The following is a 268,349-nucleotide window of genomic DNA, read 5'->3' on the forward strand; positions in this document are numbered from 1 at the left end:
ACTACAAATTCACCTCTCTAGTTCATTAACCCAGATTTTTTTTATTTCGGCATTGTACTGGTCAGATCCCTTTCTCAATGGATTTGACCCAATTGGGCGTTCCATTTTGGTGCTCGGACTGTTAAATCCTCGGAAAAAGTTATTCAAGCTTCCCTTACGCCACTGAGTTGTATGTTTTTAGATGTAATCCTCTCTTGCATCTTCTGTGAACCTTAAAGGAGTGTCATTTCCGTAATAATAATGCTGCCATGAGAGTTTTTCTCTTTATTTAGTTGTAACAATAGGAATTTTCATTTGAAATGAATCAGTTCAGTCTCCTGGGGCATTACTGCCTTTTGCTGTTATTTGTGATGTGTTCTATGACTCATTTAATCCTAGGCATCAAATAAATACAAATTGTTTTGCAAATAATTAGCCTATGGAACAAGATTATTCCCCTTGATTTTTTTTTGTATTTGCTATCTATCTTTTTGATATGTAAACCAATAAAAGCAAATAGCCCATTCAGCTCCCCAAATAGCAACAGTTGAAGCTATGACAACCTCTTCAAGGACCTTATTTTTGAAGTGTTTACGCAGAAGTTTCAACACACTATTAAGCTTCTCAAAAAGTCACATCAGTAAAAATGTGTTGCATTTAATTAGCTTTGATTTTTACCAAGCAATGATTATATCACAAACTCATTGATAGCACCTTCCAAACCAGGGACCTCTACCACCAAGAAGGACAAGGCAGCAGATGCTTGAGAACACCACCACCTGCAAGTTCTCTACCAAGCCACATGCTATCCTGCTCTGGAACTATATCACTGTCCCTTCACTGATGCTGGTTCAAAATCCTGGAACTCCCTTCCTCACAGCACTGTGGATGTACCTACACCACATGGACTGCAGTGGTTCAAGAAGGGAGCTCACCATCACCTTCTCAAGGGTAATTAGGGATAGACAATAAAGGCTGGCCTAGCCAGTGATGCCTACGTCCCATGAAAGAATTTTAAAAAACCCTACTCAAAATATTTAATACTGTTTCTAATTAATTGGATCCTTTCCTGCACTTACTGGGATCAACCATCATTCCATTTACAAATTAGGCAGTTTTAGGGTGGATTAATTCTAGTTTATGGCAAAATCATAATAGCCAATAGTCAAATGATAAAGTTCCTAATATTTGATTTAACACTAACCGTATGACTATCCTTTAATATGGCTTATTTAGATCTAAGTCTCCTGGAACTGGTTTCTTTTCACAGACAGTGACATTCAAACTAATGATGACACCAACCTGATCTAAAAAAGGAAAGGGAAACTTCCCGACAGTGAAGAGCTGTATCATTTAAACTATAAGATATGGGGTCTTCCATTTAAGACGAAGACGAAGAGAAATTTTTTCTCTCAAAGGGTTGGTAGCCTTTGGAATTTTCTTTCTCGGAGAGCAGTGGAGGCTGGTGGGGAAAGTTGTGTAGTGGTAATGTCACTGGACTAGTTATCGAGAGGCCCAGACTCTGGGAACATGGTTTCAAATCCTACCACGGCAGCTGATTCAATTAATAAATCTGAAAGGTAAAGTTAGTATATTAAAGTCAGTAACACTGACCATGACAACTATGACTGATTGTTCTAAAACTCCATCCATTGTGTTCACTAATGCTCATTAGGGAAGGAAGCCGGTCAGCCTCACCTGGTCTGACCCACATGTGACTCCAGACCCACAGCAATGTGGTTGACTCGTAACTGCCCTCTGAAATTGCCTAGCAAGTCATTCAGTTCAAGGGCAATTAGGGATGGGGAGAAAATTCTGGCCTTGCCAGTGACGTCCACATTTCGTGAAAGAATAAAAAAAAATACTGTTGCCCACCATACAAAATTCAACCCAAATCTTTGCAAGTCAATGAGTTCAACTTGAACCTCACCTGTCTCATCTGTCTGACAGTAACATAGACAGGCTGGGAGTTTTTGACTGGCTTCCCATACCCTGTGGCATTTTCTCAATTAATCTGCATCTTCTGTTATTGATGGATCCTTGCTCAGCAGCTAGCACGATTGACAGGCTTAGCTTCCAGATGGGTGGGGCGGATTCCAGAGCAGGCCACAGCAGCAGGTAGATCTGATCCAAAACCCGGTGATTGGGTCAATGTGGGGCAGTGGAGGGTGGGAGGACGTTGATGGGGACCCAGTCCTAAGGTATGTGTGTGATCTAATTTGAGAGGCTTCTGTCCTTGATACCAGGTGATCCAATCCAGGAAGGGGGGGTGGGGGTGTGGGGGGGTGGGATGCACGATTGGTGTTTACTTTCTTTCAATAACACAAGTACACTGAGGTCAACTGTACTGCCCAAATATGGGTACAGGTTTGGTGGTTAAATTATTGGACCATTAACCTATAGAACATTAGTTCAAATTCTATTCCAGTAGTATGAGAAATTAATTTCAGTTCAAAAAAATCTGGAAATAAAAACTATTATCAGTAAAAAAAAAAGTGACCACAAAATTATCACATTATCATAAAAACACAATTAGTTCACTAATGTCCTTCAGAGAAGGAAATCAGCTGGCCTTACCTGGTCTGATCTATGAGTGACACCAGTCACACAGCAACATGGCTGATTCTTAAATATCCTCTGAAATGGCCTAGGAAATCACTCAGTTGTATCAAACAGCTACAAATACTGCAGTGGTTCAAGAAGGAGGTTTGCCACCATCTTTTCAGGGCAAATAAATACAATCACCCTGAAACGTTGGCACCGTTTCTCTCACGGTAGTTTCTGTTTGACCTGTTGAACGTCAAGATCAAGATTGAATTCGTAAAAGACTAAAGTCTATTAACTCAACAGACTGAGTCGTCAAATGATCCATCAGCTCTATTCCCATGTTGAATAATGAAATTACCAATAGCCACCAGGAGAGCTTCTACAGAAATTCTAATGTAAAAGTATATTGGAGCAAATTGGATAGCTTATGTAAACATGAGCACAGTTCTTTAAACAATTATGAAAATCTACAAGTAATTGCTGAAAATTTAGGTGTGATTCCATGAATAGACAGCACTTACTGAAAAATCCTGAGTCTACCAAGGATTACACTAACAACTAATTTAAGATTATCAGTTAGGCTCGCAACATAGCTCAATTACACTTACTAGATGCTACGTATATTCATGTGCAAGGCCCTGTTCTCTGTAAGCAGCAATAACATGAGCAGATAATGCATCTTTTTCAATTAAACAAAAGCCTGGGGGACAACTGCTTCCTGGTGCATTCCCCATGGCAATGCCTTGACCAATCAGAGAGCTTGCATTCAAAGCTTTTCTTCTTGCACTCATCAGAACAAACACAAGAATACCAAATTTAAAATTTGGAACCAATTATACTGCATAAGAAAAGGGTGCTGATTGGTTGGCAAGTGGACTCTAAATGCTTGAGGCATTGTCATGGAGAAAGCACCATGGAACAGTTATTCCCAAGCTTTCATTTAAATCCAAAGAAGGCACATTGACTCTGATTGCTCAAGGCATTGCCATGGGGAATGCACCAGGGAGCAGTTGTCCCCCAGGCTTTTGTTTAATTGAAAAAGATGCATTATCTGGTCATGTTATTGCTGCTCACAGAGAACAGGGCCTTGCGCATGAATATATGTAGCACCTAGTAAGTGTAATTGAGCTATGTTGCGAGCCTAACTGATAATCTTAAATTAGTTGTTAGTGTAATCCTTGGTAGACTCAGGATTTTTCAGTAAGTGCTGTCTATTCATGGAATCACACCTAATATTGGACACTATGTTTTGCAAGTAAAGGTAAGACTTGTGTTTATCTAATGGCTTATTATACCTCTCTGATACATCAACCACATTACACAGTAAATTTTTTCAAAGTGTGGTGACTGTTATTCTGCAGGTAATCATATTCCCTCGCTTAGTGGTTTAATTCCCATCACTGAGGAAGATGGTTGTTGGTTCAAGACCCAGCCAAAAGATTTCAGGCATAATGTATAGTACAATACAATTGCAGTAGCTAGGGAATATTGCATTGTCAAAGATCTCCACTTTCAGGTACGTTAAACAGAGGTGAATGTAAAAGATCCAATGGCACTATTGGACGAAGAGTAGGGAAATTGTCCTGACCAATATTTATCCTTCAATGTACATATCCTAAAACAGACTAACTGGACAAAAATCTCATTTGTGTTTGCACAGCCTTGAAAATTAGTTGTTGTATTCCCAACATTACAACAGTCACTGCATGTTAAAAGTACCTCGCTGGCTCTGAAGAACTGTGAGAGCGAACGGCAAGTATAAATGCTTCAGTATCTGAGGAGGTTCAAGGAAACGAGAACTTTTTGTTTCTCTAACACTTGCACTGCCACTTGAGTTCCCTCAAAAGAAAACTCATCAGCTTCACTCTGTGTCATTTTTCAACTAAAGAAAGAGGCCACATGCTCTTGCTCAATTAAAGGCTCCAAGGATCAGGGAATTGTGCATTGACTCAGAAAATTTGTGAGAGTTACTGTTTTTATTTCTTCATCCTTGGAGCGTGAGTTTCACTGGCAAGGGTAACCTTTATTGCCCATCCTCAATTGCCTTTCAACACTGAATGGCTTGCTTGGCCACATGAGGGCAGTAAAGAGTTCACCACATCACTGTGGGCCTGGAGTTATACGCAGGCAGCGTTACATGTAAGGATGGCAGACTTCCTCTCCTGAAGGGGATTAGTGAACCAGTTGAGTTTTTACAACAATGCAGTGGTTCGATGATTATTATTAATGATACTAGCATTTTATTTCAGATTTGTTAATTTAATGGAACTTAAATTCCCTCAGCAGCCATGGCGGGAGTTAAATTCATGTCCCCAGAGCATTAGTGCAGGCCTCTTGACTACTAGAAGCAATTCACCTAGTGCCACTCCTCTGCCTTCTTCCTGTAACTTTATACATCCTTCCTTTTCAGCTAATAATCCAATTCCTTCTTTAATGCCTTGATTGAACCTGCCTCCATCACATGCTCAGGGAGTGCATTCCAGATCCTAACTACTTGCTGCGAGAAAACATTTTTCCTCATATCACTTTTTCCTTTTTTTGCTAATTACCTTAAATCTGTGCTCTCTTGCTTGCGATCCTTCCACCAATGGGAACAGTTTCTCCCTATCGACTCTGTCCAGACCCCTCATGGATTTGAACACTTCTATCAAATCTCTTCTTAGCCTTCTCTTTTCCAAGGAAAACAGTCCCAACTACCTGAAATTCTTCATCCCTGGAATCATTCTCGTTACTCTTTAATACCCCCTATCTAATGCCATGTTATGGCACAACTGATGGTAAATGCTGAGCTGCTCAAATCCCAGAGAGAAAATTGAAACAACTGCCAAAACTTGTTTTGCAATTTGTATAAATTTTGAGATGCGTGCCTTGAATTCAGTAGTAGTAAGGCCACCAAGTCTTATAGGTTTTTTACAAAACTAAATTAGACCTTTATTAATAGAAGAAATGATTTTAAACACAACTATAGATCTACAAATTACTACTATGATAACTTCTAAATTCCCTAATTAATCTAACTTCCAGTTACACTTTCGTTAAGGCAACAGTAAAACACATAGATCTTAAAAGACCCAGGCAAAGAAATATGAAACCCTGAACAATCCAATTCAAAGTGAGCTTCCTTAACTTCAGTTCTTTGTAAACAGCAGCTTGAGGCATAGATGCTGAAGTCTTTTCATACTCGTTAGATGCCTACCTTACCACACAGCCTTCTCTCCTTTATACATATTTTCCCCTTCAAATGAAAATTCCCATTGTTTCACCATGTCTTTGGACTTTACCTCCCTGATAATAAAAAAATTGTCGTAGTACTAATTTTACCAGTAATCTTTAGGAAAAATAAACACACTGTTTTTGAACTTCACTTGGCTAGGTGACATATTTCACCCCTCCTTTGAAAACAATCCAGTCTGGTTTATTTAAAAATGCAAATGTTCTTTTACCCCTTAAATTCTAAACTTCCCCCATGTTTACCTACTTAACATTTCAAATCTAGCTCAACTTCCAATATATCAAAGCCTTCAGACCAGCTGCTTTTAATCCAATGAAGTTTTTCAAACACACATATAGACACAGATACCACTATTTTACAAGAAATTCCAATAGCTTTATTATATCTTGCAGACATGCCATCACATCCTCCTTAAAATGTGACATCCAGAATTGGTTACAATAAGCCAATTGAGGCCAAATCAGTTTTCTAAAGAAGTTTAACCTAACTTTCTTGCTTCTGTATGCCCCTATTATTGAAGCCTAGGTAGCTGGATGCTTTATCAACCACGGTCTCAATCTGTCCTGCCACCTTCAATAATTTATACACCTGCACACCCACTTTGAATTGTGCCCTTTATTCATATAGGGCCAGAACTTCTGAGGAATGGCAATCACAGTTGGACTGTCACTCCACTACTTTTCGCTTACCTTAGTCGGGAGCTGCACATTTCTCGCCCTATCTTCCATCCTAGGCCTGGTGAGAAAAGTGCAGTGCAACTAGTTGCTGAGGCCTTCTGTGCAGTGTAGGATCATGGGGGGAAGTGAAGCTACACCCACTTTTTTATGCCACTAGCTGCTGTAAAACAGCTGAGTTTAAAGGTTCCACCCAGGGAGAAGTTAAGTGGGTAGGATAGGTTGGGGTGGGCAGGAGGGGAATGGGTAGGATAGGTTGGGGGGGGGGCTAGGGTGGGTTGGGGGGGGTAGAATGGGTCGGGGGGGGTTAGGTGGTCAGTCATGGGGTTAACTGGAATTCGGGAGGGTAGACAGGGTAGTGGGTTAGTTGGGGCTGTAGGGTGGGTAGATAGGGGGTGGGGGGTAGTCGGGGGCTTGTTGGAGGGCTAATCTGGGGGGTTGCAAAGGTAGTTGGAGGTGGGAGGCCAGGAGCCGAGTCGGAGGATAGTCAAGGGGTGGGGGCTAGTCGAGGGGTGGGAAGTAGTTGGGGATAAGTGGTGGCTGATGAGGGGTAGTTGTGTGTACAGGGGGCTAGTTCAAGTGTTGGGTGGCTAGTGGGGGGGGGGTCAGGAGGAGTGGTTGTGATTTGGGGTGGTAGTTGAGGAGTGGGTGGCTAGTCCTTGGGTTGGGAGGGTAGTCGGGGCTAGTCGGGAGGGTAGTCGAGTATGTGGGGAGGTACTCGGTGGGTGGGGTGTAGTCGGGAGGTAGCCTGGGATCAGGAGTGTAGTTGGGTGTGGGAAGGGTAGTTTGGGGGTGGGTGGGGGAGTAGTTCCAGTGGGGTGGGTTGGTGGGAAACTGGTGGGGGTGAGCGACGGGGTGGTGGGTGGGGATGGTGCGGTCACAAAGCTATAATTACCCAGGAATTTGAACTGGTTTTAAATCCTTCTAACGTTTCCTGGGTAACTATTCTGCTGAGAGTCAGAAACATCAGAATTCTCTGATTTAAGGCGGAATATCGGTTCCCTGTGCAGGCTAATTGCCGATCGGAAGTTTGAGCTTCCTGGGCAATTCCCATGCAGTCATTGTATGGGGACATCTGGGAGGTCCCCTAGCACATCTTCTGGGGTACCCCTCTCATACAGCCCCCTGGAGGTCAGAAGTTCTGGGCCATAGTCACTCCGCATTCTTCCTACTCAGCTGAATCACTTCATACTTCTCTGCGTTAAATTTCATCTGCCACTTGTCTGCCCATTCCACCAACTTGTTTTTGTCATATTGAAGTTCTACACTATCCTCCTCACAGTTCACAGTACTTCCAAGTTTTGTTTCGTCCACCAATTTTGAAATTGTGCCCTGTACGCCAAGGTCTGCAGCAGGTCTTGTGGTGCATTGAGTAGAGTCCCTGCCTCTGAGCCAGAAACACCGGGTTTGACTCCTACTCCAGGACTCGATGGCCAATGAAAGTGCAATTTGTAATGTGGCCACACATATGCCTATGACAAGTGACAAGAGTGGAAGAGTTTCCTGGTCAGCCATGCTGGAAGGTGGTGTGGTGCCCCCCAAGTTGTAGCCCCTAGTGACAGTCTAGCAATTTGTTTCAGGAAAAACTAGCCATGGGAACAGACATAAGCATGTGCTTTGACGGCCTCATCTGCCATTAGGCGTGGCAATGAAATAAAGATAAGGCCTAGACAAGGTCTAGGGCATACATCTGCCCAAGGGCAAGGCCAGCCAATGGATGGAGACACCATCACCTTCAAGTTCCCCTCCAAGCCACACACAATCCTGACTTGGAAATATATCGCCGTTCCTTTACTGTTGCTGGGTCAAAATCCTGGAACTCCCTTCCTAACTGCACTGTTGGTGTACCTACAGTGGAAGGAAGCCCCAACCTCGAGAGCCCCCACCCTCAGTGCAGCACATCCAGCCCCAGCAAAGCCAGATGTCAGTAGTGGGTGTTTATGGGACTGCAAGGAAGCTGATGACGATCGGAGATGGACCCTGGACAAGGTAAGTCCTGGGTTTCTTGTGCAGGGAGGGTCAGGGCAGCCTAGGAAGGGAGGCTGGGGTGGCAAGCTTTGGAAGCTAGGCAGACACAAAGTGGGGGAATGATTTTAGTGGGGCGGATGGCCCTGATGCTCACCCCTCAAATGATGTACCCCTTTCCTTCCTGCTCTTTCTACAGCATGGGTGAAAAAATGGTCTTCCCACTCTCACCTGCCTTCCATTGGTCAACGTCTTATGGTAGTGGAAGTGGATTGAGGTTTTTAAGTAGCCATTACTTGGCACCTTAAGGGTCTCAATAGGCCGAAGGACACGCGGGTGGGCTAGTGGGAGCCTTATCCACTCCTGTATTACGAGGATCTGGTCGGGGATGGTGGGAAGTGGTGGGTTACCCACACATCAAATTTTACTTGCCCCCCTCCTCTGCTGAACACATGCCTGTCTGGCCTGGGGAGGAGATGGGTGGTGATGTGGGGGCCGGGTTGGGGGTGATGTCAGGGGGCAGGGTTGGTGGGCTGTGATGTGGGATGTAAAATCTAGCCTTATGTGTTTGCAACCTGTCGCTATGTCAATTATTACTGCATGTTATTTTAAAAGATTAAATAATGTATTTAAATATATGTACGTAAATGATCGGGACTTGGGAACTGATGGAACACTATTCCTTCCTTCCATCATAAGGGCAGAAGTGGGGATGTTCATTGATGATTGGACAACATTCAGCACCATTCAAGACTCCTCAGATACTGAAGCAGTCCATGTCCAAATGCAGCAAGACCTGGACAATATCCAGGCTTGGCTTGACAAGTGGCAACTAACATTCGCGCCACACAAGTGTCAGGCACTGACCATCTCCAACAAGAGAGAATCCAACCATCACCCCTGGATGTTCAGTGGCATTACCATCACTGAATCCCCCGCTATCAACATCCTGGGGTTACCATTGACCAGAAACTGAACTGGACTAGCCATATAAATACTGTGGCTACAAGAACAGGTCGGAGGCTAGGAATCGTACAATGAGTAACTCACCTCCTGACTCCCCAAAGCCTGTCCACCATCTGCAAGGCACAAGGCAGGAGTGTGATCAAATACTTCCCACTTGCCTGGATGAGTGCAGCTCCCACAACACTCAAGAAGCTTGATACCATCCAGGACAAAGCAGCCTGCATGATTGGCACGTCATCCACAAACATTCACTCCCATCACCACCGATGCACAGTAGCAGCAGTGTGTACCATCTACAAGATGCACTGCAGGAATTCACCAAGCCTCCTTCGACAGCACCTTCCAAACCCTTGACCACTACTGTCTAGAAGGATAAGGGCAGTATATAGATGGGAACACCACCACCTCCAAGTTCCATTCCAAGCCACTCACCATCCTGACTTGGAAGTATATCGCCATTCCTTCACTGTTGCTGGGTCAAAACCCTTCCTAATAGCATTGTGGATGTACCTACGCCACATGGACTGCAGCGGTTCAAGAAGGCAGCTCATGACCACTTTCTCAAGGGCAGCTAGGGATGGGCAATAAATGCTGGCTCAGCCAGCGATGCCCACATCCCATGAATGAATATAAAAAAAAATCAAATTTGCTGATGACACTAGTTTACCAAATTGTGCCACGGATTGCAGGGGACATCATTAGGCCAGTCAGATGGAGCAATTAAGTGGAAGATGGAGTTCATCAATGAAAGATGTGAAGTAGAATGTTTCAAAGCCAAAGTAGACAATAAGTACATCCTACCGTTAGGGTTAGGAAGAGATACACAAGTCATGAAAATGGCAGTGCAAGCTAATAAGGCCATTAGAAGAAGCAATGAACTCTTTGTGATTGTATTTAAATGCACAGAATACAGAAGTAAGGAAATTAAACTTGTTCAGTAAGGTTTGGGTACCCTATTATAGAAAGGTCATATATAAAAGTCATAGGGCAGGATTTCTCCCTGTCGGGGGCAAAGTTTAAGGACGGGTGCGCTTCTGACCAGCGCCCGATTGGGGGTGTGGTGCCATTTTATGTGGGTGGGCCAATTAAGGCCTGCCCAGCGCAATGTCCGCATGGAAGCTGTGCAGGCGGGGGTGAATCCCAAAATTGAGAGTGTGCTCTTTCATACATGTGCACGAAAGAGCGCACTCATCTCCCTGAGGCCAAGCGCTGCCTCAGCGAGATCGGCTATTCTGTGATAAATATTAAAAGTAGAAAAAAAAATTCCTGACCTATCCCCTCAGGTGACACTGTCACATGAGTTGGGACATGTCCATAATTTTTACAAAAACTTTATTAAAATTTTTAAAAACCGACATGAAACTTCATCCCGCCAGTGGATGAGTTTTCATGCTTTTTCTAATTCCCGCCGAGGCTCCTGGCCTGCCCGTCAACCTTAAGATTGGACGGGCAGGTCCTTTAATTACTTTAATTACTCTGTCAATGGCTTCAATGACAGGTCGGCGGGCGTGCAGCTGATTTTGCTGAGCCCCCGCCTACTGGGAAATTTAGATGGGGCGCGGTGACATTGGGGGTTCCGCCTGACGTCACTGCACGATATTTTACACGTTGGCGAGCGGGCCCCTCCCCCCCTGCTCGCCGACAGGAAAATCCTGCTCTTAGAAAAGTGATATCATGGATTCAATAGAATGTTACCAGGCTCTCATGATTTCAGATACAAACAGAGGTTTGAGGAGTGAGGACTTTTAACTACAGCTGAGAAGGCAAAGAGATAACCTGATATAAGTCTTCTAATTTATGTAAGTTTATAATAAGATAAATTGTGGTAGGTTGCTTCCACTGTTTGATGACGAGACAATGAACAGGTATAATCTTACGCTAATCATTAAAAGAATTAAAACCGAAGGTTTGGAAATGTTTCTGTCACAAACTGCTGTGGAAAGAGTTCGTAAATGCTTTATACAGTAAGTAAGATGGTTGATTGAAAAAGAGGAATATTAAAAGTCATCAAAAGTGAGCAGAGAGTGGAATGGCTAGATTGACTAAGTGGCCCATGTGGAGAAAAATGCAAGCACATATTTAATGGCCATGTGGTCTTTATGCTTTAACATTCTCACAGTTAGAAAGTAAATCGTGTTGTGATTCTGTTTTATTGACCACTGCTGGTAGCTCAAGGGCCAAAAGTACTAATCAACTTCTCCAAAGTCTTGGAGAACTTGCACATCGCAAGTTTCGACTAATCAGGGGTTCTGATTAATCAGGCTTCAATGAATCTAAATGAATTTTTCAGACTAGAGGGAGGTACAGTGGTGTTCCCCAGGTCGACCACTGCATTTTTTTTCATATAAGTGATTTGGACTGGGATCTTCCAGAAATTATATGAAAGTTTGCAGGCCATACAAAACTCATACAAAACAAATAATGAAGTGGAAAGTAATAGACTTTAAGAGGACATAGATGGTGAAATGTGCAAACTTATGACAGATGAAATTTAACGTGGAGGGTATGAAGTGATTGTATATATCTCACATAGGAAGAATGAGGAGCGCCAATATGAACTAAGTGGTACAATTTTAAAGGGGGTTCAGGAACAAAGAGACCTGAGGATGTTGGTAGACAAATCTTTGAAAGTGGCAGGACAATTTGTCAAGATTATTTAAAAAAAGTAAATGGGAGCCTTTGCTTTTGAACTCTATTCCTCTACTAACAAAGCAAAGAAGTTATACTAAACTTTGATGAAGCCCTGGTTAGGTCTCATCTGGTATAATATTCAATTCTAGGCACCACACTTTAGGAAGGATGTCAAGTCCTTGGAGAGGGTACAGAAAAAAAATATTAGAAAAGTAGCAGGGGTAAAGGAGGTTATGTGGAGGGTTTGGAAAAGAGCAGAAAAGTCTATAAGAGATTTGCGAGAGGTGTTCAATATCATAAATGGCTTTGATAGAGTAGCTAAATGGCACTGAGAACAGTAAATGACAGAGATTACACATTGTGAGGGATTTTGTCAACAACATGCCACTCCCGGCAGTGCAACTGGGAGTGGGCACCACTTCCACTGTTCTGCTTTTTCCCATTTCCCACTTGTTTGCACATAAAATTTAAAATGCTGCACCGTGCATGGGAGACATATGCGATCATGCAGTGCAGCTGCTTTTCAGTGGTGAAACCTCCCCATCAGCTGATAATGTAGCAAGTACAGGCGGGCTATAAAAGGGCTTTCTGGATAAACGGGAGTCATGGCTGATCCTGCCCAACTCCGCTGCAATTAGAATAAGACTTATTGAGAACACGAAGGAGGTACGGGTGTTTTACAAAATTAAATTTCACTTGTATATATCTCACATTACTTAAGTTTCTCTTTATTCGTGTGTGCATCATTGTTATTTGTTGAGACTAGCTTATCCAGAGAGCTAAATGTACTGGCAGGCCTCATGGTTGGCACGCGTTGATGGTTACAGGGGAGTGAGGAACATTTCCTTTATTGTGGAAGAAACAATGTTGTATTACTGAAAAAAGAGACATGCTGTCAAAGCTTTTTGTCTTGAGAAGAGAGTGCCTTTTTTAACTGAACAAAAGCTTGGGGAACAGTCATTCCCATTGGCATTCACCATGGCAATGCCTCCACCAATCAGTGTCCACTTGCCAACCAATCAGCACTTTCTTTTCTTGCAGTACATATTGTTGTCCCCCTTTATTGTTGGTAGTTCCTTGCAAGCTGTCCTGATGAGTGCAAGACAAAAAGCTTTGATAGCACGTCTCTTTGTCAGCAATACTCAATTTCTGTTCTACCAAACGTCTATTTGTAAACAATGTTGTGCTCTTTTGTTCTTTATTGAACGTTCATGTTAGTGTCCAGTGTTGTACTCGCCACTCTGCGGGACGTGGCTGAACTTGCAGGCTCAGCTGGCCCTCCTTTCCATTGACTGTAAAAGATATTGTCCGAGAGCAATCTCAGATGGGGGTAATTAAAATGTTGTTGTTGAACTCAAAGCACTGTAAGGACTCAGCTAGCCAACACCTTGAAATGGACACACATTTGGATAGTACTGACATCGTCCTTTAGTGTAGACTAATGGGTTATGGTTATGTTAATGAGCCCATGATGATATTAATGATATAACTGTGATGTCAGATGACCAAGAGGGTCCAAGAGAGCTAGACGCAGAATAGCCTGTGTCCTGAAAACCATGTGCTTTCCCTGAGGTCTTTGTAAATATTTCCTAATAAATTGTTTCAAGTTAAACTATACCGACTATCTCAAGTCTTTTGTAGGGAAACAAAGCCTCATCAAGGTGCGGTAGGACAAGAAGACATGGTAACAGTGAAACCTCACAAAAGTTTGGCAATAACCTGAAACAAGGTGGCAGGGCCGAAGACCACAGTCAGCAACCCATGAGTGATGACCGGTGAACAAATTGGCCTTGCAGTGAAGAAGATCAGAACCGAAAAGTACCACAGTGAAGGGACAGTGAGAGACAAATGATGTTGATAGTTACTGCGCAGCCATTACCCCTTCCACATCGTTTTTAAAACATTGAAGGTCTGCAGCAAGGAAGAGATAGTTCAAAAGGTATTGCACAACTGCGGGTTTACAAACAAAAACTCAGAAACACCAGGTCTGTACACTTTTGTATACTTTGGATGCCATAACAGATGATGTCCCAGTGAGGCAAGGTGTTGAGAAAACCTTGGCATCATATGATGAGGTTTTGGGGGCCTTTGATAAGTACTTCAAGCCCAATAAGAACTTTGTGATAGAAAGAGTAAAATTCACTCAGAGGAGCCAAAGGTTGGGCTTGATTCCATTGATTCCTTCATTAATGATTTATATCGATTGGCTAGTACTTGCGGTTATGGAGCCTTAAACCACAAATTGATTAGAGACCGCATCATAGTTGGCATGTTCAATGATGCGCTGTCTGGTTTGTTACATTCCAAAGAGGGTTTGACCTTAGGGAAGGCTGAACAGTTTGCGAGGTAGGCTGGGTTGCAATGCCAGAAGCAGGGTGTAATTCGGAGCGATGTTGAGGCTTGGGTAGTGTCCATCCAGTATGTAGGCCCTAGTACATGAGCCCCACCCACCGAGAAGCCTGCCAAAACCACAAAAGGGGCAGTGAGAATTCTTCCACCTGTTCAAATGCTCCAGATGTGGCACCAACATTGAACACCACCATGAAGACTGCCCAGTGGTGGGGAGCTGGATGCTTTCTCTGTGGCAGGACAAGTCAATTTAAACAGTTTCGCAAATCTAAAACGTCATTCAAAGGAAACAACCATATTGAAGTCCAAGAAATAGAAAATGTGCCTTCCCAACTTGATGATTTCCTAGAAGAAGTGAAAGAAGCCGATAAACAGTCGTGGTCTGTGCAGTTGGAAGTTCAGGGATACAGAATGGAATTTAAACTGGACCTCAGGGCAAGGGTCTCTGCCTTATCAGACAGATTAGTCTGGCTTCAAAATTGACTTGAAGAAATCAAAATCCAGCCATCTGATTTGAAGTTACAAGGGTCTGGAGGCAAAGATCTCCAAGTGAAGGGTCAGTTCACCACCACTCTTGGGCATGAAGAAAAAGGAATTAACAAAACCATTTATATCTTACAGAACCAGCCAATTTCTCTGCTCAGTAGGTCAGTGTGTTTGAAACTTGGTCTTGTACAGAAGTGTGACGAGGTTTCAGTAGAGGACAATGGAGTAATACTCAAGCAGGAATTTCTGAAGTGGGTTAGGGCTCCAAAAGGCGTCAATTTAGCAGCAGCACTCGAAGTTCACTCATTAAACAGTGAGTCATTCTTTATTGTAGAAGCACCATCCACTGGACCACAGGAGGAGTTTGCAGATCTCTTACTCCTCTTTGCAGTGGGGCTAGAAGATGTGGAAGTAGAAGGCACTGAAAAAGACAGTGACCTTGGTTGGCTTTTTCCTGTCACACCCCTACCACACCCAGGATGTCAGGCTCTTCCCACTTCACTCCTTCATGCCCTCGACCCCACTCCGCACCTCCCCTCACCACTGACTCATCCCTCCTTGCAAGCTGCCATTCTCCTGCTCCCTCCCCTGTGCCATAGCGTTAAACAGGGAAAACCGCTGACCTTCACCAAACTGCACAGAGCCAGCTTTCAACAAACAGATGCCATGGGAGTCTCATGCACTCCTAACTTTATCTTGAAGGTATGACATAATTGAAAAGAAGTTTCACGCTGTTGAGTATTCATGGCATGCAAATGTATTACCAGTATGAATCTGCCACAGGCAGTGTGAAGCTCGACACGCTGTAAACACGCCACTGATTTAATCTCTGCGTCTCAGCCTGCGGGTCGGGAAATCAAAATTTCACATCCCACCCAGTTCAGTCACCCCCCCCCCCCATGTCATGTTTCCCATTCTTGTGGGCTCCATAAAACCTCTGCCATTGTCTTTTTAAATTTCCAGTCACGTTTAAGCTGCTTAAAGTTATCAGATGTTCAGATGTATTTAAGTGAACAATCTTGAAAGTAAAATTAAGATTAGTCAGCAAACAGATGGTACTACACTTTTACTTGGAGACGAGAATTGATTCCCACTCATTTTATTCAGAGGTGCCTGAATTCGAATTTGATTGAAAGAAAGAAACACCTGCATTTATTTGGCGCCTTTCCTGACTATTGACTATCTCAACGCACTTTATAGCCAATGAAATACTTTTGAAGTGTAGTCACTGTTGTAATGTAAGAAATGCAATGTTAGTTACACTTCAAAAGCACACTATTAGCTATAAAACATGTCGAAACATCCGGTGGTCTTGAAGAGCACTGTAAAAAGTGTAAGTCTCTTTTTTCGCAAGTTAATGAATCTTTGGGACAGACTACCTAAGGTGGGATATATTTTCCCCTGTTTGCTATTCTAGCAACAAGAGGAACATTAGTATTAAGTAGGGAACACGTCTTTAGAGTTGCACTGACTTTTCAGTAAAATTGGTAAACTAAGGAAGTTCCAGACTATGTGGTCATTAGTCGTTACTGCTGCCACTGCGAGTAAACCTTGTAAAAAAAAATACCCAAACCATAGAAAAGGTACGGCACAGAAAGAGGCCATTCAGCCCATCGTGTCAGCGCTGGCCAAAAAGAGAAGAAAGGAACTAGCCGCTCATTTTAATCCCGCTTTCCAGCACCTGCTCCATTGCCTTGCAGGTTACAGCACTTCAGATGCAGATCCAGGTACCTTTTAAATGAGTTGAGCATTTCACCCTCAACCACCAACTTAGGCAGTGAATTCCAGATGTCCACCCTCGTGTCCCCTCTAATTCTTCTACCAATCGCCTTAAATCTTTGCCCCCTGGTAATTGACCCCTCAGCTAGGGGAAGCAAGTTTTTCCTGTCTACCCTATCTAGGTTCCTCATAAGTTTGCACACCTCAATTAGGTCGCCCCTTAGCCTCCTCTCTTCTAAGGAAAACAATCCTAGACTATCCAATCTCCCCTCAAAGCTGCAATTTTCAAGCCCTGGCAGCATTCCTGTGATTCTCCTCTGCACTCCCTCCAGAGCAATTATGTCCTTCCGTGATGTGGTGACCAGAACTGTACACAAAATTCCAGCTGTGGCTTAACCAGCATTTTATACAGTTCCATCATTACTTCCCTGCTTTTATATTCAATAACCTTGCCCAATAAAGGAAAGCATTTTGTGTGTTTTCTTGACCACTTTGTCCTGCCACTTTCAAGGACCTGTGGACATGCACTCCCAAGGTCTCTCACTTCCTCAACCCCTCTCAATAACTTCCCGTTTATTGAGTATTCCCTTGCCTTGTTTGTCCTCCCCAAATCCCTCACGCTTTTCCAGATTGATGTTGCTTATCATTTTGACAATGTGTTCATGAGGCGCAGATGATGTTGGCCAGGTCACTTAAATTGCCCATCCCTAGTTGTCTGAGTAGCTGGTGGAGAACCTTCTTCAACCTCTGTAGTCCTTGGGTTGAGTACGGAATTCCAGTATTTTGATCCAGCAAAGATGAGGATGGATACAAAATCTTATTAAAATAAATCTAAATGCACAATACATGTTAGATAGACTTTTTTTTAAGATCTTAGTTGAATAGTTGTTAGAAATATAAGATTGGGTAATTTGGAAGTACTTTTGAAGCTAAGCCTGAAGAAGAGGAACATGTTGAAATTTTATCATCTCCTCAGGTGGAATTGAGCAAACTTTCAAGGCCCCAGTTATGAACAGTATCTTTAATGGAGAAGTCACAGGACAGAGAATTGCCGCTGGGTCATTTTATTGCCTCATTCTTGTATGTGAACCTGCTTGGTGGCATGGAGTTGTCAAAATCTATTCGCTGAAGTAAAACTCTCCGGCAAGAATTCGTAATGTTTTACCTCCATTTGTTTACTGAACTATTGGTAACACGTTGTGAGATTTCTCATCGTATCCCCTGCTGTCAGCGGGTTCATCACAATCGTCCCCAACAGAATACCTTCATCATTACTTAACCGAGAAAGATGCCAGCAGAGCAGAGTTTATTTGGGATGCGTGAGTCAATTGTTGAAAAGCTTATGTATAATTAGTAGTTTGGAAAAGAATCTGTGATAATCAAGTGCCTTAGGTAAATGAGCCAAGAAGATAGTGATCAAATGAGTTGAAAACAAAAGGTGAGAGACATCCATCATAATTAAGATAGGGAGAACAGTGAATAAACTAAAACAATGTGCGCTGTAATAGTTCAGAATACGCACAGGAACAATTATGTTCGGACTAAGTTCCCCAACCCCAAGCAATGGAACTTGCACCGTGAAATGGTGCCATCACCAAGTACAATAGCAAGCCAGCAATAGAAAATATTGACACACCTGCTCACTAATGCTCGGTTGGGTTCTGCCAGGGTCATATAGGAACATACATACGAACATACGAATTAGGAGCAGGAGTAGTCCATTTGGCCTCTCAAGCCTGCTCTGCCATTCAGTAAGATCATAATTGATCTGACTGCGGCCTCAACGCCACTATCCTGCCTGTTTCCGACACCCTTTGATTCTTTTTTTAGTCGAGAATTTATCTACCTCTGCCTTAAAAATAATTCATTGACCCTGCCTCTACCACACTCTGGGGAAGAGTATTCCACAGACTCAGGGCCCTCAGAGAAAAGAATTCTCCTCACCTTTGTCTTAAATGGGAGACCCCTTATTTTTAAGTTGTGTCCGCTGGTTCTGGTCTTGTCCACAAGGGGAAACATCCTTTCAGCATCCGCCCTGTCAAGTCCCCTGAGGATCTCAGCAGGTCTGGCAGCATCGGCGGAGAAGAAAAGAGTTGACGTTTCGAGTCCTCATGACCCTTCGACCGAACTGTTCGGTCGAAGGGTCATGAGGACTCGAAACGTCAACTCTTCTTCTCCGCCGATGCTGCCAGACCTGCTGAGTTTTTCCAGGTAATTCTGTTTTTGTTTTGGATTTCCAGCATCCGCAGTTTTTTTTTGTTTTTACCCCTGAGGATCTTATATGTTTCCATAAGATCATCTCTCATTCTTATAAGCCTGTCCAGCCTTTCCTCATAAGATAATTCTTTCGCACCAGAAATCAGTCAAGTGAACGTTCTATGAACTGCTTCTAAAGCAGTTATGTCCTTTCTTAAAAAAGATGAAAACTGTACGCAGTACTCCAGATGTGGTTGCACCAATGCCCTTTGCAACTGTAGCAAAACACCTGGCCTGAATTTAACGCTCTGCTGCCGGTGGGTTTTTAGGTGAGGTTAGAGGTGTGGAATTGAAGGAACTGGATTCCCTCTTGGTCCCCGCCCACCCCAACCTCGCAGGGATTTTACACTGGGGCAGGCAAAGCCTCAGACAGGTCCCCGCCCTTGCCCCACTTGAGACCCTTAAGTGGCCAATTATTGGCCTCTTAAGGGCCATTTCCCACCCAGGCTCAATTTTTAGGCTGGCGGGAGGATTTCCTGGGCTTGAGGGAAGCCTGAAATGATCAGAATTAGGCCTCGGTGGGAAATTAGGGAGGGGGGCTCTGTCATAAGCCCTCTTCTAACTTTGGGTGCCCCAGACCGCTTAAGGTCCAGTGGCTGCTGGATCTCCCTTCCACCCCGGCCTCTCCCCAAACACCCCAGTTACCCACTTTCCACTCACCCCACCACCAACCCCTCAGGCCTTCCCACCCTCCCTACCATGCAACCCCGAAAACTTACCTTGTCATCCAGTCCTGGGACTTAGGCCCAGGCATCTTCAAGCACTCCTCTTCTATCCACTGCAGCTCCTGTCGCTGCAGGAACTAAAGAGCTACTGGCCAATCAGATTGGCCAGCAGCTCCCTAAGTGGGGCTTCCTGCTGAGTGAGGGGCGGAAGTCTCACCTGCAGCCGGTTGAGACTCATTTGAGCATGAAATAGCTGCGGGGCAGTCAGAGCCGGCGGGGATGTGTTCACTGACTCGGCGGATGATGGGAAGGGAAACCTTGCTATCCGAAATATTGAGACCCCTTACTTTTATATTCCATCCATCCCCCTTGCAATAAACTAAAATAAAATAAAATAACTCCTGACCCCATTGCCAAACATGGACAAAAGAGCTGAACTCAAGAGGTGAGGTGAGAGTGACTGCCCTTGACATCAAGGCAGCTTTGACTGAGTGTGGCATCAAGGAGCCCTAGCAAAACTGGAGTCAATGGGAATCAGGGGGAAATCTCTCCACTGGTTGGAGTCATACCTTGCACAAAGGAAGATGTTGTAGTTGTCGGAGATCAATCTACTCAGTCTCAGGACATTGCTGCAAGAGTTCCTCAGGGTAATGTCCTAGGTCCAACCATTTTCAGCTGCTCCATCAGTGACCTCCCCTCCATCATAAGGTCAGAACTGGGGATGTTCACTGATGATTGCATAATGTTAAGCACCATTCTCGACTCGTTGGATACTGAAGCAGCCCATGTTCATATGCAGTGAGACTTGGACAACATTCAGGCTTGTTTGATAAGTGGTAAGTAACATTTGTGCCACACAAGTGCCAGGCATTGACCATTTCCAACAAGAGAGAATCTAACCATCTCCTCATGACATTCAGTGGCATTACCATCACTGAATTCCCCACTATCAACATCCTGAGGGTTACCATTGACCAGAAACTGAACTGGACTAGCCACATAAATACTGTGGCTACGAGAGCAGGCTGGGAATTCTGCAGCATGTTACCTACCTCCAGACTCCCTAAAGCCTGTCCACCGTCTACAAGACACAAATCAGATGTGATGAAATTCTCTCTGATTGCTTGGATGAGTGTAGCTCCAAAAACACTCAAGAAGCTCAACACCAACCAGCTGAATTTCCAGCTGCCTTTGAGCCAGAAGCTCCAGGTTCATGTCTCACTCCAGGACTTGATGGCTAAAGAAGGTGTATTCATAATGTGGCCAAAGTGCAAATCCTTCCAACATATGCCAATAGCAGGTGGTAAGAGTGGAGAGATTCTTTGTCAGCTGTGCATTGGAAAGAAAATTGGAACCTCTACCATCAATATTCATAGCGCTGGACTACAACATGCATGTAAATGTGCATGATGCTAAAGCAACTCAGGCTCCTTGGAGGTGGGTGGGGGCTGATTGGCTCAGTTGGCTGGATGTCCACCCTGGATCAGATTGGTGCCTACTGCATGGGGTTTGATCCCCGTACTGGCTGGAATGGATTTGGGACCTGCCTCCTTGCCCTTACCATGGTAGAGGCTGTGGCGCTGTGATAAGGGAACGTGTGACCTATAGTGTGCCATGGCCTGAAAAAGTATGTACATTTTGTATAACTCAATAGTTATTAAAAATTCCTTCATGGAACATATCAGTTTTCTGACTTACGCATTAGCTGTCAACAACAACATCCCCACAACTTACACTTAGGGCCAGAGGAGATTATAGACATTTGGAGGAGGAAAACTACAATCTTCTCAATGTTTATGTGGGGGAACTCGCGGCTTATCCTAAACTGGCTGTTGGATGAGCAGTCTGACAATACATAGGTGGTAGAGAGACAGAGATAGATGTCAGCAAGATGTTGAAGATGATTCATAGCTTTGGGTAATGTCATCAAGGGGCAGCATGTAGCTGAGGAATAGAACGGGATCAAACTCAGATCACTGTGGATCCAGAGATAACCATGCAGGGGCAGAAAGAGAAACTATCGCTTAAGGTGTTAGGCTAGTATTGGATAGATAAGAGTGGAACCAAGTGAAGGCAATTCCAGTGAGTTGGACAACAGTAGGAAGATGTGGAGTAGGATTGTATGAGTGACTGATTCAAAGACTGCTAGGAGTTTGAGGAAGTTGAGGACGAAATAATAATCTCTTGATTACTCCCAGTACCAAGGGCAAGTGAGCATAGAAATAGGAGGATAGAGCAGATGAATGTGTGGCTGGAGAGATGGTGCAGGAGTGGAGGGCTTTAGATTGCTGAGACACTGGGACATGTTCTGGAGGAGATGGGACCGCAAGGGTTGCACCTAAGTAGAACCAGGACCAGTTTCCCTTGCAGGGTAATTTGCTTGGGTCGTTGGGGAGGATTTAACCTAACTTTGCAGGGTTGCGGGAACTAGGAGGTAATACTAAAGAGGGATACCAAGATGCAAAGAATGTTGGGAGGGATAGATAGTACTAGAGTAGGAAATTGTACATTATGAGGTGGGTTCAACATAAGAAGGAAAGTAATAAAGTCTAAATTAGGATTACAGCACATGTATGTGAATGCTCAGTGTGGTAAGTAAGTATGAAGTTGCAGACACAGATAGCCACATGAAAATATGATGATGTTTGATAGCAGAGACCTGGCCCAAAGAAGGGCAGGATTAAGTATTAAATATTCCTGGATATATGGTGTTCAGGCAAAGTCGGAAAGGAGGAGGGATGGCAGGATTGATTAAGGAGAACATTTCAGTGCTGGAGAGAGGAGATGTCCAAGAGGGGTCAAGGGCAGAATCTATTTGTCCTGAGCTAAGAAACAAAAAAGATGAAATTCCATTGCTCAGAGTAGTCTACAGGCCACCAACTAATGGAAAGGATGCAGAGGAACAAATTTGCAAGGAAATTACAGACAGGCTGAATAATTATTGAGTAGCTTTAAGGGGGGACTTTAATTATCTGAATATAGACTGGGATAGTATTAGTGTAAAGGGCAGAGAGAGGAAAGAGTTCCTAGAGTGTGTTCAGGAGAATTTTCTGCAGTAGTATGTTTCCAGTGCAATGAGAAAGGAGGTGAGCCAAGTGGATCAAGTGTTGGTGGGGGAACATTTAGGAGACAATGATCTTTGTACCATAAGGTTTAGGTTGGCTATGTAAAAGGACAAGGAACAATTCAGAATAAGAATAATTAACTGGAGGAAAGCCTTCAATGGGATAAGAAGAGATCTAGCCCAGATAAATTGGAATCAAAGCTAAGCAGGCAAAACTGTAACTTGCACATTGGGCTGTCTTTAAAGAAATCGTTCAGGTGTAGTCCAGATATATTCCCACGAATATCCAGAGCTCTGTGAATGACAAAATAGATAGAGATTAAAATGGAACAGATAATGTCTGCTTATGACAGATGTGGGGTGGATAATACAATTGAGAACCAGGTTGAATATAGAAGGTTCAGAGGGGAACTGAAAAAACAAATAAGAGACACAAAGAGATAGATTGAGAAAAGACTGGCATAAAATAACATAAAAAGGAATTAAAAGTCTTCCATTGGCATTTGAATAGTAAAAGGGTGGTAAGAGGAGGAGTTTCAGTCTTGTCGCCTGGGTCCCTGTTCCCCTGGATTCCCGAACCTGTACTCCAGCACCGACTCACAAACACAACTCCAGCTCTTCAGCCACACCGAGCAGAACACTACTGCTCCAAAGTGTTACCTTTGCCCCAGCGGCCCGCAGCACAAAGTCCCAAAATTTCTGCTGTCTTCTCAGATCGCCAGGGCTCCTCTCGAGCCCTCGCTACTTGGAGCCTGCCCACCCCGGCACTTTTACCGCTTGGAGCCTCTTTCTTTGCTCCTCTCCCTGGTGGTTCTGACTGGTGGTTTGCTCCTCCTGGTGGCTCCTTCCCCAGTTTTCTCTCTCTCTCTCTCTCCCTCCCTCCCTCTCTCTCTCTCTCTCTCCCCCACTCAGTCTCTCTCCCTCTCTCTCTCGGACCTCTGCCTGCCCCCTTTCCTTGTCCTCTGCCTGGGACTCCTCTCTGGCACAGCGCCTCACTCCTTGGCCCCATGGTTGGGGCTCTCGCAGCATGTTCATTTTCATGCAGGTGCACTGGATCCCTGTCCTTAGTCCGAAGAACTCCGATCACCGGACTGCACGTGCCCGCTCCCGATCTGCACGTGCGTGAAAAATCCCGGGACCTGTCGGGACTTGTAGTTCCTGACCTCCACCTGACGACAAGGAAAGTTGGGATTCTTAACACAAGGAAGAAGATGGTTCCTAGTTCATGGTGAAAGAAGAGGTAGTTCAGACACCTGAGGGGTTTAAGCTTGATAAGGATATGGTGACTGCTTAAAACTGGATGCAACTCATCTGGTCCCGGTTTCTTATCAAAGATACTGAACAGAGAGAATGTGGAAATTGCGAAGGCATCAGCCAAATTTTCCAACCTTCCTTAGACTCAAAGATGGTACCAGTGGACTGGAGAATTGCAAATATTACACACTTGTTCAGAAAGAGTGTAATGATAAGTGTAGCAACTAGAGGCTAGTCAGTTTAACTTTGGTGGTGGAGAAGCCTTTAGAAGCAATAATTTGGGACAAAATTAATAGTCACTTGGGCAAATGTAGGCTAATTAAGGAAACAGCATGAATTTGTTAACGGAAAATCATGTTTAATTAACTTCCTTAAGATTTTTTTTTGTTCATTCATGGGATGTGAGTGTCGCTGGCTAGGCCACCATTTATTGCCCATCCCTAATTGCCCTTGAGAAGATGGTGGTGAGTTCCTTTCTTGAACCGCTGCAGTCCATGTGCTATAGCTGTACCCAGTGCTTTTAGGAGGGAGTTCCAGGATTTTGACCCTGCAACAGTGAAGGAATGGTGATATATTTCTAAGTTAGGGTGGTGAGTAGTTTGGAGGGGGACTTCCAGGTAGTGGTGTTCCCATGTGTCTGCTGCCCTTGTCCTACTAGGTGGTAGTGGTCGTGAGTTTGGAAGTTGCTGTCTAAGGAGCCTTGGTGAATTTCTGCAGTGCATCTTGTAGATGGTACACACTGCTGCTACTGTGCTTTCGTGGTGGAGGGAGTGAATGTTTGTGGATGGGGTGCTAATCAAGTGAGCTGATTTGTCCTGGATGAGTCAAGCTTCTTGACTGTTGGAGCTGGAGTCATTCAGGCAAGTAGGGAGTATTCCATCACACTCCTGACTTGTGCCTTGTAGATGGTGGACAAGCTTTTGGGAGTCAGGAGGTGAGTTACTTGCCAGAGGATCTAAGCATCTGATCTGCTCTTGTAGTACATTATTTATCTGGCTGGTCTAGTTCAGTTTCTCATCAAGGGTAACCCCCAGGAAGTTGAAAATGGGGGATTCATGATGGTAATGCCATTGAATGTCAAGGGGATATGGTTAGAGTCTCCCTTGTTGGAGGTTTTGTTGAGATAACGAGAGAGTTAATGAGGGTAATGCTGTTGATGTGATGTACACGGACTTCCAAAAGGCATTTGATAAAGTGCCGCACAACAGACTTGTGAGCAAAGTTATAGCTCATGGAATAAAAGTAGCAACATGGATACGAAATTGGCTTAGCGATAGGAAATAGAGAATAGTGGTGAATGGTTATTTTTTAGACAGGAGAAAGGTCTATAGTGGAGTTCCCTGTGGGTCAGTGTTAGGATCCCTGGTTTTACTGATATATACCAATGGCCTAGACCCTGTTTACAGGGCGCAATTTCAAAATTTGCAGATGAAATGAAACTTGAAAGTATTGTGAACCATGAGGAGGAGAGTGTGCAACTTCAAAAGGACATAGGTTGGTGGAATGGCCAGACAAGTGGCAGATGAAATTTAGTGCAGAAATGTGTGAGGTGATTAGGTTTGATAGGAAGAGCGCAGAGAGACAATATAAAATGGGTAAAATTCTAAAGAGTGTTCAGGAGCAGAGGGACCTGGGTGTTTGTGTGCATTATCCATTGGAGGTGGCAAGATAGGTTGAGAGAAGGACGAATAAAGCCCACGACATCATAGGCATTATCAATAGGGACATAGAGTGCAAAAGCAAGCAAGTTATGTTAAATCTGTATAAAACGCTGTTTCAGCCTCAGCTGGAGTATTGTGTCTAGGTCTGTCGACCACACTTTCGGAAGGATGTGAAGGCATTAGATTGGGTGCAGAAAAGCGTCATAAGAATTAATCCAGGGATGAAGAACTTGAATTACATTGATAGATTGGAGAAGTTGGGACTGTTTTCCTTGGAGAAGAAAAGGTTGAGAGAAGATTTGATAGATATATTCAAAATCATGAGAAATTTGAACAGTGCAGATAGGGAGAAACTGTTCCCATAGGTGGAAAGATTGAGAACCAGAGGGCACAGATTTAAGGTAATTGGCAAAGGAGCAATGGTGACATGAGGAAAAACTTTTTCATGCAGCAAGTAGTTAGGACCTGGAATGATTGAGTGTGGTGGAGACAGATTCACCTGTAGGCTTTCAAAATGGAATTGGAACATTATTTGATAACAAAATGTTTGCAGTACTACAGGCAAAGGGCATGGGAGTGACACCAGGTAAATTGCTCCTTCAGAGGGCCAGCACAGATATGATGGGCAGAATGGCATCCTTCTTTGCTGTAATTATTCTTTGATTCCATGAGGGGTAGTGACTGTGGCCACGCTCTCAGAAGATGTATTTTGTGACTTTGATTAGCAAAGGTAGAAACCTGATTGGAGAGTTTCAACATGGACTTGCTGAAAGGTTGGGCATGAATTTGAAAGGTAGCAACGCATTGCGGGAGTTTGGAGAGGAAAGGGAGTTTGAAGGTAGGATGGTCATTTGCAAGGTTGGATGTCCTAAACTATAAAAATATAAAGGACAGCATGCTAAAGTTACCATTAAATGTAAATAGTCATGTTTTGAAGCAGCATCAGAAAAAGAGAAAAAGAATTCAATGTTTTAAGCGGAGACCCTGCAATAGAGCATTTGTAGCTCTATTAGCAACTAAGTAGATAAGATGTAAGTTTGAAGGCCACTGCCTTCCTAGCCCGCTTGCTAGCTTTAAGCAGCACCTTCTCTTCAGGCAATATGTCCCGTCCTTTCAAAACACCATCATCATTCCCTCCAAGCCCTCAAAAAACTCTCCTTGAACCTTCTATCCTTGCAACTTACCATCCTACCTTCAAACTCCCTTTCCTGTGTAGATCTTGACTTCTTGGCTTCCTGTCTATCTGCTGTGAATTGTTACCTTCAATGTGATCTGCAACTGACATCATTATGTTTTACTTCTTTGTTGGTGAGGTGATGCCAATAATGCCTTTCTCAGAATTTCTGTAGGTTCATTTTGCTGGTTGTGTAAATTGATTTCCTTGTGTACTTTTAAATGGATATATAATACTTTGAAAAAAATATTACTATTAATAGATCAGTGATGAGTTGAAAATCAATAGGCTTTTAAGGGAGATCACGTGGATAAAACATAACTGAGACCAACCGTGTTCTTGTGCAGAGTACAAGTTGAATTACTACAGTGAAATCTCACCGAGTCCATAAATTTCTGTAGAGAGTAGCATCATAAATGCATTTGTAAAGCTTTTTCTGATTTGGCATTTCATGCAAAACTGTAAGGATGCTCTATCAGAATGTGGTTGCTGCAAATGGATATAGGAACCTCTCATTGCCATGTAGCCTGTGTAAGATTTCAAGGTATAAAACCCTTCTAATTGAAACCTCTAAGTTCTGAATTCTTAATTTCTGATGTTAGTGTCCTCAGTTATGCCCGACCTAACATCTCACAAATAACTAATATTTATGAATCTAGTAGAATTTATTAAGGAAACATTTATATATACTAAACAAAAAACAGTAAAGACAAAATGGAAGTTTCTTATCCCTCAAGTTCCTAGGATTTCTTGAGCGTTGCCAGCACAGGTAATGTCTTTCTCTTCTTCTATCCCTAGAGTAATGTTGAACTGTGTCGCTGAAGAGTCATACCATAGAAGGTACGGTTAAACTGTGCCAATAAAGATTCCAATTTTCCAACTTTTGACCCCACTTTTCATTATTTTGTAATCCCTTATTTGGAAATAGCCCAAATTTACCTTTTCCATTGGCTCAGGGCACAGGTCATCTGGTGTCACACCGCCTCTGTAATTAGAGTCATGTAGGCTAAAGACAAATATTCATCCCTTTTCTGCTGGGCCCCAGAGTTTACATTCCATTGTAAACAAGTAACACATTTCCCGTAGATACAGAGCCATTAATATAAAAACACTTCCTACCCTAATGTCAAAACAGAAAGAAAAGTTTCCCTCTAATACAGATGTTCTGCCCTATAAGTATGGCCATTCAGTAAAATCAATGCATGAGTTTTGTTTAAAGATAGTGTAATCCACAGTTCAAGCTACTGCTTAGCTATTTCTTCAAAGCTGATTAAAGGTCTCTTAATTGCCCACAGTGCAATTAAAACAAAACATAGAGCTACTCGAACTCGGACTTTCAGGAAAGTCATAAAACTATGAAGTGTAGTTTCTCACAAGCAACTGCCTTCCTGTCCTCCAACTAGCGGAAATCCAAACTTGAACCATTTAAAAACTGGTTCACAATGAAATCCATAGATAGTGCAGGCCAACACAAAATAGTAGTATTATCAAAATCTTACACCTGTCATCCTTGATGTAGCTGTTCAATAGATAACAGCACTTAAGCTAGTCCTTCGAAGATTGTAGTAACAACAACTATTTTATTCACATTGTATCTTTGCTTTTTAATTCCAGTCACCTATGCATTACCAGAATTTTCATTATCTCTCTTTCCATTCCCTCAATCAAAGACAGCTATTTACGAATATTTAATTGGATTGCAACTTGTCCTTTCTTATCCAGTACCATTGATGATTGATATGATACGTATGTTTCTATATATATTATATATATTTATATACATCAATAATGCCAATTTATGTATTTGTTCAATCGTCCCAGTGAGAAGGTGCTTGGACTCTTTCCTAAATCAGTAAGAACATTAACCTAAACCTTTTTTGGAATAGCAATGCTGAAAGATCCCTCTGCAGTTCTTTAACCTCATGATTCATTTGTAATTGATGTTCTCAGGGACATGATTTTCTTCAGGTTGCAAAAGAACCCGATACCACATAGATAATTGCCAGGATTTTGCAGTAAAAATATACATTCTTAGTTAAGTTATAGATTTCATTTATATGCCTGTCATGAAGTTATTAATGTATCTAATATTATTGGAAAATATTTCTCTTTTAAAATAGAGGTTTAGTTTGTTGGTGTGTCTTAATTGGATTAAAGCCAGCTAGTCTGGGTGCTTTGATGTGCACTAGTTTTGATATATAAGAGAGATAACGTGCATTTGCATTTTTTGAATAGAGCATTCAAGAAGTGGGGTGAAAACTGACACCTATCTAGCAGATACCAAGCCATATGCTTATAGTACTAATAAAATAGGCACTATGAGAAGGGTTTCATTGTTAGAGGGGTTTAGTTCAGAGGTTGTTGATACAATGGCCTGAATCTTCTGGTCGGCGTGCAGGCGCAGGCCCTGCTCACCAATGTGTAAAATGGCCCGCGATGACATTGGGTGTGCATCTCGACATCACTGTACATCATTCAGGTCTTCAGTTCAGTGGGTGCGGACCAGAGTTAGCTGCACGCCCGCCAAACTATCAAAGGCCTACTAAGGCCATTTAAATACTAATTAAAATAATTAACAGGTCTGCCCGTCCAACCTTAAGGTGGCCTTCGCATTTATCATGGAACCTCATGAAGGCTTTTTATAAATCAAATAAAAAATTTAAAAAAAAACTCTGACATGGATTGATCTTAATTCTTCAGATACAGGCAAGTTTGGCCATCCTTTTAAGACAAAGTCTCTGATAATGTTGGATCTCTGTTCATCCAATTTCTAATTTGTTTTGCACACCCAGGTGAAGAATCTAAGAAGTTCAACACAGCACTAATTCCTGCAGAACAGGGAATGGCACAAAGCTGCCTGGCAACAGGAGATGACCGTGTGCATCTGCGTTTGCAATGTGTAGGCCAGGACAGTACATAAAAGAATACTCGTACGCAGATAATGTCAGAGCCCATCGTTGTATCCTTGCTGATGCTATTGACAAGATGGCCTTGTCCTCGCTGAATAAACCCATTAATGGTTTATGGTCTGACATAATGGTGAAATGTCATCCATGTAAGTACTGGTGGAATTTCTTCACTCCAAATCCCACCGATAAGCCTCCCTTTTCTAGCTGGGGAATAATCCTTCTCGGCTGTGGAGAGGGTTCTCAAGACATAGCCAATGGGCCTTTCAGACCCATTTTCCATTTTATGGGACAACACAACTCCCACCCTGTATGGAGAGGCATCACATGTTAAAACCAGCTTTTGATGGGTCGTGGTGTACCGATAGACATGATGAAAGCAACAATTCCTTTGCTTACACGAAGACTTCTTCCTTTTATGACCTCCAAGACCCGTGGTTGTTCATTTTTAGTGATGAGAGTAATGGTGCCAACACAGTTGATAGGTTTGGTAAGGCTATAGTAGTTGATGACGCCCAGGAAGGACTTGAGTTCTGTTTCACTGGATAGTGATGGCGCATTTTATATTGCCTGAACTTTGTCTTATACCAGGTGCAGTCCCACAGCATCCATCCTGTGACCTAGATAAGTCACTTCTGGTGCCTGAGATATGCACTTTTTCTTCTTTAACCGTAAACCTCCTTAGCACCTCCTCCAGGTTGGTCAAGTGTTCTGACTCGGTTAACCCTGTGATTAGAACATCATCAAGATATCCAATTACTTGTGGGAATCCTTGCAAAAGGCTCTCCATTGTTCTCTGGAATGTAGCGCACACCGATGAGGCCCTGCAGGATAGATGGATGTGCTGATAAGACCCTAGTGTGTGTTAAAGGTTACATACTCCTGCAATGTGCTATCCACTAGTTGCTGGTAAGTGTGGCTCATATCCAGTTTCATACACGACTTACCTCCAGCCAGCTTGGCATGTTAGTCATCTATCTTTGGGATAGGGTACTTGTCTGGTTGCCTTATTTACGGTCAATTTATAGTCTCCACGGGTACGTATAATGGGGTTGGGATTAACCACTGGAACTATGGGCACAGCCCATTCCAAGAATTAAACAGGTTGGATGATGCCCCGCTTTTCTAACTGGCACTGCTGTCCGTCAACCTTTTCTTTCAATGTATAAGGCACAGGCCTTGCCTTAAAGAAGTGAGGTATTGCCTGTGGCTCCACATGTACCTCGGCCTGCATGCCTTCTAACTTCCCGAGTTCATCCCGAAAAACCATATTGTATTTTCTTAGAAGTTCTGGAACGCCATCTGATTTTAAGTGAAATATCTCAGATCAGTTGAGTTTGATCTTCTGTAGCTAATTGTGACCTAAAATTCTTTCACAATTATTACAGGCAGCTGGGCTGTCGGTTGTAAGAGACTGAGGCTGTGGTGATGCCCTTTACCTGAGTAGATTCTCTCATGTATGTTCTTAATTTAGCTGCTGTCCACTCCAGGTTTATTGGCTGTCTTCCTCCATTAAGGTACATAAAAGTGTGCTCTCCCACTACTGTGGTCAAGGCACCTTGGTCCACTTCCATTGTCAGTGGCTTCTCATTAACTCGTATTGTCACAGTAATAGGTTCGGTCTTCACAGTAGCCACATTACATAAGGAGTAAACGTCAGGAGCAGCAGCTTCAGCCTTTGCTGTATCTGTCACTTCTATCATGTTTGTTTGTTGTTTTGCAGACTGCTTCAACCTTGTCCAGCATTGCCTAACCACGTGACCCTAGTTATGATAGTAATGACATTCTGCCTCTTTTTGAATTTACAGGTTTCCACTCCGTGGTCACCCTCACATTTATAACAGCTTTGTCCTGAAGGGTTTCTGCTAGGCTTTTTAATGTTTCTCACAGTGGCTATTGAATCACGCTTCGATCCCACAGGTCTGGCTTTCGCACCACGCTCAGCAGCAGGTTCTCACCCAACATGAAGTACGGCGCCATTTTCCAAGTGTTGCAAAGCCTGCGTGTCTCTCGCAGCATCTTCCACGGTGAGGGAGATTTCTAGAGCACGCTTAAAGTCGATGTTGACCTTGGCGAGTAAATGGTGCTGAACGGCATTGTCCTGAACTCCATAAGCCAATCTGTCCTGCAACATATCGTTTAATGTGTCCCCAAAGTCACAGTGTTCTGTTAACTGCTTGAGGATAGACTCCCCTGGGGCCCTAACTCTTGAATTAACTTTAAAACGCTGCATTTTTGCAGAGAGCTTCAGCTGGAGGTCCACTAATTCAATATAGGACTTGGAATTGAGCATGCTCGGGGCAATCAGGTTATGAACGAGGTTAGATACTGCCACAAACACTCAAGAGGATCGCTTTCTGTTTTTCTTCTGCTGTTGATCTAATTTGCTACAAAGTAAAATCCGAGGCGCTCTACATTCTGGCTGCAGTTTCCCAAAGTCGCATCGTGCAGATCAATTCTGCTGAAGAGTGACATGACTGGTGAGTAGTTTTGCTTTAAATTTCGATGTACTCAGTAACAGGGCGAGGCACAGAGTCAGAGCTGATTTTACCCTCGTCACCAATTATGATGACGGAGCAGACAGGTTTCATCAAGTTTATTACAGAGAGGTTTACAGGTGTTTTCACGCTCGATCAGGACTCTCGTCAAGAAACTCCACCCCCAGATTTCCCGCACTAAAAGCTCGCTGGTTGGAGTCCCCACGGTATATCACGTGACCCCCCCCCCCCCCGCCACCGGTCAACAGAAATGAGGGGCTATTCCCCCATTTATCACATTTTCCAATACCCAAGCACCCTTGCACAGTGACCTCATTTGCAGACAGCTTGAAGAAGCCTTTAAAGAGTATGGGCAACATTTCTCCCCGTTGGGGGGGATGTGCACAAGCGGGCACACTTCCGATCGGCACCCCCCGATTGGGGGCGCGCCGCCATTTTACATGGCCAATTAAGGCCCGCCCAGCGTGACGTGCAGCAGGAAGTGCTATGCGCTCCCTGTGTGGGCGGGATCAGCCGCGAGTGCACTCTTTCGTGCGAAAGAGCGCACAGATCTCCCTGAGACAAAGTGCTGCCTCGGGGAGGTCGGCACCAATTGAAAACTTTCATTAAAGATTAGAAAAAGATTCCCCGCCATGTCCCCTCATGTGACACTGTCACATGAGCTGGGACATGTCCATCACTTCTATTGTAAAATATCCTGCATTTTTTAAATCACTCACGTAATCTCATCCCTCCCGTGGATGAGGTTTCATGTCTTTTCACAGGCCCGCATGGGCTCCCGGCCTGCCCGCCAAACCTTAAGGTTGGACGGGCAGGTCCATTAAAGTGTTCAATTGTTTTTTTAATGGCCTTAATAGGCCGTTGACAGGTTGGCGGGTGTGCAGCCGAGTCGGTTGCGCGCCCGCCGACCTGACAATCTAAAGGACGCGGGGTGATGTCGGGATGCATGCCCGATGTCACCCTGCATCAATTTACGTGTCGGCGAGCGGGCCCCATCCCCATCCCCGTCCACCGACCGGAAATTGCTGGCCTATGTCTCCCAGTTATCCGCTGGAGATCTCACAGCTGTTAATGATGACGCCTTAGCTGTTGTGGGACAATTCTGTCATATTTTCAAAAGCGCTTGCATCTTTTTTTTGGCTGATGTGAAGAAATAAAGGCGCATTTATTTAGCAAAAGTCATGTTTCTCAGAAGTACCTTAAAGTACTTCATTGAACTATGTTGGCTTTTTTTAGGCATGTGTGCCAGCTATTTAGCCTATAGCAGGTTCCCAAAAATCACGTCGAATTAAATGACTGAATAACCTGATATTGATGATGTGAACCTGTGGGACGAATATAGGCTAAAACACCTCAAAAATCCATTCCCTTCTCTGAATAGTACCATGGCATATTAAACAAGAATGGCACTTCAATACTGTACTGAAGTGTCTGTCTACTTAGCCTTTTAGGTTGTGTGATAGAGTAATGCTTTCAATAAGACTCATGAAAGTTGAAGTCAGCTGTCTAAAGTTTACTGAGCATAAAGTATATATAGTATTTAAACATATATTTTAAAATGTAGCATGACAATCACAACTGATTGGTTGGTGCTTTAAATATGCGACAGTTCTAAGCCCAGTATCTTAGTCATTTCCAAATCAAAACACTAATTATATTTGGCCATTTGTTATATATTTCTCTTATTTCCTTTATATGACAATCCACACAATTCTACATTACATAATTATACAAAAATTATGCAACCCCCTATAAGGAGAATTTAACTTAACCCTTATTAATAATTTTAGTTTTCCTGTTTTTTTCTCCATTGGGCTAATCACGTAACTCCCTTACTTCATTATCTTATTGATAATTTCACTATTGTTCCATATAGTTGTTACACTAGAATCTTTAAATATAATTCTGTCCCAGTTTCTGTATCCTTTGTACCAATTAAGAAGGATGCCTCGGTATTTTTCTTTGCAGAACTAACTGTTTTCCTATATGGTTATCAAATGATTAAATGCCTCTTAAACTCATTTTACTTCCCTCCCAGTAGGTTTGCAGGTGGTTGGTGAAGGAAGGGAGCAAAAAGTTCTTCGGTTGGCCTCCCCCCCGCCCCCGGGTTCCTGCCTGCTCCGGCCTCTCTCATTTTTACAGTGGAATAGGTGAGGCCTAGTCTGGCTCTCCCTCCCCTGCCCTAATTGAGGCCCTTAAGTGGCCAATTAATGACCACTTTAGGGCAGTTTTCCGTCAAGCGTCAATTTTCAGGCTAGCGGGAAGAGTTCAGGGGCCTGAAAAGTGACCGTACTCAGGCCTCAGGTGGGGGGCTGTGGGGGCACCTCCATCAACAGCCTCCATTCACCATCGGGCTTCCCCCCCAAAAGGCCTGGCCTCTTCAGGTGCTACCTCCTCCCATGCCGGCCTCTCCGCCAAAACCCCCACTACCCCTCTGCCCAAACCCCATGGGCCTCACCTCCCCTCCTCACCCTGAGACCCTCACATTTACCTGGTACTGAACTCCAGGGACTCGGACTCTGGGGGTCTGGCAGCACCTGTGGAGAGAGAAACAGAGTTAGCGTTTCAAGTCTGTATGACTTCTTCAGAGCCAAGTCATAAGGACTCGAAACGTTAACTCTGTTTCTCTCTCCACCGATGCTGCCAGACCTGCTGAGTTTTTCCAACATTTTCTGTTTTTATTTCAGATTTCCAGCATCTGCAGTATTTTGCTTTTAACTTTAGACTCTGGGAACTGCTTGCAATCCCTGTCCTGTCCACCGCAGCTTCTGGCGCTGCTGGGACTACAGAGCTGCCAGACGAATCAGATTGGCTGGCAGCTTTCTGAGGCAGGACTTCCTCCCAACTGATGGGCGGAGGTCCCATCTCCAGTTAATTTACGCTCATTGGAATGTTAAATGGTTGTGGGGTAGCCAGTGTCGGTTGCAACCTGTTCTTTATCCACTCTTTGGGTGGCGGGAAGGGAAACCCCACCATGCTAAAAGTCCTGGCCTACGAGTCAGTGTGCAATAGCATATCTTTCCTTAAACCTCTTATTACTTCATGTCGAAACTAGCCAATGGGTCAGCCCTAGTCCAACAACCTAGTGGCACTTCAAATTGATTTGAACTTCACTGAAAATCTAAAGATTAACATTACTACATAGTAATGGAAAATTAACAGTGGTGTAGCATTAGCCATCTTCAGGACAGTCAGATTAACCCTTTCTACACATGTGCAATTGAGCTTCGAACATCCTCCCCCTGATGCTACTGATACCATTTGCTGCTAAGTTCCACCATATTTATTTCACATCCTTGTTAACCAGTCACAATAATGCAAATACCTGTTGCTGTCAAACTACAAATCCATAGAAGTTATACATGGAATTCCTTTCCATCCCAATTTGCATTGGGGACATGTTTTTCCATGCCACGATAAACTGACATGATCTGCGCTTGCAGTTTTAATTCGAATTCCTTTTGCTCCTGTGAGTTCAACGTCAATTTCAAGTCAAAAACAGAATTACCTGGAAAAACTCAGCAGGTCTGGCAGCATTGGCGGAGAAGAAAAGAGTTGACGTTTTGAGTCCTCATGACCCTTCAACAGAACGGTTCTGTTGAAGGGTCATGAGGACTCGAAACGTCAACTCTTTTCTTCTCCGCCGATGCTGCCAGACCTGCTGAGTTTTTCCAGGTAATTCTGTTTTTGTTTTGGATTTCCAGCGTCTGCAGTTATTTGTTTTTATCAATTTCAGGTCACTTCTCTTAATTCAAGTCACAATGCAGCGGTGTGATGTAATAATCTCCACTTGCTTGGATTTGTGCAGCTCCAACAATCCTCAAGAAGCTCCACACTATCCAGGACAAAGCAGACTGCTAGAACAGCACCTGTCCCCACCTTAAACATTCAGTCCCTCCACCAACCATCCAGAGTGGAAGCAGTGCGTACAAGATGCACAGCAACAACTTGCCAAGGCTCCTTCAACAGCACCTTTCAAACTGGCAACCTCTACCACCTGGAAGGACAAGGGCAGCAAATGCATGGGAACACCACCACCTTCAAGTCCCCCACCAAGCCACTCACCATTCTGACTTGGAACTAAATTGCCATTCCTTCACTGTCGCTGGGTCAAAATCCTGGAATCCAGCAAATGTGGATCAGTAAGCAGGAGTACGATGAGTCTGGGCCCTCCATAGTCCAACGCAAATATTTCTAACTTGCTGTAGGTTTCTGTCCTTGCCCAGGACTTGTCCACTTGTAATCAAACCATAAACCTCTGCTTTTCACACAAGATCCTCTGCCTTTTGGCCATTGATTGCTACAGCCTGGCTCCTTTTTAACTCCTTTCCAGCTCTAGTTTTCAACTAACTTTAAATAGCACTAACAGCAATGTGGGTGTACCTACACTGCATGGACTACAACATTCAAGAAGGCAGCTCACCATCACCTTCTCAAGGGCAATTAGGGATGGGCAATAAATGCTGGCCTAGCCAGCAACGCCCGCATCCCATGAAAGAATTTTAAAAGAATTCAATTGCATATTGTAATTGCTTTTCTCTGTTCAAATTCCGATTCCAGTTTATTTTTGTTATAATAATGGTAGTGTGAATCACCTAAATGATATAGAAAATTGCACCTATATTCACTGAGGTTATTATCTTTGAAAGTGAACCCTGAACATGACTGTTGTCAGTACGTCCCCTCACCACCTCTGCAGGCGCAGAAAATACACAAGAAAATGTGTGTTGCAAACCAGAAATTTTTGATGACGCTGCCCCTTTTTAAAAAAAAAGAAGAAATCCCAGTTAATATTCTGTAAGGTGGCACAGGCATAATAGGCTGTGCAGCTAAGGATCATTATAAGGGGCTGTTGCTCTAGACGAGGGCACCCGAACTCGAAAGTGCAACCCAGACACGGAGGTTTAAAAACATGTATTTTGGGCTTCACAGACTAATGCAAAAAACATGCTGGAACCTTAAAGAGACAGTGATGTGCTAATTATTTTATTGAACAGGGCCTGTGTGTCTCTAATGAAGTCATGCTTTTTCTTTAAAGAGCTGCACATTGAATCAAATAAGCGTGTGCTAAGTGTGAAATTAGCTGAAATAATAGAAATGCTTACATGCTTCAGTTGGCCTACCAATAGGAATATCCAATAGGCGTGTTCTGCATGTAATTTCCATGAAAACATAGAGGCAGATTAATTGCACATCTTCTGGTGATAATGTCAAAATAAGGATACGAAATTGAATATATGTAACTGGCTGAACATGGACGTCCCTGTACAAATGGCTAAAAATAACTTGCTTATCTAATGCAGAAGAAATTTATCAAATCTCTTGAGGAGGTGAAGAAGCTTTCTCCCCCTTGCCATCGGCTCCTCATCTACAGACTAGAGGAACAAAGGCTGTTCTCAGCTAACTGGAGTCTAGCTCAGCCAATCACAGAGTTCCCTTCTGGCCGTGTCATCAGGACCTGATGAGGAGAGGATGCTTTTTATTCTGTAGTTGAAAGGCAGAGAAATGCCAGGTCTGAGCAGCCTCTGGGGATAACCTGCTCTCCATGATGTGAATGAACAGCGTCTCTCTCTCTCTCTCTCTCTCTCTGCTTCTTGACTGGGCTACGCATCTCTGTAACAGACATCAGCAGGCACTGGGATCCTGGGCCTCCTGGCTTTCCATTTGCAGCCGGACTGACATATTTATATTCCGTGGTGTTTATCAGCAGTGCTGGTTTATCAGAGCTCCATGTACGACAATCTGTACCTGCATGGATTCGATGACTCGGAGGCGGTGAGTATATGTTGTGCGAGTGAACTGGGAAGAGCGAAGGGATTGGAAAAGTCTATTGAGCAGCACACAGAGCAGGACATTTAAAAAAAAACACTGGTTGCTAATTCTGTCACCACTAGAGATTCCTTTTAATTCAGTGACACCTGCAATAATCCTCCATTAAAGCAGCCAACAATACTGTCGATCTATGAGGCGACTGGAGGCCTGACTGGGCTGTAGTCACCAGCAAATCTAGTCTCTCCGTCTCTTAGCAGCAATAGCAGAAAGCAACAGCAATGGATAGTGTCTTCTCTCTGTCAAGCCTTAACAACCCCCACCTGACAACTATTAGCACAGCGTCTGGAGTGAGAGAAAAATAACAGACTTAGCTTGCATGCACAGAGCCAAAGTGAAAATGTTTTGATTTCCTTTTTATTATTTAAAGTGTCCACTTATCTAACCAATTCAAAATCCAAAGTTAAAATCCAGACTGTCCCTCGAGAAGTGTATGCGTGTTTGTGTGTTGCTCAATGGACGGCAGAGCACTGCGCTCTGGAAGAATATTGCTTGTAGCACAAGTATGGAGGATGCCTCTTGCTTTGTTAACATAATTTTACACAGCTGGATCCTAATATACTTTGGCCATTTTGTATGGTAAACTGTGGTATTTGAATTAGAGCAGAATGAATGGCAATACTGAACTGGTGATAAAGCTGTGCTTTTAGTGATAGATTACATTTGCTGTTAGCTACTTTTGAGATACAGTTGATGTGAAAGGCTAGGATCAAATAGATCTATATCGTTAGGGACAGTGTTTATGATGCCTGCTTTATGTTGATGAATCTTTTGCTCAAGTGAATTATGTGCCAAGACAATCCATTACTTTTTCTTTTCTCAATAGACTGTAGCTTTCTCTTGCCTTGTTTTAAATTGGCTAATTGTTTGGAACCACAATGCACCTTTCACATCTTTTAGCCTTGACTGAAAGCAATGTACAATATTGAGGTTTAAAGTCGTTTCCACATAATCTCATAATGGCTGCTTTTAACAGCAGTTACTCCCCACTGCGAACACTATTTTGGGAGCTATGCAAATTGCACGTGATAGCAAGGATATTTTACATCAGTTCTCTAATGAAGAGTGACCCTGAAAGATTGCTAGTATTATCAGAGTTTGCTGTATGTTCCAAATGTTAGAATGAAGATAATGTTATATGACTAACTTCTGTTACAGATGTTATTATTTTGATATCTTTGGAACTTGTTTTAGGAGCTCATCCTTTGATTGACATTCGATCCTCTTAATCGTTATCAATCTTAATGACGCAAGTGAGTAACGAGCAACATTGGCGCTTTGAATATTTTCTCTTGTGCCATGCATGGTGCTACCTTGAAGCAAACCATTGGATTAGGGAGAGATCTCAACTGTTTTCTTGCATCAACCAGCATATATCTTTGCTGTTAAATGTGCCTAAAATTAATTTTACTGAACTTTAGAAAATTTGGAGTAGAAGTTAAAAGCAAAAGTAAATGTTAGCTCTTAGTTCAATGAGTATTGCTGCCCGATGAGGGTAATGGGACGGTTGCTTATAACATCAATAGCCTATATTGTTTGCATTATATAATGTGACTGCAAACCAACCATACCCTTTTAACATTATTCTCGGGCTGAAACTCGTGCAAAGATAAAACTATTCAAAAGAGCATGACAGATTGATGGAAACTGTCATGTTGGATAAGAAAAGAAGACTTGCATTTATATTGTGCCTTTCACAACCTTGGGATGAGGCACTTTATAGCCAATCAAGTTTCTTTTTTTGAAGTGTAGCTCTGTTTTAGGCAATATGGCAACCAGTGGGTGTACAACAAGGCTGCACAAACAGTACTGAGATCGTTTGTTTTAGGTGTTACTTGAGGGAAGAAAGTTGGCCAGGACAACAGGAAGACCTCCTCTTCCCTTCAAATTCGGCCATGGGGTTATTTTTACATCCATCTGAGAGGGAAGTCAGGGCCTCGATTTAACATCATCTCTCAGATGTGACACCTCCAACAGTGCAGCACTCCCTCCGTACTGCACTGAAGTGTCGGGCTGGGCTCGGTGCTAAATTTTAAGGACAAGCAAGTTTACCTACACAACAGCAATCTCTGCACTTCATGTGAAGTGCTGTGAGATTTTTTTTGATTGGTTGGCAAAGTTATTGAGAGAAACTATTTTAGTAGAAAAGTTTTTGGAACATGGGATGCTTAGCCATAAGCAGTTGTTGTGGCAGAAACCACTGCATTGTTAAGAGGAGAATTGGATCAATATTAGAAAAGAAACATTGCAGGTCCATGGGGAGAGAGCAAGACATCGAGGTTCTCTAGCAAAGAGCCATCATAGATGTAATGGTCCAAATAGTCTCAATTTGTGCTATAAACTTTTATAATTCAAAAGTTCTGTAAACAAATGGTTTATTCACAATGTAAATTTCTGTAGCAAACTAGAATGCCTGAGAGCATCCTGATGGCCATTCAATCCATTATGCTTGTGCCAGCTTTTTGAAAGACCTGTCCAATTAGTTCTACTCCTTTGCTCTTTCCACACGGCCTTGCAATTTTTTTCCTTTTTCATGTATATCTGCACTTCCCCTTTCAAAGTCATCATTGCATTTGCTTCCACCACCTGGTTAAGTGGTGAATTCTAGATCCTAAGAATGAGCTGCAAAATTAATTCCTTATGTCCCTCATGGTTCTTCTGCCAGTTACCTCAAATTTGTGTTCTCTTGTTACCAACCCTCCTACAAATGAAAACAGCCGCTCCTTATTTAATTCATCAAACTCACCCACCGCCACCCCATAATTTTGAATACCTCCATTAAATCGCCCCTTAATCATCTCTGCTGAAAGGAGAACAAGCTTCTTTAGTCTCTGCACATAACTGAAGTTCCTCTTCCCATCTATTATTCTGGTAAATGTCCTCAGCACCCTCTCCAAATCTTTGACCCTCAGCACCCTCTCCAAATCTTTGACATCCTCTGTGAAGTTTGGTGCCCAGAATTGGATGCAGTACTGAAGCTGAACCCTAACCAGTGATTTGTAAATGTTTAGCATAACTTTCTTTCCTGGATACACAAAGAAGAACTCGTGTCAAAAAACAAAGCATTGATAAATGAGATAATGGAACCCATTAACCCTTATGGCTTTGCGGGTCTCATGAGCTGATGTCAGAACAGTTTAGTTGGCAGAAACTAATCATTTCCTGTGTTATTTTCTGAATCTCTGTATGGCATTCTTTGGATCAATAAATGCACTAGACCCAGTGATTGTTAATGGTATCAATAACCAAATGCATGCAGCATTATGGTATTAAATAAATATTTTCTGGATATTATCACAATGATTATATGCACTTGGCTCCAAAATGTCTGTGCAATACAGTTTGAAGCCCAAATTGACATCTTTGAGGGTGTAGAGTTTCGCTTTAGAGCATGACACTGGTAGAGGTGAAAAGAATGCCAGAAAGGAATGGAAAATATTGGCTATGAGTAATAGTTGTTTTTAGGATGAGAAGGGAAGCAATTATCCATTGAACTTGTGCCATTTTGTCAACCATGCAAATGCAAATTTTTCAACCTAAACGCTGACTTTTTTTTCCATATTGCTTATATACTCTTAACTCCCAAGTAAGTATCCAACACTCTTTTCATTACCTCAATCATGACATTGCTGAGTTTTAAACAAGGTGATAACTTACTTAACAAAGGGTGGGTTGGGGGTGGGAGGGGGGCGGTGGGGTATAGTGGTGTGGTTACTATAAGGAATCAGTTATTTTTCTCAACTTTGCTTCTAGCCAAATCATGATATCTCAATTCAAGACGAGAACGAGACAGGCTCAATACAATTTTCACTTTATATTATCTTAATGATTTGCCAAAGTGTTATCCTCTCTGGCAAACAAATCGAACTCTGTACTCCAACAGATACCAGTTTGGGCTTCAAACTGAACTGCGCAGGGATTTTGGAACCAAGTGCATATAATTTTTGTGGTAATATCTTTAAGTTATTTATTTAATGCCATAATGCTTGCTACACGTCATTAGCTATTAATACATTAACAGTCACAAGGCCTGATTGACTAAATACCTGCTTTGCAAGGAAGCAGGAAGAGTATGGGAACAAATCCCCTGGGTGCGCTGAATTATACTGAATGTAATTTTGTGACCTTACCAATTCAGCAATTGTTTGTCTTGATCACTGGAGGCAACATGAATTGTTTACAGCTTTCCAATTTTAGCACCATTTAATTCACCATTGTGATATTTAACCACTCTGGGTAGATAAGATAAAATGTGGAACTTGCTATCATATGGAGTCGTTGTGGTGAAAGGCACAGATGCCTTTAAGGGGAAGCCAGATAACTATATGAGGGAAAAAGAAATAGAAGGATATGCAGGTATGGTTAAATAAAGTAGGGGTGGGAGGAGGCCTATGTGGACATAAGCACCAGCACAGACCATTTGGGTCAAATGGAATGTTTCTGTGCTGTAAATACTCTGCAATTTTATGTAATTTTGGTCAAGCTGCCTCACAGTTTCACTGAGAACTAATGACAGTTGTGGTGAATGTGAATGCAGATTCTTGCTGTGAGCTTGGCTTATGTATAGGTTGCCAACTTACGTCCCTGAGGTCATCAGACAACTCATTATTGCATGTATCTCTGTATTAGTATATTTGCATGTTATTCTTGTTGCTTCATACTAACAAATCACACGTGGTGATAGCATTGTTTTCCTTTGGGCTCCTGGCATCTCCTTTCAAGAGTTAATATTAATAAAAGACCTGCGTTTATATAGTGTATTTAGTGACCTCAGAACATCCAGAAGTGCTTCGGTTACAGCCAATGAAATCCACATTGAAGTGTAGTTGCTGTTGTAATGCAGGAAGCATGGTAGCAAATTTGTGCACAGCAAGCTCCCACAAACAGCAACGCGATAGTGGCAAACCAATCTGTTTTTGTGATGTTGATTGAGGGATAAATAATGGCCAGGATACCAGGGATAATACTCTGCTCTCCTTAAAAATAATGCTGTGGGATCCTTTATATTCACCAGAGAGCACAGACAGGGCCTCAGTTTAATATCTCAGCAGAAAGATGGCACCTCCAGTAATGTAGCCCTGCTTCAGCACTGCTCTACAATGTCAGCCTAGAATTTTGTGCTCAAGTCCTGAACTAGCACTTGAACCCTCAACATCCTGACTCAGAAATTCAATAGTGCTACTGACAGATCTACGGCTGACATGTCACAGTCAAGAGCCACTTGGAATGCATCATTATTTGAGCAGGAGCCCCCACAGAGATAGTTGAACACCAGTAGTTTACTGGAGATGCAGATTGAGAAGGTTCAAATTCACTCCACTTTGAACTTCTAATTGACGTCTGACTGAAATGTTAAATTGGATGTCTAGATTAGGCTTGAACCCTGGTGCCAGGTGAAAAATAACGATTTTCAATAGCAAATGGTTTTCAACACTGAATTCCCTTTGTAACCAGAGCTTTGCAGTTGAGAAAAGAAAAACTAGCATTTATATAGCACTTTTTGTGACCTCAAGACCTCCAAAAAGGTTCATAGGCAGTGAAGTCCTTTTTGAAGTGAATGACTGTAACGTGGAAACTTGCAGCAACCAAATTGTGCACACCAATAATAATGAGATAAATGACCAAATAATCTGTTTTAGCGATGTTGGCTCAGGGGTAAATTTTGACCAAGAGGCCACAATAATTCCCCTGCTCCTCTTCAAAAAGCGCAACAGGATGATTTATGTAAGGGTGTATAAGAGTATCGTTTTAACATCTCATCCAAAAGACAGTACCTCCAACAGTGCAGCACTCCCTCATTAGGATACTGAAGTATCAGCCTAGGTTATACACTCAAGTTTCTTGAGTCGGTTTGGAAACCATGATCTTGTGATTCAGGGACACAAGTGCTATCACTGAGCCAAAGCTAATATGCAAAGAAAACCCATGCATATGTCAGCACCAACGGGACATTACCACAGAACAGCTTCTAGGGGCCAGCCAGAGAGCAAATCACCCGATCCTGCATTTTATTCAGTCCCAAAATATACTCAGCTTGTGCTATCCAGTTATTTTAATTAATCCTGCTCTGTTTGCGAAGAATATTTGGACAGTTCTCATCCCCCTTTGCATTTTGTGACAAATAGTTAGTGTAAGGGCCAGAGAAAGGGATCAGCACAGTTTGCAAATATTACTTAAAGTACGTAAGAGAAGGCATCTTTAGTTCATCTTTTTCTAATGGCCTTTAACAGTATAACCAAAGACTATCATCCCATCGCCATTAGTAATAGCTTGTAGCCAGTGCCATTCCCTAAGGGATGTGAGCCTGCCAACTAGCTGTGTCAAAACATCTACACAGAAAAATCTAACTTTGTGGTAACAGCTATAAAAAACACTGAAGAAAGCAACATTTCATTGAGTTTGCTGCTTTAGCACCTGGAAAGAAAAGAATCTCTGGACCAATTAAACAGGCTTTTCTCGAAGTACCTCTTTAAATGTTTTTATATTCCACAGGGTCGATCTCTAACACTTGTCAGTATCCCACAGGCGCTCATATTGAATTGTCTTCATCTTTGTGAGACATTTTAACTGCTTGCTCATGATATAAATGTATGTGACATTGAGTTAAGGAATGGAGAATCAGCTCCTAATCGCCATCCAATAAGCTCTGTTGGAAGACATTAATCTGCTCATCAGTTGATGACAGGATTGATTTTGGCCATGAAGCCTTCCATCACACTCTCTTGCCCTTCTTCTCTTGCTGCTTTTCTATCTTTCCTGACTCTGTGGGGTGCCTTGGAATAATTACTGCAGTAGAGGTGTTTTATAAGTGTAAATTGTTGTGTGCCAACCCAGAAGGGAAAAACAGTTCGGTCCAGTGCTCTTATTTCTCAGTTTTTAATGGTGTTGCATTTTAAGGTATGCAAGTCCAGTTCGGACCAGTATTCTTACTTCCCAGTTTTTACTGTTTTTTCCTCCTGGGAAATGACCTGTTGGTGATCATTGTTGAGCTTCAGAGGTTAGGATGAGGGAGGGGTTTGGGAAAAGGAGAACTGAAGGGAGAAAAAAAAAGTATGGTAGATTTGGCAGTGTGCCACCATTAAGTTAATAAAATTGATTTTATTTCATATAGTTGCTCTGTTCAAAGTTGCAATAACTTACTCGGCAATGGTATCTGCATCGAGGCCGAGATTCGAACGAGCATTTTCTGATCTGGAAAGTAATGCTTTAAGGGCTAATTTGCATTGCGGTGAAATTATGTTTGCCTTGGATTACATGGTACGACTGTATAAATAAATCAGCTTGCTGTGTTCTCTTTGCCCCACATGCTGTGACACTTCTGTTTTATAGGGTGCCATGAAAGGGAGGACACAGTCAGAACTGATGTTTTGCCAGGAACTGCTGAATCAACTTTAATCCTTTGCATGGAGACAACCCCATCCATGCCACATTCAGAGTGGTGACACGTCTTTTGAAAAAGATTACATTTCGAGACCCATTCTTTCTTCTTGAAGCTAATGAGAAATAGCAAAAATGCTATTTTGAATTTTACTTTTCACATTTTCTGCATTTTTAAAAAATTGTAAATAAGATGGGGCCTCAGCATTTGAGATGCATGACCAATTCCTCCCGGTGGGAGGGGGGGTCCTTCTACAATTCCATTGCACCAATTTGAAAGCCTCTTATTAATATTTTTTAACGCTTATTTGGCAGCGAGAAGCAGTGTTTTCTGCACTGCTCTGTACAATGCACTTAACAGTGCCTCAAGGCTCTTCGAGACACAGGCATCGGCACCCACGCTGGCAAGTAATAATAGAATCAGCCCTGCATCTGACTTCCAGCATGCAAGCTGATATACTGTTATAGCAAGGCCTTTCTGTTTTAATATAATGGATCTGAACCCTATCATCAGGCGACTTCTTGCTCTGAGAATTGTATAAAAGTACTTGTAAAAACACTGCTTTGTTAAGATTATCAACAGTGGGCACCTTTTGAGTGCAAGAATAATCTGCGACTCAAATGGTATTTAGCCAGTACACAATGTATTTCTGTGCCACTCTCCAATTAGACATTTTGCATTGTGCCACTACGGAGATGGCGATGACAGGGAAATATTTATAGAATTTTAAGTGTGGGCAACATTTTAAATTCATCTGAGTGACACATCAGCTTGGATATCATCCCCCCATTAATCCTATATTTTTGGGGATGGGGAAACGTCATTGTGCCACAATGTACGATCGCAACGTAAGTAAAAATGTTTAGATACGAATCGGTTTTAATTTTAAAAGGAAAATCAGGCTTTCGGCCAGCGAGGAAACAGCTCTTAAGCTCCCAGTGCCACGTCACCTCCAGTTTTTCCTCAGCCTAAAACCTAAATATTAATACAAAATATAGGGAAGATTAATTTAGTTTAACTTACTAATGTTAGTAAAATGCTATGTTTAGTGCCACTCAAAAAATATCAATTTACTTTGCCTTGGGAATAATTCCAGTGTAAATACTGCAGGTATAATTGCACCCAAAAGATATTGCACATGTTAAAATAAATTGGCACTGTCTTTTCAATGTGCAAAATTATGTTTGCTATCACCTCCGTGATCCTGACAGCTGTGAATCCTTTTTATTTGGGTTTATTGTGTCAGCACCAATAGCCCCCTTGCTGTGCTGGAGTGCAGAAGTTTAATTTTTAAAATGTAAATGCTACCACTTCAACATGCAAATCCTGGGATCATGTGGCTTCTTACATTCTGATATGCTGAAGCTGCCATGTCCAAAGTGGGTGCTTGTTCAGCAATGGCTGCTCACAACGCAGGTAAGCTTGGGTTTTCTGAATAGGTAGAAAACATCAGCTGAGTTGGTCCAGTTCACAGCATCTTGCACTGCCCTGGTCTTTCTTTCAGGCACATACAGCAGACTTGCTATCCGTTTTTTTTTATGATTGCCTCTGGACAATTACTTAATTGGACATTGACAGGTCGGCGGCCGCGCAGCTGATTTCGCTGCACCCCCGCCTTCCTGAAAAGTTAAACGGGGCGCGGTGACGTCGGGAGTTCCCCCCAACGTCACCGCGCGTCAGCAAATGGGTCCCGCTCCTGCTCGCTGCCACATAAATTCCTGCCCTTAGTCTCCAAGTCCCAGGGAGGTGATAGGGAAGACAGGCTTTGTGAATGGCTTTACTTTATCCATTTAATTTCAAGATAGAATGGAGTTAGGGGTATAAAGGATAGTGAATTAGCATTTCTACCTGGAAAGAAGGCACATGTGATTCATGATGCCGTGGAGATGGACTTTGAGAATGGGAAGAGTCCATAAGATGCCATTGTAGGATTGTGTTGCAGGTGTTCTTAGAAGTATCACTGATCCTCACAGACAGAGTCAGCCTGCAAGAAGCTGTGAGATAAAGGCAAATCTTTGTTCACCACGCACAATGTGGGTGGGAGCTTGTGCTCAGATTGAGGACACCAAGGTCATGAGGGTTTAAATAAAGCTGGAAGATGCGCCAAGCTTTGGCCATAAGGAGGGATCTCCAGGGTAACCCTCATTGTGAAAGTCAGTTTGGGGATTATAAATAATCTAGCTGGAAAAGGAAAAAAAAGCTCAAAATCACTTTGAATTGGCTCTGGGTGAATATTGACTACTTAAGGGACTACTTTAGTATAACCGTGGTGGGGGATTTTGGTTGTTCTTATAAGTTAAGTAGGGAAACTTTTCTGTAGTTTAGAGTACACCTGCGTAAAGTATTTAAACATTGTTGCTTTTAGTTCATTTGTTACAGTTAAAATCTTAAAACTGAAATCCTGCCCATGTGATCCCTTAAGTCATTCACTGGCAGTTCGAGTTCGTTTTTTTTTAAGTTATTGGTCCTTAGGACCAATTATATAATCTATTTCTGGCTGTGAATTTACTGTACTATGCTCTATGTGAGGCAAACCAAGGCCCATATTCAACATCAGATTTCATATCTAGGAATTACTTAAGTGAATTACACCAAAAGTTGAATTTTGTATACTTTGTAAACAGAACACAAATTCTTGGGAAAGTGAGTGATGCAAAATATCGACACTGGTGCTATACTTTCAAGGAGGATGCTTCAATCACCATCCACTCTTGCTTATACATTTGCTAAAGAGCTCTTGATTAACTTTTGCTGCTACTAATAGTAGATCTGTCTACCAGCAAAGCCTCAGCTGGCCCCAAGAATAATCGATACCAATGATGGAGTTACAAGCTGTGATCAAAGTTCTCATAACATCACCCATGTGTCACTTATGAGCCTTATCTGAATGCAAGTCTTGATAATTGGTTTGCTGTCTGTCATTTATTGCAGATTGTATTGTTTTGCCTGCACGAGAGCTTTTGGTTCAGTTTATGAAGCTGTGTTTCTGCACTGACACTTGCCCGATTTATAGAAGTGAGATGAAATGAAAAGTATTAAAGCTTGTGATGTTCATATAAGACTGATGTAATTACAGGGTTATATTTGGCAGCTAATTGAGATCTACTTTTCACAGAACCATGGAGCATAGAAGGAGGCTATTTAACCCATCGCTCTTGTGCTACATTTTGGATAGAACTATCCAATTAGTCACACTCCCATGTTCTTTCCTCATAGCCCTTTAATTTTTTTTGTCTTCAAGTATAAATCCAATTCCCTTTTGAATGGTACTATTGATCTGCTTCCACTGCCATTTTGCAGTACATTCCAGAACATAACAACTTGATGCATATAAAAAAAAACTCTTCTCCTCCTTGGTTCTTTTGTTAATCACCTTAAATCTGTTTCTGCTGGTTATATATCCTGCTGCCAGTTTCTCCTTATTTACTTTATCAAAGTTCCTGTATTGAATCTCCTCTTCAATCTTTTCTGCTCCAAGGGGCACAATCCCAGTTTCTCTAGTCTCTCCAGATAACTGAAGCCCCTCATCCCTAGTACCATTCTAATAAATTTCCTATGCATTCTTTACAAGGTCTAGATATCCTTCTGAAAGTGTGGTACCCAGAATTGGACACAGTATTTCATCTGAGGTCTTAGCAGAGTTTTATAAAAGTTTAGCATAACTTCCTTGCTTTGTACTCTTAAGTCTCTGTTTATAAAGCTAAGGATCTCATATACTTTTTAACAGCCTTATATTAACTTGTCACCTTCAAAGATTTGTGTCCATATGCTCACAGGTAGCAGATTTCTTTCCCTAAATAACATTAGTGAACCAGATAATCGACAATAGTTTCATGGTCACTGTTACTGAGACGAGCTTTCAATTCCAGATTTTATTAATTGAATTTAAATTCCAGCAGCTGCCATGGATGGATTTGAACCCATGTCCCCAGAGCGTTAGCCTGGGCCTCTAACTGACTACTCCACTGACATAACTATGCCACTGTCACACTGTCCCACCCCCCACCCAAAGCTAACCGGTGAAATAATATAAAATTGAATGTCCAGTGTACGAAGGATACTCAAGGAGTTAATTATTTTTGTAAAACTTCATTGCTTTAATTTTCATCAAAGTACATGAATATATTTTAGGTACTTCATTTGTTCCATGCTCAGAACAAAATGCTTTTTTTCTCTTTGAAAAGAAATCTTCACGTAATGTAAGAACATAGGAAAAGGAGCAGGAATAGGTCTGTGGCCCCATAAGCCTACTCTGCCATTCAGTCAGGTATAGACTGATCTTCTACCTCAACTCCTCCCTCCTGCATTATCCCCATATCCCTTACTTCCCTTAGTGTCCAAGAATCTATTGGTCTCAGTTTTAAATATACTTGATGCCTGGGTATCCATGCCCTTGCAAGTAAAGAGTTCTGAAGATTTATGATCCTCTAAGGTGAAGAAATCTCTCCTCACATCAGTCCTAAATTACTGACCCCATATCCTGAGATTGGGCCTCCTAGTCATGGACTCTCCAGCTGTGGGAAACAGCCTCTAAGGATCTATTATGTCAAGCCATCTCAGAATTTTTTAAGTTTCAGTAAGATTACTTGTCATTCTTCTAAACACCAGAGAATATAGACCCATTCTACTCAATCTCTCCTCTCATTTCAGGAATCAATCTATGGAAACTTTCTTTCACACCCTGTAAGACAAATATATCATTCCTTAGGTAAGGAGACCAAAACTGGACATAATACACCAGGTGTGGTTTCAGCAAAACCCTATATAATTGCAGCAGCACTTTTTTTTATTTGTTCATGGAATGTGGGCTTTGCTGCCTAGGCCAACATTTATTGCCTAACCCTAATTGCTCTTAAGAAGGTGGTGGTGAGCTACCTTCTTGAACTGTCACAGTCCATGTGTTATAGGAACACCCACACAGCTGTTAGGGAGGGAGTTCTAGGATTTTGACCCACCAACAGTGAAACAACGGTGATATAGTTCTAAGACGGGATGGTAAGTGACTTAGTGGGGAACTTGCAGGTGGTGGTGTTCCCATGCATCTGTTGCCCTTATCCTTCTAGGTGGTAGTGGTTGCAAGTTTGAAGGTGCTATTGAAGTTGTTGCAGTGCATCTTGGACATGGTATACATTGCTGCCACTGTGCATTGGTGTTGGAGGGAATAGATGTTGAAGATAGTGGATGGGGTGCCAATCAAGCAGGCTGCTTTGTCCTGGATGGTGTTGAGTTTCTCGAATGTTGTTGGAGCTGCATTCATCTGGGCAAGTGGGGAGTATTCCATCATACTCCTGACTTGTGCCTTGTCGTTTGTGGTCAGGTTTTGGGGTGTCAGGAGGTGAGTTACTGTCTGCAGAATTCCCAGCCTATGTTCCAGTGCTGCAAATACTGGTCCAATGGCATTTCTATTGATAAAAATTTGAAAAATGTATGTACAAAAGGAAATGTGGAGTGTAGTTCTCCAAGGAGCAAATCGCAGTGATACTCAACCTCAGAACTAGTTGCCTTAAAAGTATCAATCTGTATCAAGAAATCAGTGGTATTGCAGGGTAGTAAAGGAATGGTGAAGACCCTCTAATGTGTTTTCGTAAAATGAAAAGTTCAGTTGCTAAATTTGCTGGGAAGGTTTGAAGTACCAACATTTTAACATCAGCCAAAACATTAATAGTCAGCTGCAAAAATGCATTCAACTTTAGAATATGGCATTCACTGGGCTTCTCCAGAGTGCCTATTTTGATGGTTTTACAGTAATAATGGAGTAGAATTATGCATGGATGGAAGATTGTATCACAACTCACTTATATATAGTTTATCTGTGTAGGGTCCATGGTTACAAAGCTACAAGTGATAGAGGGTCTAACAAATCAGTGTTTTATTGAGGTGTGTAAACTATCCTATAAGGCTTTGGTGCTAAATGGAAATGTTCTTGACCATTTCCTAAGATTATACGCTTCCTAAATTAGGCACACTGTTCAGTGTCCACAATGTAAATTGCATGGAAAGTTATAGTTATAGTATGTATAATTGCCGAAGGCTGCTTTTACATTCTCAGAATGCAACACAAACATAACTGTCAGTTAATTTGATGCAGAAGAAAAGGCTGTCAGCTTTGGCTAAGTCAGAGATTGTGGGTTCAAGCCATAAACCAGAGATTTATTTTTATTCATTTATGGATTGCTGGTGTCTCTGGCTAGGCTTGCATTTATTGCCCATCTCTAACTGCCCTTGAGAAGGTGGTGGTGAGCTGCCTTCTTGAACTTCAGCAGTCCCTGTGGCGTAGGTACACCCACCGTGGTGTTAGGGAGTTCCAGTGTTTTGACCCAGCAACAGTAAAGGAATGGTGATATATTTCCAAGTCAGGACAGTGAGTGACTTGGAGGGAAACTTCCAGGTGATGGTGTTCCCATGTATCTGCTGCCTGTGTCTTTCTAAACGGTAGCAGTCATGGATTTGAAAGGTGCTGCCTAAGGGGTCTTGGTGAATTTCTGGAGTGCATCTTGTAGATGGTACACACTGCTGCTACTGTTCGTTGGTGGTGGGGGGAGTGAATGTTCGTAGATGTGGTGCCAATCAAGTGGGCTGCTTTGTTCTGGATGGTGTCAAGCTTCTTGAGTGTTGTGGGAACTCACTCATCCAGGTAAGTGGGGAGTATTCTATCATACTCCTGACTTGTGCCTTGTAGATGGGGAGTCAGGAGGTGAGTTTCTCATTGCAGGATTCCTTGAGTTTATGATCTGGGCTGATACCTCAGTACAATACTGAGGAAGTTCTGCACTTTTATAAGTGCTGTTTTTCAAATGACACATAGACAGAGGTTTCCTCTGCCTGCCAGGGTGGATGTAAAAGACCCCAAAGCAACTTTCAAAGAACACTGGAGCAGTTATGCAGGTATTCTGATATTTATTGCTCTTCTAACATTAAACCCTCTCTTTTCATCTAGCATCTTAATTGTCCGAAGGTGCATAATCATAGCTTATGCCATGATATCGCTATGGGACAAAACAAGGAGGTAGGCCCAAGAACTACCTCAGCTGGTATGGGGATTGAGGTTGCATTGTTGCCATTACTCTGCCCTGTGCTCTCGTCATGTAGTCAACTGAGCTAACCAACCAACATCAGTAAAAGCTCATTACATTGCTGTGTCTGGGATCTCGATTTGTACACATTGGCTGCTACAATTCCCTACTTTACAGCAGTGACATTACAAGTCTGTAAAGTGCTCAGTGATCTCCTGAGATCATTATGGGCACTATCTTTCTTCAATATAGTTCTAAGACTGCATAACTGGAGATTTTGCAGTGTTAAGTTGCAATATTTTGGGAAGAAAGTGTTGAGCTCTAGAGGGCTAACATTTCTGTTTTCAATTATGCTTTCAAAATTGCAATAGGAATATTACAAAACCAGTGTAAGCTGTGTCACTGCACTTAGGTTAGGAAGTATTGACTGAATAATTCTGATTGAATAAACTATTGTTGTGTCAAAAAAACTCAAGTTAACAAATCACTAGACATCGATTTAGCCTGACCCAGTAAGTGAAATAACTAATTGTAAACCAGCATCAATGGAACATTGGTCAGATATTGCATACCTCAGCTTTGCTTCTTTCAGGCACTGAATGGGAAAACTTAACAAAGACCTAGCCAATATGTGACTTCATCACAGGGTGCAGAAATCTCTTAATAGCGTTTGTCACTGCAAATGAACACAGAAGTCAAAATGCTTTCACTTTCAGCGCTGGAATGACAGGAGAATTATGAGCTATCAGCAGTCTTTTGTTCTACTTTTGGAGTCCCAGATACCTTTGTGTTTTGGAGAGTCAGGGGCTTGTTACTGATTGGAAGCATTAACCCATTAACTCCAATTCTACTCGATCTGCAGGTTATCAACTCTGTAAGAATGCAGCAAGTTGTAACTAACCAATGGAGAGTTCTTTATTGTTGCTGAATTTCAGAATTTAACAACTGTAGATATGTATATATGTATATATTAGAGCTTGTGGGTGTGCAGCATAGGAGGTACACAGTACACCAATACAGAATGTAAATAAGTTAAACTCAGAATCTGAAGTTAGCACATGTATCTGCCAGGTGCCCGACTGAGTGCTTCTGTTTCTGTTAGATTGAAAGTATGACTGCAGCATGGGCGTGGTCGCTGCGAGCTCTGCTAGATGGAGCCGTTGAAGGTTTGCCAGAACTCAAAAGCAAAATCCTGCGGATGTTGGAAATTTGAAACCATCATCAGTTCTCTGTCTGAAGGCAGGTCTGACGCACAGCATCTTGATCCCCATCACGGGTGCAGCAAGGAGGCAGGTCCCATATCCACCCCAGCCAGAATGGTGAATCAAACTCCGTGCTTTTGGCACCACACCGGCCATCGAGCCAATGTTGCTTCCCCCCACACTCCCCTCAAGGAGTCCAACTTGCTGTGGCAACATACACTTTTCCATCCATGTTGTAGCCTGGAGCTATGGATAGTTATGACAGAGGCTCCAATTTTTTTCCATTACGTGGCTGACCAGGAGTCTCCCACCACTCTTACTGCCTGCTATTGGTGCATTGGAAGGATTTACAAGTTGATTCTCAACCTGTTTGACCATGTTATGAATGCACCTTTCTTGCCCATCAGGTCCTGGTATGGGGCTTGAACCTGGAGCTTCTGGCGCAGAGGCAAGGACTCTGCCCACTGCGCCACAAAACAGTCCCTGGAAATCTGAAGGAAAAACAACAAAAGCTGGTCAGGCAGCATCTGTTGAGAGAGAAACAGAGTTCGCATTTCAGGTCGGTGACCTTTCATTAGAACTTGGAAAAGTTTTAAAAGTAATAGATTTTAAGCAAGTGATGAGGGCTAGGGTGGAAAAAGTACAAAGCAGAAGGTCTGTGATAGGCCGGAAGGAAGGAAAGGTTAAATGACAAAAGGCAGTGAAGGACCAAAGAGTAATGGGACAAGTAAAGAAATGAAGTCTGTGTCCAGAGGAGGTGTGAGTGGCATAATGATGAACAGCTGCTACTGGATAGCAAAAACATGGGGAAAATGAGACTAAAACCAAAACCAAAAAGGTTTGCCACACTGACCCAGAAATTACTGGAAAAAAAAATGGCACATTCAGGGCCATTATTAGTGCATAAAAGAAAATGAGCCATTTGCAATTTAGAAGAGTCCACGAGTTCCAAATCCCAACAAATTGATGAACGATTTGTGCCTCGGTACCATTGGCCTTGCAAATGCCAAAAAATGTTGGTATGTCACCATCAGTCTGCACCTTAACATTGTGAGTAGCAAACTTTCTGGATTTAGACCATTTTACTTGTTTTATGGGGCTGAATTTTTTGCCTGTCGGGCCCAACCCAGTCTCCAGCGGGTGCCTCAGGGAGATCACTGAAAGGTTTTCAAACTCTGAAAGTAGAAAAATAAAAAAAATCATTAACATGTCCGCCTCATGTGACAATGTCACACGAGATGGGACATGTTAATAACTTTCACAAAAACTTTAATAAACTTTTTTAAAACCTACATGAAACCTCATCCCGCCGCTGGGTGAGGTTTCATGTACTATCAGAAACCCGCTGGGGCTCCTGGCCTGCCTGCCAGCCTTAAGGTTGGATGGACAGGTCCTTTAATTGTTTTAATTATCCTGTTAATGGCCTCAATTGGCCATTGACAGGTTGGCGGGAGGACAGCTGATCTCGCTGTGCCCCCGCCTTCCTGAAGATTTAAATGGGGCGGGATGATGTCGGGGTTCCGCCCAACATCATCCTGCGTCATTTTACGCGTTGGTGAGTGGGCCCCCCCCCCCTGCTCGCCGACGGAAAATTTCAGCCCATGGAGTGTGTTAGAGAGGCATTACAGGCCTATCCGTTGGATGCGACTCTGATTCCCATTTCCATTCCCAAAGCTCCAAGAGGATATTGGAATACCCTGGCAAGCAGCCCTGCTCCTTGCAATCTCTAGTTTCCTCAATGCATCATAAGTGATGATTAAGCATCTCAGAAGGATGAAAAGGAGGATAAATCTCGCTGTGATTAGTCTGCTTGCAATATTCAGGCACTTAAGTACCTGCAAAATATTGACTATCAGCAGTCCAACACTAATTGAAGGACATCAACCAGCTAAGTGCTGGACTCAGGGCCAGGAGATTTTAGATTCTGATCTTGAGCAGGTTCATCCTCGTTTTCATACTTCTGAGATACTTAATCATGCAGACATATGTATGTTCATATGATTAAGTGTCTCAGAGCCACAGATTTGTTACGGTGCAGAAAGAGGCCATTTGGTCCATTGTGTCTGCACCGGCTCCCCAAATGAGCATCATGACTTATTGCTATTCTCCTGCTTTTTCCCCATACCCTTGCACATTGTTTCTATTCAAATATTCATCTAATGCCCTCTGAATGCCTTGATTGAACCTGCCTCCACCATGCTTCCAGGCAGTGCATTCTAGACTCGAACCACTTACTGTGTGAAAAAGTTTTTCCTCACATCACATTTGCTTCTTTTGCAAATCACTTTAAAGAGGTGTCCTCTTGTTCTCGGTCCATTCATGAGGAGGAACAGTTTCTCCCTATTTGCTTTATCCAGCCCCATCATGATTTTGAACATCTCTATCAAGTCTCCTCTTAGTCTTCTCCTATCCAAGGATAATAGTCCAGCCTCTCCAATCTATCTTCATAAGCGAAGTTTCTCATTCCTGGAACTATTCTTGTGAACCTCTTCTGCACTCTCTCCAATGCGATCACACCCTTCCTATAGTGGTGCCCAGAACAGTACACAGTACTTCAGCTGAGGTCTAACTTGTGTCTTATACTAGCTCAGCATAACCTCCCTGCTCTTATGATGCCATTAATAAAGCCCAGGATACTGTATGTTTTATTAACTGCTCTCTCCACATGTCCTGCCACCTTTTATGATCTATGCACATATATACCCAGGTCCCTCTGCTCCTGCACACCCTTAAGAATTGTACCCTTTAATTTATATTGTCTCTCCATGTTCTTTATGCCAAAATGAATCACCACACGCTTCTCTGCATTGATCTCCACCTGCCAGCTATCTGCCCAATCCACAAACTTGTCTATGTCCTTTTGAAATTCTATACTGTCCTCCTCACAATTTATAATGCTTCCAGGTTTTATATCATCCACACACATTGAAATTGGCCCCTGCACATCAAAATCTAGATCATTAATATATATCAGGAAAAGCAAGGGTCCCAATATCAACCCCTGGGGAACTCCACTACAAACCTTCCTCCAGCCTGACAAATATCCATTGACCTTTACCCTCTGTTTCCTATTGTTTAGCCAATTTTATATCCACGTTGCTACTGTCCATTTTTTATTCCATGGTCTATAACATTTCTCACAAGTCTATTGTGTGGCACTGTATCAAATGCCTTTTGAAAGTCCGTTTACACCATATCAATGGCATTGCCCTCATCAACCGTCTCTGTTATCTCTTCAAAAAAACTCCAGCAAGTTAGGTAAACATGATTTCCCCTTTAGAAGTGCATGCTGGCTCATTCTAATCAACATCTAGAAGCTTCCCCACCATTGAAGTTAAGTTGACTGGTCTGTAATTGCTGGACTTATCCTTATAACCTTTTTTGATCAAGGGTGTAATGTTTGCAATTCTCCAGTCCTCTGCCACTTATCCTGAGCCTAGGGAAGACTGTAAGATTACGGCCAATGCCCCTGCAATTTCCACTCTTACTTCCCTCAATATCCTTGGATACACCTCATCCAGTCCCAGTGCCGTGTCAACTTTAAGTACTGACAGTTTATCCCACACTCCTTCCTTATCAACTTTGAACCCTTCTTGTGACAGAGTTTCCTCCTCTGTCACCATGGCCTAAGTAAGTAGCATCTGCTTCCTTGATAAAGACAGATGCAAAGTATTCATTTGTAACACCTCAGCCATGTCCCCAGTCTCCATGTGTAAATCCCTTTTTACTATTTATATGCCTGTAGGAGACTTTGGGATCCCCCTTTATGTTGGCTGCCAGTGTTTTCTCATAGCCCCTCTTTGCTTCTCTTATTTGCTTTTTCACCTCCCCTTTGAACTGTCTGTATTCTGCTTGGTTCTCAATTGTATTTTCTACCTTACACCTGTCATAAGCACACTTTTTCTTCTTTATCTTAATTTCTATCTCCTTTTTCATCCAGCGAGCTCTGGATTTGTTTGCCCTACCTTTCCCTTTTGAGGGAATATACTTTGACTGTGCCTGAACCATTTCTTCTTTGAAGGTAGCCCAGTGTTCAGCTACAATTTTTCCCTCCAACCTTTGGTTCCAGTCTATCCAGCCCAGCTCCATTCTTGCCCCATTGAAGTTGGCTTTACCCCAGTTAATTATTCTTACTCTGGATTGCACATTGTCCTCTTCTACCACTATCCTAAACATTATGATACAATGATCGCTGTCTCCTAAATATTACCCCACTGACACTTGATCTACTTGCCCCGCCTCTTTTCCAAGAAAAACGTCCAACAGTGCATCCTTTCTTGTTGGACTGGACACATATTGCTGTAGAAAATTCTGCTGAACCCAATCTCAGAACTCTTTCCTCCTCAGACCTTTAATTAGCCGAATGTAGACTGGGACAGTGGAAATGTAAAGTCCCCCATTACAACTATTCTAAAATGTTTGAACTCTCTGTAATTTCCCTGAAGATTTGTTCCTCTACATCGTTCTTGTTGGCCTATGGACTACACTGAGTATTGTAATTACATCCTTTTGGTTCCTTAACTGTAGCCAAATTGATTTTGTCCTTGAACCCTCTGGGACATCCTCTTTCTCCAGCATTTAAATGCCCTCCTCAACAATACAGCCACCCTTCCCCCTTTTCTTCATTCCCCGTCTTTTTTGAACACATTGTACCCAGAAATATTTAACACCCAGTTCGGCCCTTCCTTGAACTAGGCCCCTGTTACCGCCACAATATCATACTTCCACAGGGCAATGTCTGCCTGTAATTCCCCAATCTTATTACTATGTGCATTCATATACATGCAAAGTAACCCTGATTTAGACTTCATGACTTTCTCCCTTATTCCGGCAACACCTATCAACTTGCTATTTTCCATACTAGCGCTATCTGTCTCTCCCAGTGATTTGTGCACCCTTGGTATTATTCTCTAATATTCTCTCCTGTTCCCACACCCCTGCCAGGTTAGTTTAAAACCCTCTCAACAGCACTAGCAAAATGCCCCACAAGGAACTCAGTCCCAACTCTGTTCAGGTGCAACCCATCTGGCTTGTACATGTGCCATCTCCCCCAGAGCCAGTCCCAGTGCACCAGGCATCTAAAGCCCTCCCTCCTGCACCATCTTTCCAACCACGTATTCATCTGCCTTAACCTCCTATTTCTGTACTCACTTGCATGTGGCACTGGGATTAAGCTGGAGGTTACTACATTTGAGGCCCTGCTTGCTAATTTTTGACCTAGCTCTCTAAATTCTGATTGCAGGACCACATCCCCCTTCCTACCTAAGTATCGGTATCAATATGGGCAATGACCTCTCGCTGATCACCCTCCCCGAGAAGCATGTTCTGCAGCTGCTCAGTGACATCCTTGATCCTGGCACCAGTGAGGCAACATACCATCCTGGAGTCACATCTACGACCGCAGAAACGCCTGTTAGTTCCCCTAGCTAATGAATCCCCTGTCGCTATTGCTCTTCCACTATTCTCCCTCCCTTCCGGTACAGCTGAACCACTTATAGTGCCACAAACTTGGCACTGACTATACTCCACTGAGGAACCAGTATCCAAAACAGAAAACCAATTTGCAAGCAGGATCCCAGGGGACTCCTGCACTACCTGCCTAGTTCTCTTGCACTGCCTGGTGGTCACCCATTTTCTTTCTGTCCGCATGCTCCTAGCCTGCGGTGTGACCAACTTTCTGAATGTTCTATTCTCGAAGCTCTCAACCTCGCGGACGCACCACAGTGACTCCAGCCACCGCTCGAGCTCTGAAACCCAGAATTCAAGTTTCTGTAGCTGGCAGCACTTCCTGCACATGTAGTCGTCTAGGACACCAGCAGTTTCCACGACTTCCCACATATTACAGGACATGCATTCCACACAACCAAACTGCCCTGCCATGTTTTAACTTTACTTCCCTTACGTTAACTTTAGTGTACATCAGTTTACTTATATTACTTTATTTTACTGGCCCTGACTTAAAGTTAGTCCCTATTCCAAGTGTTTCTTACTTAAATCTAAGTAGCTACGTCTTTAAAGGTAAAACGCTTTTCTAATTTACGGCTATTTAAAGACACTCCCCAAGAGCAGTTTCTCACCAACCAATGAACTTATGGTTTTCCTGCGATGTCACTCTTCATTTATTTTCTTCAAACCTGGCATTCTGGAACTGAAGCTGAAGCAACTGTCTCCAGGGCATTCTCCAGCCAGGTTTGCGCTCAGCCTCTCTCCCGGCTAACTGTAGGCCTCGAGCCCCGTGCTCTCTCTTCATCCTCACTGTCTCTGGTGTGTTCTCCAACCAGGCTTCCTCTCTGCCTCTCTCCTGGGTAAATGTAGGCCCTGAGCCCCAAGCTCTTTTCATATCCTCACTGTCTCCGGTGCACTCTCCAACCAGCTTCTCTGCCTGCCTCTCTCCCGGGTCTCAGGAGGATGAAAAGGAGGACGAACCCCCTCAAGATCAGAATCTAAAATCTCCCGGCCCTGAGTCCAGCACTTGGCCGGTCAATGTCCTTCAATTAATGTTGGGCTGCTGATGGTCAATATTTTGTAGGTGTTTAAATGCCTGAATATTGCAAGCAGACTAATCACAGGGAAAGTACAGAGCTGGAAAGAGAAGACTGAGGGGATTCCTAATCGAGATCTTTAACATTATGGAAGTGTTTGATAGTGTAGACATAGAGAAGATGTGTCCATTTGTGAGGGAGACCAAAACTAGGGGACATAAATATAACACAGTCACTCATAGTTTCAATAGGGAATTCAGGTGAAACTGCTTTGTACTATTGAATTCACTACCAGGAGAAGGAGTTGAGGGGAATAGCATCTATGCCTTTCAGGGGAAGCTATGGATAAACACATGAGGGGCAAGGGAATAGCAGATCATGTTGATGTTAGAGGAAAGGAGGGGTTGGAGGTTTATGTAGAGCATAAACACTGGTATAGACTGATTTGGCCAAATGACCTGTTTCTGTGCTGTACATTCTGTGTACTTCCATGAAAGCATTCGGCCCATCTTAAGTCACCTGTCTAGAAATATCCAACCTCTCCCCGGCCCATTAAAACATTGGGGCATGGCTCCTGATTCCAGGGACTTGCTTGCACTGCTGTAATCTAAGGTTCATCTCATTTATTTCATGTCCAAGTAGACCTTCCTGATATCTGTACAAACGTGCTGTTTATTAGTTTGGAACATGTGTCCCCTTGTTAACCTATCCCAGGGTTACTGTATGGCACGCATTTTCTTTGCTTCCTTTTCTACACAGGCCTCACTTTATAGCACGTGACATGAGTATGCAGATCTCAGTTGTTTTGACGACTTGAGAACTGACAATTGATAAACAATAAGTTTGGTTGAACTCTTGGGATCTGCAATGTGGAAGGTATGATTGAAAACACGAGACAGTAAATGCTGAGTCACGTAATGTTAATATGTGATATTTTGCTTTGACGAATGAATGGTGAATGCCGTCACGAAAATAAGCATATTTTTCTATCTTCAGTGTTTGTATGTGCTGTTTAACAATATCAATTACAAAAAGAGATAATCTGGGGTGAAGTTTTACACCACTCATACCTCCCACCTCCTCCCAACCCTGGGGCAGTGCTGACGGGTACAGGGTAACATAAAATTGTGTGGGATCGTTGGGGGAGGTGTGGGGGGATGCACTGTGCCCGCCACATAACCAACTCCACTGACATGTCAATGTGATTTCAATGTGACAATAATATTAAATTTGCTTTTGTTGTGGTGGTCTTGTGTATGCTTCACCTTTTATTTTGGTGCAGGGTACACCAGTATGTAATGCTAGACGTGAGTGGCTCTAAAATTTATTGCACAGGGACTGAGTGGACTTTGGGTTCATATGACAGGGGCATTTTGGTTACCCTGGATGGAGGTAGCAGCCCTGACATGAGGTGTGTCCTCTGGCAGCCTTTCTGAAGGAGCATTGGATTAAGGTGTCCCTGGTATCCCAGCCTCCCTGGAGGTCACAGATGTCTGTCTCCACTCCCTCAGTGTTCTCCTTACCGTGCTGCTCATCGGACTCACTACTGGATTCATTATCTGTGGCCTATGGATCTGCGTCAAGATCTTCTTCCTCCAGTGGGCCCCCCCTTGCCAGTGCCAGATTGTGGAGAGTGCAACATGTAACCACTATCAATGACACCCACTCTGGGGGGTATTGTAATGCTGCCCCGAATGGTCCAGCCATCGGAAGCACATTTTCAGAAGACCCACGGTCTCCTCTATCACTGCGCTTGTGGAGGCATGGCTCTTACTATAACGCTGCTCTGCCTCTGTTCTTGGGTGGCGGAGAGGCGTCATGAGCCACCTTTTCAACAGCTAGCCCTTGTCACCCAGCAGCCATCTATTCAGTTGGGCTGGAGCACTAAAGAGCCTCGGCACCTGGGAGTGTCTCAGGATATAAGCATCGTGGGAGCTGCCAGGGCATCTTGCACAGACTTGCAAAATCTGCATCCTGTGGTCACACAGTATCTGCACGTTCAGGGAGTGGAATCCCTTCCTGTTGACAAAGGCACCCAGCTGACATACTGGCACCTTGATGGCCACATGTGTGCAGTCGATTGCACCCTGGATGTGGGGGAACCCAGCAATCACTGAGAACCCTCAGGCTCGCTCAGCCTGGCTGGTCTCGTCTGCACAGAAATGAATAAATGTCATTACCCGCCTGAACAGAGCTTCTGTCACCAGCTTGACACAGCTATGGACAGCTGATTGGGAGTCTCCGCACAGATCTCCCACTGACTCAGAAAGAGCCGGAATTATAGAAGTTGAGGGCCACTGTGACCTTCAGAACCACTGGTATGGGGTGTCCACCCACACAGTCGGAACTGATCTCAGACCCACCATATGACAAGTGGAGGTCACCGTCTCACAGGAGATGCGGAGCCTTCTTCGGCATTACACATCCGACATACTGAGGTAGCTGCATCGCCACCTGTAAACCCTGGCACATTCCGAACCATTTTTGCTTCAGTAAACTTGTCATACTTTGGACAATCAGGTCCTTGTGGAGGCAGTCTCTGAGCTGCTTGCATCGTTTTGTTTGCCATTTTGTTTTGCCTTCAGACAGTAGTTACCTTTTATTTTCCATCTTTAAAAGAAAAATATTCCATCTTAAATTGTAGATATTTTCTTCCCCAAAGAAATCAGCAAATGTTGGTGTTGACAAGTACAAGCGAGAAGTTACAGAGGTTAGAATTTTGATTACAACTAAGTTGGTTGTTAACTCATCCACCTCTTTCTCCTTAAAGCAGCTGATAACATTTTCTGCCTTTGCTGCTTAGCAAGCAATTAGGAAGGCAGAAGGCACGTTAGTCTTTATTGCAAGGGGACTGGAGTAGAAGAATGTCTACGGTTGTACAGGGTTTTGGTGAGACCATACCTGGAGTGCTGTCCGTAGTTTTGGCCTCCACAGTTAAGAAAGGATATACTTGCATTGGAGGCGGTACAGCAAAAGCTCTCTCATTCGATCCCTGAGATGAAGGGGTTGCTCTGTGATGAGAAGCTGAGTAAATTAGGCTTATATTCTCTGGAGTTTAGAAGAATGAGAGGCAATCTCACTGACTACCTGACTGCACAAAATCTCTGCACCATCCGGAACGCTTGAAACAGGAGTGGGATGGAACACCCAACACAGATTTGAATGGATGCAGCCGCAGCAACGTTCAAGAAACCTGGCACCGTTCACAAGGCAGTTTACCTTGTCGGCGCCCTTTAGTGGAACTCAATGTCTGCCCCACCACTCTGGCTGCAGTATATAAGATCTAGAGAATACTCTCGCAATAATTCACTGAACGTCTCAACAGGAATTCCCAACCCTGCAACCTTGATCAAAAAGGAGAAGAGCAGCAACACAGTATGAAGACAATCACCTACAAGGCACATGTCACCTTTGCTTGGGCATATATTGACACTCAAATCTTGGAATTTCCTCCCAAACATCACTGTAGGAGCTCCATGAACACAAGAACTGAGGGTCAAGGAGAAGAACAAGAACTGCATTCTCCAAGCAACTAAGTATGAGCAATAAAAGTAGTTTTTGCCAGCATCACCCACATTCTATGAAAAATCACGAAGAATAAATAAATCTCTATTTTAACAGAACATGCAATGTACCTCTGCAGTCTAAGCCATTGTTACTCTCGCATGATATTCTGTTAAAGGTAGTTATGATTATTTACAGCAGTGTACAATACATCAGCCAAATTTTCATTTATTAATATATTTTATATAAAATAACATTCAATCTATTTGTTATATAAAATAACGGCTGGGCTAGATTGTATTACCTGTGGTTCCATATCACATAACTCTTGCAATCTTTTGAGCATTTTTGTTTGTAGGTTAATGATACTATTGGAACTCCTCATTTGAGTTTCTGCTTAGAAGTAATCCAGTTGTTGTCTTCCCTGTGAATAGAATTCCCTAACTATGTTGCACATGAGTAAGAAACCAATATTCAGTTCATCTCTTGCTTTCAGACTCACCCCCTCATCCCTTTCAGACTCAACGTCCAAGACCTATTGTTGATCTACATTGGCTACATCCGTCCCTTGGTCGAATATGCGGTGTGTGGCACCCTGGCCTCACACATGTGCAAACTGCCCAGATCAAAAGAATGCAGAAACGTGCACTCAGATTGACCTTAGGCCCTCAATACCAGTCATGGAACCTTCATGTCATAAAACTTGAAACTCTACAAACAAGAAGAGTTAATATTGGTAATAAGGTTGGAAAATCCCTTATGCAATCTACCCAATTTCAGAACTGGTTACCACCACCATGCCCAAAGCCATCAAGGCAACTCAGGGTTTCAACTAAATTCAACCGTGTAAGATATAGGGCGGAAAGCTGCTGATGTAGCCCTATTCCTTACATGGTATGGGGGACACCTGCAACATGTATATGAAACTGTGTTGTGATTATACTGCTAGCTTTAGTACACAGAAAAATACATTTGCCATATATTTTAACCTTTAAACCTGCGATCTTATCTGCTGCATGGGATCAGTCTGTGAAACAGAACCTCTGCTACGTTTATCAACACTGTTACTCAATTCATAAAAACAGCTCAGTGAGCAGAAAATATGCAGTAAAATTTCAGACAGAACCTTTCAGTCAAAGCTGTACTGAAGAATTTGACTCAAAACTGTAATCTATTTTGCTATGTATTTCTGTTTTTAAAAATTATTGTTAGTTTTAATTTTACTCTCTTTACGAAATTAAGGTTTGAGAAAGTCGATTGAATCGTTTTTTTTATGATTCATTGGGATGTCAGTAACCAGAGGAGGAAAGTTTAAGGTGATCAGTAAAGGACCAGAGGCGACATGAAAGAGACTATTTTTTGGCACTGCAAGTTATTGTGATCTGGAATGTGTTGCCTGAAAATGGGGTGGAAACAGATTCAGCAGTAACATTCAAAAGAGAACTGGATAAATTAAAGGGCTATGTGGAAAGAATGGGATTAATTGGGTAGTTCTATCAAAGAACTGGCACAAATACAATGGGATGAATTTTATCCTGTGCTGTTTCATTCTATCTGGGCATCACTGGTAAGGTTGGCATTTATTCCTCCTCGATAGTTGCCCTGAATTTATGTTAAAGTTACTCACTTGTGACCAAAATGAAATCTTTATCATTAGTGACATGCATGTAAACATTCGATCTGAGCGGCCAAATGAAATATGAAATAATGTGTGTTGTCTTTAAAATTTTCATAAGACTGTTAAGGTGTTATTTTTGAAGTGCAGTTTGTAAGACTTCACGACGATGAAGCAAAAAACTTAAATCCCAATATTGGTCTTTAAAAACAGAAACTTCTTTAAAGTAGTGAAATAATGACTTGAGTTTGTATGCTTGTGCCAGCTGTCATGACAACAGTTTATGAAATAGTACTGATAGTTGCCAACTCAAATATTCTATGAAGGTACAAGAGTTGCTACTGATGATGTGTGGGGTTGAACTAAGACTGATACTGAAACCATGGGGCCGGATTTTCGTCTTCCATTGGAGGTGTGAATCAGGTGACAAAATGGTAAACTTAGTATTTTTGCTGGAAGAACAATTTTCCTCTGTATTCCCGACCCCACACAATCTTTGTGTGGCTTTTGCGTGGGCTGGGAATGTCTTGGGTGCAAAACATACATGCACCCCTTCCGAGGTTGGAATCCACATTGTGAGGTGCACAGAAAAATTGCATTTCCTCTGATTTTTGTGTGCTGGTGTCAGCTTTGGAAGCCCTAAAAACACACACATACACACACCTCCTTGGAGGGTTCATGACCACTGGGGGAAGCCCACTGAGGAATCAGGAATATTTTGACACCTTCAAATGTCAGTATTAGATGTTGCAGATGTACTTTTAATGTAGTGATTCATCATAGGGACCTGTCCTGCAAAGGCAAGATGACCCTTACGTTGGCCACCATTGTGTAAGTGTTGTCATGCATTACAGTGCTTTCTGCCATAATGCTTTAAAAATCTAAAAACAAAAGTCATGTCAGCCTCTACTGTCATATTTTGTGCTGTGATTTAAATCGACTGACAGCTTTGGCAGTTTATTAAAAAAAACCCTGCTTCTGAAAATTGAGAAAAATTTCTGCACCTGCTGCTCTCCATTGACTGACAAGCACTCTGCTTTGAAATGGAAGTGGGACACTAATCTGTTAGTTTCAGACAATGTAGCTGGAAGCTTTTGTTATGACAGCTGTAGCCATTATGGATGTTTGGCTGCATTTCAAAAGCTGACAATGGCTTCAGTCCAGCAGGTGCTCCATTGGCTGTAATGACAGAATATGCCTTTAATGTGGTTTCTTGTTTGTTTACAAATCTAATAGGCACATAAAGGACCACAGCTTTTTCACACTGGAGTAGTTTTTTTTCCTTTCCAGTATTAATGGTAATGTGTTTGCGTTTGGGGTTTTATTGGGCAGGATTTTTAGCTCGGTGGGTGGGCATGCGCCCAACCGGATGGAGTGCGAAATGACACATGATGATATTGGCCGAATGTGCCGAGCTCAACGTGCAGTCGCACGATAGTTCGGTCGGCAGGTGCGTGCCAGAGCTGACAGCGCGCGCCTGCTGACAATTAAAAGGTCTATCAAGACTGTTAAGTTATCAATTGCACTGAACTATTCACTGCCCGTTCAACCTGATGCATGACGGGCAGGCAAAAAGGCCAACCAGCCTTTGCATTTTTATGGAAATCTCATCCACGGGCGGGATGAGGTTTCCAAAATCAAATACAACTGAAATAAAAACTTTAATTTTTAATTAAAAACATGTCCCTGCTCATGTCTCTGTTGTCTAATAATCTTTTCAATATATTTTATATCTTTCAACAGCTCCGTGTCTCAGGGAGATTATTCAGTGCCCTTTTGCGCGCATGCATGAAGCTTGCACTAGGCCTGCTCGCTCTCCTCCCACCCGCAGAGGCGGTGCTTAGCGCTGCTGCTCACGTATCACGCTGGGCGGGCCTTAATTGGCCCGCCAGTGTGAAATTGTGGTGGACTGTAGATCGTGGGTGGCAGTCGGCTTCCCGAATGCCCGTGCCGATCCCGCATGCCAAGGGCAAAATTCTGCCCATTAGATTGTTAGAGGTTTAATTGCATGGCTCCCAAGGACTTAAATTTTTTTTTCCAAGAAATGTGGGCAACACTGGTACGGCCAGCAATTGTTGTCTTTGAAATGAGTGGCTTGCTAGGCCATTTCTGAGGGCAGTTAAGAGTCAACCACATTGCTGAGGGCCTGGCATCACAGGTAGGCCAGACCAGGTAAGGATGGCAGATTTCCTTCCCTAAAGGACATGAGTGAGCCAGATGGGATTTTAAAGACAATCAAAGATGATTTCATGGTTACCCTCACTGAGTCTAGCTTTTAATTCCATACCTTTAATTTATTAATTTAATTCATTGAATTTAAGTTCCAGCAGCTGCCATGCTGGGATTTGAACCTGTCGCTCCAGAGAATTAGGTTGACCCTCTGGATTACTAGACTAGTGACATTACCACTATTCCACTGTCTGCCCCTACTGTGTTTTCAGCAGGGAGGGGCATGTGAAACATAATGGGTGGCTAGCCCACCACCTTCCCGCCCACCATTGATCTGGTCCCCAAAATCGGCAGCCTGCCTGCCGTTTCTAAATAAATAATTAATGGGCAATTAAACTTGTTAACAAGCCAGTTGTACCAAATATTACACTGCCCATGCAATAATACAATTGACTTGAGCAGGCAGGTGGATGTGGGTAGCAAACTGCTTAAACCCCTTCCAAAGATGTTATTCCTCTTTGTTCCTCCCTGCTTGGTCTCTAACACACACACACACACACACACACACCCCCCCCCCCCCCCCCCCCCCCCCCCCCCCCCCCAACAACCTTGCTGTCCTCTCTCAGCACCAGCTACTGAGTTCTGGCATTGCTAGAGCTGCCAACCAATCAGATTGGCAGGACTTCCTCACACTGAGGGATGGAAATCCCACTCCGACTTTATTCATGTCGCCCACATAGTATTATCGCCGTGGGGTCGCCTAGTTTAAAGTGGCTCGGCTATTGTCTGATATTTGTTCTGGGCAGTGGGGGTGAGTGGTACACCCTCACCAAATTCAGCCCATTGAGTTGACTTATTTTTGGGCATGACGGTGTGCTCTAGCAAGTAAGGAACATATACCACAATAGGCTCATTTATGTTCCTTCATCAATCAACAGAAATCTTTACAGACTCTGGTTTGAAAAGCTATTAAAACCGAACTATTAAAAGTAGGAAAGGCTAACATTTAAATTGTACATGCTGGAAATCTGAAACTAAACAGACAAACAAGATCAGCAGATCGATCATTGTCTATGGACAGAATGATAACTTCATATTTTAGGTGTAGAATGTAACTCCTCTTTCCACAGATGCTGACCGGGTCCCAGACTTTCTGGCTGCACCCGCTGCCGGGATCTTCTGGACCTGCCGGAAGACTTTTGGCTGGCCCATCGCTTCCCCTGCAGAGCGTCCCACCATGGTGGGGCTGGAAATTCCCCACCTGACAAGTCTGACATTGTTGACTTAATCTTTTACCATTGCCCTAAACAAAAGCACATCTTTTGTTGAAATTTTTTTGTTCCTCATGATGAGGCTTGGAAATTATTTTATTTTTATCATCTATCTGCCAGTATCAGCATCAAATGCTTCCATGTCATGTATGTCATGGACCTGATCAGAGTAGAGCTTCTGGGTCTGTTCCTCACCAATGCATCTCAATCTCTTAAGAATACACCTTTAACGCAGCAGTGTCAATTTTCCCATTTTCCATTGTGTCCTTGGTGCCTCCAAAAAAGTTAATGTTAATCACAATGATAACGTAAAATTTACTGTGTGAACAAAAGTCTTTTGGTAACTGAAAGCAGCTAATCTTACATATAAAAACATATTGGGAGTGAAATTGGTACATGCAGCAGTGAGAAACAGGACAGCCTGTTATACACTGTGGCAGTTTCTATTTTCCATTGACTTGGAAAATATTGCCAAGACTTTCAATATCCAACCAAGTAAAAGCAACAGTGAGATTAGGAAACCAGTCTTTAAAAAGAGTCTAAACTATTTTTCTGCAAACTTCAGTGGCAAGGAGATCAGGTGGGGTGAAAAATCAGCTACCAATTTGCCAAGAGCCTGTTCTGTGCGGTGCTGATGTAAACCAATTTCACCCTCAATAACTGAAACTAACTTTTTGCTGGAACTGAAATCTCACTGCGTGTTTCTGTCAGATGTACATTTACATCCAACTGTGGAGAGTTGTGTTTTGTGGATTCACCTCCTTTAGACAGTGAGTTGATACCACACATACTCGTTGCATGTATGAGTTGCTTACCATGTAGTCTTCTTCTTTAATGTGTGTCATGTATTTGAACTAATGCGACACTTAAAACAGGCATCTCTTGCATCAAGTTTGAAAATGTGCACGAAATGTTGTCAAATTATTTGAATTGTTGAACTCTGATCTCAGTGTGTTATAGTTGTATTCAGTTACAGCCTGCATGGTTATAGAGTTAGTTCCTAAAGTTTTAGGAGCGGTGGAAGATTTATAGAAAATTACTTTTTCCACTGCTTTAATTTTTGCCTTGAGTGCATTGTCCTTCCTGGTGCAAGATTGCAGCATCAAATTAATATATTTGAGCTATAATTCATTTCAACTGCAATAACCTTTTTTATTCTTTCATGGGATGTGGGTGTCGCTGGCTAGGCCAGCATTTATTGCCCATCCTTAATTGCCCTTGAGAAGGTGGTGTGAGCTGCCACCTTGAACCATTGCAGTCCATGTGGTGTAGGTACACCCACAGTGTCATTGCTTTTAGACTTCATAGTGGTTTGATACAGCTGAGTGCCTTGCTAGGCCATTTCAGAGTCAACCGCATTGCTGTGGGTCTGGAATCACATGCAGGCCAGACCAGATAAGGATGGCAGATTTCCTTCCCTAAAGGGCATCAGGGAACCAGGTGGGTTTTTATGACAATTGTCAAAGGTTTCATGGTCACCATTATCAATTCCAGATTTATTAATTGAATTTAAATTCCACCAGCTGCAGTGGCAGAATTTGAACCCATGTCTCCAGAACCTTACTGGTTAGTGACATTGCTGCTATGCCGTTAGGGGGCCTTCCAGCTTGAAAGCAGCAGCAGGAGGTCATGCCAGGTAAGTGAGGGAGAGGACATCCCAAATTAGAGGGCCCCTCTCTGCTTTTTAGTGTAAAATAAAAGAAATGCCTTTGCAGCCTAAGTCACCACTGTGGGTAGGGGATCTCCACCACAGAGTGGTCTGTGGTAGTAGATGAACCCAGGCAGGCATAGAGGGCCTCGAAGCCTGCATTGAGCATTGCCCCCATCCAGTCTGCCACCAAGAAGCCACCTCCAGGCCGCTGTACTGTTCGCTACTTTCAGGGACCTGGAGGCCGACTGGAAAATCCCAGTCAGCCTCCGACAAATGGCCTTAATAGGCCATTAACCTGGTTATTTGGCTACCCTCTGCTTATGGGCAGCTAGCCCTGCCGTCCCACCCTCATCCTGCCCTGGGAAAATGGTCCATGTGGTGGGATGAAGCTGAGTAACCGGTATGCTGACTGGCGTAGTGAAATTCCATTTGTTCCCATTGGGGCTAAAGATTTAGCCTTTTAGCTTCACAAAGTCATTATTGCACAGAAGGAGGCCATTCAGCCCATCGCCTCCATGCCAGCTCTCTGTTGCGCAATCCACTCAGTCCCCTTCCCCCAGTCTACACCTATCTACAGCTAAAATCTCTCATCTCTCGAGCCATTATGGTAAATCTACCTGCATTCTCTCAAGGATCCTTACATCCTTCCTAAAGTGTGATGACCAGAATTGGATGGATATTGTAGCTGAAGCTAGCTAACCAGAGATTTGTAAAGTTTCAGCATAACTTCCCTGATTTTGTGCTCAGTGTCTCTTGTTACGACACAGCAGATGATAAATGCTGACTGTTCAAATCCCAGAGGGAAACTTGAAACAACTGTCACAACTAATTTTCAATTTCGAGATGCGTGCCTTGAATTCAATAGCAATAAGATCACCAAGTCTTTTGGTTTTTACAAAACTAGATTAAATATTTATTAACAAAAGAAATGGTTTTTAAATACATACATAGACCTACAAGTTACTACTATGATAACGTCTTAATCCCCTAATCAATCTAACTTCCAGTTACACTTTCGTTAAGGTAACAGTAAGACACATAGGGGAGAATTTCCTCCCCATCATGTGGGCTGGGTGGGAGCGGGTGCAGGCGGGCGCGCAGCCGATTGCCACCCGTAATCGGCTGTGAGCCGCCATTTTATGTGGGCGGGCACAGAGCCACCTCAGGGAGATTAGTGTGATTGTGAAAAACTGGAAAAAAGATTTTAAAAAAATTATTCTGACCCGTCCCCTCGTGTGACAGTGTCACATGAGCTAGGACATGTCTGAATTTTATTAAAAATTTTTATCAAAATTATGAAGCCTTCGTGAAACCTCATCCCGCCCGTGGATGAGGTTTCATGAGAAATGCAAAGGACGCCTGGGCTCTTTGCCTGCCCGCCAACCTTAAGAGTGGACAGGCAGCCCAGACAATCAGCTCAATTAGTTGTTAGGTGGCCTTACTAGGCCTATGACAGTTTGGCGGGCGTGCAGCCGACTCCAGTGTGCGCCCGCTGAACTGAAGATCAGAATGAAGTCAGAACTGTCACAGAGCATGCAATTCCTTCGGACAGAACACATGAACCAAGAGAGACAGATCTATGATTGGACTCACAGCTCTACAGTCAGTTCCCACTCACAGCATCTGTCAGAGACTGGGAACTGCTGCTTCTGACCTTCAGGCAGCATTGTAGGTTTCTGGCCAGCTTTCAGTTCTGATTGAAAAACAAAAAGTGCTGGAAAATCTCAGCAGGTCTGACAGCTTCTGTGGAGAGAAAGACAGTTAACTTTTCGAGTCTGTATGATTCTTCTTCAGAAGTAAAGAGAAATATATATACTGTTTAAGGGGGGTGGGACAGGCGAAGCTGGATAGAAGGTCAGTGATAGATGGAAGCAAAGGAGAGATTGCAAAAGGTGTCATAAACAAAAAGGTCGAAGAGGCGTTGATGGAGGTGATACTGGCTGGAGTTGGTGGAAATGGCGGAGGATGATCTTTTGAATGTGGAGGCTGGTGGAGTGAAAAGTGAGGACAAGGGGGCCCTATCATGGTTCTGGGAGAGAGAGGAAGGTGTGAGGGTGGAGGCACGGGAGATGGGTCGGACACAGTTGAGGGCCCTGTCAACCACCGTGGGTAGGAAACCTGGGTTAAGGAAGAAGAAAATATGTCAGAAGCACTGTTTTGGAAAGTAGCATCATCAGAACAGATGTGCAAGTGAAGCGCTGGGGGGGGGGGGGTGAAGGGAAGATGTGCTTGGTGGTGGAATCATGCTGGAGTTGGCGCAAATGGCAGAGAATGATAACATTCCTTGTTCCAGTCCTATTCAGGCCCCCTCCCACAACTCTTTCTCTGGTACATCGATGACTGTTTTGATGCCACTTTATGCTCTCACCTGGACCTGGAAAAATGTATTAATTTTGCTTTCAATTTCCACCCCTCCATCACTTCCACATGGTCCATCACTGACACTTCCCTCCCCTTCCTTGACCTCTCTGTCTCAATTTCTGTTGATAGACTGTCCACCAATACTCATCACAAGCCCACTGACTCCCACAGCTACCTCGACTACAACTCCTCACACCCTACTTTCTGTAAGGACTCCATCCCATTCTCTCAGTTCCTTCGCCTCCGACGTATTTGTTCCGATGATGCCACTTTCCAAAACAATGCTTCTGACATGTCTTCCTTCTTCCTTAACCAAGGTTTCCCACCCATGGTGGTTGACAGAGCCCTCAACTGTGTCCGGCCCATCTCCCGCACCTCCGCCCTCACACCTTTCTCTCCCTCCCAGAAGCATGATAGGGTCCCCCTTGTCCTCACTTTTCACTCCACCGGCCATTTTCACTCCATTTTCCGCCAACTCCAGCATGACGCCACCACCAAACACATTTTCCCTTCACCACCCCCCCATTCCATTCCCTCCAAGACACCCTGGTCCACTCCTCCATCACCCCCCCCCCAACACCTCAACCCCCTCCCATGGCACTTTCCTATGTAATTGCAGAAGATGCAAAACCTGCCCTTATACTTCCTCCACTCCTCACCATCCAAGGGCCCAAACACTCCTTTCAAGTAAAGCAGCCCTTCACTTGCGCTTCCCTCAATTTAGCCTACTGCATTCACCACTCCCGATGTGGTTTCCCCTACATTGAAGAGACCAAACGCAGACTGGGTGACCGCTTTGCGGAACGTCTTTGGTCTGTGCGCAAGCATGACCCAGACCTTCCTGTCACTTGCCATTTCAACATACCGCCCTGCTCTCATGCCCACATGACCGTTCTTGGCCTGCTGCAATGTTCCAGTGAAGCTCAACGCAAACTGGAGGAACAGCACCACATCATCCGATTAGACACTTTACAGCCTTCCAGACTTAACATTGAGTTCAACAACTTCAGACCATGAACTCTCTCCTCCATCCTCACCCCTTTTTGATCCCCTTTTTTTCAAATATTTATTTTCCCACCTATTTTTGTTATTATTTTGTAGATATATTTCCATTTTTACTCATTGTTTTATCCCCACCTTTTAGTCAATTTTGATCTTTTTTCCCACACCGTCCCCTCCCCCCATCCCACCCCCCACTAGGGCCATCTGCCACTTGCTCATTCTGCTTTCTTCCCTTAATGTCACCATTAGCACCTCCCTTAGCCAAGTATCACCACCATTAACACCTCTTTGCCCTTTTTATGACATCATTTGCAATCTCTCTTTTGCCTCCACCTGTCACTGGCCTTCCATCCAGCTTCACCTGTCCCACCCCCCTTAAACAGTATATATTTTGCCACATTTTTACTCCTCTTTAGTTCTGAAGAAAGGTCATACAGACTCAAAACGTTAACTCTATCTTTCTCTCTGCAGATGCTGTCAGACCTGCGGAGTTTTTCCAGCACTTTTTGTTTTTGTTGCAACTCATGCAATATATGTGCTGGAACATGAGCTGATCCAAACAGTTTTCTCATTACTTTATTAACAGACGTGAACCAAATGAAACGTAATCGCACCAATATAACTCTTTCCATAGTTGAAATGGTTTCACAAAAGGTTTCACACAGTGAATTACTTCTTGGATCTTATGTGACAGAATGAATCCTTGAGTTACTATTGTATTGTTTTGTCAGGTACCAAAGGTACTTTTTAAAAGCAAAATCTTCTCATCAATTTTCATTGCTCCACTCTTGTACATGTTAGGACTGATTTTCCAGCCATATTCCCCTGGAAAAATACGAAGTTTGTGTATTTTGAAGGTAGAAATTTTCAGAGATATCACTAGTGGAACTAACTAGATGAAATGATGGAATTGGCAAGTGAGGAACATGAGTTATCAAAGACCATTGAAATGAAAGTATTTTCAAGCACTTGAGTTCATTATATTAGCTACAGGTATTAACTCAGCTTCTTGTAATATTAACCAATATTTCCTGTCTGTGTAGGCTGCTAAGGAGCATAATGGCTAATGCAGGAGCTTGTGGTTGATATGTAAGTAAATATTCCATTCTGTTAACTGTAATGTACCTATTGTCCTGGAGAAATCAAATTTTCATTACAGAGTGTGATTGAAACTTGAATCTACAATTGAAATGCAACTGGAAATAAAAACTAAAAAGTACTGAGGGAGGCCAGGCAGCAGGAGAGAGAGACATTGTCAATGGGCTGAATTTTCCCATGCCATTTGGACCGACTGTTGCATTGGAAAGTGCAAATGGTCACTGAAAAATAGCAGATGGAGAGTGAACATGAGAAACCTGGTGAAGTAGCGGGGTTCCCTGCACTTGGAGAATGCGGCAGAAGAAAGGCAGGTGGACTCTAGTCGAGTGGACCATCCACCAGCCACGGAGGAAATTCCCACTACAGGAACCTTTTTTGTTTGAAGAGGACAATGTTCCAGCCCTTTGGCACAATTTTCCTTTCCATAGAATGTGATGAATTATAATTGATAGTCTTGGCTGGGTGTCCTGGAGCTGAGCTCAGAATCCTCAGGTGCAAACCATCGGATCCCAGTGACTTGTCTAACCTCAGCAAATCTGAATAATGTTTTTTGGTGTCATTTTTCTTTGAACAGTGACCTCCACTAATTATTCTATACCTACCTCTATAATCCCCTTATTCATCTGCTTTGTGAAACTGAGATAATTTGTCAATTCCTTCAATCTTGACTGTAAGCTTTCCTCTTTCAATTCTTAGCAGTCCTAACATTATCTTGATTATCCTCGTCCAAGTAATGCTCCATGAGTTGGCACAGGCCAAATGGCCTCTTTTCATGCTGTATGAGTCAAATATTTCTATGAGAAGTATTTTTATTGCACTTTATATATTTGTAGCTTTTTCGTGCTTCCTCTTTAATTGTTTGTGGCTCTCCTTTCTTTCTTGATTTATTTTGGCTAAGATGCCTGGTAATTGCAAACAACATTTTTCGTTTGTTCCAAGTTTGATCTAATCTTCCTATTCATCCATGGAACACCGGCGTTTAATGCCATCTCTTCTTTCCTTTGATTTGTTCCCTTTTGATCTCCTGCTATTCCATCGCTCAATACGAAGATATTTTGTTTGGACCACACCCCAGTTTACATCCTGAGCCTGTGGCTCTATAATATAATTCACATTACTTCTCCACTCCACCACCTCCCTGTAGTGCAATCTTCCTATATTACCTTGAAAGCTTTATAGCCAAATCTATTTAGTAGCAAATTCTGACCCAGCTACAAGATGGTTCTACTATTAAATGTTATTGCATGCTTCTGTTGGGAATCTATACCACATATTGATTATTGGTTGGTGGGGGGGTGGGGGGGGTGGGTGGAGGTGGAATTCATAGCAGTTCTTGCTTGCGATTCTAATTCTGCTGACAAACACAATAGCTGCAAGATGCTGAAACTGCTAATTACCTAAGGTTTAGGGGAATTTAAAAATAAAAGTGCTATTTGTATTGACTTTTCAGCACTTGACTCACATTTCAGAAATCCTTTAGCATTAGAAGAATGTGCAGGTCTGTTGCTTTTCCAAGCGTGTGTGGGCAGTCTGTTACCTGGGCCGACAAAAAATGAAAGTTAGACTTACATTTATATAGTGGTTTTCATGACCACCGGGCATCCCAAAGTACTTTATAGTCAATGAACTACTTTAGAAGTGTAGTCTCCTGTAATGTAGGCGCTTCCAAGACTAAAATGCTGCATGAAGATTGTGGGCATACATGAGAATGGGCCATCACGAGTTTCAAAGCTTCAAATTATTTCACCGTAACAGAGTGCTTTGAGAACGGTTTTTGAGTCAAGAGCGATTACCGTATTTATGTTGCAATCCTGTAACAATGAAGTACTTGCTCTAGTTTAAGTGAGTACAGCTGTTACTGATTGGGGAAATGTTAGGATATTATTCTTAAGTATATATCAGAACTGGTTTCCATCTGCTTGGGGGAAGGAAAAGGGAGCCTGTGCCTGTGCCTGTGCTGTCTGGCTATTTTGATTAAACCTATGTTAAGGAAAGACTGGCTCTAGTTTCCTACTTTACTTAGGGAATGAGCAGCCAATTGTAAAGCATCAGATGACTGGACCTTTTCAAAGATTGATGTAACAAATAGATTTATTTTCTTTTTAAGTGCAGTCAACATAATGCACTGAACTATAATAAACAAATAAAATGTAGAGAGTGCACTCTTTGGTGGGAATAGAGGGAAGGTAAGAACTGAGAGGAAAACTTTGAATTGTTAGCCTAGTTTCTTCATTCAGTTAGCTCACCAATGTACACCAGAAAAGTGCACTGAGAATTAATAAATACATAAGGTAGTTTGCATGTTCTGCCTGGTTGGCCAATGGGCAGCCATGCCTTGTAGCTCTGAATTTTAAGAATGGTGTTTGAATATTAAATCAGTATCCCAGGCAGCTCCGATAGGCAGCTCATAGCACTGTAGCATAATTCACATGAAAGCTTATTTCTTAGCTGTTCATTCAACGTCACAATATTGTTTTAGGGTCGTAAATTTCATCCATGATTCTTCTTGAATTTACTGGCATTTTTTTAACAGTGGGAAGGAGAGGTTGTGCAAGAGTGTATTACTTCTGAAAGATGAATTAAGAAATAGATTCCTGCAATACGCATTACAAAACATATGTACAAGATGGGGTCAGCTGTGAAACAGTGGGAAAAGATTGCAAGTCCTTGGGCTGAACGAGTAATTAAGAATGCACTAAAAGACTACCCAGTGCTCTCGCTCTCCTTTCGATTGCAAAGAATTGAAAGCAGAGGCAGAATCTTCTGGTCAGCAAGCAGGGGCGGGGCCTGCTCGCCGAGGCGTAAAATAACGCGAGATGACCTCAGGTGGAACTCCCGACGTCACCCCGCGTCATTTCCATTTTCAGGTCGGCGGGGGCGCAGCCAAGTCAGCTGTGCACTCGCCGACTGTCAACGGCCTATTGAGGCCATTGAAAAATTAATTAAAATCATTAATGGACCTGCCCGCTCAATCTTAAGGTTGGCGGGCAGGCCGGGAGCCCAGGCAGGCTTTGGCGGGATGAGGCTTTTATGAGGCCATTTAAATTTTTAGTAAAGGTTTCAGTAAAAGTTATGGACATGTCCCAACTCATGGGACAGTGCCACAAGAGGGGACATGTCAGGGAAATTTTTCAATCACTTGTATTACAAATTTTAATTCCGAGCCGATCTCCCTGAGGCAGCACTTAGCCTCAGAGAGATCTGTGCGCTCTTTTGTGCGCTAAAGAGCACACTCCCGGCTGAGGGAATCCCTCCCCCCACCCCCACCTGCACAGGGAGCGTGTAGCGCTTCCTGGCGGATATCACACTGGGTGGGCCTTAATTGGCTTGCCCACTTAAAATGGTGGCGTGCCCCCGATCAGAGGCACGCCCACTCCCGCACTTCTCCCCTGACGGGGGGAAAATTTTTCCCAGTCAATTGGTGCAAAATCACTGAATAAAATGTGAAAAAATGCGGAATAGGTTAAAGCTTCACTCATAGGTCGTCTGGTGTGGAATTTTACTCTAGATGTTAAAGGTGCTATATATTCTATATACATATATTTATATATCGTTGCTATAGAGAGCAGGAAGATCCCAGATTCAGTCCCTCTCTCTGTTGAGTATGTTAACCTCAGTTAGAGCTGCAGTAGGGATGCAGCTGACCCATAAGCGGTAGAAAGGCCAAATCAAACTGTTTCTGCACCTCATTTCCATGCAGTGACAATAGGAAGTACATATGTGCGGACGTTAGGTAAGATCAGGCAGGGTGTTTCTCCTCCTGGTTTCCCACATGACAAATAATCGATTGCCACCCATTGTCTGGGCTCCATCATGAATAATGGTTAGTTTGGCAAGGTGTAGACCATCTGATGCCCTTGGGATTGATGCTTTGAATGCGTTTTCACAAAAGGAGGGGAGAAGATGAGTCAAAATGACCATGGCCTGAATCTTTTGGTCGGCGTGCAGGGGCAGGCCCCGCTCTCTGACATGTAAAATAACGCGCGGTGACGTTGGGTGTGCATCCCTACATTACGGTGTGTCATTTTGATCTCCAGTTTGGCGGGTGCACACCAGAGTCAGCTGTGCGCCCGCTGAACTGTCAAAGACCTATTCAGGCCATATAACAACCAAATAAAAGAATTAACTGAGCTGCCCGTCCAATCTTAAGGCTGGCGGGCAGGCGAAGAGCCCAGGCGGCCTTCGTATTTATCATGAAACCTCATCCACGGGTGGGATTAGGTTTCATGAAGGGTTTATAAATCAAATAAAATTTTTTAATTAAAATTCATTGACACGTCCCAGATCATGGAACACTGTCACATGAGGGGACATGTCGGAATAGTTTTTTCTATTTTTTAAAATGTTTTAAAAATGAAAATAACTTCCCCGAGGCAGCTCCGTGCCTCAGGGAGATTTCTGCGTGCTCTCATGCGCATGCGCAGGCCCCGACTCTCCCTCCACCCCACCGCCTGCACAGGGAGTGCTCAACGCTTCTGGGTGTACCTCACACTGGATTGGCCTTAATTGGCCCACCCACGTAAAATGGCAGAGCGCAGCCGATTGTGGGTGGCGATCTGCTGTGTGCCCGCCCACACCCGCTCCCGCCCAGCCCACACGACTGGGAGAAAATTCTCCCCCATACGTTTTAAAGTCAGATGCAGAAAGTGAAGGGATTCATGCTGTCTTCGTTTTCCACTTTGGGTGTCGGTGCTCTGCCTGGACTTGCATCAAACCAGCATCGAAGTGCAGTACAGTTGAGCAGCTGTGGCATGGAATTGGCAGATGCCAGTTTACCTCTAGGAGCTGGAGCTAAGTTGCACAAGTAGCAGTAAGCCCACTTTTCATGAGTGAAGGGTCAGATGCCTCTGTGCTGCCATTTAGTTACAATGACTTGAGAACAGTCGCACACTCGATCAGCTCCTCTCGGTTGCTAGAAGATTGAAGTTGGAGGCTGGCAATTCTTTCATGCATGTGTGTGCATGTGTGTGTTTGAGTGCTCCTGCCTGTGTGTGTGACTGCTCGTGTCTATGTGTGTCTGTGTTCATGTCTATGTGTGTCTGTGCTTGTGTGTGTGGGTGTGAATGCTCGTTTGTGTGGGTGCTCGTGTGTATGCTTGTGTGTGTTTGTGGATGCTTGTGTGTGTGTGTGCGTGTGTGTGTGTGTGTGTGAATGCTTGTGTGTGCTTGTGTGTGTGTGTGTGAGTGCTTGTGTGTGTGGGTGTGAATGCTCGTGTGTGTTTGTGTGTGTGCTTGTGTGTGTGTGTTTGTGAATGCTTGTCTGTGTGTGAGTGCTTGTGTGTGGGATTGCTCACGTGATTGTGTGTGTATGCGTGTGTCTGTCTGTGTGTGTGCTCATGTCTGTGAGTAAACATGTTTGGAATGCTTGTGAATGGATGATTTTCTCTGCAGGCCATGGGATTGCAAGTGGAATTGTAGCCACCGTTTCTCACTTGTATTTCTGCTGAAATACCTTCGGCCCTACAGTATATCACTGATTGGACTGTTCCAGCAGGATGCGAAAATGATCAGAAAGTTCAAAGAATGCATGTCAATAATAAATCTGTGGGACATACAGGCCAAGTGTGAACCATCTGGTACCAGCAATGTCACCATGTAATGGGAACTAAGTGAGGAGGTCAGTGAACTCACTGTCGACTACACTATTAAACCAAAGTAATTTGTTTCTGCTGCATCAAACACTGATGTGTTCTTGGGCTGTCGGCATGACGGAAATAGTGCCAAGAGATCTCTCATTCTGATCTTTCGGGAATAATATTGATGATAACTGCCTCTCCAGTATTTATCTTCAGTTGGGGCAGCAGTAGCAGGTAATTGAAACAATGCGAGATAAAAGATTGTCCTTTCACGTCTGAAGTATTTTCATGATAGATTTCTGATTGGGGTTCATAGATTAAAGCTTTCCTTTGTCGGGGATGAATTGAAAGCTGTGGTTCCATCTGCACCAATACAACTCTAGATGAGCTGACAGGCCAAAGAGAGGCAGAAAATTCACTGAGTTGTAAGTTAGAGAAGGCTACTCAGCTGACAAATGTCTAACAGTCATACCACAGTTAATTCTAAACAGAACCATCCATTTGTTTATTTTAAATTAGTTAATGCCTCTGTTAAAATAACGCAACTTCATCCACTGTACTGTTCAGGTATCTAATGAATAGCAGGGATTACAACCCGAATACACAGTGAAGGAGGAGCTATTGAAATCAATTAACTGAATAGCTAATTTTCTTCTTGTTTGCTGATCTCAGTGTATGAGTACCTGGAGGCTGCATTGAAAGTTATTAAATAGATGTGCCATTTACAAGTGCTGTGAAAAGATTTTGATAAGAGTTTGCACTGTACTTGAAAGGATATTTGAATTTTAGTGCCAGAGGCAATGCTGAACACTGTAGATTGATATACCTCCTTGAGTGACATCTTGCAAAGTGACCAGGATGAATCACAAAGCGAATGACCTCCACTGTTCAAATTATTGTCTCTGTTACCCAGTTAGGTAAAGATGATATCAAAATTCTTCTCAATTATCATGGTCTAAGGAAGAACATGAAGAAACGATGTTGCAAATTGATACAATTTGTCAGAACGATGCCAGGTTGTTCTTCACGGGAAGCCAAGAGCCTCCATTGGAGAGGTCAACAGTGCTTATTTTGGGTGAGAGCAATTGTAGATGAGGGTGCAGGGGGAGGAGGTGCCTAATTATTTGCTCTTTGATATAAGGGCAATTATGGAATGACAGATTTACTCGTTTGGCCACTTTGAAATCTGATTGGGTTTCATAGCTTAAAGATTACAGGAGATTGTGGAGTGGGGAATGGCACTAGGTAAATTGCTTCTTTGGACAGCCAGCGTAGACATGACAAGTCAAAGGGCCTCCTGTGCTGTGACCATTCTGTAATTATGTGATGGAGTGTTCATTGAGATGTTGGGGGTGTATTTCAGCAAGAGATTCACTCGCATTGAATCTTCCAACATACAAATGGATCCCCTATGACATTGTTCAAAGTAAATTGGAAAGCAGGCTGCTTTTTGACAGGAACTTTAATCCACGGAATACATTATATCATCATGCTGCCAAGAAGCATTTGTGTCAAATCAACCTGACTCTTTAAGGCCCACATGTCTACATTCAATCACACCCTGCAGTCAGTTGGAGACTAATTGCTTTTAGGGACATCTTGAGTCCAGATGTCAATTAAAAAGTATTTACTGTTGATGGGGAAGTTTCTTTGTGGCTTGGGCATGATTATATCTCTTACTACTATTCAAATCTATTTTTGGATGTTACTAACACATCTCAAAATAAATAGCTAACAGATATACAGAGGAGAGAATTGATGGGATTAATATTAGTGCTGTGGCTAGATGTTTTGATATGGCGTACTAAGTTTAGACTCAGGAACTTATAATGACTTGTGCTATAAACTCAGTTCTACTTTCTGTTTCCCCCCCTAAATTCCCTCATTTTATGAAATTTTTAAGGTTCATTCACTTCTCTTGGGACCAACTAAAGAGATACATCACCGCTCTCCAGAATTCACTTTGATTTCTCTTCAGTATTCTAGCCGTTCTCCAAGCTACAAGATGACATGCAGGTCCTTCCATGAGCTTTTAGAAACATAGAAAATAGGAGCAGGAGATGGCCTTTCGGCCCTTCGAGCCTGCTCCATCATTCATCATGATCATGGCTGATCATCCAACTCAATAGCCTGCTCCTGCTTTCTCCCCATATCCTTTGATCCCTTTCGCCCCAAGAGCTACATCTAACTCCTTCTTGAAAACATACAATATTTTGGCCTCAACTACTTTCTGTGGTAACGAATTCCACAGGCTCACCACTCTCTGGGTGAAGAAATTTCTCCTCATCTCAGTCCTAAATGGTCTGTCCCGTATCCTCAGACTGTGACCCCTGGTTCTGGACTCCCTCACCATCAGGAACATCCTTCCTGCATCTACCCTGTCTTGTCCTGTTAGAATTTTATAGGTTTCTATGAGATCCCCCCTTATTCTTCTGAACTCCAGCAAATATACTCCTAAACGACTCAATCTCTCTTCATATGTCAGCCCCACCATTCCAGGAATCAGTCTGGTAAACCTTCGTTGCACTCCCACTATAGCAAGAACATCCTTCCTCAGATAAGGAGACCAAAACTGCACACAATATTCCCACCAAGGCCCTGTATAATTGCAGCAAGGCATCCCTGCTCCTGTACTCGAATCCTCTGGCTATGAAGGCCAACATACCATTTGGCTTCTTTAACGCCTGCTGTACCAGCATGCTTACCTTCAGTGACTGGTATATCAGGACACCCAGGTCTTGTTGCACATTCCCCTCTCTCAATTTATAACCATTCAGATAATAATCTGCCTTTCTGTTTTTTGCACCAAAGTGAATAACCTCACATTTATCCACATTACACTGCATCTGCCATGCATTTGCCCACTTAGTCAGCTTGTCCAAATCACACTGAAGCATATCTGCATCCTCCTCACAGCTCACCCTCCCACCCAGCTTTGTGTTATCTGCAAATTTGGAGATATTACATTTAGTTCCCACATCTAAGTCATTAATATATACTGTGAATAGCTGGGGTCCCAGCACCGATCCCTGCGGTACCCCACTAGTTACTGTCTGCCATTCGGTAAAAGATCTGTTTATTCCTACTCCTTGTTTCCTGTCTGCCAACCAGTTTTCTATCCATCTCAGTACACTATCCCCAATCCCATGCTCTTTAATTTTACACGCTAAACTCTTATATAGGACTTTGTCGAAAGCATTCCGAAAGTCCAAATAAACCACATCCACCGGCTCCCCCTCATCAACTCTACTTGTTGCATCCTTGAAAAATTCCAGTAGATTTGTCAAGCATGATTTCCCTTTCATAAATCCATGCTGACTCTGTCCGATTCTGCCACTGTTTTCCAAGTGCCCAGCTATTAAATCTTTTATAATGGACTCTAGAATTTTCCCCACTACCGACGTCAGGCTGACTGGTCTATAATTCCCTGTTTTCTCTCTGCCTCCCTTTTGGTTAAGTGACTCTCCAATTATTTACTAACTTTACAAAGAGTTGGCGTCTTTTTTATTTTTTAGAGCTACAGGATGATGAAAAGTGTTTAAGCCTTTTGGAAAACTGCATTTATGCCTGAGTTATAGCTTTTCGTGTGTAAGTTATAATAAAGTTATGCCATATAATTGGTCAAGATAATAGAAATACAAAGTGAACCACGTCAATGTCCAGATGTCCCCTGTTCAAAGTGTGGCCTAATAACGCTGGTTAGTTTTGGCGTGGTTGGTAAATAAGGAACATTCCCCAATAGCTCTGCTGCCATTCACGTTTGAGCCCAATTACTAAACTTGCTCAGTCCTTTTTAAAAACAAACTGTCGCTTCAGCACCTTCCTCTCCAATCCTCCCGCTCGCTGTCTCCCTCTCTATCCCTCCCGCTTGCCGCCTCTCCCTCTTCACCACCCCTCCTGACTTGCCACTTCCCTCCCCATAGAATCATAGAAAAGTTACAGCACAGAAAGAGGCCCATTCAGCCCACCATGTCTGTGCCTGCTGAAAGAACTAACTGCTCATTCTAAACCCACTTTCCAGCACCCGGTTTGTGGCTTTGCAGGTTACAGCACTTCAGGTGCAGATCCAATACCTTTTTAAATGAGTTGAGGATTTCTGCCTCAACCACCAATCCGGGCAGCGAATTCCAGGCACCCCCCCCCAGCCCCACCCCACCCTCTAGGTGAAAGATTTTTTCCTAATATCTCCTCTAATCCTCATATCAATCACCTTAACTCTGTTCCCCCATGCGCCTCCCCCCCCCCCCAACCACCTTGGTAATTGACCTCTCTGCTAGGGGAAACAAGTCTTTCCTGTCTACTTTGTCTAGGCCCCTCATAAGTTTGTGCACCTCAATCAAGTCACTTCTCTGTTCCAAGGAAAACAACTTAGCCTACCCGATTAGAACAAAATACTGCGGATGCTGGAAATCTGTAACAAAAACAAAAATTGCTGGAAAAACTCAGCAGGTCTGACAGCATCTGTGGAGAGAAAGAGTTAACGTTTCGAGTCCAGATGACTCTTCTTCAGAACTGATGATTGATTGATTGATTGAATCAGAACCAATGAACATGACTGAATCTGCCTCCACCACATTCACAGGCAGTGCGTTCCAGATAGACTCACAGACGTATACAGCATGGAAGGAGGCCATTTGGTCCATCATTCCATGCCGTTTAACAAAGATCTGATTACACTAATCCCATTTTCCAGTGCTTGGCCTGTAGCCCTGGAGGCTATGGCAACGCAAGAGAATATCTAAATACTTCTTAAATGTTATGAGAGTTTCTGACTCAACCAACCTTTCAGGCAAACTCCCACCACCCTCTGGATGAAAAACTTTCTCCTCACTCCCCTCTTAGTCTTCTGTCTCTTATCTTAAATCTATCCCCCTGGTTATTGACCCTTCTACTAATGGAAAATGTGCCTCCCTATCCACCCTATCTATGCCCCTCAATCTTATACACCTCTATCAGGTCGCCCTCAACCGTCGCTGCTCCAAGGAAATCAACCCCAACCTTTCCTCGTAGCTCAGACCCTCCAGCCCAGGCAGCATCCTGGTAAATCTTCTCTGCAGCCTCTCCAGTGGAATCACATCCTTCCTATAATGTGGTGAGCAGAACTGTATGCAGTATTCCAGTTGTGGCCTAACCAGCATTTTATACAGTTCCAGCATAACCTCCCTGCTCTTGTATTCTATGCCTTGGCTAATAAAGGCAAGTATCCCATATGTCTTCTTAACCACCTTTTCTACTTACCCTGCTACCTTCAGGGATCTGTGGATATGCACGCCAAGGTCCCTCTGATCTTCAGCACTTTCCAGGGTCCCGACCATTCATAGTGTAACCCCTTCCCTTGTTAGCCACCACAAAGTGCATTACCTCACACATTTACTACTGTTCTGCCCACCTGACCAGTCCATTGATATCCCCCTGCAGTTTATGGCTATCCTCCTCATTATTTACCAAACTTCTTGATCATACCCCCTACATTTAAGTCCAAACCATTTATATTTACTACAAAATCAAGGGCGCCAGCACCAAGCCCTGCAGAACCTGACTGGAAACAGATCCTATCCACTCACTGCGTTTTTCCTCATGTTGCCATTCCTTCTTTTGCCAATTGCCTTAAATCAGTGCCCTCTGGTCCATGATCATTCCACTATCAGGAACAGTTTGGAACCATAGAATTGTTACGGCACAGAAGGAGGCCATTCAGCCCATCATTCTCCCCATCTGCTCTGTCCAGACCCTTCATGATTTTGAATATGTTTATCAAATCTCTTCTCCAAGAAAAACAGTCCCAGCTTCTCCAATCTATCCACATAACCGACGGTCTTCAACCCTGGAGCCATTCTCGTGAAGCTTTTCTACACTCTTTCTGATGTCTTCACAGCCTTCCTAAAGTGTGGCACCCAGAAACACAGATCAGTGGCTAGGAATCCTGCGGCGAGTAACTCGCCTCCTGAATCCTCAAAGCCTGTCCATCATCTACAAGGCACAAGTCAGGAGTGTGATAGAATACTCTCCACTTGCCTGGATGAGTGCAGCTCCAACAACACTCAAGAAGCTTGACACCATCCAGAACAAAGCAGCCCGTTTGATTGGCACCCCTTCCACAAACATTTACTCCCTCCACCACCAATGAACAGTGGCAGCAGTGTGTACCATCTACAAGACGCACAGAAACTTACCAAGGCTCCTTAGGCAGCACTTTTAAACCCACAACCCCTACCATCTAGAAGGACAAGGGCAGCAGATTGATGGGAACACCACCACCTGGAAGTTCCCCTCCAAGCCATTCACCATCCTGACTTGGAAATATATCACCATTTCTTCGCTGGCACTGGGTCAAAATCTTGGAACTCCCTCCCTAACAGCACTGTGGGTGTACCTAAACCACAGGGAAAGCAGCGGTTCAAGAAGGCAGCTCGCCACCACCTTCTCAAGGGCAATTAAAGATGGGCAATAAATGTTGGCCTAGCTGGCGACACCCACGTCCCATCAATGAATAAAAAAAAACTGGGCCCAATACTCCAATTCAGGCCAAACCAGCATTTTATACAGGTATGAATTGATACATAAATAAAATAAAAATGTAGAATACTTTGAGGTAATTTTTAGCATTAAACAGTTGAAATGGAAACATTTCAACTCTGTTTTACATTTGTTGCTTGGCATTTGGTGCTTGATACTTGGTAACGAACAAGCTATCACATTGTGCAAATGGTAACGGTCACCCTTGCTGGTAACCAAATAAATTCATCTAAAACTAAAGCTGATTTGAACAGCCATTGTTGCCTCTTACTTTTCATTACATAACATTCTCTCTCCCTTACTCCCCCTCTATCAGGAGAGAGCCAGAGAGAGGGTGGGCCACACACAAATTCTATTTAAAATTGGGCTTTACTACCCTATTCAGAATTACATGATCGGCAATACAATGCTAATGTTTTCAAATAAAAACATAAAATTGCTGGAAATACTCAGCAGGTCAGGAGCATCTGTGGAGACAGAAACAGTGTTAACATTTCAGGTCAATGGCCCTTCATCAAAACTGGAAAATTAAGCAGGTGAAATGGGAGACGGTGGAAAAAGAACAAAAGGGAAAATCTGTGACAGGGCAGAAGATGGGATACATTTGGTAAAAGAGTTGGTGGGACAGAGCCAAAGAGAAGGGTAATGGGACAAAAGATGGGTTCAGAAGAGGTGTGAATGGCAGAATAATGAACAGCTGCCATCCAAAAGCAAAATGAGAGAAAAATAAAAACAAGACCCAAAATATGCAAAGGAAAGGAAACAAAATGGGGGCAGACTTTATGGTATGAGATTTTTGAACTCAATGTCGAGTCTAGAAGGTTATAAAGTGTTTAATTGAAAGATGATGTGCTGTTCCTCGAGCTTGTGTCGAGCTTCAGTTCAACAGTGCAGTATGCCAAGGACAGAGATGTCAGCATGACAGCAAAGTGGAGAATTAAAATGAGAGGCCACCAGAAGTTCGAGGTCATGCATTCAGACTGAATGGAGATGTTTCTCACAGCACTCATCCAATGAGTTCCACAGACTCATGACCCTCTGAGAGAAAAATTTCGCCTCATCTCCGTCTTAAATGAGTAACCCCTTATATTTGAACAGTGACCCCTAGTTCTGGATTCTCCCACAAGGGGAGACATCCTCTCCACATCCACCCTGTCAAGACCCCTCAAGATCTTAAAGATTTCAATTCAGTCACCTCTTACACCGCTAAGTTCCAATGGATATAGGCCTCAGCTATCCAGCCTTTCCCCATAAGACAACCCGCCCATTCCTGGTATTAGTCTAGTAAACCTTCTCTGTTCTATTTCTAATACATTTACATCTTTCTTTAAATAAGGAGACCAGTACTGTACACAATACTCCAGATGTGGTCTCATCAATGCCCTGTACAAATGAATCATAACCTCCTTACTTTTGTAATCAATTTCCCTCACAATAAATGATAATATTCTATTAGCTTTCCTAATTATTTGCTGTACCTGCATACTAACCTTTTGTAATTCATACACTAGGACCCCAGATCCCTCAATCTCAGAGCTGTGCAATTTCTCACCATTTAGATAATAAGCTACTTTTTTATTCTTCCTGACAAAATGAACAATTTCACATTTGCTCACATTATACACCATTTTCCAGGATTTTGCCCACTCACTTAACCTATCTTTGTCACTTTGTAGCCTCCTTACACCACTTCACAATTTACTTTCCTACCTATTTTTGAATCATCAGCAAATTTAGCAACCATTCCTTCGGTCCCTTCATCCAAGTCATTTATGTAAATTATAAAAAGTGGAGACCCCAGCACTGATCCCAGTGGCACACCACTTGTCACATCCTGCCAAACAGATAAGACCTACTTATGCCAACTCTCTGCTTCCTGTTAGCTAGTCAATCTTCTGTCCATGCCAATATGTTACCCCCTGCACCATGAGTTTTTATTTTCTGCAATAACTTTTGGTGTGGCACTTTATCAAATGCCTTCTGCAAATCTAAGTATAGTGCATCCACCGGTTCCCCTTTATCCACAGCACATGTGACTCCTTCAAAGAACCCCAATAAATTAGTTAAACATGATTTCCCTTTTACAAAACTATGTTGATTCTGCCTGATTGCCTTGAATTTTTCCAAGTGCCCTGCTATAACATATTTACTAATAGCTTCTAATATTTTTCCTATGACAGATGTTAGGCTAACTGGCCTGTAATTTCGTGCTTTCTGTGTCCCTCCCTTTTTGAATAAAGGAGTTACATTTGCTACTTCCCAATCTGATGGAACCTTCCATGAATCTAGGGAATTTTGGAAAATTAAAACCAATGCATCAACCATTTCACTAGTCACTTCTTTCAAGACCTTAGGGTGAAGTCCATCCGGACCTGGGGATTTGTCAGCCTGCAGCCCTAACAATTTGCTTAATATCACTTCCCTGGTGATTGTAATTTTCTTGAGCTCTCCACTCTGTTCCATTCCCTGATTTATAGCTATTTCCGGAATGTTGTGTCCTCTATAGTAAAGACCGAAACAAAATACTTGTTTAATTCATCCGTCATCTCCCTACATTCCATTATCATGAACTCTATAGGACCAACGCTCACTTTGTTAACTCTTTTCTTATTTAAATATCTATAGAAACTTTTACTATCTATCTTTATGTTACTAGCTAGCTTTCTCTCATACTCTAATTTTTCCCTCCTTATTAATCTTTTTGTCATTCTTTGCTGTTCTTTATATTCATTCCACTCTTCTGACCTCCACCCATCTTTACATAATTATATTCTTTTTCTTTAAGTTTGATACTGTCTTCAATTTTTTTAGTTAAACACAGACAATGTGACCTCCCCTTGGAACTTTACTTTCTCGTTGGAATGTATATATTCTGTGTATTCTGAATTATCCCTTTAAATGTCTGCCACTGAACCTCTATTGGCCTATCCCTTAACTTTATTTGCCAGTTCACTAGCTAGCTCCACTTTCATGATTCATGCCTTCATGATTGCCCTTATTTAAGTTTAAAATACTAGCATTGGATGCACTCATTTCTTCTTCAAAATGAATGTAAAATTCAATCATATTCTGATCACTGATACCAAGGGGTGTCTTCACTATGAGGTTATCATTTCATCTTATTTTGTTGTTCAATACCAGGTCTAGTATAGCCTGCTCTCTGGTTGGCTCCAGAACGTGCTGTTCCTAGAAACTATCCTCAAAACATTACATGAACTTCTCATCTTTGCTCATCTGATTTTTCAAGTCTATATGTAGATTAAAATCCCTCATGATTATTGCTGTACATTTCTGGCAAGCTTCCATTATCTCTTCTTTTATACATTGTCCTACCGTGTAGTTACAATTAGGGAGCCTGTAGACCACTCCCACAAGTGACTCCTTGCCTTTATCATTCCTCATCTCAACCCAAACCGCTTCTACACCCAGGTTCCCTGAATTTAGGTCATCCCTCCATAATGTGTTAATACCATCATTAACTAACAGAGCCACCCCTCCACCTTCTCTAATTTCCTGTCCTTCCTAAATGTCACGGACCCTTCCATGTTCAGGTACCAACCCTTGTCATCCTGTAGCCATGTATCTGTAATGGCTATCAGATTGTACTTATTTATTTCAATTTGTGCTATCAGTTCATCTGTTTGTTTGAAATGCTACGAGCATTTAGATTCAAAGCCTTTAGCTTTGTCCTTTTATTATTTTTGTAGCATATAACCTTATCTGCTGATTTACTCTTAGAATTGTGCTCTCTGTCCCTTCCTGTCACCATCTGTTTATAATTTCCCATATTAATACCTTTCTCTCTTGCCTTGTCTCTCCTCTTTGGTTTACCACATCTTCCCAAATGTGATTCCTTGCCCCCACTATTCAGTTTAAAACCCCCTCTACTTCCCTAGTTATGCAGCTCGCGAGTACACCAGCCCCGCCACAGTTCAGGTGTAAACCGTCCCAATGGTACAGATCCTACTTACCCCAATACTGGTGCCAGTGCCCCACACACCGGACTCACTTCTCCCACACCAGTCTTTGAGCCAGGCATTCATCTCTCTAATCTTATTTGCCCTATGCCAATTTGCACGTGGCTCAGGTAATAATCAGAAATTATTACCTTTAAGGCCCTGCTTCTTAATTGGGGGCCTAGCTCGTCGTACTGACTTTGCAGAGCCTCCTTCCGCATCCTGCCTATGTCGTTGGTACCTACATGGACCATGACCACTGGATCCTCGCCCTCCCACTGCATGTTCCTCTCCAGCCCTTAGCGGTGTCCCGAACCCTGGCACCGGGCAAGCAACAAAACCGTCTGGACTTTCGCTCTTTGCTACAGAGAACAGTGTCACTATACTGCCCCCCGACCAACACTAAATTAAATCAAATCTTTGACCTGCTTTACATGTCAGATTCCTTGGATTAATTTGTACATGTACCTTTACTTGACAAAGCCGATTGAAATTGCTGCAAACCCCAGAGTCGTTAATTTGACCCACAATTGGAAGCACCACTGTCATTACCTGCATGGTTCATGTAACCAAGATATCAGGAATACATAATTGTCTATATATAGGACACACATGGGGCATAGTTGGTGGTGGGACTCCCACTTTAATTGTTACCAGAGCATTCAGGCCATGAATGCAGCCATTACAGCCTACCTTTGTGAGTAAAAATACCTCATGAAAGTGAACTCAGGGATTTGGATTCATTGCCTTAAGCAGAGAAAACACAGACAAATAAAGGGGAAAGATAGATAGAGTGAGACACAAAAATAGGAAAAATTCTCATATAAACAGAAAGATGTGCAGTTGATTTATTCAGACTATATCAGTGGTCCTGAGGTCTAATGAATGACATGAGACAGAAAAATCTATTTGCTTATATAACATGAATTACTCTGACAACTCTCTTTAGATGAGTGCATTAACCCAAGGGCTAATACATATTGAGGATTGAAGATGACCTATGTTATTTTCCATATTTGTTCTTGCTCTAGAATTGTATTTAAATGTGGTTATCAATGGAAAAGAGTATTTCATGGAATACAAAACCTAACCTCTGGGCAGTTTCCACATTTTATGGTTTTTTTTTGCTGTCTTTATTGTCAATTTCCTATCAATCAGCTACCCAGTGGGGTAGAACCAGACAACCACAATGCTCAGAGAGCCAGTAGCTCTGAAAACAAGTCAAGTCCATTAAAGCATATGAGTTCAAGTCTAGCTCCCATTATATTTAAGCACAAGTCTATTCCTCATTCCGAATGTGTTCCTAAAAAAAATACGGCATGCAAAACGAAAATGTACTAAATGAAAATCACTTTCTCATAAGACACAATAAAGGCTGAGTTATATTTCTTTTCTCCTCCTGGGATGTGGACATCACTGGCAACGTTAGCATTTATTGTCCATCCCTAATTGCCCTTGAGCTGGCTGGCCGTTTCAGAGGGCAGTTAAGAGTCAACCACGTTGCTGTGGATCTGGAGTCATATGAAGGCCAGGCCAGGTAAGGATGGTAGATTTTTTTCCCTAATTGGCATTAGTAAACCAGGTGGGTTTTTACAACAACCAGTGATAGTTGTCATGATCACCATTACTGAGACTAGCTTTATATTCCTGATTTATTGACTGAATTTAAATTCCACCAGTTGCCATGGAGGAATTTGAATGATGTCCCAGAGGATTATCCTAGGTCTCTGGATTACTAGTCCAGTAACATTACCATTACACCACTGTCTCCCTATCATTCCTGACCTGTAATTTTGACATTAAAAACCTATTGGCTGCCTTGAACCGAACTGGCCCAAAAATCCTCTTACTAACTCTTAATAATTAATAACTCTTCATAATTTACAGTGCTAACTCTTTTAACTTACCTCCTGCTCGCCTCTTCCCACCACCAGCTCACTGTCTCTACCAAATCTCCAACCCTCCTGCTCACCACCTCTCAAGGTTCAGTGCTTCTGTCGCTCGCCCTCCCGATTGCCGCCTCTCCCAACTTGCCGCTTCTCTCCCTGGCCCTCTGACTAACCGCCTCCCTCTGCTCACTGCATCTCTCTCCTGAAGATTGATAAGGGTAGTGCAGTGGATGTGGAATTTTGTGTACAATTCTGGTCACCATATTACAGGAAAGACAGAGGTGATTTACAAGAATGCTGCCAGGGTTTGAAAATTGCAGCTATGAGGAAAGATCGGGCAGGCGTATGGGATACCTGCCTTTATTAGCCGAGGCATAGAATACAAGAACAGGGAGGTTGTGCTGGAACTGTATAAAATGCTGGTTAGGCCTTTGGATGTGATTCCATTGGAGAGACTGCAGAGGAAATTTACCAGGATGCTGCCTGGGCTGGAGGGTCAGAGCTATGAGGAAAGAATGGATCGGCTGGGATTGTTTTCCTTGGAGCAGCGCAGGCTGAGAGGAGACCTGATAGAGGTGTATAAGATTGAGGGGAATAGATAGGGTGGATAGGATGGCACATTTTCTGTTAGTAGAGGAGTCAGTAATCAAGGGCATAGATTTAAGATAAGAGATAGAAGGCTAAGAGGGGAGTTGAGGAGAAAGTTTTTCATCCAGATGGTGGTGGGAGTCTGGGACTCATTGCTTGCAAGGGTGGTTGAGTCAGAAACTCTCATAACATTTAAGAAGTATATAAATATTCACTTGCGTTGCCATAGCCTCCAGGGCTATGGGCCAAGTGCTAGAAAATGGGATTAGTGTAGTCAGATCTTTGTTGATCAACGTGGAATGATGGACTGAATGGCCTCCTTCCATGCTGTTTACGTCTATGAGTCTATCTGGAATGCACTGCCTGAGAATGTGGTGGAGGAAGATTCGATCATGGCTCTCAAAATGGAATGATCATGATCTGGAGAGGAAGAATTTGCAGGACTACAGGGAGACGGTGGGTGAGCAGGACTGGTTGAATTGCTCTTGCAGAGAGCCAGCACAGTCACGACAGGCTGAATGGTCTCCTTCTGTGCAGTAAAACCATTCTGGTTCTAGTTCATACCTTTTAAAAAGAAAAATTCTTCTCTCATAAAATGATGGATATTGGCACAATTTGGGAATGTTAGTGTCAGCATTCAGAAGTCTCAGGTCAGTTAAGTTGCAGAGCTAAGGTTCATCTCCTCAACTTCAACAATCCATGTCAACCCCAATCTCAGAGGAATGACCCTCCTGCACCAGCGTAATGTTATCCATTTTTCACATTGGACACAGTGGGAAGAATTTTCCGGTCAGCGAGCGGGGGCTGGGCCAATGTGTAAAATGACACACAGTGAGGTTGGGGGTGGGGGGGGTGTCCTGATGTAACTGCGTGTCATTTAGATTTTCAGTTTGGCGGATGCACAGCTGACTCGGCTGCACGCCCACCAATCTGTCAAAGGCCTATTAAGGCCTGTTAAAAACCAATTAAAACAGTTAAATGAGCTGCCCACGGGCAGGATGAGGTTTCATGAAGTGTTTTAAAATACAATAATTTTTTTAAAAAATTTCATTGACATGTCCCTGCTCATGTGACACTGTCACATGAGGGGACATGTCTTATAATATTTTCTTTTCTGTGTTTAACTTTTAGAAACTTTAATCTCCCTGAGGCATGCATGTGAAAGAGCGCAGGTCCCGACACAGGGAACCCACCCCCTCCTGCATGACGCTTCCAGGCGAGAGTCATGCTGGGTGGGCCTTAATTAGCCCACCCACGTGAAATGGCAGCATGCAACTGATTGGGGGCGCCGATTGGGTTCGCTCTCGCTCCTGCCTGCTCCCGGACAAACCCCCTCCCCCCCCCACCCCGAGGGGGGAGAAATCAGCCCAGCGTGACTTCTCTAATTTTTTATTATTTAGCGAATGCAAACCACTTAAGCCAAGAGTTAGCCTCCTCATTTGTTGAGTCTAAGGTGATTAGTCTGCCAGTTATTCTATAGAGAGAATGCTCCTCGGTAATGTGCAGCATTGTCTGTTCTTTCCACAAGTACATATTAGGTTTGTACTGAGGCCCCAGAAGTGGAGGCTGGCTGCATGGGGGCCCTGGCCTAGCCTGAACCTGTTTAGCAGGGATCACTCTCTCATAGTGGTAGTTCAAAGCCTGCCATTTGATAAATGGGGTTTGTCACAAGGAATTTGTTAGTGACTTCCTTTGTTTCCCATTCTTTGATCCGAGATGCCTGCTGATAGATCTCGCTCTGGAAGGATTCTCCATATTGGGGCATGGTATGGAAGGAGGGAGGTGGGTGGATTGAGCAGGTCATCATGGAGTGGTGAGTGGGGTGCAGCACAGATGGTTTCAACCAGCTTGTGAGTTTTTGTCAGATGGCGGATTTGTAGAGTAGTGATGTTTGTGAGAACAGTACTCTGCTGTGGAGTATGATAGGACAAGTGCTGAGGTCCAGAGTGTTGTGGCAGCAGTGCTCCATGTAGATAAAGCAAGTTTGGTTAATAGGCTGTTCCTGTTTTTGACCTTTGCTGCCGTTTTCTTCAGATGTTTCCAGAAGGATAGAGTCCCTACCTGGAGTCACTCCCAAAAATATTGGGTTGGGATCATGCTTTAGTTTCTGGCTATCCACAGAGGTATGCAATTGTTTTTTGGCACTGGCTTTGTGGAGGTGGATTCCACTGTATTTGGTTTTCGAGGGATTCAATGTGAGACACCTTGCTCTACAGTAAAGTCTTCATTAGTGGGAAGGCTGTGGAATAGTGGCATTGTCACTGGGCTAGTATTCCAGAGATCCAGGGCTGATGGTGACATTTGAATTCTGGAATTAAAAGTCCGATGATGACCATGAAACCATTGCCGATTGTCAGGAAAACCCATCTGGTTCACTAATGTCCTTTAGGGAAAGAAATCTGCTGTCCTTTCCTGGACTGGCCTATATGTGACTCTGGTCCCACAGCAATGTGGTTGACTCTTAAATGCCCTCTGAACAAGGGCAATTAGGGATGGGCATTAAATGCTGGCATAGCCAGCGATGCCCACACCCCATGAATGAATAAAGAGAAAAGCATCTGGACCAGTGTGTTGGAAGGATGGAGCTCGGGTGACACAACAGATGTCATCAGCATATACTAAGCCCGCACATAAAGTTGTGGTTGCATTCCTGAAAATCACAACTTTAAGTGAAACAATGTTAAGTAAATCATAGGTTCACATAGGAATCAATGTTAAATCCGGAGTGAGGTTCTTTTGGACCTTTCTTGCCCAGAGAAAAAAATGTGCAGGTTGAACTACTGTACCGTATATGTGCAGCATTGTGCATTCCTAGCTGAAATAACTTGCAAAATAAAATACTTCTGTCATGAAAATATAATCATTTTCATAATTTTGTTGTAAAGGTAAGTTAATAGTGAGATAAAAACAAAAAACTGCTGTTGCTGGAAATCCAAAATAAAAAATAAAAAATACCTGAAAAAAACTCAGCAGGTCTGGCAGCATCGGCGGAGAAGAGCACAGTTGACGTTTCGAATCCTCATGACCCTTCAACAGAACTAAGTACAAATAAAAGAGGGGTGAAATATAAGCTAGTTTTCGGGGGGGGGTGGGGGGGGGGCGGGGGTGGTTGTTGGGACAAGCAAGCAGTGATAGGAGGAGATAACCGAAAGATGTCACAGACAAAAGAACAAAGAGGTGTTGAAAGTGGTGATATTACCTAAAAGTATGTGCTAATTAAGAATGGATAGCAGGACACGCAAGGTACAGATAGCTCTAATGGGGGTGGGGTGAAATAAGACTAAAAGGGCACAAAAGTTATAGATTTAAAAATAATGGAAATAGGTGGGAAAAGAAAAATCTATATAAATTATTGGAAAAAACACCTTCGGTCTGTCCGCAAGCATCACCCAGACCGCTCTGTCGCTTGCTATTTTAACACTTCACCCTGCTCTCTTGCCAACATGTCAGTCCTTGGCTTGCTGCATTGTTCCAGTGAAGCTCAACGCAAACTGGAGGATCAGCACCTCATCTTCTGACTAGGCACTTTACAGCCTTCCAGACTGAATATTGAGTTCAACAATTTTAGATCTTGAACTCCCTCCTCCATCCCCACCCCCTTTCCGTTTCTTCCCTCTCCTTTTTGTTTTTTTCCAATAATTTATATAGATTTTTCTTTCCCACCTATTTCCATTATTTTTAAATCTATACCTTTTACACCCTGTTAGTCTTATTTCAACCCACCCCCCACCAGAGCTATCTGTACCTTGCTTGTCCTGCTATCCATTCTTAATTAGCACATTCTTTTAGATAATATCACCACCTTCAACACCTCTTTGTTCTTTTGTCTGTGACATCTTTTGGTTATCTCCTCCTATCACTGCTTGCTTGTCCCAACAACCACCCCACCTTTCTACCCCCCACCCCCACTTAAATCAGCTTATATTTCACCCCTCTCCTATTTGTACTTAGTTCTGTTGAAGGGTCATGAGGACTCGAAACGTCAACTGTACTCTTCTCCGCCGATGCTGCCAGACCTGCTGAGTTTTTCCAGGTATTTTTTATTTTTTATTTTTAGTTTTGAAGTTAATAGTGGTGTTTGGATTAGTTTCTCTGTGTGAGGTTATGTGTGTGGGGGTTTTAATTGAATTGCAGACAGCTAGTCTGGAGCTTTTGAGTTATTAAAAGAGAAGCTAGGTTTGAAATGCTAAATATGTAAACATGGTTGAAGTTTTAGAATGTGAGGTGCGAAGAACATTTGCATTTTTAGATAAACCAGAGCAGTGAATTTCAGAGATGGTAAGGAGTTACACCTAGCCAACAGAGGCTAAGCCAGAGAGTGTGTTTATTTTTCCCAAAGATTACTGATAGTATGAGTGCTATTGAAAGATTTATATTATGGAAAAAGTAAAGTTGCAAAGACATATTGGAATAATGGGATTTACATTAAAAAGGGAGAAACATGTATAAAGGAGCTGAGGTTTTGTGTATGCAGATGGCATTCTAAGACCTAACAAGTGTGAAAAGCCTCCAGCCTCTAGTACCAAGTTACTGTGAATATCACTGTCCAGGGTATCGTATTGTTTTGCCTAGGCCTGTTGAAACCTATTTGTTTTTTACTATTGCCTTAACAGATGTGTAACAGAGTCAGATTAATTAGCGGAGCTAGGAGTTTTCATAGTAGTAATTTGTAGATCTATGTATGTGCTTAAAATCATTTTTTTTATTAATAAATGTTTAATTTAGTTTTTAAAAAAACCTCTAAGACTCAGTGTACTTATTACTACTGAATTCAAGGCACGCATCTCAAAAATAAATATACAAATTGCAAAAGCAGTTGTGGCAGCTGTTTCAAATTTCCCTCTGGGATTTGAGCAGCTCGCCATTTACCATCTGCTGTGCCATAACACTCATTAAATATAAAATAAATATATACAAATTAAATCTTTTAAAAAAATTACAGCTCCATTTGGTGGCAGAAGTTAGTCAGGGCGGGGTGGTGCAGGGGGAGAGTCTTCAAGGTGGGGGGAGTTGGAAAGGTTGGGGGGTGGGGGAGTCAAGGCCAAGAGCAGGAGGAAGAGGGTGAGGTTGGAAGCACTGCCGGAAAGTCATGTGAACATACAGGCGACAGTAGAAGTTTGTGACAACTATGCTAAGAGTGAAACTGGCAATGTTAAGCGGATGTACTGACACTTCTTTTTATTGATGACATTAAAGTGAAACAACATTAAGAGAGCTGAGGTTAAGCAAGGACTTGCTATAGATGAACTTGTGGGACGTGGTTGTTGGTAGATTATTTGTATATATGCTGAACAGGGTTGGGGCTAGCACTGAGCGCAGTGATAATCCGTTGGCCTTTCTTCCCATGTACTTCTCCCTTTCCCAAGGTGGACTCAGAATCGTCTGTTGCAAAGGCGTGTTTCAACAACTGTCCCGACCTAGGTTGGAAGGAGTGGTTTTTTAAATTCTTTCATGGGATGAGGGTATCCCTGACTAGGCTAGCATTTATTGCCCATTCCTAATTGCCCTTGAGAAGGTGGTGGTGAGCTGTCTTCTTGAACCGCTGCAGTCCATGTGGTGTAGGTACATCTACAATGCTGTTAGGGAGGGAGTTCCAGGATTTTGACCCAATGACAGTGATATATTTCTGAGTCAGGATGGCGAGTGACTTGGAAGGGAACTTCCAGCTGGTGGTGTTCCCATGCATCTGATGACCTTGTCCTTCTAGTCTCAGCAGCTTTCGGAGCAGGCCCGTGTGCTACACTGTACCATTGGCAGCTGTGAGGTCCAATTGCATTATACCTGTCTTCAGCTTCTTTTGGGGGCCATTTTCAATGGAGATGGTGAGTGCTAGAACTTGGTCATACGTGCTGCACCCATTATGGAAATCAGCTTGCTCGACATTCAGGATGTTCTCTACTTCTCTGATTGAGACTGCCATATTTGAGGTGATATTTTGCTATGAGCCCATGCATATTACAAATTAGGTTTAACTGCCCAACCTTATTGTTAAAGGTTGAAGAGACTTTTCTCTCATCAGGTTACTGGATTTCAACCCAAATAGGGCTCTATCATCTCTTACCACTCGTTCACCCTTTCTGTCAATGATAGATGACTAAATGGACCAAAACTTTATGGATAATTTCTTCAATTAATAATATCATGTTGGCATGTTTACTGCCATTGTGTAAGAAAGTACATACCCTTAACCACCCCTGTTTGAAACAGAATTTGATTGTCTGTGATGCCTGATTTGGTCTGGTAATGCATGAAGATGCAACCACAGCAGCAAGTGCTTCAAAGATTATTATCATGCGCACAGTATGAGCTTGTTGTTAATGTGATGGAGCTGAAAGGAAGGAGTCAGATGCCATCAGAGTGATAGCGAGAAAGTGACAAATGTGTCACTCAGTGTTCTTAGTTTTATGGCTCAGTCACTTAAAGCGTTTACTCAGTAAGTCATACTACACAGAACGACTCCATTCAGCTCATCAAGTATATGCTGGCTCTCCATGGAGTAACCCAGTCAGTCCCATGCCCCTGCTCTATCCCCGTAGCCTCGCAAGTTTATTTCCTTCAAGTGCCCATCCAGTTTCCTTTTGAAATCATTCATTGCCTCTGCTTCCACCACTCTCATGTACAGCAAGTTCCAGGTCATTACCTCTCACTGCGAAGAGAGTTCTCAAGTGGAGAAAGGAAAAGAAGACTTGTATTTATACAGTGTCTTTCAAGACTTCAGGATTTTTCAAAGCACTCTACTGCTAATAATGTACTTTTGAAGTATAATCCCTATTCAAATGTAAAATAAGGAACAGTCAAATTGTACACAGCAAGGTTCCAATGAGCAGCAATGTGATAATGGCCAGACAATCGTCTGTGTTGGTTACGAGAGAAATATTGCCCAAGCCAATTGGGATAACTCCCCTGCTCTTCTTCAAAATAGTATCACATGATCTTTTATGGCCATTGAGAGGGCAGGTGTGACTCTGATTTAATGTCTCATCTGAATGCTCTCCCTTGGCATTGCACTTGAGTTTCAGCCTAAGGCTTGTGGTCAAATCTCCAGACTGCTGACTCAGAGGCAAGAGCATTACCAACTGAGCCATGGCTGAGAAACATAAGAGAAATTCATTAATATATTTAGATTATTATGGTGTTAATGCGCTAGTATTGCAGGGACCTGGACTAATGCTTTGGAGATATGAGTTCAAATCCTGCTAAGGAACCTAGAAGGATTTAAATTCAATTAATTAATAAATCTGGAATAAAATACTCATCTCATTAATAATGATCACAAAACTACTGGATTGTTGTGAAACCCCATCAGGTCCACCAACTTCTATTATGGAAGGAAATCTATCCTCCTTACCCAGTCTGGCCTGCATCTGACTCCAGACCCATACCAATGTGGTTGACACTAAACTGCCCTCCAAAATGGGCCTAGAAAACCACTCAGTCATAGGCAGCTCACCACCACCTTGGGAGATGGGCAATAAATGCTGGATCTTGTCACCAATACTCACATCCCAAGAATTGATACAACAGGAGTTTTGTGAGGCCTTTACCAGGCAAGGTCAGGTTACGTTAGGCCAATCAGATGGTAGACTGGATGAACATTTCCTGGGAGGCCTGGAACTCACTCAAAACTGCCCTCTTGAGATGTGTGACAAACAAACAATCCATCCTCTTCTTTTTCTCCCATCCATTCAAATATCCACGTTTCCACACCATGGTTGCAATCCTGGTGGAATCATTTCTCCCAACTATTGGCGGCTCCTGGTAGTTATGTCAGACATGTGTCCATGCCAAGGTAGAATTTCCTAACCCTTTGGCAAGAAAATTCCCTGGAGCTGCACTTTCTCTACAGGCATTACTTCACCGGTACTACAGCAAAGTGGTGAGAGGACAACAGCAGAGTGGGAGGAGACCTCAGAAAGCTTCCAGCCTTTGTTTTTTTTAAAATTAGAGACAGGCAAATGTATCATATGGAAAGCGCACAACCTACCCCTTCCTTCTTGAAATTTTTAACAGAGCTATCGTCATGGTGATCTAGCACCATTTGATCTCACATCATGGTTAATTTTCCAACTTAATGCTGCCAGTGGGGAGCCCTGTCTGTTGGGTGTGTGTATCAGTAACTTAAGTGTATAATTTTCAACTGTCTGAAATAGTGTTTGAAACATTATGCTCAACCTGCACTCAGTTCCTGATATGTGCTGTAGACAGACCAGGCTTCAGCCACAAGTGCAAGGCTGAAATATTAACCCTATTGAGCTTTTTAACTGCCTCTTTTAATACTTGTTCTTGCCAGCTGCCAGTGAGATCTACACTCCTTATTCTAGAGATTACTTCCTGTGTTGCACTCTGAGGGTTGGGATGAAATGGAAACACTCAACGATAGCTCTGTTGGTCTGAAATTGTAGGTGCCTCCTTCCCTATGAGTTGAACTCATTGAGGCAGAGGGCTCAATTTTACCTCCCCCACTTGTCTACTGAAACCCAGGCCAGGATGGGGGCAAGTGAAATGGAGCAGGGACATCTTGTCCACTCCATTCCCACCCTGATTAGGCCTAACTGCAATTGTTTTCATCATCGTTGGCTTCTCCTCGATTCATGGATGACATCAACCCAGGATCGTGAGTTTCTGTCATGGGTCTTTATGTGACTGACCAGGCAGACTCACAGATCTTTGGGAAATGGGGCAGGACTTCCCACGAGGTAATGAGATCCAGAGTGCAGGATTTGCTTCCTTTTTCTTTCTCTGCCACTGCTCTGCCTCATTATTAATGCATTGGGACCCAAAGTGAGATGCAGCTTGATGGACAAGTTGTCACCATATTGAATGATTGGTAGCAAGCTCCTCCCAGTCATTAATGTAAATGATGCTATGCTTCAAAGAGCTTTGGTGTGTCTTTTGAAATGTTTTCTTTGTCCCTGCCTGGAATGTTGGCCATTTGAGAATTGAGAGAACAGGATCTGATTGGGGAGATGGTTTTTGACCATTCAGCAGTGCTCAGTCCATCGAAGTTAATTTTGAAGGAATTTTGCTTGAATGCACGTGGAGCTGGCTTCAAGACAGATGCTAATAATTTTTCAACGCTCCTCCCATTGAATCTAGAGAATGTGGCGGAGACATTGCTAATGGAATTTCTCTAGCACTTTTATGTGTCACACAGTCCAGGTCTCACTGCAGCACAGGAGTGTGGTGACGACAACTGTTCTGTACACTAGGACTTTTGTTGACTTGTAGAGACCTTTGTTGTCAAACACTTTGTAGAAGGCTGAGCTGGCACAGCTGATCCACTCTTCATCAATGGTGGCTTTTTGAGAGAGGTGGCTGCTAAGTTATGTGTTGCAGTCAGATGGAAAGTGGTAGAATGGCTCCCCTCATTTCCTACTCCTCAATTGACCACAACAGGTGTTTTTAAAAGAATACACTTGCCAATACAGTGAGTGTTTAATTGTTTAGTCCAGTGACTGTAAAAGTCACAGACAGATTTTCTTTAAAAGTAGTTACAAAGAGAGAGGATAGGTTAAGTAGTTAGAGTCCAAAAATAGTTGTATATGGATCTTGTAGATTGATGACTTAGATGGTTTCATACTGGGCTCGATGTTCTTCCTGAATTCTGCATGGAGACAATTTAAAATGTTGGTGGACAATTTATATCTTATCTTCTGCAGTCAACACATGCTGATTTGATTCAGCAGTGTGGATGGTCAAACAACAGGCAGGGCTCAAGCTTGCACGATGGATGGTGAGAGAGCGAGAGTACTCACTTAGCTTCCTTCTTCTGAGCCTCCTCTTCTCTGTTCTGACCGGCCTGGGGATAAGCAATTTCTTAAACACAAATGGGATTAGTTGGCTCATCACATGATCACCTCTCACCAACTGACCAGTTACCAAACATGGCCATAGCAAATTGAGTCCTTGGTCCATGGTTTAGATATGATTAGATTATGGCTAGAAGAGTTCCTTTTTCAGCCAGGATCCATTGCAAAAAGCGCTTGCGTCTAATGGCTTGTTCCATGTGCAGTTGAATGCATAGGTGCTGTCTGGATGTTTTGTGCATGAGTCAGGAGATGGACCATTCATATTTCTCTAAGGTGACTGTCTCTGTCTCTGATGAGGTTTTTTGAGACAGCCTCGCTCCATTTTAATGGCTTTGTAATTTGCAGGGTGCAGTTATGCAAATACTCGATCACCTTAGAAGCTGCTGTTTTAAGTCGCTGAAATGCTGTTCTTCAGTCTTGTAAAACTCAGCCAGTGGTTTCAGCCCAGTAAATAAATAAAGTCATTTTCAATATAAAGTTTGGCTTTATAACAAATGGGAAGTACTCAATATATTAATGAGAGGTGAAATATTTGGCTGACTAGGTGCGGGTTGATATGAGTTTTGTTGTGCCAACATTCAAGGACATGCCATGTTTCTTGTATGTAGAGCTGAAGAGACGGAGAATGGTTTTAGAAACCGGTTGCAATGGGGGCAAGGACACTGCAGTCATCTGCAGTTTGTAGATCATGTGTCCTCATGATATCAACATAGAATTGCAGGCAGCAAAGACACCTGCTCTAAGCCAAAGGGTTCCTCTATAAATAAGCAGGTTGGGCTCTGATGATGCCATGAAAGCCTGATCTGCCATTTAAAACTGAGGCCTGATCGGAGGGAGCAATACTGTTCTCCCCGCCAAGCAAACACTACCCGATATAGCAGTGAGTGACAGAAGAGGCCTAAGGCGCTAAGTTTCCATAGTTCTTGTGGTTCCCTTGTGGGCGAAGAGGGGAAAAAGTGTTCCTCAAGGAAACCTTTCTCTCTCCCCACCAAGATTCCACTCCTGGAGCATTTAACTTATGCAAGAGCCCATACCTTTGCCTGCCTGGTGACCGCCTCCTGCCATCTGATTTTAAGTGCCTCCCACCGACTGCAGGCAAGTCACATGCTACTGAGGCCTGGACGCTGATCCTGCCTGATGTCTCCTGGATGGGCACAATGCTCACTTTGCCATGTTCTGCTGGGGAATTAAAATGGAGCCCAGAGAGTCAACTGCTCATAATAAAGTAACTGTAGGTAGTGACAGCAAAAGTAGGTTGGGGAGAAGGCAGCGTGAATTGCCTTTTGCAATTAAAATGTAATCATGGCTGCACCGTGACAGTGCAGGATAATTACATGTTACTTTGCTGGCTTGTTATGAATGGTTCTTTTCATCTGCCTCTGCCAAAACAGTCACACATAATCAGGAGATGCGATAAAATGGCTGCATCTTCCTTTTAGATGTTTCTGTTTGACCTATCTTTGAGGGTCGGTTCATTTAGGAACTTTATAAACAAGATGTAGCAATTAATCAACTGCCTGGCGTGTTTTTTTTGGATGGATGGAAGTGGAGGGAGTGGGGGGGCCATTAATATACCGCACAGCTCTCTGAGAAAGTTTCTTATCGTAACAAGGTGCCTGTGCCGGGGCTAGTTCTGTAATGGAGGTACCATCCCTTATTTACATTACAACAGCAGTGACTAGACCAAAGGTATTTCATTGATTGTAAAGCCCTTTAGAACGTTCTGTAGTTGTGAAAGCTACTACCTAGATGCAAGTCATTTGTCCATCCTTTTAATCCATTTCCTTACTCTTTTGCTGTGCAGACATGACTTGTATAACAATGCATCATATTGTTCTTGGTCATGGCAAACGGCACAGGGAGCAGCCTTGATGTTCAAGTGCTGAGTTAGGGCTGCTGGAGTGAGTATTGATTACTTTGTTAATTGCAAACTTTGGACAAGTGGGTTGAGCTGTATCTGGCACCCTTTGGCACTTTCAAGAGAGAATTAATAAGAGGAGAAAATTAGGGAACTAACTCAATATGATAAAGAAAAGAAGAGGCTGAGATAAATTTCTGACTTGCCCTGTTCTTATCCCACCTTTTCAAGTCTTCTGTTTGGTCACAGCAACCAGCAGAATAAGGCTTGTGAGACATCTGCCCCTTGTTGCATTTGGGCCCTGGTTGAATCCTGTTATTATACCACCCAGCAGAAAAGAAAGATAAAAACTGCCCACTGAAGCACAACAGGGTTCTGCAGCTCAGGAATGGATCAGCTATGAGCACAGTCAGCGTGGGAATGGCTTGGTGCCCAGGGAAACAAAATAGATTTTTAAAACAAGAGCTTCTCAAAGCAAGCAATCTAATATTTTTTTTCTCTCTGGGGTTACACTTGCTTGTAGCTAAGCTTAACTAAGTAAAAAATTCTGATTGTAATAGTGACTGAACCTACTTCAGCCCCACACTGGTGCCTTCATTTGAAATTTTCTGTGCATGTGTCTGGCCCGTTGCATTCAAGGGATAGATAGATAAATACATGATGGGGAAAGGAATGGAAGGATGTGATGATAGAGTAAGTTGAAGTTGGGTGGGAGGATGCTCCTATAGTGTATAAATATCTACATAGACTTTTGAGGTGAAAGGCGTGTTTCTGTGCTGTAAATTCTATGTATCAATAACAGCTTAACAAGGCTCACAATCAAATTGAATCAGTAATATGGATCTTTGTAATGTTTTCATAAAACAGCTCCCATCATTATATTTGATTCATTCACAAACAAGAAAACTAATATCGTTGAATTAGATATTCTGGCACAGATATATAGCAGCTGATACTGGCCTCAATAACTTAAGCCATTAAAAAATCATCTGTACATTGTAGATTTATCTGCATGGACAGCATAATTATATCCTGGTTATTTCAGTTCTAAACTGGGTGCTGTGTAAAGATGGCATCAACCCTAAGTCATAGCGTAAAAAGTAATTTCAGAGGCATTAAACTGTCCGCAGTCTCAGGGCTTGATCATTCTCACCTCACGCTGAATAAACTGTCGCTGGTGATTCAGGTCTCACCTTGCACCTTGCCTTTTCAACCTGCTCTGACAGATTTCTCTCATTATTAAAAGCAATGCACACTTGCAGTGTGTAAGGAGCTACATGGACTGTTCTTCTGAGGCTTTGCTGATGCATGTGAATAAAGGGGAGGCAGCTTGTGATCATTTTGCCATTTTTTAGTCTTGCTTTCTGAGTTGAGTCACTGTTTGATCCAAATATCTCAAGATCCGAACCAAATTTGGGTTGCTATGATTCTACAATGTAGTGCTAATAGCCCTGCTAAATATCTCATTTGATGTCTTGTTGCTGACGCCTGGGATAATGACACCACTAGTGCTGTCCAACAATAGAAGTTCTCAGGAGGAAAGCTCAGTAAGGCTTCTCCCTCTGAGAGCCTATTTACAATTTCCACTGCTGTAGCCTTTGCTTAATTTAATCCTTTCCATGTGAGATACAACTAACTAAGATTAGACCTCCAAGATGAAAACCATGCAATTTTCTCATACCCCAAAAGTAATCAGGAGAAAGCTCTCAAATATACAAATATTTTGATTATTTAACTCTAAATATGACAAATATTTGATCTTTAACTCTCCAGTTCGTTTAATCGTGCTTAGAATTCCTTGCAAGCTACACAAATCCATTTTACCCAAAATGTGATCAAATGGGTGATCTGATAAAATGAGAAGAGGACCCATGTATGTTGTGAATTGAAATGGGAAACAGAAGATACTGGTAAAATGCAGCGACACAGTGAACCCTGGAAGAAAAATAGGTTAATGTTTTTTGGATGAAATGTTTCACATGTAACTCTTTGGCCCCGATATTTAGAGGGAGCTGGGGAGAGAGGCTGGGTGCCTGTCAGGAGGCAGGAAACCCAGAATTACCAGGAACGCATATTTAATGGGTAGGACCTCAATGGAATTACTTTGCTCCATTTTCTGCCGGACAGCTGGCCAGATTGAAGACTGGGCAAGGGGCCACTGGAGTGGACCCTGGAAATTGAGAAGATCAGTGGTTGTAGGGCATTCAGAGTGCAGTGGAGAAGAGGAAGGAAAGGAGAGATGTAAAGGGAAGGGGGAGAGAGAGAGAGAAAGAGAGAGAGACTGAAGGAAGTCCAAGAGATTACAGGGGTCACTGAGAGATCATATAGGTTCGGGAATATTGCAAGGGGAGAGACCGCTGGGGTGAGGGATCATAGAATGGAAGATCACATTGGAGGAGAGATTGTGGAGGGGAGCAATCGCGAGGGGAGGAATAATGCGGGAGAGTTCACAGGGTTGAGAGATCACAGTGGGGTGAGAGATATCATGGAGGGGAAGAAATTGCAGGGGAAGAGCTTGAGGGGGAGCACTCATAATGGGCGAGATCGCAGTGGAGTGAGAGACCCTGGGTGCAAGTTGACTGATTGCCAGGATTTTGGAATGTTCTATCTGGAAATTGTGGAAGGGAGGCAGATTGCAGTCAGTTTGTTTTAAGGGGCAGGGTGGAGGAAGCACTCCTGATCCACAAAAAATGCTGGAAAAGTAAATTAACAGTTGGATCTGACAACTCCCAACTCCCTTCAGCTGCTGGGCTTTCCAGAGTCTCGGGAAACATAGTCCCCTGCCATTAAATCCAATCTGAGGCATGGAAGCTCATTTATCTATTATAATTACAGGCCTGCCTCTGAGGAGTGGGCTGCTTCTCCAGCCCTAGGACCCAGCTGATTAAGCCAGAAGTAGAACCATTTGGGGCCGGGGTTCCCATAATTTAAAGATTTAATCTCACACCCGTCTCCCCAAACATCCTGGGGGAGGGGTGGTCATTAAAAGAACCCACTTCATATATGCTGGGATTTTTTTTCTTTCCATTAACCTTTTGTTATTGGGTTATGTGAGAGTGATATTGCTCCATGCCAGCCAGAAGTAAAGTGTGATGAATGTCTGCTTTGTTCGGAAATGGTACACTTGATTTCAGGAAACTTGCTTAATTGAATTTAGCTCAAGTGATACTTCAGGAATTATGCTTGTATCAGAATTATACTTAGCTGGACATAAAAGATCCTGTGACACTGTTTGAAAAAGTTTAGTGTCTTATCCTGTTGCCCTAACATTTAACATTCGCCCTCAACCGACACCAGTAAAACAGATTAACTGATCATTTTGTTTCTAATTGTTTGTGGGGCTTTTTTTTTCCGAGAAATTGGCTGCCTTGTTTGGCTTTATCGAACACTCAGAGCACTCCAAGAGCACTTAATCGACTCTGGAATATTTTGGGACATCTCAAGGGGTTGAATGAGAATTTGCAAACCCCTTCATTCTTATCACATCATTATTGAATAATGTGCTGTTCTTTAACAAATACTGATATCTTAAAAATGATGATTCTTCCCTATTCACATGAAGCTAATAATGTTGGGCTTTTGACTTGATTTACTGTAAAATCACTGAGTATCAGTATATCATATTGGGGAGGGAGGGAGCTAAGGGACATTTTTCATTACCATTTTTATGCCTATCATGTATATTTGGTTATTACCATGACAACCATTTGCACAGGTCTCATTTTTGTGCAGAAATGCAAATGCAAAATCAATGGAAATAAAGCAAGTGGAGAAATAACCCTACGTGCAGAATTCTTGAAACAGTTAAAGAAAGAGTCACCATAGTGGTCTATATAAATACTGACAATTCAGAGTGTCAGCTAATTCTGTAATTACACGATACCAGTCTCAAATTTTTTTTATTCGTTCATGGAATGTGGTCAACAGTGGCATATGCTCATCCCTGATGGCCTTTGAGAAGGTGGTAGTGAGCCACCTTATTGAACGCCAGTGAATGGCTTGCTAGGCCATTAAGAGGGAAGTTAAAAGTCAAACACACCCTTCTGGTGGGTTTGCAGGCAGAACGAGGGAGGCTTTTAAAATTTACCTGGGGCCTTCCCACCTCCCTCTTGCCTGCTCCAGACCTGTTCTCAATTTTATGTCCAACTGGCAAGGCCTGCCTGCCTGGCCTCACCCTGGCTGAGACTCTTAAGTGATCAATTATTGAGAGCTGCTTCTAGGCTGGCTTCATTTTGAAGCTGGTCAGAGGAGTTCAGGGACAGGGGGATGCCCAGCAGGTCATCCTGCTTGGAGGTTGGGCAGGAAATGGGGGCCCCCGTCAAAGGGCCCCCTTTCCACATCGGATGACCCCACCCCACCTCCCCTACTTTCCCCAAGGTCTACCCTCCATGGGTGCTCCCTCCCCCCAGCCTCTGCATCAAGGCCTTCAGCTCCCTCTCCCCACCCCTTTGGGCCTCATCTCCCTTCCTCGCTGTGAGAGCCAACCCCACACTTACCTGGCCTTGGACTCTGGGACTTAGAATCTGGGGACTGCTTGTAGTCCCAGTCCTGGCCACTGCTGCCATTGGTGCTGTTGGGACTACAGAGCTGCCAGCCGGTCAGATTGGCTGAGTCAGGGGCGGAAATCCTATCTACTCGGATAAGTGGCTGTGAGGCTGCTGTGATCAGTGGGAATGCGTTCTTTGCTAATTCTTAGGGTGGAGGGGCAGGTAACCCTGCCATCTGACAAATCCTGCCCATGGTCACCATTCACTGATACCAGTGTCTTATTTCAGATTTTTAAAAATTAATTTAATTTAAATTCCCTGTCCTCCACAGTGGGGATTGAACTCATAGCTTCTAGATCATGGTCCAGGTTTTGGGATTATTGATCCATTAACGTAACTATTATACCATTGTACTCCTAAATCATGAAGACTAAAGATCCAGTAATAAGTGGATGCCATCAAAAAGGTAGCAACAATTAGTTTAATAACTAGTTTTCAACATTTTTTGCTTCAGGTAAATACAACAGTGGGGTAGCAGGATCATTTAAAACTTCAGAGGGTGGTCGTCCCTACCCTTTTGTGAGGTACCGCAGGCCCACGTAAAGGCCCCATGCTCAGGGTTCCAAGCCCTGGACAATGGCGGGGCCAGTGAATGTGATGACCAAAGAGCTAGAACCTTGAGGGACAATGACCGCTTACAGGCAGAGGATCATTCGGGGAGAGCACTTGTGTTTCCTTTAAGCACACAAGAGAGGCAACAGGAAGCCACTTCATATATTCTTTTCCCTCGCTATATTTCTCATTGTTCATTGATGTTGAAAATGGGACGCTTCTACGAGCAACTGAACAGAAAAACGTGGGACCGTGAGGCCTTGAGAAATGAGCAGAGGACTTGCTCTTGGGCAGACCACGACTACTATTAAGCGCAACAGCTATTTTCCATCAACAGATTATGAACCACTGTTTCATTAATAGTTTTTAAAATTATTCAGCAATTGCATCCAGCTATTTGGGCTTTGTATGCGGGAATGCCAGTTTAACCTGTTTGAGATAAAAATGAGTAGTCACCATTGTTAAATTGTTCATATTTATTAAAGTCCTATTGTTCCCAAGGCAGGTTGCAAGTTAGATTGATGTTCTGGAGTGCCTGGAATCCTGGGAAGTAACTTAGCGCGCACATGACTGTGGTCATCTTTGCCCAACATAGGATGAGAGAATTACTGATATGATTCCACATTAGGTTTGACGATTAGGCCCAAGTAAAGAAACTATATAGAATTTTCTGGCAGAGTAGTTGCCTGTGTTTAGCAGTACATTTTTTCTGCTTCAAAAATCAATTCACCACATAAGCGAAAAGAAGAGGAAAAAAAGTTGCATTTTGTTAAGACCTTGCTAAGATAATTAATCAAAGTATGTATATTGCTATCAATTATTGGACTGTCAGCTGATGGGATGAAGATAACAATAAAGTTTGAAGCAAATAATTTCCTATCATCCCTCCCCTCTTCCCCTAGAGTAGCCTGTCACTGGCTGCTTTCACACATGAGATAAAAATGATTGTGGCATTGGAGGGAGACAGAAAGCAGGAAACTAGAGCTCAGTTAGCCTAACATCTGTCATAGGGAAGATGTTAGAATCTATAGCAGGGCACTTAGAAAATCTTATGTAATCAGGCAGATTCAATACCGTTTTGTGAGGGGGAAATCATGTTTGACTAATTTATTCGAGTTCTTTGAGGAAGTAACAAGCAACAGGGATAAAGGGAATTCGTAGATGTGGTATACCTGAATTTCCAGAAGACATTTGACAAAGGTTGCTATATAAATCAGAGCTCATGCTATAGGGGGCAACATATTAGCATGGATAGAGGATTGGTTAGCTGACAGGAAACAGAAAGTAGGGATCAGGGATAGTAGGGATAAGTGAGTCATTTTCGGGAAGGCAAGATTTAATAAGTGGAGTGCCACAGGAATCAGTGCTGGGCCCTCAACTATTTGCAATCCTTATCAATGACTTGGAGGAAGGGACGAAATGTATGGTTGCTACGTTTGTTGATGACACAAAGATGGGTAGCAGAGGAAGTTGTAAAGAGATCATGAGAACATAAAGAGTTTGCAAAGTGTCATGAAGAGAGATTAATGTCTATAATGTTATTGGAAATTACTTTTATAAAAATAGAGTTTAATGGTGTCTGTGCCTATGGGCCGAATTTTCCCCCTGTCAGGGGCGAATGTGAAGGGTGGGAACGCACAGGCGCGCTTCCGATCGGGGGTGCGGCACCATTTTACTTGGGCAGGCCAATTAAGGCCCGCTTAGCGTGATGTCCGCACACAGGAGTGGTATGTGCTCCCTGTGCAGGTGAGGTGGGGGGGGAGGGTATCCCAAAATCAAGAGTGCGCTCTTTCGTGCATGCACACAAAAGAGTGCACTCATCTCCCTGAGGCTAAGTGCAGCCTCAGGGAGATCAGCTTAAATGTCAAAAAAATAAAAATAGGAAAATAAAAGTTCCCTAACATGTCCCCTCATGTGACAATGTCACATGAGTTGAGACATGTCCATAATTTTCATAAAAACTTTACTAAAATTTTTAAAAAGCTACATGAAACCTCATCTCACCCGTGGATGACATTTCATGCTTTTTCCAATTCGCACCGGGGCTCCTGGCCTGCCCTGTTATTGTTATAAGAGATAAAGTTAAAAGCCTGGTGATACAATGGAAAATTTATATTCAAAGGGAAAGATATGTATATAGGAGCAAGAAGATTGTATGTAAGGTAGAGGCATTTTAAGATCCAACAAGTGTGAGAAGTCTCAAGCCATTGTCTGCAAGGACCCAGAGCTGAAAGAAACTCCTTTTGAATGCACCTGTCCAGGATGTGCTTTGCCAGGGGTCTATTCAAATCCATGAGATTTATTGTTGCCTTACTGGGGGTCTAACAGAGTCAGATTAAGTAAGGGATTTTTGTAGTTATTATAGTAGTAATTTTATAGACATATGTATGTGCTTACAATTTTTCTTGTTTAATTTATTTTTATAAAAAAATCCTCTTGAGACTCTGTGGACTTATTACTACTGAATTCGAAGCCCACATCTCGAAACACAAATTACAAAAATGGGAAATGTTTCTAGTTTCCCTCTGGGATTTGAACAACTCAGCCTTTACCATCAGCTTTGTCATAATAAAAGGGATATAGATAAGTTAAGTGAATGGGAAAAAAATTAGGCAGATGGAGTATAATGTGGGAAAATAAGAACTTGTCCACTTTGGCTGAAGAATAGAAAAGCAGTATATTACTTAAATGGAGGGAAACTGCAAAACTCTGTGGTAGGGAGGGATCTTGGTGTCCTGGACCTTGAATCAAAAAAATTTAGTTTGCATGTACAGCAAGTGATTAGGAAGGTAAATGGAATGTTCTAGTTTATTGCAAGGGGAATGGAATATAAAAGTAGGGAAGTTTTGCAGCAGTGTTACGGGGCATTGGTGAAACCACATCTAGAGTACTTTGTTAAGTTTTTGTCTGCTTATTTAAGAAAGGATATAATTGCATTAGCAGTGCAGAAAGGTTCACTCAACTGATTCCTGGAATGAATAAGATGTCTTATAAGGAAAGGCTGGACAGGTTGGACCTGTATTCATTGCAGCTTAGAAGAATGAGAGATGATCTTATTAAAACATATGAGATCCTGAGTGGACTTGACAGGATGGATCCTGAAAGGATGTTTTCCCTTGTTGGAGGCTAGAACCAGGGAAAAAAAGGTTAAACATAAAGGGTCTCCCATTTAAGATGGAGATGAGAAGAAATCTTTTCTCTCAGAGGGCCGTTAGTCTGTGGAATTCTCTTCCCCAGAGAGCAGTGGAGTCAGGATCATTGAATGTTTTTAAGGCTGACTTATATAGATTCTTGACTGACAAGGGAATCAAAGGATAAATGGAATAGAGGGCACAATCAGATCAGCTATGATCTTACCAAATGGCAGAGCAGGCTCAAGAGTCCAAATGGCCTACTCCTGCTCCTAATTTGTATGTGTGTATGTTGAAATTGATGTAAGAGTTCTGAAATAACTTTTCAATTGTAATTAAATGCATGATCTTTTGTTTTAAACACTAGTATTGCATTGCCATTGACAGTGATAAATTAAATTGCACCAATAATAATCTCAGGAGATGATATTATTATAGCTGTAGAACTTGGCCAAAGCTGTGTTGCGTTATCTGTTAAAGCGCTGATACCGCACTGATGCCAGCACAGATAGTTTTACTTTGTTAGTGACATAGATAGTCCCTGAAAAGTTTGGATTTCTGGTATGATTGATTCTGTGAAAAACACACTCCACATGAGGCATTTTTCGAGCTTTCTTTTACTTAATGATATTTCATTCTGAGCAGAAGAAATGAAAAAAAAACAAACAACTTTTTGGAAATCGTAACCATTTTTAAAAAATTGAGAGATGAAAAACAAGCACTGGGCTCCTAGCAGAGTATGTTGCCAGGATTGAAAAGAATGGGAAACAGGATATCGAATGATGACAAGCTTGGGTGTTTAAATTGAAATAGGCAGAGACAGGGAGAGATTAATAGAGAAGAGAAACTCTGAGATCCTGGGGGAAAAAATGTGGCTTAGACTAAGAGACAAAATGTTGAGCGAGAAAAGGATTACTGTGTTGAAAACATTTTTGTATTTTATGCTAGGAATCCATTGTACCGATGCTACACAATGACTGAAAAAGGCAAAATACTGTGAATGTTGGAAACCTGAAGTAAAAATAGAAAATGCTAGACTCAGTCGTTGAGGCAGCATCTGTGAAGAGCAACACGGAGTTACCATTTGAGGCTGATGACCTTTCATCAGAACTCCAAGGAGTTACAGATTTAACAGTTTTTTAGCGAGACTCATAAGTACTCGATGAAGTTATGTTTCCACAGAAATTATTCTGAGCCTTGTAAGAAGGTTGCTTGGAACTTCGGGCTATCTGCTGGGCAGCACTAGGCATGAAGTACAGCCAAACATTGAATTTGACGTGGTCCAAAAGCTGGGCCAAAATTCAGGTTATGTTTTACTTGCATGTTGCACTATGTTGCAACTTATTGCTGGTTTTTGGATGCATCCAAAATGCTTGCAAATTTAAATGTAAATGCTTATTCTAAGAGCCCCCACCCAGCACCCCAATTTTACAGCGCAAACATATGAATCCCTGTAGTAACTAGATGTATTGTCCCTCCCTCCTGTCAATCACTCATCATGTGGTACGATTATGGGGGCTTCAACCAATAAGCTTATTGCGCGGATAATCCTGCGGGAGGGGCTTCTGACGGAGAGATTGCGTCCAGCGTGCAAGCACCTCTACACGTCTCCTGAATAAAGTTTAGCCTTTTCTTCACCAAACCTGCTGCTCCATCAAGTTATTACAATCCCGATGCTGAAGTGAGGAGATTGGAGTGCGGCAAACACAATGCTCTTTGCTTTCTTGCCAAGCTGAAGTACCTGAATTTTTTAGATCGGCCCAGATGAATAATTCATCACAAGCCCCTGGTCCCTATTGAGCCGGGTGCTGGAAGCTTGCCAAAGTGCCGGAAGTGGCACAGCGCCTGAACTCGGAAAGTATTCCTGTTTGCTTCTCTGGGGCACCATCCCACCGGACAGGTGAATAGATCCTGAGGGTGACACACCCCTAAATGCTGCCAAAGCTGGTCTATACTCTGCAGCATTTCTTAGTAGACTTAAGGTCTGCTCCACTAAGTGCAGCGCTCTGACTACCCTGTCATGCAACTATTGTGATTCAGAGGGAGTGGAGATGAAACAGATTTATATACCAATTACCTGTCTGATACATGTGTGGGGAGCTTTTGAGCTGATATGCTGCAAATGATCTTATATCACCTGGAAGTGGGCAGAAACAAAAAAAAACTCAAAAAGGGAGACTTACATTTATATTGCCCCTTTTACAACCTCAGGACATCCCAAAGCACCTTTACAGCCTTGTAAGTACTTTTGAGATGTCATCACTGTTTCAAAGTGGCAGGCGAGTTGGGCACAGCAAGCTCCCAAAACTGCAATGTGGTAATAACAACATAATCTGTTTGTTCTGCAGTGCTGACTGCAGGATCAATATTGGCCAGGAAACCAGCGATAACTCTACTGCCCTTCTTCGAAATAGGATAGAAATGAGATCTTTTCCATCCATCTGAAAGACGAGATGGAGCCTCAGTTTGAAATCTCATCCATAAGACTCTTAATATTGCACTGGAATGCCAGCCCCTGATTTTCATGCTCAGATGGGATTTGAACCCACAACACTTTGACTCAGAGGAAAGAGTGCACAGCCACAGCTGACACAGTTGATAGCTTGGTAGATAGTTGAGGGAGGAAGTGATCTTCATTGCCGCTGGCAGATTCTCTCCACAATACAGGCTGGCTGCAAGTGACATAGATCTGCAACTGGGAGCCCAAAGTTTTCCCTGGTGTCCTGATCTGGAGCCAGCACAGCCACTACTCTAATGCCTTTGTTAGACAAATATGATTAATGGCACAATGGTGCATGTAGGCGGTCTGACTCTGGCAACCCTTTATCTCATCTGGAGCATTGTCTTTTGTCCTTTACCATTTCAACCATGAAAACCTTTATTGGTATCTTAGCTTGACTTGCTGACCACTGACAGAGGTGAGAGTGACTGCCTTTGAAATCAAGGCAGCATTTGACCGAGTGTGGCATCAGAAGCCCTAGCAAAACTGCAGTCAATGGGAATTGGGGGGAAACTTTCTGCTGGTTGGAGTGATACCTAGCACAGAGGAAGATGGTTGTGGTTGTTGGTGGTCAGTCATCTCAGCTCAAGGATATCATTGCAGGAATTCCTCAGGGTAGTGTCCTAGGCCCAACCATCTTCAGCTGCTTCATCAATGACCTTCCTTCCATCCTAAGGTCAGAAGTGGGGATGTTCGCTAATGACTGCACAATGTTCAGCACCATTGGCGACTCCTCAGATACTGAAGCAGTCCATGTAAAAATGCAACAAGTTCTGGACAATATCCAGGCTTGGGCTGACAAGTGGCATGTAGCATTCGTGTCACAAAAGTGCCAGGCAACGATACTTTCCAAAAAGAGAGGATCTAACCATCGCCCCTTGACATTCAATGGCATTACCTGAACCCCCTCTGTCAACTTCCTAGGGGTCACCATTTACCAGAAGCTGAACTGGACTAGCCATATAAATACCGTGGCTACAAGAGCAGGTCTGAGGCTAGGAATCCTGCAGTGGGTAACACACCTCCTGACTCCCCAAAACATGTCCAACATCTATAAAGCACAAGTCAGGAGTGTGATGGAATACACTCTACTTGCCTGGATGAGTGCAGCGCCAACAACAATCATGAAGCTTGACATCATCGAGGGCAAAGCAGCCCGCTTGATGGCACCATTCACTGATGCACAGTAGCAGCAGTATGCACCATCTACAAGCTGCACTGTAGGTCACCACCACCTTCTCAAGTGCAATTAGGAATGGGCAATAAATGCTGGCCTAGTCAGCGATGCCCACATCCCATGAATAAATAAAAGAAAAATTTGTCTTGAAGCTCCCTCAGCTCTCATGAATGCTTGCAATGTAAGCCGTCCCTTCTCTTGTTCCTCTTTTTCTTTCAGCTCCCTGCTGAAGTCTTGCAAATATTTCAATTACAATTGGTTTCTTAGTGAATTAGGAGATAATGAAACTGATTCAGCAATTGAATAGACAGAAAATCAGGGCCCACGATTTCCAGCAAGTGCTGCTTCTCAAACCCATATTCGCTGTTGTGTTTTTCTAATGGTATAAAGTCACCAATCACTATAGGAAATTGGGTAAACTCCTTGTGGGTTCACTTATTGAGACCAGACACATGAGAACAAATATACAAAAGTAGAAGCTTGAAGTTGTCAGCAGCAGAGCTGTGTGTGCTGTGTTCTTCTCACAGGCCAATTTGAAACTGAAACTGGATCATATGACACACTTCCCTTCTAGTGATGGCATGCTACTATCCCTTAAAGGCATATTACAATATTCAACTGTCTTAATTAAATTCCACACAACCAGCAGGTATTATCTGGACAAGAAAAGCAATTTGCTTTTTCAAAGCCTAGAAATATATAGACAAAAACAAGCTAATAAAAATGCCAATGATAATTTTCAACAGGAGCCAGTACCAAAGATCATATGAAACTGGAAAAATTGCGGAAAAAATTTAAAAGGCTTTTGGCCCTTTAGTTAGATGTTATTCTGTTCTCCATGGTGTACCCATACGAATCCCGCCCAAAGCTTTCAGAAAATTAATTTTCATTTAATCTGTTATAATATTTAAATGAAGCTAAAGATGCATTATGCAAAACCACTTTAGGCTGGTCTAAAATAACTTATGGAAAATTCGATAAAAGCAAAATATTGCGGATGCTGGAAATCTGAAACGAAAACAGAAAATGCTGAAGAAGAGTCATAACGACTCAAAATGTTAACTCTGTCTTTCTCTTCACAGATGCTGTTAGGCCTGCTGAGTTTTTCCAGCATTTTCTGTTTTTATTATGGAAAATTAGACTCGGCATCATGTGTTGCAGATCCACGTGTAAGGATCCCAGCCACATAATCACCTAGTATAGTGCTTCACAAACTTTTTCCCGGTGTGACCCCATTTTAATGCCCCAATTTTTCATGATCAAAGGGTGAAAATTTAGGGAGTATGAGAATTGTTAAGTGGGGCGGGGGGGGTGGGGGGGGGGGGCTTCAGCTGCTGGGTGTGGGAGGAGAGTGAGGTTGAATGTGCTGGGAAATGTTTCAATTACAATGTTTTAAAAACGCCCTACTTTCACAGGTTTTTTTTAGCAGCAGGAACCAGGCCTCAAAGATTTGCCCATTAGACCCCACACACCATTAGTAAAAACCTGAGGATTTAAAGGCTGTTTGCAGCTGCTGGCACTCAGCCTGAGCTCCATGGCAGCCATTGCTGCCTCGCAGCTCACGATCCCAAAATCTTGTCTCTATCCCACAGTTTGGGAAGCCCTGGCCTAGTACCTATTCCATACTGCGCCATCACGGTCAGTGACCAGAAAACGCCCCCTTTCCCCAAACGTTTCTCTTTAATTTTCACCAACATTGTTGCGCATCAAATACAATGTCAAAGAATGTTCCATTTAAGTGTTGCTGAAAAAAGAGACTTTTTTGTTGAAGCTTTTTATCGTGCACTCATCAGGACAATTCACAAGAAAATACCAGGACAATATAAATTGTGTCCTGATGAGTGCAAGATGAAAAGTGTCGACAGCAAATATCCCTTCTTTTTTTCAGCGGTACTCAAGTTATGTACCATCAAATGACTAAATATATCATTTAGCATTAGTGCAAAATAAACTTTATTAGGTGTTGAATTAATGGGTAAACATGTTGTATGCAGTACTCAGAATTTAGATATTCATTATTTGTTTAGAATGCTGCTTTGAAAAAAGGGGCGCATGCTTAAAGAATATTTCTTATGGCTGCTGTGTGGTTAATTAGATCATAAACATAACTTGGGTTGTTCCAATATTGTCAATTTCTGGATATGAGGCTGTTTATAATGTCTAACTCATTGGGAGCATTGGAAAGTTTCACTCAGTCAACCGTTGTTTTGTTTTCCATGCATTACTTTCTCAGTGTAACTAATGCAGAATTGAACTTGTGCAGTCTGATGTTGTGATAAGTTCACACATGCGATGTAGCTGGACGGTGACACCGTACATTGCACAGGTCTTGGAAAGGATTTGACAGAATAACCAAATATGGACATGCTGTACAGTGTTGCTCAGTGTATTTTTCTTCCTTGCTGTTCAAAGAAGTCAACTTATCAAGGTTCACTTCACTTAGAATCTTCAGCAAGGTCTAATTCACAGATATGATTCACTCCGAATTGATCTATTTTAAATAGCTGCCTCGGTACTGAGGGGATAACAAAACAAACTGTGGCCATCAGGGCTGTTAGAAAATTTAATGGCCGTGACTGGATAACCTTGAGTAGACGCTTTTCAGCATTGTTCTTCTCACATCTTGTATATTTTAGAATTTAAGAACAAAAGATATAAAAACTTTTTCCTCAGGATGTGGGAAATGAAAATGCTGTCAGGACCAGCATTTGTTCCCCATCCCCAGTTTCCCCACCGTTAGCCATGGGGTTTCTTCTTGAATCGCTGCAGGCTGTAGGAACAACAATAACTTATACAGCACCTTTAACATCACAGGAGCGTTGTAAAACAAAGTAAGACACTGAGCCCCACAAGGAAATATTAGGTCAGATGACCAAAAGATTGGTACAAGGGGTAGGTTTTACGGACCATCTTAAAGGAGGAAAGTGAAGTAGAGAAGCAAGGAGGTGTAGGGAGGGTACTCCTAGCGGCCTAGGCACTGAAGGCACAGCCACTAATGGTGGCATGATTAAAACTGGGGATGCACAAAAGGCCAGAATTAGAGGAGTGCACATAGGCCAAAGGGTTGTGGGTTTGGAGGACATTACAAAGATTGGGGGAGGCCATGGCGGGGTTTGTAAACAAGATTGAGAATTTTATAATCAATATGTGCTTGACCAGGAGCCAATATCGGCCAGTGAGCACAGGGGTGATAGGGGAATGGGACTTGCTGCAAGTTAAGCAGGAGAGTTTTAGATGACTTGAGGTTTACCGTGGGTAGAATGTGGGAGACCAGCCAGGAATGTGTGGGAATAGTCAAGTATCAAAGTGATAAAGGCACGTGTGAGGGTTTCAGCAGCAGATGACCTGAGAAAGGAGCAAAGTCAGATGATATTACAGTCTGAAAACAGGTCATGTGGTGAAGTTGTTTCCCCAGTACTGTAAAGATAGGGTCCACAAGATTTTGACCCAGCAGTGACGAAGGAACGGGAATGTATGCCAAAACTTGTTAGAAGACTAAGGAGTGACAACAATATCTCCTAAATGATAACTTTTAGAGGGAGTGCAAGAGGGGAGAGATCTGGGGAGTGTTTATGCACAAATCTGTGAAGATAGCAGGACAATCCGACAAAGCAGTTAAAGCTTATGGACCCTGAGCTTGATAAGTAGAGGCACAGAGCATGATCATCACAAAGTTATGCTAAGTCTTTATAAGATGCCAGTTCAGCCCCAGCTGGAATATTGTGTCCAATTCTGGGCCTCACCCTTTAGGAAAGATGTGACAGCTTTGAAGAGGATATAGAAGAGATTTACCAGAATTGTTCCCCGAAATGACAGATTACAGTTAGGTGGACAGATTGGAGGAGCTGGAATTGTTTCCTAGAGCAGAGAAGGCAAAGAGGAGATTTGATAGAGGTGTTTAACATCATGAAGAGTTTAGATAGAGTAAATAAAGAGAAACTGTTTCAAATGGATGAAGGGTCAATAATGAGAGGGCACAGATTTGAAGTGATTGACAAAAGAACTGGAGACAGCATGGGGAAAAACTTTATTAGGCAACATTAGGATTTGGAATGCAGGAATGCTTGGCCTGATATGATGATAGATACAGATCCAAGAATAATCTTCAAAAAGGAATTGGATCAGTTCTTGAAAGAAAATAAAATTACAGGAACCTGGGAAAGAGCAGGTGAGTGGGACTGCTCTTAAAAATAGCCAGTGCAGATTCGATGGGCTGAATGGCCTCCTGTGCTTTGCTGTTCTGTGATTCCTAACTGTAATTTTGCCCCCTTCTTACAAGCCAATACAACTTTAATGCAGTGAATATGGCTTTGATTTGAAGCTGGGAATCAGAAGTGAATGGCAAGTGTTTAACCTACTGCAGCCTCAGTTCCCTCAGTAGCTTGAATCTTGATATGATGTTTTTGGGTGGGTATGGTGTGGTGAGGTGGCTGTATTACAAACCAAGTAAGATTAAGCCTGTGAAGTCATGCAGCACGACATTGGATATGTGCTGTCACGTATGGGATGACACAACACATAAGCCAGCAATTAGTGAAGGAGATGAAAGAATCTGAAGGATGATACTGCTGTTGTGCTCTACTTTACACTGAATTCGCCAGCACTCACCATAACAGAGCATTTCTGTAAAAATCACTCTAAATTGATTTACCACGTATTACAAAATATTTGCAGCACAGAAACAGGCCATTTGACCCAAGAGTCCATGTTTATGCTCCATATGACCCTCCTCCCACCATTCTTCATCTAACTCATCAACATATCCTTTTATTTCTTCCTCCTTTGTATGCATACCTAGTTTCTCCTCAAATGCATCTATGCTAGTTGCCTCAACTACTCCATGTGGTAGCAAGCTCTACATTCTAACTACCTTCTGAGTAAACGGCTTCTCCTGAATTCTCTATTCAATTTGTTAGTTTTATCTTTTATTTATGGGCCTAGTTCTGGTCTCACCCACAAGTGCATACACCTTCTCTACACCTACCCTATCAAACCCTTTCATAATCTTAAAGATCTCTGTCAGGGCACTCCTCAGTCCTCTCTTTCCTGGGGGAAAGAGCCCAAGACTGTGTTATTAATTGGGGGATGATTAGGGATTTATTCTTAAAGTATATAAGAACAGGTTTGGGGGAAAAAGGGTTTTGTGCCTGTGCTCTGAGTTTTTGTGAATAAGCCTGTATAAAGGAATAGACGCGCTCCAGAATTCATCCTTTCCTCCACATGTGACTAGTGAATTTAACAGACTGTTCAATCTTCTCTGGCAGATACAATCATTCAGTTCTGGTAGTATTTTAGTAAATAATTTTTGGATCTTCTCCAGCACCTCTAAACCTTTTTTATAATATGGAGGCCGGAACTGTTCACTGTACTTCAAGCATGGCATACTAAGTCTCAATACAAGTTTAACACAATTTCTCTGCTTTTCAGTTTTCTTCCTCTAGAAATTAACCTATTGCTTTGTTCACTTTTGTTAATGGCTTGATTAACTTGTATCAGCATTTTCAGTGATTTGCGTATCTGTACCCTTTGGTCCTCTACTCCATTTCGATGCTCATTTTCCTTGGAGTATGTGTCCTCCTCAGTCTTCCTACCAAAATGTACTACTTCATTGTTATCCATGTTGAAGTTAATTTGCCAATGGCATGTCCGTTCTGCAAGTTTGTGAATGTCTTTCTGTGTCCTGCCTGAGTTCTTCTCCGTATTAACTGCAACCCCCATTTGGTGTCATCTGCAAATTTGGAAATTGTACTTCTGATTCTCAAGAACAAATTGTTTATGTAAATAGTGAACATTTGTGGTCCAAGGACAATCCTAATGGAACATCACTTCCCACCATTTGTGATCTGAGTAACTACCTAACCTCTACTCTCTGGTTTCTGTTTTGTAGCCAGTTTGCTATCAATTCTGTTGCTTGCCCCCTGGCTCTACATGTTGTGACCTTGAGTCTACCATGCAGTATCTTATTGGAAGCTTTTTAGAAATGCAAATATTTTGCATCTACTACGTTACCATTATCAATTGTTTATGTTCTTAGAAGAATTCAGTAAGATTTGTCATGCATGTCTTTCTGTTTTGGGAATCCATGTTGATTACTCCATTATATTTTCAGCTTCTAGATGTTTTTCTATTAAATCATTCAGTAAAGATTCCAATAGCTTTCCTATCATCAACATTGGGAACTTCCATTTGGGAGAAAATCAAGCTATGTTTTATTGGAACAAAATCACCAATTTAAGAAATAGACACAAATTTCTTATTCATGTTTACCTTTGACTTGGGGAGAGTGGTCTAAGGGGTGGAACTTGCTTTGCAACAAATGTGGAAGGTTTCTTTCCTCTGAGCATGCTGTGTGCATGTGTTTGTTGTACAAGTATTTTCTGCAGGAAATATTTATCTTAAAAGTGTCATCTGTGCAGTAATGGTTTATGATATTGCAGACTGTATAGCATTGGCTTTCAAACTGTTGGGACGGTGTTGGTAACAGAACAGTGCCTCTTAAGGAAGTCTTTGTGTCATCAGTAGGTTAACTGTAAGTATTAACAAATAGAACTATTCACACATATACAGTAAAATAGCTTAGGAGCTGTCTCCATTCTTATGTCTTTACCAGTCTCTGCTCAACACTACACTGACCCCTGGATCTGGGTCATGTGCCTTCTTACACCACTGTGTGGGTGGTGCTGTACTTAGTCCCACATTAACCCTGTATGTGCCAGACCCTTATACTATATCTCCTCCTAGGTTTTACCCAATGTGTATGGAGTTACAGTAGTTTACTTAATGTCTTACACTATCAGTCTCATACATTTACACTGTTTTCACAACATTATTCCTATTACTGTATTAACATTATTATAATATTCTCACTATCCGATCTCTACCCTATTCAAGTTCTAGAATTTACAGGTTCAGCCGGTCTGGAGGCCTTATAACCCTTGCATATTTCGTTTGCTGTTCTGTCGGAGCAGTGGTAGCCCCTGTTGTTTCTGGTTCTTCCTGTTGGCTTGGAGGTTGGACTGGCATTTGGGTGTCTTATTAATAGTTCTCCACTGTGCAATGGGAGAGATCGGTCTTGGGATAGGGCGGAGACTCCCTGTTTTGTCCAACTGTGCCCTCTGCTGCGCCAATCTGGTATGACTGGGGTTGCACCTCGTTCCGTCTAATGATCATATCTCCTCTCCAGACCTTGAAACCCTCCTGCAGCAGTGGCAAGTGTCTGGTACGGTGCCTTCTGTTGTAGGCAGAAGCTTGCTTATGTCTGTATGACTGCTCTTTTGTTTGGATGTCCAGCTAATCCTTGGTTACTAACCCTGGCATTAGTTCTTTTTGGCAGGATCGGAGGTTGAGTGCTAAGTTTTCTGCCATCAAGAGCTCAGATGGGTACAGGCCGCATCGTAAGGAGGTGGGCCTGTTTGTGAGTAGTGCGGTGGGAAAGTCCTCATTCTTTTTCAGGAGGGCTTTCACCATGCGGACCCCACATTTTTTTTTAAATCATTCATAGGATGTGGGCTTTTCTGGCTGGGCCAGCATTTATTGCCCATCCCTAGTTGCCCTTGAGAAGATGGCGGTGAGCTGCCTTCTTGAACTGCTGCAGTCCATGTGGTGTTGGTACACGCACAGTGCTGTTAGGGAGTAAGTTCTAGGATTTTGACCCAGCGACAGTGAAGGAATGGCGTTATATTTTCAAGTCAGGATGGTGAGTGGCTTGAAGGGGAACTTCCAGGTGGTGGTGTTCCTATGTATCTGCTGCCCTTGTCCTTCTAGATGGTAATGGTCATGGGTTTGAAAGATGCTATCTAAAGAGCCTTGGTGAGTTTCTGCAGTGCATCTTGTAGATGGTACACACTGCTGCCACTGTGCATCGGTGGTGGAGGGAGTGAACGTTTTTGGATGGGGTGCCAATCAAGCGGGCTGCTTTGTCCTGGATGGTGTCAAGCTTCTTGAGTGTTGTGGGAGCTGCACTCAGCCAGGCAAGTGGAGAGTATTCCATCACACTCCTGACTTGTGCCTTGTAGATGGTGGACAGGCTTTTGGGAGTCAGGAGCTCAGTTACTCACTAAAGTATTGCTAGCCTCTGGCCTGCCTTAGTAGCCTGCTTCTCCATTTGACTGTGGATATATTGGGGAGCTGGTGTGGTGGCAGAAGTCATTGGATCACCAGCCATGGTTCTTTGCCTGACAGGATGGCAGTGCCGGCAGCTGAATCTAATTTAACATTTGTTAGATGGTCATTGGAATGCAGACCTCTTTGTCAGAATGAGAAACCGCAACCCTTGACTTGTGTGGCTTCTGGGTTATCAGCCTCCACCCGGTGGATTACTATTGGACCCTTCTGTGCGTTTCTAGGGTTTCGACTTGTAGTTTGCCATAGGGTCTGATCCTGTTGCAGTGGAAGCATTGGGCTGTACTCACAGGACACTGATCCTTCCTGTGAGGGCGCGTCTCTTCGCTGCGCTGGCAAAGCCGCTCTGCTGGGCGGTTCGGGAATTCCTTTCCCTGACTTGGATTGTCCCTGTGTCTTTGTGACCTGATAAGCTGGATTGAGGACTGGCTTCTGCCCCATGTTGTATTCTGTCTCTAAAAGAGTGTCCTGTGCTGCTAACTATCTGACCACCTGCATTGCCTTGTCCGTGGTTAGATCTTCTTTAACTTGTAGGTCTGCAGACCTTTTGTTTAAGCCTGAAGCAATGCCATATGTCAGGAAGCTTTCGAAACAAATTCCTTGGCCTTGGGTGAGTCCAAATTGAGTTGGAGGTGTTGAATTGTGATCGACATTAAAAATTGTTAAATTGTATATGCAGCTTTCAGAGCTTACAGACTTTCAGGATTGCATTGCCATGGACTCTGAGACAAAGGGATTTCCCGTGCTTGTTGGTTTTGAAGGGCTCCTTGAAATGGCGATGGCGCGCCTCTTGAAGATGTCTCAATGGCTGCCTGGATTAGTTATGTACCGATTTCTTTCATCCCGTGGTTTGTTATGTCGAGTAACGAGGTGTTTGAATTTAAATTTATGCTTGCCATTTTCCATGGTGGACAGCCACGATGTTCTGAGAGCTTTAAATAATTAAGTCCTTTTTAAAAATCTTACGAATTTGTTGGTGTTGGGGCTCCGACTGGGGAATTGGACTTTAGGGACTGACTTTCCTTCATCAGCGCCTGTGACACTGAATTAGGATAAATGTTCTCAGGACTGGATGCAACCTGGATTTTTAAAAGAGTCAGCTCACCTTTGCAAGCTCTGTGGACTCTGCGCTGTGAAGCTGGACTTCCAAGAGAAATCCAGTGGAGTCCTCTGCTGCAGTAAAAATCTCTGCCTTCAGCTTCCAGGCCTTTTCCCTGGAGTGTTTTCTGGCAAATTTTCTCTGCATCTTCAGATTCTGTTGGGAGCTTCTCTCAGGTCAGAATTTTCGTTAAAGTTTTTGCACTCATCCTGCATCTTGGCTTGTTTCCGCATTTTAGTGAGGCTGAGGGTTTTTGATCCCCAGCTGCAAACATGTAGGCTGGGTGCTGGTTACAGAAGAGTGTCACTTAAAGAAGTCTTTGTAGTCTTCAGTAGGTTAACTATAGGTCTTTATGAACAAGTAGAACTGTTTACACATGTACAGTAAAGGGTGCAGACTAGGAGCTATCTCCATACTTAGGGCATTACCAGTCTCTGCTTAACACCACCCTGACCACTGAATCTGGGTTGTGTGCCTTCTTAGACCACTGTGTGGGCGATACTGTACTCAGTTCCACATTAACTCTGTATATTCCAGATGCTTATGCTACACAGAATAGGACCCTGAACCCTAATTCCTCTCAATGTCCGATCTCTCTCTGACTAATCTTACTCTCTTCTTCAGCCTGAGGGGGTGCAACTGTCTGTCGAGTTTGGAGAGATTTTTTATGAAATGAACCTTTAGCCTGTGCTATACATTAATTAAACATGTTTTTGGCTATTGTATATCTTTTTGTAGATTGCACTGTCTGTTGGAAGCTAGGATAGGTGTCTCTTAGAATGTACATTAATACTTATTTTTTAAGTTCATTTATGGGATATGGGTGCATTTATCGCCCTTGAAAAGGTGGCGGTGAACTGCCTTCTTGAACCACTGCAGTCCATGTTTTGAAGCTACACCCACAGTGCTGTTTGGGAAGGAGTTCCAGGATTTTGTTAATTTTCACAGAAATTGGAAACATTTCTCCTGGTTGATCTCTTACCTTGTACCGTCCCTAAACTTGAACCCATCCCAAATACAATTGTTCATACTCTAATTCAGACCATTCACTCATCACCCTGTGTTACCTAATCTGACCTGACCTACAATGGCTCCCAGTCAAGCAGCGCCTCTATTTTAAAATTCTCATCCTTATTTTCAAACCTCCCCCTCATGGCCTCACCCATCCCTATCTCCGTAGCTTACTCTAGCCCTACAACCCTCTGCGATCTCTGTGTTTCTTCAAGTCTGGTCTCTTGTGCATTACCAATTTTGACTGCCCAATAATTGGCCATGGCTTCATTGCCTTGCCTCCCCAATTCCTTCCCACCACCTTGCTGCCCCTTGACCTCACTTTTCTCTTTAAGATGCTTCTTAAAGTTTACCTCTTTGACCAGGGTGTTGGGGCATTGGTCCTAATATCTCTTTATGTGGCTCGGTGTCAAATTTTGTTTGACAACGCTGCTTTGAAGTGCCTTGAGATGTTTAACCATTGTTACAGGCACTGTATTGCTTTTGTTGTCCTATGCTGTTGGCCGTGACCAACTGTGGGAAGTGGTCTCGCATCGATGGTACCTTACATCACAGTTAGTGCAAACCTGACTTTTAAAATTGAAGATCTCCTTTGGTGACCCATTGCACAGCACTTAAGCTTCTAAGAATAGGAAAGAGCTTTGTGTCCTGTCAGTTTTCTTCTATTTTTAGGAATTTCTGGGACTGTCAAGGGGGTGGTGATCAGACTTCATTGCGTATTTAAATGCCTGAGTGTGGAGTTCTGTTTTTCCTCAGTCAAGGACACAACAGAGATGGACAGTATTGCTACAACTGTTTATTCATGCTACAATCACAAATGCTCCAAATATTTCACTATATAGTCACTGCATTGTGTTCAAATCTTAACCAAGTCAACAGCACTTAATAAAACTTGGACAAGGGTTTCCCTTTTTTTGACAAACCTGAGATTTTATTGTATTCAACCTCGGTGTTAAGCAGGAATGAAGGAAAAAATCTTATACTTACGCAGCATCTTTTTGGGCTCATAGGACATCTCAAAATTCCTTACGGCCAAAGAAGTGCATCTGAAGTGTAGTCACTGTCGCAATGTGGGACGATTGCAATGCAATTAAGCAGAAGCTTAGAAAAGAAAAGGAAGAATATTCAGCTCTGTGATGCCTATTTTTTGTGGCCGTTCTGTATCCAAAATGGTGTCCGCGCTCTGAGTACACAATTCTGCTCTGTGCCATGCTAGATCCTATTTTGGTAAGGGACAACCAAGAGGCATCCTTTACCCTTTATCCATCAGAAGCAGACATCAATCGATTAGCATTTACAAATAAGGGGCCTAACTCTGGCTCATGCAACCTCGACTTGCACCTGAGGTAGTCAGCACCAGTGCTGATTGCCTCCTGGAAAGCCAATGACATGGCACAAAATGAAAAGAAGGTTCGTACTCACCTTAATCACTGCTGCTGCCAATCCAACGATCTCTGACCCCCAATCCACCCCTTGCACCAGTCCCGATTTCCTAGTTCCCCCAACTCCTGATTGCACCTTGAGACCCCATCCCCAACAATACTACAGATTGTTGCGATGTTCTTTCCCAACCGCCTTGCACTCCCCTTGCCACTCAGTCATATTCAGAGGGCCAGCTGCTCGTCCTCCAGACCCTTGCGATCTTACCTAATCACTGACCTGGACATTGGCACATGAACCTGCAGGCTTCTACCACTGTGCCTTCTATATGACATTGAGGTCTGAGGCCCAAATTTTTTGCTCCTTTTTTAGTATTCTGCAAGTGAGGAGCCCAAAAATATTTGCTGCTAAAATTCTAGGCTGCAATGTTTTGTGTTGCACCCTCAACATTCAAGTTGCCACTTGCAACAGAAAGATGTTTTACATTAAAAGGGGGGTTGCCCCTGTTTAAAATATATTTCTGCCAATTGACTTCTATTGTGATATTTAGTGAGCAATTAGTAAAATAAACCCTGATATTCTTGTTTGTCAAATCAAGGGGCAATATCGTCTCTGGTTAAATTATATGGTTCAGTGAAGTCTTCTTGCCTTTGTTCCCTGTTGTCATGACAACACTGTTGGTAAGAAAACAGAGGTTGGTGGAAAATGATTACAAATCACAAGGTGTCCATACGTTTCTACAGAATAGCACGCTCCACAAGGAACATGTTCAAGGGCAGTCAGAGGCACTGACAGAGGGTTTGTTCTTGCAGCTTAGCACATGTGATCTGCTGTTCAAGATGGTTTCAACCCGGAGCACATTGCAGACAGCATATGATCTTATGGAAATCTTAAACCAATGGGTAATCCTAACTTGAGAAACCGCCATTACTTAGGTCATAACTGTTCATCAACCAATTCAAATATGTTCATGTATCACTTCTATGCAGCACCTTGACTCCCATGTCTACCCTAACAATACATAATGGAGTAAAATTATCCCTCAAACTCTGAAGTTTATGCTACAGGCTATAATAGAGTTAGAAAGGTGATTACAAGGCAGTCTCAGGGCGCAAGTGTATGAACAAATTTTGGTTCACTGTCAACTTTAAGACTCCTGCCTTGCAGACACTTTCAAGTTATTAAGGTGCTTTGTGATTTAACTGAAAGTAATTTTTCACTGGCGTTTGCATTGTTTATTGAATTAAATAATGCTGTTCTAGTAAACCCCAATTAATGACAAATGAATGTATTATTAAGAAGGCTCACAAATATGAATCTATATTTAATAACGCTCCCAACTGTAAGTAAAGGTGACAACTTCTCATATGAAAACATTGGCCTGAATTTTTGCAAAGATGGAGAAGGTCTCCGGCTTATCCAAAATGATGCCGGAGGCCTGATTCCAAAATTCCTGCCCATGAACCCGGCACTCGCCATTTTTGCGGGGGTGGGGGTACTGAGCAGGCTGTAGTTTGCACAGCTGTGGTTCAAGGAGGCAGCTACACATGTTGAAGTCGGATTCGGTCAGATCCAACTCTCGCTAGTAGGATGTCCAAAACATGACTTATCAGGAGAAAATCTAAAGTTAACGGAGCTCTTTGGAGAGGTTGGGTACCCCTTTGAAGAGGTAGGGTGCCCTTTTGGCTAGATCCAGGGACACCTTTTGGCGAGGTTAGGTGCCTTTGGGAGAGGTATTGTGCTCTTTGGGAGAGGTCAAGTGCCCTTTGAGATTGTTAAAAGTAGAATGTGCTTAAAAAGTGGATAAACTCATTGGAATGGTCAAGCTGTCAAGGGAACTGTCACTGGGAGCTGAAAAGCTGTCAAGAGAACAGCTTATTAAAACTGTCAAGTTGTGAAGGGATTTAAATCTCATGGCCTTTTAATTTTAATTTAAAAAAATCATTCTGCAGCTTAAAAAAATCAGTGCTTGCTATTTCACTCCTTAAGCCTGAGGGCAATTATTATAGGATTTGTGCTGCATGATTGATTTCACAAACTGTCATTATTACAGCGTGGTGCCTATCAGTTCAAAGTTTGATTGATAGCTCAAAGTGGTTATTAAGTCTTTGATGAAGGGCTCTGAAGACAATTGCTTGTTGTTGAAGGAATCTAAATGCAGTGAATGGATTTTTAAAAAGTCAAAGTGTTGTTTTCAAATAGTGAATTCATCAGTAGACACTTAGAACCTTATTTTATTTCCTCTCAGCATGGGCCCTGAGGTCTGTCCATGGTGTATACTGGGTGAGTTGGCATAGAGGCTGTAAGGGCAATGGGTGGTGGGTGGGGCATGGGTTAGCATGAGTTTGCACCAAGTTGGCATAGGGGCTATTAAGGGCCATGGGGGTGGCTGAAGGGACATAAGTTCACATGGAGGGAATGAAGGGCCATGGGTGGATGGGGAGTGAGGAGGTGAGGCTCAAGGGTTTTTTTTTGTTTTCTGCAGCTGGGCCGAGATCACCCAGGCTGACCTTTCACCCAGCCCGCTTCCACATTCGACAGACCCTATACTGCCTCTGATCTGCTTCCGAGGGTGGCAGACTCCAACTAACCCCAACTACTCCAGAACAAAAATCCCGCTTTGCAGTGCACTTTCTCCTGATTTAGGTTTGCGGAGTTGGGAATTTTCCCGACATTGTGATTCCCTACCCAGGGTCAAAAATTCAGGCCATTGTTTCTTTTCTACATGATAACATACACATTCAACCATTAGAGTTCTCCAGGTGCTAAAGCTAGGGGTAGCTTGACCTGCTCTGCATTGAGTGTGTTAGCAGTGTTTGAGAGAAGTGTTTTCTTTCAGTATTTCAAAATATATCTGACATCATCTGGGAAAAAACGCTGTTCCTAAGCGAGTCAATAATCGAGTGTGGAGAATTCATTGACCATGCTGATTCAGTATTCTGCAGCCTCAAACAGGTAGCCAAGTACCCAGTTATGTTATTAATGATTCATACTAAGTGGCTTTTTTGCAGAAGTGTTGACTCCCTGAATGCAATGTCCAATGAGCAGCAGCAATGCCAGACAAGCTAGAGAGAGAAAAACAGAGAAATCGTCTCCTCTCTAACACTGAATTCAGTGTTCAGCAAGCTCCCATTGATCCTTTATCAAGACCTCAGTAGCTATCTAAAAACTTTACAATTTCTCCATAAAATGTCAGATTTCACTGCCAGATTTCACAAAAGACATTGACAGCCCTGTTCTTCATTACCTTGCTTGTGTGGTTACACTGGAAGGGAGGCAGTTGTATTCCTGAAGTTCTGTGCAAAGTTTGCCTTGTGTAATGATTTGACAGGAGCTTAATCTACCTTTTTCCCTTCACTAACTAGAATGGCCTGAGAGAAAATAAAGAGAAACTAAATTGTCCAATTCTGGGTAGCTTTGTACAACAGGCATACTCTTTATTAGCAACCAATTTGGGGCTGCCCAAAGTTATTTCATTGAGGTGGTTTACAAAGCAGGAAGAGAAGATTTTCACCTTTGTGTTCTGAGCTGGTCCCAGAGCTGAAATGGTTATGTTTTAATTCGCTACATCATCCAGTTCCCAATTCACTGACCTCCCGAGCTTCTAAAGGTTATACTTCCTTCAGATGGAGTGTGGTAGCAAGCAAAGTGTCTCCTATTACATAACAACTTGAATAATTTCAACCAGAGCTTTTGCAATACAAACAGAAAATGCTTGAAATACTTCGCAGGTCAGGTAGCATCTATGGAGAGAGAGACAGATCGATCACCTTTCACCAGAATGTTTCTAGAATTGTCTTACCATTACCTCACTTTTCACCTTGCGATTCCCTTTGCCATTTAATCCCCTTCCCTCCAATCTATCAAAGACCTTTTCCCCTTTGTTCTTTCCCTGCTCCCTTCTCCCTGCACTTGTTTAAAATCTGTTCATTTCTTGCATCTTCTAGTCCTGATGAAAGATAATCAATCTAAATGTTAGCTGTTTCTCTCTCTATAAATGCTGCCTAACCTGCTAAGTATTTCCAAGATTTTCTGTGTTTTTTTGTTTATATCAAACCATAAGGATGTGCTGTCCCTGGAGAGGGTCCAGAGGAGGTTCACGAGAACGATCCCAGGAATGAAAGGCTTAACATATGAGGAACGTTTGAGGACTCTGAGTCTATACTCGATGGAGTTTAGCAGGATGAGGGGGGATCTGATTGAAACTTACAGAATACTGAAAGGCCTGGATAGAGTGGACGTGGGGAAGATGTTTCCATTAGTAGGAGAGACTAGGACTCGAAGGCACAGCCTCAGAGTAAAGGGAAGACCTTTTAGAACAGAGGTGAGGAGAAACGTCTTTAGCCAGAGAGTGGTGAATCAATGGAATTCATTGCCACCGAAAGCTGTGGAGGCCAGGTCATTGAGTGTATTTAAGACCGAGATAGATAGGTTCTTGATTGGTAAAGGGATCAAAGGTTACGGGGAGAAGGCGGGAAATGGGGTTGAGAAACTTATCAGCCATGATTGAATGGCAGAGCAGACTTGATGGGCCAACTGGCCTAATTTCTGCTCCTATGTCTTTTGTCTTATGGTCTTATGGTCATGGTATTTTGCTTTTATATGAGTGAGCATTTGTAATAATTAAAGTTAATCCAGTTGTTTTATGGGCAGAGTGTTTGACCATGTTGTTTTGACTGAAGATTAGATTGCTATGCAGTTTCATTACGTACGATTTAAGAGCAGGAGTGGGTCACTCAGCCCCTTGAGCTTGCTCCGCCCTTCAATAAGATCATGGCTGATCTGATTTTTAATCTCCCTCCACATTCCCACTAACCCCAATAACCATTCATCCCCTTGTTTATCAAGAATCTATCTCCCTCTGCCTTAAAAATATTCAAAGACTCTTTTTCCACCACCTTTTGAGGAAGAGAGCTCCAAAGACTTACAACCCTTTAATAGAAAAAAATTCTCCTCATCTCTGTCCTAAATAGACGACGCCTTATTTTTAAACAGTGGCCCCTAGTATTATTTTCTCCCACAAGAGAGAACATCATTCCCACATCGACCCGGTCAAGACCCTTCAGGATCTTATATATTTCAGCCAGTCGCCTCTTACTCTTCTAAATTCCAGAGGATACATGTCTAGCCTGTCCAACCTTCCCTCATAAGACAACCCGCCCAACCCAGGCATTAGTTTAGGAAACCTTCTTTGAACTGCTTCCAACACATTTACATCCTTCCCTACATAAAGAGACTAATACGGTACACAGTACTCTGATGTGGTCTCATCAATGCCCTGTGTAACTAAAGCATAACTTGCTACTTTTGTATTGGATTCCTCTTGCAATAAATTATAACATCCTATTAGCTTTCCTAATTACTTGCTGTACCTGCATACTAACTTTTCATGATTCATGCAGTAGGACATCCAGATCCCTCTGCATCTCAGAGCTCTGCAATCTCTCATCATTTAGATAATACGATTCTTGTTTATTTTTCCTGTCAAGATGGACAATTTCTTACTTTCCCACCTTATATTTCATTTGCCATGTCTTTGCCCATTCACATAACCTATCTACATCCCTTTGTAGCCTCCCTGTTTCCTCTTTACATCTTACTATCCTACCTATCTTTGCGTCAGCAGCAAATTTAGCAACCATACCTTTGCTCCCTTCAACCAAGTCATTTATGTAAACTGTAAAAAGTTGAGGCCCCAGCACTGATTCCTGTGGCAGACTACTCATTACATCTTGCTAAACAGAAAAAGACCCATTTATGCCTACCTTCTGCTTCCTGTTAGCTAGTTAGTCTTCTATCCATGCCAACATGTTACCCGCTACACCAAATGTTTTTAATTTTTGCAATAACCTTTGATGTGGCACCTTATCAAATGCCTTCTAGAAATCTAAATACAGTACATCCACTGGTTCCCCTTTATTCACAGTATAAGTTACTTCTTCAAAGAACTCCAATAAATTGGTGAAACATGATTTCCAATTCACAAAACCACGTTGACTCTGCCTGATTGCCTTGAATTTTTCCAAGTGTTCTGCTATAACATCTTTAATAATAGCTTCTAACATTTTCCCTATGACAGATGTTAAGCTAACCAGCCTGTAGTTTCCTGCTTTCTGTCTCCCTCCCTATTGAATAAAGGAATTACATTTGCTATTTTCTAATCTTATGGAGCCTTTCCCAAATTTTGGGAATTTTGGAAAATTAAAACTATCTCACTCACCACTTCTTTTAGGACCCTAGGATGGAGTCTCTCAGGAACCGAGGACTTGTCAGCCCACAGCTCCAACAATTTTCTTAGTACCACTTCCCCGGTAATTGAAATTTTCCTGACTTCCTCCCTCCCTTCCATCTCTTGATTTACAGCTATTTCTGGGATGTTACTTGTATCCTTTTTAGTGAAGACCGATGCAAATTACCGGATCCGTTCATCTGCCATCTCCTTATTTTCTATTATTAATTCCCCAGACTCACTTTCTATAGGACCAACACTCACTTTGTTAACTCTTCCTTTTAAAATATCCATAGAAGCTCTTACTATCAGTCTTTATAGCTTTCTCTTTTCTTTTAAAGCTTTCCAGCTTTCTTTCGTACTCTAATTCATCAATCTTTTGGTCATTCTTTGCTATTTTTTATATTCTGTCCAATCTTCTGACCTGCCACCCATATTGGTGCAATTATATGCTTTTTTTAAAAGTTGAATGCTATCTTTAATTTTTTTTAATTAAGCATGGATGGTGGATCCTTCCCTTGGAATTTTTCTTTCTCATTGGAATATATGTGTTCCCCTTAAATATCCACCATTGCATCTCTATATTGACCTATCCCTTAACCTAATTTGCCAGTTCACTTTAGCTGGCTGTGCTTTCATGCCCTCATAAATGCCCTTATTTAAGTTTAAAATACTAGTCTTGGATCCAATCTGCTCTCCCTCAAACTGAATGTAAAATTCAATCAATTTACTTTATTGTGCAAGATGTGATGGATTTGCTTTTCTCCCTAGTTTGCTGCGCCAAATTGAGTGACTTATTGATATCAGTGAGTGTATTCATTCTAGAAAGTTTCACCTATATTTACCAGTTAATGCTGCATGTAACATTCAGATCACGAATGCATCATCTAAATTGTTTAAAAAAAACTTCAAAAAATAACAAAACACAGGGAGCACAATTGCAAATAGACCATGATTTCCCATTTTTTACCCTTTTACAGTTTGAATTAAGTAATCCAAAACTTCCCTATTCTTGAAAATGAAAAAGAATGTACTTTTCGAAGAAACCCTCACCGTGCTTTTGTTAGCTCAAGACCTGACTGGTGTCAGCCATGGCTCAGTTGAAGTGAGTGCTGCACTGTTGGAGATGCTGTCTTTTGGATGAGATATTGTCTGATGGCTCCATCTGCCCTCAAAGGTGGATGTAAAAGATGCCATGACAGTAATTTGAAGAAGAGCAGGTGAATTATCCCTGGTGTCCTGGCCACAAACATCACGAAAAATGATTTACCTGCTTACTATCAAATAGCTGCTTGTGGGAGCTTGCTGTGCAGAATTTAGTTGCTGTGTATCCTACATTATAACAGCGACTGCACTTCATATGTATACCTTTGGCTGTTAGGTGCTTTGGGATGTCATGTAGTCATGAAGGGTGCCATATAAATGCAACTCCACTATTCCAAAGCTTTCTTGGCCAGCCTCCCTCCTTCCACCCCATAACTTGAAATCCCAATAACTTGACCTCATCAAAACTCTGGCTGCCTGCATTCTAATTTGCAACATATCCTGTTCACATGTCACTCTTGTGCTCACTGAACTACATTGGCAATTTTCATCCTTGCGTTCAAATTGCTCCAAGACCTCACCTCTCCCTACCTCTCTAACATCCTTCAGCTCCACGGCACTCCAGATTCTCTGCATGCCTCCAATTCTGGCCTCTGAAACACCTTTAATTTCCTTCACCCCACCATTAGCGTTCATGCCTTGAGCTGCCCAGATCGTAAATGCTGGAATTCCCTCTTTAATCTATTATATTCCTGGACTCATACGAGTACAGAATATTTACAGAGTCTGCTGATGTAGGGAAAATGCAACTTTACTGGAACATCTCTTACTGTGTCTACATCATACCACAAGGTTCCACGAGAAAGAGTAATATCCTATGACATTGCATCATTTCCTGGGATGATGTATACTGCCTCATGAGCATGTTACACTGTTAGAATTAATCCCTTATACTACATAAGCCTCTGCGCATCTCCACATCAAACTTTTTCCTTTTAAGACATACCTTAAAACATTCCTCCTTGACCAAGCTTTTGGTCATCTTCCCTAATATCTGCTTTTGTGTCTCGATATCTTGGTCAAAGTTTCTTTGATAACATGCCTGCGAAGGGATGTTTAACTACTTTAAAGGTGCTATATTGCTGTAACTTACTATCAACTGCAGCATCCTTTTACACAACCTCAATTTAAGTACCTTCTACCCCAAGTAACTGTATAATCATCAGTTATACTCCTAAAGCTGTACTATTTTCATGGAAAAATAAGCTTTTTTTTTGTTTGGAAGGGCAATAATCATTGTTTTAGTCGTGATGGCGTAACTAGAACATAGGCACCAGATAAAGGATTTTGATCTGATTAACATCATCAGGTATTTTTAACATAAGAACATGTTTGATAAACTCTTTCTCAAGAACTTGCGCACTTTAACAGGAATACAGGGTATATAAATTTGTTGCAGACTGGTGTATTTTTGAAATGCATTCTCCTGACTCTGATGACAATCTCAATTGATAAATAGATAATAGCCTCGTTCACCCTGGGATTCAACTGCAGAATCTATTTGGGAAATGAGAAGATTAGGGCTTTAACTTAATGATCTCATATAATAATCTACCACCTTTTCAGTATCGCTGATTCATCAACCTTCTCCCTTCAGCTTATTCTTGCCTCTATCCTGTTGGGATCTCAAGCACCTAAAAGAGTGGAATGTTCTCACTTTCAATGTTCCTTTAAAACTTTGGGTGCACACTGTAGCCATCTTTGTCTTTAAAAATGCCCAATTTAACTCATGCAACTACAACATAAACTCAGGTTTTCTTGCCAAAAAATGACAAACTTCTTAAAAAAAAATCATGCTACATAATCACTTTCCTTGTAAAGCGCTTGAGTTCTCATTTGACTTTTGGTCCTCTGATTTTTATTGCAGGGTTCAGCAGATTCCTACACTAGCAGGCCATCTGATTCTGATGTTTCCCTGGAGGAGGATCGTGATGGGGTTCGTCGTGAATCAGAGCAGCAGGCAGCAGTACAACTTGAAAGAGCCAAAGTAAGGGGATACTGATTCTGAGAAGAAAAGGGCCCAGTATGATTTTGTCACAAATAATTCCGTTATGTGTTATCCTCAAACATGGTAACTAGAACCTTTAAAGATAACAGAAATATGAGTACACCTAGAAGGTCAACATTTTAAAAACGGATATTCAATGGTTTTTGTGCTTCTTGGTAGCTAAGTAGATAAATACAACTTCTGGACTATCACTTAGTTTCTGGGTATAGGATGTATTAATCATTATAAAACTGGACCAGTGGTGAAGCATTATGAACATAAAAATATACAGAATTGTCGGGTGGGAAATGGCCAACTTGTCCATTAAGCCTTCTTGACACCATGATGGCCAGACCTCCTTGACCTTCTTCTTACCCTCCCTCATGGCGGTGAGGGAAGCTGCGAGTGAGGTGGGGAGAGGGGGGCGGGGGTCTTGTTGGAGAGGCCGGGGGGAGAATGCACCCGCAGGGGGCCAGATGTTGGCGGCGATCGGTGGAGGGGGGTCGGGGGGGAGTGTTGCATGATGTGGGGAAAGGGATCCTTAGGGGAGGCGCTAGTGCAGTGACAATTTCACTGGACTTGAAATCCAGGGGCCCAGAATAATGCTTTGAGGACCCAGGTTTGAATCCCATCATAGCAGATGGTGGGGTTTGAATTCAATAAAAAAAAAATCTGGAATTAAATGCCTAATGAAACAATTGCTGATTGTCATAAAAACCCATTTGGTTTTTTTGCCCTTTAAGGAAGGAAAACTGCCTTCCTTACCTTGTCTGGCCTACATGTGACTGCAGTTGTCTCTGAAATGGCCTAGCAAGCCACCAAAACTGCTAAAAAGTCTATAAGGGATGAAACCGGGCAGACCACCCAACATCGGCGTGGGCACTGGAAATGACAACAGTGAACTCAGCCCTGTCGACCCTTCAAAGACCTCCTTATTAACATCTGGGCCAAAATTGGGAGAGCTATCTCGCAGACTAGTCAAGCAACAACCTGACAAGGTGAGAGGTCCAAGGCACCGCCATCACCATCCCTGGATATGCCCTGTCCCACCAGCAGGGCAGTGCCAGCAGAGGTGGCGGCACAGTGGTATACAGTCGGGAGGGAGCTGCCCTAGGAGTCCTCAACATCGACTCCAGACTCCATAAAGTCTCTGGCATCAGGTCAAACATGGGCAAGAAAATTTCCTGCAGATTACCACGTACCATCATAAGTAGAGACCTGCCCGTGAGTCCCCTAAAAGTGATGTGGTGCTGCTTGCAAAGCCTGGCGCTGATGACCACAAGTGCTGCCCAAAGCAAGATAGGCAAAGAAGCCTCAAAGTTCCAAGTAAAGTGCAGCTCACCAGGTGCACATCACTTATGTTCAATTGTGAAACACGTCGGCGACCTGGATGATCCAGCATGGGGGGGTGGTGATTCCAGCAAACTGGGCTTATAATGATATGCAGGTGTATCACAATGAAGCTCCCGACATGTGGGAGGCAGGAAACTCGGCCCGTCATTGACAGGCAGAGTGAATGATTGCAAACTGCTTTCATGACACCATGAAATCGATTTTTGGCTTTCAAGCCATTGTTGTCTGCCCATATCCTCCATGATGCCCAATGCCAGCAGACTTGGAAAATTCCATCCTAAATATTCCAGTTTATTTAACACATGGAATTCAGGAGGTTTCTGTGTGAATTGCCTTGCTGCACCAGAAATTTTCCTATATCGCGATCTCGCCGTGAGACTACCATTGAAGCAGAGTATTTACATGATAGATACCTACAAAAAAAACCAGAAAAACTTAAGGCCTGGCCATTCCAGTGATCTTTAACAGTGTGATGTGTAAACCTCTGCTAAATGGTCACTCTGGCACTGAAGATGAACTTTTACAAATGTGGAGTCACATTCCTTCTGATTTGAATAATCATTGGAGATGTTAAAAACTGAACAAGAATTAAATACACTGACACTAAACATTTATCAGGTATAAAATCAAAACCAGTTTAAACTCACCCTAAATGTAAATGTACCCTAACGTTGGCTCGATGTGTTTTATTTTTCAGACCAAACCGGTTGCATTTGCTGTAAGAACAAATGTCACTTATTGTGGAGCTCTGGATGAAGATGTACCAGTCCCAGGAACTGCCATCTCTTTTGATGCCAAAGACTTTCTACATATTAAAGAAGTAAGTCAATGAGCTTCACTAATGTAAAGGGGAAGGATTTATAAACTTTCGCACTTGTTTGAAGAGGGGAAAGGCTGGCAGCTGGGGAACACACCCTAACTTGGAGTGGGCTTTGTCATGGCTTTTTAACTCATCCACAGCATTAGCATCCTGCTTCTGGGTTTCCCAGCTAATCAGAGAATGTGGGCGCGATAACAACAGTTGACTGATCCTTCTTTAAAGGGACCCCGACAGAGGCCAGAATGGCTTCCCTGCAGATCTATTAGTGAAGATATAGCAAACATTATTATGGAGGTGCAACGTGGGAAAGCCGCTCACCCTGATTCTATCAGACACTCGCTGGAGGTCAGACTGTGGGCTGTGAGTGCCTGGAGAAAAATATTGTTCATTGTAGATGGAAGAACGAGACCAGTCTCTGAAGCAAAACAACATGGCTCAGAGTTGCTGAAGAAGTGAGCACCAGGAGTGTGGTACCTTATAGCTGGATATCGTGCCAAAAAAAGCTCAATGACCACATAAGGATAGGAAAGTTAAGTGGCATGGCACATTCAAGTGCTACACCCCACATTCTGTATTCCCCAGCATTCTCACACACAGCATTCCTGAGCCCAACACGCCTTGCAGCCCCACTCATTCCTGTCTCTCGATTCTCTTCCCTTCAGGTCTCCATCGAAACAACCTACACTGACAGTCACCTTCATCTTATTGCCCATCCCTCACAGTTACCTTCCACAAATGTTGTTATTCCATCCTTTCCACAATCCATTTCGAACACCCATAACTCTCTTGTTTCGCTTTTTGCAGGATTATGTGCAGAAATCCAGGGAGATGTACAGACTGTGGGTGTGGCCCTCCAGTGATAGCTACCCTGACTGTGGAGGTCTGTGGAGGAGGTGGCGTTAGAGACTGGCAGGGGGGTGGAGTCCATGACCACTGGCGATGGATAGACTGAAGTCTTCCAGACATTTGGTGTCAAATCACACTGCCATTTGGCAAGTATCAATCACTTATGTTGGAATATTGTCGCCACTAACTGAAGTATGAGAAATTTTCACAATAATGCCTTGGAACCCTTTCCCCATGTTAGTTCTAATTCATATCTTTCATCTTCCACAGGTCGTTCAAGCCTGACACAAGAGCTGGAGTAGGAGGTGGCTGAGGGTCCCTCAGAGGAAGCTGCGTGCTCTGAGGAAGCACTATCACACAACTCATATGCAGCCTTTTCCAGCACAGATAAATGCCTTGATGGGGCCTCTAAGGGAGGTAGCTAGATTGTGCTGTGGGTATTGCCTTCTTTGAGCTGGAGCTTTGTGTGCATCCCCTCTGCCTTGTGGAGCAGCAACTGGCTAAGGGGAAGGCAACTGATGCTTCTGCTGGTGCTGCTCCACCTTTTCCTCATTCGAGGTCCAAAATAGAGCTGCATAAGCTGCTCCCATGCTGCAGTGAAGGCTGATGGCAAGAAAGTGTAGATCAAAGTGAGAAAAGTCCAAGGTGGTCGAAATAACCTCCAAAATGTTGGAAATCATGACCAAAACAAATGAAAGTACATTCTCAGAACAAGTCATGTGAGTGAAAGTCTTTCACCGAAGCAATTAAGCAGCTGCCCTGTTTGTAGTTGAATACTTTCCAGCTTGCCAATTTCAAAGCCCTGTCAGCCCCCATTGTCTTCTCACCTTATTGACCATTGCGAGTTTCAGACTGCTCAGGAAACCCCTGCGCTGGCAGTTAAAGCCAGAATGCAGAGTTAAATCTGTTTTAAATTGCTTTTTTACGTATTTAATTCACAGGCTTGCCATCCCCACCGGAGTTTCCTGCACTCCTTCGAAACTCACCAACAGATTAAATGTGGAAGAGATTGAGATGATTTGGGTTTCCGACATGCTGGCATTTTTAAAAGTTTTAACCCTCACATCTGCACCAGCAACTGCCCCCGCCTTGCAGGTTAAAATTGGGCCTGATGTAGATTCTGCCATCCCTGGGTATCTAAGCAACATTATTGTCAAACAGAAGCAATTTCAATTATCACTGAGTAGTGAAAATGCCATACATTCTTAGGCCAGTTGAGGGTTCGCATCAGTAACTGAACAATTAAAATTAATGGGCTTGTACTGCTGTTAGCACTGAAACAAAATCTGGATGAACATCTTTGGGAGTGGCATGAAGCCAATGTTCTCAATCTGAATTATTGAAATAGAAAAGCAGAACATCATGATGCTGAGGTGTAAGGAAACAGTGAAGCCCCTGTTCCATATTGTGTTATACCAGACATGTGAAGAAATAAATGGTGAGACAATGGATCAGATCTGTGTGAAAGTGAAGAGCTTGAATACTATTTTAAGCCTTGTGAATAAATAACATCTTCTGTGACTCTTTCAACTACAAAGCTACAGCATACAGTTTGAACATTCTTCTACATTATGAATATTTCCATACCTCCGATGCTTCAAAGTTTAAGTGCCAACCAGTGAATTGAAATCAACTTCCAATACAAATTGTATGGCATTGGAGGGAATATGATCTTGGTGAGAGGATTCCCGCTCAACAAGTCTTGTGTCGCCTCCATTGGAAAAGGCCTGACAGAATGAAGTGCCCTTCAGGCACTTAACTGGCCAGTGTTGGGCCTTCCACGGTATTTACAAACCTGGGAGCGGATATCACGTTTATCCACTCAGAACTGCCGGCTAATCAGAGGCTGGCAGCTCTCCGTTGCCCGCAACACCATTGGGTGCAGTGGCTGAGGCTGGTAAAGCACCCAGGGAGATGCCTAGGATCACCAAGATACCTTAGGTCACAGGTGGGTGAGTGCAGGATGGGGGTTGGTGGTTGGGGCAGGAGAGGGGTCAGAAGAAAGGGAATGGGGTGTGGCTTTTAGTGGAGCTCAAGAGCCTTTCCTGATGCTGGGTGTCTCGATCAGCTACTGAATGTCTTTGAGCGAGGGCCCCCCCTGAGGTCGCACAGGTTTGCATGGTGAGCACCCCCACCAGCCGCTGCAAAATAAGGCTCTTAATTTGGCATTAATTGCCCACTTACGGGCCTCAATTAGCTTCTCAGCAGGAAGGGCATGCACGAGCCTTCCCACCCCGGACTTAATCAGATGGAGATGGGGAGGCAGCGGGGTCTCCGCACTGCACCCTCCCATCCAATCAAATGAAACCTAAATCACCGCCTCCCCCCCAACCACCTCTAAACCCAGAGCATGAAAATCCCCCCATAATCTCGTGCCCTTTTCTCACACTTGTGGCCTTGAATGAGGATTATATAATGTGACTCGGAGTAATATTCAGCTACTGAAAATACCTTCTATTTTATCACTTAAGAGCTGTATACAACTGACAAACAGACGAAAGTTATTGCTGCTCCCCAGATACAACATTTATGGACGTGCTCATACTAGACGATGTTTCAAGAATAATCAGAGGTTCTTAACAGGAGCTTGAGTTCATTTTCTCTCTGGCTCCTCATGTTGATATGAAAGGCACCATTTTGGAAATTTATTCAAATAAACTGTCAGTCACCATCCACTAGTGCATTCTCCATGGCAACGCCTTTACCAATGAGAGACCACTTGCCAACCAATAAGCACTCTCTTCTCATACAATCTAAATATGTTGTTTCCCCTGACATTGGTATTTTCTTGCGAATTTTCCTGATAAGTGCAAGACAAAAAGCTTCGACAAAAATGTTTCTCTCTTCAGCAATACTGAAATAAATTTAGTAATATTTATTGAGTGGGACAATTCATTAACAAGCAATGTGGCCCGTGTCATGATAATTGCATAAGTTTGTTCGTGTAAGATGCTTAAAGGCATAAATTTCTTCAGCTTACCAAAGTTGCATTTTAACTTGCCACTAACCACTGCTAAGTAACTCGTGAGCATGGTGACAGTTTAGTAACAGGGACTCCTGTCACAAGCTTAAAACTGACACGTTTTAACTGTGAAATAATATGGTGTACTGCTTCCTTTTTGCTCTTGCATTGTGTGTAGGAATATACTTGGTAATCATGAACAGTAGAGTCACAGGAGAATTAATGTAATTGAAATGATATTATGATGCAGTTTTACTTCATCACCTTCGCTGTTGTTTCGCCTTTTGAAGTTGACATCTCCATCTGTTTCAACAGAAGTACAACAACGACTGGTGGATAGGGCGATTGGTGAAAGAGGGCTGTGAAATTGGATTCATCCCAAGCCCCCTCAAACTCGAGAACATCCGAATACAACGGGAGCAGAAATCTCGACAGGGACGTTTTTACAGCGGGTAAGGACCTGAACGTTGGATCAAGATCATTAGGCAGTGGGCTGATTTAAAAACAAATTGGAAGCAGGGTTGGGGAAAGAGGAACAGTTTTCCCTGTGTGCTATTTGTCATGAAGTCATAATAACATTATGCTACAAATAGCAGTTAGCTTTGTTGTGAAAGATCTAGCTTGCACTATCGTGATTGGTGCCTGTGGAGGGGGCGTACTACAAGTGCTGGAGGAAACTCTGATCGAATGCGGTTGTGGTCTGCAGAGGAGTTTCATCACCTTACGGTGAATATCTAAGAAAATATTGCAGAGATATTGGGTTGGATTTTCATCTTAGAGGGAGGTAGTGGGAGTCGGGAAATTTCCCGGCTCGGCCCGCCTACCTCAGGAGACAGTGGCAGCAAAGATGGGATTTTCATTACAGGGGTGGTACGGGCGCTAATTGAATTTGGGCCCACCTCCCCGGATAGAGTTCAGAGGCTGCCTTGGGCTGCCGGGTGCTGAGGTGTGCTGTCTAAAAGGCCCACCTCGCTGCTATAGGTCTTTGATCAAGTTGTAATAATGATAGCAAAACAAAGAACAGCCTTCTAAGTCCTCACCCTTCACACCTCCTCAACCCCCACACTCCCAATGACTCATCCATGCCAACTCGTGCCACCTCAAGCCTCCCTGCGCATCATCCCCCCCGCCCCCCCCCCCCCAACATGATTCCTCTTCCCCTCCATGTCAGGCTATGCTCCTTCACCCAACTCCCTTGGCATCTTTGCCACAAACGAATCAATTCTTCCTTTGGCCATACCCTGCCTGTGTGCCAAGTTTTATTGAAATCCATCCATTAGTATTTGAGATATATTGTTTATAGACAGATTGACAAAATGCGGCAAAAGCACCACCTCTGCTCACCTTTAGTGGCAGAGATCATAATCCTACCATAAATTCAGATGGTATTGGAAATTTAACAGGAAAAAGTTTAAGCATTTTTCCAAAATTCATATGAACATTGAGTTGAGGTTATTGCCTGATAATCACTCTTGAGTTTTCAGTTCCTTTCCAAGTATCATTCCGGATGTTGTAGTTATGCCTTGGCTCTTTTGCGGTGCTGCTTACGGGCTGATGAGGGTGTTCCACACAATTGTTGCATCGTGCATGGCACTGAATGAGATTCTGGTATTCTTCTTGCTTTTGTGATCGTCAAAAGCAAGGATGTCAGTGCTGTGAAATAGTAAAACTTTCCCATTTTGGTTACTATGTGCTTGCATTTCCAGATCAGGTACAGCATGCGCCAGATGTTGAGTAAACCTCCCGCTGTTCTGTCCCAACCATATGCCTTGACTCCATCCTCTGACAGAGTTAAGGTCGATCTTTAAAAATCCTATGTATTGTAACATTTTCGTCCTTTGGAGAAAGGTGTTGCCTCAGTGGGTATGTCAGGTGTCCTGAGTCAGAAGACTGTGGGCTCAAGTCTCACTCTAGAAACATGAGTACAAAATCTAGGCTGACACCCCAGTGCAGTATTGATTGAGCGCTGCAATGTCGGGGATGCCATCTTTTGGTTGAGGCATTAAACCAGTGCCCTATCTGCCAACTTGGGTGGATGTAAGAGATTCAAAGCTTTCCTGAAATTTTAAAAAATTTATAGGAAATAGACAAGGCCAATAAGGGCAATGCCCATCCCTAACTGCCCTTCAACTGAGTGGCTTGCTAGGCTATTTCAGAGGGCAGTCAAGAGTCAACTACATTGCTTTGGATCTGGAGTCACATGTAGTTCAGACCAGTTAAGGATGGCAGATTTCCTTCCCTGAAACCCATGAAACAGATGGGTTTTTGCAACAATTGATGATAATTTCGTGACACCATTACTGAGACTAGCTTTTAATTACATTTTTTAAATTAACAGAATTTAAATTCCGCCAGCTGCCATGGTGGGAGTTGAACCCTTGTCCCCATGGCATTAGCCATGGCTTCTAGTTTAATAGTCCAGTGACATTAGTGCTACAGCACCATCTCTCCTAAATGGATCATAGCACAATGGAAGTTTACAGCAAGGAAGCAGACCATTCAGTCTGTTGCCACAAACTCTGTGCCTCACTGCCCTTTTCACAATGTTGTCATCATCAATATCCTTATTGTGTCTGTGCCAGCTCTTTGTTATAGCAATTCAAAACTAATCCCATTGCACGCACCCTCCCCAAAGCCCTGAAAATTTCTGTACTTCAAATATTTATCCAGTTTTCATTTAGACAAAGTAATTGTCTTTGCCTCAACCACTCTCTGTGGAAAAGCATTTCCAAATTTGATCAATTGACATTTTCATAATGACCATTTGAAATCATTGACTCACCAAAATGATGCTACCTCTATGTCCAAGGATTCTTAGATGTGCTCTATGGACATGCTGGAAATGACGGAAATGTCAGTGGATGATCCATTGAATACAGAGACTGGTAGGGCAAAAGATGAGGACAAGGGGAACCCTATCATGGTTCTGAAAGGAAGGGGAAGGGGTGAGAGCAGAAGTGTGTGAAATAGATCTGACTTAGCCGAAAACAGGTGGGCGGGGTTCCTCAGTTGATGAGAAAGAAAAACTTAATGGAAGCTTTTTCTGGTCTTCGTGTTTAGGAAGCAATGCCGACAATCTAAAAGCTACCAATCTTGCAAGAAGGGTGCATGAATAAGCCCAACAATCATAAGCCAGTCAGGTTAATTTTGGTGTTGAGGAAGCTTTTAGAAATGATAATTCAAGAAAAAATTAATAGGCGCTCGGGCAAATGCGAGTTAATTAAGAAAAGACAACACACATTTTTCAAGGGCAAATCAGGTTTCGCTAACATGAGTAAGTTTTTTGATGAAGTAATAGAGGGCAGATGAGGATAACAAGGTTGATGTGGTATGCATAGACTTCCAAAGGCATTTGATACAGTACTGCACAACAGCCTTGTGATCAAAGTTAGAGCCCATGGTATCAAAGAGACAGTAGCAACATCGAAACAAAATTGGTTGAGTGACAGGAAACAGAGTTGTTCTTCGGACTGGAGGAAGGTTTATAGTGGAGTTCCTAGGGTTCGGTGTTAGGATCCCTGCTTTTCCTGATTCGTATTAATGACTTAGAATTTAGTGTGCAAGGCACAATTTCAAAGTTTACAGATGACATGAAACTTGAAGAGCTGTGAGGAGGATAGTGTTAAACTTCAAAAGGACATAAACAGGTTGGTGGAATGGGGGACAAGTGACAGATGAAATTTAAAGCAGGAAAGTGTGAGGTGACTGATTTTGCTAGGAAGAATGGGGAGAGACAATATAAAATAAAGGTTACAGTTCTAAGGTGGGACTGCAGGAACAAAGAGACCTGGAGCTATATGTACACAAATCATTGAAGGTGGCAGGGAAGGTTGAGAAAGTGATAAAGAAAGCAGAGGGGATCCTAGGCTTTATAAATGGGGCATCGAGTACAAAGCAAGGAATATATGATAAATCTGTTTTAAAAAAAACACTGGTTCATCACCAACTAGAGCATTGCGCCCTGTTCTGGCCAGAACACTTTAGGATGGATTGGATTAGAAAAGGGTGCAGAAAAATTCTTTTTGAGAATGTTACCAAGGTTGAGGAATTTCAGTTATGTAGATAAATTGGTGGAGCAACACCTGTTCTTATTGGAGAAGAGAAAGTTGAGGGAAAATTTGGTAGAGGTACTTGGGGTCTGGACAGAGTAGATAGGAAGAACCTGTTCCCATTGATAGAAGGATCGATGATCAGAGGACGCTGACTTAATGTGATTGGTAAAAGAAGGAATGCCGACATGAGGAAGAACGTTTTACGCAGTGAATGATTTGGATGTTGAATGCACTGTCTGATTGTGGTGGAGGCTGTCAATTGTAGCTTTAAGACCATAAGACTGTGTAGAAATAGGCCATTTCGCCCATCGAGTCTGCTGTGGCATTCAGTGAGATCATGGCTGATCTGATAATCCTCAGCTCCACTTTCCTGCCTTTTCCCCATAATCCTTGATTCCCTTACTGATTAAAAATCCATCCATCTCAGCCTTGAATATACTTAACAACCCAGCCTCTACAGACCTCTGTGGTAAAGAATTCCACCAATTCACTACCCTCTGAGAGAAGAAATTCCTCCTCATCTCTGTCTTAAATCGGCAACCCCTTACTCTGAGATTATGCCCTCTAGTCCTAGGCTCTGCTACAAGGGAAAACAACCTCTCAGCATCTACCCTGTCAAGCCCCCTAAAAATTTTATATATTTCAATAAGGTCGCCTCTCATCCTTCTAAACTCCAATGATTACAGGCCCAACCTACTCAACCTCTCCTCATAAGAAAATCCCTCCATACCCGGAATCAACCTAATGAACCTTTTCTAGACTGCCTCCAATGCCAGTAAATCTTCCCTTAGATAAGGGGACCAAAACTGTTCACAGTATTCTAGGTGTGGTCTAACAAGTGCCTTGTATAGTTTTAGCAAGACTTCCCTGTTTTTATACTCCATTTCCTTTGAAATAAAGGCCAACATTCCATTTGCCTTCTCTATTACCTTCTAGACTTGTATGCTAGCTTTTTGGGATTCATGCACGAGGATCCCTAAATCCCTCTGTGTTGCAGCTTTTTGCAGTCTTTCTCCAATTAAATAATATTCAGTTCTTCTATTCTTCCTGCCAAAGTGCATAACCTCACATTTTCCCACATTATATTCCATCTGTCAAGTTTTTGCCCACTCACTTAACCTGTCCATATCCCTCTGTAGACTCTTTGTGTCATCCTCACCACTTGCCTTCCCACCTATTTTTGTGTCATCCACAAACTTGGCGATAGTACATTCACTTCCCTCATCCAAGCCATTAATATATATTGTGGCCCTAGCACTGATCCCTGTGGCACTCCACTAGATACTGGTTGCCACCCTGAAAATGCCCCACTTTCAAAAGAGTTGGATCATTATCTGAAGAGGAAGAATTTGTAAGGCTACAAGAAAAAGACAGGGTGCCATGAGGTGAGTTCCTCTTGCAGAGAGTTAACACAGAGCTTTTTATGCTGTAACTATTCTATGATTCTATGATTGTTTTGTTTGTAATATGGAGATCAGAGCTATGCACAGTACTCCGGTGTGGTCTCAGCAAGGTGCTTTATAAGGTTAGCATATTTTCTTACCAAAGGCTCCTGTAGTTGCTGCATGAGCATCCACATGAGACATAGGCTATACTTGCACTTTGATTCACTTTGCCTACTACAGCTTGTGTTGTAGAAGCAGGCACACATTGTACTTAAGACCGTAGTCTGAAGAAGCCATCCTTCATTGCTTTATCTGTATTTTTTCTTATATGCTTTCGCATGTAAGACATTGCTGGCTAGGCCAGCATTTTTATTTCCTATCCCTAATTGCCCTTGAGAAGGTGGTGGTGAGTCTCCTCCTTGAACTGCTGCAGTCCATGTGTTGTAGTACACCCAAAGTGCTGTTAGGGAAGGAGGTCCAGGGTCTTGACCCAGCGACAGTGAAGGAATGGTGAAATATTTCCAAGTCAGGATGGTGAGTGACTTGGAGGGGAACTTGAAGGTAGTGGTGTTCCCATGCATCTGCTGTCCTTGTCCTTCTAGGTGTAAATCAGGCTGTTTGAGAAGACGCACCTTGTCCTACAGGGCTCCCATGAATAATGTAGAAGATTTCCCATACACATCTTGCACATCCCCTCAAAGATATCCACTGAGGGGTCTACTTCCTTTAAACACTTAGGCCAGGGTTTTCTGTGCTTGCTGACGTGGGCGTGTTTGATGGTGTGAACGGACAATGTGACGCAGTCGATTTCATGACGGCATGAAACCAGTTCGTGATCATCTGCTCAGCTCGCCAATGGTGGGCTGCGTTGTCTGGCATCGAACGTTGGGAACCTCATTGTAATAAATCTGCATACCATTGTTAGACATGCCCGCCGGAATCATCCACCCACGTCGTCAGGAAAACATACTGACGTGTTTCACAACAGCACATAAGGGATGTGCATCTGGTGGGCTACACTTAGTTCAGGACTTCAAGGCTTGTTTGCCTTCGGTCAGCACTCGCAGTCATCAGCACCAGGCTTCATAGACAGCACCACATCACTTTTAGGGAGGCTCACATCAGGTCTCTACCTACCAGATCAGACATATGTGGGTGGCTTTTCAATGGCTGCAGGGCTAGGGCTTGCTTAGCAAAGGGAGAGAAGTGGTCTCAGGTAAGGGAAGAGGCTGCAAGATGAGGTCGTTACTGGGGAAGGAGGGTAACCCAGTGTGTGTGTGTAGGGGCACATGTTGATCTGTGCAAGGGCCCTCAAGATGGTGAAGGCTGAGGAGGTAGTCTCCAGGGGAGATGAGTCCAGATGGAGATGTGGGGGTGTGTGTGAGAGAGTGAGTGGCGATGTCCCTTGAGCTGGCAGTGAGTGAGATACCAGTGAATGTGTGGTGGGCTTGTGAGTGTGTGAGCTTAGATTGATAAGATGGTTGCCTTACCCTGGTGGCATGGACGAGATCATTCATCCTCTTTCTGCACTGGATGGCAAACCTCTTCTGTGCAGCATTGGCACTGACCACCACTGCCACCAACTCCCAAGCCTGGTTGGTCAAGCCACTGCCCATCCTGCGGACAGAGCCGGGGTAGAGGACATTGGGGCCAGCCTCCACGGCATCCAAAAAGCGTTCCAGTGACGTGTCACTAAAGCTGGGGACTGCAGTCTTTTTTGCCTTTTGTGGACATCTTCCCTGCAGTAGTTTAGGCTGGAGACACTGAGATGTGTGCACGCGGTTGGACTTTAAATATGGTGCCCGGCGTGATGAAGCAGCAATTTGATGGCGTGGCATGCGAATGAGAGCCCGCCCGCCATGGAAATGGCTTGTTTCCCGGGCTTGGGACGATATGGCATGAAAACCCTATTGCAAATCTGGGATGATTCTGCCCTTAGTCACTTGGAAGCAGTTGGAGCACCTTGCAGCATCGTCCTCTCTGTCACATTCCCTGCTACAAAAATATACTGAGTAAAATACTTCTCCATGCAGCTCTTGATCGTGTTTCTGGGACAAGACATCTGAATTTCTCATGCTTAAGGGGCACATGACACAACTGAGACCATATATTATTGAAAGCTCATGGTGGTACATACTGCGGGAATCCTTTCTCTCATGGTTAGATGTTATAAAATTTGTCACAGATCTAATGTATCTGTGCCTGGCATATAACACAGCATCAAATTACTATGTGGGTGGCTGCAGGCCCCCAACTCCAGACATAAGCCAGAGAATTGAACTCGTTCAAAGGCAGGATCTTCTCCCAGCCTCGTACCCCTCTAAAGTTACTTCTGGCTCTAACATTAAGCACACTTGGTCCATGTTGTGTCCTGGATCGCTTCTGAATGCCTGAGAGAATCAGAGAGGGTCTTTCCAGAATATTCTTTCCCTTATTGGTCATGGGCATTTGCTCTTTTTTATTTGCTTCTGCCAGGAGAATGTTGGGGCGAGAGGAGAGTGGGTGGTGGAAGTACAAAGTCTTAATGTTCCAACCATCAATGTGTGGGACCACTTGGTCTTTTGCTACCTGTCAATACTGTGTGCTTTGCCTAAGCGAAGCAAATATTCATTTATAATATATGGTAGTGAGAAATGAAGGTGCTCAGATGTAGCTGTTTTATCTGCATGGGTGAGTCAGAGGAAGCACTTTTGAATCCAAATCAAAATGTGCTATTTATATCCCACTGTGTCAAATCATACATAGTGCGTAACAATTCATTCACACCATTTCAAACACAGGATGTGAATGATTGGGAGTTTACACATTTCTTTGACATGTAACACCTCCCTCCCCGCTGCTGGAGAGTCACCTGCTTTTATCAACAGCCCATGTTATCAATTTACAAAACCAGCCAGGTTAAACTTGCCCCATTTCCCCTGAATAATTACATTATGAGACACTTACACTACAAAGAGCTTGCCGTGGACTGTTTAACAGTCCATACCTGTGCTTGGACTCTGACTATTGTGAAGACCAACAAACCAAAAGAACCAAATTTCCCAAACAACCCCAACGAAAACCCAATGGACAAGGTTCCATCTTTTTATAACTTTTACTTTAACAATCAAACCAAAATTAACATAAATTACATATGAATAAACAAGCAAATCATGGTCAATGTAAATTATATATCACACGTTAAATAGCAGCTACAACAAAGAGAGATCTCACAGATTTATCAGATAGCCCACTCAGCCTACGTGGCACCAATTCCAACCACAAAGTCCTTAAAAATTCTAATCTTCTTCAGGTAGGATTCCAGCTCCTTTCCTTTAAGAACGGCAAAAAGAGTTCCAAAAAGGAGTAGACAAATAAACTTGCAATGGATATCAAAATCAACAGAAACGCTTGAACAGTTATACTAGGGAAAAGAGGGTGCAGCCCTTGCCAGCAGGTCTTCGCAACCACCCCAGGAAGAGGGGGAGGGGGAGAAGGAGACATCCAAGACATCATCACTTTGGATGGGCTGTCCGTGAGCCGTTAATCAGACCCTGGTTCCCCTGAAAATATTCACACATCTTCATTGCTCCACAATGCCCCCATCTTTCCATCCCTCTACCATGGATCATCACAGCACTCTGTTGGCCAAAACCCTGAAACAAAATAAATCACAAAACAGCCATTTCATACAACTTTAACTGAGCCTGCATGACACCAAACTAGACCAGCAGAGATTTCTTGATTTCAGTCTGAGCTTCCGCTGCAGCATTTAGATATTGGGTGGCTTCTGCTTGTGCTGCAATGGAAACTGAGGCATCGGCTCTCAGATGCTGCATGGTTAGGTCTTCAGATGTTCTCATGGGGTTGACCACCATTTCTACACTGGTAAGGAAGAGCGCCAAGCACTACCTGAAGCCCTGAGTTAGAACCGGACTCTTCTATGCTTCTTGATAGTGACAACATGCTCTCTGGCAAGCCTGTTAATTATACAAACTATGCCATATGTCCATGCCCATCAGCCTTTTTCTGTATGCCGCTCACTGAAATATCACCCACCTGAGTCCTCTGTAGCTGAACTCATGTGTGACTGTTAAGACCACAGCTGATGTTATCGCTGAGCAAGCCAGACCCCACAGTGAAGTCTGTCGCGCTGATCATAAAGCCTTTTTTATTGTGAAAATGAAGAGGAAGAGCAACTGACCTCAAAAGCATAGAACTCCAGTAACACCTATAAAATATTTTAAAAATTAAAGATTTATTTTAAAAAAACTTAATCACACAAGATAAAAGTTACACAGTTAAAACAGCCTTATAGAACACTCAAAACAGGTCAAAAGACCTGTTACAGAACAGATCAAAAGTACACCTTTCACCAGGTCAAAAGTACATCAAAACTACCTTTCTGGCAAAAAAAATCCCTTCTAGATTTTTAAGCATAAAAATCCAGTAAGTATTACACAAGTGAAGGAATTGTTACTTTAATAACAGTTCACATCATGACTTCTCAGACCCTTCCAGTCTGATGCGGAATTCCAAAAGGAGGGTCAGAAACATACTGTTTCCGAAAACAAATACTCTCCTGGCTTAACACTGGGTGGCTACTTCCAATTCAAAACCTTCACAGTTTCTCAGCAGCTCACACACAGAATCTGGCCCTCAGCGGGTTCCCCCACAGCAATTCCCAATGGTTAAACAGCCCTTTCCTTAAATATCTTTTTCCCCTTAGATCTCAGGTTCCATTGTCCTCAAACCTCATTGTAACTCCAATTCCCCAAATATAAAAACCTTTCATATTTTCTATTTTGCCTCTACTTTCGGCTCAATAACATTTATTATACCTTCCCCTGTTTACTCATGGAACCCCTGTAAGACGCAAATGTTCCTTATTACCTTTGAACTCTCTTTTGAAATTCTACAGCTGAAAAGTCAATTTCCTCACTTGTCTCAAAATGCAAGTTTCAGATCCAACTGATTTACTTGCCACTCAAACCCACCATAACCTCTCATTACAAATACACAAACCTAACACCTTTAACCTTTCATCTCTTAGACCTCCCAGGCAACCTGTCTCGAGTAGCCCCCTTGTTCTGTTAACCCTGGACACACACACACACCCACCGCTTTCTACACGGAAAACATAATTACAAAAATATAAAACTATACATCTCTCATCACAGTGACCCATACCCTGGGGACCCTGGCCTAGTTGCAGCCCACTCATGCTTGATGACTCAGCATGTGTTGATCCCACCTCTCTATCAACCACTGAAGTACCCACAGTGCAAGTATCTGAGCTGGTGGCTGCATGTGTCAGATAATGATGGTGTTTTTCTTCCTCAATCTGCTCTCCTTCTTGTCTTTAGCCTCAGGCACCTCTGGCCAGGCAGCTGTTTTGGAGTATCTGAAAGCATGAATACACAATGGGAGTGTTGGGGTGAGGGAAGAGGTGGGAAAGCAAGAGATGTATGGTTGCACTGTCTGCAGCTTGTACACCATAACTTAATGCAGGTTGAGGATGAATTGGAGTTTCAGAAGGTGCATTAGGTTGCACACCACAATCGTTATGATTAGCACCCAACACAGCATTTGTGTGCTGCCTGCATCATTTCAATCAGGTAAATAGATGTTGCCATCCCTGTGTACGATTTCTGGGGCTATCTAATCATGTCCCATAGTGGGGAGAGATGAAATCCCTGTTTCAACAAAATGTGGATGAATGCCTGCTTTCTCATAATCTGCTAACAAATATTATTGGAATGGATGTGTCTGCAGTTTGGAAATGTGATTCTTTCAATCCACACCAGGGTAAAGTGCCACTTTAAATGACTCGCCATCCAATTTAGCCTCGTTACTGTAAGAAATAAAACAATGGTAGAGATGGAGCTAGATGAAAGCAGATGGGGAAACATTATTTTAGAAGGAGAAAATGAGAAGAAAATTGGCCAACATTACAAAAATATTTAACCCCTTGGATATTTTTATCAGTCGTAAGTGTTTGATTGAAGACTTGGATACTCACTGTGCAAGTACAAGTCAAGCTCATTCCCATAAGCAGGAAAGTGGGATGTCCAAAGGCAGAGCTCCCTGGACCAGTACTTATCTTGTTCTATACATATGACCTGGACTTGGGTATAGGGATCACAATCATGAAGTATGCGAACTATAGAAAACTTGGCAGTGTATTAAATAGTGTGCACGATATTAGCAGACTTCAAGAGGACATAGACGGACTGGTGAAATAAATAAATACTGCTGAATGTGGCTAAGGGTGAAATGATGCCTTTTGGGAAAAACAATATCATCTAAAATGGTACTGTTTTGAGAGCTGTGCAAGAACAGAGGGACTCAGTAATACATATTCACAAACGTTTGAAGGTAGCAGGGCAAGTTGTTAAGGTGGTTAAGAGAGTGTAAAGGATACCTGGCTTTGTAATGTAATAATTATGGCCCAAAAGGTTGAATTACAGTGTAACCTACAGCAAAAAAATTAATATCTAGACTAAGTAATCAGGTTAAAAACATGGAAACATGTAACAATCATGTAAAAACAAAAACAGGCAAATTCAGCAGGTAACAGAGAAGTGGTGGATAGGATTTTATAAGAGGAGTAAAGTTGAGTTAAATTCAGATTAAAATTACAAACCAGTACACAATTCTGACCTTACAGGCCTTACTGAGGTACATATAGATTTAATCATTTTGGGACTTCATTGAGGCCTGATCCATGTAAGGAACAGGTCTGCATTAGTACCTCTCCGTCCTCAAACTTCTGAGTTGCCTTGATTGTTTTGGGCATGGTGGTAGTAACCAATGCCAAAATTGGATAAATTGCATAAGTGATTTTCCGAATTTAGTACAAATATTAACTCTTGTTTGTGTTGTTTTGAGCTTTGTGACATGAAGAGCATTGTCGTATGACTGAGACTAAAGGCTGAAGACCAATCTCAGCACACACTTCTGTACTGTAAACGGGGCATTGGATACAAAAGCAAGGGGTGTTAATGCTTGACTTTTATAAATATCAGGTTAGACCCTAGCTAGAATATTGCATGCGAGTCTGGCTACCACCCTTTAAGATGGGTGACAAAGTCCTGGAGAAGGTACAGAGGAGGTTTATGAGGGTTTTCTTTTGCTTTTATTCATCTATAAGATGTGGATGTTGCTGGCTAGGCCAGCATTTATTGCCCATCCCAAATTGACCTTGAGAAGGTGGAGGTGAGCTGCCTTCTTGAACCGCTGCAGTCCATGTGGAGTAGGTACACCCACAGTGCCATTGGGGATGGAGTTCCAGGATTTTGACCCAGCAACAGTGAAGGAACGGCGATATATTTCCAAGTCAGGATAGTGCGTGGCTTGGAGGGGAACTTCCAGGTGGTGGTGTTCCCATGTATCTGCTGCCCTTGTCCTTTCAGATGATAATAATCGTGGTTTTGGAAGGTGCTCTCTAAGGAGCTTTCGAGAATTCCTGCAGTGCATCTTGCAGATGGTACACATGCTGCCACTGTGCAGCGGTGTTGAAGGGAGTGAATGTTTGTGGATGGAGTGCCACTCAAGTGGGCTGCTTTGTCCTGGATGGTGTCGAGCTTCTTAAGTGTTGTTGGAGCTGTACTCATCTAGGCAACTGGAGAGTATTCCATCACACTCCTGACTTGTGCCTTGTAGATGGTGGACATCTTTGGGGAGTCAGGAAGTGATCGCCACAGGATGCCTAGCCTCAGACCTGCTCTTGTAGCCATAGTATTTATATGGCTAGTCCAGTTCAGTTTCTGGTCAGTGGTAACCCCCAGGATGTTGATGGTGGGAAATTCACTGGGGTTCATGTCATTGAATGTCAAGGGCTGATGGTTACATTCTCTCTTGTTGGAGCTGATCATTGCCTAGCACTTGTGTGGCATGAATGTTACTTGCCACTTGTCAGCCCAAGTCTGGATATTGTCCAGGTCTTGCTGCATTTGGACATGGACTGCTTCAGCATCGGAGGAGTGCAATCATCAGCGAACATCCCCACTTCTGACCTTACGATGAAAGGAAGGTCATTGATGAAGCAGCTGAAGATGGTTGGACCTAGGACACTACCCTGAAGAACTCCTTCAGTGATGTCCTGGAACTGAGGTGATTGATCTCCAACAACCACAATCATCTTCCTTTGTGCTAGATATGATTCCAACCAGTGGAGAGTTTTCCCCCAATTCCCATTGACTCCAGTTTTGTTAGGGCTCCTTGATGCCACACTCAGTCAAATGCTGCCTTGATGTCAAAGGCTGTCACTCTCACCTCACCTCTGGAATTCAGTACTTTTGTCCACATTTGAACCAAGGCTTTAATGACGTCAGGAGCTGAATTACCCTGGCAGAATTCAAATTGAGCGTCAGTGCGCAGATTATTGCTAAGCAATTGCTGCTTGATAGCACTGTTGATGACTACTTCCATCGCTTTACTGATGATCGGCTGATACCAAGAGTATGGCACTCCAGCTGCGTGAAGAGATTAGAGAAGTTGGGATTGTTTTCCTCGGAGCAGAGAAAGTTGATGGGAAACAGGTATTCAAAATTATGAGGGGTTTTGGTATATCAAGTAAGGAAAAGTTGTTTCCTTTGTTAACTGGATTTGTAACCACAGATCATAGGTTTAAATTAATTGTTGAAAGAACTGGAGGGAAAGTGAGGAGAAATCCCTCCACATAGAGGATTGTTAAGATTGGGCACACACTGTCTGAAATTTGGTGGAATCAGATGTCATTGTACCTTTTAAAAGGACATGTACTTGAAGAGGTCTAATTTCCTGGTTTAGTGGGTGGGGGAACTCAACTGGATCGGCCTTTCAAAACACAGTACAGGTGTGACGGGTTGAATGGCCTCAGTTCTTCTGCGTCAGAAGATTTTATGATGCTGCGGCACATTGCTACATTAAGCAAGATTTCATGATGGATTGAACTTCAATATTTTCATACTTTGGTGCATGTTAATGTGAGTAACACACATATCATGTAATAATTAGGTGAGACCATGCATTTCAATGTTTGCAGACTCCAAAAATTGCTATGTCAAGGCTGAGTCGTCCTTACTCTGGAGAAAAAGGCAAGAGAAACAAATCCATTCGAGGATCTTTTTGGCAGAGCAAGCAGCTCTCTTTTTTTTAAGCACTGTTAGAAATGCCTGTCCAAAGCAGGCAGGGTGAATCTGGGCTGTAATTTGAGAAGGTAAATTTCACTCAGTTGGGGAAAAAAACACAACATGGTGAAACTGTACAAGTAACCAGACCAGGGCCTGATTTTAAAAAAAAAAAGGTCTTTTACTAAAAATACTGCTTTAAAAACTAAAATTTTACTCATTTGTTCAACTGTAAATTGTAAGAGTGGTGCAAGTTTTGCCCCAGGCTTTCCACGCAAGATAAATGCTTTCCCTCCCTGTAATTTATTCGTGATGTGCATTTCTGTGGAGCTCAGTCCTGCCCTGTGGCATTGTTAATCGCCGTCCTGCCCTGTCGAATTCTTAGTCTCAGTTGTGCTGCTCCAGAGAAGCACTGGAGCACAGTCCAAATTTATTCCTCATCTGATTGGCTGGGAGGGAAGATTGACAGGGGAATCATATATCGGCTGCTCCTTTACACCTTCTAATACCCTCTCAGTTTCGCAAATACATGGGTGGGGAAGGACATCTTCTCAACTGTACATGGTGCTTGGTATCAGAAGAACTTGCAAAGAGAGTTGTCCATGCAGAACGGATTGCAGACTGCTCATTGCTATCTGCACTGTAGAATATGGCAGCCAGGCATGGACCAAAGATATTTTCAGTCCCTAGAGTCAGTGAGCTGTGGGACACAGGTAATGGGCGGGAATTTCCAGCCCCGACATGGCGAGTTCCCCCACAGCAGTTGCGGAGACCCAGCTAAAAGACTGGTAAATCCCAACGGCTGGTGGGTCCAGAAGATCCCACCCAGTGTAACCATTTTGAAAATTTGAGAAAGACTTGCATTTATATAGCACCTTTCACAACTGCAAGGCATGCTAATGCACCTCACAACCAAGGAAGTACTTTTAAAGTGTAGTCACTGTTGTAATGTAGGAAAGGTAGCAGCCAATTTGCACACAGCAAACTCCCACAAAGAGCAATGTGATAATGACCAGGTAATCTGTTTTAGGGCTGTTCGGTGAGGGATAAATATTGCTCAAGATATTGGGGGAAAACTCCTATTTTCTCCTTCAAAATAGTGCCATCAGACCTTTCACGTCCACCTGAGGGGGAAGTTGGGGTCTCAGTTTAATGTTTCCTCGAAAGAGGGCACCTTTGACAGTGCAGCACACCCTCAGTATTGCACCGGAGGGTCAGCCTAGACCAGGCTTGTCCAACATAATGCCCGTGGGCTGCCTCCGGCCCGCAAAGTCCCTGTATGGCCCCCGGAGCCAGTTTTCAAAATTCCGGTCAAACAGGTGCGTTTCAGTGGAAGATTGTGCTTGGGGCTGATTCTCCAATCACAGGCCGCTTCTCTCCCGTATTTGCTGCTGCTCACTAGTGAGCCTATCAGCAGCAAATCAGGGAGAGAAACGGTCTCTGATTGGACGAGCAGTGAACACCAGCGTTGGTGAGTGTGGTGAAGGATGTCGGACTGAGGAAAGCCAAACAACGGTGAGGCTGGATCCTGGGGAGATGAGCAACGGTGGGTCTGGATGGCGTGTGGCCAGGTACGTTGGGCACCAGGGATGGTGAAGTTTTGGCGGCTAGGGGAGGTCAAACTTTTGGCAGGACCAGGGAGGAAGTGATGCCATGGTATGTGGGAGTGAGTGAGTGAATGAGTGAGTGACAGTGAGTCTGTGAGTGCGTGGGTGGAAGTGGGAGAGTGTGTCTGTGAGTGTGGGTGTGGGAGTGAGAGTGTGTCTGTGAGTGTGTGTGTGTGGGAGTGAGTTAGAGTGTGTGTGTGTGTGGGAGCCTGAGTGAGAGAGTGTGTGTGTGTGTGTGGGAGTGAGAGAGTGTATGTGTGCGTGAGAGACTGAGTGTGAGCTGTCTTGTGCCCAGTTTCTGGTTTCACTCTCACTAGCACACACCAACACACACACACAGTGGGTGAAGGTGAGTGAGTGAGCAACCTGACAATGGGAGTGAGCCAGACACACACACTCTGACCCTCTCACACTCTGGGCATTTTTATTAATTATCCTTTATTAACTTAATGTATTTCTATGAAATTGTTATACATTTGCTCAACAATTGTTTCTTTCCATATAACCTCAGCTTTTTTTAAAAAATTGTTATGCCAGATTTTGGCTGAGTTTTCCAGCCCCTTCGTGGGGTGGGACCCGCCGAGAGTGGGGTGACGCCTTAGCCAGAAGCCCATCGACTTGCAGCGGGACCGGAAGATCATGGCAGCGGCGGGGAAGGGATGCGGAAAATCCCACTGCTTATCTTTCTGAAATTTGCTCATTGGCCCCTTGAGTGAGGAAAATATGTAAATATGGCCTGAAGATAAAGGCTGGATAGCCCTGGCCTAGATTGAAGTCCCTGGAGTGGGACTTGAACCCACAGCCTCCTGACAGAACCAAGTGTGCGACCACTAAGCCACAGCTTGCACCAAATGGATGGAAAACCAGGCAACCTCTATTTTTCTCTCAGTACTGCATCTCAGCCCAGCAACAGGAAATCCCAACCTGCTGTTTATGTTACGGGGGCCTCAAAATTCAGCCCTATTATCGTCACTGGTGCCAGTGCTCTGGAAGCCTGAAACCTCAAATATCAGCTGGACTGCTTTCAGTATGGCCTGTGTGAGGCACCCTGACTGGAAGCGTGTTTGCGCTGGCACACTGTGCATGCAGAGTGGGTGCATCCTGTCGTCAAACAGCACCTAACCCTGATTTGAAGCACGAACTGCTGTTTTGAACCTCGCAAGCCCTGTTAATGTCCTCACTTAGTCACTTCCAATTTAACATGTGTTCAGCTCCATGAGGGATCGCCCTGGCTTCCAAATGAGGTGTTTTTGACTTTGTTTTTCTGCTGCAGAGTGAGTGCTGTGCCTTATTGGAGGAGCTTGGTAAAGTTTTTGGATTCACAAGGGAGTGATTCTGGACTTGGACAAAGGAGGTCAGAGGGGTTGGAAGTCCTGGCGTGAGATAGCCTGCTGTCAGTAAATGGGGGTTGCACTTTCCCTGGGCTACAGCATGACTTGGAGATGGGACACAAACAGCAAAGAGGGAAAGCTGCCTGCATGAGGAGGAGGAAGGAGTTCAATAGAAGGTCCTATCCATCAATAGTCTTTAGCGAGCACTGCTCCTACCTCCAATTCAGTCAAGAACAATGTCTGAGGTGGCTACAGTGCACCAAGGGGGTGGCCATTGAACTGTGCCAACTCCTTCAACCAGACCTGCAGCCGCACAGCTGGGCGATGACTCTGCTGCCAGTGTCCTTAAAGGTCACATGACCTTCGATTCCAATGCCAACAGATTCTTCCAAGGGGGAGCAGGCACTCATTGGAGTGCATTGGGGAGATGACAGAGGGTGTTGAACATGTTCGGCACTGCAGCCAAGCCCTTGGGGCCCAACACCAGGAATTGACCCCCATGGTCACCTTCACCCATTCCCTTCACAGGGCATCCATCAAGGACTCCTGGCCCCTTAAGGAAACATCACCTCTCTCCTCCTTTCCACTTCCATCACCACGACGGCCAATATGCTATCCGAGAGCCTGGGAGCCCTTTCTCTGGCCTGTTGCTCCATTACCAGTTTTCCTTCTTCCATCAAAGCCTTTCTGAGACTGTTCCAGGAGCTGCTGTAGCTTGAGTGCACTTCCCCTTTAAGAGGAGCAGACTGCCTTCAAGAAGTGCAAGCTGAACGCAATACGTGTTAGCCACGCACACTGCTAGGCCCCCTGTTGAGTGTGTAGCCAATCAGGGGTGTGTTTTGCGCTGAGCTCCACCCTACAATCATGTTGCTGAACAGGCAGGACAAATTCTACATGCTGCCTGCCTGCCTCAACAGGGATGAATGTGGAATAATTGTACATGACAGGCCTCATCAAATCTTCCCCTTTGTTGTTTTGAGCAAATGCCAATACATTGCTAAGGTCCGGTACAACCTAAAAAAAAGGAAGCAAATGATGCTGGTCTCTTGCTTGTTGTTCCAAATCTGACTAATTAAATTTTATAAGAACAATTAGGAAATGCTTTATGATTCTGCAGTTCTGCATCATTAACTCACATCATTAAACTTGCAGAACATCTTTTTTTCTTTAGTTCCTACATGAAACAATATGATTTATTTTATGTTTAAAAAAAAGGATGATCTCTCTCAGTATTTTTTTTTACATATCCATTCTTGGGATGTGAACATCACTGGCAAGTTTGGCATTCATTGCCCATCGCTAGTTGCCCTGAGAAAGGGGTGGTGGGTTGCCTTCTTGAATCGTTACTTGTGGTTTGGTGCAACTAATTCCTTGTTAGACTAGTTTGGAGAGCAGCTAAGAGTCAACCACGTTGATGTGCAGGTGGAGTCACACATATGCCGGACTGAGTCAGTCTGGCAAGTTTCCTTCCCTAAAGGACAGTGAACCATTTGGGTTTTTACAACTCCCTGACAGCTTCATGGATGTTTTTGCTGGATTAATTCCTCACTGACAGACTATACAGCTGCACAGCTCAGGCAGGTAGAAGTCCTCACAGATTGCTTGAGTGAACTTTGATGAATGATTGCACTGCTGTCCGCTTTAAGTTCTAATTTCTGACTGGTGCTTCCTCAGTTGGTTAGTCACTGGCAAGCAGTTGAGGTTCAACTATTTATAAGCCTGTCTGTTTTGGGTGATTGTTTTTATAATGGAAAGCCTTAGCTCGATTTCCAGCACTTCATTTCAATGAATGGATGTTTAAGGTTGTCACCAGATCCAAAGCTAGGTTGGGTGTGGGACAAGAGGCATAATCATAGCTTGAGATTTGCTTTGATGCTGGTGACTACTTTTACATGTTTTGGGATATATTGGTATAAATTGCTTCTGTTGAATTGAAGGTGTACGAGATTATGAGGGGCATGGACAGGGTGGGTAGGGATCAACTGTTCCCCTTAGTTGAAGGGTCAGTTTCAAGGCAGCATTAGTTCAAGATGAGGGGCAGGAGGTTTAGGGGGGATGTGAGGAAAAACTTTTTTACCCAGAGGGTGGTGACAGTGTGGAATGTGCTGCATTCAAGGCTATGGGCCAAGTGCTGGTAAATGGGATTAGATAGGTAGGTCTGGTGTTTCTCACGTGTCGGTGCAGACTTGGTAGGCCGAAGGGCCTCCTCTGCACTGTGCACTCTGTGAAAATCTATCAAGAACTATTGAATCATCATCATCCTTTTGTCCAATGAAGTTATGATGAAGTTGGCACTCTCCTTTTCCTGGAGTTCTCGTTATACCTGTGGAAATTAGCAATAGCTATTAATTTCATAATAACAGCTCTCATAGGATCGTATGATGGTACAGAACAGAAGGAGAACATTGGGCCCATCAAGTCTCCCCCAGCTCTTTCAGAGAGTAATCCCCATGTACCTACAAATTTTTGAAGGATATATTTCTAATTAGTTCTGACTTAATATGATTGTTGGTGCATACCATTGATTATTTTATTCTAGTTTAGAACTTCCATATGTTATTGAGGGAGGCAGCAGAATAGTATTAAATTTGTATTCTCTGATTCCAATTCATAGAGAGCTTTGCTTTTTAGGCTTTGGGCTAGAGAGTCTGTTTTGTGAATATCCTGATTATAACTTTCTAAGATAATTTTGTTAAAAATCAGTCAATGCCAAAATGGTGACACTTCACACCTCTGGAGTTGTAATCAGTCGGGACCTATTTAGGAGCAAGATTATCAGAAACCCTTATAAATGCAGCACCTATTTATCTTTTAAGAGCAAGCTACATAAAAGTAGGATACACTTTTTAACCAAAATGAGTGAGCCTTGCTGTAAATGAGTGAGACTTGATAGGCCTGTTAAATGATCCAGATAAACGTATATTTTCTGATAATTGATCGTGTACATGTGAACTGAACAGCCAGTAACATTCTTCAACTGTTACTCACTCTCCCTTAATATTTTTTTTATTAGGAAGTCCAGTGGGAACTCTTCTTCCAGCCTCGGTGACATGGTGTCTGGTACGTGGCGTTCTCCCTCCCCTTCTGCAGGTGAATTTGTTCTTGCTATTTAAATCACACCTGGAGTATTCGACTTGCAATTGCTCAACTGACTTTAACTCTGTAGGTATTTTAGGGTATTCCAAGAATACCTGATCACTGTGTGCATTGCATGGCAGAGTAACACATTACGGAGTTCAGAAAATGTCATAAACCATGAGAGTGAAACTCAAGTGGTTTATCAGTGTGTTCTGAACACTAAGAACTCTTGTATGTTTATATAATGAGTTTCTTACTGTTTTATTGATAGAAGGATGCTATTCAGTACAGGGAATGTGACTGAAAGTAGATCCAGTCCAAAGTGGGTGCCAAGCTTGTCTGATTTAAACTGCAGTGTCATTGCATCATGTCTTGTTATTCTGCCTTGTTGAATTTTATATCATTGAGTTTGCTACAGAAAGATAGCACAACCCAAATATATGTATGTTTAATATAAAAACATTCTGTGCATAGTTTCTGCAATATAATTATTTGCAATTATTACACAATGAATTTAATTTCACATTATGCAAATTTTGACAACTGGAATGACCTTAAATGATCAAATGCTTAAGATTCGATGCAACTGAATTTGCATATAGTGATATCCATGACTAGAGCATTTGTTCCTAAAAAATGTTTTTTTCCCTTTGCAGCAAAACAGAAGCAAAAAGTGGTGAGTGTGTTTTCCATCCTGTTGCTGTTTTCATGGCTTTCAACATAGGTAGTCCTGTGTCAGGCTATCTCCAGCAGTGAGTTGTCTCATTCACTCCATTGTAATAATGAGAGCTGAGTGTGTTTTCTACAGCATTAGAGTGTAAACATTTTGAAATGAATGGAGGTTGGTCTATTTTCTGCTCACCTGTCACAGACTTTTCATAAAATTTAGAATTTCTTTTCATGCATGTTTTGCTTTCTGGCCATTTCTAAAATGCTTTTTTTAGCAAAGACTGAATCATGTTGACAGGAAGATAGCTTAACAGGACCGAGAAAGTCACAGCCCGTCATCTGGCGATATCTAGGAAATAAAGCACTGATTTGAAGATATGATGGGAGTCGGGTGAATGAGGGCCAAGGCGGGCAAAGAACCGGCCTGAAATGGGCATCACGAGGCCTGGGAGACTTCAATTCCTAGGCATAGCCTAGGTCAGGTTCATGCCCAAATCCGGTGGGAAATGGCATAATGGGAGCACGTGGATAGAAGGGATATTCCTCAGGACTCTGGTAAGTCTCCGAGAGAGGGTTCAGGAGGGCCTTGCCATATGGGAGAGGGGAGTGGATCTGGCTTGGAAGGCTTAAACTTCCCTGCAGGGCCTGGAGGACTCAGCTAGGTCTCATGGGGAGAGTTAAAAAATTGAAACAACTTGAGTATTGGGGCCTTCTTTTTTTTTGCCCTGATTCCTCTTCCCACTTTGTTGGCCTGGTCAGAAAATCACAAAGGCTTCTCTACAAACCACTGGTTAAAACAGCAGTCTGGCCTGAATGACAATATTGGAGCCCAATTTGCATATTTAAAGAATGGTGTCACTGATTTCAGGTGCCCTTCAGGAGAGCAGGTTAAACTCAGAACCTGTGGGAAGACAGCATAGCCTTGGTGGGTGAGTCCCATGGACAAATGTAACTCTGTGCCCAGCCTCCGGGTTAAAATTGCTACAATAATCTTAGGACAGCAGTGTTGGTTTTGTGCTACATTTTGTGGCTTTACATATGTAATATTTTATAATCCACTAAGACAGTACTAAAAGAACCAGAAAAAGGGCATCATTCAGCCTCATTTAGTGAGACACCAATGTGTGACTGACTAGTCTGATGCTGGTTATTCCTGGACTAGTACATAAGTTACTGTATTATGTGACATTTGGGTGCAACTAATGTAATTATTTTAACCAAACAATGGATTCCCTGAAAATTAAATATGAGATAAAACTGCCACAAAGTCAAATTACATAACTAGCAGTGACAGAATTAATATTTCTATGAACATAGTTACCCATATGTTGTAGAGTATTGTGATCTGCAGTTGCATGACTTGGTCACGTCAATGCTGCTTTTATATTAATTGTTGCCCAAGAAAGGAATATTTGCAAATTCTGACAGACTTGCATAGATCTGGTAAGTGTCTTTGTGACAGCAAGTATCAGTTGACAGAATGTCCACTGGCTTGAGGCTGAATTTAAGCCAGAATTTTTGCTTTCATATTTTTGCTGAATGTCTTCAATTTTTGCACCTATGGCTGCAAGCATTAAGAAAAGAGAGTGTTACAATTTTGGGTTTTTATAGAATCGTTTCTCGCGGCCCTTTCATGGTAGTGAAGGAAATTGAGAAGGTGGTTAGGATTAACTTTTCCCTCCAGGGCTAGAAATTGGATAGTCCTGTTTTTTGGGTATGAGGATCACAATTTGAGAACTTCTCATGCCCATTGAGATTGAGGTGGGCAACACACAAACTGCATGTACCCACCTCATCTGAATGAGTGCGGCGCTAGCTGGTGCACCTCCAGTGTTGCTCTCTGCTCTTAAAGCTGACAACGAACTCCAGACACAACAAGAGCCCTAGCAATATTGTTTGCGGACCACATGGTACGGCCATCCTACGCTTCTTAAAGGCCCGCTGCATCTTAAAGGGAAACTGCACAGAAAGAGGCTGCAATGTAAATTCTTGCAAAGTGAACACCAGGGCAGCCAGACGGATCCACAGTGATGGATGGAGTGCTAGAGACATTAGTGCTGCAGATGAGTAGGAGAATAGGTGCCATGGATCCTCAAGGATCAACCTCAGAAGAGAGGGGGAGAAGGTGACCAGAAAGGTTAACTCCTGGAGCCAGAGCCTGAGAACCTGGCAGCAATGTCACAAGAAGTCTAATGACCACACGCCAATGTCAATGCATGTATCTTTACATGGCATCTCATATCCACCACTCCACCAGCCTCTCACTCTGCTCAATTCACTACATCATCACTCACACAGCAACACTCCCTGGCATTCAGGACTCGTTCCCAACATCTCAAAACTCCACCTCGCCCTCACACGTCTACCAACTCTGCCAGTCTCAAGCCCACCTCTCGCTGCCTACAAATACCTTCAGCTGTTCAGCTATGGCAGGCACATCACCCAAACACAACCGCTGACATTCTGCCCTCTCTCTTGCAGGACAAGGTGGTACACAATGGAAGGGAGCAGGGCAGAATTGGTGGAGCACAAAGATGCCTACATCTCTTGAACTGTACAAAAGTAACGGTTCTCCACATCGTGGTGTTGGCTGTGACAAACCCCATGACATTTGATGTCATTGAAACCTTTGAGGCAGATGGCATCTTCTTGCCTTTTCTCCTTTCTTAACTCTCAGCACAAACTCATCCTGCTACCTGGCCTGATGTCCAAGTTTCTGATGATGTTACCATGCTTCCCAATGCCCCTCCACCCCTCCACTTCCCTCATACCAACCTTCCCCTTCTGAGTTCCAATTTCAGACACCAGGACCTGCTTCCTATCCAGCTACAGCAGTCCCTGCAGGAATAGAGGAAGCAGCTGCATAGCGCTGATGAAGAAATCCCGTCACTTGATCTGACTCTTGCAGCCACCAGCTCAGATACTGGCACTGAAGGGACTTTGGAGGCTAGTATAGAGTTGAGATCAACAGCTGGTGAGTCATGTGGACATGAGTGAGCTGCAACTAGCCGAGGGGTCAAAGGTGGTTCATTTTCTGGCTCACCCGGTGGTGAGTTCTGCTGCGGAGGACTCCGATGAGGCTCACACTGGGGTAGCATACAGGAGAGCACTGAATGGACATGCACCCTAAGATGCCTAGTGCACTGGCTGACCTGCTGTCGCTGTCAAGGAGCTTGGAGGAGTCCCACTGCAAGTAGGCGGAGGGCACCGTGCAGAGCTTGCCCACTCCACCTTCCTGTCATGCTGCAGACCCAGAGACACTGCCACTCCTGCCCCCACACACTGCTGCCCTTATACCTGCTGCCATGTTTAAGTGTTTAAATCACCTAATTCCCCTGCCCCCTGAAAGGATGAGGCGTCTCTCTGGCAAATTCAGGAACTCATCAAAACACCTCCAGAAACACTCTTGAATACTTCCAGACACAGGAGGAGGTCTTTTGGCTCAGTGGGTGGTGTCCCTGCCTCTGAGCTGGAAGTTCAGAATTCCAGTCCCACTCTAGGACTTGATGGCCACAGAAGGCGCTTCCATAATGCGACCAAACAGGTTGATTATCGACCTGTAAATCTTTACAATATGCCTGGGGGAGATGGGAAGAGCGGGAGAGTTTCCCAGTCAGCCATGCTTGATGTGGTGTGGCGCTCCTCAAGCTCTAGCCCTGGCTCCAGGCTGACGACCTATTTCAGGCAAAACAAGCTACCAACAGATGTAACCTTGTGCTTTGCTTGCCTCAATTCTCCAGAAGACTGAAGAAGAATCAAGATACTTGATCCTTTAAATAACGCCACTGCAAAGCTCATCTTGCAGCTTCAGGCTTGTTTTTCTCCTTGAGTAAACAATACAGATGCTGGCTGTGCCTTGGCCAGATTTGGTATCCTGGCTTCACATTAGTTGTGTTGGGCTGTGTGATGTCAGGATAACGCCAAACCTGGCACACACAGGGGAGACACCTGCATGCAGCCATATCTTTGCAGAAGGCCATGTGCACTGTGCAGGAGGTGGCCAATGCCACATCGTACCCTTCACCCCACCCCACTCCTCCCTGTCCCACCCCGCCCCACCCCTGGGGCTTCTGCAGTGCTGCCAGAAGAGGCGCTGCGCTATTTTGCACCTATTGCCTTAAGATTCAAATAAAGGCAGTAACGGCAACCCACAAAAAAAAATCTTCACGCACAAAGGCTTGTGAGGATGTGGGATGAACTGCCTCAGGAGGTCATAGATGCAGAATCAGTTGAGGTGCTTTAAAGGGAGAGAGATGCCTGGGACATAAGAGTTAGGGAGAAAGGACAGGGAACTGGATTAGGCGGGCAAGAGGCTGCCATGGAATGGAGGGCCTAATCCTGTTTTGACATTTCTAGTTCCCACAAGTGGACTCGGTCTTACTTGATCTGAAAGCTGTACTTTTTCTGTAATCTGCATTTCGCAGCTGCATATCCAGATGGTTAATTACCCATTCTGTGTTTTGACAAATGAGTTTTTAACAATTAACTAGATAGAAAATTGCGAGAGGGGGGCACCCATAATTTCTCAGTGTAGATTTCTAATGGGTGAGGCTTCACATTGGAAGCACACATCTAGGACATCTGCCCTCCAGACTCACCATGGTACTCACTTTAGAAATGGCAGACATTGCACTTGAGAAAACGGATTATGATAACCAATACATTTACAAATTAAATGCACGAGACACAAAGGTTTAGCATATATTCAACAGTGATATCCTCAGAACTGCAGCATCTTTCTGTTCCTACCCAATCAATTCATTTGGAATCCAGTTTCGAGCAAACTTAACAATGTTTATATTCACATGTCAATAAGTATGTTGATCCAATAAATGCAAATGACTGAATAAAAATTGTACAACTGTGGAACTTGATCAAATTCACACATTTTCAGAAAAAACGTTTTCCTGTTTGAGATCCCCCTCATTCTTGTTACATACTTGCAGACAAATGATTTAATCAGCTAAATATAACAAGGGATTAACAATTATCAAGTAAAAGCCCATTCGACATTCAGAGAATCTAACTATTTACAACTATCAGAAATATAAATCAAAAGCCTTACCCAAAGTACCAGACCAAAAACAGTCAGAGAGAAAAATTACAGGTCAGTTTAAAGTCTAGTTTTTAAAAAATCTGTTTATTTCAATGATAGTTAAGAAAAGCGTCTTGACTTAGCAATTGGATTGCATCTGGCGTGACCCCAGTGTAGTTAATGTTGCGCGTGCCCAATGATGCTGTTGGCAGGTCATGCCAAATTGGTCCACTGTCCCAAGTAATTACTGATGAACTGTGGGTGCCCCTCATGGCCCAGCGGCAGCCTGCCAGTTGTAAAGAGGGAATGACTTTGAGTGGCTCGGACAATTACATGATCACCTCAGGTGAGCCTGAGAGAGGAGCAAGCAGTTTTAATGTGGAGCTGGGTGGAGTCCTCCTGCTCCCTTTGACTCCACATTAAGTCAAATGGGGAAAAAAAAAATGAGATGTACCTTTGGGTGGCAGTACTTTGACTGCTGTGTGCAAATGAACCTGATGATATAACTAAAGGCTGCATCCGATGTGAAGGAGTGCCAACACATAGACAGAGTAAATATTTTCTAACGGTGTCCTCCAGCAATCTAAAGAGGGGTTTCCATAATAATGATCTGTTTGAAGTATTCTTCCATCATCTCCTGGAGGAATTTCCCAAGTAATAATTTAAAGGGCTCCTCAATGGATCACTAATCATGCAATCTACATGGTATTCAGGTCTACCCAGTGAATGTATTCCATTAGGAAACTCTGCTGGATATCAGGAAATTGGTCTGTCATACTCCACAGAGAAACTACTTTGGAAGGTGTGTATTCTTAACAAGATCCAAATAAAAGTTTTGTGAACATAAAGAAGTAAACATAGTGTGTTGCACTGTAAGTGCTTTATCCTAAAGTAGCATTGCCATTTTAATAATATATTATCTTGTTTGGGCTATTAGGATATAATGAATTATCTCATGCATCATTACTGTTTTTAATTAATGCAGACTGAGCACATTCCTCCTTATGATGTGGTGCCGTCCATGAGGCCTGTTGTGTTGGTGGGCCCATCACTGAAAGGTTATGAGGTAAGGGACACTGCTGGATTACATTTTCTTCAGTCATGCTGAAAATAAATAGGTGCGGCAAAGTTCTTTCAGTTCTCAAATATCTGTGAGCCACTGTAAATTATTGCTTGCCCTTTTGGCATTTATGCTGTGCCTGGTAGACGTGGGACTGAAACTGGCAATCATTTTGAACCAGGTAATTCAAATCTCCTCACAAATCTTTTTGCTTTCATCAAATCCAGAAGTGTTGTTTTCAGGTGGCTTAGAAAAACATCTAAGGCACCCAGGACAGAATTTTCTGGGCCCACCAGCAGCAGGAAGCTGGGCGGGCGGGAGCTTAATTTGGCATGAGGACAAAAATCAGATTGCTGACAGTGGGATGAACGTTAGTAATTCTGTTCTTGGGATTTTAAAGGAGGGTTAAAGACGGGTTGAGCTTCCTAACGACCAATGCCAGGAAGCCCTTCTGCATACATTAGCATGTCATGCATGCTCATTAAAAGGCCACCTCACTGGAATGAAGTTCCCCTCCAAATTAAGTTCCCCGCCAGTGAGAAATTAGAATGTTCACATTCACAACTGTGTATAAGTGGCGTGCACTGGTGAAGTAGACTTCTTCCATGATTAATGGTGAGTTGCCACTGCATTGTCATCTTTGGGGAGTGTCTGTAAAATGCCAGCCTATGTGTCAGACTGGGTGATGACAGTATAAGTTGAGTGGAGGATGACCAAGGAAGGGAGGAAGGGTTTGCCGGGAAGGGTGGGCCAGTCGCCAGGCAAAGGTGTAAGGGATAGTGCAGGTTGTCTGGTTCCCCTTTAAATATGGTGTCCAGACCTTCAACCCCGTGAGGAAATAGCTGGGATGGTGACTTCTTTCCTGCCCCCACCGCAAGAATTGGCAAGTTCCTTGTGGATGCATATGTAATTAGCTGAACAGCGCAAGATCGAGCGTGGTCAGTCATCTCACCGCTCCCTCCCCACTCCACGGAAATCACTCTCACTTCAATGCCAACCACTGAACTAAGACTTCAGAATGGAACATTCCAACCCAAGAGTGTGCTCAACTTAATTTTGGTACTTTCGCAACCTATGAATGTCTGACCTATTTGATTGGATTCATGAAGACATATTGTCAACCAGCAACCCAGAACAGCATCTGGGTCCAGTTTCCTCAGAGTTTGAGGGTGCACTTTTGCTGACCTTATCTGTAGAATATCTGGGACAGCAGACCTCGTGGCAAATAGTGAACGCTTATTCCATTGGGTTAGGCAGGATTTCACAAAATTTTCTTACGTCTCCAAATTGGTTAAAAAGCATTGTGGTAACTTTAGTTTGAGTAGAGCTACACTACTAATTCCAATTTATTAGAAGTGAAGTTGCATAAAAGTTGGAATAAAACAGCAGATGAGATCACAGTACATTATTTAACTTTCACAGGACCGTTAATCTATTCTCTAAGTTAAAGATATAACTTAATGTGTTTCAGATTCTTAGAACTGTTCTACCAGAACATTTTTTACCTGTAAACATATACCGTAGATGGGCTCTAAGCCCGATGGAGTTCCAGCTTACAGCAGCAAAATGAAGCTAAGTGTTTGAATCATGTGTATTGAAGGCACTTGGCTGCTGCACAGATATACCCAGATCAAGTAGCTTGCTCACATCTCTGAATAAGCCCTCTCTTTGAGCAAGTTTTGACGAAGGAGCACACAATTATTTTTCAACAAGCTGTTGGGCAAGTTTTTGATCAAATATATTTTCATGATAGAGTGTGAACTGCTGGTTTTTGACTTCAGGATGGATGTTGAATAACTGACGCTTGATAGGAATTACAGAATAACGCATCTGCTGCTTTTTAAAGCAGCAATGTCCAAACTTTTGGATTCATGGGTCACCTAAGTATATACCATGGAATATCAGGGGCCATATAGATTGCATTGTTAGATTGAGTGGTTGGGCAAAACACTGTAAATTGGAGTTTAACCTGGGGGAAGTGCAAGGTCATTTACTCTGGTCCAAAGAAAGAGTGATCAGAGGATTTGCTGAATGGTGAGGAGCTAGAAATGAATTGTCTGGTGTTTGAGGGATGGCTGGTCAGGGACCGGGGATTACCTGTGGCCATAGGGCCACACTTGGACATTCCTGCTAAGAAGTAGTGCTGTTAATGTGAAGCACTCTTCCCTAAAATCCCTACAGATTTCATTTATTCAGCAATAATCTGTAAGTAAAGACCTTCTTTGCAAAGCCCGGGGTATAGGTGGTCTACCAGGCTTATAAAACCTGTGACTCCATCTGCTTTATATTGCAACCCTAACTAGGTTACAATGTTCTGAGTACAACAGGTTAGATTAACTTATAAAACAAAAACAGAATTACCTGGAAAAACTCAGCAGGTCTGGCAGCATCGGCGGAGAAGAAAAGAGTTGACGTTTCGAGTCCTCATGACCCTTCGACAGAACTGGTTAACTTATATTCATTTATATCTAAAATAGGCCATTCAAATTATACATCAGTTTTTCAAAAGAAGTGAGACACAAAATCATCATGAGTCAACAGCAGTAGACACCTGTCCACGGTTAAAACTGATGTGAACAAGGAATTATAATTGGCCAGCTATTAGCCAAAGATTAGGCTGCTATCCTCACACAGCTCTCAAGCCTCAAGGATTAAAATCATATAAATTCATTTTTATAAGTTGCCTAGCTTAATTGCCATGCCTCCAGCATAGCAATTAAGTACAGTAACTGACTAGCCATTATTTTTTTTTATTCATTCAAGGGATGTGGGCTTCGCTGGCTAGGCCAGCATTTATTGCCCACCCCTAATTGCCCTTGAGAAGGTGGTGGTGAGCTGCCTTCTTGAACTGCTGCAGTCCATGTGCTGTTAGGAAGGGAGTTCCAGGATTTTGACCCAGAGACAGTGAAGGAATGGCGATATATTTCCAAGTCAGGATGGTGAGTGATTTAGAGGGGAATTTCCAGGTCGTGGTGTTCCCAACTATCTGCTGCCCTTGCCCTTCTAGGTGGTAGTGGTCGTGGGTTTGGAAGGTGCTGTCTGAGGAGCCTTGGTGAATTCCTACAGTGTATCTTGTAGATGGTACACACTGCTGCTACTGTGCATTGGGAGTGGAGGGAGTCAGTGTTTGTGGATGTGGTGCCAATAAAGTGGACTGATTTGTCCTGGACAGTGTCCAGCTTTTTCAGTGTTGTGGGAGCTGCATTCATCCAGGCAAGTGGGGAGTATTCCATCACACTCCTGACTTGTGCCTTGTAGACGGTGGACAGGCTTTGGGGAAGCAGGAGGTGAGTTAGTCGTTGCAGGGTTCCTAGCCTCTGACCTGCTGTTATAGCCACAGTATTTATTTGCCTAGTCCAGTTCAGTTTCTGGTCAATGGTAACCCCCAGGATGTTGATATTGGGGGATTCAGTGATGGTGATGCCATTGAACATCAAGGAGCAATGGCTGGATTCTCTCTTGTTGGAGATGGTCATCGCCTGACACTTGTGTGGCATGAGTGTTACTTGCCACTTGTCAGCCCAAGCCTGGATATTGTCCAGGTCTTGCTGCATTTGGACATGGACTGCTTCAGTATCTGAGTTGTCGCGAATGGTGCTGAATATTGTGCAACCATCGGCGAACATCCTTACTTCTAACCTTATGATGGAAGGAAGGTCATTGATGAAGCAGCTGAAGATGGTTGGGCCTAAGACACTACCCTGAGGAACTCCTGCAGTGATGTCCTGGAGCTGAGATGACTGACCTCCAAGAACCACGACCATCTTCCTTTGTGCTAGCCTGTTTTTTGTGTACAGAACATACTGAGGCAATTTTCCACATAACTGGGTAGATGTCGGTGTTGTAGCTGTACTGGAACAGTTTGGCTAGGGGCACGACAAGTTCTGGAGCACAAGTCTTCAGTACTATTGGCGGAATATTGTCAGTGCCCACAGCCTTTGCAGTATCCAGTGCCTTCAGCCATTTCTTGATATCATGTGGAATGAATCGAATTGGCTGAAGACTGAAATCTGTGATGTTGGGGACCTCTGGAGGAGACCACGATGGATCATCCACTCAGCACTTCTGGCTGAAGATTGTTGCGAATGCTTCAGCCTTATCTTTTGCACTGATGTGCTGGGCTTCCCCATCATTGAGGATGGGGATATTTGTTCAGCTACCTCCTCCAGTGAGTTGTTTAATTGTCCACTACCATTCACGACTGGATGTGGCAGGACTGCAGAGCTTAGATCTGACCTGTTAGTTGTGGGATCGCTTAGCTCTGTCTATCACTTGCTGCTTATGCTGTTTGGCAAGCAAGTGGTCCTTTTAATAGCTTCACCAGGCTGACATCTCACTTTTAGATATGCCTGGTGCTGCTCCTGACATGCCCTCCTGCATTCTTCATTGAACCAGGATTGATCCCCTGGCTTGATGGAATGGTAGAGTGGGTGATATGCTGGGCCATGAGGTTACAGGTTGTGCTCAAGTACAATTCTGTTGCTGCTGATGGGCCACAGCACCTCATAGATGCCCAGTCTTGAGTTGCTAGATCTGTTCGAAATCAGTCCTATTTAGCATAATGGTAGTTCCACACAACACGATGGAGGGTATCCTCAATGTGAAGGCTGGACTTCATCTCCATAATGACTGTGCGGTGGTCACTCCCACTAATACTGTCATGCACAGATGCATCTGCAGCAGGCAGGTTGGTGAGGATGAGGTCAAGTATGTTTTTCCTTCTTGTTGGTTCCTTCACCACCGCAGATCCAGTCTAGCAGCTACGTGGTGCTATCGAGCCACTCACGGTGATGGACATTGAAGTCCCCCACCCAGAGTACATTCTGCGCCCTTGCCACCCTCAGTGCTTTCTTCAAGTGATGTTCAACATGGAGGAGCACTGATTCATCAGCTGAGAGAGGGTGGTATGTGGTAACGAGCAGGAGGTTTCCTTGCCCATGTTTGACCTGATGCCATGAGACTTCATGGGGTCTGGAGTTAATGTTGAGGACTCCCAGTGCAACTCCCTCCTGACTGTATTCCACTGTGCTGCCACCTCTGCTGGGTCTGCCCTGCCAATGGCACAGGACATACCCAGGGATGGTGATGGTGGAGTCTGGGACATTATCTGTAAGATATAATTCCATGATGATGACTGTGTCAGTCAGTTGCTTGACTAGTCTGTGAGACAGTTCTCCCAATTTTGGCATTAGGCCCCCAGATGTTAGTAAAGACTTTGCAGGGTCAACAGGGCTGTGAATACTGTTGTTTCCGGTACCTGGGTCGGTGCCAGGTGGTCCGTCCAGTTTCATTCCTTTTTTGTGTCTTTGTAGCTGTTTGTTACAACTGAGTGGCTTGCTAGGCCATTTCAGAGTCAACCATACTGCTGTGGGTCCGGAGTCACATGTAAGCCAAACCAGGTAAGGATGATAGATTTCCTTCCCTAGAGAACATTAGTGAACCAGATGGGTTTTTCCAACAATTGATAATGGTTTCATGGTCATCATTGGACTTTTAATTCCAGATTTTTATCGAATTCAAATTCCACCATCTACCGTGGTGGGATTCAAACCCAGGTCCCCAGAGCATTACCCTGGATCTCTGGATTACTATTCCAGCGACAGTACCACTACGCCATCACCTCCCCCGTAGGGTAACAGGAGGACACGGTACAAGAAAAATGCAAGATGAATATTTTGTTCTTCTGCACATATAATAAGGCCAATAAAGGGTACTTGTGGCCTACCTCTTCCTCAGTTATGGCCTCAGCTACTTTGCTATCCTTGTCTCTTGGCCTCCATTCAATGCTGAACTGATTAAGTATTACTGGAGATCGGATTAAATGAAGACTTTCCACTTCAGTGCTCCCAGCACATGCCAGAAGTACTTATTGAGATATTTCAGTCCACTAGCCCATGAGTTTCTGTCAGTTATGAACTTATGGTGTGCAGTCTCCTAATATGCACTTATTAGGCATGCAGGGAGTGCCAAAGTAGGTATTCTCTACTTTACTGCTTTGGCTTTTCAGTGAGAAAAAGATGAGATGGCTTTCCCAGCATGCACTGTGTGGGAAAACAAGCCATTCTGTAACCATCCACTGTACCACGAAGTCCGCAACTCGCTGTCCAAGAATTCAGAGATGTATATTGTTATGATCCCCGTGGAGACCAACAAACTAAAAGAACCTAATTTGCTGAACAACCCCAACGAGAAAACCAATGAACAATATTTCATTTTTTATAACTTCTACTTTAACAATCAAACCAAAATCAACATAAATTAAACATGAATTAACAGACAAATTGTGGTCAGTGTAAACTATAAATTACATGTATAATCAATATAACAAATATAAATCTCATAGACTAGATAGTCCACTGAGCATATATGACACTAATTTTAGCCACAAATCCCTTCAGAACAATGAACTTTCTCTGTTGGAATTCCAGCTCCTTTTCTTTGAGGATTTAGCTTTATCCCCAGCCGACAGCAGCAAGCAACCAACCTGAATTTCATGGTCATGGTCTTGACCAAAATGGCACACACCTCCAGAACCACCTTATCTCTGTTCCTAACAGTCTTGAAAGCATGGATCCATCAATGTTATCTTCAAGTAACAGAAGCAGCTGCAGCAGTTGTGTATTTGCCAATTCACAGCTCCTTGATCCAGCCTCCATCTTCTTCAGCCTACCTGTACTGCATCACTGCGATCTGAGCTTGAATGGCTTTGCGTCTTTTTATCTAACACACGGACATATGCATTAGGAGCAGGCCATATGACTCCTCAAGCCTGCTCCACCATTTGATAAGACCATGGCTGCACTGATTGTGGCCTCTGCTTTCCTGTCTACCCCCTATAGCCTTTGACTCCCTTGTCAATCAAGAACCTACCCAACTCAGCCTTAAAGTATTCAATGATCCTGCCTCTGCAGCTCTCTGCAGAAGAGAATTCTACAAGCTAACAACCCTCAGAGAGAAAAAGTTTTTCCTCATCTCCATCTTAAATGGGAGGCCCCTAATTTTTAAACTGTGTCTCCTAGTTCTAGACTCGGTTTCTGGTTTCAAATAGTTTCTGTTTTCCCAGAAAGCTGAAGCTTCTGTTTCTGCTTTAATTTCCCTAGGAACCTGAAGGTTCAGTTGCCCTTTTAGTTAACTGGAGTTTCCATTTCAGTTCCAGTAAAGTTCTATCTCAAAAACAAGTACAAGCTTTGAAACCACAGATTCCATCACTGTATCTGTATCCCATCACCGTAGGGCAACAAGCTGGGGCGCCCCTGAGTGTGGTCTTCCAATAAGCAGACGCCACTCTGAATAACATTAGCCTACATATTACTTAGGATTATGTAAGATGTACAGCACAGATATAGGCCTTTGGCCCAACTAATCCATGCTGCTGTTTATGGCCCACTCAAGCTTCCTCCATCCTTTTTTCACCTAAATCTACTGTCATGACATTCTATTCCTTTCTCCTTCATATTGTCTAGTTTCCCCTTAAATGTATCTACATCTGTGCTATTCATTTTTTTGAAAGAACAGGCAACATAGAACCCAAAATAATCTGAACTGAACCAAAATCCAATGACTAGATATTTGTGTGTAAAGATCCCAATTTGGACTCCTTTGGGATATTAATCTGATTCACATCTCACTGATAATTGTAAGTGACAGTTGTAACAGAACTCATTTGTACATGTGCCTATGGGGCATAATGACCTTTTAGTGCTTTACTATCTTATTGATATTTAACACAAGTTAAGGTGGCCTGACCCTTTTTATTTGTTACAGCTCATTTCAAGTTGAATCTAATGTGTTTTTGGAACATTTAATGTCACACAACCAGAATCATTTCATACCTCAGCCTGAGCTTGCACCTTAGACTTTGAGGTGCAAATTGAAGTTTAAACTGGTCATGGATAAAACATCATATAAGGAATAGGAGCAGGAGTAGGCCATGGAACCCCTCCAGCCTCTTCACCCATTCAATAAAATCTGGCTGATATTCTACCTCAACTCCACTTTCCCTCCTTACCCTCCATAGTCACTTTATTCACCCAGGGATCCATTCTTGAATTCTGTATAATTATTTTGTCTGGTCAACACTCTTGCTGACCTGTATTGCCTGTGCGGTGATTTATTAAAGAGCTTGGCGAGAGTGAAGAGAGACCATTAAAGAGCACAGAAAGAGAGGCAAGAGCTCATTAAAGAGCACGGAGAGAGAGGAGAGAGACCATTAAGGAGCATGGAGAGAGAGGCAAGAGTTCATTAAGGAGTGCGAAGGGAGAGGCGAGAGGCCATTAAAGAGTGCTGAGAAAGAGACGAGAGTCCATTAAAGAGCACTGAGAAAGAGGCGAGAGTCCATTAAAGAGCGCGAAGAGAGAGGTGAGAGTTCATTAAAGAGTGCGAAGAGGGAGGCGAGAGTCCATTAAAGAGCGCTGAGAAAGAGACGAGAGTCCATTAAAGAGCACTGAGAAAGAGGCGAGAGTCCATTAAAGAGCGTGAAGAGAGAGGCGAGAGTTCATTGACGAGCACAGAGAGAGAGGCGAAAGACCATCAAAGAGCACGGAGAGAGGCAAGAGTTCATTAAAGAGCACAGAGAGAGAGGCGAGACTTCATTAAAGAGTGTGAAGAGAGAGTCGAGAGTCCATTAAAGAGCACCGAGAGAGAGGCGAAAGACCATCAAAGAGCACCGAGAGAGAGGCAAAAGACCATCAAAGAGCACGGAGAGAGAGGCAAGAGGCCATTAAAGAGCGCTGAGAAAGAGACGAGAGTCCATTAAAGAGCACTGAGAAAGAGGCGAGAGTCAATTAAAGAGTGCTGAGAAAGAGACGAGAGACCATTAAAGAGCACTGAGAAAGAGGCAAGAGTCCATTAAAGAGCGCGAAGAGAGAGGCGAGAGTTCATTGAAGAGCACAGAGAGAGAGGCGAAAGACCATCAAAGAGCACGGAGAGAGGTGAGAGTTCATTAAAGAGCACAGAGAGAGAGGCGAGACTTCATTAAAGAGTGCGAAGAGAGAGTCGAGAGTCCATTAAAGAGCACCGAGAGAGAGGCGAAAGACCATCAGAGAGCACCGAGAGAGAGGCAAAAGACCATCAAAGAGCACGGAGAGAGAGGCGAGAGTTCATTAAAGAGTGCGGAGAGAGAGGCGAAAGACCATCAAAGAGCACTGAGAGAGAGGCAAGAGGCCATTAAAGAGCGCGGAGAGGGAAAAGAGTGCAGAGAGCAGCTGATTAATGAATAGGATTGGTGAGTATTTCTAGGCCTTAAAGTAAAAGTAAGGTCTTTAATTTGTGTTTAGGTCTCTAGTTTTTTTTCTTTTTCTTAAAAATAGCTTGTTATGTATAGGATTGATACTGGCATAAAAAATAATTACAAAAACGTGTAAAGAGTGGAGGATTCTTCATGTAAAGAGCAGGGATACTAGTATAATTAATTAATAAATTAAATAAAATGCAATAGTGATGGCAAGATGGGTGATGTGTTGCTGCTGCAGTATGTGATGGGTGCTGGACATCAAGGTGATTCAGAGCGAACACATCTGTAGTAAGTGTTTGCAACTCAAGGAACTTTGGATCCGATTTGAGGAGCTGGAGTCCGAGTTGCAGACATTGCGCCACATCTGGGAGGGGAAAGTTACCTAGACACTTTGATCAAGAGGCGTTCACACACCTCAGATTAGGTCATTCAAATTTGTTCTGTGATCAGGGACATGAGGGTGTGGTTGCAGGTGAAGCAGATATGGAGAACAAGGGGCTAGATTTTGTGGAACCTTAACCCCCGCAACTGTCTAACAGTTATGAGGTTCTTGCAAGCTCTTGTGTGGACAAGAATGGGGACTGCCAGGGGGATGAGTGAACTGACCACAGCACCATGGTACAGAGAACCATTCAAGTGGGGGGAGGAAATAGGAACATAGTAGTGGTAGGGGACAATATGGTTAGGGGATAGATACTGTTCTCTGCAGCCATGAGCGTGAGTCCCGAAGGCTGTGTTGTCTGCTCAGTGCCAGGGTTAAGGACATCTCCTCAGGGCTGGAGAGGAACTTGGAGTGGGAAAGGAGGAATCCAGTTATTGTCATCCACGTTGGTGCCAATGACATTTATAGGACTAGAAAGGAGGTTCTGCTAAAGAACTGGAACAGTCACGAGGTTAAATGTGTGGCGGGCTCAAAGATTGTCTTGGGAGGAATTTGTTTCAATTTGTGGGACATTGGCACCAGTACTGGAATAGAGGGGACAGTTCCAGTGGGACATGCTTTACTTGAACCATGCTGGGACCAGTGTCCTGGCGAATTGAATAAGTAGGGCTATAGAGAGAGCTTTAAGCTGATAGAGCGGGGGAGGGTTCTAAAAAAGGGATACGTAGGCTTACAAAGCAAAAAGACATAGCAACCATGTCTGGCAACTATTTACGTAATGATACCCAGAGTGTGACAGGAAGGGACAGAGTGTACAAACAGAAAAAACAAGCAGCAACTGGGGTAAAAGGGGGAAAAATGGTAAAAAGGCAAAATTAATTGCTCTTTACATAAATACACGTAGTATTCAGAACAAAATAAATGAATTAACGGCACAAATAGAGGTTAATGGGTATGATCTTATAGCCATTATGGAGACATGGTTACATGGAGATCAAAGCTGGGAACTAAATATTCAGGGGTATGTGACTTTTCGAAAGGGCAGGCTGGAAGGAAAGGATGGTGGGGTAGCTTTGTTAGTACGAGATGGAACAAGTGCGATAGCAAGAGATGAACTTGGATTGGAAGGTGTAGAATCCATATGGGTGTAGGTAAGAAATAACAAGGGGAAGAAGTCACTGATGGGAGTAGTCTATAGGCCCCCTAGTAGCTATATTGTAGGACAGAGAATAAATCAGGAAATATTGAAGGTAAGTAAAAAAGGTGGTACATTAAGCATGGGTGATTTTAATGTTCATGTAGATTGGGAAAATCAAATTGGCAGAGGGAGCCACAAGCAAGAATTCATAGAGTGTATTCAGGACAGTTTCTGAGAACAATATGTTGTAGATCCAACCAGGGATCAGGCTATTTTGGATTTGGTAATGTGTAATGAGGCAGGTTAATAAATGATCTCAAAGTAAAAAGTCCCCTAGGAAACAGTGACCATAACATAGCAGAATTTAGCATTCAGTTTGAGAGTGAGAAACTTGGGTCGGAAACAACTGTGCTAAGCTTAAGTAAGGGTAATTACAAAGGAATGAGGACAGAGTTGTCTAGTGTGGATTGGGAAAGATGTTTAGCAGAAAAGATGGTTGATGAACAATGGCAGATGTTTAAAAAATAGTTCATGGCTCACAACAAAGATATATCCCAATGAGGAAGAAGGATTCTAGGGAGGGGATAAACCAACCATGGTTAACCAAGTAAGTTAAGGATTGTATCAAATTGAAAGAAAAAACATACAATGTGGCAAAGTTTAGTGGTAAACCAGAGGATTGGAAAAGTTTTAAAAACCAACAAAAGATGACCAAAAAAAATAAGGAGGGAGAAAATAAACTTTAAGTGTAAACTAGCAAGTAATATAAAAACAAACAGTAAGAGCTTCTTTAAATATATAAAAAGGAAGAGAGAGGCCAAAGTGAACATAGGCCCCATAGAGAATGAAGCGGGGGAAATAATAATGGGGAACCTAATCTTCAGGTCGGCAAGTGAGGGCAGGGCCAATTCGCCAACATGTAAAATGATGCACGGTGATGTTGGGAGTGTGTCCCGATGTCACCGCACGTCATTCAGATCTTGAGTTCACTGGGCGCGCACCAGAGTTGGCTGCGCACCTGCCAAATTGTCAAGGGCCTATTAAGGCCATTTAAACAGCAATTAAACTAATTAACTGAGCTGCCCGTCCATTTATCATGAAATGTCATCCACGGGAGGGAAGAGGTTTCATGGAGGTTTTTGAAGTTTAATAAAGAATTTTAATAAAATTAATTGACATGTCCCAGCTCATGTCTTAAAATTCTTTTTTCTTTAGTTTGATTTTTGAAAATTTTTAATAATCACCTTGAGGCAGCTCTGTGCGTCAGGGAGATTTCAACATGAATGAGCGCAGGCCCCAAATCAGCCTACTACCCCAGATCGCACAGGGAGGGCATAGCACTCCTGGGTGCGCGTCACGCTTGGCGGGCCTTAATTGGCCCACCCACGTAAAAGAGCAGCACGCACCCGATCAGGGGCGGCATTCCCACCCAACCCCACCCCCACCCCCACCACACCCCCCCCCGACTGGGAGAAAATTCTCCCCCAGGAAATGGCAAAGGAGGTAAATAAATACTTTGCGTCAGTTTTCACAGTAGTCACAAAAATAGGTGGGAAGACAAGTCGTGAGCAATGACAGGAAGGGGCCACAGAGGGATATAAATAGGTTAAGTTAGTGGGCAAAAACTTGGCAGATGGAATATAATGTGGGGAAATGTGAGGTTATGTACTTTGGCAGGAAGAATAGAGGAGCTTAATATTACTTAAATGGAGAAAGACTGCAGAAAGCTGCAGCACAGAGGGATTTGGGAGTCCTTGTGCATGAATCCCAAAAAGTTAACATACAAGTTCAGCAGGTCATAGAGAAGGCAAATGGAATGTTGGCCTTTATTTCAAAGGGAATGGAATATAAAAATAGGGAAGTCTTGCTAAAACTATACAAGGCACTAGTTAGACCACACCTAGAATACTGAGAATAGTTTTCGTCCCCTTGTCCAAGGAAAGATATACTGGCATTGGAGGCAGTCCAGAGAAGGTTCACTAAGTTAACCCCAGGTATGGAGGGATTTTCTTATGAGGAGAGGGTGAGTACTTTGGGCCTGTACTTATTGGAGTTTAGAAGAATGACAGGTGACCTTATTGAAATGTAAGATTCTTAGGGGGCTTGACAGGGTAGATGCTGAAATGTTGTTTCCCCTTGTGGGAGAGCCAAGGACCAGAGGGCATAATCTCAGAGTAAGAGGTCGCCCATTTGAGACAGAGATAAGGAGGAATTTCTTCTGAGTTTAGAGAATCGGTGGATATCTTTACCGTAGAGGGCTGTGGAGGCTGGGTTGTATAGATTTTTAATCAGTAACGGAGTCAAGGGTTCTGGGGAAATTGCAGGAAAGTGGAGTTGAGGATTATTAGGTTAGCCATGATCTCATTGAATGGCGGAGTAGACTCGATGGGCTGAATGGCCTACTTCTGCTCCTACGTCTTATGGTCTTCTTTGATCTGCTTTAACCTTCACAGAGCAGATAACAAAACTGACATCAACAAGAGCTCAGCTTGCACATAACCTGTGCACCATAGTCCTTTCATGTAAAAGGCACTTGTCAAACTATTCTCCACCACTGGCCAAGCAAATGTGAGAAAACTGTCCAAGAATACAACTGGTCAAGTAAAAGCATTAGAGCACTTTGTTTTAATCCTGATAGCCAGTTGGTGAAGGAAGAAACCAAAGTTAGTCTTTGCTTGGATGAGATTTATTCACAAAGTGAAACATTACAGGTACATACCTCCACACAACAATCTACCACCTACATCAGTAAGTGTCTCTTTGGATGGTTACTTTTTTTAATTCATTCACAGGATTTGTGTGTCGCTGGCAAGATCAGCATTTATTGCCCATCCCTAATTGCCCTTCAGAAGGTGGTGGTGAGCCATCATCTTAAACTTCAGCAGTTCATGTGGATTAGATACACCCATAGTGCTGTAAGAGAGGGGGTTCCAGGATTTTGACCTGGTGACAGTGAAGGAATGGCAATATAGTTCCAAGTCAGTTTGATGTGTGATTTGGAGGGGTACTTGCAGGTGGTGATGTTCCCATGCATCTGTCACCCTTGTCCTTCTCAGTGGTAGAGTTCACGGGTTTGGAAGGTGTTATTGAAGGAGCCTTGGTAAGTTGCTGCAGTGCATCTTATAGATGGCATACACTGCTGCCACTGTACATCAGCGGTGGAGGCAGTGAATTTTAAGGTGGTGGATGGGGTGCCAGTCAAGTGAGCTGCTTTTTCCTGAATGATGTCAAGTTTCTAGAGTTTTTTTGAGTTGCACTAGTCCAAGCAAGTGGAGAGTATTCCATCACACTCCTGACTTATGCCTTGTATATGGTAAACAGGCTTTGGAGAGTCAGGAGGTGAATTCCGTAGAATTCCCAGCTCTGACCTGCTCTTGTAGCCACAGTATTTATATGGTTAGTGCAGTTCAGTTTCTGGTCAATGGTCACCCCTAGGATGTTGAGAGTGGAGAATTCATTGATGGTAATGCCATTGAATGTCAAGGGGAGATGGTTAGATTCATAACAAAAACAGAATTACCTGGAAAAACTCAGCAGGTCTGGCAGCATCGGCGGAGAAGAACAAAGTTGACGTTTCAAGTCCTCATGACCTTTCAACAGAACTGAGTAAAAATAGGAGAGGGGTGAAATTTTAGCTGGTTTAAGGTGGGGTGGGGGGATGCGGGGAGAGAAGTGGGGGGGTGGTGGTGTGGTTGTAGAGACAAGCAAGCAGTGTTAGGAGCAGAAAATCAAAAGATGTCACAGACAAAAGAACAAAGAGGTGTTGAAGGTGGTGATATTATCTAAAAAAATGTGCTAATTAAGAATGGATGGCAGGACACACAAGGTACAGCTCTAGTGGGGGGTGCAGTGAAATAAGACTAACAGGGCATAAAAGTATAGGTTTAAAAATAATGGAAATAGCTGGGAAAAGAAAAATCTATATAAATTATTGGAAAAAACAAAAGGGAGGGGGAAGAAATGGAAAGGAGGTGGGGATGGAGGAGGGAGTTCAAGATCTAAAGTCGTTGAATTCAGTATTCAGTCCGAAAGGCTGTAAAGTGCCTAGATGGAAGATGAGGTGCTGTTCTTCCAGTTTGCGTTGAGCTTCACTGGAACAATGCAGCAAGCCAAGGACAGACATGTAGGCAAGAGAGCAGGGTGGAGTGTTAAAATGGCAAGCGACAGGGAGGTCTGGGTCATTCTTGCAGACAGACCGAAGGTGTTCTGCAAAGTGGTCGCCCAGTTTACATTTGATCTCTCCAATGTAGAGGAGACCGCATTGGGAGCAACGAATACAATAGACTAAGTTGGGGGAAATGCAAGTGAAATGCTGCCTCAATTGAAAGGAGTGTTTGGGCCCTTGGACGGTGAGGAGAGAGGAAGTGAAGGGGCAGGTGTTGCATCTTATGCGTATGCATGGGGAGGTCCCGTAAGTTGGGGTTGAGGAGTAGGGGGTGATAGAGGAGTGGACCAGGGTGTCCCGGAGGGAACGATACATTGCTTGGCAGTTGTGTGACATGAATGTTAATTGTCATTTGAGACCCCAAGCCTGGATTTTGTCCAGGTCTTGCTGCATTTGGACATGGACTGCTTCAATATCTGAGGAGTTGTGAATGGTGCTGAACATCGTGCAATCATCAACAAACATCCTCACTTCTGACCTTTTGATGGAGGGAAGGTCATTTATGAAGCATCTGAAGATGGTTCAGACATGGACACCAGCTGGGGAACTCCTGCAGCAATCTCCCAGGACTGTGATGACTGACCCCCATCCTTTATGCTAGGTATGACTCCACCAGCGGAGAGATTTTCCCCAGATTCCTATCCTGAGCACATATAATCAATACCCTCCAGCTGTATATAGTTAACCTTTGTTGATACAAAAAGCACTTAGCAGATTGGCTTTTCCCATTGTGCCCAACAATGGGAAAATTTTGGCCCATTAATATAAATGGAGAAATATTGCAAGTTGGCTGAAACAGGGGTCCTGAGAATTAGAGTTTATGAATATAAGATTGTTTAAGAATTCCAGTAGTGCATTCAGAAGAAACATTTTTATGCAGAGAGTGGTTAAAATATGGAACTAGCTACTAAATGGAGTGGCCGAGGCGAATGGCATGGATGCATTTATGCTACACAGACACATGAAAGAGAAAGGAATAGGGAGACATGTTGATGGTGTTGGATGAAGAGGGATGGGAGGAGGCATATGTAGAGCATAAACACTGGCATGGACCTGATGGGCTGAATGGCTTGATTCAGTGCTGTAAATACTATGCAAGCATAGACATTAGATTTTCTCAAAGATCTACCAAATCTGACGTTGTGCATTTTGAACGTCTATTACCACAGTTCTCAGAATTGATGCCATCAGAGCTAAGTCTTTAGTCGGGCTGCTCCCAGTTGTGTGGGTTGTTACTCATTTAGACTGGCAGGTGGCTTCATAAAGAGAGGATATAAGGACATGATCACAACAGAGTAAAGAACAGGAATTACCCCCAGTTCATTGCCAGTTTCTCAGCAATTTTACCATGAAGTTGACCATGTGAAAAACAAGGGAGAAAAGTGTTTAAAAAGCTGTATGTGTCAATTTAAAAATAGAATACATTTTTGGATTGTTTATTTTCAGATCAGAAGAAATGGCTTTTCCATATGGTTTAAATTGCAAAGTGAGGGTAGGGCAGTTGCCATGTGGATTGGTGGTGCACATTTTTTCACTGCCACAGACCAATATTTGGAACCCACAAACAGCCACAGTGGCAGAAATTCTACACTTACCCTGCTGAAATAGATTAAATACACCAAGGAGGACAGTTTATCGCTCTCTCTTTCAACTTTTTCATGTTACATGGGGTTGCCACAATGCTGGTTAATCACCTTTATACATTCATATTGACCATCAGTTTTGGATTCGGCTGGTGGTTTTACTGTTGGACGCCTTTCCTGCCGCTAACATTCCCCATTTACCTGGCCCTGGGGACTGGCACTGCTACACACTGGCCTGCCTGCACCAGTGGCTGGGTTCGTCCATGGCCAACAAGTCTCGGGGCAGGGTTTTATGTCACGGGGGTGGGAGCGCGTCCAACCCGATCGGGCGTAAAGTAGCGCACGCTGATGTCAGGCGAGCGTCCTGCAGTCATCGTGCACTTGCACGATAATTCGGTCAGTGGGTGCGCATGAAAGCTGGCAGCGCACCCACCGACAACTATGAGGCCTATTATGGCCCTTCATCAAATAATCCTCATCCACAGGCGGGATGAGGATTCCAACAGTAATTGTAAAAAAATTAAATAAATTTGGACATCGTTTTTAACATATCCCTGTTCACACGTGGGGACATATTTCTCTCACGTTTGAAATCTTTATTTTTGTTTCTACAATTCTTCAGCTCCCTGAGGCAGCTCTGTGCCTTCGGGGAGCTTTGAATGCGCGCTCCCCCTCACGTGCGCAGACTTTTGTGCTCACATTCCTCCCGGGACGGGACCACCCCGGCAGTGCTGAGCTCCCCGGCGCACCTTTCACGCTGGCTGGCCGTTTAATCGGCCGGCCAGCAGGACATCGTAGTTGGGAGCTGATCATGGCCGTTCCCAGACCCGCCTGCCGCGCCCACCCGAGGTGCGGAAAATCCTGCCCTTGGAGTGGGGAGTCAAAGCCAAAGCCTTGTGGCTTAGAGGTAGGACCCCCCAAAGGACAAGGTACCCATCGGCACTAAAAATCATGCTGTTTACAGTTGCACACAGAAATCACCCAAAATATGTTCTACTAATTCAGCTTCCATTTTTACATGCGGCTTTTTTCTGTTGCGACCATTTTAGTTAAGCTTTAAGGTTGGGGTGAACAGATCCATAGGGATTCTCTAATTATTTTCATCCTCTGCGATTCTTTCTCTGATCAACATCTGTTCTTCTCTTTCCACCTCCTCCCTCCTGTACAGGTTACTGACATGATGCAGAAAGCTCTCTTTGACTTCCTAAAGCACCGGTTTGATGGAAGGTGGGCAAAAACCCTTTTTCCACACTTCTCTTCCAGCCCTTTGTGACTTGTCTTCTCTTGACCATGTTCGCATCTTCAACGAGCAAGTTTTAAAATCACGTTGCACAACGCCTACAGGAAGATTTTATTGAATTACTTTGTAAAAGCAATTTATACTGCAGGGTTAGGAGAATTCCAGATGACTGTAAAGCACATTCTTAGTGCACGGCAGTTACTAACCAAAATAGTTCCAGTAATGAAAAGAAAAACTGACCGCTAGAAATCAGAAATAAAAATGCATGGCTTATCAGTAGGCATCTAAAATTTCAGATAGGGCCTTTTGCCAGAACTCTGAATAGAAATACTCTGTGCTTTAGGCCATTCTAAGTCAGCGCTCATTGTGTCAGAGAACTGACAGGTAAATTAAATACCTGCGACAACAATTGATCACAATTAGCAAAACCACTTGACTGAACAAATATTGCTTGCTTGCTTTTTTGTTACAGGATATCAATTACACGTGTGACAGCCGACATATCACTGGCCAAGCGTTCGGTCCTAAATAACCCCAGCAAAAGGACAATAATGGAGCGTTCCAACACGCGGTCCAGTATAGGTATGACTTCAACTTGTTCCTCTTGTCTATGCAAGCTAATTTTTGCTGTTGTTTCAATCAACGTTCATGCACTTTCAAATTCTCTAGGCAATCACATCATGAAGCAGATTTTTGCACAGTACAATTTTTCATTTTACTCAATGATATTTTTCAAAAAAAACCGATCTCACTCCTTTTAGCCTTGTTAACATTTTAAAAAATAGCAAAGTTTACTATTCATGAGATAATAAGACCAGCTACAAATGCAGGGATTTGGAAATTAAAGCAGGAATGTTGGTACCTGTGAGAGAATGGTAGTTAACATTTTGGATGGGGTCACTCAACAGAACTCAGTTCTGATTTCAGCCAAAACACTCAGCCCTCTTAGTTCTATTGAAGGGCTATCGACCTGAAACATCAACTCTGCTTCTGCCCACAGATGCTGCCTGACCTGTTGAGTATTTCCAGCATTTTCTGTTTTTATTTCAGATTTCCAGCATCCGCAGTATTTTGCTTTTGTATTCAGCCCTGTTTTGTCTGTTTGAGATGTTGACTGCCTTGCTCTTTATTGCCAGCTCTTTCTGCTGCCATTTCAATATTTGTGAGGATGCATATTGGTCAAGATGGGATTTGAATGCACTCATGGAGCAGTGGGAATTAAGCATTCATCAGTACGTAGCACAAAGCATAACACTGGAGCTGCATGTTGGTGGGTTAAACAGGGCTAAGAGAGTGTATGGGAAAATGTTTCTAAGGTAGATGATGGATTGTAGATCTCTGCAGTTACATCTGCAGTATGGCTGTAATACAGAACAGTTTTGGACAAAGACAAGATGGTACCATTCCAATACAGCATTCCTTGTACATAGTTCACCATCAAAAAATACCTGTGCTTGATTTTTGGCAGACAAAGCACAAACTGTTGGATACAATTGCTTTAACATTTGGATTTTAATTACAAAGCTTTGTTTAATCCTGGATGTAAACATCCATCTCCTTTATGGATAACTATTCCAATCCCTGCACATTGATGCAGACAACCACTGCACAATGAAACATGAAGAAGGTTGTAGGGAAGAAGATGTTAATATTTTCTTTCACTCTACTTTTGCGTTAGATTTTTAAATTTAATTTTGATTTATTTTCTTCACTATGCCTGCCCAACAGCTTTGTATTGCCTACATCAAGAACAAAATTGATATTTAAAAATTATTCGTTTTTATAAACCTTTAGAATATTGTCATAGAAATTAATGCTGTGCAGTAATAAATAATCTTCTCTGTAATACATGGGTAGCTCTAGACGTCAACAACGTGACTGCAACGTAGAGCATTGAGCTCTTAGACAGACTCACTTCAGTTAAGTGGCTTATCTCGCTGACTACTAAAGGTGGACAGTAGTTATACCTGGAATTAGGGAAGCGAAATTTTTGACATGGCCAGACTCCAATGAACATCTTATATTTTCTTGAACGTCAGAATACATTACAGCACATTTAATTTTGCCATTGCACTATTATGTGACACATTGGGTGGGATCTTCCTGGTCTCAATGGGCAGCATCAAGGCAAAATCAGCAAGAATTTTGGAATACTATGGATCAGGTCAGTGGCAAGATGCATTCCTGCCTCTGAGCGTTCTTCTGTGGGGTGGGTCAACACCTGCAGAGTCTACTCACCTGGCAGCAGCAGCTAGCCAATCTCCATAATTAATTAAGATAAAAGCAAAAAACTGCGGATGCTGGAAATCCAAAACAAAAGTAAAAATACCTGGAAAAACTCAGCAGGTCTGGCAGCATCTGCGGAGAGGAACACAGTTAATGTTTCGAGTCCGTATGACTCGTATGTCATACGGGCTCAAAACATTAATGGTATTCCTCTCCGCAGATGCTGCCAGACCAGCTGAGATTTTCCAGGTATTTTTATTTTTGTTTTCCATAATTAACTGGCCATTTATGGGCTGATTGGACATGTTGCTACGGCCACAATGGGTGGGTTCCCCACTGAGGGCCAGACTGTACAGGTGCCTGGTGGCAGTTTGCTGGTGGTTGGCCTTGGAGGGGCCTGTGAAGCCTCCTGTTTTTACCCCCCCCCCGCCCCCCCCAACCCAAGCCACCAGGCCACAGCTGCTGCCGATGGCCATCCTGTGGAGAGATTTCCCAGGCTGTGGCCACTGCTTATTTAATTGATGTCTAACCTGTTTCAGAGGGCACCCCAAGATGGAGGGGCCCTTGCATTTCCCCTTTGATAGTGGCAGTGCCCACCTCTGGCTGTGGGGCTACCATCCTTCCAAGGCTGTAGGATATGGCCTGCAGCAAAGGGATCCATCCGCCATCCTTAATTGGACAGCGGACCTGGAGGTGGCCTCTGAATTGACCGTCTCTGGGAAGATCTTTCGGCGAGGGGTCAGGACCCGGAAATGGTCCTGAGTCATGCTCATATTTTAAGGTCTTGAGGCCATCTGGCTGCTGGAGTAGCCAGTAGTAACTGGTCTTCTTTGCTACACCTTAAAGCAAACACTTTGAAAGTGGCTGGAGTTCTGACATAACAACACCACCACCACCACCACCGCCCCCCCCAACATTATTCCTGTATGATTTAAATGTGCTGTCTTCAGGCAGGGACTCTTCACCTACACTCGTGGGATATCCCAGAAGTGTACATGAAACACACAGGGGTTGCATGACACTCTGCATTTCAGGAAAAAGGACATAACATTTCTTTTCCCCTGCCTTGTTTCCAGGAACATGGCCTACCCTAGCCACAAAACAGGAAAAAAATGGGTACTCATTGGAGGAGGCCATGCAATCACATGCCGGATATGATGTCACTCATGGCCTGGATGGACTCGTCCATCATTTTCTCGTGGGAGTGAACAGCCCCTGGGAACTCTGAAGGATGACCGCACATTTCTTGCTGCTACTCCAGCACCCTGCCACTATGCTGTAGGCAGCTGTGTATCACTGCGCCTTTCTTCAATCCTCTGATGGGGAGTTACCTGCTCATGTGCATTTAGCTAGTGCCACCCATTCTAAACATGTATCAATGCCACCAACGCAAGGCCATGAGGGCCTCAGGTAGCGCTGATGCCCTCGGCAGCACTTAATCCACCCTTGGCACTGAAGCAGAGACGAGAGTGATGTGAAAAACGTCTGTGCCCACCCACTTCCTTCTGTCTTTCCATGCTCCTGATCTTCATGTGGTCATCAAGGGTCACATAGGCACCACTGCAAAGGCTGGTGAGAAGGGTTGGTGCCTTCAACCGTCGCTCTTCTCACTCACTCTGGCTCTCACACCCACCTTGCTCTCAATGGCCTGATGCCACCATTCAATCACCATTATTTCCTCCATCTATGTTATTTTAGCAATGAAGAGTATATCTGCCCTGTATCCCCGTGCTCTCGCATGATGAGCTTGCATTTCCTGAAATGCAGAGTGTCACGCAACCCCTTGTCCAGCTATGTTTGTCAGGCTTCAGGGGAGATAGTGGTGTGTTGATAATGTCGAGGAACTAGTAATCCAGAGACCCAGTCTAATGCTCTGGGCACGGGTGTTCACATCCCACCATGGCAGCTGATGGAATTTGAATTCAGTTAATAGATCTGGAAGTGAAAGTTAGTCTCAGTAATCGTGACCCTGAAGTTATCATCGATTGTCATTAAAAAAAAAAAAATCTGGTTCACTAATGTCCTTTAGGGGAGGAAATCTGCCATTTTTATCTGATCTGACCTACATGTGACTTCAGACCACTCCATGTGGATGACTCTTCACTGCCCTCTGAAATAGCCTCATAAGCCACTCAGTTCAAGGACAATTAGGGATTGGCAACAAATGCTGGCCTTACCAACAACGTCCACGTTCTGTGAAAGAATAAAGAAGAAAAACTGCAGCACTTCAAATGGCTGTCATCATGGAAGGTCTTTTAAAAGTAGTCATTAATGCTAGGCACTGCAGTGAATGTCTCTGACTGACCGTGGCATTCTGTGTGAGGCTACTCTGTAGCTCACTGTGGTTCTTGGTGAGACATTTTGCATGGGTCATTCACCTCGCCTCACATTGCCAGGCTGCCATACAAGACATGCAGGGTGCCATCTTACCATTATGCATGCCACTCACCTTGCCAGACCTCACTAGATCATTGAAGTGCTTTGGACAATGTGCCCAAGTTTGTGCAACCACCCTAAGGCTCCTGACTTCCTCAGGCGTCTTCTGACAAATCTCCTTCCTGAGGCTCACTGGTCTCCTCCTCCCATCCAATGGAAGTGCCTCTCTCTGTTTCCTTGCTGTCCGCTCCAGAGAGACATCACTGAAATATGGAGCAACCTTCCATCTCACTGCAGCTATTCCACCGCATGTTCCCTTCTGATGCAGCCCTTCCTCTGGCTTCTCTGGGTGCAGCCTATAGGAAGACAGCAGACTGGCCTTTAAAAAAATGGTGGCATTAGATTTCCTGCTGGCACAAGGTCCCACACTCCACCCATTATTAACTGGCTCCCCCACCAACTGGATGTCAATTGGCTGCAAAGTGGAAGATCGTCATAGAAACCCTGCCACCTGTCCTTTTGACCCATGACCTGCAAATGATCCTGTCATCGGGATTTTGCATTATTTGGCAAAATCCAGCTGGGTTTATGCAAATTAACACCAAAGCACAATACAGTATATTTAGGATCCTGGATCAAAGTGCTGGAACTCCCTATCTAACAACAGTGTGAGAACATCTTCTGCACCCAAATTGCAGCAGTTCAAGAAGAAGGCATCCCACCACCTACTCAACAAGGATAAATACTGTCTTTCCAGTGATGCCACATTCTTTTTTTATTGAATACGGGGAAGATATCAATTCTTTTCTTTCATGTCTTTTACCACATCTTATCACAAATGGACTTCCAACCAAATATTGTGTGACCTTGTTGCCCTGTAAATTACCCTTAAATTGATCACAGTCACCCATATCTAAAAGCAAATGAGCCACAAAGTGACATTGAAATTATGTCATATTTAACAGATGCAGATGTGTTGCCTTTGGCAACAGTACTGGATGGTGTATGAGATGGCACAGTTGTTTCCAGTGACATTGAGATGCAACTGAAGAGATGATTTTGCCTGGTGGTTCTGAAGGCAATATTGCCAATATAATTATTATCTAACAGGGCACCGTCACCTCGGGTTGCAGATTGATTGAGTGCTCAACCAATGCATAGTTTCTCAACTGCTGGTGTGCACACACCTTTCCCACTTAATTGAGAAAACTACAGCAGGCAGAATTTCAAATGATTGAGCATATCTTCCACATGTGAGATGCGCTTGTTGCTTTTGGCCTGTAGAATCTGCCCTCCAAGATAAATGGGCTGGGTTCCACTGCACTGGCAGCATGGCTCTCCTCCTTGAAGTGATCCTGTAATATAAACACAGCAGTAGACTCTATAATCACAGTGCTGTCAGGTGGCATTTCTTTCTCCAGAACTGTATGAGGCCTTTCAAAAGTAAAAGCACTTTATCAGCTGCCAGGGAAGACATTTCCTGAAATTATGAATGTGTGTTAAATTGTACACGGAGAGTCTCTTTGGAAGTGCCAGTATTTATCTACAGACACGTCTGTCGATTTGATTTTTGCTTCCTTTGAAACCCAATGGAAGTAGGGAGCCTTTTTGATGTGTGATAATACACAGGGTTATTGACAAATATCAACACCACATTTGTGCCATATGTCTGTTTCAAATGTCCTCAATAATCCTAAATTTGTTGTGATTATTTTTTTGACTGCTGTACCAGATTTCCAAATGGCTTACATTTGCTGCCTGTTGCATGAATTGCTGTATTGATACTAATGTCGTGTCTGTCAGTACTCACTTCCTTTCAAATCACCCAACACTGGTGGGTGGATGTGTGTGTGTGTGTGTGTGTGTGTGTTTCCAAGGTGGCAGATTTACATCCTTTAGTGTCACTGAAAGTAGGAACAATGGACAGATCCAGAAAAGTTCATCAGGCCTGTCCAAGTGAAGGCCACTACTGCCCACAGTTCATATTTTTCATTACTTGTAGCGATGATAATATGTAAATGTTTAAAATGTTGACTGAGAAGACCTTTTGGGGTTTTGCTGACCATTTAACTTGTCCTCCAGATAGCTGGTCAGAATGCATGTGCGGTAACTTTATTGCCTTGGTAGAATCTTTGGTTTCTGCACTGCATTCAGTACTGCACGCGTGCAGCTAAAATCCTATCCTGCAATAAACAAGGTGTCCTCTATAATTATTGGCAGGAGGCACACCTAAGTCAGAATTAAGAATCACTTAAGAAAGAGCTACAATGGGAGCACCTTAGGATGAATGGAGCGCGTACCTGCTTAGCTCAGTCGGCAGCGCATGCGACCCTGAGTCTGAGGGTCGTGGATTCGAAGCCTGCTTTAAAAAATTTTTTTTTTTTTAGGATGAATGGATTAAGATGGGCCAATGGCTATTCTCATATTCAGGGCAAGATTGAATCTCATTTGCCCACTTGTACAAAGTTCAAATCTGACCTGCAATTATCATGTGAAGAGTGACCAATTCCAATAAAAGCTGTTGCACTTTCCTTGCTATTTGCAGGGGTGACCACACAAGGGACATATTGGCATTACTTGCTTGAAGAACAGCCTGAACCCTGCTAATAGCTCTATATGTAATCAGGGAAAATGGAGTAAAACCTGTAATAAGGAGAAAACTCAACTTGTGCTAGCAATGATATTTTGCGGCTGTGATCATTTGCTATGTGTGACTGACTCCAGAAACACAACCCCCATGATGGAAGGAAAACTGTGGTGTTTCAGTTTCAAGTAAACGTTGTCTCACCCTTGTCAGTCAGCAGAGCGAAGTTGAACACTGGAAGTATGCAATTGGTGAATAGTCTGGAATTTTTATTCCCCGGGACAAGAGAATTTTAGGCAAAATTTTGCATAAATAGATTATTTGCTGATCATCGTGCATATTTTCTTGTTTTCTTAAGTTCTAATCATTTGGAATTGGTTGGAGCCCCTGCCCGAAGCTCAGAGTCCCACTCCGGTACTTGGTGGCCATGGAAGGTGCATTCATAATGCAGCCAAACAGGTTGATTATCAACCTGTAAATCCCTGCAATACACCTATGACAGGTGGTAAGAGCAGGAGACTCTCCTGGTCAGCCATGCTTGATGCAGAGTGCTGTCCATCAAACTATAACCTCTGGCGACCTGTTCCAGGGGAAAAAAAACTAGCCTTGGAAGCAGACATAAGCATGTGCTTTGTCTGCCTTATATGCCTCTGCTCATAGGAAGGGAACCCAAGGAAAAGAGAGTCAAATACTTTACAATCAGTCTCTATGGACTGAATGCAGTCGGTGATGATATGTGAGTCACTAAAACATGTTCCCTCCACTTACAGCCTAAAATAGTTCTAGAACATCTTAAAAAGCTTTAATTGATAGAAGACTGGGCTTTGAGGAAAGACGAATTGTCACACTTCAGCCCTAGATGATAGCAACTGAATAGATTTCATCTAAGTACATGAGATTATAAATAGCTCACAGAAAGCAGATCCAGAGCACTTTTTCAAAATTAAACATGACAATAGAGCAAGGAAGCACAGGCAAATATAGGTAAAAGTCAAATTCACTCAAGGAGATACCAACACTTGGAACAGATTTCCAGAAAAAGTAACGGAAATTCAAAAAAAACCTCCTGAGTCAGAGCTGATTGTAAAAGGGAGATGTGGCATTTTTCTTCTGATGGGTTAAGTTGATCCAGATGTATTTATCTTGGAATAACGTTTACTACTGAGTGTCCTTAACAATGATTTTTATTTTAAAAAATCCTTCATTGTTATTATGTCTTATCAATTTGTCAAAATGCCTCAAAATGCACAACATAGTGCACTGCAATCGTTATCTGTAAAGCTACTTTTATGTGGTCATTTTTGGTCGGTACTATATGATCCAGTGGGTTGGGAGCTGGTGAAGAGGGCAAAGATAGGAAGCAAAGTTTAATTGTGTTTCTCTGACTCGTGTTTGTTGGGCAGGCCTGATGGACCAACAATTCTTTTCCTGTACAACAATTTTGTAGGTTCTTATGCTGCTGAGCAAGTGCAGTATAGTACCAAATGTTTGCTATAAGTAGCCATTTTGTTTGTTTCCAGTTTAGGTGTAATGATATGTTGGTATACTAAGGCTGATCACTGGTCTGAAAAACTAAGTAACTTCAAAGTCAGGACCAAATCCATTTAACATAAAAATTTGCTTCAAATTGGTTTATGGTGTGGATTTATACTGTCACCAATAAAACCCATTCCTGGAATCTTCAGATGATCTGCAGTGTAGATGCAATCTGTTGCATTATAGTCCCAGCTTTTCAAAGTACATTAAGAGAATGTTGGCACTAGTTAACAATAGTCAAGCACTTTAATTCTACAGAGCAGTTTATGAATACAAATTACTTGAATGAATGGGCTAACCTGAGATAAAGTCTTTGGTCACTTTAATACTAGATTTTTCTCTCTGGATGATAGATTACAACACGCATAGTTATTATAAACAGGCATATTAAAAGGTACACTTGAACTAACCAGGCACCTCTTGTGGTCCCTAAGCCATGTTTTTAGCTTTCCTCTTTTAGCAATCTCCTGAATGCTGAAGTAAATCATTAGCAGTGGTGTGAGAGCAAACCCTCTAGATAAGGGGTGGGGAGTAATGGAGGCAATAGGCCATTTGGCCATTGCTCCACAATTCAGCAAGATTATGGTGTGTTTTCTACCTCAACTCCACCTTTTCACACTATCTCACAACCCACAGTTCCCTTAGTATACAAAAATCTATTGACCTTTGCTTTCAGTATACTCAATGGCTGAGCATCCATAGCTCTTTGAGGTTGAGAATTTAAAAGATTCACCTCCCCCTGAGTGAAGAAATTTCTTCCCATCTCATTCCTAAATGACTGACCCTTTGTTCTGAAACTATGGCTCCGTGTTTCAGATACCTCCACCAGGGACTGCATCGGGGAGCAGGGGGCGAGGCCCGTTCGCTGATGTGTAAAATGACACGGGGTGACGTTGGGCGTGTGTTCTGACGTCACCCCACGTCATTTACATTTTCAGTTTGGCGGGCGCGCAGCTGGCTCGGCTGCGTGCCCTCCGAACTGTCAACGGCCACTTAACCCCTTTAAAAACAGTAATTAAACCAATTAATGGACCTGCCCGCCCAATCTTAAGGTTGGCGGGCAGACAAAGAGCCCAGGCGGGCCTTCAGAAAAAACATGAAACCTCATCCACAGGTGGATGAGGCTTCATGAGGGATTTAAAATGTGCACAAAATGTTTAAATATAAGAAATTGACATGTCCCAGCTCATGTGACAGTGTCACATGAGGGGACATGTCAGGAATATTTTTCCCATCCTTCCACAAAATTTTTAAAACTTCCACCAATCTCCCTGAGGCAGCACTTTGCCTCAGGGAGATCTGTGTGCTCTTTCGAGCACGTGCATGAACGAGTGCACTTCCAGCTCGGGGATTCCCTCCCCTCGTGTGTACAGGGCGCGTGCACAGGGAGCGCACATGTAAAATGGCGGCGTGCCCCCTCACCTGGTGCGCCGATCAGGAATGCGCCTGCTCCCGCACATCCCCCACCCAGACGGGGGGGAAATGTTACCCCAGGAATCATTTTCTCAGCAGCTTACCCTGTCAAGCACCTTAAGAATTTTATGTTTCAATGAGACACTCTCTCATCTTCTAAACTTTAAGGAAAATTGGCCTAATCTATTCAGTGTCTCCTCAGAGAATAATCTTCTCATCCCAGGAATCAATATAGCAAACCTTTGTTGCACTCCTTCTAGGGCGAATATGTCCTTCCTTGGGCAAAGAGACCGAAACTGCAGATGGTACTTCAATATCTTGTTTGTTCTGGTGGGTTGTGGTCACAGCGCAGTCTAAATTAAGTTGAAGTCTATGAAAGAACTGGATAGTCAAGATTGGACAGTGCTGTATTCTCAACTTGAAATGAAAGCATTAACTGCTGGTTGATCAGTTCTGGAACAAGTTAGATTAATGTTTTGGGTATACACTAGCCATTAGAATTGGAAATTGAAAATAAACAAACTGCTTAATATGGCAGAACAAAATTAAGGGATTGGTAGGGTTGTGGGGTATTGGTGAATATCAACTGGTAAAAGGCAAATCAGGCATGTAAACTATTATAAAGAGGCAGCTAATGGAGTTAGCAGCCCAAGAATTGATTCTTTAGAAAGCTGAGAAGAGTTGATCATTGCTGATTGGTATACCAGATTTGATGTTCAATCTTCTTATTTGTGAACTTGCATGTGCCAAGTAGCCTGGACTGATTGATGACCATTCCCAGGGTGAGTTCTCTAAAGCATAACTGTTTTTTCTATTTTTTTCTTTCAATAGCTGAAGTACAGAGTGAAATTGAAAGAATCTTCGAATTGGCCAGAACTTTACAGTTGGTTGTTTTAGATGCGGACACCATTAATCATCCTGCCCAGCTCATCAAGACCTCCTTAGCACCAATCATTGTTCATGTCAAAGTTTCTTCTCCAAAGGTAAAATACTTTGCCCATATTTAAGTGTAGTGTGAGTGAGTTTTAAATATATAGATTTACTTTGTATATTTTGCCTCCTTCAGGGGCAACAGCACACTGTTTAAAAAAAAGAAGGGTCAGTTTAACTCAGTTGGTAGCACTAAGTCTAGTAAGTTTTTGGTTCAGGCCCCATGCTAACATTTGATATATCACGTATGTTTGTGCTTCAGTTTGGAATTATGTGTAGAATTGTCAGAGGTACCGGCCTTGAATGAGATGTTAAACTGAGTGTCTGTCTGCTTGGCCAGTAGTTCATGTAGGTGTTAAAGATTGGGGCAGGATTTTGCCCTTGGCGGGGGTACTCAGTGGGGGCGATAGGAAAACCGACCGCCGCCTGCGATTGGCTCTGCACTGCGATTTCATGCAGGCAGGCCAATTAAGGCCTGCCCTGCGTGGATCGCGAGCGGCAGTGCTGAGCACTGCCACTGTGGCTGGGGGGAGGAGGGAGAGCCTGGCCTAGCGCGCAGTTCACGTATGTGCCAGAAAGAACGCTTCAATCTCCCTGAGGCACAGAGCTGCCTCAGAGAGATTGAATCCCTGTGAAAAAAAAGTAATGAAAAGAATAAAAATTTAATAAAACATGTTTTTAATTCAAAAATCAAGTTTATAAAAAATGTCTATTTGCTTTAGGAAACCTCATCCCGCTCGTGGATGAGATTTCCTAAAAAAAATGTAAAGGCTGCTTGGCCTTTTCACCTGCCCGCCAACTGTAAGGTTGGGTGGGCAGGGTAAATTTGAGGTTAATTGGATTGTTACTGGCCTTAATAGGCCTTTTAATCATCAGCGGGAATGCAGCTGAATCTGATGCACGCCTGCTGTACGAAATATCGCGAGACTGCGTAATGACATCGGGATGCACGCCCGACATCATCATGTGTCATTTTACGCTCAGATGTGTCGGGTGCGCGTCCGCACACCAATCATAATATTCTGCCCATGGTAATATTTGAATAACTTTAGGGAGTTTAGGCAAACAGCTGGTCACATTTCTCATTACTGCTTGTTGGAGAATGGTTACTTTAATTGCCTGCAGAACCACAGCTCATTGTACATGAAGTTTTATGGGACATTTCAGAAGGCTTTAATAAAGCAGCAAGCAATTGAAGTTCATAACATCATAAGAAATAGGAGCCATTTAGCCCATTGAGCCTCCTCCACCATTCAGTAAGATCATGGCTGATTTGATTATGGCGTGAACTCCACTTTCCTAGCTGTCCTCCATAACCCTTGACTCCCTCATTGATAAAAAATCTAACTGAGCCTTGAATATATTCACTGACCCTGCCTCCACTGCTCTCTGTGGAAGAGAATTCCAAAGGCTAACGACCTTCTTAGAGAAGGAATTATGCTTCACCTCTGGCTTAAATGGGAGAGCCATCATTTTTAACCTGTGCTCCCTCGTTCTCGGTTCCCCCATGAGAGGAAACATCCTCTCAGCATCTACCCTCATCCTCAGAATTATATGTGTTTCAATAAGACCATTTTCCATTTTCCTAAACTCCAATGAGTATAGGCTCAACCTTTCTTCATAAAACAACCCTTCAACCCAGGAATCAGCCTAATGAACCTTTTCTGAACTGCTTGCAATGCAGGTAGATTCCTCCTAAAGTAAAAAACTAAAACTGTACACAGTACTCCAGGTGAAGCCTCACCAATGCCCTGTACAGCTGTACCAAAACTTCCCTACTTTTACATTCCATCCCCCTTGCAATAAAAGCTTACATTCCATTTGCCTCCCTAATTACTTGCTGTACCTGCACGTTAACCTTTTGTGATTCATGTACAAGGACACTCTGATCCCTCTGTACTGCAGCATTCTGCCATCCCACTTCATTTAAATAATATTCTGTTTTTTCTATTCTTCCAACCAAAGTGGACAACCTCACATTTTTCCACATTATACTCCATCTGCCAAAAAATTTTCCCACTTGTTTAACCTATCCATATCCTTTGCAGACTCTTTGTATTCTTCTCACAGCTTATTTTCTACCTACTGTTGTATCATTGGCAAATTTGGCTACAATACAATTGGTCCCTTTATCCAAGTCATCAATATGGATTGTAAGTTGTTAAGGTCCCAGCACTGGTCCCTGAAGGATTCCGCTAGCTACAGTTTGCCAGCCTGAAAATGATCCATTTATCCCGACTCTCTCTTTCCTGTTAGTTAGCCAATCCCCCAAACATGCTAATGTATCACCCCCAAAATCATGAGCTCTGCTCTGAAGAAGAGTCATATGGACTCGAAACGTTAACTCTGTTTCTCTCTCCACAGATGCTGCCAGATCAGTGTAATGTTTCCAGCATTTTCTGTTTTTATTTCAGATTGCCAGCATCTGCAATGTTTTGCTTTTATCATGAGCTCATCTGTGCAGTAACCTTTTATGTGGCACCTTATTGAATGCCTTTTAGAAATTCAAATGCACAACATCTACTGGTTTCCCAGTCTCACTCCCTAAGGGACAATTGCTGAGTTTTGCTACTCATTTCCTTTTTATACACTTATGTAAGAAGCTTTTCCTGTCTGTTTTTATATTTCTTGCAAGTTTTCTCTCATACTTTAATTTCTCTCTCTTAATTATTTTTCTAGTCATCCTTTGTTGGTTTCTAAAATGTTTCCAGTCTTCTGGCCTACCCCTAATCTTTGCAGCATTATACATCTTTTCTTTCCATTTGATACCAGTTCTTTCTAGAAGTTCCATCTAGTATAATTGATATAACTGATATAAAAAAGTTTTCTCACATGAAGGTTAGTCTTTAAAATAATCTATCAAGCAAGATAATTGAGACAACGATATTGGAGCTATCCCAAATATAACTTTAAAAATGATTAATTCTCAGGGTCTGGGTGTCAATTTTTTTTACGTTTGTTCATGGGATGTGGGTGTTGCTGGCTAGGCCAGCATTTAGTGCTCATCCCTAACTGCCCTTAAGAAGGTGCTACAGTCATGGGGTGTAGGTACACCCACAGTGCTGTTAGGGAGGGAGTTTCAGGATTTTGACCCACTGTCAGTGAAGGAACAGTGATATATTTCCAAGTCAGGATGCTGAGTGGCTTGGAGGGGGACTTCCAGGTGATGGCGTTCCCGTCTGTCTACTGCGCTTGTCCTTCTCGATGGTGGTGGTTGTGGGTTTGGAAGGGGCTGCCTAAGGAGGCTTTGGGAGTTCCTGCAGTGCATCTTGTAGGTGGTGCACACTGCTGCCACTGTGCTTCGTTGGTGGAGGGAGTGAATATTTGTGGATGGGGTGAAAATCAAGCGGGCTGCTTTGTCCTGGATGGTGTCCAGCTTCTTGAGTGTTGTTGGAGCTGCACTCATCCAGGCAAGTGAAGAGTATCCCATCACACTCCTGTTGCCCTTCTCTAGAAGACGATATGTCTACTTTTTGAACCCTTTGTTTTGGTTTGATGCAAGTGAATGGCTTGCTAGGCCTCTACAGAGAGCAATTAAGGGTCAATCACAATAGATGTCGTGATGTGAGAGATAGTGTACTGGAGTGATGGGCTGAATAACGTTTCCTTATCACTGATTTTCTTTTGCTGTTATATTTATTTATAGAATGAAAAACAATGCTGATAACTCTGTGCTACAAACCCAAACGGTGCATCTGGCATTTCATGTTCAGTTATGTGATGTGACCCAGCTATCAATATGTGCATCGCTTTATAGCCTGGCCTACAGGCACTGCAACCTCTTGTCATAATAGTAATTCATCATGTCAAAATATTACTCACGAACACATATGCTACCATTTACTTGCATCAAAAGACACCGTTATTTCCAGCAAGGAAACAATTCTGTAGTCGAGGATTCGGGCTCAGACCCCAAGCATTGTGGTCCCCCGTGAAACTGGTGCCCACTGTTAGAGGTGACACCAGTAGCTTCAGCAATGGAGGCCACACAGAACTGAGCAAAGAATGTTGTTTTTTGATGATGCAACAGGCAGTAGAGGACATTGGAATTGCAGTTCATACTGCACTTAGATTTCAGAAAGCTATTGGAAGGTCACTTTGGCGGTGAATGGCAGAAATAAGGAGTCACTGATGAAGGGTTAAAACGTGATGCTGAATCAATACTTGGTTTAAAAATAGGGAACAGAGAATATAAGCAGGCTGCCCCGGAGATCAGTTTCAAGATCGTTCTAAATTTAAATATGAAGAAGTGGCATGGACACTGGTGGTGTAAGCAAAATCTCCAAGTTTACTGTTGATCATAAAACAGAAGGCGGTTCAAAAGTAACTGAGGTCAAATGAAGTATCCCATTGGAATCCTGTAATCTTTGACTTTGTGATCCTGGGTGTACACTCCAGTCTGCAAAGTGGCTATGTCCATTTCAGCTTCTGGTCTGCAAGGAAAGGAAATGAAGGGTTTGGAATGGCTCTGTGCCAGCAGGGTGAAACGACAGGCTCATACTGAAGCAGCAGCCAAATTTTCACCGTGCCGGTGTTTTTTTTATTTTCCACTGACTTGGAAAATATTGCAAAGACGTTTAATTTCAATGCAAAGCACCAGCAACAGTGAAACGAAGAAACGAGTCACCAAAAAGAGTCTGAACTATTGTTCTGTTAGGTGAAAAGTCATTTGCTATAAGCCTGTCTTGTGATGTTAGCATAGACCAATTTCACTCCCTAAGCGTTTACCCCTCCAACAGTCCTTAGACCTCAGTTAGAATTTCTTTTTGACGTCACCAGCATCCATCGGTATGCCTTGTGATCAAAAGGTAATAAAGTGATTTCATTGTTAGCCATAGTGTTGGTGCTGAGGCATCAGCGTGCTATGATGATAGCTCTTGGGATGACCACACAGGGTGGATTTACGATCTGTGCCATGCTGTTCAGAGTCAACTAAGTGTGTAAGTGAGGCAAATAACACAGCAAGAGATAAAAAGGAAAGAAAATGACCAATTCACCTGGGAAGAGGGGAAAGGATAGAAAAAGAGGCAATTCACCAAAGTGACCTTGTACAACTTCAGCCAACAACTGCAAAATGGCACTGTCACAATACTGGGTGGGGGGAACTTAGTGAAGCTCCCCGGAGCGGGAAATGGGTGGAGGGGGCATTTAATTATGCAGGAGGTGTTATGAAAGTTGGGAAGTAAGTTGGTGGTGGATTAAAGGTGGATCATTGTGGTAGCAACCCATTTTTACTGCATATACTCGTTAAAACACACAGTTACCAGATTAAATAGTACCTTTGAGATTTGGTCTGCAGCAACTGAGAAACACCTGCTTTCAGATTCACGACTGGTTAAAGGTGGTGAGCAGCAGGCGAGGTGGCTTCCTGGTGGATTTGGAGAGAGTAGGAGCTGCTTTTCCTGTACAGGGAACTTTGTTGGACCCGGAGAGAGGAGGCTGAGCTATTGCACTGAGCTCAGGTGGTGGCTGTCCAGGGAGGTCGGAGCATAACTGTCCGAAGGAAGGGGCTCAGGTCATAGTGACCCTAAGAAAGGTCGTGGGGGACAGAGGGAGCAAGCTGGATGACAGAGGAAAGGTCAATCTCTACCGAAGGCAGCATAAACACGATAGAGGAGAGTTGAGGGTAACCCAGGGCAAGTAAAGAGTGATAGAGGGAGGATTGAGGGTGACAATCAGCACACTGATGGTGACGGGGGCTTGTTGGTGGGGGGAGGTCCAGGGTGCTGAGAGGTAGCTTGATTGTGAAGGTGCGGAGTGGGTGCAGGGGGCGGCTCTAGAGGGACAGATAGTTGATCAAGGATGATGGAGGGAAGGTTGAGGGTGAGGGAGGGAAGGTTGAGGGTGAGGAAGGGAGGGTCGAGGGTGATGGAGGGAAGGTTAAAGGTGACTGAGGGTGGATGCAGGGTGATGACTTGCAGCTCAACGGTCTCAGAAGGCCTGGCTAGGATGATGGAGGGAGGGTTGAGGGTAATGGAGGGAAAGTCGAGGGTGATGGAGGAAAGGTCAAAGGTGATTGATGGAGCATGCATGGTGATGGCTTGTAACTCCAGGTATCTAAGTGTGACAGCTGGGGAGGGGATGGCAGTAGTTCGAGTTCAAAATGCTCCTCTCCAGCAGACAGAATGATGCTGCTGGCTTGCATGGAGTGGATGTCTGTGGGAGTGCCGTTTAAATATGGCACCTGGACCATCTACCACCATGAGGTAAAGGTGCAGTCGGCAACTTCCTGCCCACCCCTATTGCACAAGTAGCTGGACCCTCGACTGTGCAGGGCTAATTGGCTGGCCTCTATGTGATTGCGCATGGCCAGCCACCCCACCTCTGAGTGGAAGTCCTGTTCACTTCCAGTCCCACCATCAGGGCATTCGCTGCTGCAACAAGTTTCTGTCCAGTGCATTGACCAGGCTTTGGGTCAAGGAAAGGTGCAGAGTGGAGATGCAAATGAAATGAACAGTGTCTATGTGTTTGTATGAAAGAACGTTACTGTGGAAGAACAGATGGATCTTTGCCTGAGACTTATTATCTGCCCAAACCTCAATATTAGTGTTTTTAGGATTTCAATATTGTGAGTAGTTATTACTTTGATTGAAGAATTTGTTTTGTTTTCACCAGGTGCTGCAGAGGTTGATAAAGTCCAGGGGAAAATCACAGAGTAAAAACCTCAATGTCCAGTTGGTGGCAGCAGATAAACTGGCACAGTGCCCTCCAGTACGTAATAATTCAATAATTGCTTTTATTGATAAGAGTACGTTAACAAGATACGAGCAACTGTAACAGTGTACAAAGTAACTGCTTGCTGCTGTGCTTGTCACTTTCAGTTGATACGCATTCTTTTTAAGTATAGGTTTTGGTAATTTACCTCAAACAGGTTGAACAAATACTTCCCACCCAAAGTTGAGTTTTCCTTCAGATAAGCAGGTCCCAGACTCAGCATTTGTTGCAGTTCAAATGATTTTGCCTTGAAAGAAAATTAAATTGTCATCTGTCATTCTGAATTCCTGAACTGGTTCAATTTATGACAGCAACTTATATTTATATCATATCTTTAGTGGAATAAAATATCCCAAGACAATTCACAGGAATGTAAAATTTGATGCCAAACGACATAAGGCAATGTGAGTGTTGATGACTGATAGCTTTGTCAGAGAGATAGGTGTTAAGCAGAAAGAGGTAGAGAGGTTTAGGGAAGGAATTCCAGAGCTTAGGACCTTGGGAGCTGAAGGACTGGCTGTCACTGATGGAACAATTAAAATCAGAGATGCTTAAGAGGTTGTAATTAGAGGAGCACAGGTATCTTGGAGTGTTATGGGGCTAGAGGAGATTACAGAGAACGAGATCTGTGAGACCATGGAGGGATTTTAAATCAAGATGATGCTTAACTGGGAACCAATATAGGTCAGTGGCCACTGGGGTAATAGGTGAATGGGGCTTGGTGGGAGATATGATATGGGCAATAGAGATTTGAATGAGCTCAAGTGTGTGGAGAGTAGAACATCGGTCAGTCAAGAATGCATTGGAATAGTCAAGCCGATAGTAACAAAGGCATGGATGAGGGTTTCAACAGCAGATGAGCTGAGGCAGGGGTAAAGACAGGTGACAATACTGAGTTAAAAATAGACGGTGTTAATGATGTTGTTACATTGATATAAACAGCAATCGCTCATAAGGGATTGTGTAAACATGTTATGGGATAATTTATTTCGAATAGGCTCATTAGAACAGTTATACAAAGGTAGAAAGCTTGAAGACGCCAGCAGCAGAGCTGTGTGTGCACAGGTCTCAAAAGCAAAAGTGAAACTAAGACTGGATCTCATAACACACTTCCCTTCTAGTGATGTCATGCTACCATCCCTTAAAGGCATATTACAACAAGTGATGGCACAGATATGTGGTCAGAAGCGCGCCTTGGGGCTCAGCCTCAGACTGCTGCCAGGATTGGAGTCAGTATCTAGGGAACAAAGTTTGTGGTGGGGAGCAAAGACAATGGCTTCAGTCTTTAGTTTTAGTTGCAGGCCATTTCTGCTCAGTCAGTAATAGAAGTTGGCCAAGCAGTCTGACAATTTCAGGACAGTGGAAGAGTCGGAAGAGGTGGTGGTGAGGCAGAACTGGGTGTCATCAGTATATATATGGAATTTTGTGTTGTGTCTACAAATGATGTCACTGAAGAGTAGCATGTGGAAGAGACATAGGAGAGGGCTGAGGATAGATCCTTTATGGACATCAGAAGTAACAATGCATGAGCAGGAAGAGGAGCCATTGCAGATGATTCTTTGGTTATGATTGGATTCATGAGAATGGAACCAGGCAAGTGCAGCCCCACCCAGCTGGATAATGGTGGGGTGGTATTGCCAGAGAATGGTGTGGCCAGTCAAGTCAAAGTCAGCAGATAGGTCAAGAAGGATGCAGAGTGATAGTCTACCTTTGTCACTACCAGATAGGATCTTTTCTAACTTTGATAAGCTGTAAATTTGTTTCAGCACTATGGCAGGGTCTGAAAACTGATTCTTCTTTTATTCATTTTTTGGGATGATGGTGTCGCTGGCTAGGCCAGCATTTATTGCCCATCCCTAATTGCCCTTGAGAAGGCGGGGTGAACTGCCTTCTTGAATCCCCTGCAGTCTTGGCAGTGTAGGCACACCCACAGTGCTATTGGGAGGGAGTTCTAGAATTTTGACCCACCGACAGTGAAGGAGCGGCAATATACTTCAGGCTGGTGAGTGGCTTGAAAAAGTAGCTTCCAGGCGGTGGTGTCCATAAGACCATAAGACATAGGAGCAGAAATTAGTCCATTTGGCCCATCGAGTCTGCTCTGCCAATCAATCATGGCTGATAAGTTTCTCAACCCCATTCTCCCGCCTTCTCCCAGTAACCTTTGATCCCCTTACCAATCAAGAACCTATCTATCTCGGTCTTAAATACACTCAATGACCTGGCCTCCACAGCCTTCTGTGGCAAAGAATTCCATAGATTCACCACTCTCTGGCTAAAGAAGTTTCTCCTCATCTCTGTTCTAAAAGGCCTTCCCTTTACTCTGAGGCTGTGCCCTCGGGTCCTAGTCTCTCCTACTAATGGAAACATCTTCCCCACGTCCACTCTATCCAGGCCTTTCAGTATTCTGTAAGTTTCAATCAGATCCCCACTCATCCTTCTAAACTCCATCAAATATAGACCCATAGTCCTCAAACGTTCCTCATATGTTAAGCCTTTCATTCCTGGGATCATTCTTGTGAACCTCCTCTGGACCCTCTCCAGGGCCAGCACATCCTTCCTGAGATACGGGGCTCAAAATTGCTCACAATATTCTAAATGTGTCCTCATGTATCCCATGGTACTTTGCAAGCAGGGAGTTGGTTGGTTGTTTGAGAAAAGGAATGATGATGGCAGGTTTAAAGGAGAGAGCGACAGGACCCGAGGAGAGAGTCTCACAATATCAGCTCATATGATACCCAGGAAGGGAAGCTGGGCGCTCAGCAGGTTAGTGGAAAACGGTCGAAGGAGCAAGAATGGGACTGAAAGTCAAGACTTGGAGGTCAATCATCTCAGTTCCAGGATATCACTGCAGGAGTTCCTCATGGTAGTGTCTTAGGCCCTTGTCCTTCTAGATAGTAGCGATCATGGGTTTGGAAGGTGCTGCCTAAGGAGCCTTGGTGAATTCCTGCAGTATGTCTTGTAGAAGGTACACACTGCTGCTACTGTTTGTCCATGGTGGAGGGAGTGAATGTTTGTGGATGGGGTGCCAGTCAAGCAGGCTGCTTTGTCATGGATGGTGTCAAGCTTCTTGAGTGTTGTTGGAGATGCACTCATCCAGGCAAGTGGACAGTATTCCATCACACTCCTGAATTGTGCCTTAGAGATGGTGGACAGGCTTTGGGCAGTCAGGAGGTGAGTTACTCGTCAGAGGATTCTTAGACTCTGACATGCCCTTGTGCCACAGTATTCATATGGGTAGTCCAGTTCAGTTTCTGGTCAATGTTAACCCCCGGGATGTTGTTAGTGGGGGATTCAGCAATGATAATGCCATTGAATGTCAAGGAGCAATGGTTAGATCCTCTCTTGTTGGAGATGGTCATTGCCTGGCACTTGTGGCACAAATGTTACTTGCCACTTGTCAGATCAAGCCCAGATGTTTTCCAGATTTTGCTGCATTTGGACATGGACTGCTTCAATATCTGAGGAATGGTTTTTGGTGCAGAACATTGTGCAATCATCAGTTCTGACTTTATGATGGAAGGAAGGTCACTGATGAAACAGTTGAAGATGGTTGGACCTATGACACTACCTTGAGGAACTCCTGCAGCGATGTTGTGGAGCTGAGATGATTGACCTTCAACAACCACAACCATCTTCCTTAGTGCTAGGTATGACTTCAACCAGGACTCCATCCCAATCAGGAGAGATTCAAACATGGGGTTGTTATCAGAAAGATGGGCGCAGATTTGGGATGAAACAAGATGCTGAAGGACTTTGGAGAGGAAAGGGAGTTTGGAGATGAGGTGGTGCTTTGGAACAGAGAGGTATCAAAGGCTGATTGTTTGAGGCAAGGGATGGTGATGGCATGTTGAATGGAGAGAGGGACAGGACCTGAGGAGAGAGTATAACAATATGAGCTAACATCGAAGCCAGGAAGGCAAGCTGGGTGGTCAGCAGGTTAGTGGAAATAGGGCTGAAGGAGCAAGTTGGGACTAAAGGACAGGACGAAATTGGAAGGGGCATGAGGGGAAAATAGGAGAAAAGCTGTAGAACAATTTGAGCTCAGGGCTAGGGCAGGGGGAAATTAAGCCTTAGAGGAAGTTTGGTTCATTAGGCTCGAGAGTATGAGAGACCCAGCAGAGGCAGTTGATCGGATTGTCTCAATCCTAGTGACAAAGAGGTCAATGCATTTCCACCAAGGTGCATGGCTGCCCAGCAGCCTGGAAGGTTTTGTTCTGTGATAAATACTGAACATTTGCAGCCCCACAAAAGAATTTTAAGGGACTGAATGCTGAAAAAAATATGGTACACGAAAACTAAATTTTAAAGAGGAAAATGCTTCCCACACTTGTTGGACGTAAGGGCGAAGGAGACAAGCGAGAAGAGTTTAAGATGGATTACAGTAGAAAAAAGAAGTGGGGGATGATGGGGTTGCAGTGGGAGGAGTTATATTTGTATTCCAAGAAGATCCTGGATTAGTGTGCAGTTTTGGTGGATGTGCAAATGCTAGGAGTGGAACAGGATTAAGATTCTGTTTCAAATTCCACACACTCACAAAATGCATCCAGATATATTATTGTGAATATATCACCTATTTACATTTGTATAAATAAAATAAAGGCATATTCAGCCCAATGGATGAACAAATTCCCTCTCATCTGCTGCCGCAGTCCTTGTACATTCCCACATTCCCTTCAGCTCCAGTCTCCATTACTCCAGTTATTGCCTTGCTGGACTCCCATTTTCCACCCTCATTAAACTCAATTTTATAAAAAAATCTCTTCTTTTCACATGCAATCCTGTAGCAAATCCCTCTCCATCCCACTATCCCTGACCTCACTGTTTTACATGGCTTTCGGTCCCTAATGCCTCAAGTTTAAAGTGCTTGCATTTGTCTTTGAATCCCCTCAAGGCCTCACTACTCTTCTGCATTTCTGTAACCTCAGTCAGCCCCACTAACCTCCCACTCCCCACCCCCACTCATTTCTGTTTCTCTGACTCCAGTCTCTTGCATTCATCTACCAAGCTTGGCCATGCCTTTAGCTGATATGTACCCACTCTCTGAAATTCCCTCCACCTCTCTCTTCAACTTTAAGATCCTCCTTAAAATACTTGTCTTTGACCAAGCTTTCAGTTGCTGCTCCAGATATCTCATTCTTTGGCTTGGCATTTGTCTTTGGCACATCTCGGTGAAGTGCTTTGGGAGATCCCTTTTATGTTAAAAGTGCTATATAAAATCAAGTTTGTGGTTCGTAACATTACATAGAAATTAATGCATAAATGAGGTTAGTTGGCCCAACTGGCTTAAGTTGGTGTTTGTGCTTCACACAAGCCTCCTCTTATCCTACTTGATCCAATCCTATGAACATATCCTTCTATTCCATTACCTCATACTTATTTGGCTTCTCCTTAAATGCATCTATGCTATTTTCAAATATCCTCAATCACTCCATGCAGTAGCATGTTCTGCATTCTAACCACTCTCTGGGTAAAGAAGTTTGTCCTGAATTCCTTATTCGATTTACTAGTGACTACCTTATTTACATGGCCCCAAGTTTCGCACACCTCCAATTGTGAAAGAGTCTTTGCTACACCAACCCTAATAAAGAACACCGTACTTTAAAGACCTCTATTAGGTCACCTTTCAGTCTTCTCTTTTTCTGGAGAAAGGAGACCCAGCCTGTTCAGTCTTTGCTGATAGTTATAATATCTGTGGTGATAGCCACCTTGTAAATCTTTTTGCACCTTCTCCAATGCCTCGTTATACAATATTAAGATCAGAACTGAGCACAGTACTCTTTAAGTGTGGTGTAACTGAGGTTCTAAAAAGGTTTAATATGACCTCTGCGCCTTTCAATTCTATTCCTCTAGAAATAACACCTGAGGGTTTTTGTTTTGAATTTCCTAATGGTTTTATTAACCTGCATTGCTACTTTTAATAATTTGTGAATCTGTGCTCCTAGATCCCTTTGTCCATTACCCCATTTAGACTCTTACTTTGTGCAACCTGGTGGAATGTTATTCTGAATTATACAAATACTGTCACACTTTTTAATTTAGCTGCTCACAATCTTTGCCAAAAATCTACACCTGATGACCAACCTCCAAATGAAAGCAACAACTCTGCTGTAGAGATTAAAAGCTGCGTCAAAATTTCAAAATGTAACCATCCCACCCAATTAACCACAAAAAATCTTGGGTATGGTGCCCACTTTTGGTACCCCCATTGCATCATAGATTCTTACCATGCAGAAGGAGGCCATTTAGCCCATCGTACTTGTGTTACACTTTACCTTATCCTCTAACTCACCATGAACAATTCCACAAAAGACCTGCTATGTAAAGCAATAATGTACTATCTGATCTTTTTAATTGGATTTTGTTTTGAAAGGTTATAAAATGTAATGTAGTTTGCTTAGAAAAATGACAAAATAAATGACTATTTAATTGTTGTGTCTGAAAATGCTGATTTGTTTCTCACTATTTGACAGGAAATGTTTGATGTTATCCTGGATGAAAACCAATTGGAGGATGCATGTGAGCATTTGGCAGAATACCTTGAAACATACTGGCGTGCGACACACACCCCCAGCAGCGCACCACTGAATCCATTGCTGGGCCGAAACCTAGGTAGTACTGCACTGTCAACATATCCTACAGCTATCTCTGGGTTGCAGGTATGAACACAAACAAAGTGATTACCTGTGGAAATAATGGGACGAAGTAAGCCATGACCAATATTTCAACACAAATATTTGAACACCTCAGACTCTTCTAGCAAGGTGTGCAAATGTTAAATTATTTACCCGAGCTATGATGTCCCTCATATTATGGGTGCAGTTCAACTCCATACACAGATAAGAAATTTCTGTCACCTCTTTTAAGAGCTTTGCATCATGCTTACAGAGAGGTGCACTTGGAAGGGTCACATTTCTTTCTTCTGCTCTTCAGATCTTGACATCAGATACCTTACAGCACAGAAGGAGGCCACACGGCTCGTTATGCCTGTCTTAAACTTCAGCTTATCCAAACAAAATGTACACACATAAATAAATAAAGGGCTCTTCATTGGTGGATGATTTACTCTAACACTTGTAAGAAAAAAAGCATTGATCTTCTGGCGAGAGCTAGGCCCATATTGCTGTCAAATGAATAACCTATGGGTTTGGTCAATATCTGTATCCCAAATAGAATTGAAGTGCTGCTAATGACATATCTTTGTGCCAGTTGCACTGTAATTGTTTGAGCATCAATTGATGACTTTGACACTTCAAGGTTTCTCCATTACTTGACATAGGACTGGCTACAGAGTGTGAATGACTTTATGATGGGAATTAGAGGAGGGTCCAAAAGACTTAACGGAGCTCGATGCCCCCTCCCAAGCTTTCTGGGCTAACACAGAACTTTTCTTGACATCATTTTGGAGTGATCCTTGCCTGAACCCAATTTCCTTCCAGGCCTGGAGCTTAGCTGAACCAGCTGATTAAAAAAGAAACACCTTGAAAATTCTGAAATTTGAAAAGTTCTTAAAAAGCACAATAACTACTACACTACAAACGTTGTAAAGATTATCTCACATATTAAGGGAAATTTTTAATGTGCACAAATACTAAAGCACATGTGTTAGCAGAAAAACAACAAAGGGTGAGACCTTAAATGGTTTAACAACTACAGCAATTTACATTTATATAGCACCTTCAATGTAATGAAATATCCCAAGATGCTTGACAGGAACAATATAAAGCAAAGCATGATACTGACCGACATAAGAAGTTATTAGATCAGATAACCAAAAGTTTGGTCAAAGAGGTAGGTTTTAAGGAATGTCTTAAAGGAGCATCAGCTATTCTTAAAAATGAGGTTTTAACCTGGGGAAGCTGCAGCGCAGGACTACTTGCGTGCCAAACAGCATATGCAGCAAGTGATAGACATAACTAAGTGATTCCACAACCATCAGATCAGATCTAAGCTCTGCAGTCCTGCCACATCCAGTGAATGGTGGTGGACAATTCAACAACTCACTGGAAGAGGAGGCTCCACAAATACCCCCATCCTCAATGATGGAGGAGCCCAGCATAGCAAAAGATAAAGCTGAAGCATTTGCAACAATCTTCAGCCAGAAGTCTGGCTGGATGTCCAAAGCATCACAGATGCCAGTTTTTAGCCAATTTGATTCACTCCACATGATATCAAAAAACAGCTGAAGGCACTGGATACTGCAAAGGCTATGGGCCCTGACAATATTCCAGCAATAGCACTGAAGACTTGTGCTCCTGAACTTGCCATGCCCCTAGCCAAGCAGTTTCAGTACAGCTACAACACTGGCATCTACCTGGCAATGTGGAAAATTGCCCTGTACACAAAAAGCAGGATAAATCCAACCCAGTCAATTACCGGCCAGTCTACTCTCGATGATCAGTAAAGTGATGGAAGCGGTCATCAGCAGTCAAGTGGCACTTGCTTAGCAATAACCTGCTCACTGACATTAAGCTTGGGTTCCGCCAGGGCTACTGAGCTCCTAACCTCATAACAGTCTTGGTTCAAACATGGACAAAAGAGCTGAACTCCTGGGGTGAGAGTGACAGCCCTTAACATCAAGGCAGCATTTGACCAAGTGTGGCATCAAGGAGCCTTAGCAAAACTGTAGTCAATGGGATTCAGGGGAAAACTCTCCGTTAGTTGGAGTCATACCTAGCACAAAGGAAGATGATTGTGGTTGTTGGAGGTCAATCATTTCAGTTCCAGGACATCACTGCAGGAGTTCCTCAGGGTAGTGTCCTAGGTCCAACCATCTTCAGCTGCTTCAGCAATGATGTTCCTTCCATCATAAGGTCAGAAGTGGGGATGTTCACTGGTGATTGCACAATGTTCAGCACCATTCAGGGTGCCTCAGATACTGAAGCAGTCCATGTCCAAATGCAGCAAGACCTGGACAATATCGATTCTTGGGCTAACAAGTGACAAGTAATATTCGTGCCACACAATGACCATCTCCAACAAGGGAGAACCTAACTATCGCCCTTTGATATTCAATGGCATTACCATTCCTGAATCCCCCACTATTAACATTTTGGGGGTTACTATTGACCAGAAACTGAACTGGACTAGCCATATAAATACTGTGGCTCAAGAGCAGGTCAGAAGCTAGTAACTCACTTCCTGACTCCCCAAAGCTTGTCCACCGTCTACAAGGCACAATTCAGGAGTGTGACGGAATACTGTCCACTTGCCTGGATGAGCACAGCTCCAACAACCTTCATGAAGCTTGATACCATCCAGGACAAAGCAGCCCGCTTGATTGGCACTCCCATCCACAAACATTTGCCCACCTCCACCACCGACGCACAGTGGCAGCAGTGTACCATCTACAAGATGCACTGCAGAAACTCACCAAGCCTTCTTAGACAGCACCTTCCAAATCTACGACCACTACCATCTAAAAGGACAAGGGAGGCAGACACATGGGAACACCACCACCTGGAAGTTACTCTCCAAGCCACTCACCATCCTGACTTGGAAATATATCACTGCTCCTTCACTGTCATTGGGTCAAAATCCTGGAACTCCCTCCCTAACAGTACTCACACCACATGGGCTTCAGTGGTTCAAGAAGGCAGCTCACCACCACCTTCTCAAGGGCAATTAGGGATGGGCACTAATTGCTGGCCTAGCCAGCGACACTCACATTCCATGAACGAATATGAAAAAATTTCACAGAATTGTTCTGGTGCAGAAGGTGGCCATTCAGCCCTTCATGTCTGTACTGGCTCTCTAAATGAGCACTATCATCTTGAATGCCTCAATTGAAATTGCCTCCACCACGCTTCAGGCAGTGCATTTCAGACTCGAATCACCCGTTGTGCGAAAAAGTTTTTTCTCTCGGATTTGCTTCTTTTGCAAATCAGTTTAAATCTGTGCCCTCTCATTCTTGATTCTTTTACAAGCAGGAACAGTTTCTCCCTGTCTACTCTACCCAGCCCCCTCATGATTTTGAACACTTCTATCAAATCTCCTTTAAGCCTTCTCTCCAAGGAGAACAGTCCCAACCTCTCCAACCTATCTTCATAACTGAATGTTCTCATCCCTGGAACCATCCTTGTAAATCTCTTCTACATTCTCTCCAATGCATTCACATCTTTCCTGTAGTCTGGTGCCCACAACTGTACACAATATTTCAGCTGAGGTCTAACTAGTATCTTATATAAGATCAGCCCTTGTACTCCATGCCTCTATTAATAAAGCCTAAGATACTGTATGCTTTATTAACTGCTCTTTCCATCTGTCCTGCCATCTTCAATGATCTATGTCCATATACACCCAGGTGCCTCTGCTCCTGCACACCCTTTAGAGTTGTACCCCTTATTTTATATTGTCTCTCCATGTTCTTCCTACCAAAATGCATCACCTCCCAGTTCTCCATATTGAACTTCATCTGCCAGCTATCTGCCCACTCCACCAACTTGTCTATGTTCTTCTGAAGTCCTATACTGTCCTCCTCAGTTTCAATGTTTCCAAGTTTCATATCATCCATAAACTTTGAAATTGTCCCCTGCACACCAAGAACTAGATAATCAATATATATCAGGAAAAGCAAGGGTCCCAATACCGACCCCTGGAGAACTCCACTACAAACCATCCTCCAGCCTGAAAAATATCCGTTGACCATTACCCTCTGTTTCCTATTAGCCAATTTTGTATCCACATTGTTACTGTGCAGCTCTTTCTGCAACAGCAGTTATATATTCTATGTGATATACTATATGCTATAATATTATGTTTTATATTATATTGTACAACAGCTCAGGTAGCTCGATGTGGAGCTTTGGTAAATTCCTCTCTGGCTCCTGAGAACTATGAAACAAGGGGATATATCCATCAATTTTTTTTTAAGTTACTGTCTTTAACTGAACATGACTTCTTCGCTCGAGGACAAATTGGACTGAATTTTATGGGGGTGTGGGTGTGTGTATTCTTAAACCCCTCCAGCACCTCCACGCCGGTAGAAAATTCAGTCACGAGCCAACTGACTTTTGGAAAGGCTGTCCCACAGCAATTACACATCTGGGATGCCCTTAATGAGGTAATTGGGACTTCTGCTCCTCAGCGAAAGGAAGTCCCGCCCTCGAGAGCTACTGGCCAATCAGATTGGTGGGCAGCTGAGTAGTCCCAGCAGCCCCAGAACTCAGTAGTGGCCACTGTAGAGACTACATGGGAGTCCCAAGAAGGAAGACAACATGAATACCTGACCCAGGTGAGTCCAAAGCTTTTGGTCTGGGAGGGGTCAGAGACCCGAGGATGGGGGTAAATGGTGTGCAGGGTCATGTCTTGGAAGCCAATGGTCAGGAGGGGGGTGTCACAAAGGGAGGTTGGGTAACATCTTGGTGGGGGGGTGGTGGGAGGTTGCCCCATTGGACACAGAGGAAGTACCCCCCACCTTCCCTCCCAGCTTTTCAGCTGAGATGGTAAAGTAGCGGATTGGCCTCCCTTGTTCCACCTTCCCCAGATGTACATATTATTGTGTTAGGAGTGGAAACAGGCCCTTAACTGGCCATTAGTTGGTCAGTTAAGGGTCTTAATACGCCTAAAGGCGGGTGGGCTGGTTGATGCCTTACCCACTCACCGTATTATGGAGGACAGCTTGGGGCTGGGCAGGAAGGCAGTGGACTAGTCGCCTATCCTATTTTACATGACCCCCCACCTGCAAAAGCAAAAGCAACAGCTGGGGGGGGGGGGGGCTCTAAAATTCCCCTCATCAAGGGTGTTCCAGACAACTCTCTCATTATTTAGAAACCTCAATTAGTGTCCCTCTGAACCTGCATTTCTCTAAAGTAAACTGCCTTAATTCTTGGAATCTATCCTCATACCTAAGAACTTTAAGGCTAATTATGAATCTGGTAGCCATCCTTTGCACTTTTTCTAGAGTCCCAGTTTCCTTTGCTATGTGCAGGACAAAAACTGGACACAATCCAGGTGTAACAAAGCCTCATACAGTAGATGTATAGTAGTATTTGTATTATACTTCATGGCTTGCTCAATAAATTCTGAAAACCTGATTGCATTCTCTATGTGATTGCGTTCTCATGTTACGCACTTTTTATGAGCTATAAGGTATTACCCCAGGGTTTCTTCCTCTTCCTGTAATCCTTAACTGGTCCTCTACGTGGTGCAAACATACCTTTCCCAAATATACAACAATGCAGGCTCACCATTCTCAAGATCCTCTTGAAAGCATCAATAATCTCTGAAAGTAGGAGGTCCCAAATTTGCCCACATGGTCATTAATATGAGTGCAATGGTTGACATGAGTGAACAGCAGAGTAACTTTGTTTGATAGTTGTACTGATTTCTTCGCTGACATTTGTGACCAGAGCCAAAACACAGCCAAATATTTCAAATATAACCACAACAATGATCTCGCATCAAAAGATAGCATTTAGCTTGTATATCCTGAAATTACAATGCTGTAGGAAGCCCAACCTTCAAACACAGTCTGTAATCTAAAAGTTGGCACACGCAGCTCTAGAGGTGGGGAACACCACTTAACAATATGACCTCACTCCTACCCAGACACAGCACTGGCTCTGACTGTTCTATGTCACAAGCACAAGCGCATCAAATCCATCTGGCAAGATAATATGAGAGAACTCAGAATTCTGGCGCTGGTTCTATCCACAATATTAGTAAGACGCTAAATAGGAAGCTGGCCATTTTAGATTGGTACGTAGGGCTTTGGGAAAAATGTCAGGAATGTTGGTGTTCCCGAGCAAGTGTATAACAATCCCCATCAAAATATGTACGATCGATACTGTAAATTCTCAGAACAAAATATTCTGGAGCTAATTGCAAACTCATTACTATGAAGGCTGCTTTACAAACATACGCCAGGATTTTCTGGTCCCGCCATGGTGGGTTTCTTCCCGGTGGGCCTTTCAATGCCCCGTTGACCTTGGCGGGATCGGCGAGAGGAGCTGGAAAATCCTGTCCAGAGTATTTCCTTTTTCTTGGTTAACAAGTCTTCCATGCTTCTTGCTTCTCAATGCAAGCCCAGCTGAGGGTGAGCTAGAATCAGCATCTGGCACTAACGTGATCATTGTCCCTGGAGTTATTCATATAGTTACGTGATTGAAAAGGTTAAATGCACCTAATTCATTTTCAGCTTTTGGAACACAATCTGAAACCCGAATTGTTATTTTAATTTGGTGATATATAGTGCAGTGACATAATGATTGAAATTTAGTGTTGGCCTATGGAGATAAAGGGTGGAATCTTGTGCCCTTTTCTGTGGTGCACTTGGTGCGGGGGGCATTTACGAAGGCAGATAGGTGAGACCCCGCATATTCCCATCTCCACCCTGATTAATTCCATGGCGGGAAGGCCTCTGCCCACTTAAGAGCCTCATTCCGTCGCTGCTGGTATTAACCCAGTGGCAGGCGGGGCTCGCTTTGCGAGGAGCACAACAAGCAAATCCTCTTGGGGTTGATTGCTGGCTCCCAGGTGGGATCCCTTACTCAAAGCCACTTGGTGCCCGATCAAGGAACCTGGCATCAGAAAGGTGGGGCCCACTAAGAGCCAACCCCTGCCCTCACTCTGTGACTCTCCCTCCTCCCGTTATCACTCACCTCTGGCTTGGGATCCAGCGATGATTCTTGGCCTCAGATGGGGGCTGTACTAGCAGGAGCCACCGCTTCCCCGGTGGTGCTGCCATTCAGTGGAGCTGATTGGCCAGTAGCTGCTGGTGGGCAGGACTTCTGATCCCGGAGTCTTTGATGCCAGGTGAAGGCCCGACGCTGGCCTGTCAAGTGTCTGATTATAACAAGATGAGGCAGGCCTTCCCCAAAAGAGGTGACAGGGGGCTCTCGCCAGCTCTCCAGCTGCCATCTTAGAGCTCCATCACCTCCCCACCTTCCGCCCATAAGATATAAACCAAATTGGGTGTGAAATTATGTTTTGGAAGACACCAAATAATTTTCTACCATAGGTATGTAACCAAAGTGTTCCTCATCCCTCTGTCCCATTTTGTCCAATCTGCAGTCAAATTCTTCATAAACAGCTCTCCTATTGTCTTGTGTGTGTGGGTGTGTGTTTAGCATTTTCTGACTGCCTGCAGTCAAATCCTACTTACTTCCTTTGACTCCTCCAACTTGGCTGAATTCTCTCAATCTGACAATCTGTTTTTCATTGCTCATAGATGAATTGGAATGTTCTCCGTCTTACCCATTGTCTACCTGAGCCCCTGGGGGTTAAACTGGGTAGGCCCCAAAAGAGGGCACAGGGTTCCCTGCACACATCAGTAGGTGGCCCAATTGAACTTGTAACTTGCAGTACTTAAGGATGGTCTGTACCTCCTAAAGGGGAGTTGCATTGTGTCTGAAGCAAGTGCTGAGAGCCATTTTGCAACTGGATCTGACGTGAGAAAGAGTGAAGAATTGCTGGCCATGGGAGAGCGCAGACACCCAGATTATTGGAGACTGCACTAGAGGACATTGTCAAGGAGGTGGAAAGGAGGAGAGCAATCCTGTATCCTTGGAGCAGGGCACCTTCCATACACTAAGATGAGACACTGTGGGAACAGATCACCACAGAGATGAATGCCAGGAGCTACCTCCCCAATGACCTGGATACAATGCTGCAAGAAGTTTCATGACTGCACACGAGTGGTTAAGGTCAGTGATTGCACCTTCAAATGTCATATTCCGTCAACAGCACCAGTAGCCTTAGCACTGCTCAATTCACAACACCCCCATAACTCACCTTCCAATAATCTCTTTATCGATCAAGACTGACTACTTAACATTCATATGCTTCACTTCCCTCATAAACGATCTTCACAAGTTTCACACACCGTTCCCTTATCTCATAGCTTGAACACACTGCCAGCTATTTAGTCATGACAGCCTCACACCCACAGAAATTGCACAAAACTCACCAACACACTCCCCTCTCAGGAAAACATGGCACACAACCGGAAGCAGCAGGCACTAACTGGATGGGGAGAGGCCTGCCTGTTTATCCTAAACTCCATGGAGGAGACCACAATTAGGCCATTATGGGAAGGGTAATTGTTGAGACCATGGCCTGCAGTGATGCTGAACGTACTGATGCTGGTGGTATCCTTATACCTAGTCCTCCTCGACACATCCAACTTCCCCTTCATCCCTAACACTCTTCTGACTTTAAAATTGCAGATGGTGTAAGCACGCACATCTTACTTTCTACTCTTCCCCTCATCATGACCCAATGTCTGTTTTTCATTTCAGATGCCCAAGTACTGCAACCTGCCCTGGTGGTGGAAGAGCAGGAAGACAGTGAAGATGAAGACACACCATCACTTGATTTCACACTCACATCCACCAGCTCAGATTACCACACTGTGTGTATTTTAGAGGGTAGTATAGAGGCGGGGTCTGCCAGAAGGCAAGGTCACACATGTGTTCTGCTGCAGAGGACTCAGGTAAGGATCATGAGGCTACAGAAAAAGTATAATGGGTCTACCCACTAAAATTCTTGGTGCATTGGGAAGCCTGTAGTCTGTGCAAAGGTGTGTGGAGGGGAGCAGCACCAGCTTGGCACAGGACTTTCCACAGAGATTGAAGTCAATCTTTTCCAGCTTAGAACTGGCAGCCAACTTCACTTGTAGAACCAGCAATGGCTTGAATAGCAGCTTTTGATGGCCAGTGTCTGCTTCCATTGTAGCACAAGCAAAAGCCACCTGACACCTGAGTGCTTCGGTAGAAGCTGAAACTGCTATCATCATGGCTCTGAATACCAGTGTTCAAAGGGGCGTAGGGTGTCACGGCAGTCAAGTACTCAAGTACTCTGTTCGCCAACTAGGATTGCTAAGGAACCACCCCAAGGGTATGGAGCATGAACTCGCTGTGCTCTCTAAGGATGAAAATATTCATGCTTGAACCCCTGCCCCTCCACCAGTGCCTTTGCCAGTCAGCCAGCCAGCCCAGACTGTTGGCGGCCATGCCAAGATTGTGCAGTCTGAAGCCAGGCCTTCTAGCCCAGAATTGCTCGGGTTGTTCTCCAAGACAAACTGCAGTTTCCTCCGCTGAAATTCAGTAACCACCCACCAGCCATGCTGCAGCCATTGAGGTAGCACCTCTTAGGAGCACTGAGATAGGAAAAGGCACCTGGAAGATGGGCCCTGAGGGAATGTGCAATGGTGTTTACTTTATTTTTGCTTGCAATGTAACATAATTTCAAATTTGGATCAGAATGTGCGTTTTGTATTGGCATTTATTTATGCATTGCAGCCGAGATGGACAATGTGGTTGTCAAGTGACAGCGGGAAGGTAGGAGAGTGCTAGTGTTGATGAATAATGAATTTGTGTTGAGATTTCATATGAACATATGAATTAGGAACAGGAGCAGGCCACTCAGCCCTTCAAGCCTGCTCCACCATTCAATGAGATCATAGTTGATCTGATTTTAACCTCAACTCCACATCCCTGCCTACCCCCAATAACCTTTCACCCCCTTGCTTACCCAAGAATCTATCTACCTCTGTCTTAAAAATATTCAAAGACTCTGCTTCTACTGCCTTTTGAGAAAGAGAACTCCAAAGACTGGTATCACACTTGAATTAGTTCTTCAGGCATAACCCAGGCAGAAAAGGACTATGTTTCTGCTTCCTTTCTTCATCCTCCTCTTCAACCTCCTCTCTTCTTCAAGCTCCTCCTCTGACTCCTCCTCCCCATGCTTCTGCTCCTCAGCATTTTGCCTGATAGGTGGTGGCAAGGGCTGTTCCCTCATGATGGAAAGTACGCAGCAGACCACCATAAATCTTGAAACTCTCTCAGCCGCGTATTGCACGCCTCCTCCAGAATCATTGCTTCAAGATGCCAAAGGTCTGATTACTGCATGGCTCTCATTGTTTGCATATTGCACATGTGTGCACAGGTTGGAAACTGGAGCCACGAGCCATCAGTGTTGTGCACTGACTGGTGTCACGATCTGTCTGCTCTGCACGCTTCTGATGGACATACACTACACAGGCAATGACCCCTTTACAAATATGACATCTGGCACACCTCATGTCAAAGGCGTGCGCACACACATTATGGATGCCAATTTTGGAACTTTAGAGCACATCGTAGCTCCCAAAAACCAGGCGCTACCAAGTCGAAATTAACCACCATAACTTATGTGTCATCAGCACATAGCCCTGGTAACCCAGTAGATACACTTTTTTTCAGTGGTGGCTGAAATACCATTGAGACAGGATTGCCACAGAATAGTTACATTGTAACTGGTGCCAGTCACAGTGGGTTTTTTTTTGCAAAAATATACTTTATTCATAAATCTTCCAAAACATTTCGAAACATTTCAAATCACCATTACAAAAATACAAACAGGTTCAAATTTTACAACATGAAACACAAGGTGTATCAGAAAAATCAATGAAAATTTCAATCATTGGCAGACATACATTTTAATCTGTACAGCCTGAGGGGCTTTTTACAGTTCCCAGCCCCCCAGTGCACTGTGGCAGAAAGGTCCTTGGCAGCGACCCTTCCCCATTGCGCCTTTGCGGCGGCTGCCCCAAGCTTAACTGTGTCCCTCAGCACGTAGTCCTGGACCTTGGAATGTGCCAGTCTGCAACACTCGGTCGGGGACAACTCTTTGCGCTGGAAAACCAACAAGTTTCGGGCAGACCAAAGAGCGTCTTTCACTGAGTTGATGATCCTCCAGCTGCAGTTGATGTTTGTCTCGGTGTGTGTCCCTGGGAACAGCCCGTAGAGCACAGAGTCCTCTGTCACAGAACTGCTCGGGATGAACCTCGACAGCAACCACTGCATCACTCTCCAGACCTTCTTTGCAAAGACACAATCTACAAGGAGGTGAACAACGGTCTCTTCCCCACCACAGCCACCTCGAGGGCAACGTGCAGAGGGGGTGAGACTCCTGGTGTGTAGGAAGGATCTTACAGGGAGGGCCTTTCTCACCACCAGCCAAGCTACATCTTGGTGTTGGAAAGTTCTGGTGATGAGGCGTTCTGCCAAATGACTTCGTCAGTCTGCTCAGGGAACCATCCCACAGGATCCACCCTCTCCTTTTCCCTCAGGGCCTTTAAGACGTTACGTGCCAACCACTGCCTGACGGACTTGTGGTCGAAGGTGTTTCCCTGCATAAATTTTCCCACGAGGGACAGGTGGTACGGCACAGTCCAACTACTTGGAGCATTCCGCGGCAGCGTGGCCAGACCCATCCTTCGCAACACCGGGGACAGGTAGAACCTCAGCATGTAGTGACACTTGGTGTTTGCGTACTGAGGGTCTACGCACCGCTTGATGCAGCCGCACACAAAGGTGGCCATCAGTATGAGGGCGATGTTGGGCACGTTTTTTCCCCCTTTATCTAGAGGCTTGTACATCGTGTCCCTGCGGACACAATCCATTTTCGACCTCCAGATAAAGCGGAAGATGGCTCGGGTGATCGCCACCACACAGGAGTGTGGAATGGGCCAGACCTGCGCCACGTACAGCAACAGCGAGAGTGCCTCACACCTGATGACCAGGTTCTTACCCGCAATGGAGAGGGAGCGTCGCTCCCACATGCCCAGTTTCCTTTTCACCATAGACACTCGCTCCTTCCAGTTTCTAACGCGTGCCCTGGTCCCTCCGAACCATATCCCCAGCACCTTCAGGCCGTCAGCCCTGACAGTGAAGGGGACAAAGGATCGGTCAGCCCATTTCGCAAAGAACATGGCATCGCTCTTCCCACGATTTACCTTGGCTCCCGAGGCCAGTTCGAAACGGTCGCAGATGTGGATAAGTCTGTGCACCGACAGCGGATCTGAGCAGAAGACGGCGACATCGTCCATGTACAGGGAGACTTTGATCTGAGTGCCTCCACTACCTGGGATCATCACTCCTCTTATGCCCGGATCCTTCCTGATGGACTCAGCAAAGGGTTCTATGCAACACACGAAAAGAACAGGCAAGAGAGGGCAGCCCTGCCTGACTCCAGATTTAATAGGAAAGCTATCTGATTCCCACCCATTGATTGAGACTGCGCTACTGATGTTAGTGTAGAGCAGTTGGATCCAATTGCGAATTCCCTCCCCAAACCCCATTTTGGAGAGCACATCCACCATATAGGTGTGCGATATTCTGTCAAAGGCCTTCTCCTGATCCAGGCTGATGAGGCAGGTATCCACACCCCTGTCCTGTACATAGGCAATCGTATCCCTGAGCAGCACGAGGCTGTCAGAGATCTTCCTGCCCGGCACAGTGCAGGTCTGGTCAGGGTGGATCACCAATTCCAGAGCAGATTTGACCCGATTGGCGATGACCTTGGACAGAATTTTATAGTCCACATTCAACAGTGAAATGGGTCGCCAATTTCTAATTTCCTCCCTTTCCCCCTTGTGCTTGTAGATGAGGGTGATAATGCCTTTCCTCATGGATTCTGACATACTGCCAGTCAGGAGCATACTCTCGTACACTTCTAGCAGGTCTGGGCCGATCCAGTCCCACAGAGCCAAATACAACTCCGCCGGCAAGCCGTCGCTTCCGGGAGTTTTACTCTTCTCGAAGGACTCAAGGGCCTCAGTCAGTTTGTCAGGAGTTAGCGCTTTGTCCAGACTCTCCCGTGTACTGTCATCTAAGACCTCCGTGATAGAGGACAGGAAGGACTGGGAGGCCGTGCTGTCTGTGGGCTTCACGTCATATAATCCGGCATAAAAGGATTTGCTAATCCTCAAAATGTCAGATTGCAATGACTTTACTGAGCCGTCTTCTTCCTTCAGGCTGCTGATCACAGAGCTCTCTCTGTGTACCTTTTGGAAGAAGAAACGTGAGCACGTCTCATCCTGCTCTACAGAGCGGACTCTGGAATGGAAGATGATCTTGGAGGCCTCCGAGGCAAAGAGCGAGGCTTGCTGGCTCTTCACCTCTTGGAGTTCCTCCTTGATATCGACCCCCATCGACTGCAGCCAGAGCAGGTTCTGCATGTTTTTCTGGAGTCGGGACATTTCCCTCTGTTCCTTTCTAGCTTTCTGGGTGCCTTTGAGGACGAAAAACCTCTTGATGTTTCCCTTGATCGCTTCCCACCAGTGTGTCAGTGACTCAAAGAGGGGTTTCATGGTTCTCCAACCTTTGTAATCCCTCTTGAGCTCCTCAATGTTCTCTGGGGTCAGCAGTTGCACGTTTAGCTTCCATACCCCCCTGCCAACCCTCTGGTCCTTCTCTAAGTGACAGTCTGCCAGCAGGAGGCAGTGGTCAGAGAAGAACACCGGCTTGACGTCGGTGGATCTGACTGTGAAAGCACGGGACACAAACAGGAAGTCTATCCTGGAACAGACGGACCCGTCTGGCCGCGACCAGGTGTATCTACGCTGCGCTCCATCTGCAGGGTTGCTGAAGACGTCGTGCAGCTTGGCATCCTTAACTGTTTCCATCAGGGATCTGGATGTAGCATCCAATCTGCTGTCGGCCCTGCCGGATCGTCCAGCCGCATCAATGATGCAGTTGAAGTCACCGCCCAGAATGACCGGTCTGGAGGTCGCCAGCAGCAGTGGGAGCTGCTGAAAAACCTCCAGCCGCTCAGCCCCTTGTGACGGGGCGTAGACGTTAATTAAACGGAGTGGAGCATTCTTATGCATTACGTCTGCTACGAGGAGGCGCCCGCCCACCACCTCCTTAACCTGGGAGACGGTGAAGCTGCCTCCCCGCAGCAGAATCCCCAGGCCAGGGGAACGAGAGTCGTTTCCTCCCGACCAGATCGATGACCATTGCCTGTAGGAGCTGAGGTGTGGTATCACACACTCCTACAAAAACAACAGGTCAGCTTTGACCTTGGCAAGGTAGTCCAAGGTCGCAACACATCACGTAGTAGATTTAATGCTACGCACATTTATGGATACAATCTTCACACCCATTTTAAAGCAGTTAGTCGCTTACCAAACCTGTTCTCTCTGAGAGTTCCTTCATGCCTGTGGTGTGCTCAAATTGCTTCACTTGGAATGGGCTGAGGAAAGCGTCCTGAACCTCCCATTGGAGATGTTCTGCTCGGGTGGCATCTGGGGGGTCTGTGCAGAGAGCGGGGTTTGAAATGTCCTCTGTTGGAGAAGCTTCTCCAATCCTCTCCCTCTCTGGGGCGTTGCTGGCTTCCCGGAGCTGGGGTGCGCTGAGCGCCTCACTGTTCCCAGATTCCTGAGGTTGTGGTACACTGGCCTCTTCAGGTTGTGGGCAAAGTTGGGGTGCGTTGGTCTCCTCATTTTCTCCAGTGTTCTGGAGCTTGGGTGTCTTGTCCTCCAACTCCCTAGCGTTTTGCCGCTTCTTCTGTTGGCGCTGCCCTGGCATTTCTTCATCCGAAGAGCTGCTGCTCTTGTTATCTGTGTCGGATAGGAGACGCCTCTTGACTCTTGTCTGGGAAGAGGCTTGGTTTCTTTTTTGCCCCTTCTTCCTTTTTGCTCTCTTCACCAGCTGCCACTCCCCCTGCTGCTTTCCCACTGCTGCCTCCTCCTCCTCCGTTGATTCGCTCTCCTGAGGAGTGGGAGGATCAGGGGGCAGTGCTGTTGATTGGCTGTCTGTTGCCCCAATCTTTTCCTCCACCTTGTCTCTCTCTGTGTCCTCCTTTGTCTCGTTGTTCTCCCTGGGGGCTTTGGTGGTTGGAGTGACACGAGGCATTTCTTCTGCTTCCCCCTCGTTGGCTTTAGCTGCCTGTGCATAAGTACGGCAATGTTTGGGGCAGGTCTTGTAGAGGTGACTTGCCTCGCCACACAGGTTGCAGCACTTAGCCTGTTTACAATCTTTTGTCTGGTGCCCTTCCTTTTTGCAGTTCTTGCAGAGGACAGCACTGCAGTTGGCCACCACATGACCAGACTTGCCGCATGAGTGACAAAGTTTGGGTTGCCCAGCGTAGACAAGGTACCCATGGCTTCCCCCGATAGCGAATCTGGAAGGGGGGTGGAAAACGGCACCCTTACCGTCGGTCTTGAGCATTATCTTAACCTGGCGTTTACATGTCCAGATCCCCAAATTATCTTTAACTCCAGTGCAGCTCCCAACCTTATCGAAGTACCTGGTAAGGAAGGTGAGCACGTCAGTGACAGGGACGTAGGGGTTGTACAGATGCACCGTCGCAACCCGTTCACGATGCAACGGTAGAACAAAGAGCGGCTCTGCCGTCAGGATCTTCATTTCTGGCAGGTCTTTCTTTTCCTCAAACACCTTCAGGAGTTTGACACAAGCTGCCACGTGCTTGAAGGTCACATCAAAGAAACCAGTGCTGGGGAAATCCTGGAGGCAGTAGATCTCCGCAGCCTCGAAACCACACAGCTTGAATAGGATCCTTTTGGTGAAGAAGGTCCTATCCATTCCTGTTCCTTGCTCGCTGCCCTTCACCATGACTCGGATGGTGTTAGGTACCCCATGGTAAGGGGTTTGACTGGTTATAGCCATTGCTCTTTCCCTGGCAGAAACGCGATAAAGGTCTCTCCCCTGCCAGGTAAGTGCCAGTCACAGTGGTCATTGACCTGCAAGATGCCCTGCCCATAGTCACATACCAGCTGCATGTTGTGGGAGTGGAATCCCTTCAGTTCCAATACATGGCAGAGTGGCATGAGGCATATGAAAAGCAATGTGCAGGCAGTCAATGGCACCCTGCATCATGAGGGTGTTAGTAATCCCTCCAAACTCTGCTGCTCACTCCATCTGCTCTCTCATTGGCAAGAGGGAATAAAATGAAGTTGTATCTCTTTGCATAGTGAACCTGAGTGACCTCCCTTATGCAACAGTGCACTGCAAACTATGACATGTTGCGAATATATCCAATAGCAGCAGTCTGGAAGGAGCCAGAAGCATGAAAGTTCACGGCCATGGTCATCTTCACAGTCATTGCAGATGTGGGCCTTGCATTGCTCTGGGTTGGAATTGTTTGTGGTTGCAGCAGTTAGAGATTTCATTGATGAACTCCTTAGTGAAGCACACACATATCAAACATTGGCCATCGCTGAAGTTCAGGTAGGAGAATCGCTCCCTGAACATCCTGGACAGAAGCAGCTTCCTGCTGAGAGCCTTCCCCGAACCACCCCTCTGCCCCGTTCCTCCTCCCTCTTCTGAGCAGCTTGTCCTGCTTTATTGGGATCTCTACTTATTCTCCAAGTCAGGCTATTTTCAGAGAGGAAGGCCTACTAATGCACCAATGACTGGGAGCAGCTGGCTTATGTAGAAGCTTAAAGTCAGAAAAAAGTCCTTCAGCTCCTGACACAGCACTCTCTGTAGACTTTTGAAGCTTGAATCAACAATGAAAAACACCAAAAATATGTAACATTGTAAAAGAGCCAGAAGAAATAACTCAGCAACTAGCCAGTAACAATTGTTGATCTATTTAAATGGCACGAGTGGGGGAGTCCTTAATGCTGCTTTACATTGTGTTCAGCTGTATGAAGTTAATAGAGGTACTCGGTTGAAGTGTGGCGCTCCAAGATGGCAGCACTGGTGTCAGATCAGTGTTGTGCACTGATTGGTGTCACGATCTGTCTGCTCTGCATGCTTCTGATGGACATTCACTACACAGGCAATGACCCCTTTACAAATATGGCATCTGGCACACCTCATGCCAAAATGTGCGCACACACACTGTGGATGCAAATTTTGGAACTTTAGAGGGCATCGTAGCTCCCAAAAACCAGGCACTACCAAGTCCAAATTAGCCCTCATGACTTTTCATGATTTCCATTTCTTCTCGAGGACTAAAGTTACTCTGAGAGAGCAGGCAAAGTGGGTCAATTTTAATCCATGTCACCAGGTGAGAGCAGGGCAGGGAGCTGTTCAAATTGATTGTTTTGACTTACTACCCCATTCCTGCTGACTGCCATTTTTAACTCCTGTCTTCATTTAAGTGGCTGGCACAGGAGGTGGACCATGTGCCTCAGGAATACATTCAAATTGGCGTCCTAATTAGGACATTGACAGGGTCCTCTGATGTAAAGAGGACATGGACATGATTTTAATTGGCTGGAATGGCAATCTAGCCCAGTGGCCAATCTGCAGTGACTTCAGGCACTGACTCACTGACTGGAAGCACTATTGCACTTAAAGGACACTCGGTCAAATCCTCTGGCATCCAGATCATCAGAGAGTGGACGTACAACTGAAGATGCACATCAGGACATGTGGACATCCTGATGTGCCGACCTCCGTGGGAATTGCCTGGGAAGTTTCAACTTCTGATGAGCAATTTCCCTCCTCCAGGGATCCTCTGTGAATGCCTCCGACTCTGAGTTAAGATTCGGAGAATTTGGGTAGTTCCTTGGTACTTTCTTGGTTGTTACCTAGAAAATATTAGACAGATTAAAACCTGTTCTAACATAGAGATATCTACACAACTGACCTCCCAACAAACCCCAACCCTCTGAAGTATCCTTGACCATCCAAATACCCCCCTAACCCAAGCCTGTGCCAACCAGCGACTAGACCCCTCCCAACCCAACCTGGCAACCCCATGATCACCCGACTACCCTCCCGATGTGACTAACCCCCAACCAACTGACTATCCTCCAGACTCAACCCGACTACCCCAGGCCCATCTCAACCACCCTCCGTCTCACCCGACTACCCCCCTGACCACCTGGCTACCCATTCAACCTGACCTGACTTCACCACCACTCCCCCCCGACCTAACTAACCTTCTGATCCCCCCCTGACTACTACCCCCACACCCAACCTGATCCAACTATCCCCTGATTACCTGACTCCCCTCAACCCCTGGCTAATCCCCAACACAACTACTCACTCACCCACTTAACCACCTCATCAGCCAACCCCCTATCCATTCACCCATCTCACCAACCTACCCCCTACCAAGCTACCCACCTTACCAACTACACACCTTACTTACTTACCTACCAACACGCTTACCCACCTCACTCACCTAACCATTTATACACCTAACCCCCTGCCTACTTACCCACTTATCCACTTCACTCACCTACCCCATACCCACTTACCCACCTCATCTGCCTATCCATTCACTCATTTATCCACTCACCCATTCACTAACACTCAGACTGGTCATTTAAACTTGCCATACAGCAGCCAGTGCTATTAAAAGAGGGACATGTTCTATATAAATATATATATTATATATATATATATATATATATGGCCCATCGAGTCTGCTCCGCCATTCAATCATGGCTGATTCTGTCTTCCCGTGACCATACTCTGCTTTAATGGAATTCACCGATGGACACTGAGCTGTGCATTTCTGGCAAAGCCAGGCTGGGAAGGTCCTGGCAGAAATACATGGTAGCATCGAGTTGGGGAATTTTCAATTGCAGTGGCAATCCGATGATCATTGCCACTGTTCTGATGGCCTGGGCCTCAGTTCCAGGCATTCAGATTATAGAGATCTATGATTATTGTACTTAGTGGCTTCCAAACGTGTTTTGAGCTTGAAGATTGCTTCTCACTGACTTTGTCCCCCTTCCATGCCCTGATTATGCTCACACAGCTTATTATGTTTGCCATTTTTGTTTCATTACTTCAAGCAAAGTGTTTTTTTATTGGGATGTGTGTATCTCTGGCCAGTATTCATGCCCAACCCTAATTGCTCTTATGGAGGGGGTGGCGAGTCACTTTCTTGAACTGCTGCAGCCCATATGGTGAAGGTGCACCAGTGCCAATCCTTCTGACTCACTTTCTAAGCCAAGCTGAGAGCTAATCTATGTGATAGCACCTGGAGCGGATGGAGTGTTTGATGGTGCATCCTCAGAAAGATTGTTCTGCTCTGAGGTATCTTCTTCAGGAGGTTCTTGCCTCTGGAAAGACAAAAGTGGCAAGTTAGTATGGCACTGAGAGGCTGGACAATAGCAAACGAGAAAGTTCACAGTGCAGCTTGATGTTATACTGTACTGCAAATGTAGCACAAAGGAGACCCATAACTTGATTAAGAATTAGTAAAGCAAGACCAAAAAGGGATTATCTAAAATGATCTGTTCAGGAAGATTGAAGACTGATTATAAATCACATAATGAGCTGATGCACTCAGACAACCTTAAAAGCTTCCCATAAACTTTCTATCAGCAACACATCAGCGAAACTCTATACAAGAGCATAAAAATGAGCTGCTATCTAAAATACAAAATCAATATTTCCTTAGTCAATCCCATTGTTGATTAACAAAACCCACAGATTATAGCTGAATGGAGGAGCTCAGCAAGACAAATTTGTCCAGTCAAAGATGCTAACATGGAGATCATCAGCTGGGACATTAGGGGCGAAACTTGTTCCCTCCCATGGCGTGTTTGGTGATGGGGGCATTTAATTTAATCCCACCACCTTCCCACCTGCAGCCAGATAAGTCCGTGTTGAGAAGGCCTATGGATGGCCTTCCTGCCCCATCGTCAATTGAGATCATAAAGTGGGTGAGCAGGCAGGATGAGGTTTCCAAAAGCAAATGAAAACAAAATAAAAATTTTCATTTTTCATTACTAACATGTCCCTGTTCATGTGACAGGGTCACTTGAGGGGACATGTTTCATTACATTTTTATTTTTTTCATATATCTTCATCTCCCTGCAGCAGCTCTGTGCCTTAGGGAGATTGTGTAATGCGCAAAGTTCACGCTTGCCCAGCTTCCACTCCTCCCCCCACCTGCACAGGCAGCGCTGATCGCTGCCGCTTGCATTTCACGCTGGGCGGACCTTAATTGGCCAGCCAGCGTGAAATTGCCTTCTGGGCCCAATGGTGGGTGGCGGTCGGCTTCCTGACTGTCCCCGCCTGCCCCTGCTGAGCCTGCATGCCAAGGGTAAATTTCTGTCTTATATCTTTCTGTAGCCTCCTTAATGTCCTCTTCACAACTTACTTTCCTACCTATCTTTGTGTCATCAGCAAATTTGGCAACCATCCCTTCAATCCCTTCATCCAAGTCATTTATATAAATTGTAAACAGTTGAGGTCCCAGCACTGATCCCTGTGGCACACCACTCATTACATCTTGTCAACCTGAAAAAGACCCATTTATGCCTTCTTTCTGCTTCCTGTTAGCCAGCCAATCTTCTATCCATGTCAATATGTTACCCACTATACCATGAGCTTTTATTTTCCGCAATAACCTTTGATGTGGCACTTTATCAGATGCCTTCTGGAAATCTAAGTACAGTACATCCACTGGTCCCCCTTTATCCACAGCACATGTTACTTCCTCAAAGAACCCCAGTAAGTTGGTTAAACATGATTTCCATTTCACAAAAACCATGTTGACTCTGCCTGATGACCATGAGCTTATCCAAGTGATGTGCTATAACTTATTTAATAATATCTTCTAACATTTTTCCTATGACAGATGTTAAGCTAACTGGACTGTAGTTTCCTGCTTTCTGTCTCCCTCCCTTTTTGAATAAAGGAGTTACATTTGCTATCTTGCAATCCAATGAGACCTTCCCTGAATCTAGGGAGTTTTGGAAAATTAAAACCAATGTATCAATTATCTCACTAGACACTTCTTTGGAGACCCCTAGGATGAAGTCCATCAGGACCCTGGCACTTGTCAGCCTGCAGCTCCAACAATTTACCCAGCACCACTTCTCTGGTGACTATAATTTTCCTGACTTCCTTCCCTACTTCTATTTCCTGATTTATAGCTGCTGCTGGGATGTTACTTGTATCCTCTATAGTGAAAACTGTTGTAAAATACCTGCCAAATTCATCTGCCATCTCCTTGTTTTCCATTATCAATTCTCCAGACTCACTTTCTATCGGGCCAATGCTCACTTTGTTAATTCTTTTCTTTTTAAAATATCTATAGAAACTTATTATCTGTTTTTATATTTCTGGCTAGCTTTCTCTCATGCTTTAATTTCTCCCTCCTTATTAGCCTTTTAGTCATTCTTTGCTGTGTCTTATATTCTGTCCAATCTTCTGACTTGTCACCTGCCTTTGCACAATTATATGCTTTTTCTTAAAGTTTGGTACTATCTTTAACTTTTCTATTTTACTACGGATGGTGTGTCCACCCCTTGGATTTTTTCTTACTAGGAAGCAAAGAGTGGGGATAAATGGGTCTCTTTCAGATTGGCAAGCTGTAACTAGTGGAATACCACAAGGATCAGTGCTGTGTCCTCAATTATTTACAATCTCTATTAACGACTTGGAGGGAGTGATTGTATGGTAGCTGAATTTGCTGTTGATAACAAGATGGGTAGGAAAGTAAGTTGTCATGAGGAGGTAGAGAGTCTGCAAAGGGATATAGATAGGTTAAGTGAGTGGGCAAAAATTTGGTAGATGGAGTATACCATGGGTAAATGTGAACTTGTCCATTTTGGCAAGAAGCATAGAAAAGCAATATATTAAATAGAGAGAGATTGCAGAACTCTCTGGTATAGAGCAATAGAGTTAGTATGTAGGTACAGCAAGTGATTAGGAAGGCGAATGGAATGTTGGCATTTATTGCGAGAGGAATGGAATATAAAAGTGGGGACGTTTTACTGCAGCTGTACAGGGCCTTGGTGAGGCCACATCTGGGGTACTGTGTGCAGTTTTGGTCTCCTTATTTGACAAAAAGATATAATTGCTTTAGAAGCAGTTTAGAGACAGTTCACACAACTCGTTCCTGGGATGGAGAGCTTACCTTATGATGAAAGATTGAACAGGTTAGGCCTATAACCCATTGGAGTTTAGAAGCATGAGAGGTGATCTTATTGAAACATATAAGATCCTGAGGGGACTGGATAGGGTGGATATTGGGAGGATGTTTCATCTTGTGGGGAAACTAGAACTTGGGGACATAGTTTAAGAATAAGAGATATCCCTTTAAGACAGAGATGAGGCAAATTTTTTTCTCTCGAAGGGTCATCAGATTGTGGAATTCTCTTCCAGAAGGTAGCGGAGGCTTGGTTTTTTAATTTATTCAAGGCTGAGTTAGACAGATTTTTGTTAGGCAAGGGACTCAAGGGATTATGGGGTGCAGACAGAAAAGTGGAGCTGAGACCACAACCAGATCATCCATAATCTTATTGAATGGTGGAACAGACTCGAAGAGCTGTGTGGCCTATTCCTACTCCTAAGTCCTATGCGGGCTCTCAGTGCCTGATCACAGGACCGAGCATTGGGAAAGGGGTGGCTGGCTGAGAGCAACCCCCTCCAGCTCTCACTGCTCACACACCTCCCCCCAACTCCCTGGTGGCGCTCCATTCAGTAGCTCTAACAGCTTCTGATTGGCAGACAGCTCTTGGTGGCAGGACTTCTGCCCCTGGGGTTCTTGATCCTGCAAGAAGGCCTGTCACTGGTCTGTAAGAACCATACGCCTTATCATGTGTCTTTCCTGTTTATTTTAGATAAGTAACAATCCCAAATGTAGCAGTTCAGGCATTCTTATCATAACCCTCAGTAGCATGACCACTCTAATCAGACTATACCAGAGATGGACAGCCTACGGGGGCAGGTTGTGTGGAGATTCATGATTTAGGACAGGAAACAGTTCTCATTGTGTGAAAGGGATAAAAATGTTGGCTAAAGAAGGACTATTGAGTTGCTTTGTGGTTTCAGCCTCATGAGCCTGGCTGTGAAATGGTGGATACATCAAGGACTCAAATGGAAATACAAGCCCCTTGGTAACTTTCAAAGTACCGTGTAGACACACATTGTGCAGCAAAGATTCATTGTTCTGCAAATTGCCATTGAATAGCATATCATCATTGATATCTGCAGGTGAGTTATCAGCAGTTTAATCTGAGCACAGTTGCAGTAGCTCACATGAACCTTTTCACTGATACTCTGGAGGCATCAATTGGGCTGACACAACCAGATCTTCATTGCAATGAACATCAGAATTGCTTGATGAAAAAAGAAAACAGTCTGTCTAGTTCACGTTTCAGCATCCTATTCGTCACCTTATATAGCGTTAATGAAGTTGTTCAATAATCATAGTGATCAATTGCTACCGATTACTCTGCAACAGACTCAAGGATGGTGTAGTATAAGGTTCTGGTGTGTACTGGGTTAATCTGGGACTGAGTACAGTACTGCCCACATCGTGATGTAAGAAGGCACATTACCCAGAACAAGAGCAGAATCATCCCAGAGTTGCACTAAGTGCGGTAGTGGGTGGGTAGAATGAGATTTTACCCGCTGGCCGCAATGCTGGCTTCTCAGGCGTATTGCCCCATTAATTATGCATTCCCAGGAAAGACGCCATTTCCATGGCGGGTGGGCTTCAAATCGCACGCCGTGCTGTCACCTCACCCCTTCATCACGCTGGGCATCACGTTAAAGTACAGCCACGTGCACACCCCTCAGTGTTTCCAACCCAGGACTGCTGCAAATAAGACATGGCCCCAAAAGGCAAGAAAATTACAGCCCCTAGGTTCGGTGACGCATCCCTTGAATACCTTTTGGGCACTGTGGGGGCCCGACGCTCTGTCCACAGGAGGGGCAGCAACATTACCACTCCAGCTTGGTAGGCGATGGCAGTGGTGATCAGTGCCAATGCTGCACAGAAGACGTTGGCCATGAAATGCAGATAGATGATGAATGATCTCATGTGTGCTGCCAGGGTATGGCAACCATCTCGTCACTCTTAAAATCACACACTCAAGCAAATCACACACTCACTGACATCTCATTACTGCTAGCTCAAGGTACATCACCCATCACTTTTTCACACACACTCTCACATCTCCATCTGGTCTCATCTGCCCTGGAGACTGCCTCCTCTGGTCTCACCATCTTGAGGCCACTTGCACAGATTAACTTGTGCCCCCACACAAACCCTGGGGTACCTGTTCCTTCAGTACAGTCCTCGCCCTGCAGCCTCTTCCCTTTCCTGAGGCCACTTCTCCCCCTTCTCCAAGCAAGCCTTAGTCCTGCAGCATACAAAGCCACCCCTGCCTTATGGCTGGTCTGGTAGGTAGAGACCTGCCCGTGGGCCCCCCTAAAAGTGTTGTGGTGCTGCCTGCGAAGCCAGGCGCTGATGACTGTGAGCGCTGCCTGAAGCAAGATAAGCAAACAAACTCGAAGTACTGAGTGAAGTGCAGCTCACAAGGTGCACGTCACTTATGTGCAGTTGTGAAACACTTGCACGTCAACATGGACGGACGATCCAGCTTGGGGTCGGGTGAGGGGATAAGTCTGGCAGGCCAGCCTTATAATGATATACAGATGTATTACAATGAGGTTCCCAACGCTCGATGGTGGGAAATGCGGCCCGCCATCAATGGGCTGAGTGAACGATTGCAAACTGGGTTCACGACATCATGAAACCAATTTTTGGCCTGCTCGCCGAATTGTCCGCTCACGCCACCAAGCTCTCCCGACGCCCAGCAAGCACGGAAAATTCCGCCCCTAGGGTTAGTGTGTTGTTGGCCAGAGATGTGTTAAGACCTAGAGAGGGAGAAAGCTCCAAGTCTGTACCCTTTACTGTACATATGTATTTAGTTACAAGTAGTTAATGAAGACTACAAAGAATTCTTTAACAGACACATTCTGCAACCAACACCATTATGACATGGTGTCAGCTCGGAATCATAAAAACCTCAAAAGAATGCTGAGAAACTAAGAAAAAAAACAACAGATTCTGAACTGAAAGAGGCTCACAATTGAAGTTACAAGCACAGAAGAAATTCACCAGAAAAAGCCCCAGACAGAAAGGTCTTGAAGATGTTCTTTTATTCATTCATGGGATGTGGGTGTCGCTGGCTAGGCCAGCATTTATTGCCCATCCCTAATCGCTCTTGTTCAGAGGGCATTTAAGAGTCAACCACACTGCTGTGGGTCTGGAGTCACATGTAGGCCAAATCAGGTAAGGACGGCAGATTTCCTTCCCTAAAGGACGTTAGTGAACTGGATGGGTTTTTAACCACAATCGACATGGTCATCATTGGACTTGTAATTCCAGATTTTTGTTGAATTCAAATTCCACCATCAGCCATGGCAGGATTCAAACGTGGGTCTCTGGATTACTAGTCCAGTGACAATACCACTATGCCACCACCTCCCCTTAAAGATTTACTGCAGCAGAAGATTTATCTAGAATCCCCCTTGGAAGTCCAGTTTCAGTCCACTGAAGCTGCAAGGGAGATCTAAATCTCTAACTTCCAGGCTGCAGCCAGTCCCGACTAATTCAGTTAGAAGAGCCATTTGAACAGAGCTCATCACTAATCCCGATCCCTAACTCCGAGCCGCAATGTGTGGCCTCTGAATTGAAAGGGAAAAAATTGAATAATTAACTTAACGCTTAGGTACCTTATGACAATCAAAATCCTTAAACAACAAGCCCGCGGTTAATTTAAACACCTTGCTACTCGCAATGCCACATCGCTGGATAAATCAAGTTGGCAGACAGCCGACCCACACAGCCATTGTTAAACGTTCCTTGTCCAAAATGCACCATTGCCATTTTGTGAAGCCTGCCAAAACCAGTAAGCGTGGGAAATCCATTGTTCTACAGTGGACGGTGATGTTATTTTGGAAGCCTCTCAGCTCTTAAAGCTTTAACCACACTTTAAAAATCTTCAACATGGATCAAAAATCCAACTTAGCAGTTCAGTTTGGACCAACCCCCAAGGCCAAATCCAACAGGACATTTGGCATCTTTGAGGACTGATTGTTCACGTTAGTTGAGCACCTCAGGCCTCAGTAAACAATCAGAGGAAGACCAGATTAATGCCTTTGATTCCTGGTTTGGTTATCTTGCTAATCGCTTCGTCCTGATGCAAGACATTGATGAATCCATAACCAACCTAGAGGAACTGTTAACAGCCTTTGATGAATATTTTAACCATCAAGCTGAGGAAAGATCAGAGCGTAAAAAGAGGTATTAAAAAAAACCCAGCTAGCAAAGTGAAGAAAGGACAAAATACAGCACCCGAACAAATTGTACAAGATGCCAGTGAGGCACAGAATTCTCTAGAAGCCCCAGTGATATATCTTTATGGGAAGCCCAAGGCTGAAATCCTAAATGATTTCCTTTTCCAAGACATGGACACATTTCCAGAACTGTACCAGTAGCAGCTAGTGAATGACAAGGAAAATGCCTTGCACCAGGCGGATCAAGAAAAAGCACAAGAATGTTCTTCTCAAAGCTGAGTTAGGAGAACTCAGCCTGAAGTACAGCCAGGCATGACAGCAGACAAGAAAGACACTCACAGAGGTCATTGCCTTGAATAAGTGTTTGACGAACCAATCCCTGGAATTTGACGATCCCTGGAAAAACACGAGGAGTTGGATAAGACATGGAATGCTACTTCATGAAAAGCTGCATTAGAGCTATGAGTAATGACAAAGCTATGCACTGATACACAGAGTGGGAAGACAACAGCTGAACAAGAAAATAAACAGTTGAAAGAGCAGCTAACCGTCCTTCAGGATCAGATTCAAAAACAGTCCATTACCCTTCAGCAACATCATGGAATAAAGAATACCCTGAGCAGTAGAATGGCAGAACGATGTAACAAACTCAAGAGACTCTGATACATTATGGAAAAACTCAAGACGAAGTACTTGAGCTTTGCAACGAGAAAGAAAACCTGTTGAAGGACCTTCACAAGCTACAAGGATCCCTCAGGTTCCAGAGGAACAAAGCTCTTACATTGCAAAGCAAAGCAAATAAATGTAATGCTGCTTTGCTGATGAACCAGTTTTCAGAGAAGGCTCAGGAATGTCCAATAAAGAGGTACAAAAAGAGATTGATGCGCTGAAGAAAATAGTTGAACATTTGGAAGGAACATTCTCAAAGAGGTATATGAAGAGATAAAAATCAAGAACATAGAATTGCAAGCAAAGGTAGAAGTTCTCACTGAAAAGACTGAGGTATTTCAAAAACAATTGGCAGAAGCACAAATACAGAATGTGAGCTCAGAAAATAGCACAGAAGAAATTATACTCTGCCAAGGGAAAAACGATCAGTGGAAAGAATACAACACGGGGCAACAAACAGATCTTTGAGCTGAGGTGAGTCATCTGTAACCAGTCTTTCTCTCTTCTGAGCAAGGATGCCCTGGATCTCCTCCAGACAGCGAGGATGTAAAGACGACCACTGTGATTAGCCAACCAGAACACCACAGTCCTGAGTACTCAATTACTAAAGAATATCCAGGCTCAGGTTTCATCTTGGATCTCTCTTCCCTCTTCGTGGAGCAGGTTTGCCCATTATTATTATTCCAGGTCCCGGAAATTCCCTAATGTTCAGATCAACCTATTGCTCACTTGATTACTCTGACACCTCCAGTGGAAGCGGTACCAGAGAATGATCAGCAGTCTGCGAAATCTCTACCTCCAACTACGACGATGGTACAGCTGGTCGACACAACAACCATTGTGCACATTCTGCAAATTCCAGTCAGCAGGCCATAACCACAAGGGATCCTGGAACCTGGTACCTGTCGCTTACCATCGACACCAAAATGCAGCGGTGAGCGTACCACTAAACCCTCTTCTCGCCACAGGAATGCTCTTCCTCAGCCTCAGAGGGCTTCACAATTGTCCATATGAGGAAAGAAGAAAAGCAGCGCCAAGGAGATGAAAACCATGTTCGTCCATCCAGCAAATGAATGTCATTTATTTCGTTTAGCTGAAACAAACGCAGTTGTAACAATAAGGTGAATGCATAAGACTTATAACAGTGTAAAACTTGAAGTAAACTAATGTAACTCTATATCCATGGAATAAAGATTTGGAGGGAGGTGTAGTATAAGGGACTGGTATATACAGGGTTAATGTGGGACTGAGTACAGAACCGCTCACACAGGGATGTGAGAAAGCACATGGCCCAGACCTAAGGTCAGTGTGGTGTTATATGGTTACAAGTAGTTCATAAGGATTTGCTGTTATTTTTCAGAAGACCACGAAGACCTCTTTAAGAGATATGTTTTGTAACCAACACCATTATGACAAATGGCATGAGTAAAATGGCAGAGATGGAAACCTTTGGGAAACATAGTTCCAAAGTCAATTCCTTCCTCCCAAGCATTTACACTTACAACATGTCATGTCTTGAATTATTCATATACTGTATCATACAATGCTATGTTCTAATTTGCATTTGAAGGAATTATTACTAGATTTTCCTTGGGTGTCTATTCCATAGATTGACCACTTGCGCACTGAAATGTTGTCGAAGATTAGTTTTAATTTTTCTTTATTCTTTCATGGGATGTGGATGTCGTTGGCATTTGTTGCCCATCCCTAATTGCCCTTGAACTGAGTGGCTTACTAGGCCATTTTACAGGGCAGTTAAGTGTCAACCACATCCCTGTGGGTCACATGTAGGCCAGACAAGGCAAGAATGACAGATTTCCTTCCCCAAAGGACATCAGTTTACGTCAACAACTACCCCGTCTGCCCACCCCCATCCATTCAAGAACCGGCCACATCTGCTTGTTCTATTATTCTGGATAAGTTGAAAAAGCTTGTCATTGATTTATTGGTGAAGAAGATATCTTCTGCCTTCTCAGCTCCATAAACCTTTCAAGTATTCATTTCTCACAAGGTAAAAATGAGAATTAAAAAATAATCACCCTAACTGAATCAGCTTGTAATTACTTTCTATACATAATCCTGGCTTATGTCCTTAAATTTTATCTATTAGGAGGTCTATTACTCTCTTCCATGTTAACTTACAGCAGTTCCATTAATCTAACTCCTTATCCTTTGTGTTAACTAGGGCCAACGGATGAGCAACAGCAATCACTCTGGTGAACACTTACCTGTTGAACGAACACGCTTGGTGCACTCTGATGAAAATGGTCACAGCGAGAGGGCGCGGAAGAACCGTAACCGTTTGTCTTCAGGCTCCCAGCATAGCCGAGGCCAATACCCACTTGTGGAGGAGGAGTATTCTGACCCCTATCAGGACACATACAAATCACGAAGGAGTCACGGATCACCTGGAGGCCACAGCCACGATTCTCAGCACAGGCTATGAAAAATGTTGCTACTCACCTATAAGATACAAAATAGAGAAAAGTTTTTTTTTAAAAAAAAAGTAAACCCCTGCCTTGCAATGTGTAACTCATGAACAGGGAAGTATCTAGGCAGTATTTAATAGTCTATTATTGAAACAACTCTATGTGGTTTTCAGAAAGTCATTTTTTTTTTTCTTTTCAGGCTGGTTTACACACAAGGGAAGCAGTCTGGTAACGTGTTTTCCAAAACGCTTTACTAGATTTGTAAATATGAAGAAAGTGTGGTGGTGCGATCTGTGGTACCGTGAGTTACGGTCACTGTGTCACTGATTTCATCTGCCTCTATATATTTTTAGCATATAAAATAACCACATATATAACTACAGTTGGTGCTAAAGCAGATACTTTCTCTGTTCAATGCCAACTTAGCCCTACAGTCAGTGTGGTGGATCTTGAGTACAGGTGGGTTCCTAGCACTTAATCTGCCTGAAAACTTCCCAATGCAGTGACAAAGCTCCTTTAATGCATAACACTCTTCACCTGATTTCTTGTTAGCAATAAATGGTATTGCAATACAACCCTGCACTACCATTGTTTCAACAAATTTTGCTTCAGCGTATGGTTCCAGAATTTACACAGCTCTCCATTATGTGTACAGCACACTTACTTGCATGAGACAAGCAGTAACAAATCATATATTTACAAGCAAGATATTATTTAAACTTAAAGAAAAATAAATTAAGCTTTTATGCATTTGCTATTTGTGTATGGTTTTTGAAAGGTATTATTTATAAAGAATGAATTCAGGCTGTACATTATCTTGCTGATGTTAATTCCTATATTTTTCATGTTTAGAGAATTCAATGTTATTAGTTAGCAGAAGCAATAGTGCACCAAATTCTAGTAAAGTTACGGTCTCTCGCCAGGACAACTTGTATGGTGGTATCCATTTATTAAACCCTTGATTTTTGAAGAGAACACTGGGAAGCCTTCATTTCATGTATCTATGACAGTAACCCTTCAAAATGGTTTGAGTTACAGAATTCAATTTAACACAAGGTAAGGTCTTTGGGAAATACTTTGCAGCAGTGATTGAGCAACTGACTGGTTATATGACAGGATTCAAAATTGGCATTACTCTATTTTGTTAACCTCTCGGAATAGTTCTCCCTTAAATTATTTCAGGTTGTGCAGGAGCTTTGGCTTTTGTTATCTTGGCTAATCAATAGTAATCTGTGTTCACAGTGGACATGTAATACTGTCACATATCACGAAGCAAAAATTACATATTTTGTCATTTGCTTTATTTTTCTCTATTCGATTATTTTTAAATGATTCTACTTGAGTTGTCTCATATGGAATCCTAAATATCTTCATTACATTTGACCATACAAAATAGCATAACGGTGCGCAAGTTAATTTCCTTCTAGTGCACTTGTTACATAGCATGGTCAGCCAGAACTGGGATCGAGGGTGGGGAAGGGGCAGGGTAATGGGGAGAGAGAAGGGAGAAAACTTTATGCGAAAGTTTATTTGATGGTACTTGTTGGCTTTGTGGTATCTCTGAGAGAAAGAGGCAATGTCAGGATATCCCAAAGTGCTTTACAGCCAAATAAATCCCTTTTATTTTAAGTGGCAACACTGTTGCAACACATGAAATGTGGCAGCCAAATTGTACACAGCAAGCTCCCAGAAACAACTATGTGATAATAGCCAAGTCATTGGCTTTATTGATGTTATTTTATGGGCAAGTAATGGCCAGGGCACTGAGGAGAATTACCTGGTTCTTTTTGAAGTGATGTCATGGGATCTTTTATGTCCGCCTGCAAGAAGCAGATGGGCATTGGTTTAACATAGCACCTGCGCAGTACGGCACTGAAGTGTCAGCCTAGATTTTGTACTCAAGTCTCTGAAATGGGACTTCAGCCACAGCTTTCTGACTCAGAGGCAAGCGTGCAGTCAACTGAGTGGAATTGTGGGCAGGTGGATGGGGAAGGGAATAGGGTTATGGGTGGTAGCACGAAAGCCTGACGTACCAGCTGATGGTTCAAGTCTTTCTAGCACCAGCTGAACTTGCTGGTGGGAGAAACAGTGATGAGTACGACTGAGAATGAACAGTTATATTTTCTTTCCTTATATCTGGACTGCAAAATGAATACAGGTTTGAATAAAGAAGAGGCAGTTATGTTATGATTTCCCAAGAGACCTTTAGCATTTGAAACGAGATTCAAACTCCCAGTTAATGATTGAAAAGGATGACACAACAAGATTTCACGTCTTAAAACTCTTACCTTATAATAAATGGCTAAAAAAAATCCCTATTGACTAAATTCCATTTTCTTTTTATAGGCAACCTATACTTTAGACTACAAAAAGAAACATTTCCCTTTATAGTTATTGCGCGTTGCACTCTCTGTAGATTTATAGTCCTTATAGCAAACTATCCACAGTTGCCCCCAGCTTTCAATGGAATCGGTATCCCCGTTTTGCTGAGTGGTAACTTTGAGTGACCGTCTCTAGGCTCTTCTTCAGTTTTTGGAGAGCTTCTTAAATTCAACACCAGCAGTAAAGCCTGCTCCAATGAGTCTTCTTTCCTCCTGGCCATGCCAGGATGAATTTGCCAGAATCCTTAGATGACTGCAAGGGCAGAAATTTCCCCCCATTGAAGGGGCTGGGTAGGGGCAGGTTGTGAACCCGATCAGCGCCCCCAATCAGATCCACGCCGTCATTTTACGTGGGTGGGCCAATTAAGGCCCACCGAGAGTGACACACGCCCAGAAGTGCTGAGCGCTCCCTGTGCGGACGGGGGTGGGGGTGGGGGTGGGGGTATTCCCTGAGTTGGGGCCTGCGCTCTTTCACGCATGCACGCAAAAGAGCGCAGAAATCTCCCCGAGGCACAACTGCCTCAGGGAGATTAAGTTCGGAATGAAAGACAGAGAAAAATTATTTAAACATGTCCCCTCATGTGACAGTGTCGCATGAGCTGGGACATGTTTATCAAATGTTAGAAAATTTTTAATTTAATTAATAAAAGCCTTCATGAAAGCTCATCCCGCCCATGGCTGTTTCATGAAAAATGCAAAGGCTGCCTGGGCTCTTCGTCTGCCTGCCAACCTTAAGGTTGGACGGGCAGCATTCTTAACTACTTTAATTACTTTCTTAACGGCCTTAATAGGCCTTTGACAGTTTGGCGGGTGTGCAGCCGACTCGGCTGCTCGCCCGCCGAACTGAAAATCTCAATGACGCCGGTGACGTCAGGACACCCGTCCGACATCACCATGCGTCATTTTACGCATTGGCGATCCGGCCCTGCCCCCGCTCGCCAACCCGAAAATTAAATCGCAGGATGCATCTCTTTGACTGGAGACCGTCTCCCTGCACGTTATGCTGCCTTAGCTCACAAAGTCAAGCAGTGTCTTCTCTCTGTTGAACACACAGAACTGCTGCCTGTTCATGATATTCATGTATAGGGAAGCCAGTAACCTGATCTCAAAAATGGCTTCCTCTGCCCTATTTCCTCATGGCAACATGAAAGACATTAACCTTGCATTCAGGTGCTAAATAGTAATTCTTGACTCCAGCTCCCTTTCATCTTAAAAGTAAATGGACAGTTAACAGCACAACTATTTGGAACCCCTATGCCTATAACACCTTTCTCAGACATTGGGAAATCCTGAAGGGTGAACTTGTATGCCCCCCTTTAAGATGCCTTCCCCCTCCTGCAGCCTCTGGAACAGGGCTCCACCCTTCTGCCACCCTCGCTGGAATCTGCCAGGCAGCCCCTTACAAACTCCAGGATCCATGACACTTCTTCCCCGGGGAACTGCTTGTAGTTCCAGCAGTGGTCACTACTTGATCTTCATGCCACTAGGAATACAGAGCTGTTGGCCAATCAGATTGGCCAGCAGCTTTCTAGGGCAGGATTTCCCTCCAGATGGGAGCAGTAGTCCCACTCTGACTCAATTAAGGCTGCCCCCAGGACATTATTGCTATAGGGTAGCCGGATTTCAGATGGGCGGGCTGATCACAGACTTTTCGATTGGGTGGACAGGGCAGGGGAACAGGGAATATGGCCACCACCCCATAAAATCTGCCCCAAAAATTATTCATTGCAAACTCAGAGACTGCTGCCATTCTCTCCAAGCATATCTTGCATTTCTTTTCAGTAACATATTCAAAACCTTCCTTTGATCTCGAACAATCGTACCACCCAGGCTTATTGTCAGGTAGATTGCAGAACAGATCATATGGCCCCCTTCATTTACCCAAAATTTAAAGCTACAGTCCCACAACATAATAACCTTATAAACCTCATGATTGTAACAGCTCTCCTAAAGAATGAAAGGTCATCACCGTAGTGAAAAGTTTTCTGAAACATTATCCAAAACGCAACAACTTATAACATTGGGCACACTTTAACCACTAACTTACAGTTGACTTACTACAGACAGTACAAGTAACATTCTATCCTCATGTTGTCACATTGTCTATTAAACAGTCCATTCTGCCAGCATCCCAATGTTTAACTGTTTCAATCAAATACATGTAACAGCTAAGATTTAAAACCCTTTTTGGGGCCGACTCTTAAAGTCCTTCCTCTCAAATGACGAAGAAGTGGTTTTGTTGCTAGTTGCTCCTTTCTCGTGACAGTTAAAGTCCATTATGCTTCCATATCTTTGGTTAAAGATGATTTAGTTTGGGAAACTTTGTCAAGAATAATATTGGTGATTCATGATAGTCCTTCGGGTTTTTGGATAACGTCAGCCATAAATTGTAGACTTGTAAAAAAATCTGTCATATTGCTTTTTTACCCTCTCAGTATTTCCTTTTGTTTTCCTTTCAAATCAGCCTGTGAACCACTTGGCCCAAGTTTTAACGTTTGATCTCAATTTTCTTTCATGGCTGCAGGTTTTTTAATGTCTAAAACCACACGAAGAAAAATTCAGCTACAGAGCCATCCAAGCCATCTTTCTCCTATTCAAATGCAGGATTGTCGTCCTCCTTCATGGCTTTACAAATCTTGTTGAGATTATTTTTATGTTGCAACAAAAATTCTTGATATTCTTTTTTAATTAGCTCTTGCAGCTTTCTACACTCTTTCCGCTTTTTGTCTTTTCATTCAGTACGAGCTTTGTCCAATTCTTTCCAAACAAGCGTCCCAGCTTCTCCATTTTAGGCCTGAATTTTTCAGGTGGCGGGCGGGCTTGGCAGGAGCGGGAGCGGGTAGGGACGATCGCGGGTGGCGATTGGTTCCACGCCATCATTTTATATGGACGAGCCAATTAAGGCTCACCCAGCATAAGACACGAGCGGTAGCGCAGCGCTATCTGTGCGGGCGGGGGGAGCTGAGACAGTCGGGGCCAGCGCTTTTTCACGAGCACGCGCGCGAAAGAGCCCTTCAATCTCCCTGAGGCACAGAGCTGCCTCAGGGAGACTCAATCGCTCTTGAAATGATGAAATAAATGGTTCAAAAATGTAATTAAACATGTCCCCCCCATGTGACTGTGTCACATGAAATGGGGCAGGTTTTTATATTTAGGAACATCTTTAAATTTAAATAATAAAAGCTTTAGGAAACCTCATCCCGCTCGTGGATGAGGTTTCCTAAAAAATGTGAAGGCCGCTTGGCCTTTTCACCTGCCTGCCAGTTTGGACAGTGTTAACAATGACCTAAATCACTTCCTTAATAGGCCATTTACATATTGGCGGGCGCACAGCTGACTCCCGCCGAACAAAATATCGCGCCACTTCGCGATGATGTCAGGATTCATGCCCGACGTCATCGTGCGTCATTTTACGTGTTGGGGTGTCAGGCCCGTCTCCGCACGCCGACTGAAAAATCCTGCCCTTAGAGTTCCATCTTCCATTCCAAAACTTTAATACAATCCCATAATTCCACTGCGTCAGCATTAGCTGCAAATGAGTTTTTTTTTCAAAGTTGTCTTTCTTAAGTTGTGCATCACCCTGGAGCGCTGCTGCTGTATTCTGTTTTGACACCTATGGCTTGGGATCTCTGGGCAAGTTCAAGACAGACAGAGTCAGTTCATCTGCAATTGACTTTAACTCTTTGTTGCCAGTTGGCAATTTCAAGGGTTCTTCACTCTCAGAAGCCTGAGCTTTGACTCTCTGGACACTTCTTTCTTCAAAACAATACTTTCTACAGGAGGATTACAAATAGTTCCTGATCCTTTGAGCACATTGTCAATTTCAGTAGGTTTGCCTTCCATCCTAGGAGATGGCCAGACCTTATTCCCTGCGAGTCATTCCCAAATATGAAATTGACATGATTAATGTCACTGGGCTAGTAAACCAGAGGCCCAGGCCATGGAGATATGGGTTCAAATCCTACCATGCAGCTGGTGGTATTTAAATTCAATTAATAACTCTGGAATTTAAAGCTAGACTTAGTATAAAAACCCATCTGGCTCACTAATGTCCTTTAGGAATGGCAATCTGCTGTCCTCATCCAGTCTTGCCTACATGTGACTCCAGACCCACAGCAGTGTGGTTGACTCTTAATTGCCATCTGAAATGGCCTCACAAGCTGCTTAATTCAAGGACAACTAGAGATGGACATTAAATGCTGGCCTTGCAGGCAATGGCCACATCCCATGAAAGAATAAAGAAAAAAGATAGGCAATTTAGACATCATTCCTACAACTGGCCCATTGAATAAAGTATAGTTCAAATTTACTCTACACAAAGGGATAAATAAACAATTTTCATAATATCCTGTATCGTTACATTTCTATTCAGTGAACACTCTGGAGAAATGTTCATATCTTTTTCTAACATCAGGGTTTGATCTGAACCTGTATCCCTCAGCATTCTAATCTTTTTGGGTCCTTTATCAGACGAAAGTGGAGTTAATTGATCCTCAAGGGCAGGATTTTTCCTATGGCGGGCAGGCTGGTTGGGAGTGCGCAGGGGCGGGCACGGAGCTGATCACTGCCGGCGATGGGCTCTGCGCCATCATTTTACACGGGCGGGCCAATTAAGGCCCACCCAGCATAATACGCGCCAACCAGTAGCGCTCAGCGCTACCTGTGCGGGCGGAAGAGCGCAGCGATCTCCCTGACCGTGTCGCATGAGTTGGGACCTGTCTTTAAGTTTATGAAAATGTACTTATTTATCTGATAAAAGCTTCAGGAAACCTCATCCCGCCCGTGGATGAGGTTTTCTGAAAAACGCGAAGGCCGCTTGGGCTTTTCGCCTGCCTGCCAACCTTGAGGTTGGACGGGCCGCGTTGGCAAGTGCCTCAGTTAATTTCTCCATGGCTTTAATAAGCTGTTTACATTTCGGCGGGCACACAAGCCGACTCCGGCGCACGCCTGCCGAGCGAGATATCGCAGTGGTGCGCAATGACGCCGAGACGCATGCTCGACGTCATCACGCATCATTTTACGTGTCGGGCCCACCCCCGCGCACCGATGGAACAATCCCGACCCAAATATAAAACTCAAGTAATCTCTTACGTCCCCGTTTGCACCCGCTGTCCAATACATTAGATGGAATCCATCAATTGGTACAGCATTCTCTGGAGAAACACCAGACACGCTCTCAAAAATGTTAACTTCCAGCAATCTGCTTTTGTCCAGCAGCCAAGACCGCAAATAAACTCACGAGACGCAAGGCAAGCTAGAATCCGCAAGCGCAGCTTCATGAGGTGCCGAACTACAAGCTTTTTGACAAACCATGAGATGTACAGCCAGATTTGAAAGCGAAGATTGTCGCAGTGAACAGTGAATTGACCCATCAGAGCTTGGGCTTAGACAGGCTTACAAGGAACCCCTGACATCCTATAAGACTATATATCAATATAGACTTTCACCGTATGATTCAATGCCCTATTTTATGGCAAAAGTAACATACTGGTCTCCTTGAATCATTTTTACCTTCTGCACTATCTCTTTTACTATTCTAACGACCATGAGGGAGGTAGCAAAACTGAAAGCACAGATGCTTCACCGAGTAGTAAAAGAGACAGTACAGAAGATAAAAATGACCCTGAACACATTGTGCCCACTATCAACTCATTTATCTCCAGCTTCTGTGTGGGTTTATAAACAAAGGCTTGCTGCCATCTATGTGTCTGTGGGATAGTTCATAACTGCCAGCCGAAACAGATGCCTTCCTTCCATTAGAAACATTGCCTTATATCAGAAACTTTACAGCTTTCTAGCTGGAACTTGATTGCTACAGGAATACGCTTTCTAAATTCATTGACAGCACCTCTCCAATGTTTTCAAAACTCTGCTCCAGTTCATCGACCTATACCATTGATCAAAAGCCAATTCTTTTTCTCTGTCAAGTACAACAAAAGTTTGATTTTATCTCTTCCTTGAGTTTCTAAGTTTTGGTCTATTAGCTCCTAGAACCGCCTCATGCATTAAGCTCAGCAGTCTTAAACTGTCATAATCTGCAGGCTATTCATCAGAAAGAGGCAAAAAAGCATCCAGGGCAGAATTTTGCCCTTGGCGGGTGGGCTCGCTAGGGGCAGGCGGGGGTGGTCGGGAAGCCGTTCGCCGCCCACGATCGGCACTGCAACGCTTCACTCTGGCGGGCCAATTAAGGCCTGCCCAGCGTGAAACACGAGCGGCAGTGCTGAGCGCTGTCTGTGTGTGTCGGTGGGTAGGGGGAGGGCGAGCGGGCCAAGCGCAAACTTAGTGCATGCGCGCGAGTGAGCGCTGCATAATCTCCCTGAGATATAACAAAAAAAATAAAGAAAATAAAAATGTAATAAAACAAGTCCCCTGATGTGACTCTGTCACATGAGCAGAGACATGTTATGAATTCGATTGCGAAGCTTTTATTTTATTTTTGTTTGCTTTTGGAAACCTCATCCCACCCGTGGGTGAGGTTTCCAAAAAAAATTGCAAAGGTGGGCAGTGAAAAATTTACCATAATTGATTATTTAATGGCCTTATCAGGCCTTTTAGTTGTCTGGAAATTCACTGGAGTCCGCAGACCGAACTGTCACGCAACTGCGCGTTGATGTCGGCATGCTCGGCTGACATCTAGCACATGTCAGTTCACACTTGAGTGGATCAGGCCCGTCGAATGAAAATTTCTGCTCCTAATGTTTTTCCTACCAGAATTCATTGTAATAAGATTGTCCAAGTTTTTTGTGGCCACTGTAACTTTGTAGCGATTTTCTCAAGTGAGACAAAATACATTTTAACTCCTTCCTCGCCGAAGTTAGGCGCTAGGCAAATATTCCTTGCCAAATCAAAACCAGGGCCAGAAACTTACCTATGTCGGGCATGCGCGCAAAAGGGTGCAGCAATCTCCGTGAGGTATGGAGCTGCCTCAGGGAGATTAAGTACATACTGTAATTTTTTTAATTAAAGATAAATTATTTAGACAAGTCCCCACGTGTGACAGTGTCACATGAGCTGGGACATGTTTGTCAATTTAGCAAAATTTATTTATTGATTTTATTAAACCTTCAGGAAACCTCATCCCGTCCGTTTCCTGAAAAACGCGAAGGCTGCTTGGGCTCTTCGCCTGCCCGCCAACCTTGAGGTTGGATGGGCAGTGCTGTTAATTAGCTGAATTACTTTCCTAATGGCCTTAACAGGCCTTTGACAGCTTGGCTGACGTGCGCCTGCCGAACAAAATATGTAAATGATGCACAATGGCGTAAGGACGCCTGCCCAACCTCATCGCGCGTCATTTTGTGATTCGGAGTGTCGGGCCCAGGAGTTAAATCTGACCCCTTGTCAAATCTACCTGTTACTCCCTGCTCAAGTAACCAACACTTTTTTTTCCAGTTCAAATTTACTGGTTTCTCTTTCTCTTTGTTATTCAGGTCTTTTCCTTCTCCTTATTCTTTGAAATTCTGGATTAAGTTTTCGGATTTCCCTTTCTTTTTCTCTTTTATTTCTCTTTCGAGCTCAATATCTTGCTCTTCTCTATCTCTCTTGAATTCATTTTCATTCCTCTTGCTTGTTCCTTTTCCTTTCTTTCAAGTTCAAGTTGCATTGAATCCTAGCCAACTTAATCTGTGTTTTATCTATATTACCTTTTTCTTCCTCGAGGTTCAAATATTGAGCCAATATCTCAACTGTTCGACTTTGTAGCACCTACTTTTACCTCTATTTTCAACTTTTCTGCCAGTGCTTTTAAATTAACCTTTGTTAACTGTCGCAAGGCACTCAAAGACAAGTTCTCTCTTTCGAGGAAAGCTTCCACAGTAGACATAGTCATTTTAAACTTTTTAATTAATTCAGCAATAGCCAATGTGAACTCTTTTACGTCTAAGCTCTGGCCAAACCCAGTGTACTTGCCTCAGCCAGTGGATTCAAAATCCCACAAAAAACCCCCAGTTTAGTTACAATCTCCAGAGAGACTGATAATGCTTAACAAGAAATTCGAACCTCCACTTAATAGCTGAAAAGGATGACGTGACAAGATTTCACATTTTAAAAACGTCACTATAACAAGTGACCGAAAAAACACTATTGACTAAACACTTTTCTTTTTGTAGGCAACTTATAAACTACAGAAAGGAACATTCCTCTTTATATTCATCACACATTCCACTCTCCATGGAATTATAGTCCTTATATCAGAGTTGCTCGCAGCTTCCTATAGATTCTTGTATTCCTGTTGAGGAGCAGCTATTCGTAACTGTCTCCAGGTGCTTTCCACAGTTTTTGGAGAGTTTCTTAAATCAACTACCAACATTAAAACCTGTTCTGATAATTCTTCTTCCCCCGGTCATCCCAGAACAACTTTCCCAGAATCCTTACATGGCTGCATGATGTGTCTATTTGAATAGAGACGGGGTATGGTCTTGGTAACTTCGCAAAACTAAGCAGCCTCTTCTCTCTGGTGACCACACAAAACTGTTATGTGTCTGAGATGTTCATTGATTTGTAGGAAAGTCTGTAACCTGATCTCAAGAATGGATTCCTTTGCTTTTTCCCCATGACAACATGGAACACATTAATCTTGCTTCAGGTAGAAATGTTAATTAGCTATTCTTGACTTCAACTCCCTTTCTGGGACTTTGGGAGACTCTAAGTCTACTCATGGTAAAGTAAGAAATGTTTGCCATTGTCTCCAAGCATAAATACCTTGCACCTTCTCAGTAAAATAATCTAAGCCTTAGGATCTCTAACAATCAAACCACCCAGGTTTACTGGTAGGCAAACTTCAGAGCAGGTCACATGACCCCCTTCATTTACCCTAAATTTAAAGCTATAGCCCCAGAATATAATAATCTTACAAAACTCATACTCGTAATAATTGCTAGTTCTTAGTAACACCTGGCAGCAAAACTAACTGGTGCTGCAATGCCTGACAGATCTGCTAAGCTTGCCAGTGTGAATGGAGGAGTTAATCACCATTGAAGAGACTAATGCAAGTGGGTGGAACCAGGAAGAAGCAGACCATTCGGAGTAGCAATCAGTGTAATATGGGGGCTCTCAGTTACCCAACAATTTCTATTAACTACAGGGAAGGGCATAACTAGCAAATAAATGAAGTTACATAGTGATTTTTTTTTAAAAACTCCTTGTATTATGAAAAACAACTATACACAGTTTAGATAAGTCCACATAACTTGTACTTACCAATAAACTAATTCTAATATGTATTTTCTTCTATTTTTTATTCTAATATGCTATTCATATGAAAGTAATGGCCCTTCAAACAATTTTTTCAATTAAATGTACATTTTGGCCCAGTTTAGGTATCTAACATTTGGATTGACAAACTGTGTGAGAAAATTAATTTAATTAATTATATTTATTTATTAGGCACACAGTACCAGAGCAGTGGTAATGTATTTAAGTTTGGTGCATATCAGTCTTACAATTTTTGGTATTAGAAAAAGTGACTGGCAGGCAAATAGCATTTTTACTTCATGTGTATCTATTTTCTGGGGAGAGCTGTTTGTCTAAGACACCTCTTTCACTGATGCTGAAGGGGACTGTGTTTTCAAAGTATTAGTTTCCTGTTGGATTGGTGGTGATCCATCTAAATTAATCCATTTGCTTTTTTAGCTGAGAAAACTTTCTGTATGAGTTACTTTATGTTCTTCAAAATGTCTCCCCTTGACTTCCCTTCCCATTCAGGGTCAGCACATTTTTTTCCGATGTTGCATTTGGAAAAGGATACTAGGAATGGGGGGGAAGGAATTTCAAACCTGAGGTGCAGATTAATCAAAATGGTCATCTCCTGTTCCTTTATTTCATTCCCCTCGTAGTTCATTTCCTTAAGTAAATTCAACAATTCACCTTACACTTGTTACTGGTGTGATTTCTTAGAATGAAGTGCAGATGTAGAATAAGTTCTTAATTTAGGGAATATTGTACTCAGAATAGTCCACTGAAATACAGACCATGATGTCATGCTGAGAGGCACATGCTGGGAGAATCAATGAACTTCAATTTTATTAACCCTGACAGTGTTTCAACAAATTCCATACAACGATACAAACAAATGGCCAAGCACTTGGATCCAGAATTTGAACCATTTGGCAAAAGGTTGACTAAATACAGTTTTTCAGTCAGTTGGCTGCCATTTAGGAATACAGTGACACGGAAGGAAAATAGGCCATTCATGATGTCCAGGTCACTTTGATACTCGGTTGTTTGTTCAAGATGTCAATAGATCATTTTCATCTCTCCATCTTGGTGCCAAACCTATAGGGCTCCATTCTCTGTTGAGTCAGTCATTTCGGTATGTTGTTTTGCAATGCTTGAATTGAGTTGTCACTTATCAGGCCAAATGGAAATTGATCAAATAAACTAACAACTCTTAAGCTTGAAGAGGTTGGTCCATATTACTTTGAGCTTGTGCATTCCTTAGCTTATAACCATGCTCAAAGATATTCCTTTATCCACACAATTAAACTCATGACCAATTGATGTCTCTCAATACTATAAAAATGTGGCTTTTATTTTCTTTTAACCTTTTTTTTCCATTGAGACCATATTTAAGCTTCTTCAGTATCTCTTCAGTAATCTAAGTACCATTACAGATTTTCCAAAACATGGTTATCAAAACTGGATATAATGTTTAATATGGTTTCAGCAGTATCTCATAGATTGTTGGTATTCAACTTAGATTTATACTAAATAAATTTATTATTTAGTATAATACTAAATAATAAATTTAGTTTATTAATACATACTATTAATAGTATGTGTTAATAAACAAACTGCATATGTATGCATACATGGGCTAACAACCTATGAGCTATGGCAGTCATAATATAATGTGATGGCATTTTCAATATTTAATCAATTGTCACACTCATCTTCATTAAAAATGCACCCTTCATGCATGAATGTATAAAATTTCCAGTATGAAATTCCATTGGATATTGATCTACTAATTTAAGAATGGTGATGGATAGTACAAGAAAGAACTCTTGAGGTGATTCCTCAGTCTTATGTGTCCAGCAGAATAAAATATGCTCACAAGGAGTCCAGGTCAGAGATGAGGCTACAATGTTATACATTCAAACCACTAAACCACATTTCCTGGTACCATAGCTCACAGCCGAGAGAGAATGATTTTGAGTCTTCTTTCTATTATTTTATGACATCTAGAACAAGTCCTATAATAACAACAGCAGCACCTTACAATTACATAGTACCTTTAATGCAGGGAAGCACCATAAAGTGTTTCAGAGACATAAGGAAACCCAGGTGAACAGCCAAAGAAGGTATGAGGAGAGGTGACTAAAAGGTCAGTTTTAAGGAAGGTCTTGAAAGAGAAGAGGGAGACATTTTAGGGAGGCATTCAGTGTTTGGGGCCTTGGCAGATAAAAACATACCCAGGCCAGAGCAAAGTTTTTTTTGCCTTTGGCACAACTATAATTTGCTACTTCCAGAGGAATTAAAATGCTAAATCTTAATTAATTGCCTTCTCTACATCAAAGCAAGCAAACATTTACAAAGGCAAGGAGGAATTATCATAGCAAACCTATATGAACATAGGCCAGAGTATTGCCGTCAGCTGCGGGGGCGGGCCCAACATGCTGACACGCAAAGTGACACGCGATGACATCGGGCATGCATCCTAATGTCTTTGGGCGTCATTTAGGTATTTCATTCGGCGGGCGTGCAACAGAGGTGGCCGCGCACCCGCCGAACTGTCAAAGAACTGTTAATCAGTTAATCAGCTAATTAACGGCGCTGCCTGTCCAACCTTAAGGCTGGCGGGCAGGCGATGAGCCCAAGCGGCCTTCGCATTTTTCAGGAAACCTCATCCATGGGCAGAATAAGGTTTCCTGAAGGTTTGATAAAATCGATAAATAAATGTTGCGAAATTGACAAACATGTCCCAGCTCATGTGACACTGTCATATGAGGGGACATGTCTAAATAACTTCTTCTTTATTAAAAAATGTCAACATGTACTTAAGCTCCCTGAGGCAGCTCCATGCAGGCCCCGACTCCCCCGCCTCTCCCTACCTGCACAAGTAGCACTTAGCGCTACGGAATGTGTTTTATGCTGGGTGGGCCTTAATTGGCCCGCCCACGTAAAATGGCGGTGCGCAGCCGATGGCGGATGGCCATCGGCTCTGTGTCCGCCCCCGCCCCCACCTGCTCGAGCCGCCCAACGTAGGTCAGTTTCTGGCCGTAAGGTCATTCTGCCTCTCAATCTTTTTGTAACACATCTCCATTTACCTTCCTTTGTTCCATATCCCTTAATACCCTGACCTAACAAACATGTATTGATCTCAGTTTTGAAAATTTCAAGTGACCAATCAGTCGCTGCCTATTGGGGGAAAGAGTTCCAAATTTCAGATGGAAAAATGCTTCACTGTTTTATTCCTAACTGGCTGTACTGTAATTTTAAGATTATAACAACAACTTGTATTTATACAATACAAGTTATTAGAATGCTTTTTCACAGGGGACTTAGAAAACAGAATATCACACTTAGCCACATAAGGAAACATTAGGCTGTATGACCAGGCATTTGGCTAATGAGATAAGTTTTGAGGAGTGTCTTAAAGAAAGGAAGCAAGCTAGAGAGGTTTAGGAAAGGAAGGAAGCCCAGGCAGCTGAAGGCATGGCTACCAGAGGTGGAGGGATTAAAATCAGGAATACTCAAGAGGCCAGAATCAAAGGAACTTGCTCTCCCTTTTTCTGCATTCCTCCACCAGAGGAAATAGTTTCTCTGTATCTACCCTATCTAATCTCCCTGGCACTTTAAACACCTTGATTACATCGCTTCTCAACCTTCTAAACACAAAGGAATACAAACCTATACAACCTGTCCTCATAATTTAAGCCTGTCAATCAGCCTGACCTCCAGGCAGAGAATCTGTCATATCTAGAAGATGCATGCCGTGAAGTTATAAGTCCACATGCAGCCTGTGGGGAAATCTGGACTTCCGGGATTCCCATCTAAAACTCCACCCCGACACATACATAACCTGCCCCTGTTAATATCCAGAACAACATTTGTTTTAGCTTGTTGCTCAAGCAAAGGAAGTCCTAAAATTACTGATCAGGTCTGGATTAAAATAAGTTTGTGCAGCCCAATCTTAACCGTGTTAGATAGGAAAATGCCAGTTTTGAAGCCTTGCTAATAATGGTGATATTTCTCTCTGCATGCTAAATTTAGTGAAAAAGTAAATGAGAGTGCTAAACAGGGAGTATTACTGTAAATCTGCATCTACTTTATGCACTAAAATAGCAAACAGGGAAAATATACTTCTTTAAGTCTTCCTTTTTCATGCCAACTGATTGGAGTTGATTTGCCCTTGGAAATACACTTTGCACCTCAGTGGAACCTCTTCTTTAATGTGAACATAATTGACATGTTGTATTCTTTGCAAGTGACTATTTTAATAATGGCTTGTTAAATGCGACACTGCTATTTAAAAAATAAACTGCTGCATGATCTAGCATGTCAAACATTGAGAATAAATGCATTACAAGATTACTTGTATATTTGTAAAACTGTTTATCTATTTGAAGTAACCTTCAATGTTTTTGAACAGTACCATCAGTCTTAGATTGATGACCAGCTGGATTTCTGTACCAGGCGGGTTAGAGCAACATGCTTAGTCTTTTAAGTGTTTCTTTTTAACATTGAACAAGTTAAATAGTAATCATTAAAACTTATGACTGCATGACATGTATGTACATGCTTATCAATCAAATTAAAACAATCTGCCATTATTCTAACTAAAACAAAAAAAATCTAATATTTAGTCCTTAAGTACACTGAGGTAGAAGCTGGTCCACGTTTCAGCCATATTCTGGGAGGAAACCTCGGGGCAAAAAAATAGCAATTTCATGGGGCTATGTCCTGCAGCCAAAAGATGCCTGAAATGTATCACATTCTACATTGTTTTCAGAGATTTTATAGGCATCTCTAGTGGCTACCTGAAGCATCTGTTTGACCCTCTCCATATGTTAATGCTTGGTTTAGGACTCCTCTGCCAAATTGGGTTGCTCTGATTTTCCTGGCATGGATGCATGACAGATGCCAGCAGATCACCCAAATTGTTCAAATGAGGCCCGAGAACCTATTTCAGGGATCTGGAAATGGGCCATAACCAATATTTACCCCTTTTTTTTTCCTAACAGATATCTGGTGCTAGGTTTAGTGAATTTCCGCTGGTGCATCATCAGCCAGTTGCTGTAGGATTATGAGCTCCTAAGATTTGTGAATGGAGTATTTACACAAAGTTTTAGTTCCCTTTTATCTAACAGATTTGTGCCTTTGGAGGCAACCTGTAATGTAAACAAGGTGATGTGAGTACCTCCATAGGCATGGAGCACCACCTTAAGAGAGAGTTTGGTCTTTCTACCTCCGAAGACAAAGAATGCCAATGGTACCTTCCATTATATTCAACATTTTATCCTGCGTACGGATGGGCTTAGTCTTAACTATCTGTGATTTTGACAATGGTGGCCATTCCTTAACAACGTGGAAAGGTCCATAACCACAATTAGTAGTGAAATGGCACCAACTCCGAACAGTGTGGGACAACAGGAAAATTGAATTATGTACTTCTGACACCCTGTACAGAATGAACATTTGTTGTGGAGTAGAAAAAGGTTGTATGGTATTTGTACATCTAAGTATTGTGCTATCAATTGTTACAGAGGTACTACTTTGAAATGTGTGCCACTTCGTATCTCTTAGTTTGGGTCTTGGTGTGCCACTTCGTATCTCTTAGTTTGGGTCTGTGTGTCTAAACTAAAACATATACGCCTATCAACAACTTTCATGAAAGCTATGCTGTTCTTTAAACTGGATGTCTTTATAGTTCAAATATGTGCTCCAATTTTAACCTAAAGCACCCAGTGTGAAATGGGCAAGTTTGGATCAGATGTCCAATTTATCCCCCATTCCACTTCTGGCTCCACTGAAGTAGAATTGAACTGGATGTGAATTGGGTATCCAACCAGAATTCACCCAGTTCTCTCCAAGCACTTCTGATTAAAATCAGTGTAGAATTTGTTTGAAGAACAGGAGGGTGGTGAGATTATCTCTACCTCTTATCCTGAGGAGATACTCCCTAAAATGTGTGGTAATCACGTCATGCACTCCACCAGTAAAATTTATATGCCTATAAATTTATAACAACAGAATAATTTTTATGAATTAGTTGATTCTGCAATTAATAAAATCCAGTTATTTTTCTTCTATAGTAGTTATTGCAGTAATCCACCATCTATTTGCTGTGCTACTAAATAAATACTGTATAACAATCATATTGGTTTGTTGATTCAGAATTTTTTGCTGATAAGTAGATCAATGGGAAAGCTATACTGCCACTCTAATTGTGATAAACGCAAAACTCACAAATTGAAAAAGCAAAGCAAAATGTATTAACACATTTACAATTATTTTGATCTTAGACAATAAAATAAATATTTGTAGTAAAGGTTAAAGGTGTCAGTAGCTCGTCTTCCATTTCTAGTTTTCAAGATATAAAATAAGTCTAGCTGCAAAAACTGCAAGCCCCCACTGTAGTTGTCTTATAAATTATGTTGAAAGTTTGGAATAACAAAAGCCTGTCAGAAGAAAATATAGCATAGCATTTTAATTAAAAACTCACCTTTTAGAATTTGGAATTATAAACTTCAAAAGTGCTATTTAATAGATATTTTTTGTATTAGAAATAAATCTTTACAATTCAATTATACAGTAGCACTTTAGTACTTTCATTAGCTAATTAAAAAGATCTAATGCTGTACTACATTTAGAATACCTCAGTGTGATAAGGGTCAAAGTAAGTCATATGAAAATTACTATTGTAAAATGATATAAAATGAATACACATTGTTACTTTTTTAATTAACTTTCATTTCAAATAGCGTTTTTGAGTGATGTTTTCAGATACGTGGAATTGAATTTGCTAAGACTTGGATTGGAAGATGGGCTACATGCAGTTCCTACGTATTGCTGTTACAGATGTTTTGTCAAATGCCTTGCCTGTCAAATTTTTTTTGAAAGAGTTATCAAGTAAGGCTATTCCTGCCAAACTATTATAAGGAGGACTTTACTCCAAAATGAGAAGACAAGTTTAGCAACATTCCTTCCTTCGGCATCTTATTCATCAGGGCTACTGGACACCCTGAGGACTTAATAGCATGTTAAAAAAGTATAAGACCTTTTTTGCACATTTCTAATACGAGTTTACAAAAAAAAGTGGAAAAAGCTTGTATATAAATAGTTGCTGCTTTAATTGGTATGGAAATTATTAATAAGAAATATATTTAACATACTGTAAAACAGAGTTACCCTGTGCAGGGTTCTATGAAAGGTATCCTTCTGTGTAAGGTCTATAGCATCGTTCCTTACAGCACACAGTTTATAGTATTTTCAGTATTCTGAAGAGCATGTTGGGTGACTTCCATTTCCTATGCAAATGTGCACAGTGTTGCATGTTATGCTGACTATTCCCTCAGCTTTTCAGTGGCATTTTGTTTTGGAGATTTCAGAGATTGATTGCTTCGCTATTTTTTGTGTACAGAGAACTGGAAAATGAAATGTAAATGGCGTGCATGGAATTATAACTTTCTGAAAATATGGTTTCTGGAAATTAGATGTTAAAATCAGCTGCATTTTCAATATAGATTAGAATTTTTCTAAAGTAATAAAGAAAAAACGTTTCTTCAAGCTGGTACTATTGTGTTCAGTTTTCTTCATGTTTCTTATACGCTCCAGAAGAATGCAATCAGAGCTGAAATATTAATTCTGGGGGCTATGAGCCACCACGCAATCCCTGGAATATTACACATTGCATTAATAAAGATGACAATCATAACACAATTTTAAATGCTAGAATATTTTGATCCAACATTTTTATACAGTTTTCTGTATTATGCTGAGTTTTATGTGCGGCTCATATCTGAAAAGGGCCCTCGGCACCCATTCCTTAGATCTTTTTAAACTGCTGCAGTCTGAACTAGCAATTACCACTCACTAGGAACTGGAATAAAGCTTCCTGGATCCCCAAGACACCAATAAGCGAACTGAGGTGGCATTTAACTCAGCCACCTGGTCTGTCTTTGAGTACGAGTGTCTATCCAGTAGTTATGAAGAGCCACGGAGCTATTTTTGGCTGCTCAACACAATCACACCTACTCATTTCACTCATGAACAAAAAAAGTGTTACATAGAAACAAAAGAAATAGGAGCTGGAATAAACAATACAAGCCCCTCAACCTGCTCTGTCATTCAATAAGATCATGATTGAAGTTCTATATTGACACCACTTTGCCCAAAAGTCTATTGATCTCTGTCTTGAACACACTGAGCATCTACAACCCTCTGGCATGGAGAATTCCAAAGATCTACAACTCTCTGAGAGAAGACATTTCTTTCCACCTCAGTTCTCAATGGTCAAACCCTTATCCTGAGATGACAATCCATAGTTCTAGGCTCTCCAGCCAAGGGAAATAGCATTTCAGCATCATCTTGTCAAGTCTTATGAGAATTTTATACAGCCTTCGAAAAATTTTGCAGTTGGTTAGATCAGGATATGGCTGAGTATAAACTCTGGCAAAACAGACTTCTTTTTGCCATGACCTATATCATGAAGTACTCTATCTTGTGATCCAGTTACAATAGGAAATGCAGTTCAAGGGGAAGCCTGAAAATCCACTATATTCTTTCATTAGAGTAGCATTTCTGCTGCCCTGGCCAGTGTGGTCATTTTCTGCTCTGCAGCAATACTTTGCCATACAAATAGTAGCCTTTTGCATCTATCACTCCAGCTGATCTGAAAGGGAAAGAAACCAGTTGGACCAATGATGCAATAAATTGAAAGTAGTCTATTCTCATAGCAAATTTCCTGTTCAGCGTGGAAGCTCCCTAAACTAAACTGTGATATTACTGATGACCAGCTATGAGGTCGGTCAAAAATGAAAAGCCTGGTGACGCTCACTGTCCTCTATCACATATGAAGAATGGCCACTTGGGTTGCCGACATCATAGCCTAGCATCTTAAATGAGGGTAGAAATGTTAGGACCAGAGGTGGGGTTGAAGAGAGTCCAAAAGCCAAATGCAAAATGTTATATTTATGGTTAACAAATTCTGAAAATGTGAGCATTGTTGACCTGGAAAATTGAACAAAACTTGTATTTATGATGTCTTGAGACTAACTCTCCTCCAAAACAACAAAAGGCAGTTTGCACTGCACGTTTCATCACCAGAAGCTCAGGCCAAAGCAACTTGCTCATTTAATATACCTTATTCAATCAACACTGACATTTATTCTAACATCTCATTCCTTCTTTGACAGCTGGAATTTTTGGCAAAACAATGCAATCTGCATTTTAAGAGGATGTTAGGATATAATTATTACAATCTTACAATCCAACATATCTCATTTTGTTAGTAATAACAAGATAATTGCATCCTCAATCATTCTGAGCCAGGTGTTTGACTATATGGACTTTTACAATCTCTGCAGTAATTTATAAATTTCTATTGGGAATTCAATCATAGTTATTCTCAAGTACTTGGTGTGAATGAAGTGACTGTCAAGAGATGACACAGGAGCTATGCAACGGCTCATAGAAATTATAATTAAACCTGATTTGACTTAATATAATTACAAATCTATCCGATGAGGTTCATGGTGCACAAAGTGTTCTGAATCCAGGACTGCTCATTGTTGGCAGATGTTTCTCTTAGCACCTCTTGTCTTAAGAGGAACATTTCAAATTGTAAAATTGGTAACAATTCAGTAATAAACTAAACAAATTAAGTTCAGATGCCATAGCCCTCCCTCGTTTGAAGATAGTCTTCCCATCTAAAGATCAGCAGTTATAAAAATAAATGGAAATACTCTAAATTTCTTTTTGTCTCAGTTTTTTTAAATTTTCTTTAGCGCCCCCCCCCCCCCCACTTTCCACCATGTTTAATTTTATGCAAATATTGCTGATGGCTTCATTGGGAAACTAGCAAAGAGTTGTCTACGGGAATCTATTTTTAGCAAAGTTTTAACAATGCTCTAAAAAAACTATTGTATGATAGACAGAGGAGGTTTTATGAAAGAGAAATTGTGGTTGACAAATTTAATAAGAGTATTTTGAGGTTGTAACTATTAGGGGAAATAAAGGTGAGTTAATTGCTATAGTATACCCCGATTTCCAAATGGCATTCTATAAGGTGTCACACACAAGCTTAATGCACATAATAAGGGCTCATGGAGTTAGGGTTAATATATTAGGGGGATACTGTACACAGTTCTGGTCTACATATCTAAGAAAGGATTTACTTTTTGTAAAATTTATTCATTCACAGGATGTGGGCACCACTGGCTAGGCCAGCATTTACCTGCCTTGAAGGTTCACTAGATAGTTTCCTGGGGTGACTTATAATTTATTTTTATTCATCCATGGGATGTGGACTTCGCTGGCTAGGCCAGCATTTAGTGCTCATCCCTAATTTCCCTTGATAACTGGTGATGAGCTGCCTTCTTGAGCCACTGCAGTCCATGTGGTATAGGTACATCCACAGTGCTATTAGGGAGGGAGTTCCCGGATTTTGACCCAGTGACAGTGAAGGACCAGCAATATATTTCCAAGTCAGGATGGTGTGTGGCTTGGAGGGGAACTTCCACGTGGTGCTGTCCCCATGCAGCTGCTGCCCTGGTCCTTCTAGATGGTAGCGGTCAAGGGTTTAGAAGGTGCGGGCTAAGGAGCCTTGGTGAGTTCCTGCAGTGCATCTTTCAGATGGTACATACTGCTGCCACTATGTGTTGGTGGTGAAGGGAGTGAATGTTTGTGGATGGGGTGCCAATCAAGTGGGTTGCCTTCTCCTGGATGGTGTCAAGCTCTTGAGTGTTGTTGGAGCTGTGTTCATCCAGGCAAGTGGAGAATATTCCATCACATTCCTGACTTGTGCCTTGCAGATGGTGAACAAGCTTTGGGGAGTCAGGAGGTAAATTACTCACCACAGAATTCCTAGCCTCTGACCTGCTGTTGTAGCCACAGTATTTATATGGCTAGTCCAGTTCAGTTTCTGGTCAATGGTAACTCCCAGGTTGTTGATAGTGGGTGATTCAGCAATGGCAATGCCATTGAATGTGAAGGGTTGATGCTTAGATGCTCTCTTGTTGGAGATGGTCATTACCTGTTATTTGTGCGGTGCGAATGTTACTCGCCACTTGCCACTTGCCAGCCAAGCCTGGATATTGTCCAAGTCTTGCTGCATTTGGACTTGGACTGCTTCAGTATCTGAGGAGTTGCAAATGATGCTGAACATTGTGCGATCATCAGCAAACATCCCCACTTCTGACCTTGTGAAGCAAGGAAGATCGGTGATGAAGCAGCTGAAGATGGTTGGGCTGAGGATACTACCCTGAGGAACTCCTGCAGTGATGTCCTGGAGCTAAGGTGATTGACCTCCAACAACTACTACCATCCTCCTTTGTGCTAGGTATGACTCCAACCAGTGGAGAGTGTTCTCCTTGATTCCCATTGGCTCCAGTTTTGTTAGGGCTCCTTGATGCCACATTTGGTCAAATGCTACCTTGGTGTCAAGGCCAGTCACTCTCACCTCACCTCTGGAGTTCAGCTGTTTTGTCCATGTTTGAGCCAAAGCTGTAATGAGGTCCTGGCAGAACCCAAACTGAGCCTCAGTGAGCAGGTTATTGCTAAGCAAGTGCCACTTGATAGCACTGTTGATGACCCCTTCCATCAAGTTACTGATCATTGAGAGTAGACTGATAGAGTGGTAATTGGCCAGATTGGGTTTGTCCTGTTTACTGTGTACAGGACGTACCTGGGCAGTTTTCCACACTGCTGGGTAGATGCCAGTGTTGTAGCTCAACTGGAATAGCTAGGCTAGGGGTACAGCAAATTCTGGAGCACAAGTCTTCAGTACTATTGCTGGAATATTGTCAGGGCCCATAGCTTTCGCAGTATCCAGTGCCTTCAGCCGTTTCTTGCTATCACATGGAGTGAATCAAATTGGCTGAAGACTGGTATCTGTGATGCCGGGGATTGCCGGAGGAGGCCAAGATGGTTCATCCATTCGGCACATCTGGCTGAAGATTGTTGCAAATTAAACCTTATCTTTTGCACTGATGTGCTGGGCTCCCCCATCATTGAGGATGAGGATATTTGTGGAGCCTCCTCCTCCAGTGAGTTGTTTTATTGTCCACCACCATTCACGACTGGATGTGGCAGGACTGCAGAACTTAGATCTGATCCATTGGTTGTGGGATAGCTTAGCCCTGTCTATTGCATGCTGCTTATGCTATTTAGCATGCAAGTATTCCAGAGTTGTAGCTTCACCAGATTGACACCTCATTTTTAAGTAAGTCTGGTGCTGTTCCTACCATGCCCTCATGCATTCTTCATTGAACCAGGGTTGATCCCCTGGCTTGGTGGTAAAGGTAGAGTGGGGTTGCAGGGGAAGGGGATGTGGATACCTGGTAATCAGCAAGATGTTTCCTTGCCTTTGAGACTCAATGAGACTTCATGGGGTCCGGAGTCAATGTTGAAGACACTGACTGTATACCACTGTGCCGCCACCTCTGCTGGGTCTGTCCCTACCCAGGGATTGTGATGTCTGAGACATTATCTGTCAAGTATGAATCCATGAGTATGACTAAGCTTGACTAGTCTGTGAGACACCTCTCCCAATTCTGGCACAGGCCCTCAGCTGTTATTAAGGAGCACTTGGCAGGGTCGACAGGGTTTGCCATTGTCGTTGTTGTTTCTGGTGCCTAAGTCGATGCCGAGTGGTCCATCCGGTTTCATTCCTTATAGCAGTTTCATACAACTGAGTGGCTTGCTAAGCCATTAAGTCAAGTCCATTGCTGTGGGTCTGGAGTCACATGTAGACCAGACCAGGTAAGGACAGCAGATTAGTGAACCAGATGGGTTTTTAATGACAGTTGACAATGGTTTCATTGGACTTGAGACTCTAGATTTTTCTCCATCTGCCCTGGTGGGATTTGAACCCTGGTCCCGAGAGCATTACTCTGGATTACTAGTCCAGTGAGAATACCACTATGCCACCGCCTCCACTTAATAGCTGTCTTTTGATGAGTGGTTGAGTAAATTGGGCCTATACTCATAGTTTATAGAAATGAGAAGCGAACTCAATGAAACATACTGTACAAGATTCCAAAGGGGACTGGCAGGGTAGATACTGAAACGTTTGCTTACCCTGACTGGGGAACCTGGAACATGGAGGCACAGTCTCAGGATAAGGGGCTGATCGTTTAGGACTGAGGTGAGGAGAAACCTCTACGCTCAGGGGGTTGTGAGTGTTTGTAATTGTCTACATATGAACATACGAAATTGGAGCAGAAGTAAGCCATTCGGCCTCTCAAGCCTGCTCCACCATTCAATAAGATCATGGCTGATCCGTTTCTGTTTTGAGTTCTACATTCCCATCTACCCCCGATAACCTTTGATTCCCTTGCCTAACAAGAGTCTATCTATCTCTGCTTTAAGGATATTCAGTGACCCCGCTCCCACTGCCTTCTGAGGCAGAGAGTTCCAAAGTCACACAACACTCTGAGAGAAAAAAATTCTCCTCACCTCTGTCCCATTTAGGCATAGACTGTTGTAAAGTGCTTTGGGACATCCTGACGATGTGAAAGGCACCATTCAAATGCAAGTCTTTCTTTTATTCCAGCTCTCTTCAGTTTTGGTTGTCTCATACCAATTTACCCAAGTATGGTTTATCTGGGTTAGGCAATAAAAGGTTAAATTGCATTGCTTGACAAATTATAATACTATATATATTACATATGCAAAAATGAAGAAGTTTAACATCAGCAATTACATCTGCTAAACATAATCACCAATCCACCCTTGCATCTACATCTGAACTTGGCTACAGAATGTAGTTGTGCATCTACCAGTTATGTATGTGCACATATGCAAACATGGCAGCTCAGTGCACAGGTATGAATGTGAGAGTGTGTGTGAATATGAATGACAAATGTCCTGCCCAGCAGAGATGGTTTTGAGTGATCAGTGCCTCGATGTTGGGGATGTTGGCCTAGGAGAGGATGCTGCTGTTGGACTGCCCTCCTTGGCACTGGATTTGGAAAATCTTGTGAAGGCTGGTGGTACTTCTCCAGTGCTTTGAGCTGCCTGCTGCAATTTTTCCAAGTGTCTGAAACATAGGGATCACTGCTGCCTGGTAAACCATGGCTTTAGTCTCGGGAGCATCATTCTGGTCCTCAAATACTCATTTCCTCAGTGGCCCGAAGGTTGAGCCGGCACATTAGAGGCAGTGATGAATTTCGTCATCTAGGTCTGACTTCATAGAGAGGAGGCTCCCACGATATGGAAAATGGTCCAAATTTTTCAGGATCCCGCCATTGATCTTAATTGTTGGGGGTAGGTGACCAACTCTGGGGAAAAAGATAAGGGACACTTTGGCGAAGGAGCAGGGTGGTGCAGGCAAGATCAAAGTACGGGGTGGGGGGTGCAAGACCAGAGGTGGGGTGAGGGGATGCGATTACTGGAGCTGAGTGATGAATGTTGGTGTGATTTTAGTTTTGGGTTAAATGCGGAGTAGGTTGGATAGTTTCTTGTCTATTCCATAATTATCTCTATACCTGTGGGTAGTTTGCTGGAGGTGTGGTGAGGAAGATGGAGACACCGGT

General features: G+C 43.3%; 1 protein-coding gene across 5 annotated transcripts; it reads left to right on the forward strand.

Moving 5' to 3' along the window:
• Positions 1–37,395: 37,395 nt before the first annotated feature.
• Positions 37,396–243,250, forward strand: cacnb4a (calcium channel, voltage-dependent, beta 4a subunit). 5 transcript variants are annotated; one of them, XM_041201272.1, is made up of 14 exons: positions 37,480–37,801; positions 39,050–39,108; positions 137,511–137,630; positions 139,681–139,803; positions 143,927–144,063; positions 164,092–164,168; positions 164,813–164,832; positions 170,846–170,926; positions 188,589–188,647; positions 189,133–189,242; positions 199,627–199,778; positions 206,341–206,436; positions 212,910–213,095; positions 242,032–243,250. In XM_041201272.1, the coding sequence occupies exons 2-14, from the start codon at positions 39,100–39,102 to the stop codon at positions 242,290–242,292; spliced, it is 1,431 nt and encodes a 476-aa protein (XP_041057206.1). In that variant the 5' UTR covers positions 37,480–37,801; positions 39,050–39,099; the 3' UTR covers positions 242,293–243,250. The 5 variants fall into 5 exon arrangements, with proteins under 5 accessions (XP_041057204.1, XP_041057205.1, XP_041057208.1 ...); XM_041201273.1 differs by lacking the exon at positions 37,480–37,801 and adding an exon at positions 38,081–38,145; XM_041201270.1 differs by lacking the exon at positions 39,050–39,108 and having other exon boundaries at positions 37,396–37,801.
• The last annotated feature ends 25,099 nt before the right edge of the window (positions 243,251–268,349 follow it).

The sequence above is a fragment of the Carcharodon carcharias genome, chromosome 12 (assembly GCF_017639515.1).
Source record: "Carcharodon carcharias isolate sCarCar2 chromosome 12, sCarCar2.pri, whole genome shotgun sequence".
Classification (NCBI taxonomy): Eukaryota; Metazoa; Chordata; class Chondrichthyes; order Lamniformes; family Lamnidae; genus Carcharodon; species Carcharodon carcharias.

What these genes read in the sequence shown, in the direction of transcription:
- cacnb4a (XM_041201270.1), top strand. Translation starts at nt 37,757, where the DNA reads ATGTACGACAATCTGTACCTGCATGGATTCGATGACTCGGAGGCG. An exon ending in TACAACTTGAAAGAGCCAAA is followed by an intron (nt 137,631 to 139,680) that starts GTAAGGGGATAC and finishes TTTATTTTTCAG; the next exon opens with ACCAAACCGGTTGCATTTGC. An exon ending in CAAAACAGAAGCAAAAAGTG is followed by an intron (nt 164,833 to 170,845) that starts GTGAGTGTGTTT and finishes TAATTAATGCAG; the next exon opens with ACTGAGCACATTCCTCCTTA.